At 40.5% G+C, this 222,239-nt stretch overlaps 6 protein-coding genes and 2 pseudogenes across 16 annotated transcripts in view; 5 read left to right on the forward strand and 3 right to left on the reverse strand.

Moving 5' to 3' along the window:
* Positions 1-6,302, forward strand: part of MYNN (myoneurin) — a 17,048-nt gene extending 10,746 nt beyond the window's left edge. For 2 of the 3 annotated variants that reach the window (XM_063621629.1, XM_063621630.1), the window contains 3 exons: positions 600-683; positions 1,741-1,827; positions 3,532-6,302. In XM_063621629.1, the coding sequence (XP_063477699.1) occupies positions 600-683; positions 1,741-1,827; positions 3,532-3,794 (434 nt within the window). In that variant the 3' untranslated portion in view covers positions 3,795-6,302. The remainder of the gene's footprint in view (positions 1-599; positions 684-1,740; positions 1,828-3,531) is intronic. The other variant, XM_063621631.1, reaches the window with a different exon arrangement.
* A 3,820-nt stretch (positions 6,303-10,122) lies between these two features.
* Positions 10,123-30,061, reverse strand: LRRC34 (leucine rich repeat containing 34). Of its 7 annotated transcripts, none has more exons than XM_063621644.1 (11): positions 29,927-30,061; positions 25,829-25,946; positions 24,996-25,117; positions 24,835-24,899; positions 24,253-24,336; positions 21,444-21,572; positions 18,091-18,186; positions 13,855-14,009; positions 13,324-13,479; positions 12,607-12,733; positions 10,123-10,963 (listed from the first exon to the last, which is right to left on the reverse strand). In XM_063621644.1, exons 2-11 carry the CDS (start codon positions 25,900-25,902, stop codon positions 10,760-10,762), a joined length of 1,212 nt encoding a protein of 403 aa, XP_063477714.1. In that variant the 5' UTR covers positions 25,903-25,946; positions 29,927-30,061; the 3' UTR covers positions 10,123-10,759. The 7 variants fall into 7 exon arrangements, with proteins under 7 accessions (XP_063477714.1, XP_063477710.1, XP_063477711.1 ...); XM_063621640.1 differs by lacking the exon at positions 29,927-30,061 and adding an exon at positions 29,624-29,859 and having other exon boundaries at positions 21,444-21,569; XM_063621641.1 differs by lacking the exon at positions 29,927-30,061 and adding an exon at positions 29,624-29,858 and having other exon boundaries at positions 25,050-25,117.
* Positions 30,062-30,095: 34 nt separating this feature from the next.
* LRRIQ4 (leucine rich repeats and IQ motif containing 4) lies at positions 30,096-56,282 on the forward strand. 3 transcript variants are annotated; one of them, XM_063621634.1, is made up of 6 exons: positions 30,096-30,120; positions 39,419-40,469; positions 45,055-45,228; positions 47,094-47,232; positions 49,589-49,785; positions 54,437-56,281. In XM_063621634.1, the coding sequence occupies exons 2-6, from the start codon at positions 39,450-39,452 to the stop codon at positions 54,587-54,589; spliced, it is 1,683 nt and encodes a 560-aa protein (XP_063477704.1). In that variant the 5' UTR covers positions 30,096-30,120; positions 39,419-39,449; the 3' UTR covers positions 54,590-56,281. The 3 variants fall into 3 exon arrangements, with proteins under 3 accessions (XP_063477704.1, XP_063477703.1, XP_063477706.1); XM_063621633.1 differs by lacking the exon at positions 30,096-30,120 and adding an exon at positions 30,143-30,262; XM_063621636.1 differs by lacking the exons at positions 30,096-30,120; positions 45,055-45,228 and adding an exon at positions 30,143-30,262 and having other exon boundaries at positions 54,437-56,282.
* A 214-nt stretch (positions 56,283-56,496) lies between these two features.
* Positions 56,497-167,916, reverse strand: LRRC31 (leucine rich repeat containing 31). The gene is made up of 10 exons (XM_063619964.1): positions 167,400-167,916; positions 88,455-88,694; positions 80,258-80,401; positions 79,147-79,314; positions 68,962-69,129; positions 68,593-68,758; positions 67,069-67,268; positions 63,881-64,048; positions 60,276-60,443; positions 56,497-57,204 (listed from the first exon to the last, which is right to left on the reverse strand). Exons 2-10 carry the CDS (start codon positions 88,627-88,629, stop codon positions 56,873-56,875), a joined length of 1,689 nt encoding a protein of 562 aa, XP_063476034.1. The 5' UTR covers positions 88,630-88,694; positions 167,400-167,916; the 3' UTR covers positions 56,497-56,872.
* Positions 126,015-146,885, forward strand: SAMD7 (sterile alpha motif domain containing 7). The gene is made up of 7 exons (XM_063621646.1): positions 126,015-126,141; positions 127,759-127,883; positions 131,611-131,689; positions 133,427-134,067; positions 135,023-135,144; positions 143,827-143,937; positions 145,804-146,885. Exons 1-7 carry the CDS (start codon positions 126,056-126,058, stop codon positions 145,990-145,992), a joined length of 1,353 nt encoding a protein of 450 aa, XP_063477716.1. The 5' UTR covers positions 126,015-126,055; the 3' UTR covers positions 145,993-146,885.
* LOC134733310 (glycosaminoglycan xylosylkinase-like) lies at positions 138,858-140,093 on the forward strand (annotated as a pseudogene).
* LOC134733064 (four and a half LIM domains protein 1-like) lies at positions 151,415-168,785 on the reverse strand (annotated as a pseudogene).
* SEC62 (SEC62 homolog, preprotein translocation factor) lies at positions 167,911-198,561 on the forward strand. Its single transcript, XM_063621647.1, has 8 exons — positions 167,911-168,280; positions 177,060-177,168; positions 178,387-178,492; positions 184,141-184,345; positions 184,595-184,687; positions 187,298-187,358; positions 189,862-189,981; positions 194,681-198,561. Exons 1-8 carry the CDS (start codon positions 168,245-168,247, stop codon positions 195,148-195,150), a joined length of 1,200 nt encoding a protein of 399 aa, XP_063477717.1. The 5' UTR covers positions 167,911-168,244; the 3' UTR covers positions 195,151-198,561.
* Positions 198,562-222,239: the final 23,678 nt, after the last annotated feature.

Raw genomic sequence — 222,239 nt, forward strand, 5'->3', positions numbered from 1 at the left:
ATCAGTGAGATAATTTTGATATTATATAAACTTGCATTGAGATGCGTTTTGTGACTTTAAAAAAACCTTTTCAGCTTCCTGAAGGGTCATCTCCTATAGTTAGGGTTGAGTGGGTTTGGGTTGAACACTGATTTTTTAACTTCTTAGGACTTTTCCTACACAGATATTCTGAGATTTTCAAATAAAGTAATTCAGATGCAAAATAGCAGTTTGGAAACAAATTGCTTTTTTAGGGTACATTTTTTAAAAGACTTCCCTACATACTTTTGTTCTCCTTTATTAATATAGTAGATAGCAAGAATAGAAGTGTGGGTTTATGAATTGACATGTTCTTAATCATATAAAAATCAAATTCCTTGCCCAAATCATCTCTACTAGAAGGGACATTTTCAGGAATAAAGTTTTAATATATGAAAACTTATGAATAGTATACAATAATTACTAATATTCATTTACTTGGATCACTGAAAATACCTCTAAAGTACAATATAGAGAGATTTTAATTTAAATAATATTTAAGCTTACTTTAGATTATTTGTAATTGATAAATATTATATTGGTATAGTACACCACTTCGCTATCTTTTATTTTCCATCTAGGTGAAAAACCATACATATGTGGTATTTGTGGGAAAAGTTTTATTTCCTCAGGAGAGCTCAACAAACACTTTCGGTCCCATACAGGTCTGTGTTTAGGGAGAACGTATTATTTTTTGTTCTCTCTTAATTTCTTTTTATGTAAACCTTGACTTTTAAGCCATTATGGACTATGTGGTATTTAGTCATATTATACCTATAGCAATATCTTAATGTATAAATATCAACTTATTTGCTTATTTTGTTTTTTAGTTGTTTGGAGTATGAATTAAATTTGTTAAAGAATTGTGTTGGTTTTCCAAGAAATATGCCAGATAATCAATAGTTTTTAAATTATTTGGATTAAATTGCACAGATATACCAAGAAATGAAAAGGAATAGGTAATACCAAGATAACATCAGATTTTCTTACTAAACAGTGTTTAGTATGCAATTTTTAGGAACAAATTTTAATTTTGACATGTTTATTGTAAAAAGTAGTTTGTAAATTATATAAAGAAAATATTGAATGTAAAAAATTTTAAAACAAAGGAAAATGCCACTTTGAAAGAGTACTGTTCTGACATTCTCTTTTTAAAAATTCCTCATAATTCTTACCTAGAATAATGTGAGTACTTAATAGAGATTTAGTAAGTTTTTGGTGACTTTATATTCTCACGTGCTTTAGTTTACACCGTAAAGCACTGAACAGTTCTTATTTCCAAAGAAGTGTAATATTGTAGCACGTTGTCAGTATTTTTAAGGATTTTCTAATTTGTCAGGTACCTGAGAGCAGACACCATGATTATTACACTTATTTTCTCCCAGCTGTATCTCTTAGCCAGTGTCTGGCATGTAATTGACACTCACTAAGTGTTTTCATACAAATACAAGAGTAGGCTTTTGTTTGTTTTAGTTTGCAAATACATTTCTGTTCATGAAAATGCTCAAGTTTTCTTGAGATACAGATTTTTTGTATAAAGGAGTGTCTAGGTTGTATAGAATCTTTCATTTCACTATATTATAACCAGGTGATTAAAGTGACAATTTGAAACCAAATTTAAACACTAATAATTTTTGCCTTGTGTTCATAAACGTTGATATTTTTGTCTTAGCTAGCAGCTTTTAAAATCTTGAAATTTAAACTTTTAAATTTGTTTTTCAGGAGAAAGACCATTTATCTGCGAATTATGTGGAAATTCTTATACAGATATTAAAAATTTAAAGAAGCACAAAACAAAAGTCCATTCTGGTAAATGCTTGTGTTTTGTTTTGTTTTGTTTTTAATTTGGTGCTCATATTAGTGCTATTCCTTAAAATGTTGAGATGAGATGTACATTTAAGCAGTTTACATTAAATGTCTATTTCAAAAACTAGGTATATACATGTGAGGAAAGTAGCTTTTTTGCAGAAACATTCACTCTGGATTTCTTTTCATATTGAGTCTCTTATTAAAAAAAAAAAACTTGAAACATTTCCTCCTTTTAAAACCTGACTTAATAACAGTCCCAAGCATGAAGGAACATATAAGCAAGCTATGTGTCACTGTTTCCCATACTGGAGTCTGGATAACTCAGGGTTTACGGTGGTTCTTATGAAAAAAGAAAAGGGGGGGTGTGTGTTATGAACACTAGTCCAGAAATGTTTAAGAGGAAATAGGGAAACAGATAGCCCTACATTGTTATAATATATTAAAATGGAAAGCCAAACAACAAGTTTTGAGTCCATTGGTTAAAGTGAATTCTTGAAAAAGTTTCCCTGTGCTTAGCATTTTATTCTGTCATTATTAGACATGACACTAGGCCCTTCTGGTGTGTAAATACTTAAACATCATAAGTATTAAGTTAGAAACATCTAAAAACTGCAGTAAGTCATTAATTTAACCACTTGTTAAATTTCTGTAAAGTGTACTTTCAGGGAATATGAAGTTAAACAAGGCATAGTTCTGGTACTCAAAGCACTTACAACCTGGTGTGCGAGAGCAGAAACCTAAATAAATAAATAAACTAAATAAATAAATAGGGAAAATGTAGGGCATAATCGACACAAAAGTGCTAAAGAAGATACTGCATTTTTATGAGGTCAGTACTAGAAAAAACTTAATTTTAGGGAACTTGAAGGATGGAGAAGAGTTCAAAGATGGAGATGGGAAGAGAGGATTCATTCCAGGCAGAGAACATTGTAAAGAGTCAGTGGGACAAGAGGGAAACCTTGGCTAGTTGAAGTGAAGAGTAGTTTGGGAAGAATACAGATAATTACAATTTTACGAAAGCAGTTTTGTCTGCCTAACAAGGACGGTGAAACCAAAATCATGTCAACACTTCAGAGTAACGGAAGCATGTTAAAGCCATTGGAAAATTTGAAGGCAAAAGTACATCTTTAGTCAGTGTGCTAATTGCTCCCTTTAGTAGAGCAGAATTTCTCACCTCTGAAAATATATGAAAGTGCCATACATACTGTTCTGAACTCACAGAATAATATGAACAACTTATTAAAAACATTCAGTGAATGAATAGAATATTTCTTATCACTATTTAATATTTTGAGGGAGTTTAAGAAGTATAACTTGACATTTACTCTCAAAGAATTTACAGTCTGGTTGAGGATTCAAGGCATACCTCAGTAGGATGTTAAATGGCAATAAGAGAGATAGATGCCACAAGGCAGTATATGAAAATTGACAAATGTGTGATTAAGCAGATAAAACAGCTCACCTTGTTTCATTCTTAATCAAGTCCATTTTTTTTATTAATGGAGTTGGTGCTTGAACTTAACCTTGAAGCCCAGATTGAATTTACATAGATAGTGAGGAGGGCATATCTACAAAAGAGAAACCGCTTGAGTAAAGGTATGGAGGTTGGAATGTAATTTCTGGGAATAGTAAGTACATTAGTCTACCTCAGGGGTTTAGTTTTGTTTTTAAAGATAATGTAGATTTTTTTTCCTTCCATTGTAGGTGCAGATAAAACTCTAGACTCCAGTGCAGAGGATCATACTGTGAGTGAACAAGATTCCATACAAAAAAGTCCTTTATCAGAAACTATGGATGTGAAGCCTTCTGATATGACTTTACCATTAGCTCTTCCAATTGGGACTGAGGACCATCACATGCTTCTGCCTGTCACAGATACTCAGTCTCCTACGTCAGATACGTTGTTGAGGTCAACTGTGAATGGGTATTCAGAACCACAGTTGATTTTTTTACAACAATTATACTGACTTTGTAAGGAATATGGAATTGCTAAGATATCATTGGTAGCAGACATCTCTGGTAAGGTGCATATATTCATATTAAATTCCCATTCATTTAAGTTGTGACCATTATTTTTCATTCACTGAAGTAAAAGCACCTGATGCTGCATCACAACTACAATGTTTGTTTTTATTTTTGGCTTTATGTCTATACTCCACAGAGAGCTTTTTAAGTAATGAATTATGTAGCACTATTTTGGGTGGATGAGTTTTATTTTCTTTTAAAGCTGCCTTAATTCCATTTTATTTTGCATTTTAGAATTGTCCTTCATTTACTAAATCAGCCAGTTAATGTGATTCAGTTTTGACCTGTGGGATTTTAAAATTTTCCTGCCCTCATAATTTAAGCAAAATCCACGATAGTATCAGCCCAAGAGTATGTTGCTATTTGTAAGCCCCATGGATCAATACATAAACTATGGAGAAAAAATAAAATTTCATATTTTCACTCGTGAAAATTTAGGTGCTGAAAAAGAATTGTGCTATTTCTCTATTAATATATTGTTAGAAATAACTTTTCTAATGAAACAAAAAATGTTTCTCAAAATCTAGAAAAGTGCATATAAATTTTTGTTCATTTAGAACTCAGTATTCTGGAGAAAACCAATGGTCAGTACTTTTGGTTTGAGTTATCTGAGATTATATTTTCAAAATGAATTTTAAGTAGATATTTGGTGTTTTTATCTTGTCAAAGACAGTTTCAAAATTTGATTCAGTTTATGTTTTATTCAGTTCTAAAATATTGGAGATGAGGAAAATGTACTTGAGTTTTGAAATATTTTGGTAAGCCTCTCTTATTCCTGTTATGCACTTTTTAAAATAAATATTAAATTCCAGAAAGAATTTTCTAGATATAAACTTAATGTATAGTAGAAATCACTTGGCTTCTAAATTTGGTACATTATTTTGCATAAAGAGTTAAGAAATTAACCTCAATTATAAGTAAATATTTTGAGTTAGCAGAAAGCCAACTTTAATTAAATATTTTGTATCTGAGTTTTCTATAAGTTTGGGGTTTGTTAATTTTATAAATTAAACCACAACTTTTGGTAGTGGTTGTAGTTTCACAATGGTCCTTTTCCTTCCAAATGAATGTGGAAAATTCGTTATTACCCTGATATTTGCACCACTCATCCCCATGCCACTTTTCCCACATATTAATTTATTTCACTGCCTGATCTTTGGATATGAAATTATCAGTTCCACAAAGTCAATTTTTATAGTGCCGACCAAACAGCATGATGATATTCTTTCTTTTTCTTTTTTTTTCCTCCCACAAGGCTGTTGTTCAGCGTGAGATGACATCATTTCTTATTTCTGCCATGCTGTGGCTTTTTTGTTTTCTGCTTTTAAACTACACCTGTAGTACAGTTAATATGTTTTTTATTGGTATTGATTTCTTTAATTCATTAATTTTCTCTATTTGGGACCCAAGTCATAAGAACCAATTAGAGGACATAATAAAAACACTTAATGCTTGTAGTCTGTAGAGATCTTTACCATTTCACAGCACACACATTATTTTCATAATAAATTGCCACTGGTGGGACATGGGACTGACTTATTTGAATAGAGTTTGAAATACCACCTTTGTATGATACAAACTTAATATTTGATTATTTTATCTAAGAAATCTATGCATGTGTATTAAGTTAAAATAGTGGGTTTAAATAAAATTAATACAGCATTAGAATGTTCACTTAATCTCTTCTGGGTTAAATGTGATAGGAATGTATTGGAATGTGAGGAAATTAGAGAAAATTAAAAGACTCAGCCTCTTTAGGAAGTTTGCTAAAATGGAGAGGTTATGTTTAATTTATTTATATCTTCATTAATCCAAGCATCTAATGAGCAAAAAACTGCTACAGTGACGTCATAATTCTATAAGGGCAATAGTTGCCAAATTTCCTCTGGTATTATTAGCATTTTGCCTTTGCATAGATTAGCCTTCAAATTTATTATTTTTAGTATTATTTGATATGATTGAAGTGGCTAAGATTGACTGAGCTTTTCTTGATCACATTTTCTGCTTCTTAGCTAAAGTAATTTTATTTAAATTGACATGGCTTGAGTTGTCATCATTTTCTGCTCTTCTAGAATGATGTGTAGAGAAAACTTGAAGATACTATCCCTTCTTTGGCATTTTTCTCTTAATGCTATGCTATTATTTATCATAATACGCATATATTTAGTTGTATCTGGTATCATTCTAACACTCATAACTACCATTTTAGTTAAGTCCAACTTTATATTTGTTACAATGCAGTGTTTTGGGAAAGGTCTATTAGTAATTATTTAAGTATTACATATTTTTATGGAAGTCTTTAGAAGGTGAAGATCTTACTGAGAAACTATTTTCTAAATAAATTTAATTTTGTTTTGCATTTGTATCAGATCATGCCTACTGTATGTTAGATTTTAGACTATTCTAAAAGAAACTGTAGATTATATAAAAATTTTTTTGCTGTTTTTAAATGGCATTTGTCTTATGCTTAATTTCACAGGATGATTTTGATAGAAAAATTTTAGAAAACCTTTTTTCAAAGGTAATGATTCTATCAGTTTCATTCCAACAGTAGCTTATTTCTGTGTTTCAGTCCTACAGAAATTGTGCAAGTGAGTAGTTGAAATAATGTACATGTACTAGTTTTTTAAAGTATTCTAAATAGCTCTAACATTTAATGCATATCAGAAACATGTTTAAGAAATAACAATATCCAGGCCCACCCCACCTATTGAATCAGACAGTTCCCAGGGCATATATATGCTGGAGAAGCCCCATAGGTGATTTTAATGTATACCAAACATGTAGAGTCTCACTCTGTTGCCCAGGCTGGAGTGCAGTGGCGTGATCTCAGCTAACTGCAACCTCTGCCTCCTGGATTCAAGCAATTCTCCTGCCTCAGCCTCCCGAGTAACTAGTACTACAGGTGCGTGCCACCACACCTGACTAATTTTTGTTAGAGATGGGGTTTCACTGTGTTGGCCAGGCTGGTCTCAAACTCCTGACCTCAGGTGATCTGCCCACTTCGACCTCCCAAAGTGCTGGGATTATAGGCATAAGCCACTGCGCCCAACTATGAACTACTATCTTAAACATTTCTTGATGTTCTACCTTTGGGAAGCAGTTTAAAATGATGCTCTTGAATATAATTTTCAATATTTTACCTGGAAATTTTGAGTACCTAGAACTTTTTTTTTCTTATTATACTTTAAGTTCTAGGGTACATGTGCACAGCATGCAGGTTTGTTACATATGTATACATGTGCCATGTTGCTGTGCTGTACCCATTAACTCATCATTTACATTAGGTATTCCTCCTAATGCTATCCCTCCCCTCTCCCCCCGAGTACCTAGAACTTGACTAGAAATATCATCAAGTAAAATTCTTTAAATTCTACATTTTTACTCATTATTTATGGGCAATATTGATATGTAGTTATTACAGCATTAATTTTTTGAGATAATAATATAGTCTACTCTTCTGTCCTCTGCAACTCCTGCCTCCATTCATTCAAAAGAGGTTTACTGTACAGAGACTCCTTGACTTACGGGTTTAGACAAGGAGTATACTGAATATGTATTAGTTTCACACATTGTAAAGTCAAGAAATCATAAGTCGGGGACCATCTGTATTTGTTGAAGAAATTAGATAATTACCATGTAAACACAGTATTTAATTTCATGAAGAATTTACTAAAATAAACACCATGGATGTGAACATCCACATATTTGGATAACAGTATCTGGCCAGTGTTTCAAATGCTGGGAAAAAAATTCAAATCAGAATGCATAAAGCTGCAAAGATGATAAACTACCCTTAAGTTTACAGTCAAATGGAGATGCCAAGCATAAATATAACTTGCAATAAGACAAGCCAAGATGTTGAGTGTTATAGTAGGGGAAGGCAAGAAAGGAAATGCTGAGCAGTCAACAGGAGTAGAATGGACAGAGAAACAGCCATTGCTTACCTGGATAGGCAAACAAGGAGATAGCTGATGGAAGAATTTGCACATAGCTGATGAAGAGTGAACTAGGCAGAATGGAGAGAAAGCGTTAAGTGGAGAGGAGATAGAAGTCAGAGGCATCTCCAGTACTACACCTATACCATCTTGAAATAGTCCTCTACCCATACTCTGTGCTGAAGGAGTGAGATTAGACAGCCAGGTTTGTAACCTATGTCCTCACGTGCCAACCACAGTTGCGTGCTGGAGGGTGGGGATTAGACAGCCACATAGGTAACACATGATTCCATGCTTGTGACCACAGCAACAAGACACTTCACCAGGGAAAAACAATTCATAGGCCAGACTGAGCTGGTAAGATTCTCACAAATTTGGCTATGAAATTCTGAGACAATCAGATAATGATATACATATAAATGAAAAGATCATTTTAGAACTAGCCTCGAAGTCAGTGAAGCAAGCTAAAGTCTAAAGGAAATGATGAGTAAGCAGAGAAAGCTGATCTATAGAGCAAAGCTAGGGGATGAAACAGGTTTGCAGAGCCAAGAGACTGCCCTAGAGAGATCAGAAGAGTGGCCTTAGTTTCTGGCTTTGCAATCCTACTGAGGTGATGCAGCCATGATTCATTTTCTGCCCCTGGATGCCATTGATTGTGGCTGTTGTATCCTTATGTTAAATCCCCTTTTTCTTAAACAGGCTGAGTCACTTTCTTTTCCCTGTGATCAGGCAGCCCCAAATTGGACACCTAAGCTTTGATCCTTGGTGATTGAGACGATAGTGATACCATTGACATCAAGATAAGTCAAGGAGCCTGTTTAGAGAAGGGAAGCAATTTTGATGTACCGAATTTGATTGGTGATGAGATATGTATGAAATTTCTGGTAGTGGTTGGAAATGGGGCCTGAACCAGGAGAAGTTAAAACTAGAGATAACAGATCTTGCAGCTAATAATTTATAGAAATGATTAAGGCAGCCCTGGGAGATGGTATAGGAGAAAAAAAGATCAGGACAGAATTTGGGGGAAAATTCACTTAAAGCATTTAAAGGATAAGCAAAGACAGAAAAGAAGATGGAAAGTGATAACAGAAAGGAAGAAAACCAAGGCGGCACACATTTTTCAGAGGCAAAAGTGGCTTTGTAGCAGTCACATGGTACAGAGAAGTAGGATGTAAATCTGAGACAACATTGGGTTGGATAATTGGAGCATGATGATCCTTTAGAAGGCAGGTACAGTATAATAGTGGGAGCAGAAACCAGATGGATATAGTTGTAGTAGATATTAAGAAGACATGATCAATGATAATACTATGGAAAAGTTTGAAAAGGAGAACGTTTAAGACAAATGATCATTATTTTCCCAAATATCTGAAAAGCACATACTGCTTTATTTTTTGCTTTCAAATTTGAAACATTGTAAAATGATGAGTATAATATGATCTGCAACAGTGTAAGGTGAAGCAATCTTTGATCTGGGTCTTAAAGGATGATTGCTAAGAGAAAAATGAAACAATACAATATGATTGCAGATTTGCTTTTTACAATTTAGATGTGCAGAGGAAATGAGAGGTTTCCTATGGAACTTATATGTCCTTCCTCTTGAGCGCATACCCAGTGGTAAGTCTGGAAAAAATTAACTTTTAATTTTAGCCAGTTTAAAACCTAGTCTGATATAAAGGTGATAGAATTTATATCTTAAGGGATTTTAAGGTAATGCTTAATCTTTTGGAGAAATGCTGTTTTATTTCTGCCCTTTGTCTCTCTAAAATGGTGTCTAGACATATCTTACAAGACAGTGGCATCAGGGTAGACAGAGTCTTTCTTGAGCCCTTCCATTCTCTGGGTTAATTATACTGACCTCTGTTGCGGCAGGCAGCAGCTTATAAAATAAGTAACAAAGTCTTTCCTAGTTTGGTCAGAGTCCATTTGTCCTTGGCTGAACTGACTTCATCTCAGTTCTCTTAGATGTGGAAAACTCTCTGAGGCCCTATCACCTGCAACTCTGCCTCAAGCAGCAGTGTAGGTCAGGTTACAGGTTTACCACCTGCACCCCACTGTAAGCTCAAGGTAAGCCTACTTGCTTCCCCTTCAGCCATCTTCTGAATCTCCCTTTGGGGGAATATGGGAACTTGTGGGTCTCTTCTGTAGCACACAGGAAGAGACAGTAGCCTGGGAAATCAAACTCTTTCCAGAATCTGGTAGACTCCCTACTACCCAGCATGTGAGGAATACTACAAAGCAATGAAAAGTGAACAGACTACTGCTACATTAAACAACATAAATGAATCATACTAATATAATGTTGAACAAAAGAAGCCAGACACAAAGAGTGTATACTGTATGCTTCCATTTATATAAAGGTCAAGAACAGGCAAAACTACTCTGTGGGGTTAGAAGTCAGGATAGTGGTTATCTATGAGATGAGAGTGGGAGAAGCTGGCAGCACTGACTTGTTGGGAAAGGGGTATGTATATGTTTATATATACTTGCCTGTATTTATGAAATTGTTATTAACATCTGTCTGTAACACGTAAATAGGATAGGTAGAATACTTTTTCAGCTTCTGAACTTTGAAACCCTTTGAAAGTCACTGATAATTTTCTACTACAAACCTTTTTATTGATACTACTTAATAACTTTCAGTGAGATACCTACAATGACCTTTACTTGCATGCTAGTTCACTACTTGGTTATATTTTCATTATAAAAAGAAATTTAGTCTAGTTCCTTGGCCTCTTTCTCCAGGGTTAGAATTTTAGCCTCTATATTGTAAAATTTCTTTTAAAAAATTACCCTACTCAGTTTTTCGCAATAGACAGTTATGCAAAGTTTAATACAGTTAAAAAGTTAGTATCTTTTACACATTTGAAAAAAGTGACTTGTTTTAATTTGTAAAAGAAAACAGGCTATAGAATATTAATCTCTGTGAAACAATAAGACAAATGTATGAAAATTATTTTAGAGCTTTTTCATGGCTGTTGACCTACTGGAACAAGAGCAAAACCTGCATTAGATGAGTGGTCATAAGATTCTCCATAAGTTGATGTCCAATAATAATGCTTTTTAAGGCCATTGGAGACTTCTGCAAGATATACGCGTCCATCTACCACAAATGGCTCCACATCTGTATTGTCTGGTTTTAGACAACCCATTTGAATTAAGTGTGAATATGCCTAGGATTTTTAAGAAAAGAAAAACTATATCATTAAAAAAAAATGTATTCAATTTACAGTGCTTAAGGAAATTTAAATATTCAAATTAGCTGTGCTAATTTGTAGTTTAAAATAAGATACTCTGAATAACATTGCTGAATTTTAATATTTTCCAGGTATTGTAGGTAGATTTTTATTCATTTAATTACACAGAATGAAATTATAATGTTGCAAAACTTATTTCTAACTTTTAATGTATTAGACATGTTTTGTCATTTTGTGACTCCTAGAGTTAATTTTCTATACTACCAATTTTGTGGACCAAAGCTCCTATGGTCAAAATTTTCAAGTCCCACGGATGTTCATAAATAGGAATAGGTAGGGGGGCTGGGTAGGAGGGCTATTGTATACATTCTTAAAAGTCTGCTGATAGCTAGTTACCCATTCCTCAGAAAAATTAAGGGAATCCCAGATTTGGACATACAATTATATAGAGTTCATGACCCCTCCCGAATCTAATCTACAGATTTAGGCTAAGAGAGACAATTCCATAGTATTGGATGCTGGCCTATTAATTATTTCTTCATTGTAGAATTTTTATACTTTCTTTTTTTTTTTTTTTGAGACAGAGTCTTGCCCTGTCACCAAGCTGGAGTGCAGTGGCACGATCTCGGCTCACTGCAACCTCTGCCTCCTGGGTTCAAGAGATTCTCCTGCCTCAGCCTCCCGAATAGCTGGGACTACAGGCTCCATGCACCACCACACCCAGCTAATTTTTGTACTTTTAGTAGAGACGGGGTTTCACCATGTTGGCCAGGATGGTCTTAATCTCTTGACCTCGTGATCCCCCCGCCTTGGCCTCCCAAAGTGCTGGGATAACAGGCATGAGCCATGATCCTTAGTATCTATGTAACAGAGCCATACAAACATGTTGAACTGGTTTGTCAATAAGGTTGGCATTATGGGGAAAGATGGAAATTTAGACATTAAAAGTCAAGTTGGTTTTTGCTTTAGCTTGTCATTCATCATTAGTTCCAGTTCCAGACCCAACTTATTCAGCTACTGGTGTGTAGAACCTAAAGAATTATGGATGTTTTTCTAAAAGTAAGGGTTGGTTTTTTTGGGAGGGTCGTTTAGACAACACTGTATGTTTTATTACTCTTTTTAGTGGTGGAATTTTTGTTAGTCCTTTTGCAAATTTTTTGAATTTTAACATCTGCTTTTTCCCCCTCATTCTTTCCAGATGAAAACTGTTACCATTATTTCTGTTTTGAAAGTAGTATCAAAGGCTGTCTATTTATGTGAGCAACATGCCAAATATTTTGATAGCTTGTACTCTATCTCTCCCATTCCATATTTTGGTATAATTATTAGGGAGCAGATCAGAAATTTTCCTACATCTGATCAATAATTATGATTTTTTTTAACCTTAGAGGAATTAGAACTGTGTCATTCAGTGACGTGTAATAGTAATACATAGTTTTAATATCTTTTGTTATTTCAACCACCAAACTCTGTAGTAGCTAATTTTAGGACTTATGTTAATTATCAAAACTGCAGTGTCTCACTGTGTAACCATTTCTGAGGCACCTGTAAATAATAACTGATGTTACAGAGATGATCCCAGAAAAAGCCTTCAGTGAAGGAAAAAACTTAAAACTTACTACACACGTAGCCTCATCAAATTTGTTTCCCCAAATGTAGATATGAGAGAAAGTGAGATTTGTTTTCATTGATTGTGAAAGTGCAACAAGTCCTTCTCCCTCTATGTTGTTGCTGACTACTGACAACCTGAAACCAATAGTTCCACAATAATATAAAAATTAGCAACATTTATTACAAACATTTTCTTGTGTAGTCTCAGCATTATTCTTCAGTATGTTGTAATGTAGTGGTAAAAATACTGACCATTTAATTCCTAAAATCCAAGAAACTTAGTTTTCTAATTAGATCCTTAAGGTACTTAGTAGAGCTAACTACATTTTGAAAGTTTCTGTTTTATATTATTCAGTAAATGTTTGGGTGGATAGCAGATATATTTTTCTGGATAAATGCATCCAAGTATCTTATTCTTTAGTTCATTCTTATTTTTAAAAGTCTTGATCATATTGAATGCTTCTGAGTTTTCTATTAGAATTCAGGATAAGTAATATAAGCAATACAGATTTTCTCATTAATTTGAAGGAATCGATAATAGAATCAGTCTAATTGTAAAAGACATTACATTTGAAAAATGTAACTGTTTACTGTAACTTAATACTATGTCAGTTTAGAAGCTGAGTTTTCATATTTCATCATAATCTTAAGAGTTAAGGGGATTGAGGTTAGTATTTAAAAATTTGCTTTTCTGTTATTTTGATTAAATATAAAACCATACTAACGCTTTAAGACTCCTGTTGTGTGAAGTGAGAGTTTCACTGAGATAGTTTGCGCCTGCATTTTCTATTCTGTTAAAGGAAAGATCTATTACTTCCAGGGTAGTGTTGCTTTTCAGTACATCAGCCAAATACACCATTCCATCATGAGTTATTTTGTTGCTGGCAAAGGAAAAATAGTTATATTTGAAAATATGAAATAGTGTTTTTATTCATAATGATAAGATGCTTGAAAACTTAAACAGTACTTTCTGTTTTAGTAAAGGTTTATTTTAATCACTTGATTTCCAAGAAAGTTAATGAAAATTCACCATAAAATATTGCTTTCATTCTTGTTTCCACAACTAAATTGCTCATTTATGTTACTAAAAGATAGCAGTATTAAATATTAAAGCTTAGGACAAAGGGTTGACAATTGGTTGCAGTTTCTAATCATTGGAAATAATGTCTAACAAAGTATCCCAAGTACCATGAATATTTATATAGATTATTCCCATTATTTAACTTTGAATTATTAATGTGTAAATTATCACTTACCAGCTGACATCAAGGTAGCGCAGGCTATTGTTCAGATACAGTGCATCACATAACTGTTGTATACCACTGTTTTTTATATCATGCTTACACATGTGTAGTGCAACAAGACAGTGATTTTCTTTCAACATGCGGCCTACATGGACTGTAGATTCTTCCTAAAAGTGGATAAAATCTTATTTCTAAAATATAATTTTGAAGTAGTACATGTTTATTTCAGACATACGCTGTTATTTAAATTAGCTTTTTAAAAAGATTATATTGGTTAAAACTGTTAGTCCACAATTTGCATTTGTTTGGTCTATCTTTAAAAAATTATCTTTGCCACAAATAATATTTTTTACCTTCTCAGAAGGTAAAATATAGTCACTATATTTTACAAGTGCCTGCTACCTAAGTGATGTAAAAGAGGCTGGTTAATTTGGTTTTTTTAAAAAACAATAATCAGTCATTTCAAAAGGAAAAAAAAAATTGGTCCCATCATGTATTGAGCATGTAATCCATCTTTCAAGTCTCTAAACCTTTCTTATACCTTCCATGTGTTCCTGAACTTTGCTCTTGATCTCTACTCTTGATGGTTTTCAGACAAAATACAAAGACATTTCCCAATCTTTATTTATTTTTATTTTTTTTTTTTTTTGAGACAGAGTCTTGCTCCGTCGCCCAGGTTGGAGTGCAGTGGCGCAATCTCCACTCACTGCAAGCACCGTCTCCTGGGTTCATGCCATTCTCCTGCCTCAGCCTCCTGAGTAGCTGGGACTACAGGCGCCCACCACCACACCCGACTAATTTTTTTGTATTTTTAGTAGAGACGGGGTTTCACCGTGTTAGCCAGGACGATCTCGATCTCCTGACCTCGTGATCCGCCCGCCTCGGCCTCCCAAAGTGCTGGGATTACAGGCTTGAGCCACCGTGCCCGGCCCCAATCTTCATTTTATATTAAGAATACACTCATTAACCCTGTGATATATCTGATCCTTCCCTTTATATTCATCTCAAATTCCTAAGAGGTTTTATTCTTATTCTCTGATGATCAGAAGACTTTTTTTTAAGTTCCACAATCTAGCTGCTTCTAGGTAAAAGATACATGGCATCAATGAAGATCTGAATACCAGGCATTTTAAGTTTTTAATAAAATCAAAGCATATTTTCAAAGGAATGGCCCAAAGTATTTTGTGACAAGAAGTACTCTTGCATGATTGCTGTATAACATAATAAGTTTTTTAGTCACTGGAAATGCTGATGATGAACATAGATAACTATATGTGTTCTTGTTATATAAAAAGGTACTTTGAAAAAAACTTTAAATGAAACCACATAGCAATAGCAGAAAGTACATGAGCTTTATAAAAATCAAATCTGTCAGATACTGGCTTTACCTTTTACTGGCTATATGACTTTGGGCAAATATTTTCATCTAGCTGAGTCTCAGTTTCCATTTTAGTAAAGTAGCTGAAATTATGCTTCCCTCACAGAAATAAGTTAACTAATAAAAGTACCTAGCACAAAATAAGTGTTCCATAAGCAGACTACAAAGCATTTATTATTGTTCAATATTCTGTAATTCCATATTTGCTGAAATTGCTTTGACACTGAAAAGATACACCCAAAGGAATGCTGTGTAGACTAAGATCTTTAAAAATGCAAGCCAACCATGCCAAAGGGATGCTATGTAGTCTAGGAACGTAAAAAAATGCAAACCAACCACTTAAGGGGTTCCACTATTGCTCTACCTAGTGCCAGGCACAGAGGACAAACTCAATATGTTTTTGTGTTTGGGCCTTGATTGCAGTTTTAGGCTACAAAGCTTGAAAGCAGGAGTATCCTAATTAAGGGAGGAACTATTGTCAGAAATAGTAAAGGGTTTTAGCCCCATTCACTGAGTTTGTGACTTGATTTGTCTAGAGTGGCACCTGGCATCGGTATTTTTCAAGCTCCCCAGATAATGCCAATGAGCATTAAAGGTGAAGTCCAACATCTTAACAGCTTTTTGTTATCCCATTCCTCCATGGTAATAAAACAGTAAAACCCATAAATGGAATAGATTTGCAGGTTTGTATTTGGGAACAGCAATTTAAGAGCAGAATAGTACCCTTGGGGATAGAGAAGGTAGTGGCTGTCCTGGAGAAGAACAGAACAGGCTAGCACCTAGCTGGCTGCCAGAAGCACCAGGCTGAGAGCAACAAGGGGGCCTGGGCTTTTAATAATAAGCATCCTCAGGTGGATTTAGGAATGACACCACTCAACATATTTTAAAAAGGGATCATGCTTATTATGTGATCTCCTATATATAAACATATTTCCACAGAGATAAAATCCAGAAATTTTTTATTTAGCCCTCAAATCTACTGTCATGTCCTCAATCTGAGAACCTCCCTACCACACTCACCTCCCCTGCTTTGATTCCGATTACCCTCCTTATGTCCCCATGGCACCCCGAGCATATCACTCTCCAGACTTGTCAAGCTCCCTCCACCTAGATGGAAAACTCACTGAAGACAAGTGCTATGTAATTTATTTGACTTTAATACCTCTAGCACCTCGCTAGCATTGTGTCTGGTTTAAGGTTGCATTCAAATATTCATGGTGTGAATGAATCATGAGTGAAGCAATTCACTGCATACCTACTTTGAGCTGTATTTTGCTAGTCTTTTAAGTATTTTTAAAATAGGAATCTATTTGAAGATTCTGAGGGTCTTGTTGAACAGATTGGATTTATGTACATGAAACAACGTGATGTAAAACCGCAAAAATTCTGGTACCGAAAAGTGCAGAGATAACTCAAAGGGAGAGATCTATGTAGGCAAAGAATGTAAAATACATTTCTGAATATGAGAATACTACTTTAAAAATATCCTTAATTCTCAGTTATTCATGCTAAGGGGGAACAATGAAGTAGATAATTTTAAATTATCTAAAGTGCTTTAATCATTTAAAAAGTTCAGAGTTTCGCTGGGCATGGTAGCTGATGCCTGTCATCCCAGCACTTTGGGAGGCCAAGGCAGGCAAATAGCTTGAGCTCAGGAGTTCAAGACCAGCCTGGCCAACATGACAAAACCCTGTCTATACCAAAAATACAAAAAAAATGAGCTGGGCATGGTGGTGCATACCTGTGGTCCCAGCCACTCAGGAAGCTGAGGTGGGAGGACCATTTGAGGCCAGGAGGTGGAGGCTGCCGTGAGCCGAGACCATGCCACCGCACTCCAGCCTGGGTGACAGAGTGAGACCTCATCTCAAAAAAAAATAAAATAAAGTTGAGAATTCAAACATTGACATTTGTTGATTGATTGATTGATTGATTGATTGAGATGAAGATGAAGTCTCGCTCTGTTGCCCAGGCTGGAGTGCAGTGGTGCGATCTCAGCTCACTGCAACCTCTGCTTCCTGGGTTCAAGCGATTCTCCTGCCTCAGCCTCCCAAGTAGCTAGGATTATAGGCACCTGCCACCATGCCTGGCTAATTTTTGTATTTTTAGTAGAGACTGGGTTTTGCCATGTTGGCCAGGCTGGTCTCAAACTCCTGACCTCAGGTGATCTGCCTGCCTCGGCCTCCCAAAGTGCTGGGATTACAGGTGTGAGCCACTGTGCCCAGCCAAACATTAAATTTTAAACACTGAACTTTATAAAGTGCTTTGACCATTTACTTTTCCTAATAGTTAGATATATGTTTTTGTTTATACCAATAATAACGTGAGTTCTTATTCTCTAGCTGTTTACAAGTGATAGGAGAAGAAAGCCACCCAGAAGGAGGAAGAAGTCATGAAAGTAGGAGCCACGTTTTTACTCATCTTTCTGTCTCCAGCAAGCAGCTTACTGCTTTTCACACACATTCTGCTTTTATTACTCATGATTTCAAAGGTGTAATGGTTCAGCCACATCAATGTAACAAACAGTTCACACTGGGCTCTTATAGTCTGGCCTTTAAAACCTTCACTATTTATGCTTTCATCTTAACTACTTTGACCCTCACAAGTTTACTCACTAAGAACTTGAGTTTCAAGAGAAAAGATGACATGTTTGCTGCTTAAATAAGTAATATCTAAAAGCATATTTAATTATAAACATCTTACCAAGAATTGATATAATTTTCGTTTAAACATTTTTATAAATAGTAGTTTACAAGATATAGTAAGTACATCTCTAAAAATACAGTGTATCCATGTACCTTGACATAAACTTATAGTAGTACCTTAGTTTTATTCATGTTGTTATATTAACTACCATCACTTTGAATACATACCTGTTCACCATACAGTATAGGTCGGTTTAGGTTTATTGCCTTAATTGCTTGGTTTCGAGTTAGTACTGTAGCAAATGCTATCACACTTTGCATTCCCTAAAAACAGGTAAATTCATTAAGGAAACAGACAAAGTATATAATAATCTCACTACATAAATATTTCAAGATCAGCTATCTGCATTCTGATAAAATTGTTTTTAAAATTTAAGCATTCCTTGCACTTTGAATTGTAAGTTGATCAAATTCAAAAATGAATTGTTACTGTATTTTTTTCTCTTGGCCCTAAAATCTATCTAAAACATGGCATGGGGAGTTTCTTAATGTTTCAGTGTCCATTTCCTGGGTGTTTCCCTCTAGGTTTTTATTCCTTACTCCTCAAGCTTCTATGTGGATCCCAGCTGGAGCTCATACTACTTATCCAACACACATCATTGTGCAAGCACTCTTTTATATTCATACTTTAAGTGTGTGTGTGGTGGGAAAAGGTTACCAATCACATTTTTCACAGATCCCATAGGCCTGTCTTGCGCTATCTGACTGGAAGGGCCTAGTCCCCCCATATCCGTGATGGACACCACCATGTACACCCAGCTGGTATGCCGGAAACCATGGGCTTCCTCTCACTCTGCCATTCCTCTTACCTTCCCATCCAGTTGATCACTAAGACTTACAGATTCTGCTGCCTCCAAAAGATGTCTCAAATTAGTCTGTTCCTGTCCATCTCTGTGGCCACCACCCCAGCCCAAGTCCTCCTCACCTCTCACCTGGACTACTAAGTGGTCAGATGGCTTCTTCTTGCCACCCTTTAATTCTGAACAGAGAAACCAGTGATCTAAAACCACCAATCAGATCATTACCCCTCAGCTTTTCCAGATTTCCATGATTTGCTTTTTCCATGATTTTCATTTATAATACAACCCCCACTTCTTCCCCTTACCCGTGACCCACAACCCACACAACTTTGCCATATCTGGCCTCCATAAGCTTCTCTACTTTTACTTCGAGGCACTCTTAACTTTGTCTGCTCAGCCATTCTGACTTCTCAGTTCTTAAAACCTGTGACACTTGCTATTTTATTATTCCATGTACCTCCCTCGTGATTTTTGCCATATCTCAGTATGCAAAATATTTAACACTGTTTTTGTTTTTATTTATTTTTTGAGATAGGGTCTCACTCTGTCGCCCAGGCTGGAGTGCAGTGGCACACTCAGCTCACTGCAGCCTTGACCTGCTGGGCTCCAGCAATCCTCCCACCTCAGCCTCCATAGTAGCTGGCATGCTTGGCTAATTTTTGTATTGTAGAGACGGTGTTTTCCCATGTTGCCAAGGCTGGTCTCAAACTCCTAGGCTCAGGCAATCTGCCTGCCTTGGCCTCCCAAAGTGCTGGGATTACAGGCTTGAGTCATCACGCCCAAACTTACTTTACGCCATTTACTTAATACTTTCCCATTAAATCAACTCACTTTTTCAATTATATTTATTTTAAAATAAAACTTTGTATCACTGCTATAAATGGAAAACCATAATCCCTTGAAACAAACAGAAAGCATCTGTAAAGATAAATATATGAGTATGAAAATTACCTCACTCTGCACCAAGAATGCTACCCATGCCACACTTAGGGAAGCACTATCTTAATGTCTGTGCATGCTGGATGCTCTGCCTGGAAGGTTCTGACATGGACACTCTCCATGAGTTTTTTCTCATCCTTCATAACTCGTAAATATTACCTTAGTAATATAAGTCTTAGGCGACCATCCTGTAGCAGAATTACTTCTCCCCATTATCAGAGTACTCAGTCATTTTTGTAGCACTTTCCTCTTATTTCTTCATTGATGTTTTCCCAACGAAAATACAAGTTTCATAAGGGCAGAGGCAGAGGCCATATGATTCACTGTTGTATCCTTAGTATCCAGCACAATGGTATGTGGAGATGATCAGTACCGAATTAATGTTTTCCCAGAACCACACTGGCTGCATCTACCACCTTAAAAAGTTAATCTTGGCCAGGCGCTGTGGCTCACGCCTGTAATCCCAGCACTTTGGGAGGCCGAGGCAGGTGGATCACCTGAGGTCGGGAGTTTGAGACCAGCCTAGCCAACATCATGAAACCCCGTCTCTACTAAAAATACAAAAAAATATTAGCTGGGCATGGTGGCAGGCACCTGTAATCCCAGCTACTCAGGAAGCTGAGGCAGGAGAATTGCTTGAACCCAGGAGGTGGAGGTTGCAGTGAGCCAAGATCACGCCATTGCACTCCAGCCTGGGTGACAAGAGTGAGACTTTGTCTCCAAAAAAGTTAATCCTTCAGAATCTATTATACCAGAAAGCCCCCTGGCCCATCTTATTTTCATGTCACATTGATTAACCTGAGGCTATACAACAGGTTCCCAAGAGTAGGCCTAAAGATTTGAAAGCATGTCAGAGAAAGTGAAGCCTGGAATTTGAAGACATGCAAAAAAACACATTTTTCACTATCAGGCCAGGTGAAGGTTCAAAGCAACTTTTATCTTTTTTAATAATTTTTAGAGACAGGGTCTTACCATGTTGCCCATGCTGGAGTACAGTGGATGTTCACAGGCACGGTTGTAGTAAACTGTATCCTCAAACCCCTGGGCTCAAGAGATTCTCCCACTTCAGCCTCCTGAATAGCTGGGACTACAGGTGCATGTCATGTCACCCAGCTTCAGAGCAGCTTTTAGCATCGTCATTTTAAGTTTTTGTGCTACAATATAAGTAACTACTAAAAATATTTTATTTTTGTTTTGAGGCAGAGTCTCACTCTGTTGCCCAGGGGCTGGAGTGCAACTCACTGCAGCCTCCGCCTCCCGGTTTAAGCAATTCTCTTGCCTCAGCCTCCTGAGTAACTGGGATTACAGGCTTCCACCACCAGGTCCCGACTAATTTTTGTATTTTTAGTAGAGACGGGGTTTCACCATGTTGGCCAGGCTGGTCTTGGACTCCTCACCTCAGGTGATCCACCTGCCTCGGCCTCCCAAAGTGCTGGGATTATAGGCGTGAGCCACCGCACCCAGCCTAAAATGTATTTTCAAAAGTAAAAAATTTATATGAATAAATATTTGTTTAATTAAAGTGAACATGATCTTTTTCTAAAAATTCCATACAGTTTAAGATGAGTTATATAGATGGAAGTTTAGGAATATTTTTATTAAGTATTTTTCTATGTTATTTACTATAGTCTCATAATAATCTGCACTATTATGTCTAGGGGAAAAATACCTTTTCTCTGATATTAGACATAAGAGGCAAAATTAATCATTCATAAGACTCTCATTTAGCTGTTCTCTAATGACCCACTATCTGGATGATTTTCTCATAACCAATTTACTCACCAGATCACAGTCACCCAGATCTAATTTCTCTAAGGATGAATTAATTTGCAGCATTGCAGCAAAAAACATTCCACCTTTATTTTCAATTTTGTTTCCAGTCATTCTTAGGTATTTCAGAGTCTGATTCTTCTGAAAAGGAAAAAAATTTATTTAATAATTTTTAATCCACAGAATTCTATACATTACATGAATTAGGAGACTATATTACTATTTGCAGACTCCAATTTTCATGGAGATAGAACACAATATATTCCTTTTTTTTTTTTTTTTTTTTTTTTGAGACGGAGTCTCGCTCTGTCGCCCAGGCTGGAGTGCAGTGGTGTGATCTTGGCTCACTGCAAACTCCGCCTTCTGGGTTCACAGCATTCTCCTGCCTCAGCCTCCTAAGTAGCTGGGACTACAGGCACCCGCCACCACGCCTGGCTAATTTTTTTCTGTATTTTTAGTAGAGACAGGGTTTCACCGTGTTAGCCAGGATGGTCTTGATCTCCTGACCTCGTGATCTTCCCAGCTTGGCCTCCCAAAGTGCTGGGATTACAGGCGTGAGCCACTGTGCCCGGCCAGAACAGGATATATTCCTTAAAGGTAACATTCAATCTACCATAATAGATAAAAATCTAGTTTAACAGTTGAGTAGAAAGAATGCCCAAGAAAGAGATGCCCAAGCAATAACCAGTAAATAAGACATATATTAATAAACTTTGACTGGAAAAATCTGTAAATGTATCTTATGAAAATTATAGCACTTCACTTTTTTAAACTGAGGTGAAATTCACATAACATAAAACTGACGATTTTTAAGTATTACAATTCAGTAGCATTTAGTACATTCACAATATTGTGCAGTCATCACTTGTAGCTAGTTCCAAAACATTTTCATCATCCCCGAAGCCGGTCCTATACCATTAACCAGTCACTCCCCATTCCTCCTATATCACTTTTAAAGTAATATAATTTGATAAATATTTCACAAAATTACAGACATTTCATCATTCTAATGAGTAACTATTAGGACATATAATAGTGTAAATAATTATCACAATTCAAACCCCTCTGTGATCAGGAAGAAGAAAAGGATGTCCTCTCACCACTTCTATTTAACATTGTACTGGAGGTTCTAGCCAGAGCAATTAGCCAAGAAAAACAAAAAGAAAAACCATACAAATTGGAAATGAAGTGAAACTCTGTTTGTATGTGACACCATCTTGCATAGGGAAAATCCTAAGGATTCCACCAAAAAAACCTGTTAGAACTAACACAAGAGTTCAGCAACATAGCAGGACACAAGATCAATATACAAAAACAGCTGTATTTCCATATGCTAACAATGAACAACCTAAAAATTAAATTAAGAACAACAATTCCACTTACAATAGCATTAAAAAAAGTTAGGAATAAATTTAACAAAAGAAATGTAAGATTTGCACATTGAAAACTACAGAGCATTGCTGAAAGAAATGAAAGGCCTTAAATAAATGAAACATCTTATGTTCAAGGTTTGGAAGACTTAAGATGGCAATACTCCCCAAGTTGATCTACAGATTTACTGTAATTCCTATTAAAATCCCAGCTGCTGGCCGGGTGAAGTGGCTCATGCCTGTAATCCCAGCACCTTGGGAGGCCGAGGTGGGCAGATCATCTGAGGTTGGGAGTTTGAGACTAGCCTGACCAACGTGGAGAAACCCTGTCTCTACTAAAAATACAAAATTAGCCGGGCATGGTGGTGCATGCCTATAATCCCAGCTACTCGGGAGGCTGAGGCAGGAGAATTGCTTGAACCTAGGAGGCGGAGGTTGTGGTGAGCCAAAATCGCGCCATTGCACTCCGGCCCGGGCAACGAGCAAAACTCTATCTCAAAAAAAAAAAATCCCAGCTGCTTTTCTTGCAGAAATTGATTAACTGACCTAAAATTCATATGGAAATGCAAGGGACACAGAAGAGCCAACACAATCTTGAAAAAAGAACAAGGACACACTTCTTGATTTCAAAACCTACTACAAAGCTATAGTAATCAAGATAGTGTGGTACTGGCATAAGGATAGACATATAGATTAAAAGAATAGAATTGAGAGTACAGAAATAAACTCCTGTAATGATGGTTAACTGATGTTTGGACAAAACTGTCAAGACAGTTCAATGGGAGAAAGAATAGTCTTTTAACAAATGGTGTTAGGACACGTGGATATACACATGCAAAAGAATAAAGTTGGACTCCCACCTCATACCATATTCAAAAATTAAAATGGATCAAAGAATTAAAGAGTTAAAACTGTAAAACTCTTAAAAAAACATAAATCTTTGTGACTGGGTTTTCAAGATTAACCTTGAAAACATTAAGCCAGTCACAAAAGGCCACATATTGTATGATTCTGTTTATATGAAATGTCCACAATAGGCAAATATATAGAGAGATGAAGTAGGTTAGTGACTGCCAGGGGCTGGAGAGTAGGGGGTGGAAAAGATGGAGAGGGATTGCTAATGAGTTAAGGGCTTTTCTTTTTGGGGTGATAAGAATGTTTTAAAAATAGTGATAGTAGTGATACTTGCACATCTCTGTGAATATATTAATACTTAACCACTGAAGACTTTCAAAGGGTAGATTTTTGTATATGAGTTAAGTCTTAGTAAAACTATGACTTCAGAAGTGTTCATGCAATGTCTACACTTGAATAAATTAAAGTATAATAAAAAATATACATTCCTACAATATTAAAATAAGTTCACTTCAACATTGGACACTGTTGGTTCCAAGCTATCAGAAGTTAGAATTTCCAAATAAAATGTTAGTTTGAAGTACATAAATGCTTACATGCAGCACTTTAGCAATCAATTCTCCACCTTCAGGCCCAATATCATTAAACATGAGGTTTAAGTAAATGAGATTAAGTTGTTTCTATAAGAGAAAGGAAGCTATTACACATTATTATTATTGGAAATTGGTCAATTTTACATACATGTATATACATACACACATACAGTATATACTTTATTTGAACAAGTGTTTTCCTCCAAAGAAAATCTTTATAACCAAGAAAAACTGTATCCTAGCAAAAACAACTACATTAAGGAAAAAAAAATCATTCTCATGTAATCAAAATATAATTACAATATAAATGAAAGAAAAAACGATATTTAGTTTTGATCAATCTGAAAGATGGATGTGGTGTATATATTTAATCATGGTGTACAAGTTTGCAAAAGATAACTCAGGAGCTCTAGCTACTGGCTCCATTGAGACCAAATCCACAGTGGGTTTCTAGTATATTTCAAGCGTTCTAGCACAGAGTTGGGACCCTTGACATCAGGTAAAACTAGTGTTTTATGTGTGTGTCATTAGACTAATTGGTTTCATTGTAAATGGAACTAAGGACATTTTGTAGTAAAATAATACCTGAAGCAGTTTCGTAGCATAGTACGCACCAACATCACATAGAAGGTTATATCCAACATCCAGACCTGAAGCACAGATGAATAGAAGCTGATATTCATTATAAAGAATACTTAAATTAGATCAATGAAAAGCAGGAGGTATTGATTCTTATGGAAACATACCATTAATATACAGACAATTCTTTAAAATTTTGGAAAGAATCCAAAAATCTTCACCTGTAACTCTTTCTACTGGCACTAAGCGGTTGTTACCAGCAATGTTTAATGTGATTCCTGCTGCTAGCCTGTTAAAATACAAAAAAAACAAAAACAAAAAACAAAAAAAAGATTTTGAAATACAAACCCAGTAAAGAAGTAAAAGTATGTTTCCTTCATGTATAAATAGTCATATCACAGATAACATTTACTGGAAGCAAGCATATAAGTAGACTTATACAGTATATTTATACCGGGTAACTTAAAACTACTGAACATTCTGCAGACTGCAAAGTGCTTTAAAAGATTCCATATATTTCTCTCTCTCACACACACTCACACTCACACAAACAGTATCCCCACTTTATAGATAACAATACTGAAAACTTCAATGATTTGCTTAGACTCACCCAGCTCAGGTTAGGGGCGGTGGCTCACGCCTGTAATCCCAGCACTTTGGGAGGCCAAGGTGGGCGGGTCGCCTGAGGTCAGGAGTTCGAGACCAGCCTGGCCAACATGGTGAAACCCTGTCTCTACTAAAAATACAAAAATTAGACGGGCATGATGGCGAGCACCTGTAATCCCAGCTACTCAGGAGGCTGAGGCAGGAGAATTGCTTGAACCCAGGAGGCTGAGTTTGCAGTGAGCCGAGATCACGCCACTGCACTCTAGCCTGGGCAACAGAGGGAGACACCATCTCAGAAAAAAAAAAAAAAGATTCACCCCACCCACAGAAGTTAAAAGTCACTCTGGAGTAAATATATAGATTTATATATTAAATTTGTATTTGTCTTTCTTACCCCTTTTTAATTTCTTCATCCACTTTTTGAAGTATATGCAATATAAAAGGATTAATTTTCTGGGATTTTTCCATACACAGATTAGAATAATGTTCCTGGAGACCAGATTCTGGAGATTCTGAAAAATATATGCATCCTCTATCACATATAAATTATTCTAGAAGCTTTAAAAAAACCATAAAAACTACCTCTTTCAAATATATGAGTTGTATGTGTGTATAGTGGGGGTAGGGAAGAAAAGGAAACAGAATTAAGGTTAGAAAAAGAGAAGAGAAATAAAAATAATGAATGGGCGAGATCATTAAAATGCTGTTTGGAGAACTAGGGCCATTGAAGCACCCACTGAGGCTTGGCAGACACTGGCTCAAGTGAGCACCCTACGATGGAAGTGACATAAAGGGAGAACTAAGCTGCATTATGTGCCAGGCCTGGTAGCTGAGGAAAATGACTTCCAAAGAAATGGTATATTTTGTCCAAAACCATGCAGCTAATAAGGGCAGAGTGCAGAATCAAACTGATTCCAAAACCTCTTTCCACTGTGCCCTATTGGGTTACAGTGACTCAATGTTTCTTTCCTTTTTTTTTTTTTTCAATTCAGTATCTCAGCATCCACCAGAGGAAAAGTTTTCTTCAAATAGCTTCATATAAAAACAATTTTATCTAATAACCTAACTCAAAAGGGATCTGAAAAAGCACCTACTCCCACAAGCTTCTTGGATACCCTCTACACCATCCCAAGTTTGAATGTAACTGTCGGTTCTTCATACCAAATCGAGGCCTGGCTCACAGAAGCTCTTCTACCCAGCTTTCCATTTCCTCTTTCTAAAGGTGACTTTTCCCTAAGTTCTTAAGAAGATAGAAACAAAGCAGGAGTTGAGATCTCCTTTCTGTTATACATGCAGCTTTCCTTAATGACCTTACTGTTTTCAGTAATACCTCAAAAGCATCTTCTGCAAGGCCTACATCTTCTGGGGTGGAAGTTATGCTGTTACTTTTCTTAGAAGCACAGGCCATTGTCTTTGTTTTCTATACTTCTACCTTTTGTGGATGTCTTTTAAAAATTTGTGCACAGAGATCTCATTGCTCAACCAGCCTAGCTTTTTAGGAGCTGGCTTCTCTTCTAGGTCTCTACATCTCAGAAACGTTGTTTACTGAGTGTCCTTTGCACTCTGAAGAATAATGAGTTTGCTAAACGGATCTGCAGAACAAGATTTAATGTGAGGAACATTATATTTCAGATGAAAGCAAACAAAATTTTCTTATAGTTTTTAATAACCTTTTTTAAAATAAATTTAATATACTTATTCCAGACAATTTGGAAATTTCTTTTTTTTTTTTTTTTTTTTTGAGATAGGTTCTCGATCTGCCACCCAGGCTGGAGAGCAGGAGTGCAATCTCGGCTCACTGCAACCTCTGCCTCCCGGGTTCAAGCGATTCTCCTGCCTCAGCCTCCCAAGTAGCTGGGACTGCAGGCACACGCCACCACACCCAGCTATAAAGACGGGGTTTCACCATGTTGGCCAGGCTGGTCTCAAACTCCTGACCTCAAGTGATCAGCCTGCCTCAGCCTCCCAAAGTGCTGGGATTACAGGTGAGCCACTGCGCCCGACGGGAAATTTCTAACATTTAAAAAAAAATACATGTTAATCTGCAATCCCACTGCGAAAGAACAACCACAATTGAGGTCTAGGCATACATACTTCCTATAGTTTTTCTTTTATATGCATATTAAGTATTTTTTAAACAAAATTGGTATCTTTGGATATAATTTTATATGCTGTTTTTTTCAATTAACATTATATTGTAAGCAGTTTTCCCATGTCACTATTCTCTGAAAATTTTAAATAGCATAATTTCTGTCATGTGGATAGATGTACGTATTGAAAAAGCTTCACCTATTTTAGAAAATTTTCATGTATTTAAATGATATTGTAGCACAATATTTCCCAAACTGTATTTTGTGGAATATTCATGTTCTACAGGATGATCAAAGGTGTTCCAAATAAAATAGGTTTTATTATCAAGTAAGTTTGAGAAGTGCTAAAATAAACAAAACTATACACAGACACAACACTTCTCAGGGCATTTAAAACGTGCACACTCTTCAAACTGTTAAGTTTGAGAATAGGGAGGATAAGAATGCTGCATTTCCGGCCGGGCGCAGTGGCTCATGCCTGTAATCCCAGCACTTTGGGAAGCTGAGGCGGGCAGATCACTTGAGGCCAGGAGTTCGAGACCAGCCTGGCCAACATGGTGAAACCCTATCTCTACCAAAAAATACAGAAATTAGCTGGTATGGTGGCAGGTGCCTGTAGTCCCAGCTACTTGGGAGGCTGAGGCGACAGAATCGCTTGAACGCGGGAGGTGGAGCTTGCAAGGTTGCAGTGAGCAGAGATCGCGCCACTGCACTCCAGCCTGGGAGACAGAGGAGACTCCATCTCAAAAACAAAACAAAACAAAACAAAAAACAAAAACCTCACTTGGAAAGCAATCTAGAAAATGCTGCTTTAGCGTCCTCCCCAGGAAACAAAGCAAGTAGATCCCCAATAGAAGTTGGAGCTGGGCTCCCACTGGGCTTCTTTCTTCCCTACTCTCTTCCTTGGTATTAAGAGAAGGAGTGCCCTGAGAATCTCCGAGATTCAGCGCTGCCCGCACCACAACCAAGGCACAGAAATGTGTCAGACTACAATTCATTTTCGCGAAGGCATGAAGGAATCTTCATGAAGATTCATGCCTTCATGAAGATTCATGAATACGAGCTAAATACAGCTAAACAAAGTTATGGAAATATTCTTATTTAACTAGCTAGCCATAGATTTACAGTATTTAAAAGTTTCTGCTACCCTTCCTTTGATTTAAAATTCACCTATGTATTTTGTATGCCAGGATTTTGTGGCAGCAATGAATTTATTTCCTATACTGTATTCATATTAGAAGGAAAACAGCCTTCAAATTGTAAGGCAAAAACTAGGAAATAACCCAGCTACGCAGGAAAATGTCAAGAACCTAACCCAAATTTCATTTTTTCATCCACGCCTCTGGCAGCACGTTTTACAATTTCCAGAGAAAAGACTTACTTAGGAGGTAGATCCCTCCAAAACATGCTTTTCTATACTTAGCCAAGCACTGGGAAATCTAAGCGATGAGCATGAGCCAGAACGTGGGTGCCCTATCCAGAATCCGCAGTGTGTACATTTGAACAAGTTGTTATCCCAGCTTAAATTTCCTCTCATGCTAAAGGCAGAGCCTAACACTGCCCATCTCCTGGATGCAGTGTTATTAAGCCAGCCTCCGAACACAGTTCCGTATCCACAAACAGACTTTAAAACAAGCATATAAAACGGAAATGGCGGGTAGGGGGTGGCCGTTCAGGGTATGTGCTTAACTTGCTAACAATCATTCATGGGCGCAGAAATATTTACAACGGAGATAGTACAGAGGTGCAAAGTCAGAAACGGTATCAAGACCCTCATGCCCCCCTGTGACCTGCTCTCTGGGACTTTCACAAAAAGGGGGCTGAGAAGAGTCCCCCAGCCAACCCCTCCCGGAGACCCTGAGAGCACGGCGACAGGCACCGTCTGCACAACCTATCGCGCAAAGGGCGGACCCACGCGGCAACCGGGGACTCCTCTTCTGCCCTCGTTTCGGGGCGCCCCAAACCTCTGGCCACAGCTGGGGTTCCGCCGCGCCGCCTTGGGCTGGCGGGCTGCTGAGAGGACTCCGGCCGTGCGACCCCGGCGTCCCTCGCGCGTTTCGTCTGGGCCAGGCCGCGCAGACGTGCTCCCTACTTCTTACCGCGCTGGACCGCCAGGGCCGCGCCCGGAGTACGGGCCTGAGTGGAGGCCCAAGCCGGGGACCTGGCCGGCGCACGGACGGCCTCCCGGGGGCTCCCCATGCTCCTCTCACCCACTGGCCGCGGCGGCTGCGCTGCCATGGCGACCGCGCGCGCGCTTACAGTCCGCCTGCGGCTGTGAGGCGGCTACAGGAGCCCTGGCGCCAGCCTGCTTCGAGTCCCGCTAGCTGTGCCTGCCCCGGCCCTGAGGCCTGACTGCTAAGGCAGTGACCGCCAACTCTGTGGAGGTCCTCTGTCACCCTGACCTGGTTAAAGGCAGCCTGAGGGAGGGCGTCCTGGCTCCTTTGCAGGGAGGAGTTCCCGAGGTTTGAGGGGCTCCGCTGCTGAGCTAGGGCTGGGGCTACAAAGAAGATTATGACAAAGCCCGCTCCTGCGAAGTGTGCACCGGCCTGCCGGGCCAGCGAAGAAGCAGAGAGTAGCATCAGCACATGATAAAGGCGTAAGGCTTTGGGGGCATAAAGGGTTTTGTGCTCCCAAAGGGCGGGGCCACCAGGGAGGGCTTCTTGAAGGAGGTGACATCTGGATGGTTCGAAGGAGGCTGCCAGACGACAGAATGCTTGATGCGTTCTGGGCATGCGCAGGTACTTGAAAGTACTCAGATCAGTATAGACAGCGGGGAGGCGGGCAGGGCCAGACCCACATGTGTTACTAAAAGGCCAGGGCTTCCGTCTAGATCCTGCTGCTCCTGGCACAGAATGCCAATCACTGAAACAATGAGAATTGCCAGGGAAGAAGGCTTTAATCTGGTGCTGCAGCCGAGGAGATGGGAGATCAGTCTCAAATCTGTCTCCCCAGCCAACTAGAATCAGGGGTTTATATAGCAAGAAAGAAATGTGACTACTTGCAGGAAATCAGGAATTAGGTAGGGGTAAGGAAGAGGAGTTGGTCAACAGGAATCAGGTGGTCGCTTAGGGAATCATGATGGGTGAGGGATCTGGTGTCTCATTGTCCAGATGTGATGATCTGGTAAGTTTCATTTCCTTGATACTGAAATGGTAATAGTTTCCTTATCCCCCTTGCAGGGCATGCGATGGTGAGGCAGGAAAATTGGGTCTGGAGGTAGGGAACATAAGGCCGATTCACACTTCGGCTATAACAAGAAATATCCTCTCCACAGGGTGTACACCATAAACGACTTTGTAACCTTACTTCATCCTCTTCATTTACACAGGGTGTACTCCAGGTAACCAATGGAATCCTCTAAGGGGTATTTAAACTCCCAAAAAATTTGTAACGGGGCCTTTGAGCGCCTATGCTCGGCCCACTCCCACACTGTGGAGTGTACTTTCATTTTCAATAAATCCCTTCATTCCTTCCTTGCTTTGTGCATTTTGTCCAATTCTTTGTTCAAGACGCCAAGAACCTGAACTCCTTCTACCGGTAACAATGGGGGTGTGGCTTGCTTCTTTGGTGCTCTGCTGCTCAAACCTCTAGGGGGAGCATGCAGACGGGCAGGTTGTGGGGTACGTGGGCTCCGAACCCACGGCAGCGTCTAGGGGTGAATGCTTACAGCTCGCTTCTGAAGCAAAGCCCCAGTAGGCGTGTGTTACAGGGTGCTCTTTTAGTTTTGCTGTTTATAGGCGGCTTGTGTTAATCAGCTCAGTTAGACCCTCTGTCTTATCGCAAGAACAGAGGGCTTTCTGTGTCCTGGGGGTTCTGGCCTTGGTGTACCGGAAAAATCGGATCACACAGTGGGCTTAGAGAATGAGTGCAAGGTTTTATTGAATGGTGGAAGTGGCTCTCAGCAGATGGATGGGGAGCCAGAAAGGGAATGGAGTGGAAAGGTGGTTTTCCCCTGGAGTCTGGCCGCTCAGCAGCCAGACTCTCCACTGACTGCCCTGGCCAAATTCCGCTCGGTCTACACATCGTGCTGCCTGTCGATGGCCTGGCAGCGTCTGCTGGTGCCTGTCAGTGTGCTCTTCTGCTCCTCTGTTCCTCTCAATGTCCAGCCACCTGTGTGCTCCTCTGCCGGTGTGTTCCTCTTAACATCCAGCCGCTTGTGTCTGTGACTACTAGGGTCTCGGGGTATTTGTTTGTTTGTTTGTTGTTTGTTTTTTGAGACAGAGTCTCGCTCTGTGGTCCAGGCTGGAGTGCAGTGGCCTGATCTTGGCTCACTGCAACCTCTGCCTCCAAGCTTCAAGCGGTTCTCCCACCTCAGCCTCCAGAATACCTGGGATTACAGGCGCCCCCCACTACGCCCAGCTAATTCTGTATTTTTAGTAGAGACAGGGTTTCACCATGCTGGCCAGGCTGGTCTCAAACTCCTCACCTCAAGTGATCCACCTGCCCCTGCCGCCCAAAGTGCTGGGATTACAGGCGTGAGGCACTGTGCCTGGCCCTTTAATCCATTTTGATTTGATTTTTGTATGTGGCAAGAGATAGGGGTCTAGTTTCATTCTTCTGTATATGGATATCCAGTTTTCCCAGAACCATTATTAAAGAAACTATCTTTTCCCCAATATATGTTACTGATACCTTTGTCAAAAACGAGTTCACTGTAGATGTATGGATTTATGTCTGGGTTCTCTATTCTGTTCCATTGGTCTATGTATCTATTTTTATGCCAGTACCATGCTATTTTGGTTACTTTATTTTTTTTTATTTTTATTTTTTAGAGACGGAGTCTCGCTCTGTCGCCCAGGCTGCAGTGCAATGGCGCAATCTCGGCTCACTGCAAGCTCCACCTCCCGGGTTCACTCCATTCTCCTGCCTCAGCCTCTCCAAGTAGCTGGGACTACAGGTGCCTGCCACCACGCCCGGCTAATTTTTTTTTTTGTATTTTTAGTAGAGACGGGGTTTCACCATGGTCTCGATCTTTTGACCTCATGATCCACCCGCCTCGGCCTCCCAAAGTGCTGGGATTACAAGCCTGAGCCACCGCGCCCAACCTATTTTGGTTACTTTAGCTCTGCAATATAAATTTTAATTTAGGTAATGTGATTCCTCCAGTTTTGTTCTTTTTGCTCAGGTTAGCTTTGGCTATGTTGAGTCTTTTTGTGGTTTCATACAAATCTTAGGATTATTTTTTCTATTTCTGTGAAGAAGGTTTTGGTATTTTGATAGGAATTGTATATAATCTGTAAATTGCTTTGGATAAAATGGACATTTTAACAATAATTATTATTCTAATCCAGAACATAAAACATCTTTCCTTTTTGTGTGTGTGTGTCCTCTTTAATTTCTTACATCAATGTTTTATAGTTTTCATTGCAGAGATCTTTTACTTCTTTGGTTGAGTTTATTCCTAGGTATTTTATTTTATTTGTAGCTACTGTAAATGGGATTATTTTCTTACTTTTTCTGGTTGTTTGCTGTTGGCATATAAAAATGCTGCTGCTTTTTGTATGTTGATTTTGTATCCTACAACTTTATTGAATTTGTTTATCCATTCTAATAATTTTTTTGGTGGAGTCTTTAGGATTTTCCAAATATAAGATTATATCATCTGCAAACAAATATAATCTGAGTTTTTCTTTTCCAATGTGGATGCTCTTTATGTCTTTCTCTTCTCTAATTGCTCTATCTAAGACTTCCAGTGCTACATTGAATAATAGTGGTTAAATTGGGCATCCTTGTGTTGTTCTGGATCTTAGACAAAAGGTTTTCAGTATTTCCTATTCAGTATGATACTACCTATGGGCCTGTTAAATATGGTTTTTATTGTGTTGAGGTATCTTCCATCTACTCCCAGTTTGTTGAGGATTTTTATCATGAAGCGATGTTGAATTTTATCACATGCTTTTGCAGCATCAATTAAAATGATCATATGGTTTTTGTCCTTCATTCTGTTGATAGGATGTATCACATTGATTGATATGTGTATGTTGAGCCATCCTTGCATTCCTGAGATGAATGCAACTTGATCATGATGAATGATTTTTTTAATGTGTTGTTGAATTCAGTTTGCTAGCATTTCATTGAGGATTTTTGCATCAAGGTCCATCAGGGACATTGCCCTACAGTTTTCTGTTTTTTTGTTCGTTTGTTTGTTTTTGGTGTGTCTTTGTCTGGTTTTGGTGTCAGGGTAATACTGGCCTCATAGAATGAATTTGGAAGTAGTTTTTCCTCCTCCATTTTTCAGAATAGCTTGAGTAGGATTGGTATTAGTTCTTCTTTAAATGTTTGATAAAATTCAGCATTGAAGCCATTGGGTCCCAGGCTTTTCTTTGCTAGGAGACTTTTTATTATGACTTTGATCTTTTTACTTGTTATTGGTCTATTGAGGTTTCAGATTTCTTCATGGTTCAATCTTGGTAAATGGTATATATCTAGGAATTTATCCATTTCTTCTAGGTTTCCCAATGTATTAACATATAGTTGATCCTTGGAATTTCTGCTGTATCAGTTGTAATGTCTCCTTTTTCATCTCTGATTTTATTTATTGGATCTTCTCTCTTTTTTTCTTAATCTGGCTAGAAGTTTATTGATTTTGTTCATCTTTTCAAAAAACCCAACTTTTCATTTCATTTTATTAATTTTTTGCATTGTTCTTTATTTTAATTTCATTTATTTCTGCTCTGATTTTTATTATTTCTTTTCTTCTACTTTTTTTTTTTTTTTTTGACAGAGTTTTGCTCTGTTGCCCAGGCTGGAATACAGTGGCATGATCTCAGCTCACTGCAACCCTGCCTGCTGGGTTCAAGCAATTCTCCTGCCTCAGCCTCCTGAGTAGCTGGGATTACAGGCACACACCATGCCTGGCTAATTTTTGTATTTTTAGTAGAGACAGGGTTTCACCATGTTGGCCAAGCTGATCTTGAACTCCTGACCTCAGGTGATCCACTTGCCTCAGCCTCCCAAAGTGCTGGGTTTACAGGCGTGAGCTATCACTCCCAGCCTTCTGCTAACTTTGAGTTTGGTTTGCTTTTACTTTTCTAGTTCTTTAAGATGCATCATTATATTGTTTATTTGAAGTTTTCCTGCTTTTTTGATGTATGCATTTATTGCTATAAACATGCCTCTTAGTACTGCTTTCACTGTATCCCATAGGTTTTGTTATGTTGTTTCCATTTTAATTTGTTTCAAGAAATTTTTAAATTTTCTTAATTTTTTCATTGACCCACTGGTCATTCAGGAGCATGTTGTTTAATTTCCACGTGTTTGTATGATTCCCAAATTTCCTCTTCTTATTGCTTTCTAGTTTTATTCCACTGTGCTCAGAGAAGATACTTAATATGATTTTGATATTTTTGAAATTTTTAAGACTTGTTTTGTGACCTAAAATATGGTCTATCCTTGAGATGATCCATGTGCTGAGGAAAAGAATGTGTATTCTGCAGCTGTTGGATGAAATGTTCTGTAAATATCTAGGTACATTTGGTCTATAGTGGAGATTAAGTCCAATGCTTCTTTATTGATTTTCTTTCTTAATCTCTCCAATGCTGAAAGTATCCAATGCTGAAATCAACAGCCATTATTGTACTGGAGTCTATTTCTTTCTTTATCTCTAGTAATATTTGCTTTACATAACTAGGTGATCCAGCGTTGGGTGCATGTATATTTATGATTGTTATATCGTCTTGCTGAATGAACCCCTTTATCATTATATAATGACGTTTTTTGTCTTTTTTTATAGCTTTTGTCTTGAGATCTATTTTGTCTGATATATGTATAGCTACTCCTGCTTTTTTTGTTTTCCATTTGCATAGAATATCTTTTCCCATTCCTTTATTTTCAGCATATGTGTGTCTTTATAGGTGAAATGTATTTCTTGTAGGCCACAGATCGATCATTGGGTCTTGTTTTTTAAAATCCATTTAGCACCTCAAGAGCAATTCATCAGAGCCCAGCACAGCATCAAGATTTGCCCAGGAATTGCAGTCCTTGTGACCTAGACTGCCTTTCAAGTTTATTTAGAACCCCCAGAGCACTTTATCCCACAGTGGTGGGCTAGCCAGAACTCAGGTTCCACCCACTGGCATGGACAATTCCCCTCTGGCTAGGGCTGGTCTAAATGCTCCCTCCATAAGCACCACCTGAATTCTACCCGATGTTGCTTTCCACTGTGACAGGCAGCACCAAAGTCCGTTCCAAAGCCCCACAGTCACTTTCCTCTCCCTCCCCGAAGCACACATATTCTCTCTGTGTGCCACATGGCTGCCGCTGGGGGATGGAGGAGGGATGGTTCTGACTATCCAGGACTGTCTTTCCTACCTTCTTCAGTGCCTTTTTCTTTGCTATGATGTTAAAACCAGGGACTGTAATTGCAAACCTGATCTTTGGTTCTTATAAAGGTGCTTTCTTGTGTGAATAGTTGTTCAATTTGGTGTTCCTGTTGGAGGGGATGATTGCTAGAGGGTTCTATTCAGTCATCTTGCTCTGCCTCCAGGAATTTTTTTTTTAACAAGACGTATTTGTACAGAATTCTCTCAGCTATGACTCCTTGTTGAAGAATTTTCTTTCTGGTATAGGGAAGGCGTGATTCACATGCAAGATTTTATTTCCTGTTTTCAAGGAGGGAAAGGGAAGATTAGAATACACTTCTTGCATCTGCTATTTTTCAAGTGTCTTTAGCTTAAAGTAATCCTCATACCAAAGTGGCATATTTTGGAGTGGCATATGCTGCCACTCTTTATTACCATTACATGAATTTCCAGTCTGAAATCAATTAAGGTTACTTTTAGTTTGTTTGTGATTCACCGGATTTTAGAAGGAAAAGATCTGCTGAGTGAAGTTTTAAGCAAAATTTTGAAATTCTTTTAACTAGAAATGGGTTTTTATGCTATCAGAGAGAGTCACACACCATATTAACCTCAGGAACCTAGTCTTATCTATCTAGTTTGTGCATAGACAGACTTGGAAACAAAAGCATCAACACTCCCTGTAAATTTGAGAGGGCTGATTAGTTTCTTAAATGATTTTCTCAGGGGTTAGAGTTACACAAAGAAAGCTCATTGTTAAACTATCCAAATCTTGGCTCCTTCAAATGAAGATGTCACAATTATTTAATTTAGAAATCACCCCACCATAATATTGGATTGTAATAATAAGTAAATTTGATCACATTTGGGTAGCAATCCCTAGAGAAAAAATGGCCAACAAAGACCAAATCTTCCCCATTCTCATTTACTGTGGCAGAATTACTGGCAAAGCTATTGCAAATACAATCTCCTTTTATTAAATCCACAAATGAACGTGAAATATGGGTGTATATATAGCTTTCAGAGGGCCATCAAATTGATGGGGTATATGATTAAGGTGAGATAACATACACACACAATCAGATATTCTAAGCAGGTCTTATTATGGAGAAAGATGAATGTTAAGAGAAATAAGTTCTTTCATGTTTCCAGACACCCTCCTATTAATTCTAATCCACATAAATTTCTCCCAGGTGACTTTGTTGTAATGCTGCACAATAAAATCAAGTCTAAAATTTCACACCCAAGAAGAATGATTTTAATAAATGCCAGGTTTCCTGTAAATGAGTGATGTTAACAATCTAGGTGAGGTTGTGTCCAATTCTCTGCTCTTACTCCACTTCCTACCATGTTCTGAGAGGAGCTCTTTTAGTTATATAATTTCTTTATCTGGGAAACAGGGCTAATAATGATGCCTCCTGCACAGGATTATTGTGAAGATTAATTAGGTTACTTTAAGTAAAGCCTGGAATACATAATCAGTGTTCTTGGTGTTCCCCATTTTTATTTGTATTATCACCTCAGTCTACATACTGTGGAGAATTTTCAGAAATTTGCAAGTAGGAAACTGGAGATTTTATCTTCCAGGACTGAACAGTATTAGATAAATTTAATCTGCCTGATGACTAAGTGACAAAAATGCTGGAGACAGCTAGTTTTAAACAAAATCAATGTTAAATCTTTCCTTCTCTTTAAATAACACTGTCTCGGAGCTGGTTTTGAGTCCAGGCATAAAGCAACAAGCACCTGAAGCACATAGTGTTGTGTTTTCAGGAATAGCAGTATTATGTATGGGGCTAGAAATGTATCCCCTTCATCTAGGCACTGGGCCTCTGTGATGGATAAGAGGCCCAGATACTCTAGCAGGACTGCCTTCATCCTAAAGAGAAGTTCAAAGACGCTACCACCAACCTTGCCACTATCATGTCATGTTGTTCTCTGCCTTTCCCAATAGACTCTGTGTGTGTGTGTGTGTGTGTGTGTGTGTGTGTGTGTGTACTAAAGACTTACTCTTCTGAAATACAATATTCACATCTTGCGTTTATAAGATTTATAAGCCTAGTAGTGTAAGTCTGCTGATTTTTTTTCACTAAAGATTATCTTTAGCTCCTTGGCATTTTCATAGAAATTTTAGAATCAGCTTGTCAACTTCTACCAAAAAAGAAAAAAAAAGTTTGCTAAAATTTTGACTAACATTGTGTAAAAACTATAGATCCAATTAGGAGAATACTGACATCTTTTTTTTTTTTTTTTTTTTTTTGAGATGGAGTCTCGCTCTGGCGCCCAGGCTGGAGTGCAGTGGCGCGATCTCGGCTCACTGCAAGCTCTGCCCCCCGGGTTCACGACATCTCAGCATTACTGAATATTCTAATCCATGGACATGATTTGTCTCTCCATTTATTAGAGACTTTAATTTGTTTCTGGGTTAGGCTTTAGTTCATTTCAATTAACTGCAGTTCCAAATGTCTCACTTAGACAGAGTTAAGCTTCTTGCAGCCAGGCTTCGGTACTTAAGACCATGAAACTACAGGACCTGTCTCTGTTCTTTAGTCCGGCCTGCAATTTTCCCTATGGCCGTTTAACCAACCAAAGACTAATGGAAAGAACTAGTTAGTGGGGAGAACTGACTTTGCATTTGGGGCTACTCCAGATTCTAATCCACTATGCCAGCCCACACATGACTGTTAAAAGTTTGGCAGGTTTATTCTTCTCCCAGAAGTTCCTTTGCCTGTGCCTATTAAAGGGTTGTTTCTCTGCCTGACAGTCCTTAAACTTGCAAATGCCATGAGGCATGAGAGGGTCTACTCACCCGTCTCTAGTTATTTAGAAAAGGTTGGTGCATCTCTAGAATATAGTGTTTTTGTTGTTGTTGTTGTTGTTGTTGTTTTAGCTTTCTTTGTATCTTCGACTCTCTGGTGGCTTTAAGGAATACTGTATTTTAAAATATGAGGTTTTTCCCTAGTGTTTTCTCAGTGTTATGGTAGGAGCAAGGATCTTTTGCAACCTTCTACATCCTACTGGAAACATTCAGAACAGGCATTTTTTTTTTTAACTGAAATTAGGCTGGGCACAGCGGCTCATGCCTATAATTCCAGCATTTTGGGAGGCCGAGGTGGGTGGACCTGAGGTCGGGAGTTTGAGACCAGCCTGGCCAACATGGTGAAACCCCCATCTCTACTAAAATTACAGAAAAAATTAGCTGGGCATGGTGGCGGGTGCCTGTAATCTCAGCTACTCGGGGGGCTGAAGCAGGAGAATTGAATCGCTTGAGCCTGGGAGGTGGAGGTTGTAGTAAGCCAAGAACACACCATTGCACTCCAGCCTGGGCAACACAAGCGAAACTCTGTCTCACAAATAAATAAATAAATAAAACTGAAGTTAATCTCTTTTTTTTTTTCATGTGAGTCTACGTGTTAGGGGAAGGAGTCTACACTTTAATTCTTCTAATATGAAATGCAAAAACCTAAATTTTATGTTCTGTCATAATTTCAAGCACTAAGTTTAATCAACTAGGTTTTAATTTTATTTTTCTTAAGGACAGCAAGTCTGGTGGTAGGTAAATTCTGATTTTTTTTCATCCTTTTCACAATATTTCAGATTTTGAATATTTGAGCTTTTCTTCACAATAATGTCAAAACACATAATATCAGTAGAACATTCACCTAAAATTCATCAGAGAAATGATCCACAGCACGTCAATGACAGAACATTCTTCATTGATGCCTCTAATCATAGCTTGACTGCCATACCGTTGGAGATCTTCACATTCACAGAATTAGAAGAAGTGCATTTGGAGAATAACCAGATTGAAGAAATTCCCAAGGAGATTCAGCATTTAAAGAACATCAGGGTCCTCTACCTGGACAAGAACAACCTGAGGAGCCTGTGCCCGGCGCTGGGGCTGCTGAGCAGCCTGGAGAGCCTGGACCTGAGCTACAACCCCATCTTCTGCCCCTCCCTTGTCGTCGTCAGCTTCCTCCACGCCCTGCGCGAGCTCCGGCTCTACCAGACCGACTTGAAGGAAATTCCCGTCGTCATCTGTAAAAACCTCCACCATCTCGAGCTGCTCGGACTGACCGGAAACCACCTGAAATGTCTGCCCAAGGAAATAGTGAACCAGACCAAGCTGAGGGAGATCTACCTGAAGCGAAACCAATTTGAAGTTTTCCCCCAGGAGCTCTGTGTTCTCTACACCCTGGAGATCATTGACCTGGACGAGAACAAAATCGGTGCCATCCCAGAAGAGATCGGACACTTGACGGGGCTGCAGAAGTTCTATATGGCTTCTAACAACCTTCCCGTTCTGCCCGCGTCCCTGTGCCAGTGTAGCCAACTGTCAGTGCTCGATTTATCCCACAATCTCCTCCGCTCCATCCCGAAGAGCCTCGCCAAGCTCAGGAAGATGACGGAAATCGGGCTGAGCGGGAACCGCCTGGAGAAGGTGCCACGCCTCATTTGCGGGTGGACCTCGCTGCACCTGCTCTACCTGGGAAACACCGGCCTGCACAGGCTGCGGGGTTCCTTCAGGTGCCTGGTCAACTTGCGCTGCCTGGACCTAAGCCAGAACCATCTGGACCACTGCCCGATGCAGATCTGTGCGCTGAAGAACCTTGAAGTCCTGGGACTGGATGACAATAAAATAGGACAGGTACGGATTCCCTTTCTGGCTGTCACTATGTTGTCATCCAGGGTCCTTCCTGCCCTAAGTTGGTTCTGTGTCTAAACAGCAAATTTGAACTGACTTTATGGGCGAAAATCCAAGATTACTAAATATCCAACAAGGTGATACTTTGTATTACTTTCTTTTTCCCTAACAGCAGCAGTAATCATAATAGTAGCTAATGTTTATTTAGAGGGTTTATGTGCCAGTCACTGAGCTAAGTGTTTACATGGATCATCTCATTTACCTCACAACCACTGTGTCCTCAATGGTATATGAAGGAAGAGAGGGAGCTTAACTAACATGTCCAAGGCTACACAGCCTGTAAGTGATACAGCCGCGATTCCAGCCCACAGCTGCCAGCCTCCAGGGTCTACATTCTTTTTCTTTTTTTTTTTCTCTTCCCCGAGACGGAGTCTAGCTCTGTTGCCCAGGCTGGAGTGCAGTGGCGTGATCTCAGCTCACTGCAACGTCCACCTCCCGGGTTCAAGCGGTTCTCCTGCCTCAGCCTTTCGAATAGCTGGGATTACAGGCACCTGCCACGATGCCCAGCTAATTTTTCTATTTTTAGTAGAGACGGGGTTTCACTGTGTTGTCCAGGCTGGTCTCGAACTCCTGACCTCGTGTTCCGCCCGCCTCGGCCTCCCTAAGTGCTGGGATTACAAGTGTGAGCCACTGCGCACAGCCCAGGGTCTATATTCTTAACAAAGACCATCTCCCGACAGAGTTTCCGTTAACAGCAGATGTTTCTAATGCATACAGCCTTAGAAGCCTAAAGTTCCATCCATAGGAAAGTGCAAAACCAGATATGTCCCCAGAGAAACTGTCCCGTGTGTGCAGAGTGGCATATTCAAAAATGGTCATTTAGCATTGTTGATAATCATGACATTATGGGAGACAGTCTAAATGTCAGTAGGGGAGTGGGCAAATAAACATCAATATATTCGTAAAACGAAGTTATATAGTAATTTAATGAACTGGTACTGTATTGCCAATATGGATAGATCTCAAAATTGTGATGTTTATTGAAAAGAAAACCTAAGGTTCTGCATCAAACTGCAGAACCTTATGATACCATTTATAAATTTTAAAATCACACAAAACCATATATATATATGTATATACATACACACATATACAGACAACACATATTTTATGGATATTTTTATATATAATGAAAATATAAAATATTGACTGGAAGAAAACTAAATTCATGAAGGTGGCTGCCTCTGGGAAGAGAGAAGGAAGTCAACAAAATAGGGAAGCAGCTGGATGCGGTGGCTCACTCCTCTAATCCCAGCATTTTGGGGGGCCAAGGAGGGAGGATCACTAGAGGCCAGAAGTTCAAGACCATGCTGGGCAATGTAGGAATGTGTCTTTAAAAACCAAGAAAGCAAATGGGGAAGATATCACAAGGGGACTGAACTTAATTGCAGTATTTCATTTTGTTTATTAAAAGATTTGGGCAATTGGGCATGCATGGGTTTATGTTTCTTTATTATTTTATAATATTCTATTTATTTTAATCTCATTTATTTATTTATTTATTTTTGAGACGGAGTCTCACTCACTCTGTCACCCAGGCTGGAGTGCAGTGGCGCTATCTCAGCTCACTGCAACCTCTGCCTTCTGGGTTCAAGCGATTCTCCTGCCTCAGCCTCCCAAGTAGCTGGGACTACAGGTGTGCGCCATCACACCCGGCTAATTTTTGTATTTTTAATAGAGACGGGGTTTCACCATGTTGGCCAGGCTGGTCTCAAACTCCTGGCTTCAAGTGATCCACTTGTTTTGGCCTCACAAAGTGCTGGGATTACAGGTGTAAGCCACCATGCCTGGCCTATAATATTTGATTTAAAAAGAAAAAAAAATAGCTGTTAAGAGCAAAAGACAACTGTAGAGAGAGTAAAAAGGGGAATTTGGAAATCAGCAACTATAATCAAATAATAGGTCTGCTTTACCTGGCCATGGACACCAGTCTCATGTGTTCCCTATACATTATAAAAGTCCTGGGGCCTTACAGATTTATTTTTTAAAATCTTTTTTTTTTTTTTTTTTGAGATGAGCTCTCGGTCTGTTGCCCAGGCTGGAGTGCAATGGCGCCATCTCCGCTCACTGCAACCTCCACCTCCCGGGTTCAAGAGATTCTTCTGCCTCAATCTCCCGATTAGCTGAGACTACAGGTGCCTGTCACCATGCCCGGCTAATTTTTGTATTTTTAGTAGAGGCAGGGTTTCACCATATTGGCCAGGCTGGTCTCAAACTCCTGACCTTGTGATCCGCCCACCTCAGCCTCCCAAAGTGCTGGGATTACAGGTGTGAGCCACTGTGCCCGGCTGCTAAAAAATCTTTTATTTGATTTTTTATTTCTAGAACTTTTTTCCCCAAATTGCTGTGGGGTTTTAAAGCTGCCTTTCAGGAAGTAAACATTTTGATGGTAACTTGTAGATTTAGAATGAGATACTAGGACTTAATCTCTACTGATATAGCAACTCACCTTGGAGGATTTTTGAGGTTCCATGAGAGCCCATCCCTGAACTATTCCACTGCTGATGTAAGAAATTCCTTTTAGTGGACTAAGTCTGTCATTCTGCAGTTGGAATGCAAGACTTAAAATATAAAGTACATGTGGGAAGGATAACACATTATACTGAGCCATGAATAATACCTAATCCTTTTCTGAGAGAAATTTTAAGAAATCAAAGGAGCGAATCACACACAGACTGCTTGTTAACAAAAATAAGCTTCATCCAATACCAAGTTTTACCACAAGCCAAACTGCACTGAAATGTAGACATGTTAAATATTATTGTATTGAACATGATAATCTCTATGTACCATTGCTTTTTCCTCTTCAGTTATTCTGATGGGTTTTGTGTGTATGTGTGCATTTGTCCTCCCTTCTCAATTTCCTCTCATGCTAATACCACCTTCCAATGCATTTCTCTCCTTAATGAAACATGGCCTTTAAGCCAGCTCATTATCTCTCCCTCCCCAAAGACTCAACTCATGGGTTACTAGCTCTTAAAGCCTGACTAGTAGCTTCTACTTGCCTGTGTGCATGCAAAAAATATCTGATTTTCAATGCGTACCTAGATGGATTTTATTTCTCCTTCTATTAAAGGAGAAAACCAGGCCATGTGTGGTGGCTCACGCCTGTAATCACAACACTTTGGGAGGATGAGGCGAGTGGATCAACTGAGGTCAGGAGTTTGAGACCAGCCTGGCCAACATGGCGAAACCGCATCTCTACTAAAAATACAAAAATTAGCCAGGCGTGGTGGTGGGCACCTGTAATCCCAGCTACTCGGGAGGCTGAGGCAGGAGAATGGCGTGAACCCGGGAGGTGGAGCTTGCAGTGAGCTGAGATCGCACCACTGCACTCCAGCCTGGGCGGCAGAGCGAGACGATGTCTCAAAAAAAGAAAAAAAAAAAATGAGATTTTTTTTCCCATGTCGTTCTCATGGTCCAGAAAGAAACCGATAGACGGACATAACGGTGAAGCTGATTTTCGCTGTACTAAAGTAGGAAATCTGATGATTAGAAGTAGCCATAGAAGATAATGAGCTTTTCTTCACAGGAGGTGGTGTTTAGATACAACTGGATGGCTCGCTATAGAATGTATGCAACCACTGGATTAGAATGTTGAAATAGAGAACCTTCTTAAGGCCTTCCAGCCCTGAAAGTGTGGCACTCTGTGAAATGCTGACCCAGTTCCCACACAGGGTACACAAGCCAAGGTATTCACTGAAAAGCAGAACATGACACAATAGGATCATAATGGAGTTCACTGAACACTGATTAGAAATGGTGTGAATATATGCTTGCCTCCAACTGAGATTTCAACTGAAGTTTCAAAATTATTAAAGCCTTTTAGGATGAAGAGTCATATCACTAAATTTATTAGTTCCAATAACTGAATTTATAATGAATATTATTATTGCAAAATTACACATAACTTTAGTATTTTTCTTTCTATAGTGTCAAGCAGTTGCCACACTACAGTCCATAAATGGCAAGAACATAGGTTAAAAATTGTTCCAATTTTTTTTTTTTTTTTTTTTGAGACAGATTCTTGCTCTGTTGCCCAGGCTGGAGTACAGTGGCACAATCTCGGCTCGCTGCAACCTCTGCCTCCCACGTTCCAGAGATTCCTCTGCTTCAGCCTCCCGAGTAGCTGGGATTATAGGCACCCGCTACCACGCCCAGCTAATTTTTGTATTTTTTAGTAGAGACAGGGTTTCGCCATGTTGGCCAGGCTGGTCTTGAACTCCTGACCTCAGGTGATCCACCAGCCTTGGCCTCCCAAAGTGCTGGGATTAAAGGCATAAACCACAGAGCCCGGCCATAAAAAATTGCTCCAGTTTAAAGTGGTGCATAAAAGTAAAATCAGAGACTTTAGATCTACAAGTATAAATACTGTAATGCAGATATGTGCACAAATTTTTCAACAGTAGGAGAGGCTAAGTTACTCCACTTGTTTAGCAGTCTGCCTCAAAACCAAAAGCCCAATTTATCTCTGCTGACTGTTAAAAATAATCTTGACCTGAAACTTATCTTTTTGGAATACTTCTAGTTACCTTCAGAATTGGGCTCACTTTCAAAACTGAAGATACTTGGACTAACAGGAAATGAGTTCCTTTCCTTTCCGGAGGAAGTCCTTTCTTTAGCGTCTTTAGAGAAATTATACATTGGGCAAGACCAGGGATTCAAACTTACCTATGTGCCAGAACACATTAGGAAACTGCAGGTAAGCCTCCCCAAATGAGCAGGCTAAGAAGCACCTGCCACTGCCTCTTAAATTGGCTGAAACTGAGAAAATATGAGGTCTCCACAGGGTGAATGTAGAATCATCCATACTAGATTTCCAGCTTCAGACAATCAATCATTTTTACATTTTGAGGTTTCCACTGTCCGTGAACAACTCTTCAACATTTCATTGTGATTGCTGTTGGATATGTCCTGCCATACTTCTTTCCACTGTGTGATTTGGTGTGTTTCATGTACAGAAATTGGGTCATATCTCTTTCCATTTAATTTCCACTTTTTATAAGTAGCCCCCTGAAAACTGGACTATTTTGAAGTTAAAGAGTATCATACAAGCGACATGCTGGGAGCCTACATTTTGGTGCCCAGGATTTCCTGTAAGGGGAAGTGTGACCTCTCTACCTGATTGGAAAAGGGAAATCATGTTGCACTAGCTTCCTGGATCTGCAGGGCTGTGAGGAATACTTGCAAAGCAACAGGATAACTTCATTCAAAGTAGCCATACTAGGGTGTCTTCATATATTCATCTTTTAAAGAACTGGTTTTTTTTTCATGTTCCTGTTTTTTTGTTTTTTTGTTTTTTTTTTTTTTTTTTTGACAGTTTCGCTCTTGTTGCCCAGGCTGGAGTGCAATGGCTCACTGCAACGTCCACCTCCCGGGTTCAAGCGATTCTCCTGCCTCAGCCTCCCAAATAGCTGGGATTCCAGGCGCCCACCACCACACCTGGCTAATTTCGTATTTTTAGTAAAGACAGGGTTTTGCCATGTTGGCCAGGCTGGTCTCGAACTCCTGACCTCAGGTGATCCACCTGCCTCAGCCTCCCAAAGTGCCGGGATTACAGGCATAAGCCACTGCGTCTGACCTGCTGCACTCTTATTGATGATAAAGTAGGTGTGGGCCACCACATAACCCCAGTCATGCAATGCCATGCACAGCATAGGTAGTTCTCACTATGACACAGGGTGTCTTTTCCTAATTCTCCATTCCTTTGCCCTGTGTTCATAGAACACCTTTCATCAGCTTTTCCTTTGTACCTGTCATGCCACAATCTTAGAGTGAAGTACAAACATTAGATTTTTGCCCAGTGGAGTTGAAAATAGTGGCCGGGCGCGGTGGCTCACGCTTGTAATCCCAGCACTTTGGGAGGCCGAGGCGGGCGGATCATGAGGTCAGGAGATCGAGACCACAGTGAAACCCTGTCTCTACTAAAAAATACAAAAAATTAGCCGGGCGTGGTGGCGGGCGCCTGTAGTCCCAGCTACTCGGAGAGGCTGAGGCAGGAGAATGGCGTGAACCTGGGAGGCGGAGGTTGCAGTGAGCCGAGATTGCGCCACTGCACTCCAGCCTGGGTGACAGAGCGAGACTCCGTCTCAAAAAAAAAAAAAAAAAAAAAAGAAAATAGTTATTCTGAATACATTCAAACCCATTCCCTGTGCAAAATTTTGGCTACTTTCACTGAGGCAATATTGGGTTGATAGTTGAGGCAATTATCATTCTGTAGCAACTGCCACAGATAATTAGCTATTAAAAAGGAGTTAATGATAAATGTAGTTAAATTATTCAAATTATTTTTTCATAAAGTTCTGGTGAAACAAATAAGCACTAGATGTCTGTAGTCTCTTTTCCCTGCATAAATGGAAACTAAGTCTAATGGATTTACTCAAAAATAATTTTATGTCTTGATGATGGTCCTTTAGACATGCTTTTTCCCTTTAACTCAATGCATAATTTCCCCATTGAAAGGAAAAAAAAAAAAAAAAAAAAAATGCATGGGCACCCACAGGTGATTCTGGTTATTATAATTAATTAATCAAGGTATATTATTATGGTACACTCATGTTATTTCAGAGTCTCAAAGAGCTATATATAGAGAACAATCATCTGGAGTACCTGCCCGTATCCTTGGGGTCAATGCCTAACCTAGAAGTTCTTGATTGCCGGCACAATTTGCTTAAGCAACTTCCAGATGCCATTTGCCAAGCACAAGGTGAGGAAACTTAGTAGATTCACAGCCTAGTAGAGTTTGTGGCCAGCATTTCCCGTGGCGAATGGCTTCCTTGCTTTGCTAAAGACCGATCTCAGTGTTCAGAGAACTGAGTCTATCCCATTACTTCCTTGCAGGGCTCACTTAGCGACATGGGGGAGGCCAGGTGTCCTGATTAGTATAGCTAAGAGTCTTGCAAAGGCAGTTAAGTCATTTACTAAAATGGAAAAGTAAATAGCAACTGCTAAGAAAATTAGCATTCACCCATACATTTATTACACTACCAACAATAATTTACTGTACACTTACTATATGCCAGAATTTGGAGTTGGGATCCTGCAGTAAATTTCATCTAGGTCACCCAGTCACTTGAATAAAAGAAAAGGTATTGGTCCGGAGTGGTGAAATTAGCAGGGGACTTCCTTGGAGCTACATAATTGACCTGGAAAACTATATATGATTCCTATTTAAACAGCCAAACATTTTCCACTACACTAAGCCATTCTTCGTCTGTACATTCATCCATCCACTTAAGATGCTTTTGCTGAGCACCCACTGGGACCAGATTTTAAATGTTTTTTTTTCTTCTTCTTTTTTTTTTTTTTGTGAATCCTAGGCTTATGCACATGTTTTCAAACTATCAAACTATGGCTATTCTTTTTTTTTTTTTTTTTTTTTTTTTAAGACAGAGTCTCGCTCTGTCACTCAGGCTGGAGTGCAGTGGCACGATCTCAACTCACTGTGAACTCCGCCTCCTGGGTTCATGCTAGTAGCTGGGACTACAGGCGCCCACCACCACGCCCAGCTAATTTTTTTTTTTTTTTTTTTTTTTTTTTGTATTTTTAGTAGAGACGGGGTTTCACCATGTTTGCCAGGATGGTCTCGATCTCCTGACCTCATGATCTGCCCACCTCAGCCTCCCAAAGTGCTGGAATTACAGGCATGAGCCACCGCACCCGGCCCAAACTATGGCTATTCTTTAATGAAAAAAGAATGAAGAGATATTAGAGTGGAAGCGGATGCCTACTCATAAGACATTCAAAAATTGGGGGCAAGGCCGGGCGCAGTGCTTATGCCTGTAATCCCAGCACTTTGGAAGGCCAAGGCGTGCAGATCACCTGAGGTTAGGAGTTCAAGACCAGCCTGGCCAATATGGTGAAACCCCATCTCTACTAAAAATACAAAATTAGCTGAGTGTGATGGCACGTGCCTGTAATCCTAGCTACTTGGGTGGCTGAGGCAGGAGAATTGCTTGAATCCGGGAGGCAGAGGTTGCAGTGAGCTGAGATTGCGCCACTGCACTCCAGCCTGGCGACAGGGCGAGACTCCATCTCGAAAAATAATAAAAATAAAAAAAATTTTTTAAAAAGAAAAAAAAACTGGAGGCAAGGGGTTGTATGCAGTACTCCTTAGTAATGCTCCTGACCACAAATTTTTATCCTGTCCTTGGTCCCTGGAGGAGTGAAATATTCTCAAAATTTTTCAGTGTTTTCTATTTTTCTGTCTCTAATATTTATGGACGCTGGCTTCAACAACTTTGAATTGTTATAAAGAAGCTGTAGGCCAGGTGCAGTGGCTCACGCCTGTAATGCCAGCACTTTGGGAGGCCAAGGCAGGCAGATCATGAGGTCAGGAGTTCGAGACCAGCCTAGCCAATACAGTGAAACCCCATCTCTACTAAAAATACAAAAATTAGCTGGGTGTGGTGGTAGGTGCCTGTAATCCCAGCTACTCAGGAGGCTGAGGCAGGAGAATCACTTGAACCCAGGAGGTGGAGGTTGCAGTGAGCAGAGATCGCGCCACTGCACTCCAGCCTCGGTGACAGAGCTAGACTCTGTCTCAAAAAAAAAAAAAAAATTAGCCAAGTGTGGTGGCTGGCACCTGAAATCCCAGCGACTTGGGAGGCTGAGGCACTTGAATCGCTTCAACCTGGGAGGCAGAGGTTGTAGTGAGCCCAGATCATGCCACTGTACTCCAGCCTGGGCAACAAAGTGAGACTGTCTCAAAAAAAAGAAAAAAAAAAAAAAATCAATAGTCTGCTGACCTTAGGAACAGCAGGGTCTGAGAGTGATTTTTCCCAGTGGGCTGTCAGTTTCAGCTAAAAACTGTTGCTGTAAACAAACAAAACATTTGGAATATCTGGAGACTGAATTCTGTTCTCTTCATTATGAGAAGGAGCAAACATAGAGCTAGAACTTTTATTAGATGGTAGAAAAGTTTTGTTGGGTCTTGTGCATCCTTCCTCTCATTCCTTTTGCAAAGACAGAATTGGATCCCTCACCTATGTGGACAGGATTAGGTGACAAGTTAATATTGTTTGTTCTAAGATTGATCCACCATTACAAAAAAATCTTTTCAGCTTTGAAAGAATTACGGCTGGAGGACAACTTGCTCACCCATCTTCCAGAGAATTTGGATTCCCTAGTGAATCTTAAGGTTCTGACACTGATGGACAATCCCATGGAAGAACCCCCAAAAGAAGTGTGTGCTGAAGGCAATGAGGCCATATGGAAATACCTCAAGGAAAACAGAAACAGGAATGTAATGGCAACAAAGGTAAAATCAGCCCAGATTCTTGATAACAGTTGCTTTAGAGGGAGTCTAATGGTAAACACATTACAGATTATCCTATGGAGCAACTCCTTACCCCCTTGTCCTGCTTCTGAAAAGAGAAGTTACTTGGTAACTTTTATGTTCCCAGGGCTAAGTAAGAAGATTTTTAAATGTCAGCCCTAGCATTTTTGTCTTTTATGTCCCTTATTTCTTTGTCCAATAAGATGCCAACAAATAGGCAAAGGAAACCAAAACTTCAACATTTCAAACAATCTAAAATTCTTGGACTATTTCATTGGAATGAAAAAAGCTTGTATTAACAAAAGCAATAAAATAAGTTTGAAAAATTAGAAACGAAAGCATTTATAGATGAGAGGCTGAGCCCAGGATTCTGAGCTGCCGTTAATTAGGATCAAAGGGCTGAGATCCTTGTAATTCTGCTCTCGCCCTTTGAGCCCATGGAGATGTAGGACAGGTCTGGAATGTGTCCACTTCAGCCAGTGTTCTTTATTCTCCAACTAGCCCAAGTCCCCATCACCTCACACCTGGATGACTACATAAGCCCCCTGACTATTGTCCCTGCTTCCATGCCAGCTCCCCTACAATATACCTTCTGCTCAGCAGTTGCACTGATGCTGCTAAAACATGGGCTAGAGCTCACCACTCCACTGAAATTGGCAATCCTCCATTACACTCAGAGTAAGAGTCAAGTCTTCGGTCCGTAAAACCCTCTCTCAATAGCCCTCAACCCTATCAGATCTAATGTCCTCCATTTTATGATAAATCTTTTGTGATACCTCTTTTACTATTCCAAAATAAATTCAGAGATAATAAAAACCTACAAAAGGACATAATTTAAATCAAAATAATGCCTGAGTTGCAATTTAAAGGAGAAAGAAAAGTAATTTATATACAAATATATATTTCAGGCCAGGTTCGGTGGCTCACGCCTGTAATCCCAGCACTTTGGAAGGCTGAGGTGGGTGGATCACTTGAGATCAGAAATTCGAGATCAGCCTGACCAACATGGTGAAACCCTTTCTCTACTAAAAATACAAAAATTAGCTGGGCATAGTGGTGCATGCCTGTAATCCCAGCTACTCTGGAGGCTGAGGCAGGAGAATCGCTTGAACCCAGGAGGCGGGGGTTACAGTGAGCCTAGATCGTGCCACTGCCCTCCAGCCTGGATGACAGCTATTAAAATAAAATAAAATAAAATAAAATAAAATAAAATAGTTATTTCAATGTGTATATGCTCAGGATGGATTACACTTGAAAGAATGAAAGTTGTGGTTTTTAATTGAATACTTCCTAAAAGCATTTTGAAAAACCGTGCACCCTCTTACACATTCTTAAAATGATATTTAACATTGTTGGCCACAAGTTTAAATCATTGCAAAGGATGTAATTTCCAGTGAATTTTAAATGCTGACATTTTAAAATAGAGCTGTTAGACCAATATTTTAACTGTATCCAGTGGAAACTGAATATCACTATGATTTGTCAACACCAATTTACAAATACTCAAACAAGTTATTATTTTATAGGTAGAATTTTTATATCATATTCCTTTTCTTCTTAAACATGTACTTCCATTCTACTTTCCCCTCAAAATTGATCCTAAGGTTTTATGTACACACATATAAGTCTTTCATAGATTGCTCTTTTGTACTTCTAGACAACAAAAATATTTATATAAATTAAATTTTAAAAATTTAAAAATGTATATACACTACAACTGTTAGTACTATAAAATCACCTAAAACAACATAAAATTTCTTACAAATTTTAATAATTATTAGACATATAGGATTTTTTACAACAGTGTACCAAAATGAGAGGGATTTTTTAGTGTAGTTTATATATTCATGCATAAATATTGATGATTATTAGAATAACACAGGGTTTATTATAGATTCTACTTCTGTTTTTCATTTTACAGATGAAAGCCTTGAGAAACCTTGTTCACATAGATGAGTTAATGAGAACAGAAGAAGCTTTTTTTGTCTGTAATGTTTTATTTTAAAAAAACAATGCTTCATGCATCTCTGAGCTTCTTCCAGATTTATACCCCCAAATCGATAGCAGGTCTTAGCTGACATGTCAACTAGGCTTCCCTTATTTTTCTTGAAGGTAGAATTAGAAACCACCTGTCTTGCAAAAGGATTGCTTAACCAGTCCCTAGAGTCATTCATTTTCTCATCAACACTTGCACTTTGAATTGTCTTTTCGTGTGTGTGTGTGTCTGTGTCTGTGTCTGTGTCTGTGTCCTAACGATTTTTGGAGTCCAGGGCAATGCACCATAGTAAGATTCAGGTGGGTGCAAGGCATGCCCTTCCTCTGTGGAGCACTAAAGGGGCAACTGGGATGGGGGATCTGCAGTTCTGTTCTCGGGATGATTTTAGGAAGGGATACATCTGAAAGTTGAAGCTCAGGAAATGGACTGTCTTCAACCTATCCATGCCTGCACATCGTTGGAAAGGCTTTGTAGACCAGGGTGCAGGCCACACAATTGAAGACTGCTTAACCTTAAGACAACAAAAAGCCCCATAAATGTCCAAAATGTCTCTAGAGAGCAGTGCTGTTCCCTGGATCCTGACTGGTCTGCTGTTTTCACTCCCCATCTCATCTTTCCTACTCTCACTGGGCTTCAGTCACAAGCAGATCCCTGGTGTTCTTCCAAGGACCAAGCATGCTCCTGGCTCAGGGCCTTAACACTGGCTCTTCCTGTGCCCAGAGATGCTTCCCCCAGATATAGGCAAGATTCTGGCCCTCACTTCATTCCATCTCTGCTTAAATGTCCTTTTATCAGAGAGCCCTTCCTTGATCCACCTTATATAAAACAGCATACCCCCAGCCACCTCCTTTCATTTGTTTATTCATTCAACATTTATTGAGCTTCTACTATGTACCAGACCCTGTTCTAAGCATTGAGATACATCAGTGAACAAAACAAGTATTTATGTCCTCACAGTACTTAAAATCTAGTAGGAGGGAAATAAAAGCATGAAATATAAAACATAAAATTAAATACTATGTTAGAGAGTGCTACTGTGAAAAAAAAAAAAAAAGGTTAGCCTAAGGGGAACTGAAATTGCCAGTAGTGTGTGGAGGTGGGGAAGTGGTTGATTTAAATAAGATTGTCAGAGTAGGCCTCAATGAAAAAATGACAGTCTTAGCTTAGGCTGCAAAATAGCATAGAACAGGCGGCTTAAACAATGGAAATGTATTTTCTCACAGTTCTGGAGGCTGGAAGTCTTAAGGTTAGAGTATCAGCATGATTGGACTCTGGGGAAGGCCCTCTTCCTGGCCTGTAGAAGCTGACTTCTCCCTGTGTCTTCATACGACAGAAAGAGAGAGAGAGAGAGAGATTGCACTGGAGAGTGCTAACTCTCTGATGTCTCTCCTTATAAGGCCACTAATCTCACCATGAGGACCCTGCAGTTATGACCGCATCTAAATCTAATCATCTCCAAAAAGCCCCTTCTCCAAATTCATTCACACTGGGGATTAGGGCTTCAACATATGAATTTGGGGCAACACAGTTCAGTCCACAGCAATGACAATCGAGTAAACCCTTGAAGCAGCGGAGGGGTGAGCCATCTGAATACTGAGAAGAGTTCCAGGCAAACGAAGCAGCCAATGTACAGGCCCTGAGTCATAACTGTGCCTGTGCCTGTGTGTCTGAGCAGGGAGGAGGCCCGCACGGCTGGAGCAGAGTGAGCCAGGGAAAGGGGAGTTAAGAGGTTAGAGGGGTCAGGATTGGGGAGGCAGATCAGAGACGGCCTTGTAAGCCATGTAAGGACTTTGGCTTCTATTCAGAGAGAAATGGGGAGCCACTGGACAGGTATGCTACTAGAGGAGGGGTGTTGCTGGGTAGGTAGGAGGGAATAGGATCCAGGGAACAAGTGAGGGCTGGCTTTAGGCAGGAGCACAGACAGCCCAGTAAGGAGCGGGAAGGCAGGGAATAGGCACTCAGATCCCCTCACCATGCACAGTCACTCTCCGTAGCACTCATCGCCGTCTGACAAATTGAACATTCATGTGTTTATTTTTCACTATCTCTTCCCTCACTGGAATGCGAGCTCCATAAAGTTGAGACAGTTATTTCTCTGCTGTTGCGCAAAAGTCTAGAACAGGCCCTGGCACATAAAAAACAATAAATGCATCTTTTTAAAAATTTGTCTGGGCCAGGCGCGGTGGCTCACGCTTGTAATCCCAGCACTTTGGGAGGCCGAGGCGGGCGGATCACGAGGTCAGGAGATCGAGACCGCAGTGAAACCCCGTCTCTACTAAAAATACAAAAAATTAGCCGGGCGTGGTGGCGGGCGCCTGTAGTCCCAGCTACTCGGAGAGGCTGAGGCAGGAGAATGGCGTGAACCCGGGAGGCGGAGCTTGCAGTGAGCCGAGACTGCGCCACTGCACTCCAGCCTGGGCGACAGAGCGAGACTCCGTCTCAAAAAAAAAAAAAAAAAAAAAAAAAAATTTGTCTGAATGTCTGGCCAATTGAGAAAGATAGAAAATAAAATTTAGAGTTCTAATCACATCCCATTCTCCACGTCTTCAAGACCACGTATCAGAATAAAGAGATTTAACAATTTCTAGTTCATTGTGATACCAACCGATGCTGAATTTGGGTTTATCTTGTTTTCAGATTCAGGCATGGTGGCATGGAACAATGGTACGGAAAGGATTTGGGAAATTCGGTGAACTACTAAAACCACGAAAGAAAGGAAAGACCTCTCCAAAAGATAAGAAAGGAAAGAAGGATGTAAAAGGAAAACCAGGAAAGGGAAAAAAGAAATAACCCTATAAATTGATAAATTGGGGTAATGGACCTTGATGGATTAAGAAGGCAAAATATCTAGGAATTAGATGACTACTACATTAAAATTATTCATAAAATTATGTTTATGTGTAAAAATAAATGATTCTTACTTTTGCTGAAATATTTATGGAAAAAATGATACAACACCTTGGAATTGCTTCTAAATAATATGGGAGGGGGAGGGGAAAGTGGGTAGGAATACAAGTGAAACAAGATTGGCCATACATTGATAACTGTAAAATAACGTGATGAGTACACAGGGGTTCATTATACTATTTGCCTACTTTTATTTATTTATTTATTTTAAGGCAGGATCTCACTCTGTTGCCCAGGCTGGAGTGCAGTGGTGCAATCTTGGGCCACTGCAACCTCCATTTCCCAGGTTCCAGCAATTCTCATGCCTCCGCCTCCCGAGTAGCTAGGACTACAGGTGCATGCCACCACGCCTGGCTAACTTTTATATTTTTTTGGTAGAGATGGGGTTTCACCATGTTGGCCAGGCTGGTCTTGAACTCTTGACCTCAAGTGACCTGCCTGCCTTGGCCTCCCAAAGTGCTGGGATTACAGGCGTGAGCCACTGCACCCAGCCAGCCTACTTTTAAAACTGGTACTGTGAAATAATTATAGATTCACAGGAAGTTCCAAAGAAATGTTTAGGTGGGTCCATGCACTGCTCAGCCTCCCTCAATGCTGACCTCTTTCATAACTATAGCATAATAACAAAACCGGAAGATTGACATTGGTACAATCAACAGTGCCCTCGTTTGTGTGTGTGTGTGTGTGTGTAATCCTATGCAATTTTGTCACATATAGCTTTGTGTAGCCACCATCACAATCAAGACACAGAATTGTTCCATTGCCACAAGTTTCCCTTGTGCCATTCCTCTGTAGCCGTATCTACTGCCTACTCCTCTCCCTATGCCTAACCTGTTCTCCAGATCCATAATTGTGTCATTTTAGGAATGTCACATAAATGTAAACACACAGTATGTAACTGGGATTGGCTTTTTTATTCAGCCTAATCCGCTTGAAGTCTATCCAGCTGGGGGCATCTATCACTGGTTTGTTCCTTTCTGCTGCTGAGGAGTATTCCATAGTCCCACAGTTTGTTTAACCTTTCACTCACTGTTTCCAGTTTTTTTGCTATTGTGAACAAAGCTGCTATGAACATTCATGCACAGGTTTTTGCATATGCATAGATACTCAGGGAATTCATGGGAATGCTCATGTATTCATGGTATTCTTTTATATCATGTAACCCAAAATATCCCCTTTGCATCATTCGAAACCTCCTCATCCTGAAAACGTTTTAATTTGGAGTAGTATTGATTTTAAATTTGCATGTCTTTCAGGCAGTGATTGCAATACTAATTATTAGTGTAGTAAGAAGAAAGCAAAACAATAATTGACTAGAGCATGTCAGAATAGAAATGTGTAGACAAACATCTCTGCCATGCAATAACTTTCATGCTCTAGCAAATCAAAAATTTCAAAAATAGTTTAGAGCAACACAAAAACTGTCATGAATGAACTAAATTAGTTTTATGAGGCAAATTCCATTTCAAAGAAATGCCTGGAGGCAATATGTTAACAATTTTTTTAAACAATAAAAGGTTTTAATTTATTCTAACAAGATGTGTTTTTCATACTGGGTTTTAAATTTTTAATCACTTTTTACTAAGATTTATATGTCAGTGACTATCATTACTGTTCATGGTTTGTATCTGAGATAAAAGGCACCAGAATATAAAATAATAAACCATAGAAGGGTACACTTTCTGATAAAAACCTACATAGACCACATTAAGATACATATAGTAATAGTAATGATACATGAAACTATTAGACAGCTAGTGCCTTTCACGTTAGAATTACACACACACACACACACACACACACACACCCCTTTATATTTAGAACATTTAACTTGTAGGAAAAGAAGAGGCAAAACATTTCTGGGCAAGACAAAAGCAGTTGCAGTACCAAAATCTAAACACTTTTGGCAAGGCTTCTAAACAGCAAATGAACTAATTATATATCCACAACAAATCCATTGAAGAATGCCATTTTTGTTTCGTAAGACAGAGAATAATGGCCTGCTCATATTAGATATTATAAATATACATATATTTACAAAGCTCTTGTAATACAAGTCCCATTAAACGGCCCAGAAGTTGAAATTCAGTTCATGACTCTGGAATTCGTTTAGGTTCTTTTCCTTTGGAGAATGGTTTGTAGCTTAGTAGGACATGGGAAATCAGTTTACTGAAACCCACCATGGTCAAAGTGAATGCTTCTTTTTTTATCTTGGTCAAAGCATTCTAGTTCTTCCTCCTGTGAAGCTGGGAGAATCCATCTTTTCATTCCTATCTCAGTGATCTGAGGAAGTTTGGTCACAGCATATAACAAGTGTCTAAACCATTGTCCACAATCTCGAAAATTTGATGGTCGAAGGCTAATATCCAGCTCGATTAGCTCTTTGAGGAACCGCAAGTTTTGGCAGAACATGGTCCACCCTGCATCACAGATGCTGTCATTGTAGCTCAGGTCCAGCTTTTGCAGTTTGGCCAGATGACCCATCTGTAAGACCGATGCTGAAAAACAAAGTCACTCTAAATGCTAATATGCAAGAATACTGTCTGCCATGGCTATTCCCATTTCCCATAACACTATCTCCAGGAATAGTAATGACAAGATTAGTAATTAGTAATGATTTGTTATTAGTAGCTTTATTCAGGACATCTGAAATTAGTAACAGATTTCTTCTCTGTACATCCCATCTACAGCTTTTTTTATTTCTTTTTCCAAATCCCAACCCAACAATTTTTTTTTGTCAAGTTCCTGCTCTCTGTTCCACTGAAGTCCCAGCTCTTCCTACAGATTTTCTCTAATTAAATGTAAAGAGTGATGGCTCATTGGCTTTAACTAAGGACCATTTGTTAACCAAAACAATTTTGAAAAAGAACAAAGAATACTTATACTACTTCATTTCAAGACTTACTATAAAGTTTCAGCAATCAAGACAGTGTGATATTGGTAAAATAAGAGACACACAGATCAATAGAACAGAATTGAGAGACCAGAAGTAGGCCATCACAAATATGGCCAATTGATTTTTGACAAAAATATAAAGGCAAATCAATGGAGAATGGATAGTCTTTTCAACTAATGGCACTCAAATAATCAGACAGTGATATGCAAAAACATTAGCCTCATACTTTGTATAAAAATTAACTCAAAATAGGTAATAGGTCAAAATATAAAAGGCAAATACAAAGCTTTAAGAAAAAATATGGAAAAAATCTTTGAGAACTTAGATTTGCAAAACGCTCTAAGACGCAATACAAAAAAACTCTATTCATCAAATTAACAAATTGATAAATCTTTATCAAAACTGAAAGCTTTGCTCTGCAAAAAAAACACTATCAAGAGAATGAAAAGCCAGTGGGACAGACCCAGAGAAAATAATAGCAAATTATATTTCTGATAAAGGACTTTCTTGTATTCAGAAAAATCTAAAAAACTCTCCAAACTCATCAATAAGAAAACAAACAATCCAATTTTTAAAATTAGGCAAAAGATTTAGAACAGACATTTCACCAAAGGAGCTAAGAAATGAAAATACACACATAAAAAGATGTTTGACGTCATTGGTAATTAGGGAAACGCAAATTAAAATCACAATGTTTTGTCCCCATCTCCTAATTACAATCATTTTTGCTGTAACACTTGTTTTGAAAACACAAGTTTATTTCAATGAGATTGAAATGTCAGGAAACAATCTGAGCATAATGCAAATTTCTTGTTTGCATTATGCACTATTTGTCCACAGGAAACACTAGGTGAACATATAAAACTGTCCCCAGCTGAATTGAGCTGCATATAGAAATAAAAAGTATGGGCACGGTGGCTCACACCTGTAATCCCAGCACTTTGGGAGACCGAGGTGGGTGGATCATCTGAGGTCAGGAGTTCGAGACCAGCCTGGCCAACAGGGCGAGACCCCGTCTCTAACAAAAATACAAAAATTAGCCAGGCATGGTGGCACGCCCCTAATCCCACCTACTCGGGAGGCTGAGGCAGGAGAATCTGTTGAACTCGGCAGGCGGAGGTTGCAGTGAGCCAAGATCATGCCACTTCACTCCAGCCTGGGTGACAGAATGAAACTCTGTCTTAAAAAAAAAAAAAAAAAAAAGAAAGAAAGAAAATGCAGACATGCACACACCTCATAAGGACAACAACCCTCATCTCTCCACATACCCTCTTTCCACCAATGGAAGTGTGGACAGACCACTTCTACAAACTTCAGGTCTTTCTCAGGGGAAACTGTAATATTTGCTCATTTCTTAACTATTTAATATGTAAAACTGTATTGCTATTTTTCATAGCTTCTGTTTTTTAAAATATGCCACTGATGAAGTGTTTGAATGCGGTGCTTCCCACCGTAAGTCCTGTGGTCATTACTGAATAATTCTTGCATAACACATGATCTTTAGGTCCATGTGCCGTGTCATAGCAAAACTGACTAATAAATACACTGAGAACACAGATACAACTACCTGGAGTGACTGTTCTGGCCCTTCATTTGGAGGCGCGCTCATTGCTTTGGAATTCTGTTAGCTGATGGCTGAATAGTGATTGGAGTGTGGGGACAAGGCTAGGTGGGAGACAGAGAGAGTACTCTGATTCATTGTTTTATAATGGGAAAGTGGAAACATAGAATGAGGTTTTTTGTTTTGTTTTTTGAGAAGGAGTTTCACTCCTGCTGCCCAGGCTGGAGTGCAGTGGCGCGATCTCAGCTCACTGCAACCTCGGCCACCCAGGTTCAAGCGATTCTCCTGCCTCAGCCTCCTGAGTAGCTGGGATTACAGGCATGTGCCACCACGCCCTGCTAATTTTGTATTTTTAGTAGAGATGGGGTTTCTCCATGTTGGTTAAGCTGGTTTTGAACTCCTGGCTTCAAGTGATCCGCCAGCCTCGGCCTCTCAAAGTGTTGGGATTACAGGTGTGAGCCACCACGCCCGGCCACATAGAATGATTTTAGGGAATATTTGGGTAGCCTCAATCCCACAGTGCAAAAGTTATTCCTTATTCAATTATCTTTCCATCTTTCTAGACTGACATGGACGAAGGGTCAGATTGTTACTACAGTATGACTTTAACCCTCTCATCTTTTTCTAATAGAGAGAAGGAGCCTCTAATCAAAGCCATCAGCAGTCTAATATCTATGAGAAGTGATACCTGTATTTCAGTTACAGTGATAATCAGTTTCCTGTTTAAATAAAAGCATTTAAATTAAAGAGTCAATTTAAAGGAAAAGTTAAGTAATAGTGCTGGAACCATGCGGATGGGTGAGATGTAGATGACTGAAGTGGGAACACTCATGGACCGCGGAGGTGTGGAACAGAGCTGTTTGCCTTTCAGGAACCTCCCCACCTATCTATATCCATATCCTTTTAGGAAATGCCTTCCACTGTCATGTGGTTTTAGAATTGCCTTTGCTCATTTTAAGTAGACCTCTCGGCAGATATTGGGGAGAAGGTAATTTGAACAGAGGGCTTCACCCCAGGTCTGGTACCTCCCCCACCTCCCCACCCGGTGCTTTGCAGGGGCGGCACCCTTTGCTCTGTGTGCCAAGACCGCTTGGGAACAAGTAGATACACACCCAGGAGAGCCACGTCGTCTGTCACCAGGGAACAGCTGCTCAGCCTCAGCACTTGAAGAGACATGGAAAGCTTTAGTGTTTCCAGAAGCAGCTTTAAGTTGCCACCAACACACTTGTTCCAAGAAAGGTTGAATACTTCCAGAGCAGAGAGGTGAACAGAGGCTTCAGCTGAAAGTGATAAAGATACGAACAGCAGTAATTTAGGTTTTCTTACAGATCACAGGCTTTGGATTTGAGGAAACTGGTCTGGGACAACACATTAATATAACTGGGATTGAGAAAGTTGTAGAGACCATTTTCTTCTGCCTTAAATTTATGGCCTCAATTTATGTTGTCTGTTTTTTGTTTTGAGACGGAGTCTTGCTCTGTCACCAGGCTGGAGTGCAGTGGTGCCATCTTGGCTCACTGCAACCTCCACCTCCCGGGTTCAAGTGATTCCCCTGCCTCAGCCTCTCAAGCAGCTGGGACTACATGTGCGTGCCACCACACCCAGCTAATTATTTTTGTATTTTAATAGAGACGCTGTTTCACCATATTGGCCAGGATGGTCTTGATCTCCTGACTTGGGATCCACCAGCCTTGGCCTCCCGAAGTACTGGGATTACAGGCGTGAACCACCGTGCCTGGCGTGTTGTCTGTTTTTATTTGGGGAAATATTGGAAACTTTAGCAAAGCAAAACTTGATAAATTGGAATTCACTGTCCATCTGGGGTTTCTTTCCTTCACTTCACATGTAGGAAGGAGAAAGAGGCAAAGTGCTTGGACAGCTAGTCAAGATTTCCAGAATGTGTCCTGGTTGGTACATCTTTCACTGCACAGTCACTGCTGAGATTCAGGTGGGGGCAAGCCTCCCTCAGAGTCTGAAATACCAAAACGTATTTGTATTTACTTCACTGCAATTACTGCAGGAAAGGAAAGTAACTAATGTATTTTGGAAAGATTTTTAAAGAAAAGTAAAAGATTTTCTGCTTAATTCTCAGTTGCCCCCAATGTTAAAATTAACCGGAATATCTTATTCCCAAGTTAATCGCATTTTAATCTATTCTGCCTTCCTTCTAGAGAATAATGTGTTCAAGGGGAAAATATATATTCTTTTATAATATCTAGTAAGAAAATCCTTACAGAGATCTACATTAAGGAGAAATGGAACTTTTTCTTCTAAAAGTGATGTAGGGAAATATATATTTGCTTCATTTACTTAATTCAAATTGAATGGTAGATTTGTGTCAGATGATATAATGTAGTGTAACACCTAGTTGATCATGATTCATTGATTGTGCAGCTAGAATTAGAAACAGCTGTACCTTCTAATGTCTGCAATTCCTTTAAAAAAAAAATATTTTCCCAGAATGGGCAACATAGTAAAACTCCATCTCTACCAAAAATACAAAACTTGGCCAGGTGTGGTGGCATGTTCCTGTAGACCCAGCAGCTACTGAGGAGGCTGAGATGGCATGATCGCTTGAGCCTAGGAGGTCAAGGCTACAGTGAGCCATGATAGTGCCACTGCACTCCAGCCTGGACAGCAGAGCAAGACCCTCCCAAAGTACTGGGATTACAGGCGTGAGCCACTGTGCCTGACCCAAGTCCATGGTTCTCTACTGGGGGTTAGTCATCTAGCTACCCTCTGCCCAGCATGTACCAAAATTCCATGATCACAAAAGAAAAGCTCATGTTCAGCATAAACCATGTTGTTTATGCAAACAGGTTAGGCACAAACCACCCTTATCAGTTAGGAAATGGTATGAACACCCCCAGATTCCAAGTTCTGGGATATCAGCTGAGAGCCAGCCTTTCTGGTTGATAGCAGGCCTTTCTAGGGATAGCAGCATCAGGCCTGCCATGTTAACTCTTTTTTGCCCCCATACACGTGATTGGAGTTGTTGGATTTGGGTGATTCCTGGATAATGCTAAAAATGGAGTCCTTCTCTCCAACCCTCTCACCAGTGTTTTTTATCAGTTGGCACTTCCTTAAAAATGAATTGTACGGTCAACCAGACAAGGGCTATTATTAATGAAATAAATGCATTAAATTCATAAAAATGAGTAGCTATTTATTATTATACATTAATAAAAATAAATGCATATTATTTACCCCCACATTTGAAGGACTCTATATTTAGGGCATTCTTGCCCTCCTTCTCAGCCTGAGTATTTTGCTCAGCCCGAGTGTTTTGCTCAGCTCCCATAGACTTGGTCCTCACCATGCCCTGCTCCCAGCGCTCCCTCAGCATCATTCAACTCATTGTCCACATGTCTGGATGGGGAAACGTCCCAGGATACGTAGCCTTCAGCCCTGCTGTTCTAGGGCCCATGGACCCACCAGACAAGTCTACAGGTATGCTTGAAGGGGTGCCTGTGAGCTCCCTAAAACTGATTACAGTTATTCTGTGGGGAAGAGTGTGGTACATTTTCTGGATCCAAAACATCTGGAATTAGACTGCCTGAAATCAAATCCTGGCCCTGGCTCTTATGACCTTGGGTTACCTCATGTACTTAACATCTCTGTGCTTCAGTTTCCTTGTGTGCAAAATATAAAATGGAACAACGGCACATGCCTTATACAGTTGTAAGAGTTAAGTTGGTGAATGCATGTAAAGTTCTTGGAAAGGGGCCTGGCACATAGGATATGCTCAATAAATGTCAGTTGTTAAGTTCTGCCCATTTGGTGACAAGTGCAGTGTCAGCAAGTAAGAGGAGATATTTTGAAACAAAGAGACTTGGTAGCACTTTTCCAAATCGATCACCCAGGGAAGCAGTAGTTTGTGCACACAGTGCCGGGGTCCCCAACGCCACCTCCCTTTACTTGCTAACACTAAACTTGTCACCAAATGGGCAGAACTTTCAGATTCAGTAGGTTGCTGATGTAGGCTGGGGTATATCTGTGACCTTAAGGCATGCCCAGATTCCTGAGAGAGCACATAAATCCTGTGGGGAGTGATTGCTTGGCAGTTAGCTAGGCTCATGCTCTAGTAAATGGCTCACTTCCCCATCAGATCCACAGCAATCCCAACTCATATGGACACCTCCACAAAATTACAAGTTACCATGGATGTGGTTGTCCCAGGTTGGTTATATACACGTTAAATTTTAAATGTTAAATCTGCACATACCAAGGCCAGACACGGTGGCTTACACCTATAACCCCAGCACTTTGGGAGGCCCAGGAGGGTGGATCACTTGAAGTCAGCAGTTTGAGACCAGGCTGGACAACATGGTGAAACCCTGTCTCTACTAAAAATACAAAAATTAGTCAGATATGGTGACGTGCACCTGTGATCCCAGCTACTCGGGAGGCTGAGGCAGGAGAATCGCTGAAACCTGAGAAGCGGAGGTTGCAGTGAGCCAAGGTCGCGCCACTGCACTCCAGTCTGGGTGACACTCTGTCTCAAAACACAAACAACAACAACAACAAAAACCCCTGCACATACTAGAATCATTTTTATGGACTTTCAGAAGGTCACTTTTAAGAAGGCATATGTCCTGAAAAGAAGACAAATTAGTACTTCGCAAACTGGCTGAGCCTTGGAATGAAACGCAGAGAAAAAGAAGTCTCCCTCTCACATCATTGCATGGTTCCTGCAGGGATCTGGGAAATCTCTTACCGAGAGCTGTAAAAGTCTCCCTCTCCAAAGCACAGTTGTTGATAACTAATGACTTCAGTGCAGGTAAAAATCGGAGCCTGCTGAGTAAGTTTTCAGAAGAACTGCCCATCTTTTTGTTGGCTGATAAATCCAATTCTTGAAGATTTGAGAGTAAAGGAATGACCTGAGCTGTTAAAAATATGAACAGTGACATGTTTTAGGCACCATCTCACAGAGCGTCTTCTGGGTGTTTGGTTCCCACAATCTGTTTAAACTGTCAGTCAATACAGCTCTCCCCAACCCGGCCCTCCCTCCCTTATACACCCCAAACCAGCCTCTTCCCAGCATGCTGCTTGGGCTTTCTTACTTCCAAGACCTTTTCAGGCTAGAAGAGCAAAGGCTGTGGAGACAGAGAACTAGATCTTGGATCTGCTACTAAAGAACTGTGTGATTTTGGACAAGTTAATTAACCTCTCTGAACCTTAAACTCTCAACTCTAAAAAACTCTTAGCCCTCTCGGCAGGGCACAGTGGCTCACTGCCTGTAATCCCAGCACTTCGGGAGGCCAAGGCAGGTGGATCACGAGGTCAGGAGATCAAGACCATCCTGGCTAACACGGTGAAACTCCGTCTCTACTAAAAAAAAAAAACAAAAAAATTAGCCAGGCATGGTGCCAGGCGCCCATAGTCCCAGCTACTCGGGAGGCTGAGGCAGGAGAACAGTGTGAACCCGGGAGGCGGAGCTTGCAGTGAGCCAAGGTTGCGCCACTGCACTCCAGCCTGGACGACAGAGCGAGACTCCATCTCAAAAAAAATAAATAAATAATCTCTTAGCCTTCTCTATTTCACTTGGTCATTGGGAAGGTAAAATGACTTGGTAAAGGTAAAGTGCTTGGTATAGTGCCTGGCATATACTAACTGCTCAATTAATGTTTGAAATTATAATTCTTTTCTCAGAATGTAAATACCAGTAAGGCAATGAAAACAAGCAATCAGAAGAGACACCTGTTGGTAACGGCACTGGGTCCCGAAGGGCCCAGCTAGGAATTACCCTCATTCGCTATCTTTTGGCTACTTTTCTGGCCTTTGCCCCAACTCTTACCAAGGCAGAAAATGCAGTATGCTGGATCTCTACAAAGCTGGCTTACCTCCTCAAAGCCTTCCAGGGTCACCCACACCAAAGTAACCCCTTGGTCACTATCACATCACCATATTTTATTTTCACAACACCCAGCATTATTTGATATTTTCTTGTTGATGTATTTGTTTTCTGTCTTCCCTCACTAAAGGCAAGCTCTGTGTTATAGGAACTATCTCACTCCCAGAATGGGGATCAGTACCTGGAACATCAGAGGTACAAATGTTTGTGGGAAGAGGGAGAGAGGTCGGGGAAAGAAAGGGGAAAGGCAGGGAAGGCAGATAGATGGGCACTTGTAAAGTCAACAGGTGTAACTATTTCTCCCTCTTCCAATCCCCTCAGCACTTTGTATTTCGCCATGTAGTTTGGATATGCGTCGGTTTACTCCTGCCCCTGCCATACCTAAGCTCCCTGAGAGTTGGGATTTTCTGTAGCCCCTGGCACGGTGCCCCACACCATTAGAGGACTCATCAGTAGTTATTGCTTAAAGGATCTATAATTCCATTTCTTTGGAGCGATTTACAATGATCGGATAAAAGAATGTTCAATTATTTAACAGCATAAAGTATAAAGCAGGATGTATTTTCATTTCCATCTTTTCAGAATTAAGCAGAAGGAAAGCAATGCAATTCATTACAGTTATCAAATGATTATTAGTTTTCCAGGGCCATTCACCCATGTCAGTGGCTATGAACCCAGGTAAGGAAAGCTTAGTCCTCCGTTATACTAGTGGGAACAATTGAGGTTCTCCAGCACTGAGGAGCAAAATGAGATGTGGTATTCATGTTATTTAGTTGTACCAAGGGAATTTGGTGGGCTAATAACTCATGAATGTCTTTCTAGGTATGACACTCAGGCTATGATAAGTAAAGGGGATGGTAAGAACCCATAATGCTCCATGCAAAGCTCAAAAAGGGATTATTTTGTCATTTTAAAATCTTCATGAAAGCCTTGAACTCTTCCCATTTTCCCAAATTGAGAGATAAGAGTCTGAAAGATAATTTAGCAGGTTTAAAAAGATAAATGTGTTAGACCTAGAAACATATTTTACGGTCTTCCTCCCCAAATTGTACTATAAACAACCAAAAACTTACTTTTATTCTCATTGTACACTCATTCATTCATTCATTCACATATTCAACATGCATTTACTTGGTGCCAACTACGTGCAGGTGCCTGTGCTTGAGCAGTGGGGAGATGCTAAACGAGACACCGCTAGCCTGGAATTGCCCATGACCTAGAGAGAGAGCATTGGCAAAGGGCCCGAGGCCAGAGCATGCCTGGCATGTCTGAGAATCAGCAAGGGCAGGGGCCAGGGTGGAGTCAGGGAGGAGGAGGGGGAGTGAATGAAGTCAGAGTGACAGAGGACAGGGAGACCATTTGAGCTCTTGCAATAATCTAAGCATGAGATAACTGTGGCCTGGACCAGGGTAGTGGAGGTCTACATGGTGAGCCACGGTCAGATTCTGGATGTACATTGAAGGCTTATTGTGGCCACAGATGGGATAAAGCCCTTAATCTCAAGGCTACATTTGCTCTGTTTGTTATGGGAAATTGCATTTATATAGGACATGTTGTAATTACAGAACTATGTTTGCAGTAGGAAAATAAGTGTAGTTGCCCAAAGCAGTAACGTACAGCCATGACGCACCACCCCGCTGACTCTTTTTCTGTAACTTCGTTTGTATCTGAGTGGCTTGACTTCACTTGTTATTCAGAAAGCCTCAATACCCTTTGTGTTGGCATTTGGTTACAGGTATGTAACCTGTTTGTAATCAACTTTGTGACACTAAGAGATTTATTTCTAAACAGCAACACAAATTCAAAATTTTCCCTAAGTGCCAAATCTATCATTTGCAGACATGTATAGGTGGAACTGAGATTCACTAACATTTACTGGGCGTTTAATGCATGCCAAGTACTACGTTGGGGCATTCACAGAACTTTTATGAATTGATCTTTCCAATAACTTCATAAGAAGTAAATTTAAGTGTACATATTAAAATTTCCAAGTTTCCAAATATAGGCCAAGTTTCCAAAAGTCTTTCCTTTGCTCAGCAATATATACTTACTCAGTGACATCACGTCATCTGCTGTTAGTGAGCACTGGTGAAGATCTAGGACTTGCAGATGCTTTAGCATGACCAACTGAGCCGGCAAGTCTTCAAAACCTCCACTTAGATCCTTATTGCAGGAAAGATCTAATTTCCTCAGCTCACCCAAATACCTAAAAGCAGCATCTACAAAGAAAGTCAGAATCCCATTCTGATAGCTGGACACAGTGGTGTACCTATAGTCCCAGCTGCTTGGGAGACCAAGGCGGGAGGATTGCTCGAGGCCTGGAGTTCGAATCCAGCCTGGGCAGCATAGTGAGATCCATCTCTTAAAAAAAGAAAAACCAGGCTGGGCGTGATGACTCCCATCTGTAATCCCAGGACTTTGGGAGGCTGAGAGGGTGGATCACGGGGTCAGGAGTTCAAGACCAGCCTGGCCAAGATGGTGAAACCCCATCTCTACTACCATTCTGACATATTGCAAGGTGGTAAGAAGGTGTGGAACAGGGGTGGGGCCGTGGTGCAGTAAGGGAGGCTGAGGGAACACACTGTGTTCACAAAAGACAAAAGGAGGAATAAGTGTAGACTTCCTACCATCTGGCCCTCTGTGGACCTGACCATGATTTCACACACACGCTCCCTAAGATCTGCATACATTGCCAAGGGTTTTGACATGAATCCTGCAACTACACTTGAGTATCCTCTCCTATTATACTTGAGCACTGGAGTTTACATAGATTTTTAGACTTATTCAAGCTGCCGGTGAATATTACAGGTTCTGTAAGTTGAAGGGGAAACACAGTATCATTTCCTATTCTCCATTAATATGGATACTATATACAGGGGAGTAAGTTTTAACTGCGGACGCCATCGAAGCCATTCTTTTTATCAGTACCGATTCCTTCCTACTACTGAGCATAAAATAATGCTGACACTTTCAAAAGAGAAAACCTAGTAGTTCTAGCAGCAAAGAAACTTTATTTTTCCCAGTGTTTATCTCAACCTAAAATATACTGGCCTTTTCAGAGTCAGTCATGTTAAAGGCTTATTTTTATAATCATGAAAGCGTATGTTCTCTGTAAAATATTTAGAAAATAAATAAAATGTAAAAAAGATTTTTTTTTTTTGAGATGGAGTCTCTTTTGTCATCCATATCGGCTCACTGCAACCTCGCCTCCTGAGTTCAAGCGATTTCTTCTGCCTCAGCCTCCCAAGTAGCTGGGATTACAGGCACACGTGCCACCACGCCCAACTAATTTTTGTATTTTTAGTAGAGATAGGGTTTCACCAGTGTTGGCCGGGCTGGTCTCAAACTCCTGATCTCAAGTGATCTGCCTGCCTCAGCCTCCCAAAGTGCTGGGATTACAGATGTGAGCCACTGCGCTCAGCCTAAAGGAGATTTCAATTAACCATAATCTTATTCCCCAGCACAATCACTGTTTATATTTTGCTATATTTCCTAGTAACTTTTCAATATATATATTATATGTATAGTATATATATTTATACATGTAATCTTAAATCCAGCCATTGTTAACTCACCCAATATTTTGACAGTTTTGTGATAATCCACATGAATGTAACTTCAGTACTTTCAGATTTGAGGTGCTTTTTAATCCCTGAGCAATACTGTTCAGACTGCCAACAATGTCTCGGTTAATGGAAAGATCAAGTACTTCAAGACTTTGCAGCATAGGTAGAAGTTGACCTAGAAGGAAAGAAATCCAAATAAGAAGCGTATGTAGGAGGGGAGTGGAGTTTTACGTCACCTGGGGATATAGTGACGTAAAATTCCACTCTCCTCCTACATACCTTCTTTAAATTCAGGATAAGACAAAACACAGCAAACTTAGATTCCCAAGCTATCCAGTGGGCATCTTCACTTTTTTTTTCTCTTCAAATTCCACTTACCCAGAAATGTCCCATCTTCTGACGTGAGGGAGCAATCCACAAGCTCAATCATTTGTATCTTGCTCCCTTTTTGGAACTTCTGAAGGATCAGAGGCAAATTTCCTCCCACTTTACTGTTCCAAGACAAATTTAGCTCTTCAAGTTCAGGAATCATCTCAAGTGCTTCTCCTGTTAGCAAATGGCCCAAAAATTCTGTTGGTCACTAGTCAGAAAAGCAGGGAATTCATTTCAGAATCAGCACAACCATGATTAATGGAGTGTGGAAACTGGGCCAGGTACTGTCCTGTTTGGCACCGAGGAACAGAGAGAAGGAAAGAACCCAGTTCCTTCATAGCAGGGCATGCTTCTCTAGATTTACAGGCACAGTCATTCTAATCCCTCCAAAATTCCGAAGCCATGCGTATGAGCCCAACAATTGTTGTTGTAGAAAAATCCACCTATTGGTAGGGTGGTTTTAGGAAGCTGCTTTGGTGGTGGTTCATCTGCTTTCCCTTAGCCCTCCTCTCTGGGATCAGTATTTCTGAGAAGTTTGACCAAGGATAGAAATGAGGCAAAGCAGATAACTGGCCACCACAGAGGTAAAGCTCTCTCCAATGTCAAGAATATCACATGCCTATATATATATATATATACACACATACACACACACACACGTATATATATACACATATACATATATACACACACATATACATACATACATACATATATATATATATATATATGTGAGGAATATCACATGCAACCTGAGCTGACCACTACAGAGAGAAACTAATAACAGAGCATCAGGCACTAGAAGCTTATAACAGCCGTGCTGCCTTAAGGGGTAAACGAGGGTGCAGTGAAACAGGGATGAAAACCAACATTTCTGAAACCATTACACACAGGAAAGCTCCCAGGGCTGCAGAGTGGAGGCTGGGAGAGAATAGGAGAAGTGACCAGACAGATCCGCCCTTAGGAATGATTTTCACTGCCTTGGGGGTAGACACACGTGGAAAATGTACTTTCTCAATGTGCAAACAATTAAGCATCTGGCAAGTCCCCTGATCTAGAACCCTCTTTACTACCTGTCCCTGGGTTTGAACTTCTACCATTGTTTATTCATTCCATGGATTAAGGTTTTAGAAGTCCAGGAATCCCATGCTAAAATGTATATTCTCCAGGAGTTATAGCATCTTAAGCCAGCAATGAACAGGTATCATTTTTTGTGCTATTACCAGTCAATTGGGGGTGACTTTCTATAGCCCTGAGGTGTTCCCCAGGATCAGGGAGAAAGAGCTCATGATTGATTAGTTATGTCTGCAGTGGTCATGGTACTGGAGTGCCATGCATTTGCCACTTGGTACTAAACTATTATAATGGGTGTAACAATTTTGAAATGACTTCTGATTTATGTTCTTTTATCAAGAAGCCATTTATTTTCCGTATACCCCATCTGCATTAAGGCTGAGTGAAGAAGATAGAGTATGGGTGATAGGTAAGCCCCTCTTGATGGGAGAGGATGCAGAAGTCCTTCCAGAGAAGAAACAACTCTGGGAGAGGAAAAAGGGCACAAACATCAGAACAACAACAGTGCAGACTCCCTCCTCAACCAGGTAAGTTTGGAACAGGTCCCAGGGCAGAAATTTCATTTTCTTGTTTTCTAAGGATGGAGGATCAGGAAAAAGATCAGGTTAATCACAGAAAATAAGAAAGCTGTCTTTTCACATCTGAGTAATGGTATGTTAAAATTGTGAGTCCGCTGCACGATAACCAGCTGCTTAATATGGGGCTAAACTGATCATGTAAACCCATAGAAAAGTGGTTTTAGATGACAGAAAGGAGAAAGAAGGACTATGAGTTATTGAGCACCTATTATGCACCAGGCATGTAGTAGGTGCTTTACAGAAATTGTTGAATCCTTGCAACAATTTTTTGAGAGGGAGGTTATCCCTATTTCAGATATAAGAAAACCGAGGCTCAGAAAAGTTAAATTATTTGTTCATGTTCACAAAGCTAGTTAAAGGTGGCACTAGGGGCTGGGCATGGTGGCTTACGCCTGTAATCCTAGCACTTTGGGAGGCCAAGGCAGGCATATCACTTGAAGTCAGGAGTTCAAAACCAGCCTGGCCAGCACAGTGAAACCCTGTCTCTACTAAAAATACAAAAAAATTAGCCGGGCTTGGTGGTGCACGCCTATAATCCCAGCTACTTGGGAGGCTGAGGCAGGAGAATCACTTGAACCCAGAAGGCGGAGGTTTCAGTGAGCCAAGATTGCACCACTGCACTCCAGCCTGGGCGACAAGAATGAAACGCTGTCTCAAAAAAAAGGGGTGGGGGGGGTGTTGGGGGACGGGCACTAGGATTTGAAGTAGGATCCACTAAAAATACAAAATAATTACAAAAATTAGCCGGGAATGGTGGTGCATGCCTAAAATACAAAAAAATACAAAACATTAGCTGGGCATGGTGGTGCACTCCTGTAATCCCAACTACTTGGGAGGCTGAGGCAGGAGAATCACTTGAACGTGGAAGGCAAAGATTTCAGTGAGCCAAGATTGCACCACTACACTCCAGCCTGGGCGACCAGAATGAAACACCATCTCAAAAAAAAAAGGCCAGGGGGGTGGACACTAGGATTTGAAGTAGGATCTGGCCAACCTGAGATGTGTAATGTTTCTCCTCAGCTACAGGAAGCATGAGCTGGGGGATGTCAGCTGCCCCCATTTCCAGGAAGGGACTGACAAGCAGAGATATTTGGCATAAAATGTGTTGTTTTTACAGAAATCTTTAAATAGATGTAAACAATTAAAATAAGTCATGAAAATAAGAAACTTTACATCAAAAGAAGAATATAAAGTATCAAAGACATCCGATAAACCAGCAAGCATTTTAGTACAGCAGTTGGATAAGTAGAATGACTTCGTACAAATTTAATCCTATGTTCCATATATAAACTAACTTAATGGAGGTTCTAATTCTAGTTAAGCTATTAACTTAAAAATCTTGTTTTGTTTAATTTTTCAAAATGTGGGTGGGAAAATAGAAGACAGAAGTAATCTTTTGGAATTGTAAAAGAACTTAATTCTTGTCTACTCTAACTCCTCTATTTTACACATGAAGTAACTGAGACCCAGTGTCAGCATGTTTTACAGTAACCTCCATTTAAACTACATGAGGCTGGACATGATGGCTCATGCCTATAATCTCAGCACTTTGGGAGACCGAGGCGGGTGGATTCCCTGAGGTCAGGCGTTTGAGACCAGCCTGGCCAAATGGTGAAACCCCAATCTCTACTAAAAATACAAAAATTAGCCGGGTGTGATGGTTCACACCTGTAATCCTAGCTACTTGGAAGGCTGAGGCAGGAGAATTGCTTGAACCTGGGAGGCAGAGGTTGCAGCGGGCCGAGACTGCACCACTGCACTCCAGCCTGAGCAACAGAGTGAGCCTCCATCTCAAAAAAATAAAAATAAAAATAAATAAATAAATAAACTCCATGAAAGCAGGGACCTGGTCAGCCTTGTTCTTTTCTCTATCCACAGAGCTAGACACAGGCTTACATAGCTTTTTAGCAGTTATACAAATGCCCAATACAGCATAGTGCCCTTGACCATGATGCCCAATGGAGCAGGCAACAGAGATAGTTTGCCCTTGAGGATTCAGCTTGCAAAGGTGCATCAAGTGAATCTATCTTCTTCTTTTTTTTTTGGAGATGGGGTCTCGCTCTGTCACCTAGGCTGGCGTGTAGTGGCACGATCTCGGCTCACTGCAACTTCTGCCTCCCCAGTTCAAGCAATCCTCCTGCCTCAGCTTCCCGAGTAGCTGGGATTACAGGCGCCCACCACCACACCTGGCTAACTTTTTGTATTTTAGTAGAGACAGGGTTTCACCATGTTGCCCAGGCTGTTCTAGAACTTCTGAGCTCAGGCAATCCGCCGGCCTCAGCCTCCCAAAGTGTTAGGATTATAGGCGTGAGCCACGGCACCTGGCCAAATCCATCTTTTAAGAAATGCATTCGGGGTGGAGCCAAGATGGCCGAATAGGAACAGCTCCGGTCTCCAGCTCCCAGCCCCAGCGACACAGAAGACGGGTGATTTCTGCATTTCTGCTTGAGGTACCGGTTTCATCTCACTAGGGAGTGCCTAACAGTGGGTTCAGGACAGTCGGTGAAGCGCACTGTGCGCGAGCCGAAGCAGGGCGAGGCATTGCCTCACTCGGGAAGCACAAGGGCTCAGGGAGTTCCCTTTCCTAGTCAAAGAAAGGGGAAACAGACGGCACCTGGAATATCGGGTCAGTCCCGTCCTAATACTGCGCTTTTCCAACGGGCCTGGAAAACGGCACACTAGGAGATTGTGTCCCGCACCTGGCTTGGAGGGTCCTATGCCCACAGAGTCTTGCTGATTGCTAGCACAGCAGTCTGAGGTTACGCTGCAAGGCGGCAACGAGGCTGGGGGAGGGGCGCCCGCCATTGCCCAGGCTTGCTTAGGTAAACAAAGCAGCCAGGAAGCTCGAACTGGGTGGAGCCCACCACAGCTCAAGGAGGCCTGCCTGCCTCTGTAGGCTCCACCTCTGGGGGCAGGGCACAGACAACCAAAAACTCAGCGAGGACCTCCACAGCCTTAAATGTCCCTGTCTGACTGACAGCTTTGAAGAGAGTAGTGGTTCTCCCAGCACGCAGCTGGAGATCTGAGAACGGACAGACTGCCTCCTAAAGTGGGTCCCTCACCCCTGAGCAGCCTAACTGGGAGGCACCCCCCCAGTAGGGACAGACTGACACCTCATTCAACCGGGTACTCCTCTGAGACAAAACTTTCAGAGGAACTATCAGACAGCTGAATTTGTGGTCTCACGAAAATCCGCTGTTCTGCAGCCACCAGTGCTGACGCCCAGCCAAACAGGGTCTGGAGTGGACCTCTAGTAAACTCCAACAGACCTGCAGCTGAGGGTCTTGTCTGGTAGAAGGAAAATTAACAAACAGAAAGGACATCCACACCAAAAACCCATCTGTACATCACCATCATCGAAGACAAAAAGTAGACAAAACCACAAAGATGGGGAAAAAACAGACCAAAAAAACTGGAAACTCTAAAAAACAGAACACCTCTCCTCCTCCAAAGGAACGCAGTTCCTCACCAGCAACGGAACAAAGCTGGATAGAGGATGACTTTGATGAGTTGAGAGAAGAAGGCTTCAGACGATCAAACTACTCTGAGCTACGAGACGAAATTCAAAACAATAGCAAAGAAGTTAAAAACTTTGAAAAAAAATTAGAAGAATGGATAACTAGAATAACCAATGGAGAGAAGGGCTTAAAGGAGATGATGGAGCTGAAAGCCAAGTTTCAAGAACTACGCGAAGAATGCAGAAGCCTCAGTAGCAGATGCGATCAACTGGAAGAAAGGGTATCGCTGATAGAAGATGAAATGAATGAAATGAAGAGAGAAGGGAAGTTTAGAGAAAAAAGAATAAAAAGAAATGAACAAAGCCTCCAAGAAATTTGGGACTATGTGAAAAGACCAAACCTACGTCTGATTGGTGTACCTGAAAATGATGGGGAGAATGGAACCAAGTTGGAAAACACTCTGCAAGATATTATCCAGGAGAACTTCCCCAATCTAGCAAGGCAGGCCAGCATTCAGATTCAGGAAATACAGAGAACGCCACAAAGATACTCCTCGAGAAGGGCAACTCCAAGACACATAATTGTCAGATTCACCAAAGTTGAAATGAAGGAAAAAATGTTAAGGGCAGCCAGAGAGAAAGGTCGGGTTACCCACAATGGGAAGCCCATCAGACTAACAGCTGATCTCTCAGCAGAAACTCTACAAGCCAGAAGAGAGTGGGGGCCGATATTCACCATTCTTAAAGAAAAGAATTTTCAACCCAGAATTTCCTATCCCGCCAAACTAAGCTTCATAAGTGAAGGAGAAATAAAATACTTTACAGACAAGCAAACGCTGAGTGATTTTGTCACCAGCAGGCCTGCCCTAAAAGAGCTCCTGAAGGAAGCACTAAACATGGAAAGGAACAACCGGTACCAGCCCCTGCAAAAACATGCCAAATTGTAAAGACCATCGAGGCTAGGAAGAAACTATAGCAACTAACGAGCAAAATAACCAACTAACATCATAATGACAGGATCAGATTCACACATAACAATATTCACGTTAAATGTAAATGGGCTAAATGCTCCAATCAAAAGACACAGACTGGCAAACTGGATAAGGAGTCAGGACCCATCAGTGTGCTGTATTCAGGAAACCCATCTCACGTGCAGAGACACACATAGACTCAAAATAAAGGGATGGAGGAAGATCTATCAAGCAACTGGAAAACAAAAAAAGGCAGGGGTTGCAATCCTAGTCTCTGATAAAATAGACTTTAAACCAACAAAGATCAAAAGAGACAAAGAAGGCCATTACATAATGGTAAAGGGATCAATTCAACAAGAAGAGCTAACTATCCTAAATATATATGCACCCAACACAGGAGCACCCAGATTCATAAAGCAAGTCCTCAGTGACCTACAAAGGGACTTAAACTCCCACACAATAATAATGGGAGATTTTAACACCCCACTGTCAGCATTAGACAGATCAACGAGACAGAAAGTTAACAAGGATATCCAGGAATTGAACTCAGCTCTACATAAAGTGGACCTAATAGACATCTACAGAACTCTCCACCCCAAATCAACAGAATATACATTTTTTTCAGCACCACACCACACCTATTCCAAAATTGACCACATAGTTGGAAGTAAAGCTCTTCTCAGCAAATGTAAAAGAACAGAGATTATAACAAACTGTCTCTCAGACCACAGTGCAATCAAACTAGAACTCAGGATTAAGAAACTCAGTCAAAACCGCTCAACTACATGGAAACTGAACAACCTGCTCCTGAATGACTATTGGGTACATAATGAAATGAAGGCAGAAATAAAGATGTTCTTTGAAACCAACGAGAACAAAGACACAACATACCAGAATCTCTGGGACACATTCAAAGCAGTGTGTAGAGGGAAATTTATAGCACTAAATGCCCACAAGAGAAAGCAGGAAAGATCCAAAATTGACACCCTAACATCACAATTAAAAGAACTAGAAAAGCAAGAACAAACACATTCAAAAGCTAGCAGAAGGCTAGAAATAACTAAAATCAGAGCAGAACTGAAGGAAATAGAGACACAAAAAACCCTTCAAAAAATTAATGAATCCAGGAGCTGGTTTTTTGAAAAGATCAACAAAATTGATGGACCGCTAGCAAGACTAATAAAGAAGAAAAGAGAGAAGAATCAAATAGATGCAATAAAAAACGAAAAAGGGGATATCACCACCGATCCCACAGAAATACAATCTACCATCAGAGAATACTACAAACACCTCTATGCAAATAAACTAGAAAATCTAGAAGAAATGGATAAATTCCTCGACAAATACACCCTCCCAAGACTAAACCAGGAAGAAGTTGAATCTCTGAATAGACCAATAACAGGTTCTGAAATTGTGGCAATAATCAATAGCTTACCAACCAAAAAGAGTCCAGGACCTGATGGATTCACAGCTGAATTCTACCAGAGGTACAAGGAGGAACTGGTACCATTCCTTCTGAAACTATTCCAATCGATAGAAAAAGAGGGTATCCTCCCTAACACATTTTACGAAGCCAGCATCGTCCTGATACCAAAACCTGGCAGAGACATAACCAAAAAAGAGAATTTCAGACCAATATCCTTGATGAACATTGATGCAAAAATCCTCAATAAAATACTGGCAAACCGAATCCAGCAGCACATCAAAAAGCTTATCCACCATGATCAAGTGGGCTTCATCCCTGGGATGCAAGGCTGGTTCAACATACGCAAATCAATAAATGTAATCCAGCATATAAACAGAACCAAAGACAAAAACCACATGATTATCTCAATAGATGCAGAAAAGGCCTTTGACAAAATTCAACAACCCTTCATGCTAAAAACTCTCAATAAATTAGGTATTGATGGGACGTATCTCAGAATAATAAGAGCTATCTACAACAAACCCACAGCCAATATCATACTGAATGGGCAAAAACTGGAAGCATTCCCTCTGAAAACTGGCACAAGACAGGGATGCCCTCTCTCACCGCTCCTATTCAACATAGTGCTGGAAGTTCTGGCCAGAGCAATCAGGCAGAAGAAGGAAATAAAGGGTATTCAATTAGGAAAAGAGGAAGTCAAATTGTCCCTGTTTGCAGATGACATGATTGTATATCTAGAAAACCCCATTGTCTCAGCCCAAAATCTCCTTAAGCTGATTAGCAACTTCAGCAAAGTCTCAGGATACAAAATTAATGTACAAAAATCACAAGCATTCTTGTACACCAATAACAGACAAACAGAGAGCCAAATCATGAGTGAACTCCCATTCACAATTGCTTCAAAGAGAATAAAATACCTAGGAATCCAACTTACAAGGGATGTGAAGGACCTCTTCAAGGAGAACTACAAACCACTGCTCAATGAAATCAAAGAGGATACAAACAAATGGAAGAACATTCCATGCTTATGGGTTGGAAGAATCAATATCGTCAAAATGGCCATACTGCCCAAGGTAATTTATAGATTCAATGCCATCCCCATCAAGCTACCAATGACTTTCTTCACAGAATTGGAAAAAGCTACTTTAAAGTTCATATGGAACCAAAAAAGAGCCCGCATCGCCAAGTCAATCCTAAGCCAAAAGAACAAAGCTGGAGGCATCACGCTACCTGACTTTAAACTATACTACAAGGCTACAGTAACCAAAACAGCATGGTACTGGTACCACAACAGAGACATAGATCAATGGAACAGAACAGAGCCCTCAGAAATGATGCCGCATAGCTACAACTATCTGATCTTTGACAAACCTGACAAAAACAAGAAATGGGGAAAGGATTCCCTATTTAATAAATGGTGCTGGGAAAACTGGCTAGCCATATGTAGAAAGCTGCAACTGGATCCCTTCCTTACACCTTATACAAAAATTAATTCAAGATGGATTAAAGACTTATATGTTAGACCTAAAACCATTAAAATCCTACAAGAAAACCTAGGCAATACCATTCAGGACATAGGCGTGGGCAAGGACTTCATGTCTAAAACACCAAAAGCAATGGCAACAAAAGCCAAAATCGACAAATGGGATCTCATTAAACTAAAGAGCTTCTGCACAGCAAAAGAAACTATCACCAGAGTGAACAGGCAACCTACACAATGGGAGAAAATTTTGGCAACCTACTCATCTGACAAAGGGCTAATATCCAGAATCTACAATGAACTCAAACAAATTTACAAGAAAAAAACAAACAACCCCATCAAAAAGTGGGCAGAGGACATGAACAGACACTTCTCAAAAGAAGACATTTATGCAGCCAAAAAACACATGAAGAAATGCTCCTCATCACTGGCCATCAGAGAAATGCAAATCAAAACCACAGTGAGATACCATCTCACATCAGTTAGAATGGCCATCATTAAAAAATCAGGAAACAACAGGTGCTGGAGAGGATGTGGAGAAATAGGAACACTTTTACACTGTTGGTGGGACTGTAAACTAGTTCAACCATTGTGGAAGTCAGTGTGGCGATTCCTCAGGGATCTAGAACTAGAAATACCATTTGACCCAGCCATCCCATTACTGGGTATATACCCAAAGGACTATAAATCATGCTGCTATAAAGACACATGCACACGTATGTTTATTGCGGCACTATTCACAATAGCAAAGAGTTGGAACCAACCCAAATGTCCAACAACGATAGACTGGATTAACAAAATGTGGCACATATACACCATGGAATACTATGCAGCCATAAAAAATGATGAGTTCGTGTCCTTTGTAGGGACATGGATGAAACTAGAAAACATCATTCTCAGTAAACTATCGCAAGGACAAAAAACCAAACATCGCATGTTCTCACTCATAGGTGGGAATTGAACAATGAGAACTCATGGACACAGGAAGGGGAACATCACGCTCCGGGGACTGTTGTGGGGTGGGGGGAGGGGGGAGGGACAGCATTAGGAGATACACCTAATGCTAAATGACGAGTTAATGGGTGCAGGAAATCAACATGGCACATGGATACATATGTAACAAACCTGCACATTGTGCACATGTACCCTAAAACCCTAAAGTATAATAAAAAAAAAAAAAAAAAAAAGAAATGCATTCATCATACCCAGTGCTTGAACATCGTCAGTGGTAAGTCTGCAGCTACCCAGCCTCAAGATTTTTAACTTGCTGACCAGATGCATTTGCTGAGTAATGGAATGGAGGGTTCCACCTACAAAATCATTCCAGGAGATATCCAGTTCTTCCAAGTCTGGGAGAAAAGGCAGCAAGGCAACTAGAAGTGAACAGAAGAAAATACAGATATGTGTATGTGACTTGTGATTTGTAGTAAATAAAATGCAATGCCTACATACACAGGACATAGTTTTACACTGTAAGAGAATAGACAGGGGTGGACATGCTGACTTTTGGCAAAGCAGGGAGCCCTCAGCTGTACAATTGGAGAAATTGTGATGTTTACATTTCTATTTATTGGGATGTTTTCTATTTCTGCCAAATAACTGCAGTCTGAAAATGCAGGGGTGTGTCTGTAAGATTTCATACAGCCTCTTTTCCTAAACTCAGCTGAAGTCTTCAAAACTTGAGGAACGATCAATTAACTTGTTTTCCTTTTCCTTATTTTTTTTTTTTTTTTTTGAGACGGAGTCTCGATCTGTCGCCAGGCTGGAGTGCAGTGGTGAGATCTTGGCTCACTGCAACTGCCGCCTCCCAGGTTCAAGCAATTCTCTGCCTCAGCCTCCCGAATAGCTGGGATTACAGGCACCCGCCACCACGCCTGGCTAATTTTTGTATTTTTAGTAGTGACAGGGTTTCACCATCTTGGCCAGGCTGGTCTTGAACTCCTAACCCCGTGATTCACCCGCCTTGGCCTCTCAAAGTGCTGGGATTACAGGCATGAGCCACCGCGCCTGGCCTTTCTTTTTTTTTTTTTTTTTTTTAAAAAAAAAGGCTACTCTGGAGGCTGAGGCAGAAGAATGGCATGAACCTGGGAGGCAGAGCTTGCAGTGAGCTGAGATGCACCACTGCACTCCAGCCTGGGTAATAGAGCGAGACTCTGTCTCAAAAAAAAAAAAAAAAATAGCAATGCTATTTCTGCAAATTGTCTAGGACCACTCAGCAGACTTGGGGTTACTAGGTGGGCAGCTGAGTATGTTTTATCTGCTCATCTCAATGGAAAGGCCCTATCTTCCTCTATGCAAAGTCTACTGCATACAGACCCATTTCTTTCATGTCTGCTGTTGTTAATCCACGGTTATTCAAATCTAGACACCTGTTGACAGCCTTTTTGCCCAGCTTCTGCAGGAACTGATCATTTTTCTCCATACTGGATCTCAATTCCATTTCTGAACTGAGAGGCTTAGCTGTGTGACAAGCATAAAAAAGAATTCACTGTTAATGATGGATGTATTAAAGATGAATAGCGAGCACAGTCAGACAAGTGAAAAGACTGCATAACTTTGAATTGCTCTTTTATAAAAACCTCAACTCAGAGGCAGAGCCATTTACTAGGGACAAAGCTTAACTAACCACTGTTCCTGCCACCAGGTGCCCAGACACTGCTTCAGGAGCCTGAGGAACTCACTGGCTTTTCTATCATGACCTGACCTGGGCTTCACAGCATAAAGACAGAGCTGCATTCCTGGGTGAGAAGTAAACCTGTCAGCCCTGCTTTTGAGATGCTTGCTTACTTGAAGGGCACACATATCTTTGGTGGATGCAACTGCTAGGGAGGAAGCAGAGATACTCGCCTCCTCAAACCAAACAGGTGAAGAAGGTAAAGCATTGAAATCACCATCAAGGAGCTTCAAATGGCTACACGGAGTGAGTGGAATTCTTGCCGGTCAGTTCCTAGACCATTCAATTGGCAAACACAAATCCAGAGAAACTAAGCCTGCGAGAGCTTTTGCTTTTTCTCAACTACTGCCAGAAAGTGCATTTGGAAAGCCTCATTTGTCCTTCTTGTTATTAGGGACCATTGTGGCACCCTCACCGGCTTCCTCTGTAATAACACTATAATAACATGATAGTGGCTGGGAGCGGTGCCTCACACCTGTAATCCTAGCACTTTGGGAGGCTGAGGTGGGAGGATCATGAGGTCAGGAGATCGACACCATCCTGGCCAACATGGTGAAACGCCGTCTCTACTAAAATACAAAAAATTAGCTGGGTGTGGTGGTGCCCGCCTGTAGTCCCAGCTACTCAGGAGGCTGGGGCAGGGGAATCTCTCGAACCCAGGAGGCAGAGATTGCAGTAAGCTGAGATTGCGCCACTGCACTCCAGCCTGGCGACAGAGCAAGACTCCATCTCAAAAAAAAAAATGATAGCACTATAATAACAAAAAAGCTATCATTTTATTGAGCACCTATTATGTACTTGTTCTTTGCCTACTTGCAAGTGCCAGCATTTCTTTTTTCTTTCTTTTTTTTGGGGCGGGGATGGAGTCTCACTCTGTCACCCAGGTTAGAGTGCAATGGCACAGTCTCAGCTCACTGCAATCTCCACCTCCCAGGTTCAAGCAATTCTCCTGCCTCAGCCTCCTGAGTAGCTGGGACTACAAGTGCCTGCCACCACACCCGGCTAATTTCTGTATTTTTAGTAGAGACGGGGGTTCGCCATGTTGGCCAGGCTGGTCTCGAACTCCTGGACTCAGGTGATCCACCCACCCGGACTCCCAGAGTTCTGGGATTACAGGTGTGAGTCACCATGGCTGGCCAGGTGCCAGCATTTAAGACATACATAAAATACATCATACTTTTGTAAGGAAAAATGAATATACATGTACTGACAGTGATTTTAAAGTGGTTTTGTAAGTGAAATATACAATTTTAAACATATAGATTATGTATATTGAAATCCAATAGGAAATAATAAGTTCTGGAATGAGCAGTAATATTTTATTAACCCTGACAAAAAGATATAAGACCACATAGCTAAGAAGAAATACATTGGTACCAGTGAAAATTAAAAGATAGTAGGTTTGCAGTAGCAATAACTTTAGACCAAATGATTAGCAGGATAATAAAAACTACACCTCTAATCCACAGCAGTCTTGCGGCTTCCTGTTTGGTCTAAGAAAACCACACGTAGGATACTCGTCTTTGTTGGGATGCTTGGTGTTACCATATTTCACCAGTAGGAGGCAGCAGCATCCACCATTTAACCTTTCACTCTCACCTTCCTTTTTTTTTTTTTTTTTTGAGACGGAGTCTCGCTCTGTCGCCCAGGCTGGAGTGCAGTGGCGCCATCTTGGCTCACTGCAAGCTCCGCCTCCCGGGTTCACGCCATTCTCCTGCCTCAGCCTCTCCGAGTAGCTGGGACTACAGGCGCCCGCCACCACGCCCAGCTAATTTTTTTGTATTTTTAGTAGAGATGGGGTTCCACCGTGGTCTCGATCTCCTGACCTCGTGATCTGCCCGCCTCGGCCTCCCAAAGTGCTGGGATTACAAGCGTGAGCCACCGCGCCCGGCCTCACCTTCCATTTTTATGGCACATTGGATACAAGGTATTTAATTTTGGGTAGAGTTGCCAAATTTAGGAAAAACAACAACAGGATGCCCAGTTAAATTTAAATTTTAAATCAACAAGGAATTGTTTTATTGTATGTCTCGACTGTTGCATGTATTTTCTCTGGCAACCTTAATTTTGGGTAGGGCAGAGCAGAATTGCAGATGGGAGACAGGGAGGGACTGCCTCTCAGGTGCCAGCAAGTGCAGGACATTTTGTTTAAACGAGCCACAAACCATTTCATAGATTTGGAAACTTAGAGACACGATTAATTAGGAAGAAGCAGAGCCTGAATTTGAACGCAGAATAGTTTGTTCCAAAGCCTATAGTGTGTGTGTTTTATTTTTGTATTTAAACAAATTTCTCTGCATTGCATCTTATTGCTGTCTCTCTTTTGTTTTTAAGCTTTTTATCTCGACCTACAATCATCCTCAAGTTCCAGCCCCACCAAACCCACTCTTCTGTTTTCTCCTCAAGACACTGCTCTGTCAAGCATTTCCTTTACTGTCAAATGTTTGGAAAGAGTGGTTTCCACTTGCCGGCCCAACTCCTTCCCCGCATTTACAAGCTAACCCTCTACCTTCTGGCTGCTACACTCTTCTATCCAAATACATTGTTTCTCAAAGGTCACCAACGATAACCTACAAACTGACAGATGCAGAAATCTCTTCTCAGTCCACATCCCACTGGGTGCTCTGTCATGTTTGATGTGACTGACGAGTAAGCAGTACAGTCAGAAGACCTGGTCCAAATCACGGGTCTGTCCAAGGAACAAGTCACTTAACCTCTCTGAGCTTTGGTTTACTCATCTATGAAATGCCAGGCTCATTTCTCAAGAGTATCATGATTTAAACTTACTGGAACCTCCTATGCACATGGTAATCTGCAGGGCCTTTTACCTGAGAGGTACTTGGTAAATATTTGTTGAATGAGCAAACAATTGAATGAATGAATATTGGTTTTACAGTTCCTCAATTACCAAAATAAATCATCCTGATAAATCTTTATCAAAACACTTAAATATAAATGTGAGTACTAACGTATGAGACTCCTGGACATCTCACAGATCACGTATTTCAATTTTTAAAAAATCTGTGGAAACGGCCAGGCGCAGTGACTCATACATGTAATCCCAGCACTTTGAAAGGCTGAGGCGGGTGGATCACCTGAGGTCAGGAGTTCAAAACCAGCCTGGCCAACATGGCAAAACACCGTCTCTATTAAAAATACAAAAATTTGCCAGGCGTACTGGCATGCACCTGTAATCCCAGCTACTTGGGAGGCTGAGGCAGGAGAATTGCTTGAACCCGGGAGGCAGAGGTTGCTGTGAGCCAAGATCGTTCCACTGCACTCCAGCCTGGGCGACAGAGCAAGACTCCATCTCAAAAACAAAACAAAACAAAACACACACACACAAAAAAAAAACAAAAAAAAAAACCTATGAAACCAAATTAGCCAAGTGTAGTGGCGGGCGCCTGTAGTCCCAGCTAGTAGGGAGGCTGAGCCACAAGAATCTCTTGAACCCAGGAGGCGGAGGTTGCAGTGAGCCAAGATTGCGCCACTGTACTCCAGCCTGGGTGACAGAGTAAGGTTCTATCTCAAAAAAAAAAAAAAAAAAGAAAAGAAAAAAATATATGAAACCTTCTCTTCACAGGATACCTTATGTCACAGCTCAGTGTGTAGAACAGGTGAGTCAGGGCTGCTGCAGCTAGGCTGGAGTGGGGCGGGAGGCACCCATGGGGGGCGCATTAGTAATCACGCAGGAGTGGCTCTGGAGATTGAGGCCTGTTCCTAGCTGTGTTAGCTCTGAACAAAGCTCTTGGTTCTTAGAGCTCTCACTAAGTTCCTTTCCGACTGAAATCTGTCAAGGTTTGTCAACCAAAACACTCGACACTCATAAAACATTATTACACATTGGTAACATGGGTGGTACTGTACCAGGAACCAAGATAACAAGTTCCTGTTTTCAAAGAGCTGCCTGTTTAATGAAAGAGACAGCAAGAAAGCCACCGTTACCATATAGAAGAGAAGTGGAGGCACGCAGGGGTGTGTGGTTCCACACTTCAGTGACAATAAGTACCTCAAGTCTGGTGATTCTAGGTCGGGGAGGTGGGTCTTGGGAAGTTTCCAAGAGAAACTGGTGCCTGGATTGCACCTTAAAGGAAGAGTGGGAGTCATCCAGGTGGGTGGACATGAGGGAGGGATATGTCAAGGAGGGGTGCAGGGGAGGATGGTGACACGAGGGAACATCTTTCTAGCCACAAAGAACCACTTGCTGGGGATGGGAGAAGAATGTGGCCAGTCCAGGGAATTATAAGTAAATCAGAGGGCCACACATAGAGGATGAGGGTGGCACTGTGGTGGGAGGTGGGAGAAGGCAAAGGTCATGAAGAGATATCCAATATCCAACTGATCGCTAATACCTTGAAGGCCGTGCTTGGGAATATAGGTGAGAGAAACTCAGTGAAGGATTTTAAGCAGGCGAGAGACACCACCATATCTGTGGTTTAGAAAGAGCACTATGGCAGTGTGGAGGACAGATTGGCAAGAGAGAAAGACTAGAAGCAGAGAAACCAGTTAGGAAGCTATTGCTGTCATCCAGGCAAGAGACAATGAGAGCTAGGCAGGAGAAATGGAGAGGAAGAACCAGGTGGGAGAGCTATTTGGGGACAGACTTAACGTGACTCCAGGAGCCATTGAATTTTGGGAGAAATAGAAATGAAGAACCAAGAAGCTTGGGTGGTCAGTGTTGCACAGCAGAGATGACCCCGGCTTGGTTTTGCACTGTTAATTTAATCACGATTGCATTTATTCATTAACCTCTTTCCTGATGCTCTAAATCACACTCTACAACAAAAATGAACAATTTTCTGATAGAGATGGTTTTCTTTTAAAGACAGACTTTAATTTCCTATTTATAAAAGCATACTTAAAATACATTTAATCTACTTGCTGCTAAAACGGTATTATTTTTGGCATTTGATGGCAAACAATCTGATGAAAGGGAGGGTAGGTATAAATGATATAAAATTGGCTAGGCACAGTGGCTCCTGGCCAGGCCTGTAATCCCAGTACTTTGGGAGGCCGAGGCAGGCAGATCACCTAAGGTCAGAAGTTCGAGATCAGCCTGGTCCACAAGGTGAAATCCCGTCTCTATTAAAAATACAAAAAAATTAGCCGGGCATGGTGGCACACGCCTGTAGTTCCAGCTACTTGGGAGGCTGAGACAGGAGAATCACTTGAACCTGGGCGGCAGAGGTTGCAGTGAGCTGACATCACACTGCTGCACTCCAGCCTGGGTGACGGTGCGAAACTCTGTCTCAAAAAGAAAGAAAGAAAGAAAATCGGCCACGGGTTTTTTTTTTTTTTTTTTGAGGGTCTCGCTCTGTCACCCAGCATGGAGTCCAGTGGTGCAATCATGGCTCACCACAGCTTCAACCTCTAAGATTCAAGCGATCCTCCCACCTCAGCCTTCAGAGTAGCTAGGACCACAGGCATGCACCACCATGCCCAGCTAATTTTTAAACTATTTTCTAGAGATGGAGTCTTTTTTTTTTTTTTTTTTTGAGATGGAGTCTTGCTCTGTCGCCCAGACTGGAGTGCAGTGGCGCAGTGGCGCAATCTCGGCTCACTGCAACCTCCTCCTCCTGAGTTCAAGCGATTCTCCTGCCTCAGCCTCCGAGTAGCTGGAATTACAACACCTGCCACCACACCGGGCTACTTTTTTATATTTTTAGTAGAGATTGGGTTTTACCATATTAGCCAGGATGGTCTTGATCTCCTGACCTCATGATATGCCTGCCTCGGCCTCCAGTTGGGATTACAGGCATGAGCCACCATGCCCGGCCAAGATGGAGTCTTGCTATATTGCCCAGGCTGGTCTTAAACTACTGGTCTTAAGCGATCCTCCCACCTCAGCCTGCCAAAGCGCTGGGATTACAGGCATGAACCACCATGCCTGACTGATAATTACTAAAGGTAGGTGACCATGGGGATTCTTTATTCTATTTTTGCATATGCTTAAAATGTTTTTAAAAAGATTTTAATCTAATAGGTAATATATTGATGACATTGCACATAACACATAACCTTAGAGAGAGATTTGACAATATTTATTTTCATAACCCTTGAATTTGCAATCCCTGTTCTGGAAATTTATACTTTAAAAATAGCTGAAATATGGTGAAACAGGGAATGGGAAAGAAGGAAAGCCAAAGATACTCACTGAAGGACAAACAAGGAACTCATGGAATAATTAAGACATGTGAATGTAATGGAATATTATGCAACCGTGAAAATTATGCATATGAGCATCATGTAGCAATGTGGGAATTGAGCAATATAATAATATGTTCCAGAAGTAGGATCACAGCTGCATATAAACTCAGGAGGAATCTGTAAGCTATGACAACTGTGGAAAAGACGCCAATCTGGCCCCAGCTGCCTCTTTGAGTTGTCTTCCACTACCCCTTCCTCTCCATGTCTCCCATCCTGCTTCAGCATCCCTGACTTCCTCACTCTCTCTCAAGCACTCTAGGCTCATTCCTATCTGAAGCCTTTGCATGTACAGTCCTTTGCCTGGAAAGCTATTTCCACAAATACCTAAGTGGCTGGCTTTATTCCTTCATTCAACAAAGCTGATTTTATTCAGATTGCTGCTCAAATGCCTCAAAATCGAAGACTTCTTTCCTCCACCCCCATCTAAATAGCACCCCATCCCATCATTCTTTGTCTCCTTAGCCTGCATTATTTTTCATCATATCACTTATCACCACTTGAAGTTATATCTGCATTTGGTCCTTTCATGGCTGTATTTCTAACACTTAGAGCAGGGGTTACCACATAGCAAGCACTCAATAAATATTTGTTGACTGCTGACTGACAGAACATAAATGCATGCACATGAAAAGACTGAAAAGATCGTTTGTGTTACAATGAAAGGAAATTCGGTATTTTCCCTAAACCTTTCTGTAGTGTTATATTGCTTTCAACAATTTAAAAGTAAAATTATGAATCATTTAAAGCATGTAAGTAACATAATAAATGATTAGCACAGAGACTCATAGTTGAGTCTTTAGTCTCAAAAGTCTTAAAGTCTTTAGTTTAACCCATAAGATCACTTTAGAAGAAACTCTAAAAAATAAAGAAATACAGAGGCTGGGAAGGATGTGTGTGTTGTTGGTGGGGGAGGTGTGGATGGTTAACGGGTACAGAAAAAATGGTTAGAATACATAAGATCTACTGTTTGATAGCACACCAGGGTGACTATATTTATCCTTTGTGTTACAAACAACCCGTTATGCTCTTTTAGTTATTTTTAAATGTACAATAATTTAATTGCACATTTAAAAATAACTAAAAGAGGCCTGACATGGTGTCTTACACCTGTAATCCCAGCACTTTGGGAGGCCAAGGCAGGAGGATCACCTGAGGTCAGGAATTCAAGACCAGCCTGGCCAACGCAGTGAAATCCCGTCTCTACCGAAAACACAAAAATTAGCTGGGCATGGTGGTGCGCACCTGTAATCCCAGCTACTCGGGAGGCTGAGGCAGGAGAATCGCTTGAACCCGGGAGGCAGAGGTTACTATGAGCTGAGATCACGCCATTGCACTCGAGCCTGGGTGACAAGAGCAAAACTCTATTGCAAAATAAATAAATAAATAAATAAATAAATCTAAAAGTATAATGGGATTGTTTGTAACACAAAGTATAAATGCTTGAGGGGATGGATACCCCATTCTCCACAACGTGATTATTAGGCATTGCATGCCTGTATTGCAACATCTCATATACCCCATAAATACATACACCTACTATGTACCCACAAAAATTAAAAATAAAAATGTTTTAAATGTGGAAGTAAAAACAAAACAAATACAACAGCAAAACACCAGCAGCCAGCAGCTTACCAGTCTCTGAGGTAACTGTCTTCTGTATCCAGTCGCTGGGTTGGGAATCAGTTGTTTTAAGGTCATTGTTCTGTTTTCTGCTTTCAGCTTTGGAGCCCCTGAGAAATTTGTTGACAATTGAAGTCTGGGGCTTAGTTTCTCCTTCTGAGGAAGTTTTCTTCCTTGTTTGACTCATGGTGAAGTTGATGGGGGTAGTTCCCAATAAGACATCTTCCTGTTGTTTTCTGCTTTCTAGGATTTCTAAGAAAATAAGATTCTGTCAAGCCTGTGTTCAATCAAAATATCCTCCCCTACGTGAGTGCCCCCCTGCCACCTTTCTTTTTCTGTTTTTTTATTGCTGTTAATGTTTAACATGAAAATAAGAATGATGTAACCCAGGATCCGGGAGGCAATACAAACTCAAAGCAATTTGAGTTTTTAACTTTGCCCTATTTCATTGTGTGAGATATAAGTCATTAAGCACGACTTTGGCAAGTGCATCAAGTGTGTCAACACATCTTAAATTACAGCTGTCAATTAGTTACCTGAGGACTTAATATGCCTTTAAAAGGGACTGGCCATTTGCAAAGCTGTCCCCAGAGGAGTCTGCCTTAAGCAACCTCCGCCTTCTGGTGACCCCCACCTCCTTCCTCTGCGGGCAAGCTCCTTTTTCTCTTTGCATATTCATATTTTCTCTACCCCCAACCCTGCACCAGCACCCCACTGAAACACGTTGGCAGTAAAGAATTCACTCATTCCGTAAATAGTTTTAAAGAATCTACTGTGGGCCAGTTAATGTTCTAAATGCAAAAGATTCAATGATGAACAAGAGACAGTTCTTGTCTTTGATGGGATCTTAACCTGGTGGGAAGATGGACCTGTATGCCATTGATTGAGTGGAACAAGAGCCAATAGATGGGAGGTGGTCAGGGAATCCACAGGTAAACTAAGCCTGCCTTGGAGAACAGACTTGGAACAGTGAGTGACATTGCCTGGGTTTTGAAGGACTGCAAGTTAGCTTTTTAAGAGAGGGAAGAGTATCCCAGGCAGGAGAAAGAGCAAGCTCAAAAGCTCCCAGGCAGGAAGGGCTGGAAGAGTCTAGCACTGGAGGTGATGTGGGTCGAGGGGTGTGGAGGTTAGGGGTGAGGTCTGGTATGATTTGAAGCTAAAAAGGATTCATAAAGGTCAATCTATTATCTCTCCTGAAATTTGCTTATATTTTATGGGAGGGCTAAGGACTTAAACTAAAGGGATACACAGAGGTGATTTGTTTTGTTTTGTTTTGACGTAGAGATGGATTTTCACCATGTTGGCCAGGCTGGTCTTGAATTTCTGGCCTCAAGTGATCCGCCCACCTGGACCTCCCAAAGTGCTGGGCTTAAAGGTGTGAACCATCATGCCCAGCAGAGGTATTCTTGAAATTACAGTTTTCATGGTTTCCTCTCTAATAAAATAGCTCTTTCTGTAATATTATGTTCCAGAATGGTCCAAGAAACATTTTACACATGGAATCCTAAAAATGGACCTTGCAGAGCCCGCCTCCACTCGTGAGGGCTGGAATGTTCCATGCACTCGGAGCACTGCTTTGGAAGTCACAGTTGGACATTCCATTTTTCTTTTAAAATCTTCCTTTCGTATTAGAGCAGGGCCCAGCCCTGGTTTACCCAGCAACAGACAGCAATGGAACTAGACAATTACCCCATGCACAGCAGCACAGCTGACTGGAGTCTCAGGGGGTTAGGTGGAAAAGAAGAAGGAAAGGTGTGTTAACTCATAAATCTAAACATGACCTGCAGCCCTGGCTGCCCCACCCTGATTCCACCATCACCCCAGGCCTTTCTCAGTTTGCTACTCTTCTGGCCCCCCACCCAAGACACCTCCATGGTCATTTTCAACCAATTTCACCATTTGGAGATTTAGACAGGGCTACTCTCTGGAGAGCTAGCTCAGTAAATGGTTTTACTTTTTTATCCTACCCCCAAATGCACTGACTCCAACTCCCCAAGTCCTCAGAAAACAGTGCTGGAGGGTGCTCCAGGATGTGGTAATTTACCCAGGTGAAACCCCACCCAGCTTCTGAGGCCCAGCCAGTTCTCTGTGAAGATCAGTACACTAAGGAACAGGAGAGCCAGGAAGCCAAGAAACAAAAGAACCAAGGAACAGAAGAGGATGTGAAGGAGAGGAAAGGGACAAGAGAGTAGAAAGCAACCAGGAGGCTAACAAGGCAACAAGAAAGGACCATGCCAGAGGAAGGAAGACTTTTGGATGAAAAGGGGGAAGCATTTGCACATTTCTTCATATACGATAGTTAAGTGCTAGGTTACCATGCTCATATTTAAAAATAATAATAATTTTTTCTTCAAAATACGTCTGGGAAATTCCTGTTTATATAAAAACCTTAATAAGCCCTCAGGCTTCCCAAACCAAGTCAATCTTTAAAATCTTAGCTTCAATAAACCTTCCGCTTCCTCCTTATCCCTGAACTGGACTTTATAAAGGTAATCCCTGGAAAAGGAATTTGGGAAAATTGGCAGATGACAGCACAACAACCACAATACAGCAGCTAAAAACTGGGGGCTTTTCCCTTCTCCCAGGGTCAAAAGCATTCACTTAAGAGCCCTTAGGAAAAAGAAATGGCTGATATTTCAATTCAACTCATCAATATTAATTGAGCAGATGCTGCCCATATTTACTATATTCTTAATAGTTAAGGTTGTTTGCCATGGAGCCTCAAGAGTAATAATACATATTTGACATGTCATTTCTCTTGCATGTAAGCTCTTTTTATTTATTACTTTTGCAAAAGTAAGGAATACCTTTCCTTTCTTTTCAATCCTTAGGTTTGGGTTTAATATAATTTAAAATTTTTGAGAAATGTCTTCAAAGGTCTTTCTTTTTTTATTCTTTTTTTTTTTTTTTGAGATGAAGTCTCGCTGCCGCCCAAGCTGAATGAAGTTCAGTGCCGCACTCTTGGCTTGCTGCAACCTCTGCCTCCTGGGTTCAAGTGATTCTCCTGCCTCAACCTCCCAAATAGCTGGGATTACAGGCATCCGCCACCACACCTGGCTAATTTTTGTATGTTTAGTAGAGACGGGGTTTCACCATGTTGGCCAGGCTGGTCTCAAACTCCTGACCTCAGGTGGTCCGCCCGCCTCGGCCTCCCAAAGTGCTGAGATTACAGGCATGAGCTACCACACCCAGCCAGTCTTTCATTTTTTGATTAATGTTTCAGAGTGAATCATATTTTCAATGTTGTTTGTCAAAGGGAGACGCATTTTTCTTTCTCCAAAGACTTACTTCATTAAAAAAGAAAGGAAATCCTGTTGCCCGTTACAATATGAATGAATCTTGAGGACATTAGGCCAAGTGAATTAAGCCAGTCACAATAAGATAAATACTGTATGACACCTCTTCTATGCGGTATCTAAAGTAGTCAAATTCATGGAAACAGTAAAAATTGTGGTTGCCAGGGGCTGGGGGGAGGGGAAGTACGGAGTCGTCTGATGGGTATAGAGTTCCAGTTTCGCAAGATGAAAAAGTTCATCTTTGTACAACTTTGTGAATCTGTTGTACAACAATGTGAATGTATTTAACATTGCTGAACTGTATACTTAAAAATGGTTCAGATGGTTAATTTTGTGTTCTGTAGTTTTTACCACAATTAAAACATTTTTAAGTGTATTTTTAAAAAGTGATTCAGGCTGGGGACAGTGTCTCACGCCTGTAATTCCAGCACTTTGAGAGGCCGAGGCAGGCAGATCTCCTGAGCTCAGGAGTTCAAGACCACCCTGGGCAACATGATGAAACCCCATCTCTACTAAAATACAAAAAATTAGCCGGGTGTGGCGGTGTGCACCTGTAGTCCCAGCTACTTGTGAGACTGAGGCACGAGAATCGCTTGAGCCCAGGAGACAGAGGTTGCAGTGAGCCAAGATCGCGCCACTGCATTCCAGCTTGGGTGACAGAGCAAGATTCTGTCTCAAAAAAAAAAAAAATAGCCCTAATGATTGGGAATATTAGAGCAAATGGCAGCTGCCTAATAGTTCTTGGGGTGGTGAGGGTGATTATGATCATGATGATATCAGAATCCAACATGTATTGAGTTCTTTGTATATGCCGGACACTACAATGAGCATCTGACATACATTTCATTTACATAAATGCATACATTCATTTGCATACATTTCATCATGCATAAATGCATCTCATTTAATCATCGCCTTATATTATTATTATTATTCCATGTTATATAAGAAGATATTGAGGCATACAGCCCATAGATATTGAGGATCACACAAATAGCAAGTTGTTGCTTGAGGAAATCCATGCTCAAATTCGCCCCATAACACTTACTACTTAACAATTTTTCCTCTTTTGTGGAAAACATGTGAGATTTGAAAATTATAACTTTTGCCTATGAAAATTACAGGAGAAGCTACGTGTACCTTTCCCAGAAAGATAAATTAGTATATTACGACAAATTAAATGATTGTGAAACTCCTGTGAGAAATGTTCCACCGTAGCCTTCTCCTTAATAGTGTTAGTAAAGACCTGAGAAGGAGCTACCAGGTCATTGAATTGGTCCCAGGGTAGATTATGGAGTCAAGAAAGGGTATCATTTCTGCCAATTGTTTCTGCCCCAGGGAGAATAATTTTAAAAGGCAGAATTGTGCTTTGAAGCAGCATCTGGATATGAAAAAGACCTTTGTTCCAGTCTCCCTAAAGTGGAGGATTTGGAATTCCTTGGATACCTGTAGAAGAGGAGATGTCTCTCTGACAGGGGAATAGAATCAATGTGGATAAGGCCTGAGCATTTTTCAGAACTCATTTAGGTAGTATATTAGCTGGCTCAGGCTGCTGTAACAAAATACTGCAGACTGGGTGACTTAAGCAACAAATTTATTCATCACAGTTGTGGAGAACATAAGATCTTGGACTTACATTCTCCACAATTGTGGAGTTAATTAATTGTTAGTTAAGTAGTAAGTGTCATAAGGGCTAATTTGAGCATGGATTTCCTCAAGCAACGACTTGCAATTTGTGTGATCAGGACTCATAGAATCCTGAAAATCGAAGGCCTATCTGTTGACCAAGGTGGGGTTTGTTTCAGGTAAGACTTCTCTCTTCAGCTTGCAGCGACTGCCTTGTCACTGTGTCTTCAAATGGCCTTTCCTCTGGGTGCACACAACGCCTAGCTAATTTTTGTATTTTTAGTAGAGATGGGGTTTCACCATGTTGGCCAGGATGGTCTCCATCTATTGACCTTGTGATCCACCTGCCTCGGCCTCCCAAAGTGTTGGGATTACAGGCGTGAGCCACCACGCCTGGCCTGTGAGAGCTTTTTACACATTTCCTCATGGGGACCCCAGAGAAAGTGAACCACCACCGCCCATTAGGAGTAACCACCTTCTAACACATATCCTGGGCTGGCTTTTCCTTTTTCTGTTTCATTCTTCCCTGTCCCCAAATAAACTACAAGTCTTCAAGCTCAAATTAAGACATATCTCCTCAAAGAAAACTGCTTTTCTTTTCTTTTTCTTTTACTTTCTTCATTGAAGCACTTACTCCTTTGTTTCAGGGTTAATTATTGATGGAAAAAAGTCTAATTCTATTTCTATACCTATTAGTCACACATCTTCTGCACTAAACTAATGGGATGAAATTAACTATGATTGAGTGGAAACAGACGGAATTCAAAATAACTCCTGGAGTGTGGGAAAGGAGAGATTTTGCCCTGGCTTTTAATATATTTTATTTTTTTTCCTCACTAGGAAAATATGCAGTTAATCTCAAGAGCTGATGCATAATCAAAACCTACTGACTATTGGAGGCCAAGGTGGGTGGATCATGAGGTCGGGAGATCGAGACCATCCTGGCTAAGGTGGTGAAACCCCGTCTCTACTAAAAATACAAAAAATTAGCTGGGTGTGGTGGCGGGCACCTGTAGTCTCAGCTACTAGGGAGGCTGAGGCAGGAGAATGGCGTGAACCTGGGCGGCAGAGCTTGCAATGAGTCGAGATCACGCCACTGCACTCCAGCCTGGAGACAGAGTGAGACTCTGTCTCAAAAAAAAAAAAAAAAAAAGAAATTACTTATGTCAACATGTAATGGGTTTATTATGAGTTGGTGTTTTAAAAATTTGTTTTAATTTCTAATGTAGTAGATATTGACAGACATACCCTTTTTTTTTTTTTTTTTCGAGACAGGGTCCCACTCTGTCACCCAGGCTGCAGTGCAGTGGCATGATCACTGCAGCCTCTACCTCTTGGGCTCAAGCTATCCTCCCACCTCAGCCTTCCCATGTTGCTGGGACTACAGGCACACACCACCATGCCCCGCTAATGGTTTTGATTTTTTTTTAGTGATGGGGTCTCACTATATTGCCCAGGCTGGTCTTGAACCCCTGAGCTCAAGTGATCCACATGCCTTGGCCCCCTAAGTGCTGGGACTACAGGTATGAGCCACTGCACCCGGCCAACATACCTATTTAAACAAAGGGTTTCATTTGTTTGTTTGTTTGTTGACACTCAATATATTTTAAGAGCAAAAATGGATCCTGAGATCAAAAAGTTTAAGAATCACTGGTATAAGGAAAACAGCAATGGCTTTCAATTGAGACAGTCCCGCCACTTACTAGCCATCTCTCCACGTGCCCCAATCCAATATGCACACATGCACACACTGTAAACACACACATACACACAGCAATCAAGCTCTTTCTCATACCCTACTTAAGCAAAACATAGGCAATTTAGTTTAACAAATAAATATCCATTGACTCAACAAAGCAATTAAAAAAAAAAATTCTGGCGGGGGTGCGGTGGCTCATGCCTGTAATCCCAGCACTTTGGGAAGCCAAGGCAGGCGGATCACGAGGTCAGGAGATCGAGACCATCCTGGCTAACACGGTGAAACCCTGTCTCTACTAAAAATACAAAAAAAAATTTAGCCGGGCGTGGTGGCAGGCGCCTGTAGTCCCAGCTACTTGGGAGGCTGAGGCAGGAGAATGGCATGAGTGAACGCAGGAAGTGGAGCTTGCAGTGAGCCAAGATCGCGCCACTGCACTCCAGCCTGGGCTACAGGGCGAGACTCCGTCTCAGAAAAAAAAAAAATTCCCCAACTGAGTAATTACAATGGGCTAAATGTTTATATCCCCCCAATGTTCATATGTAGAAATCCTAACTCCTAAGGCAATGGTATTTGAAAACAGAGTCTTTGTCTTCATTAATGGGATTAGTCTTTATAAAATAAGTTTCAGAGAGGTCTCTAATTCCTTTCCTATGTTTAAAGACACAGAATACCATTTGTAACTCTAAAGGGGTAGGTTATATGTATTTACATTTATTTATATATGCATAAAATATCTCTAAAAATATACAAGAAAGCAGTAACACTGATTGCCTTTGAGGACAAAGGTTGGAGTTGAAGGACAGAAAGGAAGGAAGATCTTGGGATTTTGAACCGTGTGAATATATTATATACTCAAAATATAAAATAAAATAAAATACAAATTTTGAAAAGCCAGCACAAATCCTCCTTCTTTCCAAAGTATCCCCAGATACTCATCCAGATCCACATAGCCCAACTGACGTTTGATCATTGTGTCCTTTTTCGTGGAACTCATCTTTCTCTACCACATTAGAAGTTCTTTGAATGAAATGACCACCTGCATAGTTGTAAGTCTTAAGAGTTCCCTGTTTTACTTAACACAGTACTGGGCATAAAGCAAATGCTCAATAAAAATGTGTTTATTAATTGATAAGCTTGCTCCCAAGGGACTGAAATCCTAGCACTGCACCAACTTTCCATAGCAAGTTGCTTTTTGTGATGAAAATACATGGGACTAGATCAGCCAAGGGGAAAACCTGGCACATTCTGATCAGCAAAGGAGAAGTACACACACAAAAACCTCTTTTTAAAATGTTTGATATTTTATATTTGAAAAAAATAACAGAAGCAGTCATCACAAGAAAGGTAAATTCTTTGCTGGACTCCCTACAAGTATTTTATAGTTTGGAACCATTTTTACTTGTTTACATAATAGAGGGAGCATGGTGATCTTTCCAACACCGGGGCCTCTAAGAACCTCATCCAGTTGGGAAATCATAATAATGTAATTTCTTTGTCTCCTTTCTTGTATACATTGGTGATGCTGAGTGTTTGCAGAACAATCATTTAGAATTCCAAGGTGTTGTACACCTGAAGCAGTAGCAGTAATGGGTCAACATGACTGAAGATCTGTTCAGCCTTCCTTTTAGGTGAGGATGACTGTGATAACATAAAGGGGCTTTAGGTTTCAGCTTGAGGCTTTTGTTTCCAATTTTGAGAACTAAACTTTTGGAATAGATCTCTAATATAGATCCTAAAATGTGTCCATTTTTATTTATTTATTTATTTATTTTATTATTATCATTATTATTATTATTATTATTTTTAGAGACAGGCAGAGTCTTGGTATGTTGCCCAGGCTGGACTTGAACTCCCTGGCTCAAGGGATCCTCCAGCCTCAGCCTCCTGAGGAGCTGTGACTATTGGCACATGCCACAGCCCTTGGCTCAAATTTTGTACTTAGTAAAAAGTATTTGGCATCACAAAAACAGGGCTTAAATGCTAGCATAGAAATAAAATTGGTAGTTGAGATGATTTCCCATCATTTCAAGAGGCTGTCACCCAAAAGTTGCAAAGTGTCCCTGCCTGGGTCCTTCCAATCAGGGGGAAAACACCACTGATTCACACAAAATGTCGTCAACAAGATGCTCTGCTTCCCAGGCCTATTTGCATTCTTATAGGGTCAACAATGCTTGATTCAAATAAATGACCACCTGAGGGTAAAATTTCAGATGATGAACCATTTAGAATTTTCTACTTTCTCTTAAAGATTATCCACTCTCTAAGTTTCCTCCAGCTCTTAACTTTCTTTAATACAATTGCAAATTCAAATGATGAAAGTTTGCATGTCTAAACTTACAAATTGTCAGAGGAGAAATTTTTGTTTTATTCAAATTTGTTTTTTAAACATTTACAAAAGAGAAGCAGGGAATTGTCATCACCAGTTCGAAAGCCAAATGCCTTCTGACTTTTTACTGTTTTCAAGAACAAAAGACTTTTTTGTTGGAAACATCAGAGTTGATTTTTATGTTTGCGTACATTAGAGAGATAATGACAGGTTTCTTGCAAAAGCCACCATTATGTCTCACATCCTCCTTTCTGATGTTTCATAATTTTCTAAACATATTTCAGGGTTATTGGCAAGCACAAAACTTTGCAATTTAGATGGATAGCAGAACAACTTGACAATTTTCCTCACGTTTTAAACTGAAAGTCATAGGAACACAACAGAGGAAATCTGCCACTTGTAATGGAGCAAAATCTTTACTTGAGTCTTTGAGAGTTTGTCTCAACCAGATCACTTAGGTCCTTTAGTCCCTAAGTCATAAACGTGTTTATCCTTTAGCTTAGTTTATTAGCATAGATGAAAAAGCACTTTCAGAAATTCGCCTTATTAATTCTTCTAAATTAAAGCTGACTCCCTTCTTTAAAAAGCTGCACTTTTCTAACTTCAGTTGCTTCCTTCTCAGAGAGAAGATGTATATGATTCTATTTCCCCACCTATGAGGCCAGCCTGTGTGCCTCCTCTCCTGAACAATCATTACCCGACTTGGGCCTGCAAACCAGATTGTTGGATGTTGAAAGGACCTGGTCCGGGGCCAGGACACTTTAGGAATCTCTGCCGTGCTCATGCCAAACTCTTGGCAGGAAACCAGGCTGAGCGCTCCAGGCCCCAGTGCTAGAGGCCAAAAGACCGGTCCCTTCTATGATGCCTGGCTCCTCACCAGGCAAAGTCGCAGGGGCCGGGGGTTGGGAGTCTCTTCCATTGCTGAGATTCTGCCCCCACTCTCTTGTGTTGGTTGAGAGAGCTGTATCCAGTGACCTCCTACGTGGCTACCATTTCTAAAACATTGTTTATTTCATCATTTAAGATTTCTCTTTGAGGGCGTTTTATCACATACATAGCATATTTAATCACAGTTCATGTGCATAAATATATAAAGTTTAAAAATATATGAAGGATATTCATGTACAAAAATATTTTCTGATGAGAGTTCCCAATCAAAAAGTTTGGATACCACTGTTCTATGAGCAAAAGTTCTGGAAAAGGTTTCTATGTCCTTTTCCCAGAAACAATTAAAAAGCTTATTTCTGAGACACAAGAACCAACTTGAAACAGCTCCAAGTGGCCAAAGACAGGATAATTTGAGCATTAATACAATGGATTGAAACATATTAAATAAATTTAAAATTGATACATTCATAATAATGTTTTTAAAATAAACACATTGGTCATCTTTAAAGAATGTTAATAAACCAATTAATTATTCTGAAAAGAATCAAGCATGGAACCTGACTTTCTTGTGTGAGCTGTATCCTAGGATACCAAACACTTAATGAGGGAAATTTCACTCCCTCTCCCTCACTCCCTCTCCACACATATACATACTCAAAGAATAATAGAATATCATCATCTGGCAACTCTCAAATTAAATAAGATACAGGCTATGACTTTCAGTAGCCACTAACATCACAAGAAGAGAAATAACTGAAGATGACATGCCTCCTGATGGAAGATCCAACACCACCTATGAGACTGTTCTGCCAAAAACTCAAACCTGAATCAGACCAAGCATCTAAATCTCATAACCAAGTTTTAGGAAATGCAGAGGCCTGCGGAACACCATGGAGTACAATAAGCCAAACCAGACTGTGGCAGGCTCAACTGGAAAGATAACCTGTTTATTAAGCAAATGCATTTCAAGACAAAAGAAGCAGGAAAAAAGCCTGTAGCTTAAAACAAACTCAAGACACATAAGCCAAATGCAACTTGTGGACCTTTTTTGGATTCTCATTCAAACAAACCAAATTTTTAAAAAAATTGTAAGACAATCAAGGAAATCTGAACACTGGATAACGGATAATTATTATTACTATTATTATTTGAGACTGAGTCTCACTCTGTCCCCCAGGCTGAAGTGCAGTAGTGCAGTCTTGGCTCACTGCAACCTCCACCTCCCGGGTTCAAGCAATTCTCATGCCTCAGCCTCCCGAGTGGCTGGGATTACAGGCATATGCCACCATGTCCGGCTAATTTTTGTATTTTTAGTACAGATGGGGTTTCACCACGTAGGTCAGGCGGGGTTTCACCACATAGGCCAGGCTGGGTCTCAAACTCCTGACCTCAGGGGATCCACCTGCCTCGCCTCCCAAAGTGCTAGGATTACAGATAACAGGTAATATTAAACATTGTTAAAGTTTCAGGTCATAATTTCATGGTAATTTTTTGATGTCTTTCTCTTTTTGAAACACTTACTAAAATATTTATGGATGAAAGAATACCATAGCTGTCACTGGCTTCTATATACTCCAGCGTGGGGAAGGTGAAAGGTGTACCTTCTGTAGTCTTAGAAGGTATAGGTGAAACAAGAGTGGGCACAATTTTCTGATTGTTGTAGCTAAATAATTTGTACATCCAGGGTTATTGTTCCATTCTGTCTCCTTTCGTATATGTCTGGAATTATTCATAATAAGAGATTTTTCTAAAGGCTTATGCCCAACAGCCATCCTCCTTTGTATTGCTATAGCACACACTAGAGAAAATGTTTCTCAGAATCAAGAATTCCAAAGGCTGTAGTGGAATCCAGTAACAAAACTAGTTTGAAGGGACCCATGAATCACTGCTGCACTGTCGCCTCTGAGGAAAAGCCAAGAAAAAGGGAAAGACAGCCATAATGACCTTCATGATTGCCTTATGCAGGATTTCCACTGCTGAAAGGGAAATCCTACAGCATTTAGTGCTCTCAATTAAATATTTCATACAGGAGCCATAAGGTGTTGTTGAAAGAAATGAAACCTTGTTGTGTGCCCTGTTTCCTGACATCTGCTAAGGCGCATCCTCCCCTGGACCCCACCTTACATCTAGAGGACGGGCCAGGGCAGCAATGCTGGAGATTGGGTTCAATGAATTTTTCATTGAAAGATATATACAAAAGGAGGTGACTGAGTTGTTGTTATTGTTGTTGTTGTTGTTGTTGTTGTTTTTAGGGGTCTTGTTTGTTCGTTTGTTTTTTGAGATGGAGTCTCACTCTGTCGCCCAGGCTAGAGTGCAGTGGCGTGACCTCGGCTCACTGCAACCTCTGCCTCCCAGGTTCAAGCGATTCTCCTGCCTCAGCCTCCCAAGTAACTAAGATTACAGGCATGTGCCACCATGCCCAGCTAATTATTTTTATTTTTAGTAAAGACAGGGTTTCACCATGTTGGTCTGGCTGGTCTCGAACTCCTGACCTCAAGTGATCCACCTACCTTGGCCTCCTAAACTATTGGGATTACAGGCGTGAGCCACCGTGTCCAGCCGTGACTGAGTTTTTAAACAAAATTTTATCTTTTTTTAATTTAATTTTATTTATTTATTTATTGAGACAGAGTTTCACTCTTGTTGCCCAGGTTGGAGTGCAGTGGTGCGATCTTGGCTCACTGCAGCCTCCGCCTCCCAGGTTCAAGTGATTCTCAGCCTCCCAAGTAGCTGGGATTACAGGTGCCCACCACCACGCCCAGCTAAATTTTTTTTGTATTTTTAGTAGAGACGGGGTTTCACTATATTGGCCAGGCTGGTCTTGAACTCCTGACCTCAGGCGATCCACCTGCCTCGGCCTCCCAAAGTGCTGGGATTACAGGCATGAGCCAGCGCGCCCAGCCCTTGTCCTGTTTTTTTAAATCTTAAAAGTTGCTGGGCACGTAGTAGTTGTCTTTAAGTGTCCACTGAATGCATATTTGTGCATATAGTATTTCATAGGGTTGGGTGGGGAGGACATCCCAGCTATTCATCAGAACACAGCCCGGAGAGTGAACACAATTTATTTATTTATTATTTATTTATTTATTTTTGAGACAGAGTCTTGCTTTGTTGCCAGGCTGGAGTCCAGTGGCGTGATCTCAGCTCACTGCAACCTCCGCCTCCCTGGTTCAAGCGATTCTCCTGCCTCAGCCTCCTGAGTAGCTGGGATTACAGGCACACACCACCACGCCCAGCTAATTTTTTGTATTTTTAGTAGAGACGGGGTTTCACCATGTTGGCCAAGATGGTCTTGATCTCCTGACCTCATGATCTGCCTGCCTCGGCCTCCCAAAATGCTGGGATTACAGGAGTAAGCCACTGCGCCTGGCCCACAATTTAAGGGGCATAATCTCATTGTGATCATGACGGCCACCATCGCTTTTGTCCCCTGACATTGCAACTAAAACATTCCAATACCTCAAGCTCTGGGGGCTTTTCCAGGTGTATTCATTTTCTGGGGCTGCCATAACCACAAGTAGAATGGCTTAAACAACAGAAGTCTGTTGTCTCACATTCTGGGGCTAGAAGTGTGAGATCGAGGTTGTGTTGGGGTTGGTTCCTTCTGAAGGCTGTTGGGGAAAGGTCGTGGTTGCTGGCCATCTTTCATGTTCCACATACTCCATCTCCAAATAAGGCCACATTCTGAGGTGCTGGGCCTTAGGACTTCCCCATATGAATGAGGAAAGGAGGTACAACTCAACCCCTAACACTGGGTGGCCCTTCCTTCCCAAGGCCTCCCTATCCTCGGGGACAATTGCATTCATTTGAACCCCCTGTCTTCCCAGGAAGGCACTGGGCTACAAGGCCCCAAGCTCCCTTTCTTTGCCTGTTGGCACCAAGATCACCCTCCCACTCTTGCTCCTGAAGCTTTCTCAACACTGCTGTGGTTAATGTTGGCTTTTTGGCTCTTGGTGGCCTGGTTTGTGGCTGTTACTTTCCTGTCATCATAGTAGTGTTCTCAGCTCTCTCTTCTTTTCACTGCAATAGTCCTTAAACCCAAAGAAGAGGTTTTCCCTTGCCAGCAAACATCAGTGGCCTAGCCTTATACTGGCTATTATATTCCTTGGGCCCCTTTCAAAAGATAGGCTGCTCTTTTGAGGAAGTTGAGATATGGGATCTAGAAAAATATGGGCAGGGAATAGAGTATTTCTTCCCTCTTGCCCTGGAGTTCTTCTCCGAGGATGAGACTAATTTTCCTTTTAGTTTTCAAGACGTTATGTCTCTGCTTCAAGGTACCCCAGTCTCCCTAAATTGCGGGTAGCCTTCATCACATTTTTGTCTGAAATTCTTCTTCCTTTTTTTTTTTTTTTTTTTTTTGAGATGGCGTCTTGCTCTTGTTGCCCAGCCTGACACGATCTCAGCTCACTGCAACCTTCAGGTCAGCAGACAACAGTAACAATTTCATGCTGAGATCTCAATTGGAAGAAAGGAGACAGGACCAGGGGTAGAAGAACCAGGCAAAGCCTAGAAATTCCAGTGGCACAGACTAGGGGTATGGGGGGTAGGAGTGAGGGTGGGAGGAAGGGACTGAGGCTCCAATCCACTAAACACCAAGCTAAGGCAGTGTGTGAGCGGTGAGAAACTTGTGAAGCCAGACAGACTTAGGTTCAAATCCCAGTTCTGTCTCTAAGTAGCTCTGCAAGCCTGCATGTATCTTTTCCTCAGCGTCCTCATCTATCAGTAAAATGAAAGTAATAACAGTACCTGCCTCACAGGTCTGTTGTGATGGACACATGAGATAATGTGTAAGGACACGGCATAGGGCTTAATACAGAGGCAGCATCGAATTAGCTATTGTTACTACTCTTGTTAGTATGGAGCCCAAGGTGCTCGCCTCCTATGGCTCTATTCTGCTGAAGGAACAAAGATAATTCATTTGGCTGTAGCCATGGGCATTTATGGACAAAGAATTTTCTCTCTTCAAACTCAAACTAGCACTTGCAGATGTGTTTTGGCACTCTGAAATGGAGATGCATTTTCCAATTACAGTTGACCTTGAACAACAAGGGGGTCAGGGGTGCCAACTCCCGGCACAGTCAAAAATCCATGTATAACTTTGTACTCCCCCAAAAACTTAACTACTAATAGCCTAATGATGACTGAAAGCCTTACCAGAAACATGAACAGTTGATTAACACATATTGTGTACATTATATGTATTGTATACTGTATCTTTTTTTTTTTTTTTGAGATGGAGTCTCACTTTTGTCGCCCATGCTGGAGTGCAGTGGTGCGATCTCGGCTCACTGCAACCTCCGCCTCCCAGGTTCAAGCAATTCTCCCGCCTCAGCCTCCCGAGTAGCTGGGATTACAGGCAGGCACCGCCACGCCCACCTTATTTTTGTATTTTTAGTAGAGACGGGGTTGCGCCATGTTGGCCAAAGGCTAGTCTTGAACACCTGATCTCAAGTGATCCAGCCTCTTTGGCCTCCCAAAGTGCTGGGATTATAGGCATGAGCCACCGTGCCCGGCCTGTATACTGCATCTCACAATAAAGTAAGCTAGAGAAGAGAAAATGTTATTAAGAAAATCATAAGGAAGAGAAAATATATTTACTATTCATTACAGGAAAATGGATCATCATGAAGGTTTTCATCCTCCTCATCTTCACATTCCGAATAGGCTAAGGAGGAAGGATTGATCTTGCTGTCTCATGGGTGGCATATAAGTATACCCACACAGTTCAAACCTGTGTTGTTCCAGTGGTCACTATATCACATTTCATAATCATCCTCTCTTCACATCCAATATAATATGGTTAGCTTATCCATTTCACAAAAATAAAACAAAACATCATCCACAAAATGAGAATGGTGTCTCAGAAGATATGGCGAGAAGGACTCAAATCAGAGGAGTTTCTCTGATTGAGAGCCTTGAGACGGGCAGTCTTTTCCTCAGTGGCTAGAAAAGGTGAAACTCTAGCTACAGCTTCCTGGTAGAAGGGCTGTTACCATGGTTTCTGAAGCAGGCGTAGAGTCAGAAATACCATTTTTTTGCATTTATGTAAGGAAAAGATAAGACCTCACTTTTGTTTTTCTTAGCATATCTTTAGAAAGGCAACAGCAGGAGAATAGAAAGTAGGAAAAGCTAGTGAAAAGTGTTACTGAATTGGCCAGGCGCAGTGGCTCACACCTGTAATCTCAGCACTTTGGGAGGAGGAGGTGGGCGGATTACCCGAGGTCAGGAGTTTGAGACCAGCCTGGCCAACAAAGTGAAACCCCATCTCTAGTAAAAAGAAAATACAAAAATTAGTTGAGTGTGGTGGCAGATGCCTGTAATCCTAGCTACTCAGGAGGCTGAGGTAAGAGAATCGCTTGAACCCGGGAGGTGGAGGTTGCAGTAAGCCAAGACCGCACCACTGCACTCCAGCCTGGGTGACAGAGCAAGACTCTGTCTCTAAATAAATAAATGAATAAAAGAATTACTCAATTAACCCCAGGATCAGAAAAGAAACGTTACTTCGTTTTCTGTTATACCTATAAGAATTCATAATTCACCCCAAAAATCAATTGACATATTGTATTTTTTATTGACTTATCTTCTTTTTCTTTCTTTTTTTTTTTTTTTTTTGAAACTGAGTCTCACTCTGTCACCCAGGCTGGAGTGCAGTGGTGCAATCTCGGCTCACTGCAACCTCTGCCTCCCGGGTTCAAGCAATTCTCCTGCCTCTGCCTCCTGAGTAGCTGGGATTATAGGCACGTGCCATCATGCTTAGCTAATTTTTGTATGTTTAGTAGAGACGAGTTTCACCATGTTGCCCAGGCTGGTCTGGAGCTCCTGACCTCAGGTGATCCGCCCGCCTCAGCCTCCCAAAGTGCTGGGATTACAGGCCTGAGCCACTATGCCCAGCCTGATTTACCTTCTTGACAGACTGGTTTTGGCTCATGTGGCTGGAGCCTGGTTGCCCGTCTCCCCAGTGCTCTCCCTACATAGGCGAACTGAAGGAAATCACACTTCTTGTCTTTCTCTCTGAAGCATGCTGGACCAGCTGGAACTTGTCTTTCTCTCTGAAGCATGTTTCTTTCTCCAGTCAAGAGAGCCTGAGTTTCTAGCCATAGTGTGTAGCATGAAGCACTTAATTTTGATCAGGGTTTATTTCTCTTACATCAAGGCAGATTTTGTTTTGTTAAAAGTTGAGCATATGTTATTATTATTTTTTTGTGAATCTCTTTTGCATTTTTGATCAGAGACCTAAGAAGGGGACACTACAAAGAAGTGAAAACAGTTTTTGTGCAAAATGGTGACTCCTGTGTGTGTCTGTGTGTGCTGGGGTGGGGATGGGACTGGTGGTGTGCTTGCTGAATGTAAGTGCCAGGCTGTTTCCCTCAACACTTCCCAGATATATTTTCAAGCATTTTGTCTCTCATTGTGTCCTAAACCTTGACTGAAACCCACGAAGTATTAGAATCTCCCTTCAGGAGATGAGTTTTAAAACCTCCATTCTGAATATAATTCTGACATGCGTGGAAAGGACAGGAAGCACGAAAGTTTAGCCTGAACTCTAGTTCCTAGGACTGAACCCACGCCAAAGGCATTACTTCTTTTGCCATTATTATCCTTTCCAGATAACATCCTTATGAGTATCTTTAAAATTACATTGTAAGCCGCAGGTAACGCAAGCTCTCTCTTTCTGTGCCCAATATTTTTATTGCACTTTGCAGTCACCATTTCAGCATCTGTCTCGTCACTAATGGTGCCATTTCACTTCAGCATGCCTGGTACTGCACGTGGCACTTGGAGATTCAAGAGATCACAGACTCAGCCGGGCGAGGTGGCTCACGCCTGTAATCCCAGCACTTTGGGAGGCTGAGGTGGGCAGATCACGAGGTCAGGAGTTCGAGACCAGCCTGGCCAATATGGTGAAACCCCATCCCTACTATAAATACAAAAATTTGGTGGCGCGTGCCTGTAGTCCCAGCTACTCAGGAGGCTGAAGCAGGAGAATCACTTGAACCCAGGAGGCAGAGGTTGCAGTGAGCCGAGATCACGCCACTGTACTCTAGCCGGGGCAACAGAGTGAGACACTGTCTCAAAAAAAAAAAAAAAAAAAGAGATCACAGACACACTGCTCTCAAGGAGGGCAGGAAGGTAAGAAAAAAAAAAACAAAACCCACTGCAATGAAACAAGGGTTGTAGCAGAGGTAAGCATACTCTGATGACTTCAGGTCAGGCTTGATCCTACTGCAGTGGTTCTTACCCAAGGGGGACCCAGTGCCCTATTCTAATAACAAACGTTTGGCAGCATCTCCTTGACATTCTGAAGAAGAATTTATAGAAAATATAACTTGCCTGCACACCTCCAAAAAATCAGAGGACATTTAGGGCAGCCAAAATGCCCTGTATGATACTATAATGGGGGATACATGTCATTATACATTTGTCTAAATCCACAGGATGTACAACATCAAGAGTTAAACCTAATGCAAACTATGGACTTTGGGTGATTACACTGTGACAATTTACGTTCATCACTTGTGACAAACGTACTACTCTTGTGTGTGGTGAGGGGGGCGGTGTTGGTAATGAGGGAGGCTATGTATGCAGGGGACCTGGGGGCGTATGGGAAGGAAATCTCTGTACCCTTCTTTCAATGTTGCTTTGGATCTAAAACTACTTTTTAAAAAAGTCTTTAAAAGATCAATATAGGCCAGGCGCAGTGGCTGAAGCCTGTAATTCCAGCACTTCGGGAGGGTGAGGTGGGCGGATCACTGGAGGTCAGGAGTTCGAGACCAGCCTGGCCAACCTGATGAAAACCCATCTCTACTAAAAATACAAAAATTAGCTGGGCATGGTGGCACAGGCTTGTAATCCCAGGTACTTAGGAGGCTGAGGCAGGAGAACCGCTTGAACCCAGGAGGGAGAGGCTGCAGTGAGCCAAGATCACACCACTGCACTCCAGCCTGGGCGACAGAGTGGAAAAATAAAAGGTCAATATAATGCCCTAACTGTAATATGAAGAAGAAAAACAATGAAAGTATCTTTAAAAAGTCATGCATTTTAATATGCAAATATTCCAGCACAACTATGCAGAAAGACATAGAAAAGCCAGCCACTTGTGCCTGCTTATATTTAATATGTTTGATTTAATTTATGTATATTACTTTACTATTATATTACCTTTCAATATATTTAAATTATATTTAATATAATATATTTTAATTTATATTCAATGGATCATATATATGTGTGTGTGTGTATATGTATATATATGTTTTATTTATTTTTTTTATTTTTTTGAGACAGTCTTGGTCTGTCACCCAGGCTAGAATGCAATGGCATACACATGGCTCACTGCAGCCTCGACCTGCTGGGCTCTGGTGATTGTCCTGCCTCAGCCTCCTGAGTAGCTAGGACTAAGGTGTGCACCACTACACCTGGCTAATTTTTAAATTTTTTGTAGAGACTGGGGTCTCACCATATTGCCCAGGCTGGTCTCTAATTTCTGGGCTCAAGGACTCCTTCAGGTTCAGCTTCAGCTTCCCAAAGTACTGAGATTAGAGGCATGAGCCACCATGCCTGGCCAATGGAATATTTTTGACTTTTAAAATATTTAACATTTTGAAATCAAAATTAAGTTATTATATTGCTCACAGTAGTATATTGTGAGGTTTTAGATAGAGCCATAGAATGTCTAGGAACATAGAATGATGTGGTGTGTTTATGTGGTGACTCAAATAGCATAAATGGCATTACTCTTCCTGATGTGATGTTTTTGCAATGAACAACCCTTAATAAAGTTTGAAACAGAAAAAATCAATTTCCCCTCAACTTATATCAGAATTGAATAACTGGAAAATTCAATGTATACCAAAATCACACAAGAGAAAGCTCTGTGTTTCACATAAAGTGGAGTTCAGTTCTAAGCTCTGCTAATTCTAATTTATCTTCCTGAATTCCCAGAAAATCATTAAAATTTTGTGTGAGGCAATACAATTCGTTGAGCAGGGCAGTCCACACACTACAAGACATACTTTATCCCTGGAACCACCCATCAAATCCCGTGACATTCCCCAAACAGTCAACCAACCAGAAACCCTCTGTAGGTTTCTTGTCTTTTTTGGGACAGAGTCTCGCTGTCGCCCAGGCTGGAGTGCAGTGGCGTGATCTCGGCTCACTGCAACCTCTGCCTCCCGGGTTCTCGCCATTCTCCTGCCTCAGCCTCCTGAGTAGCTGGGACTACAGGTGCCCGCCACCACGCCAGGCTACTTTTTTGTATTTTTAGTAGAGACGGAGTTTCACCATGTTAGCCAGGACAGTCTCTATCTTCTGACCTCGTGATCTGCCCGCCTCTCTCTCCCAACCCTCCGTAGGTTTCTAAGATACCCAAGAAGGCACCTCATCCCTGGTGAAAATCCCTGGTCTGAGATCTCTTCTAGTTCTGAAATTCTGTGGTTCTCTTTATATGCTATATCCCCAAACTTAATCTAATTAATTATTTGTAATACCTATTATGTGCCTTATCATTGAAGGAGGCAAAAATAACCTTGTGTCTTGTTCCTTTGCAAAGATTTTTACAGGCTTATCCCTAATGCCCAGCACAGCCCAACACCTAGCAGGGGCTCAATAAGTACTTTTGGATGTATGCATATATATGGGGAGGATATCCCAGCAGTATAAGACATGAACTTTTTCCTTACATTCTACATTGCCACATTTCCAATACATTCTAATTGGGAAATTAAGAATAGCATGTGACAACAATAAAAGATCAGTACAAAATAATATTTTGTACTGGGGTGCATCTTGTTGATTGAAGCAGTAAGTATAATAAAGTCATAAGAGAAATTACTGAGATACTCAGAGAAGCTTTCATAGTCAGTAGAATTGGAGCTAAGGCATGAAGGAAGGGTGGAACTTGGGCGAGAAAGGGGGAACGCTTTCCAGAGAAACTGAGAGGAAGCAGGGCCTAGAGTCAAGAATGTGCAAGGTCTGTGTGCAGAAAGGGCAACAAAGTTCACACAGAGGAGGAATGGAAACGTTGGGATGAGGTATTCAGGGGCCAGATTTAGAAGGGACTGGAATACCAATTAGTTGAAACTTGTTATTTGAAAAGTTTTAATAAAGGCCAAGCTATGCACTGTCTTAGAAACCCAAGCAAACTGCTTACCTTGTTGGGGAGTACAATGAGTGTGGATGACTGAGTCCCAGACCATTGGAAGTGGTAGAATAGAATAGTGGTTACACACTTAAATTTCAAGTCAAATAGGCCTGGGTTCAAATTCTGGCTCTGCCTCTACTGGGATCCTGACCTCTTGAGCTTCAGTTTCCATTTCTAGAATGAAGCAAATAATAGTGGCTACCTCAGAGGATTATTATAAAGATAATATAAGATGGTGCATGTGAGATGTTTGGTGTGTCGTAACAATTTGATTGCTGATTAAGTGTTGGTGACAAGGAATGTTAGCTGTATATATCTCTCCAGGACTCACTGGGAGGCTGCTGAGGGGTGTGTGGGGAAGGGTAGGGAGAGGATCCTAGGAGTAATGCCCTCTATCCTTCCTTTTATTATTTGGGATTCATAGAAAAGCTATTTTCAGGGGGTGATGATTAAGGAAAGTTCTTTGTGAAGACATGATTTTCTGTCTCACTTATTGAACTTAGTGTTTGTTCGTAATTTGTTACTTATTTTGTTGCTTTCAAAGAAAGGGAAATATTTGTTACAATGACTTCCTATATGTCTCAAAGGCTGTGGCACAACGACTGCATACAATGAAAACTCAGATTATTTTTCTTTTCTTGCAGTGCAGGTGAGAAAAGACTTCTACAGAGAGGGTGAGCTCCTTAATTTATTTGATCCAATCTTCAGCGATATTATTTGGGTCAGCATTTCTAAAGTTGCATGAATATAAGAATTAGCTAGAATACTTGTTAAAAATACAGATCCCCAGACCTCTTCTCTGGAGAGTCTAGTTCAGTTAATTTGGGCTTCTTGCTAAGGCAATTGTAAAATGCAGTGATAATAGCTGATGATTATTGAGTGTCTACCATGCATCCATCACAGTTCGAAGTTCTTTATATGTATAAACTGAAATCCTTGCCATAATTTTAAAAGGCAGGTACTAATACCATCTCTATATTAGAGATGAGTAGCTAAGCAGAAAGAGGCTAAGATTGCAGAGCTAGTAAGTAAAAGAACCAGGATGTGAGCCATCTAGCCTGGCTCCGGAGCCCATGCTTTTAACCCTTACCCTTCCCAGCTCCACCTTATATACAGATGCCTATGCTGTAGCTTGAATGCTTTCTTCATATCACCAGAGCAAGTAAGGGTGATGTTCTGTTTTGCACATTTGGTACCACATTTAAGATAGAAATGCTTTTTTAAGGAAAGTACGTAAAATATATATGAGAGAAAAAAAGTTGTTTTGGGTTTTTGGTTTGTTTTTTTTTTTTTCAAGTCGGAGTTTCGCTCCTGTTGCACATGCTGGAGTGCAGTGGCACGATCTTGGCTCACTGCAACCTCTGCCTCCTGGGTTCAAGCGATTCTCCCGCCTCAGCCTCTGGAGTAGCTGCGATTACAGGCATGCACCACCACACTCAGCTAATTTTGTATTTTTAGTAGAGACAGGGTTTCTCCATGTTGGTCAGGATGGTCTTGAAATCCCGACCTCAGGTGATCTGCCCGCCTCAGCCTCCCAAAGTGCTGGGATTATAGGCGTGAGCCACCGCGCCCAGCCAAAAAGTTTTTTTAAAAAGAAGAAGACATTAGCTAGCTGTGAGATAACTTCAACTGAGCTAAATACGTGTAAATCAAAACCACAACAAGATACCCCCTTATGCACAACGTGATAGCTATCATTAAAAACAACTACAACAGAAAATAACAAGTGTTGGTGAGGATGTGGAGAAATTGGAACACTTGCACATTGCTGGCGGGAATATAAAATGATGCTGCTCCTGTGGAAAACAGTATGGCAGTTCCTCAAAAATGAAAAAATAGAATTTTTAAAAATTAAAACTTTAAAAAATTATCCAGAAATTCTGCTCCTGGTATATACCCAAAAGAATTAAAAGCAGGATCTCAAAGAGATATCTATGCACTCATGTCTCACGTTCCTAGCAGCATTAGTCACAGTAGTCGAGAGGTAGAAGCAACACAAATGTCCACCTATGGATGAATGAATGGATAAAATGTGGTATATACACACAATAGAATTTTATTTGGCCTCAAAAAGGAAAGGAATTCTAACACATGGTACTGCATGGGCGAACCTTGATGACATTATGCTAACTGAAACAAGCCAGTCACAAAAGGACAGATATTTTGATTCACTTATATGAGGTGCCTACAGTGGTCAAATTTGTAGAGCTTATAGAAAGTAAAATGGCGGCTGCCAGGGCCTGGTGGGGAGAGGGAAAGGAAGTTGTTGTTCAATAGCATAGAGTTTCGGTTTTGCAAGATAAAAAAAGTTCTGGATATCTGCTGCATAACAATGTGAATGCGTTTACTACTGAACTGCACACTTAAAAATGATTAAGATGGTAAATTTTATGTTATATATACTTACCACAACTTTAAAAAAAGATGGCCGGGCACGATGGCTCACGCCTGTAATCCCAGCACTTTGGGAGGCCAAGGTGTGCGGATCACCCGAGGTCAGGAGTTGGAGACCAGCCTGGCCAACATGCAGAAACCCCGCCTCTACTAAAAATACAAAAATTGGCTGGATGTGGTGGCACATGCCTGTAATCCCAGCTACTTGGGAGGCTGAAGCAGGAGAATCACTTGAATCTGGGAGGCAGAAGTTGCAGTGAGCCAAGATCATGCCACTGCACTCCAGCCTGGGAAACAGAGCGAGACACCATCTCAAAAAAAAAAAAAAAAAAAAGGAAAGAAAAGAAAAGATATTTCATGCCATGTGACACGCATAAAAGTGATTCATTATTTAGTTATAAAACAATGACATCTGAGATTGCTTTGAAAAAGAGAACTGCTCACGTCAAGAGTCAGAGAGATCCCAGGGTTCACTTCTGATTTTGTCAATGATCCAGAGTGTATGAAATGCAATTATTGTATCTTTTCAGGATTTGTTCAAATGCTATTACTGCTTTGTAAAATACCTGGGTATTTGGGGTGTGAATAGGATAATATTTATAAAACTAGAGTCTCTTTACCAAAAAAAGAATTTTAACAGAGAAAAAAATGTTATCAGTAGTGTCATTATGCTACTTCTGTAACCATTATCATATTATTAAAAGGAAATCTGTCTATATAACTAGGCTGGGCTAGATATCTAAGCATGATAGGCCCTTTGTTACAGCAAGTAATATTTAGTTTCCAGAAACCAGCGTTTAAAGGCCTGCTTTGTACAACTGTTGAAGTCTATTATTACAAGGATTTATTTTTGGCAGTGGATCCTGGAGCTTTGGCTAATAGCAGTCAATGGAGTAATTCTAGCCTAATTTTGCAAGTGTTCTAATGACAGTGAAAATATGTTATCCATGTACATAATGACGCTCAGCGAAAGAGCTCAACATTTTATTGAGCCATAAGAGCATAATAATTGCAGTTCCCATTTTCCGTAATCATGCTTTGTGGGGAATGTTTTTATTTGGAGAAATGCAATCATTTTTGGGAACAAATTCCATGACAATTCATATCCACATAATAAAAATGCATTCAATTCCAGAAGTTTAATTCCAGAAGCCTAGATTCAAATTCCCCAGAGAAGTTTTTATCTTGTGATCTTGATACTAAAGGAAATAATCCCAATGACAGCCAGTTTACAAGTGGAATTGTTTAGATGATCCTTTTAAATTAAAATTTGCCCATTTGAGAATGAAATGTCATTTCTTCCTGTTTCCCAGCCAACTTTCTTTTTTCATACCTTATCAGTTATTTTGCGTGCTTAGTTTTTATGCTATCTCAGTAGTGAAGAAGGAAGAACAAGGGAATCACATAGCAGAAACAAGGGTCCTTTGCCAAAAAAAAAAAAAAAAAAAAGGCATAGATTATAAACTGGAAGCAAGAACTATGTCTTCAGCATACAGAGCTCATGGTGCTCAGCATTTTATGGTCATTAGAAAGCATTATTTAAAATTAAATGATTTTTAAAAGCACTTTACCATGTGGAAAATTTTTTAAGTATTATTTTTGTTACTCAGGGCCTGTGGTTTTCTAAATTTTAGCAATTTTTTTAAAGGGAATATTAATGAAAGTGAGACCATTTTAAATTAAGGCAATTAAGGAAAATGGCAATGAAAACCTCTCTGTTGACTGTCTTTCTTACCTTACCATTTCCAAATTGTTGTTCATTTGTATAATCTATGTGAGAAAGAGCTGATTCAATGGAATTGCCTTATAACAACAGTATGCTTCACTGAGATGATTATATGCAATTGATTATAAATTATCTGTTATTTCTATGTCAATTATTTCCCTAAGCAAACACTTTCATTCACATAAGGCTTATATCAAATACAGCCTTCTGTTAATTGTTAGAAGCATTACAAAACACATGTAACAATATCAGAATAATTTATTTAATGCTACTATATTTTTAAAAAGTGAACCACAATCTCATGAGATAGAGATTTCAATTTTTCAGTTTCCTTAGATTGTGAAATAAGCACCATCTACATCTGGGCAAAGAAAGAGAAGTACAGATGAAGAGGAAATGTTTGCTATTCTTTCTTTGGAAGTCGTTTGTTTACATGAAAGAAGTTTCTTTGCAATGAATCCGATTACATTCCATTTGTATATTTACATGTTTATCTCCTAGAAACGAGCACTACACAGTGTAGGAGAAAATCATTTCAAGTACATTGTGGGTCAGAACTGTGCGCGTATCAAAACAAATGATCATATAAAATAGTTCTAAATCAATCTTTATTTTTCAATATGTCCTTACTATATTTATAGAAGTTACTGATGGAAGTCATAACAAAATTTGCAAGCTACCTTTACATTTTTCTACTAGATGAGATAATTTAAAGATGTGAAGATAACAAAGGCAGCTGCTGCTTCAGATGACTCAGAGATGGAGCCATGAGGTCATTCCCCAGGGAGGGAGAAGGTGAGAATTCCTGTCATCAAAGAGACTGAGGTGGCCTGGCTTTGAGTCTCACATTGCTTTTTTTCACCTACTTAGTTGAGACATTTGTCTTCAAAACTAAACCTTGTTGAGAGAGAATGGGTAAAAATTTCAGATCATCTCCGCTGGTTAACATACCAAGAGCTAGGACTAGAAGACAGGACCACAGCTGTATATAAGGCAGTCTCAGCAAGTCAGGAGAAAGGTGGGCTATTCTTTGAATCCAGGGATATTCAAGGGTACTCTGGAGTCCAGAAGAGGGGACCTGTGTTAGATGAGCGGAGGGAAAAGCTAAGTTCAGAAGTGCTCTTGCCCCCATGTTTTGCGTGGTTTCCTGGAAGAAAACCTCTCAGCAATGTGCCCTGGCACAACCTAGGGTTGCCAAGGCCAGGCAGAGACAGGCTGAGTTACCTTTCTTGAGTGACTCTGTGTGGTGTGGAAGGGACCTAGAAATGCCTGCCTGCCCTTGGGCAATATAAGAGAAGCTGTTTCTGGGAAGCTTGCTAGGGTGGGTCACCAAGGCCAGGGCAAAAACCTGTAGCCCAAGGCTACAGTGAGGACCATGCAAGCCAGGGGATGAACAGGCATCAGGTCCAGACCCTAGAGCTCCACTGTGTCCCTGTCACAGCAGGGGACAACATGATGCTAAGTCAGCTGGGGGGACCTCCTGGCAGGCAGACTACGACAATGTCTGCATCTGAAGCCAGAGCCTCCAGCCTGAGGCGGCATCAGGAGACTCAAAGGGCAGTATGTGGGCCCTCAACACTCTCCGATACCCCACCCTCCACTTTCCCATCACCAGGACACGTGTCATCTTGGGGAAGAAAGGGAGATGAATTAAAAATCCAAAAGAGACAATTTCATCTTGGAAGAGACTACGTTACCTGCAAAACATTTTCTCCTTATACTGTTGAATAAGTTGGAATTGACCAGATTTGACTAAATATAATCTTCACCTCTTACCCAGAGAGTAGGATTCTGGAGGGATACTAGATCAACTGCAGGAAAGTAAAAAGACTTTTATTTGTACTGCGTGTAGGGCGCAAATTTACAACACTCCTGAATGACTAACAAATAATCCCCAAGGCCATTGCTGGTGGCTTATCGTTACCTGTTCCTCTCTTCCAGTGAGCTTCTTCCAACTATTCCCAAAATAGCTAGAGACCTGTGGGCCTTCCCACTCCTCTGCACTGTGATCTCTCATTCAGCGGGCAGTTACCTCTAGAACTGACTGGTTTAACTGGAGGCTGGCTGAGGTGCCCAAGCAGGAGCTGCCTGCCCCCGGCTACATTAGGAACTACCTCTTCAGATGTTGCACTGAGGGGAGAGGTGTCCAGGAGCAACTGGGGTGGGTAAGCAGTTAGGTTCTCAGGGCAGTGGCTATTTTCCAGCCAGAGTGGGGAAATGTCAGTATTTTAACAATCAGCATAGCCAGACTGGTATAAAGTAACTGAATACAAGGAAGTTCCTACCTTTTCTCTCTCACTTCCAATCAGAGCCTCTTACTCCCCTCATTCCACCTGCCAGAGTTCCTTCCTTAACACAGTGTGAGCCCCACCCTCATAGCAGGAGCTTGTGTGGGGAGTAAGAGGAGTAACAACCGAAGTGAGGGTCTTGGGAACTCGTCCAGGGCTGAGTCAGGAGAAAATGTCATCAATGAACCCCACTGATACACCGATCGCATTTTCCAGAGAAAGAAATATAAATGGTGGCTCTGTATTGGAATGAGTACCGCTGTTACACCGTTAGATTGATGTTTATGGGCTAGTGCGAACCTAATTACTCTTTATGATGTTGCTTACGTGAAAACATTACATTTACAAGTTTCTGTTGAACAATGTATAAGCAAGTCTTTCAGATACAAGCTCTTCTAATTCGAGACTACCAGAGTGATTAAAAAAAACTCTATGCATTAGGGCCGGGTGCGGTGGCTCACACCTGTAATCTCAGCACATTGGGAGGCCAAGGCGGGCGGATCACAAGGTCAGGAGATCGAGACCATCCTGGCTAACACGGTGAAACCTCGTCTCTACTAAAAATACAAAAAAAAAAAAAATTAGCTGGGCATGGTAGTGGGCGCCTGTAGTCCCAGCTACTCAGGAGGCTGAGGCAGGAGAATGGTGTGAACCCAGGAGGTGGAGCTTGCAGTGATCTGAGATTGCAGCCACTGCACTCCAGCCTGGGTGACAGAGCAAGACTCCATCTCAAAAAAAAAAAAAAAAAAAAACCATATGCATTAATATTATAAATGCTAATAAATTTGTGAGACACTTCAAAATGCATATACAACATGAGAAACACAGTTTAGTAAAAATTAGGCAAAGGGAAAATAATGTTAGGGAAAATAATGTTAGGAAAAATAAGATGAAGCCATAGATCATTTCTGGTTTTAAAATGCATGTCTAGGCTGGGCATGGAGGCTCACGCCTATAATCCCAGCATGTTGGAAGGCTGAGGTGGGTGGATTGCTAGAGTCTAGGAGTTCAAGACCAGCCTAGGCAACATGGCGAAAGCTTGTCTCTACAAAAAGAAATACAGAAAAAAGGTAGCCAGGCATGCGGTCATGCACCAGTGGTCCCAGCTGCTTGGAGGCTGAGGTGGGAGGATTGCTTGAGTCTGGGGACACAGAGGCTACAGGAGCCATGATTGTGCCACTGCACTCTAGCCTGGTGACAGAGCAAGAACTTGCCTCAAAAATAAATAAACAAATAAAAATAAAAATTAAAAAATGCATGCCTACAGGCAGGCCCTGAGCTTCCTACAAACCAACATAAAGAATGCAACATGCTAGTTACATGATTCCTGAGGTTTTATTTTGGCCTTATTTTTCAGAAAAACAACAACAACAAAACAATTGTCCCCAGTACTACAGGCTGAGAAAAATTTCTCCCATGGATCCTCAACAGAGGACGCTGTGCAACATAGTTACCTAACATAATAGCTAACGTTTAGTGAGAACTATTCAAGCATTTTGTCTACCTTGTTGCCTTCCCTTTCCCAAGAAGGGCTCTTCTGAGTTGAGGAAACTAAGGCTCAGAGAAGTTCAGTAACTTGGCCAGGCCATACAGCTAATGAGTGGTGGTGCTGAGGCTTATTGAGTCTGTTGGTCATCTAAGTCCCTGCTGTTGACCACTGCTTTATGAACAACAACTGGAATAAATACAGTCAGTTCCATGTGCTATTTCTTATAACGAGTTCAACAGCCAATGGTAAAAATGTGTGTCAACAAAGGAGCAGGTTATCTTCAAACTGGAAGCCTAAAGCATTACTTGAAACACAACTTAAATTCCTTATATTCAATTCTTATTTTGTACTTCTCACTAGTAAATTACTAGGAATAAAAAAATATGGATGTTCTTTTCAAAGCTATAAATGTTTCTCTAGCAAATATAACAGGTCACATTTTCAAAATTCTGTGTTTTCCCTCTTATATAGATCACAGCTCTCACACAGATGATAAAGGGTTTTCTCACTGCCTGTGAGAATTAAAGTACAGTTGTCCATTATAGAAGCTTCTTTTTAAAATAGACTGCCATCTTTCATCAAATGTTTCAGCTCTGTGGAAAATAACTTAGGTTTTTTCCTACTTGCAAAAGAAATGTTTCCACTTGAAACCTGTTTGAAATACGGAATAGGCTATATAGTTCCATCAAAGAAAAGCTTATTACTTATTTGCATAGTATATTTCTTTTGTGTCAAGTTGAACAGTGGTATTAAGTGAATGCCCACAAAGCATCTTAAAGGCTAAGGAAGGATTACACTAAAGGCTAAGCTCTGAGACAGGTTTATGCACCTTGCAGGGCACTTTCCTTGGGCTTAACATCTTTTAGCCTATCTGTAGAGGATATCAGAGGGCAAAGTTTCTGTCATGAAATAGGACTAATCAACTTAGTTGAATTTGTATTTAAAGCAAGGTTAAACTGAATTAAGACCATTTTTGAAAGAATTGTCAGATGTATCTTTCAACCTGCAGCCAGAGAAGCTTCTGCAGTTGAAGGCCAGAAAGTCTTTGTATGGTTCTTCCATCTGCAATATCAAAGACAAGAAGCCTTCGTAGAGGATGTAAGTATGTAACTCTACACGTTGATTAGTCCAAAATTGAGGCTAGTTACTCTGAGTAAAATGTTGCACATATAAAATAAAAGGACATCTTTATCATGAAGGAAATGCTTAGGTTTATGTGTAAACTTTATTGGCTCTATTACTAATAGCATGTGAGCTAATAAATTCCTACTTGACTGAAGTTACTAACAAGCAAAGATGATATACCACTCCTGCCAAATAAACACTGCCTGGTCTTAGTTCTTGGAGTTTTTTAAGTGAAAGTAAAATGAAGTTTATTTAAGATAAAGTCAGTTCAAAGTTGTATGTAAATTTACTGTTGTTTTATTATCTTCAAATAGATTAAGTACCTACCTCTATGTGTTACTGCTCTATATTTACTATACATTGTTATTTTAATGTCCCCCCATTACTACAGATATCTATATTCCAAAAATTGTCATGAGGTATGAACCATGAAATGTCAGAGTAGAAAATTTCAGAAAAACATTAAGGAACAATCATTGATAATCATGAAATAAAATCTATATTGATACTCCTTAATTCATTCTTTAAGACTATCTAACTAAAATACCTACTATTCAGTTCCATTATATGAGTACTGCTAGAATTTCACTTTAGTCTCTACAGATTTGTATATAATGAACTTTGTTTCACAATCTTTTGAAGAAAGTGAACATAATTTACACAGTGTAGTTGCACATAAATTATGTTGAGTCCAGTAGAAATTACATAATTTTGACTTATTTAATGATGTCAAAGGTTTACCTTTTTCATTACGATATTTGTAATTGTGCCTAGAACCTGACATTTCAAGAAGGCACGGGTGGATCTAATGAAAATGAGCTTCCAGAGTAAAAAGAAATAAGAAGTGAGAGTAGCCAGCACGTAACGCACTGTCTTCAATGCTTTCCAGGGTATGTGCGATGGTGAAATGCAGTTAGAAAAGTACTAAAGCTTACGCCTTTAGGAAAAGTGAAATACATTTTAGCAGCACTGCCAAGTGCTTCAGTATGAACTGTCTTTCTAAAGTTCTCCTCTGTCCTTGGCAGAGATGGGAAGGGGAGCAAGATATGGAGAGACCAAGGAGAAGGCCTATTTGGGTTGTGCTCAGAGCAGAGTTGGAGGAGATGGGCTACAAAGACCTCTGCAAAACATAAGTAGGAGGAATTACTTTGGAGTTGTTGGGGTACTGCCTAAAAGAAGGCCAAGAAAACTCGAAAGAAGCCAGGCCTGAACTGTAAAGATTGCTCTCATTTTAATTTAAGAATTTACATGTATTTAGCTTACATTTATTTATCTCAGAACTGTGGAAACATTTAATTCTACTGATCTACTTTTCGCATACAAAAACTTACCAGATACAGCAGTTACTTAAAAATTAATTCATTTTAATGTATGTAATCAGAAAACATGCATCATACATACCATAAATATTCTACATACAATTGCTCAAATCCAGGATTTTCTAAACTCAGATTGCACTGATTTTAATGAATGATCACAGTATAGCCAATAACAGACAAATATAATAAAATTGGCACCTGGCTCCTGGGCACTGGGAAATCATTCCGTGAATATCTGCTGATTTGGCAAGGGCTTTAGTTCATGAAGTTCATATTTTACTACTACTGCCCTAATCAGTTGAGACAGAATTAGCACTAGGTAAATCGTCTATGTGCTGCCTGGAGGGGTTTGTTGAGGGTAAGAGTCTGAAGACAGAGATTAAGGAGTCCTCATCCCCCTAATGTGCTGGGCATCCAGGATTAGAGCTCTGGGTCAGAGAAATCCAGCCTGAATGCAGACCTAAGCACCACTGCACTCCCCCACTTTGGGATTACCAGACACGCTCTGCACTGAAAATTTATATTCCAGTCTGCACTTTTACTTGAGCATTTCATCTGCTACTGCAAAGTGACCTTAGTTTACAATTTGTCTACATGTGTCTAAAATAGAAAGGGTGCCCTGAAAATATGAAAGTTCACATTTAAAGACTCATGCTTGATCATATGACTCAGTAGCCTCAAAACAATGGTTTTAAGGCAGCACAAATTTGGAGTATCTACCTGGCTGATGATGGGAAAGATCAGATCAACCTTAGAACGTTGCCTTAAAAGTATTCTGATTTTATTTTTGAAGCAAATAGGGCAGTGCAGCTATTCTGTATGATACTGTAATGGTGGATAAATGCCATTCTACATTTGTCAGAACCATAGAATGTCCAACACCAAGAGTGAATCCACATGTAAACTATGAATTTGGGGTGGCAATGATGCGTCAGTGTAGCTTAACTGATTGTAACAAATGTACACTCTGATGCAGGATGTTGATAGTGAGGAAGCTGTGCACCTGTGTGTTGGGGGAAGATATGAAAACTCTCTGTACTGTCCACTTCATTTTGCTGTGAACCGAAAACTTCTCTGAAAAATAAAAGTTAAAACTATGTAATTTGAGGTATGTGCATGCTAACAGGCACAAAAGAAACTAGGCAATCCTTTTCTTTAAGGAAAATTTGGGCATCAGTCGATATGATAGTGATAAGTAAATAAGTACTAGTTCATAAGTGCAAGGATTAAAAGAAACAAAGGAAGCCAAGTGGAGCCCAGAACTGTAACACACAGGAGCTGCAGATGCCAATGACTCATCGTCCTGCCCAGGGACTTCCACGACATGTGGACATTTCTGCAGGCACTTGGAATAGCTTGTGTTTTGGATTAAAATTTGGTGGATTGATTAAAAAACAATGAACCACCCCCCTGGCATTGTAAAAAGAAAGCAAGCCAGACCCAAGAACCATGGAATCAGAACAGATGTGGTACCAAGGATAGCTTTAATGGTACATTAGATAAGACTTGTCCTTTCCCATTGGCTAAATAGCACTGAGTTCTCCCACTTATTTCACATAACTTGTGACTAATGGTGAAAAAAAAAAATCCTGCTGTTTTGTTGCAGGCAATGGACCCTACAGAGCCTCATATAGATATGTCTAAGCCTGGCAAACCTGGTATTTCAGAAGAAAGGCACTTGTGCCAATTATTTAGTGGAATGACATTAGAAGTCTACCACATTGCCTCAATAGCACTAGTCACCGTTGCTGCCCTACCTTACATCTTCTTGGCCTCATTCTGAGTTCACCTGCAACCACGGAAGTCATTTCCCATCTGAAGCACCTGCATCTCCCTTTCTCAGTCTGAAGGTTTTCTCCTGCACCACAGGAGCTTGTTGTGTCTAGCTCAAGCATAACCCATATGCAAAGAAGAACTGTGCCCTCAACCAATGGCCAACAGAAGTTGATGAGCCAACTCTTTGTCCTTCATGAGGACAATGCTGAGATGTGTACCATAGGTTTCTTAGAGGGCTCCCAGCAGGGTTGAGCACCAGTTGCCCACAGTGAAAACCCACACATTAATTCACTCACCCTTTATTGACTTTTCCCTTCCTGGTCTTGCTTTTCTACTCCCTCACACGGGCTTTCTGGCATTACCTCCCAAATAAACTACTGTACTTAAGTTCTTGTCTTAGGGCTTCCTTTGGGGATTCCAAAGTAAGACAATCTCATCTCCTTTTGGTGATTCATCTCCACGGCTTTTCCTAAAGGTAACATGTATGAGGAAGAGAGGTGGTGAGCCTCTAAGCAATTCTTGCTCCTCTCTTTCTTCCTTTTTCCTTCTCCTTCTTCCTGACTTGTCTCAGACATCACATAGGATACAAGCTGAGCCATATATATATTATTATTATCATTATTATTTTTTTTTTTTGGAGACAGAGTCTTCCTCTGTTGCCCAGGCTGGAGTGCAGTGGTGTGATCTTGGCTCACTGCAACCTCTGCCTTCTGAGTTCAAGCAATTCCCCTGACTCAGCCTCCCGAGTAGCTGGGACTACAGGCACCACACCTGGCTAATTTTTGTATTTTTAGTAGAGATGGGTTTTCTCCATATTGGCCAGGCTGGTCTCGAACTCCTGACCTCAGAGGATCCACCCACCTCGGCCTCCCAAAGTGCTGGGATTACAGGCATGAGCCACCCTGCCCAGCCTGAGCCCTATATTTCTTAAAATAGACTTATTGAGGAAAATTTGATATAAAAGACTTCCACCTATTAAATGTGTACAATTTGATGAGTTTTGGCATACGCATAATCCATGAAGCCATCACTTAATCAAGGTAACAGACATAGCCAACACTTCCTAAAGTTTTCTTGTGTCCCTTTGTTTTTGTTTGATTTTGTGGCAAGAACACTCAACATGAAATTTACCCTCTTAACACATTTTGACATGCACAATGGACGAACCTGAAGGACATTATGCTAAGTGAAAAAGCCAGTCACAGCAGGACAAATACTGCATGATTCTTCTTCTCTGAGGTGTCTAAAATAGTACAACTCATAGAAGCACAAAATATTATAGTGGTTGCCAGAGGCTAGGGGGTGATGGAAATGGAGAACTGTTGTCCAATGGCTAAAGTTTCTTTTATGCTAGACAAGTAAGTTCTAGATAACCGCTGTACAAAATAGAGCCTATAGGCCAGGCGTGGTGGCTCACACGTCTAATCCCAGTGCTATGGGAGGCTGAGGTGGGTGGATCACTTGAGGTCAGGAGTTTGAGACCAGCCTGGCCACCATGGCGAAATCCTGTTTCTACTAAAAATACAAAAAAATTAGCCGAGTGTGGTGGTGAGTGCCTGTAATGCCAGCTACCGAGGAGGCTGAGGCAGGAGAATTGCTTGAACCTGGGTGGCAGAGGTTGCAGTCAGACAGGATCATGCCATTGCACTCCAGCCTGGGCAAGAGAGCAAGACTGTCTCAAAACAAAACAAAAAACAAAATAGAGCCTGTAACATCAAAAATTCTATCTCACTCATAAGTAAGTTCAAACTTCTGCTAGAGACCATCAATTCATGACACAAATCAAAGTTCAACAATTTTTCAAAATGAAACACCAAGTAGTGTCCCCCATTGTTCTGTTGTAAATGGTCTAGAGGGAAGAAGGCAGCTGTGCACCGAATCCCATGGGGAGCACCTGAGATTGCAAGTTGCGGGGCAGGGTCCTCGCTAGAGTTATGAGCCCAGCCCACCTCTGACCCAGCCTGTGTTCTCTGCTGGCATCCTCCATGGCTTACAGGCACCGAGCAGAGATTTTTATTCTAATCCTGACTGTGTGGTGGTAACTAAACTCACTGAGGCCACTGTCAGAGAGGAAAGTATACTGACCTCACAGAAATACAGTGAAAGTAAATGGAGATAAAGAACTTTAATATGTATGTATGAATGGCAAAAGCTGATGTTAGGTGATCCATGGACTTGGATTTCCAATTTTATTAGTGGGGTTAGGTCTGAAAAAGAAGCTAACAAAGTGATTGTATATTTAAATACCATTATATTTTTAGTATTTGAACCATGTGAATGAATTAACCTCTATTTTAAAAATTAAATCAAACACACAATTTAATCAAATACACACAAGGAAATAAAGGTCACTACTTTGAAAAGCAGAACATTTTCTTCCTGGTATCTTTTTCTTCATACATAGTTGAAGGTATCTCAGATTTTTAAAAACAATAAGAAAATCCAATTATTTATTTTTTTAATTTTTAATTTTCATGGGTACATACGTGTATATACTTACGGGGGCACATGAGATATTTTGATACAGGAATACAGTGCATAATAATCACATCAGGGTAAACGGCCTATCCATCACCTCAAGTATTTATCATTTCTTTGTGTTACAAACCGATTGTACTTAGTTATTTTTATTTTTATTTGTTTATTTATTTATGGTTTTTTTGTTTTTGGGACGGAGTCTCGCTCTGTCGCCCAGGCTGGAGTGCAGTTGCACAATCTCGGCTCACTGCAAGCTCCACCTCCCAGGTTCACGCCATTCTCCTGCCTCAGCTTCTCAAGTAGCTGGGACTACAGGCATCCGCCATCACGCCTGGCTAATTTTTTGTATTTTTAGTAGAGACAGGATTTCACCATGTTAGCCAGGCTAGTCTTGATCTCCTGCCCTCATGATCCGCCCCCCTCGGCCTCCCAAAGTGCTGGGATTACAGGCGTGAGTCACCGCGCCCAGCCTGTTTATTTATTTTTGAGATGGAGTCTCACTCTGTCACCCAGGCTGGAGTGCAGTGGCGCCATCTCAGCTCAATGCAACCTCCACTTCCCAGATTCAAGCAATTCTCCTGCCTCAGCCTCCTGAGTAGCTGGGATTACAGGTGCACGCCACTACGCTCGGCTAATTTTTGTATTTTCAGTAGAGACAGGGTCTCACCATGTTGGCCAGGCTGGTCTTGAACTCCTGACCTCAAACGATCCACCCCCCTCAGCCTCCCAAAGTGCTGGGATTACAGGCATGAGCCACCGCACCTGGCCCTACAGTTAGTTATTTTTAAATGTACAATATATTATTGTTGACTGTAGTCATCTTGCTGTGCTATCAAATACTAGATCGTATTCATTCTATCTAACTATATTTTTGTACCCATTAACCATCCTCCCTTCCTCCTCCCACCCCACTACCCTTCCCAGGTAACCATTGTTCTACTCTCTGTCTCAGAGCTCTCAGGTATTTTAAAAGTGGGAGTTGAGAATGAAGGAGAAGCTAAAATGACCTGTTCAACTAGTACTTGTTTTTATATTTAAAATCATTCAAAGGATATTAAAGAATAAGAAAATGTCAGGAAAAATGTTATCCCTTTAACAGTAGTCCTTTTTTCTGATCACTAGTTTCTGAAGGTAAAGCATATGAATATTTGTATTTATGTAAACTTGGCTATAATTTGGTCACTAGTTCTAATTAAATACAGTCTCATGCAGTCTGTATCCCTTCCAATTAGATATATTTTTAGACATTAAAAATATTCTCCTCCCTCATTTTCTGGTGTTAAATCTTATCAACTAAACAGGAATATTTTTCCAAAGATTGAACATATGGGAGAATTTATGCATTTGTGCCTCTGGAAATGTAAGAGCCAAAGTAAGTTGTAAGAAAGGAAGTTGGGGCCAGGCACGGTGGCTCACGCCTGTAATCCCAGCACTTTGGGAGGCTGAGGCGGGTGGATCATCTGTGGTCAAGAGTTCAAGACCAGCCTGGTCAACATGGTGAAACCCCGTCTCTACTAAAAATACAAAATTAGCTGGGCGTGGTGGCCCGCCCCTGTCATCCCAGCTACTCCGGAGGCTGAGGCAGGAGAATCGCTTGAACCCGGGAGGTGGAGGTTGCAGTGAGCCAAGATTGCACCATTGCACTCCAGCCTGGGCAAAAATTGAAACTCCATCTCAAAAAAAAAAAAAAAAAAACAACAACAACAACAAAAAAGAAAGGACATTGGTATTTCTGTAATCTTGCAAAGCAGGTTTAATTTTATTATTGCTTGTAGTTTGGTACGGTATTACCTGTGAACTCTGCAACAAATTCCAAGGGCATACTGATAAAACACTGAGTTCTACAATTATATCTGGGGATTTTGTGTAACTAAAAGCTTGGTGTAGCTAGTCTTCCCAAGTGTTGTGAAAATAGAAAAGGCTTTTATTGTGTTCAAGAAGAATTCAAATAGTTCACAAAAAGCAGAGTTATTTGTCAAAGTGTCTATCTGGTTCTTTTTAGAACTCCATTAGTGGCGAGAGATATTGAAGGCAAACCCGGTGATGGCTGTGAACCCTTTATTGACACCAACAGGGCAGCAGACAATCCCACTGATCCCCTCACCATTTGGGCCTCCAACTGTGGACAGGTATTTCTCTTCAATATAATAGTTTGATCAAAGAACAACATGGACAATCGTTACGTTTTGGAATGATGTTAAGTCCAGTGTTGTTTTATTGCCTAATATTATTTCAGTGAACTGTGGTGCAGTAATTCAAGTCAAGACACCCTGCTGGCCTCACCTTCAAGACATCTGCTGTCATTTCTCCTCTGAGACCTGCTTGACCTACTCACTCAGCAAATAACTAATGAGCACATACTATATGACAGGCACTGTGCAGGTGCAAACACTGGAGTAATAGTCTTCTAGGGCTGCCATAATAAAATACTGCAGACAGCCGGGCACAGTGGCTCACACCTGTAATCTCAGCACTTTGGGAGGCCGAGGTGGGCAGATCACAATGTCAGGAGTTTGAGACCAGCCTGACCAACATGGAGAAACCCCATCTCTATTAAAAATACAAAAAATTAGCCAGATGTGGTGGCGCAGGCCTGTAATCCCAGCTACTCGGGAGGCTGAGGCAGGAGGATCGCTTGAACCCAGGAGGTGGAGGTTGCGGTGAGCTGAGATCGTGCCTTTGCACTCCAGCCTGGGCAACAAGAGCGAAACTCCATCTCAAAAAAAATAAACAAATAAATAAAAATAACAAAATACTACGTGCTGGATGGTTTAAACAATGGAACTTTATTTCGTGGTTCTGGAGCTGGGAGTCCAAGATCAAGATGCTGCAGGGTTGGTGTCTGGTGAGGTCTCTTTTTCTGGCTTACAGGCAGACACCTGCTCACTGTATCCTCACATAGCCCTTCCTAGTGTGCATTTGCAGAAAGGGATCCCTGGTATCTCTTGTTCTTAAAAGGACACTAGTACTATCGGATTAGGGCCCCACCTTTATAATATCATTTAATCGAAATTACCTCCTTAAAGGCCCTATTCCAAGTACAGTCACATTAGCGATTAAGGCTTCAACATGCTAATTTTTTGGTGGGGAGGGGAAACAAGTCCATAACAACTGAGTACCCTGGATTTCCTGTGAAGAAACAATTCTTTCTTTTCAATAAAAAGTAAATTATAAGTATTTGGGTTGCACACTCTGGGAATAACTTACCTTCCCCTGTTTGTTTGTTTTTTGTTTAGAATATTTTGACATTCAGGAGAGAAAGCAGAACCCATTATTTATTCTTGTTTATGGTATGTAAACAATAAAGTGGAACTTCTAGAGACCACTAAAGTTTAGAAAAATAAGTTGTCCACCCAGGCACTCAAACATTGATCCCAGATGGCAAACCCAACCAAAGTATGTCCATTAAATGAGAAAAGAATTTGTAGCCAGAGTAGACTGTTGGTCATGAAAAATCAGAGAGCAGTGTTGATTTATTTAAATATTTTTTTTCCAGACATCCCTGAAACTTTCCTTTCCTGCTTTCTCGTTTTGTTGTCAGCTGGGTCAGTCCTTCATTAGTAGACTACTTCCCGATCTTTCCACCATATTTCTCCATAAACTCATAAAGACTCCAGGACTTTTGTATTTCATTTTGGGAAGAGATGATAGAATCCCATATGGCAATAACAAAATCTCATTGTCTCAGCCATGGAAACTGTGTACTCCAACCTCATTTTATCTATTTTATATCTTTTTGTTCTCAGAGAGGTGTTGCCTTCCGCTGTAGCTCCAACTGACCCAAGACAGTTTTGCGTTCCTTCCCAATTTGGATCCTCTGTTCCACCAAACGCAAATATGCCAAATGTGTTGTCCAATCGGATCTACCCAGGTATGAGCAGTAGAAGTTTTGCTCTCATCTGTGGAGTCATTTTGAACTGGATGGATGCATTAAGTTTGCCATCATTTTACTGCTAAATTTTGGCAGGACTGTGTGGTGGTTGTCTCTGTAGTCGCTGTAGTCCCCACCTAGGTTCAGATCATGGTGCTACCACTGTGTGACCAAGTGTAAGCTGCTTAACTCCTCTAAGTATCAATTTATTCATGAATAACATGAAGAACTGCAGTATTACTATTTGTCTTATCTTACACATGAGGAACTGATAAAGTTATGAGGAGATTAGATCTGAGAATTAATGTGGCTTAAGGCAGTTTACATGGGCCTGACGGTCATAGTGAGAATTTGGCTTTTATTCTGAGTAAAAAGGGAAGCCATCAAGGGGTTTGAGCAAAAGAGCAACATGGTCTGACTTAAATGTTACCAGAATAAGTCTGGCTTCTGAGATGGGGACAAACCTGATGGGATCAAAGTTCTGGGAATAAACCGATGGGAATTAGTGGGCATTAGAATAGGTAAAAGATTATGATGGCTTGGTCATGGATAGTGGCAGTAGGAATAATAATAAGTGGTTAAATTCTGTAATTATTTTGATTGTAGAAACAACAGGATTTTCTCACAGTGTGTATGTGGAAGGTGGAAGAAAGAGATACTAAGAATGACATCAAAAATTTTGGTGCGAGTAGTTGGAAAGATGGAGTTGCTGCTCATTGAGTTAAGGAAGATTGTGGAAGGAACAGAGTTCTTGCGGAGGGAGAGATATCAGAGGCTCAGCTTGCTCATATTACATCTGAGATGCCTAACAGACACTCAAGAGGAGAGGTCAGGAAGGCAGCTGAAGTGCAGGGAGAACGTCTGAGGACAACTTGGGGATATAATTTTGGAAGTAATCAACATATATAAGGCTAAATAAGATCACCTATGGAGAGAGTGTAGATAGAAGAGTTAAACGGAGCATCTCTGGGACCCACTAAGAGTCCAGAGACGAGGAAGAGCAAGCAAGGGAGAAGTAAAACAAGCGAGGGGAACCAGTGAGGTAGCAAGAAACCCAGGAGAGCATGGTGGCCTGGAGGCCACGGGAAGAAAGTGTGGAATCATTACATCAAGCTAATTACCATATGCCTTATCTGGCATATTTATCACCTTTTTTGTTGTTGTTGTTTGTTTGAGATGGAGTTTCGCTCTTGTTGCCCAGGCTGGAGTGCAATGGCACGACCTTGGCTCACTGCAACCTCTGCCTCTCCAGTTCAAGTGATTCTCCTGCCTCAGCCTCCCAAGTAGCTGGGATTACAGGTGTGCACCATCACGCCCGGCTAATTTTTGTATTATTAATAGAGACAGGGTTTCACCCTGTTGGCCATGCTGGTCTGGAACTCCTGACCTCAAGTGATCCACCTGCTTTGGCCTCCCAAAGTGCTGGGATTACAGGTGTGAGCCACCACGCCCGGCCATATTTAACACTTTTTGTGGTCAGAAGATTTACAATCATTTTACACTGGACTATTTTAAGGAGAGAGTGAGCAACTATGTCAAGTGTGCCATTTGCAGAGCAAGTAAGATGAAAACTGAGAATATATCATTAGATTTAGCGCTATGTGGAGGTCATCAGATATTTTGATATGAGCAATTTCAGTAGAGTCACGTTGGTGAAAACATGACTTCTGAGGGCTCAGGAGAGACTAGGAGGTGAGAATTTCTTCACAATGTTGAAGCTCAAACTGGTGTATCTTCTATCCCCCCCACCCCCAAAACCATATTCATAAGTTTATGCTTATCCCTGCTCCACAATTTCAACAACTCTTAACAGATGGGAGCAATGTGAAGGGAAATCCTGACACAGAAAGAAATAGGACTCATGCCTGGGTCAGTGAAGAGACTGGCCTTCCTGGATTTGAGAATGTTTCTACCACAGGTCACGAATCCATTTAACTGCAACGAGAGCAAGCATCCAAGCAAGGGCCAGATCTGGAACTGGGCCCACCCAGTGAATTGGTTCAAGGACCAAAGGAGACAGTCCAGCAGCAGATCCTGGATGGAAGCCACCTGGCAACAATAACCCAGTAATCTGTAGCCCATGATTACAGACAACAGGCCAATAGACTAGTAAAACAGCTGCACTGCAGGCCAGGCGTGGTGGCTCATGACTATAATCCCAGAACTTTGGGAGGCCAAGGCGGGCGGATCAGGAGGTCAGAAGTTCAAGACCAGCCTGGTCAACATGGTGAAACCCCGTCTCTACTAAAAATATGAAAATTACCGGGTGTGGTGTCACATGCCTGTAGTCCCAGCTACTTGGGAGGCTGAGGCAGGAGAATCACTTGAACCTGGAAAGGGGAGGTTGCAGTGAACCGAGACCACGCCATTGCACTCCAGCCTGGACTTAGGTCAGGTCTCCAACCTCAAGGCTGAAGTATAAGAGAGAGCATGGGTGAGATAAGGCCTCAGTCCTACAAAAACTGAGCTACTAAGTAAGTTAGCAAAATAGAAACTAAGACAGGGATCTGTTTACAAAACAGGGATGTTAGGTAGCAGTGAATTATACAACTGAACTAACATTAAGTTTGCTATTGCCTATTTGGGAAAGAGAACGTATAGGAGAAGGTTTCTTGAGACCAGACCTCAGAGGGTTCTAAAATCCAAGCAGTTAGTATTGTGCTCTCTAGACTGGACTTCTTGCACGGACTTTCTCTGTGTCCGTGGGCAGTATGCCATGAATTGGTAGCTTCATGCATGCCAGCTGTCTAAAAGAGAGTATCTCAAAGCCATTGAACTACAAAAAACCTAGAGCTTTACAGTTAGAAGGATTCCTGGTGATCACTTCATCTAACTCCTTGATTTTACAGATAACAAAGAACCTCATTTTTAAAAAAGATCTAGTATGATTTCTTTCAAGATAGATTATTAGTAGAAATTTAATATGCTCTACTGGCTTGGTGCAAAGTGACTATAAAAAATTGTTTCTGGCCGGGTACAGTGGCTCACACCTGTAATCCCAGCACTTTGGGAGGCCGAGGCGGGCGGATCACAAGGTCAGGAGATCAAGACCAGCCTGGCCAACATGGTGAAATCCCATTTCTACTAAAAATACAAAAATTAGCTGGGTGTGGTGGCACGTGCCTGTAATCCTAGCTACTCGGGAGGCTGAGGCAGGAAAATTGCTTGAACCTGGGAGGTGGAGGTTGTAGTGAGCCAAGATCACACCACTGCACTTCAGCCTGGATGACAGACCAAGACTCTGTCTCAAAAAAAAAAAAAAAAAAAAAAAAAAAGATTGTGAATCTTCTGACCACAAAAAGTGATAAATATGTGAGGTGAGGCATATGGTAATTAGCTTGATTTAATCATTCCACAATGTATACATATATCAAAACATCATGTTGCACCCAAAAAATACATATACTTTTAAAAGACCAAAAAAGGCACAGATCACGAGATTCACAAATCACTTCATCTGTTTCCTATTAAAGTATGGCAGGAAAATGCCACCAGTCATGAGACCAACAATTAAAGAACAAAAAATTATCTGGTATTTATCATGCTATCACCAACGTGACTCTAAGATACCGAACAGCAATGATCTGATACCATTTCCAAAATTGTGCGCAATTGCTGGTTTTTTTTTTTTCAGATACCGTTTTACATTGTTATATTTTATTTTATTATTTTCAAATGCGTGTTTTTAATTTATTTGTGGGGTGGGATGGTGGTTTTCTTTTTTAAGGTTGGGGCATTTTACCACCTGAATCCATAAAGGCAGTGGCCAGAAGGAATGAAATGATTCAAAGGCATCATACTGCCAGGTAATTTGACAATGTTGTTTTATTTATTCTCTATTCATTCACTTGATCATTTATTCACTTGTTATCTTCGTATAACAAATGAATAGATGAATACATATAGCAAATAAATACACACACACAAATTACTTAAAGTATTTCAGGCAGATTACAAAAAGAAACATAGTCTGCTCTGCCTATGGAGTAGCCATTCTCTATTCCTTCACTTTCTTAATAAACTTGCTTTCACTTAAAAAAATAAAAAAGAGGCCGGGTGCGGTGGCTCACGCCTGTAATCCTAGCACTTTGGGAGGCTGAGGCGGGCGGATCACAAGGTCAGGAGATCGAGACCATCCTGGCTAACGCAGTGAAACCCCGTCTTTACTAAAAATACAAAAAATTAGCCGGGCGTAGTGGCGGGCGCCTATAGTCCCAGCTACTCGGGAGGCTGAGGCAGGAGAATGGCGTGAACCCAGGAGGCTGAGCTTGCAGTGAGCAGATATCATGCCACTGCACTCCAGCTTGGGCAACAGAGCAAGACTCCGTCTCAAAAATAAATAAATAAATAAATAAATAAGAAAGAAAGAAAAAGAAATGAATACAAACATGTATGCAGGTTGGTTAAGGATAAAAGCAAGATTAGAAATCATGGCCAGGCGCAGTGGCTCAGGCCTGTAATCCCAGCACTTTGGGAGGCTGAGGTGGGTGGATCATGAGGTCAGGAGTTCAAGACCAGCCTGGCCAAGATGGTAAAACCCCATCTCTACTAAAAATACAAAAAAATTGGCCAGGCATGGTGGCAGGTGCCTGTAATCCCAGCTACTCAGGAGGCTGAGATAGAGAATTGCTTGAACCTGGGAGGCAGAGGTAGCGGTGAGCTGAGATTGCGCCGCTGTGCTCCAGCCTGGGCAGCAGAGCGAGACTCCGTCTTGAAAAACAAAAAAAAGAAATCACATAGTGAAGCTAACAGTAGTATTAGTACACAGATTGCAATAGACCATCAGTGTCCCATAATTAAAATGCCTACGACTTCTCTGAAATTCATATTGGCATTACTGTCTTAAATGACTTCAATTTTGCACAAAGATAGGAGCCAAGCTTGCCAACCTGAATTCAGATTATGGCATCAGAGCTCAGACAACCCCATGTCAGCACAACAGTGGCCTTCAGCTGTAGTGCCCAGGAGAAAGAAAAGTATAACAATGAATAGGGTATGGCCCCAGAGTAAGAGAAGGCAGAGAGTCAACCTTCTCATCACTGAATCCAAAGGGGTCCAGTTGAGGACCAAAAAGCAAAGTGAAGTAAGCAAAACCACCGAGTCTTTCTCTCCCCTCTTCCCCAGCCACTTTCATTTATTTATAAATATTGAGACTTGCATTGTCTAATTGTCTTTCTTGAATCTCACTAAGATTATTCTGCAGGGTTTGAAAACCTCTTTCCAGTACTTTAGGTTTTTTGAGGATTAATCTCTGGCAAGGAACTAGCTGTGCTGCATAAGCCCCATCCCTGCTAAATTTGCCTCGTCTGTTTAGAGGTAACACTCTAAAGACTGACCTTTGGACTTCCATTGTGAGACTCAGACAAAGTTTCAGATCTTACTCAAAACTCTCCTTCCCAGTGACTTTGTGGGGGATTCATGTTTCCACCAAACAAACTTCAGATAAACAGTGTGAGGACTATTTCAGGGAAGGCAAGGGGTCATTAAAATTACATTTATAGTGGTTTTCTTGGGCTGTATAAAATATGTTGTTTCATTTTTAGGACAGAAATGGAAATGTATGCTATTTACCAGCAAAGGAGAATGGAAAAAATTAATCCCAAGGGACTAGCAGGCCTAGGGATACCCTTCCTCTATGGCTCCGGTGTCCCAGCTGCCCCTGCTGCCTACCATGGCAGGAGCATGCTCCCTGCCGGTGACCTGCATTTTCACAGAAGCACCCTCAGAAACCTTCAGGGAAACCCCATGCTAGTGGCAACCGCACCACACTTTGAGGAGAGCTGGGGGCAGAGATGTCGTCGACTCAGGAAAAATACAGGAAATCAAAAAGCTCTAGACAGTGATGCTGAGAGTTCCAAAAGTCAAGCAGAAGAAAAAACCCTAGGTCAGACTCATGCAGTTCCCTATGAAGAGGATCATTATGCAAAAGACCCAGAAATTGAAGCACCCAGCAACCAGAAGTCAAGTGAAACGAATGAAAAGCCAATGACAGCTCTTGCCAACACCTGTGGAGAGCCCGAGCCCGAGCCTGAGCCCACCCATAGGAAACCCTGGGGGTCTCACACCACTACCCTGAAAGCAAAGGCCTGGGAAGTTGGAAAAGAGGGGGCTTCAGAGCAGATTTTTGCAACCTGTGATGAAAAGAATGGGATTTGCCCTCCAGTTCCTCGACCATCTCTGCCAGGTGGGTGTCCAGGGACCAATGACAGATCCTCATTAACTACAGGTTGCCAAGTCCGTAGGTTACTACATAATAAACTGTAACCATCCTGCCTCTTTTTATCTTTCTTTTTCTTAATCCTGCTTGGAATTACCTTTTCTTATCATCATTTTATTCTATCAGTGCTAATAAGCCATATCAGTGAAACTAGCCTCTGTTTATATTTTGCTCTATAGAGAATTTTCAGCAAAGGCTGGGAACGTAAATATCTTGGGAAACAAAATAGAATTTTAATTTAAGATTTTAATGTAATTTAGTGTTCATTTCTTCAACACAAAGCAGAGAGGCTTCTTGCTTCAAAGTGTGAATTCTATCTCCCCGGTATTTAAGTACATGAAAAAAATAGGCAATTAAGCAGAAGTATTATCTTTCAGTGTCCGATACTGTTGATACTTTCAAATTTAAAAATACTAATGCACTTCATGCCAGAAACACATACTGAATAGTTTTCTAGAACTCCTTTAGATAAAAAAAATTTTAAGACATAGGGATTGTGAAGGGTATGTAATACAGCCACCATACCAACTGTTTCCCTACAAAGTGTTAATTTGCCATTCTGATGAAAATATAGCTAAATTCTTGTCTCATCTCGAAAGCATGATAATCACCTATGACAAAAACATAGTAACATTAATCTGGAGAATAGAATCCATGGGGCATATCTGTTGGAATCTGAGAGAAGCTGGTGCAAACCTGGAACTTGTTTACTTACAATAAATGCTATCAGTAAAGATCTTTTCAGAGAAAGAAAAGAAAGGAGGCAGCTGAAGCTTTTAGGAAACATCTCCTAGTAACTCTTAATATCTTGTAAGGAGTTTGCAAATCAAGACCTCTCTGGGGTGATAGAATATAAGGAAATTAATGTAACTATACATAAACCTGTATGTATTTTATGCCACAATTTCTTTCCATTTTAAAGGAATACATGCACTGGTTACAACTGGGGGGAATCTTTCTTTGGATGAAGATATTCAGAAGTGGACCGTGGATGATGTGCACAGCTTCATTAGCAGCCTTCCAGGTTGTTCAGACTATGCTCAGGTGACTTAATATTTAAGTATTTCCATACAAGAAAAACAGTTTGAAATATTTTTCCTGCATAATGAATTAGGTCAAACTTGCATTGTGCCTCCAGAAAGGATTCCTACTAATCTCTCTTTTACATGCCTACCAGTGTCTACCCTGGGACAGGTCTGTGATTGGTGGAACTTGGGTCATACACCCACACCCCAGCATCAGGGGAGGCTGGGAAAGCTATTGTCTGTCTTTAGCTTCTTTCCTATCAAGACTCCTAAGAAGTAGGAATTCTCCCAAAATTAGAAGAAGGTTCAGAAGCTGAACATCCAGAAAGAATGGGAAATAATGACTACATTCCCTACTTATCCACATAGCAAACATTTTTGGAGTACAGACTTCTGAGTGAGAAGTTTTAGGTTACTCACTGTAAGTAACAGGAATGTATACTTCACTCTAAAAAGAACAAGAAGGCAATATCTGAAAGTAGGAAATTCATTATTTTAAGTTCTGTATTTATGCTGGGACGATATATAAAAATGCATACAACATATTCAATCTGATATAAAATACCATTTTAAAAAACTATAATGAACTATCAGGGCAGTTAGAAACAAAACTAGCCTCACTAGTATTGAAAAATTTGTGACAGTCATAGGTTGGTAAAATTTTGAAGTTTATGTCAATGCTACAGTTTCATGCATATAGTTTACTTTTTTGAGTTATTTAATAATACAATTCTACGCAATAAAGTGCCTACTAAATCTAGTATCATTTTCTGGTTTGCATGTTAAAGGAAAAGAAAGCAAGAAAGGACATTAAGGTTTAACTACATCATAATTAACTGATACTAGAGCTGATTATTTTCCAGATCTGTTTTGTGAAATGTTTATCTACAGTGAGATGCTGTTAACTCTTTTTCTTTTTATTATTATTATTTTTTAGTTCAGTTTATGGGACTTATGGAAAAGCTATATAGAGTAGTTACTAAGAATATAGCTTCTGAAGCCAGAAAGTACAAATTCAAATCCTGGCTTTTCTATTTTCTGCCTGTGTGACCTAGAACAAGTTGCCTCTCTTCTCTGTGCCTCAGTTGTTTTATCTGTAAAATGAAGATAATCAAAATAACACATTTTCAGAGGATTTTTGTGAGCATTAGAGTGCATGGCACCTTGTAAGTACTCAATAAACATGAATTTCATCATTATACCCAAGAGATGGCCAAACCTCAAGTTACTTATGAAGCAAGTTGTATTCTTCAAGTCACCCATTTTTGTCTTTTGCATAACCTGATAAAAAGTTTTTGGCCTACTCTACCCTGTTCAATGGTTATAACCTTATTTTTATTTTTATTTTATTTTATTTATTTATTTATTTTTGAGACAGAGTCTGGCTCTGTCCCCCAGGCTGGAGTGCAGTGACACCACCTCGGCTCACTGCAAGCTCCACCTCCTGGGTTCACGCCATTCTCCTGCCTCAGCCTCCCGAGTAGCTGGGACTACAGGCGCCTGCCACCACGCCCTGCTAATTTTTTTGTATTTTTAGTAGAGACGGGGTTTCACTGTGTTGGCCAGGATGATCTCGAACTCCTGACCTCGTGATCCGCCCACCTCGGCCTCCCAAAGTGCTAGGATTACAGGCTTGAGCCACCGTGCCCGGCCATAACCTTATTTTTAAAAATTAGTCATTAGTCATGGGTAAGCCACTTTTTAAATTTATCTATACCACTTCAAGTGCCATGTCAACCATGGGTTCAGTGTTATCTTCTGATAACAACCAGAAGAGCAACCCCTTATTTAATAAGCATGTGATTGTTGAGATCTGGCACACTGAATTTGAACTCTGATTATTCTTAGTGATCCATAGTCAGAAAAGTGCAATTTATAATAATAGCTCTTGCAATAAATAATATTACATGATTTTCATAGTTTAAAATCCCAAATGTCCCCTTGTGGGTACACAGAAGTTACATAAATATGAGTACTCCAAACTTTGCTGACTCATTATCTCTCACTGACAGGATGTCAGCGCCCTCTTCCCCATCCCAAGAAGTGGTACCAATTATTTCTAGATAAGTTTCAAATTTGTTTAGGATCAAGTCGTGCTTTAGTTTCCCCATTAAAGTATACTCCCTCCAAGTGACAGCAAGTGGCATCAGCTGAAAGATGTCACTGCTCTGCTGTGCCTGCCCCCAGCTATGTTCTGTGATGTTATTTTACACAGAAATGGGGAGATGCCCTCTGGATGCAACAGCCCTGAAGCAACACTGCTTGTACCCCACTCTTACAAGGACACTTGTCTAAAATGTCCCATCAGGTGTTACTCATAGCCCCCCCCCTTTTCTTTTTTTTGAGATGGAGTCTTGCTCTGTTGCCCAGGCCGGAGCGCAGTGGCATCATCTCCGCTCACCACAACCTCCGCCTCCTGGGTTCAAGCAATTCTCCTGCCTCAGCCTCCCGAGTAGCTGGGACTATAGGTGCACACCACCACGCCTGGCTAATTTTTTGTATTTTTAGTAGAGACAGGGTTTCATCATGTTGGCCAGGCTGGTCTCGAACTCCTGACCTCATGTTCCGCCCACCTCGGCCTCCCAAAGTGCTGGGATTACAGGCATGAGCCACCACACCCAGCCCCATAACCCCTTTCTTTAAATGAGTTGGACCAAGGTGCTGAGATTAGCTGGCGTTAAACCCACTGTCCCCCAACTATCCTCTTACTCCCCATCTCTGCCTTAGGTACCTACTCAGCAACTTCTCACCACTCACCTCCTGTAGGTAGAAAAAGAAATTCAGCAGAAAAAAAATAACAACTAAAACCCAAAGCCCCGAGTGCAAACGAACTCTTTTAAATAGGTGTAGACAGAGGATTGGTGGCTCAGCTGTTAAGGAACATTCAGGAGACGCTGCAACATATTTTGTTCCAAGTAAATGTCTAGTTCAGAGGACTCAGCAGATAAAGTATCCTGTCTCTAAAAAGAACTGAAATTATTGAAAATATGCGCACATTTATTTCATCACACATGGCCCAAACTGCTCTGGTGAGAAAGGGGTACATCTGAGTGACAGGGACATGTCTGTGTCCTCGCCCCAGGCCCTGAGTACATCCACCATGGCTGAGGGTTAGATCCTCACACATATCAGTCCCTGGCTGCCAACCTACCTCTGCCTGAAAATTTATCCACGTGGCTCCTCCTTTGGATGCTCACAAATTGTCAGGTGCACACCACCACACCCAACTAATTTTTTTTAAAGAGATGGGGGTCTACTATGTTGCCCAGGTTTGTCTCAAACTCCTGGGCTCAAGTGATCCTCCAGCCTTAGCCTCCCAAGTAACTAAGATTACAGGTGTGAGCCACTGCACCTGGCTCTTTAATTTATATTAGCCATTTTCTATAATTTGCTTAATTAAAATAGGAAAAGAAATAATTACTTAATACAGTTTGTGGGGGGACGGCTGGCTCAGCGCTGAGAGAGGTGGCCAGGGAATGGTGGGAGCTGCAGTGGTGGTGGCAGTGGCTAGGGTGATAAGCGCAGCCTGGGGCTACCCCTCCTCGGGGGCCATGCTGCATTGCACTGCGTGGGCAGCCACGAGCGAGCCTAGGGCCCGATGGGAACTGTGGAAGTTGCATCCACAAATGGACCAATGTGTATAATGATGGAGTCTCCTTACTAACCATTACCACCGGCTCTCCTTGATAAGTGAGCCAGACAGTGGGTCAGGGGAGAAGAAAAGAGGTCAACATGAAGCTAAAGCAGCGAGTCATGCCATTAGCAATTCTTGTCATCTTTATCTTCACCAAAGTTTTCCTGATTGACAACTTAGATACGTCAACTGCCAAGCAGTGTTTCACCACTTGATCACCTGAGGGCTTTTCACTGAATGATGACTGGCTTGTGGATGGAGCTGTCACCCAAGTTGGACCACACGTTGCAGTCTACCTAGGAGATTGCAGCCCAGTGGGTTGTTCCCCAGGAAGTGTACTGTGAAGAGACACCAGAGCTGGGGGCAATCATGCATGCCATGGCCACCAAGCAAATTATTCAAGCTGATGTGGGTTATAAAGGGACACAGCTGAAAGCCTTACTGATCCTTGAAAGGGAACAGAAAGTTGTTTTCGAACCTAAGTAGTATAGCCGAGACTATGTAGTGGAAGGGAACCATATGCCGGTTATGATAGACACAATGCGGAGGCAGCAGCCTTTCACTCGGACAGGACTGTGGGTGTCCCAGAGCCCTGTTGATGGTGGGCAGATTTGTTCACCTTCAGACAGAGATCAAGCTTGTTACCATGGAGCAGCTGTTGAGCCCCTTCCTAACTGTAGGAAACAATACTTGTTTTTATGGGAAGGGTTATTACTACTGAGAAACAGAACCAGCTTGTGCTGATGGAGACACAATGGAAAAACCTGTCACACTTCGGCTTCCAGATGTGTGGCCTCTCCAGAAACACCAACAACCGTGGGCCAGGACTTACCAAAAAGGCAAGTTGGCCAGGTGGGAGTATGATGAGAGCTACTGTGAGGCTGTGAAGAAAACGTCCCTTTATGACTCTGGCCTGTGCCTCTTGGACACCATTAACACAGCTGTCTTTGATTACCTGATTGACAATGCTGACAGCCATTACTGTAAGAACTTTCAAGATAATGAGGGCGCCAGCATGCTCATCCTTCTTGATAACGACAAAAGCTTTGGGAACCCCTTGCTGGATGAAAGAAGCATTCTTTCCCCTCTCTATCAGTGTGGCATCACTCGGGTTTCTACCTGGAACAGACGGAACTACCTAAAGAATGGTGTGCTGAAGTCTGCCTTAAAATCTGCCATGGCCCGTGACCCCTCTCCCCAGTGCTCTCTGATCCTCATCTGGACACCATGGACCAGTGGCTCCTGAGTGTCCTGGCCACCGTGGAGCAGTGCACTGACCAGTTTGGGATGGACACTGTATGGTGGAAGACATGATGCCTTTCTCCCACTTGTAATTCTCAACACAAAATAAGTGAAACTTCTTTTTACAAAGATAGAGAAGCAGCACAATCAATTCTAAATGGCATGAGATGGATTGGAAATGGCCAGCAGCAAGTTCTGGTGACAGGGGACAGGGTGGCCTTGGATATCTTTGGTGTTTTCTGTAGTAGAAACTAAAGCAAAGACCACAAGTTTCAGAGCATGGAGATGTTCCTGCTGAATCACCTTCTGAATTCCTCAGCAATTGCCCATTCTAGCAATAGGCATCACAGTTGGTCAGTCTTAATTCCCAGGCCAAAGGACAATCAGACATTTGCATAGATGAATACTGGGCTTGGCTCTGGAGTGTGTGTTTCGAGTTGAACATTTCAGTCCTTTCTCCACATTGGTGCATTTTGTGGAGAAAAAATATATACATACATGACTAAAATCTATTAGAACACAAGGTTCCCAGTACAGGAGCTTTCCAAGAAGATTCTACTTTTTAACTGATCCTGAGTCATGCCCTCTGAGGCATGGAGCACAGAGTGGAAACAAGACCAGTGTGGTTCCTCTTCTTGTGGCACTCATAGTCCAGAAGAGAGGCACCAGTGAGTGATCCCACATCCATACGAGCACGCTGTGAAAGGCGGGTACAGAGCATGGTGGGGACACATATGAGGGACTCATGGCCTCCTAAAGGAAGAGGCCTCTAAAGTGAGACCTGAAAGTCAAGCGGAGAGGTGAGGCAGGAGGGAGGTAAAGGAGGAATTTCCAGGTGAGGGCCAGAGCCAGAGAAAACTTTAATTTGGTTGGGACTTTGAGAGTAGTTTCTAGTGCTACAGAGGGCCAGGGCCAAGGTGAGAGAGGTGAGGACGGCAAGACGAGACTGGAGAGGTGGACAGGGCCAGGTCACAGAGCCCTGAAGACCCAGTAAAGGATTGTGACTTTATCCTGGAGGCAGTCAGGTTTTAAGTAGGGAGTGGCATGCTTAGCTTTATACTGCAGAAAGGTCACTCAGGTTGCCTTTATGAAAACAAGTTGAAGAGGACAAGACAGAGGGGAAGCCTCTTCAGATGAGCAATAATGGAGTTCTATCCAGGGTAGGAGGAGTGGGGGCGGGCAGATAAGAACACAACCTAGAGGAGGCAGGGCAAGATGGCCAAAAAGAAGCCTCCACCGATGGTCCTCCCTTCCAGAATGCCACATGGAGCAACAACCCACACACACAAAAAAACCACCTTCATAAGAACGAAAAATCAGATGAACAATCACAGTACCTGGTTTTAACTTCATGTCACTGAAAGAGGCACTGAAGGGGATAGGAAAGAGAGTCTGGAATTGCCCACACCATCCCTCTGCCGTCCCCCAGAAGTGGCCACATGGTATGGAGACAGAATCTGTGCTTTTGTGGGTGGGGGAACATGGTAATTGTGGGACTCTGCATTGAAACTCAGTGCTGCCCGGTCACAGAACAATGAAAACTATGTAAGAGGCCAAATTGGCACGATTCAGCTTCTGAGTTAAAGATACACGTTAGGGAGCCTTCAGCATATAGAGCCCATCATTGAAGCTGAGCAAAGCTGAAATGAATCAGGAAGACCAAAGGGACCTGATTCAGAAGCCTAAGAAACCCTAACCTATAAAAATGGACAAAGAAACAGGAGCTGGCAAAGGTGACCTTGAAGGAGAGAACAGGGGTACCCAGGAGGGAGCAGCCTCATGACAGAAAGGAAGAGCACTCTTCATGAAGGCACAGTCAACAATGTCAGATGCAGCCAGGAACTTCAGAAATAGAACAACTGCAAAATGTCTGCATGTTTGGTGGGACAGAGGCACCAGGAAGCCTGAGGAAAGCAGGCTTAATGGAATGGTCAGGGCAGAGCTCAGATTCCCTGAGACTGCAGAATGACTGGGAAATGAGAACGTGAAAGCAGGGAGCATCCAAACCCTTTGGAGAAATCTGGCTGTGAAGGGAGTGAGAGACATGAGGCAGCATTTGCAAATGGAGTTTGAGTATTTTCATTATTTTTGTTTGTTTAATGATGGTGGAGACTTATTTAAATGCCAATGGGAAAGAGCCAGCAGAAGAGGAGAGACTGAAGAGAAAAGAGGGGATTATCTATCCCCTCTGGAAGTGGGAGGGGTGAGGACCCACAGTATATGTGGAGAGATCATCTTTAAATGGTGGAGAGACCTCTCTTCCATTGTATCGTGACAGTGGGAGAAAATAAAGGTTTTTGGTTCATTGGTCAGAATTAGAGGGAGTTCTTATCTACTGGTTTTTTGTTTTTTGTTTTTTTTTCTTTTAGTTAGGAAGCGCTATGATCTACTGAAAATGAGGGAAGGCTCAAAGGACTATAAATCATGCTGCTATAAAGACACATGCACACGTATGTTTATTGTGGCACTATTCACAATAGCAAAGACTTGGAACCAACCCAAATGTCCAACAACGATAGACTGGATTAAGAAAATGTGGCACATATACACCATGGAATACTATGCAGCCATAAAAATGATGAGTTCATGTCCTTTGTAGGGACATGGATGAAACTGGAAACTATCGCAAGGACAAAAAACCAAACACCGCATGTTCTCACTCATAGGTGGGAATTGAACAATGAGAACTCATGGACACAGGAAGGGGAATATCACACTTCAGGGACTGTTGTGGGGTGCAGGGAGGGGGGAGGGACAGCATTAGGAGATATACCTAATGCTAAATGACGAGTTAATGGGTGCAGCAAACCAACATGGCACATGGATACATATGTAACAAACCTGCACATTGTGCACATGTACCCTAAAACCTAAAGTAAAATAATAAAAAAATAAAAATAAAAAAAAGATGAACCCTAAGCAAAAACAGGTAAATTAAAAAAAAAAAAGAAATGGCACATGGATACATATGTAACAAACCTGCACATTGTGCATATGTACCCTAAAACTTAAAATATAATAATAATAAAATAAAATTTAAAAAAAAAGAAATGAGGGAAGGCTCTGCCTACAAAGTCTAAAGTTTGAGGAGGGTGGAGATAGCTTGACACAGAAGGGAGAGAAAGCTCAACAGTGAATATAGAAGGATTTCCAGGCAAGTTGAAGTTGAAGATCATGAAATTACAGTCCTATCAATCTGCCTAGGTTTTATATCCCTCAATCTGCCTGGAATCTTTGTCCACCAGCAGCCTTCCTGGCTTTCAGAGAAAGGAAGGCATGCCACATCCACTACAGTTTCAGGACTAACTGACCTGCTGGAAAGGTCCGGTAGGGAAAGCTCTCAGCAGCATTTCCCTCTCCTCCCTTTACCATGCATCTAAGGCATGGCCAGCGGATAGCACATCTGTAAATGTGAGACATGAAATTTATCCACAACAGGTTTTACCCACATCCCTTTACTTAGAGCATTTACTCATTCATTCATTTATCCAGCAATATTTATTGTACATCTTCTTACCATATGCCAGCCTCTGTATTAGGGGTACATTGGTCAGTGAAACACGGACCTGGCCCTCAAATAATCACTATTCCCGGTTGGAATTGAGTTCTATAAACAGAGAATTACAGTTGATTACAAAGGTTATTAAAGAGCACAAGCAATTTGCTACTGAGCACAGAAAAGAGAGCAACTAAAAAAAGGTTTTACAAATTTTTCTGTCATCCTCAAGCAGTCTTAATGTTTTCTCCAAAACTAAAATATCTAGGTGGTAAAAGAACTTTTTTTAAAAAAGACATTCGGAGTTAACATGTTTTGTATTTATGAAGGTATTTAAAGATCATGCAATTGATGGAGAAACTCTGCCATTACTCACAGAAGAGCATCTTCGAGGCACTATGGGATTAAAGCTAGGGCCAGCACTAAAAATTCAATCACAGGTATGGTGATTTTATATAACTAATTATGTATTAATGGAAAGAAGCTTAATACAAATATGTTACTTTTATCTTGTTGGAATATAAATAATACTTATTTAACTTCTTTATTGTTTTCCCTCTGTGGTTGAGGACATAATAGAAGTGAGGGACCCTGAAAACATTGGATGGGATGGTGGTACACCTTCCTAGATGTAACTGGGCAGATGATAAGCAAGGATGCACTGGTAAATGTTTAACAAGTAGTTCTCTTTGAAAAAAAAAATGAGCCCCAATTTGTAGTATCTCCAATTTCTGTGGTGTAAATGACTCCCACCGTGGCTGAGAAACTCCTAATGTCACTGAATACTGTCATCCTCCGAGAAATCATCATCCCGCTCGGGAGTGCTGCCCTCCTCGCTTCGGGCCCATGACACTTGGGGGTGACTATCCTGAAATGGGAAGAGATGCACAGCAGCGCCCCACTTTAGAGTATTTCTACCAGATACAATCTCAGATATAATAGGTGTAAATAACGTCAAGAGTAGAAGTAATAATAATAGTAAAACAATTAGGTAAAAACAATTAAAAAGTGATGAGTCTTAAGCATGTATTACTTTTGTTATACATAATTTAATATGATGCTTTGACTTAATTTTTAATAATGATGTATTTAAAAACTGGCTTGCAAACTTCCTCAACATTTAATAATTGGCTCTTGTGAGTTAGCCAACCCCAGCACGCTGCTTCTCACTACCTCCACCACTCCATCCTGGTCTCAGGCACCATCATCTCTCATTGAATGACTGTAGTATCTCCAATTTTTTTTAATTTCTAATTTTTATTTTAAGTTATGGAGTACACGGGCAGGTTTGTTGCATAGGTAAACGTGTGCCACAGTGGTTTGCTGCACCTATCAACCCATCACCTAGGTATTAAGCCCAGCATGCATTAGCTATTTATCCTGATGCTCTCCCTCCCCCCATCCCATCCCCTGACAGGCCCCAGTGTGGGTTGTTCCCCTCCCTGTGTCCATGTGTTCTCATTATTCAGCTCCCACTTGTAAGTAAGAACATGTGGTGTTTGGTTTTCTCTTCCTGCATTAGTTTGCTGAGGATGATGGCTTCCAGTTCCATCCATGTCCCTGCAAAGGACATGATCTTGTTCCCTTTTATGGCTGCATAGTATTCCATGGTGTATATGCACCACATTTTCTTTACCCAGTCTGTCACTGATGGGCATTTGGGTTGATTCCATGTCTTTGCTATTGTGAATAGTGCTGCAATGAACATATGTGTGTATTTATCTTTGTAACAGAATGATTTATATTCCTTTGGGCAAATACCCAGTAATGGGATTGCTAGGTCAAATGGTATTTCTGGTTCTAAATCTTTGAGAAATCATGCATTGGCCTTCTAACTGCTCTCCCTGCTTCTGCCCTTGCCCACCCAGAGTTGATTCACAAAACAGTAAAAGTGGTTCTTTTAATATATAAGATGGATTGTGTCACTGTTCAGCTCAAGATTCTAAAATAGCTCCCCATTGCCTTCAGAGCCAAACCCAAAGACCTATGTCATTTGTGCTCCTCCTCACATGCCACCACCATTACCGTCCTGACCTCACCATTCACTTTTCTCCCCATCAGTAATTCCACTATTGCTCAGCTGCCCCTGGTTAGAGCCACCTTGATACCCTGTTTTACATCTGTAAACACTATGATTCTGAGAGAAAGAAAAAGCCCACCACATCCTGCAATTGTGACCCCCACAACTATATATTAATAGATGCTCCATGCCTGAAATTACCTCAGCCTCTCTGCGATGTGTGTTTAATGCTGAGTTAATGAAAAAATTTCATAGAATTAATTACTATAATTATTTTGTCTAAAAGGTATCTCAGCATGTGGGAAGTATGTTCTACAAGAAAACTCTTTCATTTCCTATGAGACAAGCATTTGATCAACCAGCAGATACATCCCCTCTTCTGGATTCTAATTCCTGGAGTGATACAATGAGCATTTTTTGTCCCCAGGATACAATAATTCCTAAAGGAATTGAGCGAGATAGTATGAGAAACTAAAAGCCCTCAAGGAGGAAGAATCGTCTTAGCCAGTTTTCCAAAGAGCCTAGGATATTACAAAGGATGTGTGAGGATTTCCCAGGACTAGATGGAGAATAAGGAGAGAAAGTCAGCCTTCCTGGAGCTGTCACGAAGGAGACTTGCCCAAGGGGCTTCCCTGCCAGGGCTGAATGACCCCAGCATCAAATGACTGGAGATGCATCCTTAGGAGCAAATGCTAATGAAGGGGAGATATACACACATCAAGAAAGCTGCAGATGGATGTTTCCATGAAGAAATCTCTGAAGAAACCAAAAGAGCTGAAACTGAAAAAAAGAGCTCCCTCCCTTTCTTCACTCATTTTCCATTCACAAACTCTGAAAGAGATAAAGGCAACCCAATGAAACCACAGAGAGGCAGAAGAGAACGGGCAGAAGTACAGAACAGAAATGGAGAAGCTGACCACGACTCCACCTTTTCTCATCCCAGATTTCCAGCTTGAAGCAGGCCCAAGGGGAGAAGCTTTAACCTTAAATTTTCACGTTTTGGCCGGGCGCGGTGGCTCACACCTGTAATCCCAACACTTTGGGAGGCTGAGGTGGGCGGATCATGAGGCCAGGAGATCAAGACCAGCTTGGCCAACATGGTGAAACCCCGTCTCTACTAAAAATAGAAAAAAAAAAAAAATTCGCTAGGCGTGGTGGTGCGCGAATGTAGTCCCAGCTACTCGGGAGGCTGAGGCAGGAGAATTGCTTGAACCTGGGAAGGGGAGGCTACAGTGAGCTGAGATTGTGCCACTGCACTCCAGCCTGGGTGACAGAGCAGGACTCCGTCTCAAAAAAAAAAAATCGAGTTTGACTATTACTCATGACTAGGTATTTTATTTCTGAAATAAAACTATGTTATGACTGAAAGTGACTGGAGGACTGCTTATTATCTGAGAGGGAGGTGAAAAGTCATAGTATCCACTTGAGATTTCATCCAAGGGGTGGGGAAGTTATCTCTGCAAGGCAGGTTTGAGCTGGCAAGGTGGAGTGCTCCCTGCTCACACCCTGTGGAATCCCCCATTTTCAACTTGATGTTTAACAGAATGTCTCTGAAAGGATAAACAAGAAAATGATGACAATTTGCTCAAGGAGGGGATTGGCTAACAGGATATGAAGAAGTCTTCTTACTATGTACATTCTTGTACATTTTGAATTTTTAACCATGAGAATATATTTTCTATTTAAAAAATTTATATTTAAAATGAACAAACTCTAGAAAGCAGCCTCTGAGATGGCCCACAAGGATCCCTGCATCCTGGTATTCAAGCCCTTGCGTGATCTGCTCTGCTTGAGGGTGGGCTGGGGGTATTGAGCCTTTTCTAACGAACAGAATACAGAAGGCGTGATGGATGGGACATCACTTTTGTGGCTTCTGTCTTGTGTGCTCGCTTTCTCTCTCTCTCTCTCTCTCTCTCTCTGGATTTCTGACTCTTGGGGAAGCCTGATTCTTTGTCTCCAGGCAGCCCTGTGGAGAGCCCCACATGAACTTGGAAATGGATCTTCTGACGCTGCCAACAGCCACGTAAGGAAACTTGAAGGTGCCTCACCTCCAGCCCACAGCTTGGTGGCAGCTCATGAGAGACCCTGAGCCAGAGGCCCCCAGCTAAGCCACTCTGGATTTCTGACACACAAGAACTGTGTTGTTTTCAGCCGCTAAGTTTTGAAGTAATTTATTTCACAATAATGGAGTACTAAAACAAACAAATTAAGTTGTATTTAGTAAACACAAATTGCATGCTACCCACATTCACTTTTTGATTTGGAAGGTGGGCTTTTGAAATCATCTTCCTACAAGCCTAATTTAGTTAAGCTTCCATTTCTTTCATTTTTACTAAGACAACAGGTTTTTCTTCTGATATTAAAAACTGTATCAAACCATCACATATATTTGTGAATTGTTACTTTACTCTCTTGGTCCCTTTGCTGAGAGAGAGACAGGGACAGACAGAAAATCCTTCCATATTTCAAAAATATGTCTTCTTTTATAAGTTATTTAAGAAGGCAATAAGCCAATGAATAACGAGTGGCAAGATTTTTACTAAAAATAACTTGAAAAATGCTTCACTTCCTCTTTCCCTCTTTTTATTCATCTGATGCTCAGTGTACCGAAGAACTGTTTGGTCATGTGACATTTCACCTGCTGTACTACCCAGCATACAGAAGTTTCACAAAATGCCAGGTGTGAGTTACAGATGCTGTGGTGAGGGATAAAAAGAAATGCTTAATATTTTTAGTGGCAAAGTGATAATGAGGTTCAATCACTATGATGACTTTTGAGTTTCATATTGCTGCTAAATAAGTCCATTGAGTTGGTAATTGATTGATTTGCACAGATGTATCTCAATGTTGCTCTAAGGAAAATGTTCCGATATGGCATCTTGGCATGTACTATCACCAGAAAAAACCACTGTGCTTAATTTTAGATCCATGCATTTAAAAAAGAACCAGAAGAACTCATACAAAGGAGGCCCTCCCCAGCTCTCAGTACTCTCCATTGGAAGAGAATAAAACTGAAATTGCTTGTCCCTACCAAGATTGCCTTCTTCCCAGATTAAAGACTCCTGGGTACCTTTTAACGAAAGGGACACTTTAAGAACAGATTATTTTGGAGGGTGAGGATTTTTATTTACATTATCATCTAGAAATAGTTTTTAACTTTTTCTCAAATGCCACTTTAGGCTTGAAGCATACGCTATACTCTTTATGAATAAAAAACAAAGCAACAACAACAACAACTTCTCTCTTGTTGGAAAACCATCACAATAAAATTATGTTTGATAATTAGGGAATTCTGACTTACAAAATATGTTTAGACTGATTGAGTAAATATCCATGCAATGGAGTACTATGCAGCCATTTCCTTTAGGGAAGTATTATAGCTATTAAGGAGAAATAATAGAATTTGAATATCACCATTATGCACCCCTAAAACATAAGTAATCTAGGCAATAATCATAAATGGCTGCTAACGTCTCAAAAAGAGAAATAACCAGACATCATGTGCCATCTGATGGAAATCCATGAAACCCCATATGAATGAAAGTCTTACAAAAAAAAAAATTAACCTGAGTCGAAATAAACCTCTAGATCCAAAAACCAATTTACAGGAAATACAGGGAACAAAGGAACATGTTAAACATCACTGCAGTTATAAAAACAGTAAAAATCCAAATTATGGGAAACTACTAGAAATGACCTGATTTTCTCCAACAAATAAATGCAAGGGAATGGGAAAAGGAAAACCTGTAGATTGAAAGAAAGATACTTAAGATTCAAATAACCCAGATGTAAAAGTTTTGGAAATAGTGATGATGGTTGCACAAAATTCTGAATATAATTAATACTACCAACTTGTATGTTAAAATTACAAATTTTATATTTTACTAAAATGAAATTTTTTGAATTCAAATCACCCAATATAATCATGAAACTTATTTAAATCCTTTTTCAAATACACTGTAAAAAATGAAACAGCTAGGGAAATCTGAACACAATTTGGGATATTCAATGATATTTAAAATTACTGTTATTTGTTAAAAATATAGTATTGTGGGCTTTTTTTAAAAGACTTCTTATTTTTTAAAAATATATAGTGAAATATGTACAGATAAAATTATATGTGTTGTGTCTGGGATTAGATTTGATCCTGTCTCCAACCTAATAAATTAGCCTGTTATTATTTTACGGAGACTGGCAGAACACATGAGCCTCTTGGGTCAGAGACAAAGAACTTTATTACTCATGACACAGTAGCAGCATGAACATCAGCATATGTGTATTGGTTCCTTTTGCCCCCAGGTGCTACAGGAGCAATACAGAGGGGCCCAGAGGCTACCTGCCCATACAGTGGATTTGCTTCACAGCTGAGGAACACAACTTGGGGAAACCACCAATTTTATAGCAAGCAGTAAGCAAGCCTGCTTTTTGTTCAGGGGTGATGATGGGTGTGGAAGGAAGGATTACCCATTTTTTAAGGTTACCAGCTGCATAATCAACCTTGAGAAATGGTTCTGGTAAAAGAATAGTTAGGGCCTTGCAGTCTCTTGGTCCACCCAGCAAGATGTGTAGAAACAGAAGAGTCCCAAGGAAGAGTGTTTCTCCCAGTAATATCATGATAAGGATTTGCTTCCAAAAATCTATGGAGTGGGTAGGGTGTAGGTAGATCTTTGGGACTATGGGTGAAATAAGTTCAGTCACGAGTTGATACTTATTGAAGCTGGGTTTTGACTACATGAGGTTCACTATTCTATTCACTCTACTTTTGTATATATTTGAGGTTTTCCATAATAAAAGTTTTAAAAAATCTGTTTACTAAACAGCCAACATACAGCTATAAGAGTTATAGAATAAGCGTGGATACCAATGTTAAAAAAACAGTATAGGGCCGGGCGTGGTGGCTTATGCCTGTAATGCCAGCTACTAGGGAGGCTGAGGCAGGAGAATCACTTGAACCTGGGAGGCGGAGGTTGCAGTGAGCCAAGATTGTGCCACTGTACTCCAGCCTGGGCAACAGAGCAAGACTCTGTCTCAAAAAAAAAAAAAACAGTATATGTTTAAATACATGAAATTTTTTAAATTCCATTAAATTATTTCCATTAGTTATTTAAAATATATGGAATATTTTACACCGCCCACTAATACTAAAAATGTATTATACTTCAAGCAAATGCAGTTTCTCATTATGGTAAATATGTACAGTGTTATTTTATTACAGATAGATGAAAGATCTGTTTTATAGAGAGTTGCAGTCAATTTGCTGTACTTATCCAGCCCATCCTCTGGAAAGGGAATCCTCTACATAAATCAACACAAGGTCCAAGGTCTCCAATATGTCTGATAATAGCCACAGGATTACATTGTGCAGGTGTGAGAAACTCATCTCCCGAGTGAAGGAAATAGTTTACCTGAACATCATTGAATGTCATTTTGAAAAAATATGCTTTTAGATTTTTTTAACTACATATACATTTTAAACTGCATTTCTAAAATAGTTCACCTTCCTCTTTGGCTCATTTCCTAATAGGTGACTTTATTTTGCTAGCTGGGGTTACAAAAAGTTTATTAAACTGATTGTTGAATTAAATAGCTATTTGTTTCATAGTGCTAGAAGTTATTCTTATCAAACAAAACAAAAGCATAAAACACCTGGTTACTGTAAAAAAAAAAAAAATTCTTACCACCGTTTTAATATACAGGCATACCTCAAAGATATCTGAGGTTCAATTCCAAACCACTGCAATGAAGGAATTTTCTGGTTTCCCAGTGCATATAACAGTTATGTTTACACTATACCATAGTTTAAGTGTGCAATAGTATTATGTCTTTTAAAATGTACTTACCTTAATTTAAAAATATCTTATTGCTTAAAAAAATGCTAACAAAGTGAGCACATGCTGTTGGGAAAACAATGCCAATAGATTTACTCAACTCAGGGTTCCCACAAACCTTCCATTTGTAAAACATGCCATATCTGCAAAGCACAGTAAAATGAGGTGTGTCGATACGTTAGCCCTTAGTCCTTGGTAAGAGAGGAGAGACACACACTATAATTTATAATTCTTCTAATTATTTTCAAACTATTTGGGGGAAACATCATGGGGATACTAACTTTTTTACAGTATAAAAGTAAGTTAATCATTCTGTAGTTCCTGAACTAATCCTCCTTTTTTAAAATTCATATGCTGCTTTATTTCCATAAGGATACACTGAAACATTAGATGATAACAGCTAATGACAGAATGTAGAAATGAGACATCAGCTTCTCTAACCACTCCCACAAGAATGTTAGTACACATTGTCATTACGTTTACTTTTGATATTGTCTCGTTATACTATATCGTAAAATAATGTAGAATACAGTAAGTAGGTGATCCTGTATTTCAGGTTAAGTGGTAGGTGGAAATTCACATTTCCTCTTGAGGAAAATTTCTAGGAATCGCTATAGAAGGGACTTTGCAGGCCTCATTAACACATGGACAAAGAGCAGACAACCGCGTTACAAGGGATTCAACTCGCCACTGCTCTGTAATGTCATATCCATGTTGATGACAGCCCTGGCGCCTGCTCAACTCCCCCTACAGAGTTTTGCGGTTACTTCCATAGGATGAATTTCAACACTACAGGAACATCTGAAAGGGCTAGAATATTTTCATGCAGGCCAGGCACGGTGGCTCACGCCTGTAATGCCAACATTTTGGGAGGCCTAGGTGGGTGGATCACCTGAGGTCAGGAGTTCAAGACCAGCCTGACTAATACGTTGAAACCCCATCTCCACTAAAAATTCAAAAATTAGCTGGGTGTGGTGGCACACACCTGTAGTCCCAGCTACTCAGGAGGCTGAGACAGGAGAATTGCTTGAACCTGGGAGGCAAAGGTTGCCGTGAGCTAGAATGCGCCACTGCACTGCAGCCTGGGCGACAGAGCAAGGGTCCATCTCAAAAAATAATAATAATAATAAAATAAAATAAATAGAACATTTTCATGGAAGTTTCCAAACCTATAAACTATTTTGCTATCAATTAAATTAAAAATATTCCTAATTAAAAACAATAAAAAGGACATCAGGGTTAGTTTTGTTAAGTTTCCAGAAGTATTTGCTGTGACAACGTTCCTCTGAAACAGGCTCGTTTTCTCAGATCTGCCTACACTTCCCAAATCACCTGCATGCTCCATCCTTTAAGGTAGGAACACTCAGAAAACATGCCACATGGGGAAATCAAACATTAGTATGGGGAAAGTTCAGTTTAGAATTACAGCTAAGTTCAAATGTTAATTTTCTGCAAGTGCATATTAGTCATTTGAAAGCACAAAATAACAGAAGGAAGGTCAAAGTTTTGATGAGGAAGTTAAACCATGCACGTCAGTAAGTTCTTTTCCTGCTCACAGAAGAGGGTGAGCAGCGAGTTGAAGCAGCCACTACAACTCTTGCATGTCACGTGACTACACGGTAGGTCCCAGCTGAGCCGCAAGAGGCATCTCAGTGGGGGCTTTATCTCATATGCTTCTTGCTTACATCACTAAGTGGCTAAATGACTAGCACTTTTCTGCTCTGTGAGAAACATGCAGAAGAGTCAATCTACCTAAGTTTTCATTTTTCAGTTGCAGCTAGACAGAAATTCACTTTGCTGCAGGGTTGCTTTTTGCTAAATCCTAATATGATCACTCTGTGCCCTTATTTGAGTAATACTGTAAAATGGGAGAAAAGACAGAAGGAGACCTTTAAAGAGGGGAAAGACCACTCTTCCCCATTGATGGTATAGGGCAGAGAGTGAGGACACAAAGAACAAAATTCAAATTCCATTTTACGGGGCAGGAGCCCCTGTCAGTTTACAACTTTTTGGCACTGTCAAGGCAATATACTTGCTCCTCACGGAAAACAAAGTGCTTGTTGGCCAGATTCACAGAGCATTTTTTGCAGTGGAAGCAGCAGTCGTGCCAGGATTGTCCTTCATAGGCCACCACACTGGAGTCTTTACCAAACCCAGTGATGGGGTGCTTGCATCCAGCACACTTCTTGGTCACAACGTTCTTGTAGCAATCCACACAGTATTACTGGTCCTCCACAGCAGTGAAACGCTGCACAGCTGGCATCTCAGAGCAGGTAACACACACAAAGCACTCGGCATGCCAGGGCTCATCCTGGTAAGTGACTCTCCAAGATGCGATGGCCTTGTTGCACTTTACGCAATGCTTAGCAAACTTGATCTCATGGCAAGTCACACAGTAGAAGTCCTTCCCTTTAGAGAAGAAGCTTCCAGTCCCCATGACTTGCTTGCAGTTGCTATAGGCGAAGCAGTCTTTGTGCGAGATGGTCCCCTTGTACTCCATTTTTGATCTCCTGCCACAAAGGCCTTGAAGCACCCCTTACACTTGGGAGAGTCCTCCTGAGTGGCAAACTTGTTGGACGGGATCTTGTTGTCCTTGGCCACAAAGGTCTCATTGGCAAGGGGTGAAGGCACTTGGCACAGTGGAAGCAGGGGTCATGCCAGAAGCAGTTCTTATAGTGCACCTCCTTGGAGTCCACACGGATGGACTTGCAGCATTCTATGCAGGTGTTGGCACAGAAGCTGTCAAAGCATTTCAGGCAGCAGTGGTGGTCACCCTTCTGCACATACTTTTTCCTCTGCAAGGGGTCCCTGAAGTAGAGACAGTCAAACTTCTCCGCCATGGTGCCCACCTTATAGCTGGAAGGACCTCACTTTGGATGTGTGACAAATAGGATGTATTTGGCAAGAGCTGGATACGGTTGAAAACAACTTCCAACGTGCTGCCTGGGGATGCTCACCAGCACAGCTGGCAGTGGTGGAGGTGGCAGTGGCTGCAGACTGCCTCCTCTTTTAATATATGCATTGTATTCATTCTCTTTTGAAGTATTCCACAGATTCTCAGAATCAGTTCTTCATTACGAACTGTTCAACAATTCATTCACTCAGTAGATATTTACTAAGAATCTATGTGCCAGGCCTGGTGCTACAGGCTAAGGATAAAAAGGGAACACCACAGGCCCTACCTTGGCAGAGCTTATGATCCAGTAGATTTGTTGATTAGAGCATTTATTATAAGCAGGAATATTCGTGTGTGTGTGTGTGTGTGTGTGTGTGTGTGTGTGTGTATTTAGCTAACTCAAGTTGGAGGAGAAAGGGGTAAATACTAGATGATGCTCAAGTCTTTTATCAGCCCATTCCCTGTAAGTCCCCTCTCAACATTCTAAGTTCTTTGTCATCTAAAAAGTATTCAGCAATCTCAGATGTCCTTCTTTTTGTGCTCCTTTTTTGGGAATAGCTAGGTTTCCACACATTTTTTTCCCCACAGGTGTACTCCTACATAGAGAAATAGCCTATTTCACTGCAGAAAGGGTGAGAAAGTTCTAAAAAAAGGTAATAAACCAGCTGTTAACAGAACCTAAAAACCCTACTTCTTAACTGTACATCTTTCTATCTGCCTCCTAAGAGTATGCCTTTGCCTTTGGAAACACAAAAACAAAGAGAGTACGTCTCCCTTCTGGGGATCAGCAACCACTGCGGATGCTCCTGCACTGGAGGCCTCCGTGCTCATAACCATTATGGGTCCTGCCATTGAACTGTTCTTACAGAAAGTGCTCTTCACTGGGTACCTGAAACCAATGTCAAAACCAAGCCTGTGCCACTAATGTGTGACACTGGGGGCTGTGGGCTACAAGGGGCCCATGTATCTGTGTCAGGAGAGAGAGGCTCTATGCAAAGCAAAATGTATAATGAAGTCTGTTTAATGCAAAAGCTACCTAGGAAAATTCTCTCTGGAGCAAATGCCCAGAATTCCATCTGTAGCCTGACTAAAAGTACCTAGGAGAGAGAGTTGTGAAAGAGGAAGGAGAACAAAGAAGAAGGAGAATCAAGGGAGCTGTGACCCTAACTTATGACCCAGCTTCTATCACCTGTGACAACAAAGCTAGGAAAACTATGCTACCTACTACCCTAAGACATTCATCTTTTAAACTGAGTCCAACCACCAACATGAAAAACAATACTGACTCACCCCTCCACCCATATCGTCCATTCTGGACCAGACCTTCTACCTTGGCTCACGGGAAAAGAGGGAAGTGTTGAAGTGTGCCAGGTGGAGGAGAAGGGACTGTGCTTTGGACTCCCTCTTTCTAGTCACACCACCAGGGAAGATGCGTGCCCTCAGGAGAGCGCCTAGCAGATAGTCACCCACTTGGCTCCTGGTCCCTGCCCCTTTCCAGCCACTTTCTCCTGCTGAACCCATCTTGCAGTTCACCTCAATTAGGGCTCTGAGTTCTGTCTTTCCCAGACAAGCAAACTCACCCTAAAGAGTTTCGTCCAATGGGACCATCATTCAATTCTTGCAAGTCTCACCAATCTCACTTTGTGGAGGGATATTTCCCCCTGTTGTAATGACCAGCTTGACAGTGGATGTATTTTCATCCCATGTCCTGCTTCTTGACTCCAAATTCCTTAGGCCATCATATTCTAAATTCAGAGTACCTCACCTCCTAAGCATTTCCTGTAACAGTAAGATATCCATACTTTAAGTTATTCAATTTTCCTATAGTAATCATCTCAACCAGTCTCCTACTCACTGCCCCAAGGTCTCTAAGAATTTATGCAAATGACACTGGGGGACAAGGTCATAATCTCCCCTTTCCTCAAGGGCACAGGCCTCTTCAGACACACACTAGAATATGCTGTCTATGAGCTATATTTATAATATGGCATTGACATAGCCTTTCTCTTGCATCTGCACTCCATCCTGCTGCTTCTCTGGACTTATCTCAATCCTCAAATTCTCTGTTTTAAGCCTAAGTCTTTACTCCACACTGTTGCAAAGCTATTTTGTTAATTTAACTGGACACATCACACAATATCTACAATTAGCCTTGTGTTATAAATCAGAAGCCTGTTTATCTTCTAAGGTGGACTCTGCCATTAGCTGCTTTGGATCATAGACTAAAAATAACATTCAACTGCTCTCTGAACCCTGCAAAGTGTAAAAACTAGAAATGTCTGTCTTTTTCTATATGGGCCAGGCTGATAACTTGCTAAAATGTCAACCTGTTCTTTGACATTTGTGTGAGTAATCCAACAGGTTCTGTGCAGGAAGCACAGTATTTGCTAGAGTTATTTCAAGTACAGTACAGCACTTTCCTTTGATAATAGAACTCAGCTGCAGTCTTCTTTCACCTGCAAAACAGAGATTACAAGTGTTTACAGAAAGCGCTAGCACAATTTGACAAATAATAAATGAGAACAGTTTCCTCATATTTTCAGGACTTCAATCACCATCGTGTAGTACAGCAACATTTTCTTTTCAGACACATATTTAGGTCCCCAAACGCTGAATAAATAGAAATAGCTTCCTTCCAAACAGCAGAAAGAATGTGTGTGTGGTTTTTTTTGGTGTGTGTGTGTGTGTGTGTGTGTGTGTGTGTGTGTGTGTGTGTTTTAGACAGTGTCTCACTCTGTCACCCAGGCTGGAGTGCAGTGGCGCTCACTGCAACCTCCACCTCCCAGGCTCAAGCAATCCTCCCACCTCCCACCTCAGCCTCAAAAGTAGCTGGGACCACAGGTATGCACCACCATGGCCCAGCTAATTTTTGCATTTTTTGTGGAGAAGGGGTTTCCCCTTGTTACCCAGGCTGGTCTCAAACCCCTGGGCTCAAGTAATCCTCTTGCCTTGGCCTCCCAAAGTTCTGGGATTATAGGCATGAGCCTCTGCACCCAGTCAAGAACTTTTATTCATGGTAGTTTTTTCTTATGAATTAGGTGGTGATCGAGTGGTTAATTGTTTTTTTTTTTTTTTTTTTGAGACGGAGTCTTGCTCTGTCTCCCAGGCGGGAGTGCAATGGCGCGATCTCGGCTCACTGCAAGCTCCGCCTCCCGGGTTCATGCCATTCTCCTGCCTCGGCCTCCTGAGTAGCTGGGACTACAGGCGCCTGCCAACACGTCCGGCTAATTTTGTGGATTTTTAGTAGAGATGGGGTTTCACTGTGTTAGCCAGGATGGTCTCGATCTCCTGACCTCGTGATCCGCCCGCCTCGGCCTCCCAAAGTGCTGGGATTACAGGCTTGAGCCACCGCGCCCGGCCAGGTTAATTGTTAATGAGATTGGAGTTACTGTCATAGCCTAACAATGGACTTAGAATCCTTTAATATTGAGCTTTTCCTAAATGATCAGCTTAGCTGTTTGTGTTAACACCAGTGGTTTGTCACCAAAACCACTCATTTAATTGAGAAACCAAATAAATAAATATTCACAGCACAGGGATCTGAATGCATCAGCCAACATCTGATTGTATAAGTCATACAGACATGAGAGGGTTTATCAGCAAATCCAAAAGACAATTCTAAATAGGAATAAAAGGCAACATTTTTAGTCCTGGGAGTGTAAGTCCTGGGGAAAGTCTTAATTCCAGGATTTATGACTGTTCTCATGCCAGAGGCATTTAAAAAAATCATTATTTACCAGCCTTTATTTATACCCACCAAGTCTTCAGGCAAACAACATCCACAATAGGTATTCTAAGTACTGCTTCCCTTACAGAGAATTTTGCAAAGTGAATGGTCTAATCGGGTTACTTCTTATGATTACTGTCACTGAAATACTGAAATCATAAATTAGGACTTTGTTTTTAAGAATTAGGATAAAGGATAAAAATAAGAGCTTTTTTCTGCTTAGCAGTCTAGGGAAAAAACACAAATAAATTTTTTTCTTTTTTTTTTGAGAGGGAGTCTCACTCTGTCCCCCAGGCTGGAGTGCAGTGGTGCGATCTCCGCTCACTGCAAGCTCCACCTCCCGGGTTCATACCATTCTCCTGCCTCAGCCTCCCGAGTAGCTGGGACTACAGGCGCCCGCCAACACACCTGGCTAATTTTTGTATTTTTAGTAGAGACGGGGTTCCACCGTGTTAGCCAGGATGGTCTTGATCTCCTGACCTCGTGATCCACCCGTCTCGGCCTCCCAGAGTGCTGGGATTACAGGCGTGAGCCACCACGCCCAGCCCAAAAAACACAAATAAATATTTTTTTAAGAAAAAAATAATAAGAGCTTTTTAAAAAAAAAAAAACCCTACATTTGTTAGTATATGAAAAAAGTGACTAAATCTGGGTGGATGCTATGAAATGCAATAATTTGTGTGAAAATTCACTTTCCGTGAACATTAAAATCTTTTCTTTAAAAACAGTAGTTTGTTTTAGTTATCTTGGTTACTTTGGATGTTGTATTAATTAGGATGTTCTAGAATGCAAATGACAAAATCCAATTCAAACTGACTTAAATCATAAAGGAAACATATTGGATCTAGTAATTAAAAAGTCTAGATGTCTGGCCTCAGGCAAGAGTTAATCTAGTGATTCAAATGCTGTCACCAAGGATCTAGTTTTCTTTTTGTGCTGCCTTCCTTTGACTTCATCTTCAGGTTCTATAGAAGTGGCTTCCAAGCAGCTTGAGGTCCTTCTCTCAGGATGGTAAAATGCCCAGTGCAGTCCAGACCTAACATTCTCAAGTTACACAGTAGAAAGGAAGAACATATGTCTCTTCTAATAGATTCAAAGTCCTGGGAGTCACTCTGCCTCATTGACTCCTTCGACTTGTGCCCAATAACTGTGGCCAAGAGAGCTGAATACATGGATTTGTCCACCCCTGAAGCCTGAATTTTTAAAATCTTTTTAGCCGCGTAAACTTGTTTTTCACTTATAATATCTCATTGTACCCTTTTTGGTTGTTATCCCCTTGAGATGAGCAACTATAACTTCTAAATTCCTTGCACTATTTCAAAGTCCTCAAAACAATGAATGCTCAACAAGTGGGATTGAGTGATTTAATAATTTAAGGTAATCACTCTGTTGTAATAATCATTATAGTCATTTCTTTATCAACTGTTTTTTAGTATATGAGGGTACTTTGTAAAAAACAAATGATCACACACCACTTAATGATATTTTGGTCAATGACAGACTGCATGCAACATTAGTCCCATAAAACTGTAATACTGTACTTTTACTGTCCTTTTTCTATGTTTAGATGTGTTTAGATACACAAATACTGCTGTGTTACAACTGCCTACAGTATTTAGTTCAGTAACATATTATACAGGTTTATGACCTAGGAGCAACAGGCTGTAGCACATAGCCTAGGTGTGTAATAGGCCACACCACCTAGGTTTGTGTAAGTATACTATGGTGTGCACATAACGACGAAGTCACCCAAGAAGGCATTTCTCAGAACATATCCCTGTCATTAAGCAATGCATGACTGTATTAGAATCACAGGATGATGAATGTTCTCCATGACCCCTCCAGATCCTCTCTTCATCCTCTCCATCATGCTCAGTGCCCAAGAGGCTGACTTCAATAGACTGTTCAAATGGCCTCCCTTCCCTCTAACTTCCCCTCAAGGTCAGCCAATGGAACCACCAAGAGGAGTCTGAGGAGTGGGAGGAAACAGCAGAGGTAGTGTTGATTTCTTGGTCCCCTTCCTGCTTTCCCAGGCTGCTTTGCTCATGGAGGCCACAGCTCCTGTCAAGTAGCCCTCTCCTGAAGCTACAGCTACATCTCTTCCCAAGTTGTAGATTCTGGGAAACCAGTTTTTCCCTTTGTCCTTTTCAGGCCTAAGGATGAGAAGTCTCCCTGATACTGATAGTTCTCGTTGGTTTCTCTTAATCCCTGCATCTGTGTGTGTGGTCCTGCACTATCTCCTCGTTACGTTATTTAAGTGTGCCATTTGTGTACTGCCAGGATCCTGACTCATATACATACACACTATTACAAAACCCAATTCAAACTGGCCTAAATCATAAGTGGAATTTATTGAATGATGTAACCAAAAAACACAGACATCTGGTTTCCGGCCTCCCAAGGATCTAATGATCTCCCAAAGGTCCCACCTTTGAATACCATCCTTTTGGGGGTTAAGTTTCAACATATGAATTTTGAAGGGACAAATACATTTAAATCATAACATGTCTTAGTCAATTTTTTAAATTAAAAGTAAGTTTTCTTAATTCTTTTTTTTTTAAACAGAGTCTCGCTCTGTCGCCCAGGCTGGAGTGCCGTGGCACGATCTTGGCTCACTGCAAGCTCCACCTTCTGGGTTCATGCCATTCTCCTCCTGCCTCAGCCTCCCGAGTAGCTGGGACTACAGGCACCCACCACCACGCCCGGCTCCACCTCCCAGGTTCACACCATTCTCCTGCCTCAGCCTCCTGAGTAGCTGGGACTACAGGCACCTGCCACCACACCTGGCTAATTTTTTGTATTTTTTGTAGAGACGCGGTTTCACCGTGTTAGCCAGGATGGTTTCATCTCCTGACCTGATGATCTGCTCGCCTTAGCCTCCCAAAGTGCTGGGATTACAGGCGTGAGCCACCACGCCCGGCCAAGTTTTTTAAATGCTAAAAGCAATGAATGTTCATTATACAGAATGTAGACGTTTAAGATTAACAACAAAAAAAGAGAGATAGGAAAGAGTAGCCTTTAATTCCACTGTGGTTAATATTTTGGTGTATACTCAGTGCTCACTCATTCCTCTCTCTCCCTCTCTGGGATCTTACTGTAAATATTCTTTTAAGTATCTTTGCACCTCAGAACCTAACACAGGTTCTACTTGCATGAGTAAATGATATTCAGGAAAAAGATGAATGCTTGAATGTCCAAACCAGCTCTTTTGTCACATGCTGCTAGAGATAATATAGCAACTGCTACATCATTCTGTTCCCACATGCCTGCCAAAGGAATACCATGTCAAGGACTTATCTGAACCATCAAGAAACCACAATACTGTACTAAGTTCAAGGGAACGCTCCTTAAAAGGAGAGGGACTTTACAAGCCCACTGGCAGGGCTTCACAAGTGAAGGAGCCCTTCACTTGGAGCTGGAAGATCTAGATTTAAATTCCAACTGGGTCATTCCACTCATTTTACTTGTTTAATCCTCCATTTTCTAATCTGTGAAATGAAGACATCAACTTATGACCTATAAGATCCCTAGCAGTTAATATTGTCTATGACATATATCTCTATCTATCCAAACACAAATATACATGTGTGCGTGTATGTGTGTGTATGTGGTGTGTGTGAGTGTGTGTGTGTAGTAATGAAAAGAGGCAAGAACTATGCCTTAGGTGCTAGTATGACAAAATCTGAGTTTGTTTGCTTGTTTTCTAAAAAGTGAAGTCTTATAGGAAATCCAGCCAATATGTTTTTCATGCCTATACTTTCTGTGGCTAAGTTAGGAAAACCGAAAGCAGGAAACTCAACTAAGTACAACAAAAAAAAAATTTGAAAACACTCCTCTATGTGTGTGGCTTTTATTAGCTCTCAGTGAGATTCTCAAATGATTGTTGTAATTCTATCTGAAGTTCCCTTTCTTGTTTCATGGCTTAATGCTTTGTTGTGTCATTTCCGAAACACTCCCCCATTTCCAAGGTTACAAGCAGAGAACAGTTACAAGCATAGAACAGCTCTTCACTCACTTCACTATATTATTCCCTTCCACTTAATGAGATGGAAGTTCCCAGGAAACTGAATTTTTCAAGTTCCTACCTATTCATCAGTTGTCGAGAGAAAGATCTAGATTGGAGAATGCTTTGTTTAGCACAACATGGTAATGAATTTCTTAATTTACAAAAACATGTCCAAAGGAATCCAACAGAGAGTAAAGAGCCCAATTTGTCTACTGTATAAAGCAAGGAAAATTCTGAATTTCAGAGGCAACCCTAGCGAGAAGTGACAGAGCCCAGGGGCAAAGAGAAGAGATTCAGAAGGGTGGGAAGTATCCTAGAGTGAGTGAAGAAAAGTAGGCAGGTAGTCAGGAGCAGTGGGAAAGGACATGAGGAGGGCCTACAGGAACAGCCAGGGAACTCCTAGATATCAATACCTAATACTCCTTATTTAAGTTGTGGGCTCTATGTTATGGATTAAAGCATATAAAGAGATAGGAAAGCCATTAGCACTCTAACATTGGAAGGAAGAGTGGAAGAGGAGAACCCAGCAAGAAAGATTGAGAAGGAAGGATTACAGAGGTGGGATGTAAAGCAGAAGTCTGTGAGACATCCTGGAGGGTGGGGGGAGGCAAGTGATCCCTCAGGTTCTTGGACTTAAATACCATCTAAGCACTGATAACTCTGTAGGGGAAGAAAAACATTTCCCTATCCTGTTAGGTTCTGTACCTGAGGCCTATGCATTAAACTGACAAAAGACAGATTAACAGAAGAAAAGTGTACCAATTTTATTTGATGTTAATATTTTTACCATTCATGAGGGCTTCATGGAAAAGAAGTGAAAAGTCAAAGAAGTGTTTAGACTTCGGGGCTTATATGTCATCTTAACAAAGGGTGATAAATTGAGGAGAAGTAACTAGATAAAGAAAAGGGGGTTTGGGTTTATAGAGGTGGTAAACTGTGAGAAGATAAAAATATAGGGGAAAGTAATGGTAGATAAGGATTATAGTAAGGTTTCTTTGTGCAGACTCATTTTGGTGCTATCTCAACTTCTGGTGATAAGGGTTGTTTTCCCTGTCTCAGTATGGGAGAAGAATGGGGACACCTTTGTGAGAATTTATGCTCTTTTAGGCAGATAAGGAGAGAGAGCTCTTGCTGTGTCTGATTTTCTCATTTGCCTTCAGGTCAAAATTAGCCTTATGCCAAAGTGGCATATTTGGGGGCAACATATTCTGATTCCATTCAACTCCCAAATTTATACCTCCAGCCAAGACTTCTCCCTGAACTCTACTACTCATATAGTTGGCTGTGCAATCCACATTTCCTCTCGGATGTCCATTAGGCTTCTTCACATTAACACATCAAAAACCAAATTTCTATATTCTCATGCCAAACTTCTTTCACTCTTATGTTTCTCATTTTAGTAAGTTACAATTCCATTCTTCTGGTTGGTCAAACCAAAAATCTTGGAGTTATCCTTGATTCCTCTCTTTCCCTCATATTCAGAATCTCATTGACTCTATCTTCAAAATATAACCAGAATCCAAGATATCCCACTGCCTCTATAGCAAACACCCAAGTCTAAGCCACCATCATCTCTCACCTGTTTGCTGCAATAACCTACCAAGTCCCCACTTCTATCCCTGTATCTCCTCTCACAGTCTATTCACAACACAGCAATCACAATCCTTTCTAAACAGAAGCCATTGTATATCATTCTTCTAACCCTAATCCATCGTGGCACACCCTCTGAAGTCCTCATTTTACTCAGAGTGAAAGCCAAAGTCATTAAATGGCCTACAAAACCCTAAACAATCTAGCCCCATTTCCCTCTGATCTTATCCCCTACTCCCCTTCCTCTATTGAATCTGCTTCAGCCACTGACCTCCATACTATTCCTCAAACACACCTGCACTCTCCCACCTCTGGACTTTTGTAAATGCTGTTCACTCCACCTTAAGTACGGTTTCCTGGGATACCCACTGGACTTGCTCCTTCTTCTTCTTCTTCTTCATGCCGTTTTTGGTCAAAGTGGATCTCCTCAAAGAGGACTGTCCTGACCATTTAAGTTCCAATTACACCCTCCTTCCCACTGCAAGCAGTCCCTTTACCCTGCTTTGTTTCTATTGTAAGGCTTTTAACATATAGTGGGCCCTCCCTATCCAAGGGTCCACATCTGCTGATTCAACCAATTGAAAATACTTGGGAAAGAAAACTAACAGAAAATAACAATACCACAATAAAAATAATACAAATTTTAAAGTTATATAGTATAAAAACTATTTACATAGCATTGACATAGTATTAGGTACTATAAGTAATCTAGAGATGATATAAAGTATATGGGAGAATGTGCATAGGTTATATGCAAATGCTGTATCATTTTATATGAGGAACTTAAGCATCTGCAGATTTAAGCATCAAAAATCTAGAACTAGGGCCAGGCGCGGTGGCTCACGCTTGTAATCCCAGCACTTTGGGAGGCCGAGGCAGGCGGATCACGAGGTCAGGAGATCGAGACCACGGTGAAACCCCGTCTCTACTAAAAATACAAAAAAATTAGCCGGGCGTGGTGGCGGGCGCCTGTAGTCCCAGCTACTCGGAGAGGCTGAGGCAGGAGAATGGCGGGAACCCGGGAGGCGGAGCTTGCAGTGAGCCGAGATTGCGCCACTGCACTCCAGCCTGGGCGACAGAGCGAGACTCTGTTTCAAAAAAAAAAAAAAAAAAAAAAAATCTAGAACTAATCCTGATTTACTCACTGCCATTCACTGTTACAGATTTTTGACAGGGGTCCTGCAATTAATCCCCAGCTGATACTGATGGACGACTGTACCACGTAATTTGCTTTCTTGCATTTTACAGTCTGTTCTCTTCTTCCCAAAATATAAGCTCCACAAGCGCAGGATGTTTGCCTCTTGAACACTAGTATATCCTCAGTGTCTAGAACAAGGACTGGCACATAATAAGCCCTCAATAAACATCTGTTTAATGAATGAATAAATATAACTCATTTCCTCAAAAATCTCCAGTAAAGTCTCTTGTAACTAATAGTTTTGCCTTGGCAAAAGAAAGAACAGGGGCCAGGTGCGGTGGCTCATGCCTGTAGTCACAGCACTTTGAGAAGCTGAGGCAGGCAGACTGCTTGAGCCCAGGAGTTAGAAACCAGCCTGCGCAACATGGAGAAACCTGTCTTTACAAAAAATTAAAAAATTTAGGTGGGCGTGGTGGCACGACCTGTGGTCCCAGCAATTCAAGAGGCTGAAGTGGGAGAATCCCTTGAGCCCAGGAGGTGGAGGTTGCAGTGAGCCGAGATTGCACCACTGCACTCCTACCTAGGCGACAGAGCAAGACCCTGTCTTCAACAACAACAACAACAACAACAACAAAAAATACTCCTCGTTTGGGAGAGAAATAACAGTCAAATAATAAGAGTAAAATTGGAAATTCAGAAGTAAGTTGGAACTAGAAGTGGCTAGGGGAAACTCCTTACCACCACCATCAATGATATAGATGGTGTGCTGGGAAAAGGATTTGAGCTATTTTTATATAAATATTTTTATATAAATATTAAATGGAAAGGAGACCCAGAAATTTGACCCATAAATCTGAGGTTATATGTGTGAACATTAGCCATCATTCACGCTGCTATACACAATGGGGAGTCATGGAAGGAAGAAGGTCTGGAGTGTAAAGAGCATAGAAGTGAGGAGCACAATTAAAAGGCCATTGCAATACTAGTTCATGTAGGTAATGATAAGGACTTGAACAAGGCAATGGTATTGGGAATGATGAGGGAGGGAAGAATTCCAAACATCTCAGCTGTAGAATCAACAGGATTGGTGACTGACTGGCAGAAAGGCATGGTTGGGATGCATCCAAGGTTTCTAGCATGAGTAATTGAGTGAACAACAATGTAGTTATTAGAGTTTTACAGTAAAAGGGGCAGGTTTTGCTGGGGAAATGGTGATTTTTAGTTGGACATCCAGTGGAAACATCCAGAAGAAATCTGGAATTAAAAATGAATGCAGTATTTTGGAATTAATCTGTAAACAGAATGCACAAATAGAAGAGACAGGAGGAAGGTGAACATATAAAAACGGTGGCCAGGAACATTTGAGAATTGGGTAAAAGGAGAGAAGTCAACGAGAAATCGGAAAGAAGTTGATATACATGCCAAAGAAGGAAAAGAAGTCAAGAAGAACAGTCAATATTGTCAAATACTGAGTAAGATGCTAGCTGAGAGAAGGCATTGGATTTGACAAAATAATTCTTACTGGATGGTGGAGGTAGAAACCAAATTGTTGTAATCTAAGGAGTGAATGACAGTGAGAACAAGAGGACACTAAATTAAAGCTCTGCTGATGAAGAAAATAGTAGGGCAATAACTTGAGGGTGAGTCATTGTCTATAAAGGATTTTTATTCCCCACCATTGTCCTAACCTAACATTTGACATCTATCTAGTAGGCACTCAATACCTACTGAATGCAATAATATTTTCATTTATAGACCAGGTCTCCTATAAAATGGTCCAGTGCTCTCCACATAAAACAGCACAAAACAGATTCATCATTCTGGGTGGGTAGAGGAATTGAAGGAAATAAAGACATTTCATATTCTATATTATGTTTTGGGTTAACTGGATAATTACTTCTTTCTCACCTCATCCCTGACTGTACATACACCCAAATTATAGATTATAGAGGAGAAAGGAATTAAATGACTCCCGAGACCAGAACTGCATAGTCCAAAAAAAAAATTCAGCAATTTTACTTTATTAAAAAATTAGGCATCAAGATGCTGCAATTTGCCTTACTTACACATTTAATTGCTCTTAGGTTAAATATATAATATGGGAAACCTGGAAAAAATTTTAATGGTATAATAAACGCTTACAACCTAACATTAAGTGAAAAAAGCAGCTGCCATATTGCATATGATCTCACTTTGGGAAACAGGAAAAAATATAAATACAAACACACATGCACACACACACAGTCAGAATAAATACTGTAAGAAAATAAACTGAACGGTCACAGTGGCTTACGCCTGTAGTTCCAGTTACTCAGGAGGCAGAGACAGATGGATCGTTTGAGCCCAGGAGTTCAAGACCCGCCTGGGCAACATAAGGAAACTCCGTCTCCACACAAAAAAAGTAAAAATTAGCCAGGTGTGGTGGCGCATGCCCGTAGTCCCAGCTACTCAGGAGGCTGAGGAAAGAGATGAGTCGAGACGAGGAGTTCGGTGATGCAGTGAGCCGAGACTGCGCGACTGCACTCCAGCTTGGGCAATATAGAGCGAGACTCAGTCTCAAAAAAAAAAAAAAAAAAAAGAGAAAAGAAAGAAAGAAAGAACATCTTTCTTTTCTGAATTTTCCCAATTTTCTACAATTAAAAACGCTTTAAAGATCTCTATAAAGTCAGTCAAGGGAATTTCTATCTAAGCACTTACCAGCAATTTAAGCTCCTTCTCTTTTGGTCTAGGTGGCTCTAAAATAACAATAAAGGCTACAGTGATTGAAATTCACCAGACTTGAAATAGACTGCAGCCTTCTTCCTTCCCACCTTCTTAGAATCTTTGTCCTACTCATCTTCCTTACGCTTCCCTGGGTTCTCTTACTTCTGGATTCTAACGGTGAGTTGTGAGAAGCAACGCGGAAAACGGAATGGAGACTCCAGCTTGTTTTAAACGAGCTGTATTACCCCGCACAGTGCAGGAGAAAAGATAATTGGCTCAGGTCTCGGCTCTGCCATCTACCATCTGTGGAGCCTTAGATAAGTCAGTTCATATCTCTGTCACTCAACGGTCTCGATCTTTTAATCTTTTACATGGAATGTCATGAAATATACAGTACATTGCAGGAACTGCCTCAGGTAAAGACTTCTAGGATTCAGTAAGTCTGAGTCGATCCCTCTGAGAAAGGCCGCACCCTAAACGCACAGACTCTGACTCTAAGGGGGTGGGGTCGGGGAATCTGCATTTTAGTAGCTTCTCAGGTGATTCAGATGCTCAGTCAGGTTTGAGAAACCAGGACTCTTCCCAGCCTTCCTGTTCTCTGATCCAGTTCTCTGCTTCCTCCACGTCCTAACGATTCTCCAGTTCCCGCACAACAGGAGCGGAGGGAAGAGGGGAAAGAAGGCACCGCTAAGGACCGCAGGCCCCGCCAGGCGGCCGACCTCCCCATTCCCCGGTCGCCAGCCGGCGGATTACATAACGGGCCTCGGCGCGCGCTCTCGCGAGGTTTCCACCGCCCCCTCCTCGCTCCACGTCAGAGGGAACCGGGCGGAGAGGCCAACATGGCGGAACGCAGGAGACACAAGAAGCGGATCCAGGTAGTAAAGCCGAGCTCTGGGCAGGGGGCTTCGGCGCTGGAAAGTGGAAAGGGCGGGGAAAGCCCCCTAAAAGGGCGAGCGAAAGCAAGGGCGAGGTGGGGTGGGGTTCTGCCGCGAGGCAGCTGGCTGCAGGCTGCGTCGTTGTGAGGGGCCTGAGGGGGGGCGGTGTTGTCGACAGCAGAGACAGAGACGGAGGTGGTGGTGGAGCAGCAGGGGAAGGCAGGCGGCGCCGCGCTCAGAATCCGGCTGCGGAGGCGCGGCTGTGGGCCCGGAGCTCCTGTGGTCGCGCTGTCCCGGGCCTGAGCTGGAAGGTCAGCCTCCTCTGGGGCGCAGACGCTGACCCTTCCCGGGGCTCCTCCCCTCCCTTCACCCCATCCTCTGGCCTTAGCTGGTCTGAAATTAAGGCCACGGTAATAGGGGTAGCAGGAGGCGGCGGACTCACCTAAAGCAGCTGGTTGTTTGTGCGCATAGACCGTAAGGGGGAATGATCTGGACTTGGTCAGCTGCCTTGGGGCCTAGGCAGCGATCTGCTCATCCAGATGTTCAGTTGCGTTGCCCTTCTTTCCCTTCAGTATTATTAACTTAATAGTCCACTTGAAGCTTGCCGGCTTTTTTCCAGGCGACGTGGTGTAAACAACCACAACCTCGTTGGTGCTGCAACGAGCTGGTGGCGCCCAGAAACCTTTCACATGCCAGTGTGTCATCCTCGTAGTAACCTACATAACATCCCTCCTTAATTCCACATGCATGTCATTTGTGCATTTCTTCCTTGCTATTTCTCTGGTTCTTGTTCTTTGCCAAGAGGATTAATTATGTAGAACATCTTGGACTCAGGATATTTATTAGTCGTCTCATCAGCTGATGTGCTGAGAAACCTTCATAAGCCCTCATAAATTGATCACATGTAGTAAATTATTACTATAATCATAAATTGTTACACTCATCATTGCCTTTCTGTTCCTTACTATTGCATTGCTTAGAATGATTTTTTCTTTCTTCCATTTTATCCTTTCTTTTTTTTTAAGTTTATCGATTTGTTGGCCTACACGACAGATGTTTTGAGCTATGCAAGTTAAAATTCTTCTGTAAACTTTTTAAGTGCTGTGAAAAAGACACACATGATCAGTAAATTTGGAATTTTGGAATTTGGCAGAAATAAAGTAGTTCCGAACAGGGTGCAGAAGGGAGTTTAGAAAGAGGCAGATTTCAAGTTCAGACAGATCAGACTAGGTCTTAAGATCAGTAGAAGTTTCTAATTATACTGTTCTTAATCTTTCAAGAGTTAGTGTTATTCCTCTGACATGGGTATACAGTATTTTATTAGATTGTATATTGAAATTGTCTGTCAGATTTGTACTTACAGAACTCCTTAGATTTACACTTGACAGTACAATTTTATGCCCTTCAATACACATTGTTTTACAATTCCAGTTGCTCTTTAATATTGTTGTAAGGGTTATATAATTCACCTTTTGAATAGCTGCTCTTATTTTAGTTGTGATCTTATATTAAACAGAGGCTGTGGAGTAATGTGACAGTGGCAGAGAGCTAAATCTTGAGCCAGACTGCCTGTTTGTACCCCACCTCCACCAATTATTGGCTGAGTAACTTTGAGCAAGTTAATTTTTACCTCCCTGCTTGCATCGGTAAGAAAGGATATTTACCTCAAAAAAAAAAAAAAAAAAAAAAAAAGAAAGAAAGAAAAGAAAAACTTTAAGGTTGCTGTGAAAATAATAGGTGAGTCAACTTATTTATTAAAAGTTATTAAAAGTGTTTGGCACGTAACCTCTCCCTTCTATTCTATTCCTTACCCAGGATGAAGGATTTAGATTGGATTGTTATTTTGTTTTTTGTTAACTACTCTTTGATATGCTGAAGAAAGATTAACAACCCTCTATTCAGTAAATAAACTATTAGGTTGGGAGTTATGTAGAGTATAGCTATTTACTTTCTATTATTTGAGGATTGATTATTAAAAATCTACTGAGCATACCGCAAAATTAAGTGACATTTATTTTTCTGTCCTTGAAATTTTCTGCATGGCTGTATAAAATGTTTGTGAGAGATCTTAGAGTACTACTTTCATGCAGCCTAACACACTTATGAAAATATACTAGCCTAGAAAGTACCTCAGTTTTATCATTCCAGATAATCAGAAACTATAATACATCACTTGTGATAAAAAGATCAAATGTAATGAAAAGTTCAGAGTTTAACTTACAAAAAAGATCCTGTTGTAGAATTTTTAGGCAGAGTTCTGTAATGCCGGCTGAGTTTCTGTCATTTGTTGCTTGATGTTTTATGTTTAGAAAGATGTTTATGTTTAATAGATTCAGTGATCTTTAATTATAGTTTGCACATTGGGGAGAAATGTTTGATACAAACAAATAAGTTCAGGGTTAAAAAAAGTAGCTAATTTGCTTTTTCTGTGTAATTCAGTATAATTTCAGATTCTCGTGTCCCATCGAAGTTTCTAGCAAGAGAACTGTTGTCACATTTCCTTCTTGGACTCACATTACTGGTCACTGAAAACCAGAAGTGAGCTACATGTACTCATACAGTAACTGCATATAGATTAACAATGTGCTGCTGCATACTAGAAGTTGATTTACAATCCTGGTATCAAGAAATTTTAGAGTTTAAAAGGATCTAGTAGGGTTTCTTTGGAAGCCGCCTTTTTCATAAATTCAGTCTTACATGAAAGCACAGTGGTGATCCTACAGCTGACTGATCTCACCCAACACCCTCGTTTTTCAGATAAACAGAGGTCCAGTGAGGTTTTGTGACTTAATCCAGGATCGTCAATCAAGATAGTAAAACCAGATTTAGACCAGGTCTTCTGATTCCCAACTGAATACTCTTTCTGTCTCACAATAAATAAAAAAATAAGTTGCTTTGAAATACGTTAATCCTGACTTCTTTATTATTGAATCATACAACGTAAAGACTTAACATGACTTGTCCTTGCTAAAGAGAATCATCCCATTCAGTATTCTGCTTATATGTAAAATATCCAGTTGAGTTTTGAGACATTTAAATGGCTAATTCTTAGAACTTTTATAACCCTCCATTAGTTATTTTTGTTGCACCCATCTGTCTTCCTGGCAAGCAATAAAACCTGGACATATCATGGGCTTATGTGCTTAATTTCAGGACAGGGAAGAAAAGAGAAAATTTAGGACTATATAGCCAGACTATACAGGTCTGATTTCTGACTCTGAATTTTCTGAAGAGAAAGAAAGGAAGCCAGTCCTAAATCAGAAAACTACCCCCCAAAGGCTTAATGGAGGGTTTTGCAGTTTAGCAAACCCATTGCCAAGGAAAGAATACAACAGAAGGGAGTTGGAGCTATTACAGAAAGGCACTGCTGTTGTCTAGATACTCTTGTACGGCGTTATTTGTGTAGCACATTGTGTTACTAATGATTAAGGTCCCCTCCAGCTTTCAGATTTTATTGTTAAACTACTATTTGCATTTTTCACAAATATTTTATACTGCTTGAACCAAGCCTTTTTCTTTTTTGCTCAGTTCATGGTTGACAGATCAACTAAGCTAATTTTTATTGGATGTAGTAATTTTTAAAAGTTCCTCTGTATCACAAATTCTGTAAGATTGGTGCCCGTTACATACTTACTCTTGATTTTTTTCTCAAAAAGATTAAATATTGGCTAAAATAACTTAGAAATGGCAAACTCTATTTTGTTATAGTATTTGAGTATTGGTGTATTCTAAAATAAAAAACAGTATTTATTAAAGAATTTTGTAAGAGTATTCTAACCAAACTTCCAATTTAAATAATTTTGGATTTTAAGTTACAGCATCCAGTGTATTGGTGTTGGGTGCAAAGAAAGGAAAGGCAGTCCAGCCTAAATTTATTGGCTCTTAGCCTCCTCATTGTAAGACAGTTGTGTTCATTCATTGAACTAAGAAGTTCTCTCCATTTGTTTGAAGATTGATAGGTTGGTTTCTCTTTATTAGTGGGTGCTACTATTCCCAAAAGGCCTTCACTTTGTTAGAAGTCTTCTAGGAAAATTCTAAAAACATTCTGTTTACATCAAAAGAGAACAAAGAGGGGGAGGTACTGTAGTCCAATGTATAAACAAAAAGAAGGTAAAACTTTTATACCCTCTTATGCTGCATCAGGAGAACAATGAAAATGAAGACTTTGCATGTTGGATGTGGTGGCTTGTGCTTGTAATCCCAACTGTCTGTTCATGTTCTCATGGTACTGTTTTTGTTTTGTTTTGTTTTGTTTTGTTTTGTTTTAAAGAGACAAGGTCTCACTCTGGTGCCCAGGCTGGAATGCAGTGATGGCATCATAGCTCACTAGAGACTCAAACTCCTGGGCTCAAATGATCCTCTGGCCACAACCTCCCAACTAGCTGGGACTACAGGTGTGCACCACCTTACCTAGCTAATTTTTTTTAATTTTTTGTAGAGATGGAGTATCAGAAATTGTTACCCAGGCTGGTCTTAAACTCCTGGTCTCATGCGATCCACATCAGCCTCCCAAAGTGGTGGGGATTATAGGGATGAGCCACTGAGCCCTGCCTCTCATGGTACTCTTCTACAGCAATCTTTCTGGCTTCAATGCCCAAGCAATGGCACAAATTATGTTGTTGCATTGAAGGCAGTCTACAATATGGATAAGTTATTATAAGTTAATAAATTGCAATACTTTAAGAAAGTATCAGTAAACAAGTTAATTCTGTGTCTATTCGGGAGAGATTATCCAAGTCCATGTTTTCTGGTCTCTTCCTTTCATTGCCTCTTGGTAGTGCCTTTACGAAGGACAGGGTGCAGTTTTAGAAGAGTTTGGTGAACTTGAAATTAATTGTTAGAATGAGATTTTTAAATTTTGTGCATACATATCAGATTCCCTATTGCATAATATGTAATCAACTTCTCAATTTTTTTATGTATCCTAATATTTAATCAGGTTTTACATGTGATGTCTCTATCAGCAGCCAGTAGATTAGTATATTTATGTCTGTATTCAGGAATGGTATAACTGAGTGTTAGTATGAGTATATTTGTATCATGCCTAAATTTGATATGGTCATTCTCTACAATTACCTTCCTTCCAAATTTCCTTTCTGTTGATAAAGTTAGAAATCTGACATCTTTACCTAGCCATTTTATTTATCCTTTATCATTGAGTTCTATCTGTTCTACATTTGAAATGTTTCAAATATCTAAATTTCTTTCCCATTTATAGTCCAGTGTCACACTACAATTTACTTGAATATTACAGTAGTCTTCCATCCATTTCCCTGCCTTATGCATTTTTTTCCAGTTCATCCTACACACAGCCACCAAAATCATGTCTAAATCATTTTTCTAATTATGTCCTATTCAGAAACTACTAGTGGTCTTTCTGCTGCTTACAGGGTAAAGTAGAAATTTCCTTGCCTACCTTGATGACTCTTTATTCTACTTTTACACACTTAATCTTCCAATACTTCCTAGCTTGTCTCTACTAGAGCCAAATTTTGTGTCATTCTCAGCCACAATATTTATGGCTTTTCAGTCAGTTTACCCAAAACTTGTTCATCTTTCAAAATTTAGCTTCCTCTTCCAGTGTTCCCATCCACATTGATAATCTCACTCCTACTTTGTGTGCTTTCACTTTGTTGCCAAGGCTGGAGTGCAGTGGCATGATCTTGGTTCACTGCAGCTTCAACCTACCAGGGCTCAGGTGGTCTTCCTACCTCAGCCTCCTGAGTAGCTGGAACTACACATGTGCACCACCTTTTTCTTTCTTTCTTTCTTTCTTTTTTTTTGTAGAGAAGGAGTTTTACCATGTTGCCCAGGCTGGTCTCAAGCCTGGTCTCCTGGGCCAAGCAGTCTGCCTGCCTCAGCCTCCCAAAGTACTGGGATTACAGGCATGGGCCACCCAACCCATCCTACTCTGTGTATTTCAAAAATATTTTTTCTGCCCCTCTTTTTGGGAAGTAATAATTACTGCTTCTAATAGTTATGTAACAAGAGTGTACATATCATGCCTTACAAATCTTTGCTGTTAACTGTAGCATCCAAAGATGATAGCGTGAGTACTCTGTAAGTCTGAAAGAACAGGTCACGTTTATTAAGACTTCTCCCCCACAATTTTTAATCAAGCACCTCCCAGTAACAAGTTACTTAATTAGATCAATTTTAAGTTAACAACAGATATATCAGATGAGGAAAAAACTGAGCATGTGTGGTGTGATTATATAATAGAATTGGTTTCTATAAACCATTTATAGTATTCAACCTTTATAGTATTACTTTTTCAGATGTATGGATATATAGACTATTATTTACTAATTGAGGCTCTGCAAAGTGTAGTGTATTTTACAAACATAATTAAATACTATCATTTAATATACCTGATACCAACATATATTAATATATTTTAGCATGGTTTCAAAAATTTTAATTAGGAAGTTTTGCCTTTTATTATATCAGAAAGTATATTTTGTAGTCAGGCCTCAAATAAATCATTATGAATCTTGTAGTTGTTCCTGAACTTGGAGTGTTAAATTTTGAATTTGCCATTTTTTAAGGTTCTACTTTTTGGCCGGGCGTGGTGGCTCACGCCTGTAATCCCAGCACTTTGGGAGGCTGAGGCATGCAGATCATCTGAGGTCAGGAATTCGAGACCAGCCTGGCCAACATGGTAAAATCCCATCCCTACAAAAAATTAGCCGGACATGGTGGTGGGCACCTGTAATCCCAGCTACTTGGGAGGCTGAAGCACGAGAATTGCTGGAACCCAGGAGGTAGAGGTTGCAGTGAGCTGAGATAGCACCATTGCACTCCAGCCTGGGCAACAGAGCAAGACTGTGTCTCAAAAAAAAAAAAAAATTCTACTTTTTGTGATACATATTTTCATATATGAAAGTTTTAATTTCATAAATACTTGGTTTTTATAGTAGTCTTCTTTTGGGTTGAGTGATTTGGGCTCTTAATTTTTATTACCACAAATAGCCCACAGCTGGTAGTTGCAGACTGTAGGAATTGTACACTGGTATGATCTTACACAGGTAATTGGGCTACTGGAAGTAGAGGACTTGGGAAATACAAAGGAAGAAATGAGAGATGTACCTGCCAGGAGACTCAGTAACCAAAACAAAAACTTCCACTTCATCTAACAAATTATTCCTTTCTGGGATAAAGTTAAAGCTGAAACCTAGGTTGGTTGATTGTTCTTTATTTTCCTCAAACATAACTGAATTCAGACAACTTTGGAAAAACCCGACATAGATAAGTTGGATAGATTCTTTTTTCTATTTTGCATCATTAGATTTTTTTTGCTTGAAACAACTATCTTTAGCATTAATTCTTAGCATCTTAGATTCTTGCCAGATTATTTTTTACTATTATTTGGCATTTTATTCTTTAAAGAAGCAGACCTTCCTGAAATCATTCACATTTAGATTATATGTTGCTAGAAATATTGAATGTTCTGTGTATTGTGCTTAAGCATGTAATTAAAGACAGTAATTAAGTACAGTGCATTTGTTTCAATAGCTTACAGCAATAAGACAGCTTTTGAAAGTTTATACATAAGATGTATACAAAGATAGACTGTCTTCATTTTCTTCAGTACGTGGGTAGGGAAAATAAATTCACAGGAGGAATTGTCAAAGAAGTTCAGAATGAAAGGGAATAAAGGGAAGATGGGGAATGAGAAACAATGAAGAAAATAATAGAAAATTTGGGAAAAGATATAGAAGAAAGAAAGCAGAGAAGGATGAAAATGGCCTTTCCAAAATGACTCTTTGTCAGTGCACTTCCATTAATCACCTCTTCAAATGAGATAGTAGTATCTCTTTTTGCATTTTTTATTTTTGCCTCACCCTTCCTGGAGAAGAGAAGATGAGAAAGACAGTCCCAGGAGTGTCTGGTATCTGCAGCCACAGGGGGGAAAGGAAAGAGAATACAAATGGTCATTGTGTCAGTAGTTCTTATGGCTACCACATTGGGGGCAGCTGTCATTGATTAATTTGAGAACTCCTCCTGCTATCTGTTGTCCATTGTTCAGGTTACATATCTTTGGCTGTTATTTTAACATTTATTTATGACACTTGTTTCTACTTACTTTGACATTTGGATACTCACTATTAGCAACATCTTATCTTTTTAATTACTGTTTTGTGGCTTATAAAAAGAGACTATAGGCCGGTGACGATGGCTCACACCTGTAATCCTGGCACTTTGGGAGGCCGAGGCCGGCAGATCACTTGAGGTCAGGAGTTCAAGACCACCCTGGCCAACATGGCGAAACCCTGTCTCTACTAAAAATACAAAAATTAGCTGGGCATGGTGGCAGGCACCTGTAATACCAGCTACTCGGGAGGCTGAGGCAGGAGAGTCACTTGAACTCAGGAGGCAGAAGTTGCAGTGAGCTGAGTTCGCACCACTTCACTCTAGCCTGAGAGTGAGACTCCATCTCAAAAAAAAAAAAAATAAAAATAAAAAGACCGTATAAGAATGAAAGTGAACTGGTGGTACAAAATAGTTACCATTGTGGAAAAAACAGCTCAAATGCCTCATAGTTGAAGCCAAGAAGCAGACAGGCTTTGCCTCTATCAACTTATATTTGAAAAACGTAGTTTCTTTAAGTCTCCATTTTTGTCTTTTGAATACATTATTAGGTCTGCTCCAGAGAAAGCTTGAAAGCAAGGCCTGTACTCCACTTGAAAAGATTCATAAAATAGATTTGTAAATTATTCTTCAGTGCATGAATTTCTCAAGTATATTATTATACTAAATTAATATTCATATGTTGCAGGAAGTTGGTGAACCATCTAAAGAAGAGAAGGCTGTGGCCAAGTATCTTCGATTCAACTGCCCAACAAAGTCCACCAATATGATGGGCCACCGGGTTGATTATTTTATTGGTAGGATTATATCAGTAAAATCATATTAGTGTACATATCTTATGATGTTAACCTACATTTGGGATATGTAGAAGTTTTAAAAGTGCTTTCCAAATGTGATTGTTCTGGTAATGGGCATATGGCAGTTGATTATTCTGTTCTTTTCTTTTATGATTGAAAATGTCTATAATAAAAAGATGTTTTCTAATAACAGTTGTTGGAAAATTTTTTAAATAGGATTTATTTTCAGTGTTTTAAAATACTACCTTTTGTTAAAATAGTATGTGTACTTGGAACTAAGAGTGCTGGCTTTTTTTCCCAAACAATGTCATTATAAGCTGATGTCATTTATAACACCAGCGCTTATAAGTAGGGGTTGAGTTTGCCTTTCTTATCAATTAAAAGTGAATTGCAGCTGGGTGTCGTGGCTCACACCTGTAGTCCCAACACTTTGGGAAGCCAAGGCAGGAGGATTGCTTGAGGCCAGGAGTTCGAGACCAGCCTATGCAACACAATGAGACCCCATCTCTACAAAAAAATTAGATGAGTATGATGGCATGCACCTCTGAAGTGAGAGGATGGCTTGAGCTCGAGAGTTAGAGGCTACAGTTAACTATGATCCCACCACTGTACTGCAGCCTGGGTGACAGAGCAAGAACCTGTCTCTTAGAAGAAAAAAAAAACTAAATTGCCAGTATAGAGGAAAATTCCTTTATCGTCTTTTTCTTTACTGTTATTAATGATTTGACATTCATTACAAGTTTTAAAAAGTAGATGTGCTAATCTCTTCAGATATAATATGTTTAGCTGTTTCTTGTGACAGCAGTAGATTGTTGACAGAGGTTCTTCCTCAATGTATTAGAGTAAAACTTGATGAGAATTTTTATTACTTGCAGAGAGTGGAGAACATTTTTGTTTATATACATATGCTTGTGATTAATAAGAGCGATAGTTACATACAGATATTTTAAATTTTTGAATATTTCCCCATTAATTTATCTTGCTTTAGTTGGTCTTTCTGAATGCCATTATTTCCCAACATTACTTTTAAAAGATACTTAATATAGTTCACAAGTTGAGGTTTTGGGGAACTATTAATCATGATCATGTTAGATTTAATATTCTGTTGAGTTTGGTTTTCTTTTTTGTTGCCAGAGTGTTGAAATTTCACTTTATAACATATTATTTAGATAGACATAAATTCCCATGTATACTAAACTTAATGAATTTCTTCTTTAGCTTCAAAAGCAGTGGACTGTCTTTTGGATTCAAAGTGGGCAAAGGCCAAGAAAGGAGAGGAAGCTTTATTTACAACCAGGGAGTCTGTGGTTGACTACTGCAACAGGTACTGTTTATTTCTTAGTGAAGAATAACGTAATAATTTTACATTTTCTTCATAGTCCTGAAGCTCCTTACATCATTAAATGTAGTGATACTACAACATAAATATAGTTTTCACATGTAACCTGATTTCTTTGGTACCTCTGGAAATGTGTTTGGTATTAGACTATTATACTTTTAACTGTATATAATTTTTATTTATGTTCTATTTTGTATATTTGTGAGCCCTACTGAAGGGTCAGCAACAAAAGTCATATACCACTGCCTACCATAGAAAAGAAAGTTCTTTCTTTTGTAGAGCAAATTGGTTGAGGAGTCTTTTTTTCAAAACTTTTGCAGGAATTCCTATTAGCTGTGTTACCACTATTTTTTTAGTGCCTGCACCCTGAGCCATAAGCCTCATACCCTTTCCTATTTGGTTCAGTGTTTGCTAATGTAGTATTTCTTCTAAAATCAAGGCAGCTGCAACATCTACCTTGTCTTTTTCTGAGAATTTCAAGATGAAATACAGCTAATTCAGTAATATACATATATTTTTCATAATAGATACTTTTTCTGTTCTGAAAAAACTTTTGATGGTGAGTGGTTTACCTAAAAGACAAAATCACCTTCCTTTTGGAAGGAAGTGTGCTGGTTTTTCTTTCCATTTCTTTTCTTTTTTTCTTGGTTTACTTAATACTAAGCATTTTCTTAATCTATGTTAACTAAATTTTGTTTTCATAACACTAAAGCTTATCTTTGGGGATTTTAGATTTTTTTATGTGTACTAATATTTTATTTAATGGCACCTAAAGTATCAGCCACATAAGAACCCTCTTAAAAACCACTATTTCACAACCTGGTTTCTTAAGCTGTCAAGTTAAAGAATTGTTGAATATTTCTTAAAATTCTTAGTTGCCAAAAACTAGAGGTTACTAACAGACCTTTTGGAAACAGTAGGTTTCGGCCAGGCACAGTGGCTCATGCCCGTAATCCCAGCACTTTGGGAGGCCGAGGCAGGTGGATCACAAGGTGAGGAGATCGAGACCATTCTGGTTAACACGGTGAAAACCTGTCTCTACTAAAATTACAAAAAATTAGCCAGGCGTGGTGGCGGGCACCTATGGTCCCAGCTACTCGGGAGGCTGAGGCAGGAGAATGGCGTGAACCCGGGAGGCGGAGCTTGCAGTGAGCCGAGGTTGCGCCACTGCACTCCAGCCTGGACGACAGAATGAGACATTGTTGAGACAAGGATGAGCTAACACTCATGCAGTTGATATTTGCTTGTCTTTTGTAGCAACTTGTCTAGTTAGAATTAGCTCCAGCAAGTATATATCCAGGGCAACTTGAATCTGTGCTCGTGGGGAAAAAATAAAAAGGTGAATAGAATTAGCTCCAAAGTACAAACTTCCCGGCTGGGCACAGTGGTTCACGCCTGTAATCCTGACACTTTGGGAGGCCAAGGCAGGGGTGTCACATGAGGCCAGGAGTTCAAGACCAGCCTGACCAACATAGCGAAACCCTGTCTCTACTAAAAATACAAAAATTAGCCAGGCATGGTGGCATGCACCTGTAGTCCCAGCAACTTGGGTGGCTGAGACATGAAAATAGCTTCAACCTGGGAGGTGGAGGTTGCAGTGAGCCGAGATCGCACTACTGCACTCCAGCCTGGGTGACAGAGCAAGACTCTGTCTTAAAAACAAACCAAAAAGTACAAACTTCCTTACCTGCCACAAAACTGATGTATTTTTTACATGTCGTGTAAAAATTAAGAGATGCTACAAATGCAGAAACTGGGGCACAGAGAACTTAAGTACTTTATCTAAGGCTACACAGCTAGCAAGTGGCAGATCTAGGGTTCTAAATCTAGCAGCCTGTCTCCACAGTCTGTGTTCTTAACTACCACTCTATACTGTCTCCTCCAACAAAATGACAATGCATTTAATGGAGCTATTAGATCTGTAAGCCCAAATCTCTGAGTAGAGCAGCCAGTATGAATCCACATTTTTTGGCTTTTTAGGAGCCTTGGTACCTCGTTATTTGAAAAGCTCAAAAGACCTGAGTACAGAGAGTGTCCAGAGACACTCGATTTTCATTGTATACGCTCTTCCCACTGATGTCAGATTGTTTGAGTCCTTTCTGCACTAAAATAAATGAGAGTAGCATAACTTTAAGGTCTCCAGAGCCACTTCTAATACAACCGTAGAGTCTTGTTGGCCAGTCCTCATGAGTTGCTGCCCAATAGCAGACAAAATCACAAAGGGTCTCTTGTCCACTTTCTTTTTTTCTTTTTTTGGCATCCTCCAATACTGTCAGTTTTTCTGAGGCAGCTAAGTGGCATGAGGGAATCTGAGGAAAAACAAAATAGGAAAATGTAGGATGATAAAACAAATCTTTTCTAATGTGATCTGTACCTTTTTATGGTCTATATCATGAATGAACTCATACATACTAGGTTAAGTCTCCATAAGACTTTGTATCACTGACCCCCAATCCAGTTATGTCGTCCTCAGTCTTGTGCACATACCACACTCATTTTTTCTTCTAGTCTTTTTCCTATCATAACTTGCCACTTTCCCTAAAGGTTCTCTTTCCTCTGTCCCACCTGCCTCTCAAAATCACAAACAAATCCCTCAAGTCCTTCCTCTACCGAATGTACTCTTCCCCAGGCCCTCCAGCCTTCATCAGGCTTTGTATCTAAAGTTCTACTGAGTTTATCAAGTTAGTACCTTCCAGTTTGGCCCTTAACTATTTTAGAATTGCTACATATGTGTTGGTTTTTTAAAAATCTCCTGCCAGCTAAGTCTGAAAACAATTGTAAGACTGTTTTATACTTTATTGTAACTCCATAACAATTACCACAGTGTGAGCACTTCATAAAAATTCACCTCTGCCACATTGGTGGAAGTCCCCAACATGTCTGGCATTTAATAAATGTTTGTTAAATCTGAAAAAAAGATGGAGGTGAAGGAAAAAAATACAGAAGTAATTTTTTAAACATTTTAGAAGCTGTTTTGAAACCACTTACTCAACAAATATTCTAGGCTCCAGGAATACAATAATAACTATGACTTGGTCCCTACATCAGAACATACTCTGATCTGTTAGGGAAGATTTATAACTAATTACAATGCAGTGTGTTGAATAAGGAAGAGAGAGATGGTGAAAATATGAAGAATGACATCACACAGAAAATGTTTTAAGTAAATTTTGAAACATAAATAGGTGATTACCCAACAAACAAGAGAAGAAAGGAAATTCATTCCAAGCAAAGGGCATAGAACACACCGAGATAGGAAAGTATGAGTAGTTGTGTAAAAATGTCAGAGAGCTTTGTGTTAGTAATGTGTTCTGTGTCATGGATTTAAAGCCAAACAAACGGAGGCTCTGATATTATACAAATGTTAAATAATGTCAGTCTCACCTTTCAACCTAATTGTGAAATTATTTTCAACACAATTTGATTGAAAGTTAATAATCTACTTTTCTTTCATGGGGGTGGGCAGCTGTGCAGGAAAATTGACAGAAGCAGATGATCCTGCTGGTTCTATTGCCTTCAGTATCTACTCATCAGGGAAAAGGCTTTTTTCTACTAAAGTTGCATTGTTTGTTTTTAAAATTATTTCTTTATTAAGAATCATTTTTTCCACTAAATTTAAGAAAATGGGAACTGTTGCAAATGATTTAGAAGAAAATCCAAATTACTAATAATGTTGCTTCATAGATAGCCACATTACCATTTGAGAATATATACTTCAAGTATCTGTATGTGTACACGTGTACTCTTAATATATGGACATGTATATTAACTGCATTATAAAATGCTAGTTTTTCAATTAACATATGATGAACAGGATGTATTTTTATTTTCATTTGGAGTGGTAATAAATGTTCCTGAAAGAAAATCTGGAAATCACATAAGTGCACAAATAAAATTAGAATATATTTTCATTATAGATTTTTTTTGTAAGACATTCAGAAGAAGAGTAAAAAATATAAGACTACACTTCATATTCAAATATGCTACTACTATTCTTAAATCCCACTTTGTACTCATAAGTAGTTAATCATTAAGGTCTCATTTCAGATTCTTGTTTGTTTATATATGTATATGTATTCATAGCAGATATGATGGTAGCATTTTGGGGGGCAGTTTGAACATTTGCACAATTATATGCACAATCATATTTGCATAATTTAAAAATAGCTCTTCCAAATAAGTAGTATGGGCCAAATGAGGAAACCTAGAAATTAGCTTTGTGGAAGTGCTCATAGGCTGGACCTAATTGGGGAGCAGATGGAAGCCCAGCCAGACAGGTAAAACATAGGTGCTTCAGGGGACTGAACACAATGACAAAAAGAAGTGGTTATCTGGACAGGAAGAAAGCGTCTAGTTAACAAGTGCTGTGATGTGCTGGAGCAGGCACCAGTGAGGTGTAAATAGAAAAGTAGCTATATAGTCACCATTAGCAGGCACCAGTGGTGGTAGTGAGACGTAGCTTCTAGATTGTATTGTGGTAATTAGACATTATCAAAGCAGGAATGAAGAAACCAACCAGGAATTCTGAAACTAGAACATGAGATTTGAAAAAGTGACTTTTAGATGACAAAATAAGGGCAACCCAATTTCTTGAGTAGGATTGTAAGGTTAAAGAGAAACTACCAAGCAAGTTTGACTTAATTTGGGGTCAGGTAAAAAATGAACAAAGCAAGGATCTCTCTCTCTCTTAAGAAGTTTACCGTCTAGTGAAGGAGCAAACAACTATTACAAATTATATAGTGAGTTAGAAGATAAGTGCTATGGATAGATAACAGGAAATGAGAGAATGAGAAGGTGGGCTTAGGTTTCAAACAGAGTAGGTTGTGGTTGAGGGAAAACTTGAAGGAAGTGAAGGAGTGAAACAAAAGGACCTGCTTATTTGGGGGAAGAGCATTCTAAGTAAAGGGAACAGCCAGTGTAAAGGCCCTAAGGTGAGAATATAAAATATAATAATAACTGCTAAAAAGAGAGAAGAACAATCTATTTAGAGAGAAATTAGTGAAACCAGGAATACATCATGTTTTGCCAAATATATTGCACATTTTTCAATTTGATGTTGTGCACGTCCTTTTCAGAGTCCAAAAATCTCACCTTAGTATATTTAATCATTGCTTAATTGAAGATAATCATTACAGTGGCAGACTGAATTGTGAAGTGCTTAGAGAAAAAATAACACCAAGAAAGCTGAAAAAATTATTTGGACCAATCATATCATCACTTTTAATCTGTTAGCATTTCTTAAACTGTTTATTTTCTCCTTTCTTTATTATGTCAGCTTTGCATTTGAGACTTAACATAAAGTGAAGCTGAGTCTTGATTACTCTGTATGAACCCAGAAAGAGTCTTTATATGGATAATCTCAAACCTATAATCTCTTTTATACTTAAGGTACATCATTAAAAGTGAAAATTATATGAATATCACTGAGTTTTGACAACTTTTATATAATTGACTATAAAGTTTTTTTATTTAGTGGTAGAGTTGACTACTTTTTCATAGGCATACTAGTTGTAATTTCTCTTGTGTTTGCTAATTTATGCCTTCCTTTGCTTATTTTATTCAGGTCTTGATATTTTTGCTTTTTAGTCAGTATCTAGATGGGGAGTGTAATGCCATACCTGTTTTTCCCAAAGGCTTTTAAAGAAGCAGTTTTTTCACCGAGCCCTAAAAGTAATGAAAATGAAATATGATAAAGACATAAAGAAAGAAAAAGATAAAGGAAAAGCTGAAAGTGGAAAAGAAGAAGATAAAAAGAGCAAGAAAGAAAATATAAAGGATGAGAAGACAAAAAAAGAAAAAGAGAAAAAAAAAGATGGTGAAAAGGAAGAATCCAAAAAGGTGAGTTAATCTAAAATTAAGTAAAAATTTAAAAATCATTATGTGCACATGATCACGACTGGCCTGTGAGCACATTTAAGTATTATGCAACACCTACCTGAGATAACTATATCAGAGTTGTTGTAAATACTGTGGTTGAGAATTTTTATTTCTGTGTTACAAATAGTCAGTGAAAATTTTTTGACTGTATGAACGTCATATTTCTTGCTTACTTGTGTTATTTCTTCTATCCAACTTGTGTTTTCGTAGGAGGAAACTCCAGGAACTCCTAAAAAGAAGGAAACTAAGAAAAAATTCAAACTTGAGCCACATGATGATCAGGTTTTTCTGGATGGAAATGAGGTGAGAGTAAGCCTATAACTAGAAGTTCAGTTTTCTATAGGAGTTTTTAGAAATATGTTTGATGCCTTCACTAATAAAAGGAAAAATTTTGAGAAATCTAATTATGCACTTAAATGTATAAAAACTACTCTATTTTTAAAAATCAATAATTTCTCTTATTTAGATTTTTAAATGTCAGATTTGACTGTGAGTGATAGGAAACCTGAAATAAAAGCATCTTAGTACAAAATAGATGCTTATTTCTTTTTCATCAGTGAAATCTGTAGGTAAGCTGTACAGATATGTCAGCTCCATGGTGGATCCCAGCTCTTCTTTTCTCCTCTGTCTGAGGCTTCTAGCTAAGGTTACCTTATGGTCCAGAATGACTGCCAACCTTATATCTGCATCGAAAAGAGGAAAGGAGAGTGAAGAATATGTCTCCTCTTTAAGGAGACCACTTTAAGGACACTGTCCAGAAAGCTGGCAATTTCATTTCTGCTTGAATTCCATTGGCCAGAACATAGTCACATGGTCATACATATGAGAAGTAAAATCTTGGAAATGCATTTTTTATACAGGGTAATTATTTGCCCAGCTGAAATGTAGGGTTTCCATTATTATCAAAGAAAAAAGAGCAGAATAGGAGATAGCTACAAATCTCCATCTCTTACAGAATGTAAGTCAGACACATCACTTGAGGGGCTTAAAATTTTTAACATTACTTGATGCTTTGTGCTTATCATTTGTAATGGAAGATTTGTATGGTGGTAGCCTTCCATAAAGACTGCTTAATTCAGTCACTTCACCACTACATAAACATGAGTTATATACTGGGCATTGAACTGTTGTGAATTTCAGGATATATCCTTTCCTGCTATACCTATACAGAAGTAACATCTATAAAGTCATGGCTCCTAGGGTTGTGTGTTTGAAATTCTTACTTGCATGAGACTATCTAGAGTGGGATTGTGGGGGAGGATTATATATCTATAATAAAGTGTCCTCAGGTGACTGATGTGAACCCCTGGTTAAGAACCACTGTAATAGAAAACCGTAGGTCTTTCTTAATGTGAAGGTTGAAATGCCCTCAGTTAAACGTTGAGCATCAGCTATGTGCCAGACATTTTTATAGGCGTTGGGAATAGCTTGATAAATAGGATAAAATCTCTTAGGGTCTAGCAAAGATACAGGCACTTAAGCATGTTAATATAGTACAGTGTGGTAAGCATTAATGGTGTGAAAGCATCAGTTATGAATAGTTAATTTAGTCAAGAAAGATAAGAAGGGTCTAAAGGACACTTGAGCTTAGACTTGAAGATGACTGGCAGATTGCCAGGTGCGCCAGGAAGGAGTTTAGGTCTGTTAGGGAAGGAAGCAGCCTGAGCAAACGCATGGGTGCTTGCTATCCTGAAAAGCCTAGATTTTTATTCTGTAGAAAGCAGCATGCACTCCATAACTTTTAAAGTTGTGAAATATCTTTTTTAAAAAAACATGTTTTTTTAGAATGGAAAGTGGCAGAAGTAATGTCTGTGAATCTGATTCCCAAGGAAATGGGCAGAGTAAAATAAGAGGTTAAAGTGGAACCTCTGGTGTTACAAATTGAAGAACCACGTTGGAAAGACGATAAAGAGTTCTGGTCAATATAGAAATAAGAGGGAAGAGTACTGTTATTTATAGAAACTAAGAAATAAAACTGAGTTTTGTGGATGAATGATCAGAGTTCTGATCTGAATGAAGTAAATTTCTGTTGTGTAAAATAAGAGCCTGATAAAAGTAAATTAAGTTTTGAAGTAGTGGTTCCCAGCTTATGGGCCCTCCATGGAGGAGTAGGCAATGAAATTAATACAGTCATAGAGACTATGTTCACGAAGCATGATCTTTATAATTGATCATTGTGTCTTCTCAGGAGAGAAAAGGGTGGAGTTGAGTGATAACTGGATCTCTAATAGGGCCTGGCTGGAATCTATCTTAACTGTGCTTTTATCCCAGACTGGTACATCATTACATTAGGGACAAAAAGGTTGGCAGTTGCTGGTGTTTTTGTTGAATAAATAATGATTTGCACACATGAACAATTTTTTTTCCCCCAAGACAGTCTTGCTCTGTCACCCATGCTGGAGTGCGGTGGTGTGATCTCAGCTAACTGCAACCTCTGCCTCCTGGGTTCAAGCAATTCTCCTGCCTCAGCCTCCCGAGTAGCTGGGATTACAAGCGTCCACCACCATACCCGGCTAATTTTTGTATTTTTAGTAGAGACAGGGTTTCAACATGTTGGCCAGGCTGGTCTTGAACTCCTGACCTCAAGTGATCTGCCCGCCTTGGCCTCCAAAGGGCTGGGATTATAGGCGTGAGCCACCAAGCCTGACCAAACAAATTTTTAAGTGTATATAAGAACATACAAATTTACTTAAGTGCTTTATAGAATTTATAGTTTTCCTGTAATCATTTTCTAGTGCCAGAAGAACCACTACTACTGAAGGAAAGATCTTTGGAATTTATTTACCTTAGAAAGTACTTCTCATATGTTAAGAGGTTGATGACTGCTTTAAAGGACCTAAAATATAGAATTAAGCATTACTTTCTAATGTGACATTAGAACTTTTAAGCACCGAGGTTTCTTGATTCTTCTAGGTGTATGTATGGATCTATGACCCAGTTCACTTTAAAACATTTGTCATGGGATTAATTCTTGGTAAGTAGTGAGATGTTAATAGCTTTAAAGTGCAATCTAAAATTTAGAAAACAATATGCAGATACTGTAAAAGAAAATGTTCCTAAATTTAAAATAGTTGTCATTTTAAAAATACTTTAAAGTCAGAAGATGAATAATAAACTAAGGAAAATATTTGAAACATATTAAAGATCTTTTAAGAGATAACAAACTGATAGAAAAATGGTCAAGGTAGTTAACAGATAAAGAAATACAATGACCAATCATCATGAGTGATACTTAATCACACTTATAATATATACAGATTAAAGCTGTAGTGATTAAGAGGCTTGCAAACCTTAACATTAAAAGTCTTAGAAAAAAATCAGCACTCTCTAACAGTTGATAGGTATGTCTATTGTTTTAATTTTTGTAAAGGACAATTTGTCAGTATCTTTGAAATTTTATGTGTCTGCAGTGACCCAGCAATTCTAGGAATTTATTCCATGCTGTTCCCATACAGTTGCACAAAGTGTGTACATTGACACATTATCTGTTTTTTTCCAAATCCCTTAGACTATACTTGAGTATAATCTAGCAAATATCTTTCAAATTTGAAATGCTTATACCATTTGATCTAATAAATTTCACTTTAAGGAATTTACCCTATGCCATAATCACAGTTGCACAAATGTACATGTGCAAGGGTATTATACCTAGAATAGATAAAAAAAAAAAAAAAGTTACAGAAGAGTAAGAATAGTATAAGCTCATTTACTTATTTAGAAAAAAAGTCCCTGTAGCTAGTTAATTATATATAGGCAGTCTCTGAGTATACAGGTAAGCTTAATAGTACTTAACCTCTGGGAAGTGGAATAAGAATTAGATGAAGACTTTATTTAGAAAAAAAGTCCCTGTAGCTAGTTAATTATATATAGGCAGTCTCTGAGTATACAGGTAAGCTTAATAGTACTTAACCTCTGGGAAGTGGAATAAGAATTAGATGAAGACTTAATTTTCTCTATACCTTTTGATTTGCTTGTTTGTGACAGGGTCTCATTCCTGTCACCCAGGCTGGAATGCAATGGCACAATCATGGTTCACTGCAGCCCAGCTTGCTGGGGTCAGGTGATCTCCCACATCAGCCTACTGAGTAGCTGGAACTATAGGCACACTCCACCACACCCCACTAATTTTTGTATTTTTTTGTAGAGACGGGTTTCGCCATGTTGTCCAGGCTGGTCTCGAACTCCTGGGCACTTGCCTCGTTGTCCCAAAGTGCTGGGGGTTTGATTTGTTTTTTATTTGCTTTTTAACAGTGTATATTCCAGGAGGTTTTATGGGGAAAGAATGATTTAACAAACAGAAAAAAAAAATAGGTAGCAGTTAAAATAAGCTTGGTCAATATGGTATCATAGGATCCCATTCAAAATAACTCTTTTAGGCTGGGCTCAGTGGCTCACACCTGTAATCCTAACACTTCAGGAGGCCAAGACAGGGAGATGGCTTGAATCCAAGAGTTTGAAACCAGCCTAGGCAACATGGCGAAACCTCATTTCTACAAAAAATACAAAAAATTAGCCAGGTGTGGTGGTTCACACCTGTAGTCCCAACTACTTAGAAGGTTGAGGTGGGAGGATCACCTAAGCTCAGGAGGTCGAGGCTGTGGTGAGCCGAGATCATGCCACTGCACTCCAGCCTGGGTGACAGAGTAAGACTCTGTTTCAGAAAACAAAAAGCAAAATAACTCTTTTATAATAAGAGTACTAGTCACTTCGCTAGATATTTTGCGTACAATATATCATTTCATCCTCACAACAACCTTTGAAAAATAGGAAGAGACTTATTAAATATAAGGTAACTTAGCCTCAAAAGAGTTAAGTAACTTGCCCAGGGTTACGTAGCTTATAAGTGATGGAGCTACAATTTTAATCCTGGTCTTACTCTAAAGACCTAATAACCAGGCTTCTAATTTCTTATAATTCTTTTCTTGTGTCCCCACTTTACTTGCAAAAAAACTGGAGATACTTGTAAACAGTTTCCCTAAGCACCAAAAAAACATCTGTAGCAGAATCACCTGGGGAATCTTTCAGTCTGTGGATGTCAGAGCTCCACCCCAGAAGAAGAATCTCCAGAGAGGGGTCTTGGAAATCATTTTTTGTTGGGTTTGTTGTTCTGTTGTTTCTTTTAGCTCCCTTACTTTGTAGGCAGATATCTTAATATTTTTTAAATAAAGTAGATACAGCTTGAAAAAGGGGGCAGTTGATAAATTAAGGAGGTGACAGTTTTGAATTTCTACATAGCATTTTTTTCTAATTATATGTAATTTACACTAATAAAAACTAGTTTAAGAAGAGTATAAAATGTTAGGTTGAACAATATGAAATTGCTCATAATTGACCATTTTTTACCTATAAAAATGGCAATTTTATATTTCATTGTGTTTATGTTTCTCAGTTTTTCCCCCAGGGATATGTTTCTGTTAGTGCAGCCATACCATTTAAGTTTTTATTCTAAAATTTAACTTTGTCATTTCTTGTTCCAGTGATTGCAGTAATAGCGGCCACCCTCTTCCCCCTTTGGCCAGCAGAAATGAGAGTAGGTGTTTATTACCTCAGTGTGGGCGCAGGCTGTTTTGTAGCCAGTATTCTTCTCCTTGCTGTTGGTAAGTATTGTTATTATAAAATTGACCTCAAGAAGGTTGGTATTGAGCAGTTGGACTGTAAATTGGAGCTTCAGTGAAGCTTAAAAAAAATTAATGGAGGTAAATCAAGAAGCACATGGTCCTACTTTCTGAGTCAAATCTCAAAACTCAGGCTTGATAAGATTTGTTCTGTCTGCAGAAAAAGGATGTAATACATTTTTAAAAAAATTTTTTTTAATTATTAAGATTATTTTTTATTGACAGATCGTAATTGTATACATTTATGGGGTACAATGTGATGTTTTGGTGTATGTGTACAATGTGGAATGTTTAAATCAAGCTAATTAACATAATTAGCATATTCATCACCTTTCTTGCCTATCATTTATTGTGAGACATTTGAAATTTACTTAGTTATTTTGAAATATACCATACATTATTATATCTTAATCTGCAAATAGATGTGCTTTAAAAATTAGTTATGGCAAAGGCGTTTAATATTTTTGCAATGGTAGATCATTTATTAGACATAATACTTTCAGTAAAACATTTTTTAATTTTGACTTAGAACACATGCAACATCTAAATAATCTATGCATATATTTAATAAATGATTCTAGACAATTGATTTGCCATTTTGGGAAAAATCAGTAATTTTCACCCAGGTACCAAAATACTAGGTGCAATAAGGAGTTAATGTTTTAAAAATCAAATAGGAAAACATAAGTAAATGAATTTTCCACATTTCTGGATGATTGGGGTCTTTCACAGTTTATTTGTTTAGAGGCGGGGTCTTGCTCTGTCACCCAATGGTGAGATCATAGCTCACTGCAGCCTTGAATTCCTGGGCTTAAGCAATCCTCCTGCCTCAGCCTCCCAAGTAGCTAGGAGTACTGGTGCATGTCATCATGCCTGGCTTTTTGTGGGGGAGATAGGGTATCACTCTGCCCAGGCTGGTCTGAAACTCCTGACTTCAAGTGATCCTCCAGCATTGGCCCCCCAAAGTGCTGGGATTATAAGATTGTCACCACACCCAGCCATGTTTGATAGTTAAAAAGCAATATAGGGCCGGGCACAGTGGCTCATGCCTGTAACTCTAGCAATTTGGGAGGCCAAGGTGGGTGGATGACAAGGTCAGGAGATCGAGGCCATCCTGGCCAACATGGTGAAACCCCATCTCTACTAAGAATACAAAAATTAGCTGGGTTTGGTGGCGTGCGCCTGTAATCCCAGCTACTTCATAGGCTAAGGCAGGAGAATGGCTTGAACCCGGGAGGCAGAGATTGCAGTGAGCTGAGATACCACCACACCCGGCTAATTTTTGTATTTTTAGTAGAGATGGGGTTTCACCATGTTGGCCAGGCTAGTCTCGAACTCCTGACCTCAGGTGACTGCCCGCCTTGGCCTCCCAAAGTGTTGGGATTACACGCATGAACCACCACGCCCAGCCTCCTTCCTCTGGCTTAGTAACCTCTAGCAGCAGAAAAATCCCCTGCTGGTTTTGCATGGAACATGGGCACATTTGTAGGCCAAGAAATAATATCTAAGCCTGTTTGAATTTAGTGTCAGTGTAATACCTGCATCAAGAAGGAAAAGTCATAAACTTTGATCTGACATTAAACATAATAAAATTGGTGCTTTTTGCCTTTCAAATTCCTGAAATTTAGAAACTCTTTGGAAATTTTTAGCAAAGGCTTAGCTCCACTGAATAGAATTTTTCTACTTGCTTATTTTTAAATTAAACCAGCGTTCACAATAGTTTATGGTTATTATGTAGTTTTGCTGTTTAAAATATTGTTTCTTTAGTAATCTCTTTAAATAAATTTTCATTTTAAATATGCTGTGGATTTAAATATGCATTATGAACCAAACAGTCTTCTGAATTATACCAGGAAACAAACCCAACATTTTATGTTGATTCTCTTAGAAAATGCAATTCCAAATATACTTTCAAATAATTAGATATTTCTTTTATATTATTCTTTGAAGTCTTTATATATATATCATATATAATATATAAATATATATATCATGTATATTATATATGAATATTTATGATATATAGATATAGATGATATATCATCTATATCTCTTGTATATCATATATAATATATCATGATATATCATATATTTATATGTCATATATATTTATATATTATATGATATGTCCTATATTTATATGATATATATTTATATACGATATACATTTTTTTATATATATTCATTTTTTGGAGACAGGGTCTTGCTCTGTTGCCCAGGGTAAAGTACCATGGCAGAATCATAGCTCACTGTACCCTCAAACTCCTGGGCTCAAGCAGCCCTCCCACCTTAGCCTCCTGAGTAGCTGGGACTATAGGAGCATGTTGCCATGCCTAGCTTATTTTTTTTTTAAGAGTCAGAGTCTTGAAATATTATGTATTGGTCACAATTATATCTGGTGTTTCTTTGAATATGCATTATTAATAATGCCATTTAAAATAAGACCTTTGGCAGTTTTCTAAAATCTGTCACTTTTAGTATAGGAATGTTATTATAGTACATGTCACAGATTCCCCATAATTCTTCCATTTTCACTCTCGGTAATCTAGTGCCACATAGTGAAAAACTGTAAAACATGAACATTCTGCCATACCATTTGTATGTGATAAGAAATTAGGTTAGTGCGATTTCTATATTGCTTTTTCTTTGGTTTGATACAAGATTTCATATTATGAATCTGTCTTACAATCCTGTAAAACCTCATAATTGGAGAAAAAAATGTACAGCCTCCTTAAATTCATTATCTCTGTTTATCAGTGGAATTTATTCTTAAATCATAATTTTAAGCATATTTACCTTTTCCGTTTATAACACGAAAGATTCTAATGTGTACAAGAGTCTTTCAGAATATTTATATTCTTGTGAAAATAAAAATTGCTGTTTTTAAAAGTCAAGACAGCTATAACGATTTTCTTCCATTTATACAAAGCAAAATAATGCAAGACACATAGATTAGCTTATTTCAGGCTTTATATGAAAACAGTGACAGAATTGTCTAAAGAAAACAAAAACCAAAACTCCTGTCATAATTGATTAGTCTGTAACATTCACATAATCATCATGACCTTTTTAAAAAAACAGGAAAAAATCACTCAGCTCTACATAATTGGTAAATTCAGAGAAAACTAAATATTGGGGTTTGTGATAACTCATTACTACAAATTTTAAAATTCAAATTCCATTTTTCTACAGTTTTGTCATAATACAGTGTTATAAAATAAAAGACTAAACCTCATGTGTTTAAATGAGCTTGCTTTCATTAACATTGTATTTTTCCTAATATTGAGAGGATTGGTCTTTAAATAAGCAAAAATTACATAATTTACCTAATTAATAAAACAAAAAGGTCAGGTTCAGTGACCCACAACTGTGATCCCAACTACTCGGGAGGCTGAGGTGAGAGGATCACATAAAGCCAGGAGTTCAAGACTGGCCTGGACAACATAGCAAGAACCTGTCTATCAAAGTAGGTAGATAGGTAGAGAGAGAGGGAGGATAGATAGATGAGAGAGAGAGAGATTAGATAAATAGATGATAGATACATACCTGTAATCCCAGTACTTTGGGAGTTTGAGCCCAGGAGTTCAAGACCAGACTGGGCAATATGGCAAGACCCTATCTCTACAAAAAGTACAAAAACTAGCGGACCATGGTGGCACGTACCTGCTACTTGGAGGCTGAGGTGGGAGGATTGCTTGAGCCCAGGAGGTTGAGGCTGCAGCGAGTCATGATTGTGCCACTGCACTCCAGCCTGGGTGACAGAGCAAGACCTTGTCCTCAATAAATAAATAAGACAACAAGGATTAAAAGATGGAAACTTTCTAATACTGGGGTTCCTTATCCAGGGCTAATTTATCCTTTAGGCATAGTAAACATGTGCCTTGGACCAAGATACATATAGGGGTCCACAGAAATATTTTCATTTTTATTTCTTTTAAATCAGAAGTAGTAATGTATATACATGTATGTAATAGCAAACCTATACAGTATTTTATTCGTGTTTATACAAATGTATAGAAAATACAGTCATAAATGTATAGAAAATATAATATTTAATAGTTTTTGTGGAGTAAGTGCCTTACAAAGACAAAAGGGCCTAGGGCCTTGGGAAGTATGATGCAGCCCTGCTTTTCCTTCTTAAAAGCTTCCTTCCTAAACACCTTTCATCTCTTTATTTTATTCTTTTCCTGCACCATGATCTTATGAATACTTAAATTCCCAACTGATTGCTGTGTGTATTGAAGCATAATATCACAAAGTGCATAAATCGGAAGTGTATATCCATGTAAGTGTACACCCGGATGGAAAAAAGAAGTAATTTTTTTCAGAGTGACATTATTGCATTGTGACCTCAAGTTCAGAGCAACATTCTGTGCCCCTAGAATACTGTGACAGCTGCTAAACTAGTCAGGAATCTTTTGTTTTCAAGCATGCAGTGGTGTAATTATAGCTCACTGTAGCTCACTGCAGCCTCGAGCTCCTGGGCTCAAGTGATCCTCCCAAGTAGCCGGGATTAGAGGATTAGCCACCACGCCCAGCACTAGTCAGGATTTAAATATTAATATTTAAGGTGTATGAAATGTACAGAAAATAAACCTGTTTTCCCAGCTTTTCATTAACAAATACTCCCTTCTGAGGCAGTGTTTGAATTACTCAATTAGAGAAATTTTTCCCCCCACAGCTCGATGCATTCTATTTCTCATCATTTGGCTCATAACTGGAGGAAGGCACCACTTTTGGTTCTTGCCAAATCTGACTGCTGATGTGGGCTTCATTGACTCCTTCAGGCCTCTGTACACACATGAATACAAAGGACCAAAAGCAGACTTAAAGAAAGATGAGAAGTCTGAAACCAAAAAGCAACAGAAGTCCGACAGTGAGGAAAAGTCAGACAGTGAGAAAAAGGAAGATGAGGAGGGGAAAGTAGGACCAGGAAATCATGGAACAGAAGGCTCAGGGGGAGAACGGCATTCAGACACGGACAGTGACAGGAGGGAAGATGATCGATCCCAGCACAGTAGTGGAAATGGAAATGATTTTGAAATGATAACAAAAGAGGAACTGGAACAGCAAACAGATGGGGATTGTGAAGAGGAGGAGGAAGAGGAAAATGATGGAGAAACACCTAAATCTTCACATGAAAAATCATAATCTGACTAATTTTGGGACTGAATGAAGAAGTACAAGAGGTTGGATTTTCTATGTTGGCTGATTACCATATTGAACACATGGCATTTGTAGCAGCATTCTTTAAATCTATTTACTGAAATGTATTTGACATTCAAGCAGTTATACTCAGTCCTTCATTTTATAGAATATTGGCACTATTACTGGTACAGTTTAAAGCCATTAATATGTTTTATCCATTTGATAATTTTACAGTAAGTAGGTCTCATTCATTTTGACAGTTATCAGAGATGTACTTTCCACAGTTAAATTTACATTAATGGCAATTTTTTATAGTTTTATGGCTTTTTACTGTTAGACTAATCAAAAATAAAAGGAAAAAAGAAACTCCAACATTTCACATTATGCACAGTTATGTAGCCATTTCACAGTTTCTTTAAGATGTGTAAACTCATTGTTCTTGATAGTTCTTTTATTTTTCATTATACAATTATACCAGATTTCTTTTAAGATTCTGAGTTAGCAGAGTTCAAAACTATTTTGTGGAAATAAGCCAACTAGTAACAATGCAGCAACACTTCTGGTTTAGCTAAATTCTTTTTCCAATGTAGGAAATCCACACTGATTTGTACGTCTGACTCAGAGAAAGATGGTCATCTCCAACAGAGAAAGTGAACAGCATTTGTTGGAAGGTGATGGCTCTCCCTCCTCCCTCCCCATTTCATTGTCGTAACGTAAAGTGTATTCTGTACATAATTTACAAATAAAACATTTTATTTTAATTGTTACTTATTATTTAGATACTTCTCAACACTTAAATTCATAAAATTAAGACCATGCAAGGGTATGTTTTTAGAGAAATGGAAGTTTGAGTAACCCACAGAACATCTGTGATCTTTCTACAGCAGCTTCAGTTTTGTGCCAACATTCCATGTATTTTGAATATGAGCAAAAACTGATCTTTATTAAATAAGAGCAGACTTAAAGTAGCTTTGTACGCCTTAATGTTCATTTTGATTTATTTTAAATCTTTACATTCAGAAATGAGACACTGTATTATCAGACCAGGAGGCATTGCTGTGAAAGATAATTTCCTATTCTAAAATATCAAATTTAAAATAAAGATAATAAAAGAAAACATAAGAGAACTATTGGACTCTAATTGCTTTGAACTAGTTTTGCAGTTTGACTTTACGTCTTATACATCTTAGTTACAAGTCTTTGAAAACTCTTGTTTACTTATGAGCATAATCATTCCTTGGAGTTAATACTTTTATAAACTAATAATGAATATTAAATGATTTTTCTTCAGTCACAGTGAGAGCATTTTGCTTTGTGGTTGAAATAGGTAGTGTATGTCAGTCTTTGCTTTAGGCTGTTTCTCATCTAAGTGTTTGAATTAAAGATGTTAAATGTTTCTAATTGTGAAAAATACATTTCCTGTATCAACACATTTTATTAAACTTGCTTGATTGCTTCTTTATAGTAGTCCCTGTAAGTGGACATAAATGTGGCTATTTGATGTTAATGCAACTATGTCAAGGCTGCAATCACTTTAAGAGTTTCTTTTTAGCAAATGTTCATTGATGAAGTGCCTGGGTATTTTCCCCTCTCATTTGCAGAGCTCTACTACTTCATTTCCACAGTAAGCATATATATAAAATGATCACTTCTGAGTTTCTTTATCACCAGTAACACTGATACCTATTGTGGGGGTATAAACATGGTGTTTTTCAGAAATAAAAATGATTTCATTAACCTTTACTATTACTGTGATAATACCCAGGCACTCAATATCCTGAAATTTTTTATAATATATGTAATTTGTCTAGTCTTAAAGACATTTGGAGCATCGCCAACAGGAAAGTCAGCTTCTTACTGATGTGTGTGGATTCTTACAGAATGTTAGTACAAATTTTTATAAATATTTGGTGATCCCTGGGGGGGAAATATCATTCTTACTATGGTTAGAAAGTGAATTAGAAATTTCAGCTCAGTTTCTATTTTACTATTCAAGTTGTGTACTTTAAACAAATATAAAAATCAAAAGGCTGCCTCTATTACAATCCTCAGTGGAATAGATGGCTATCTTTCTTGGCTAACATTAAATATTCTTGTACCAGAGCATGGAAAATTGTTTATAATTGTTAATAGAATGGTGATTTTTTTTTTTTAAGAACTTCAGATTTGCTATGCTGCTGTAAGTAGAAAGCATGAAGCTTTTTGATCAGTAGGGCTTATTGTAGAGGGTATCAATTGGCCTAACTAAGCAGGATTGAATTTACCAGAGGCTAAGTTCAGATAGTAAGAATAATGCATATGTGATTGTTCTTAAAGTCAATGTATTAAATAAGGTATTTTTCCTTTTCCCTCTTACTGGATTTTTTTAATTTTCAAACCATATGGCCTAGATAACTTTAATAGAAATAATATAGATTTAGTTGAATACTATTCAGGAAGTAATAAATTTTAATACATCACATTGAAATTATGCAGTGGTGATGAATTTTGGTGTTTCCCCCCTCTTTCTGGTTTTACATCATGAGGATCAATTAGCTGCTGACAAGAAAAATCATCTTGTGTCTTTTGTAAATTGATTTTTTTAAAAATCTTTATTAGGAACTGGAAAACAGCAAGTATGGTTGATTCTCGTTATTCAAGGTAATTGTGTTCTATAAAGTCACTGTGAACACTGAATTAGCAAATATAGAACCTAGGGGAAATACAAGGCTAGATTTCTGCAAGCCACTGGTCACATTTTCATCAAGCAGTCAACATGTAAATTTCTGTTGTAAAGACACCTTATTTAATATAGTCGATTCATTAACATTGAAGTCATGACCAACAACACTGTAACTCATGCCTGAATGAAGCTTATCTGACACATAAGCTTCATAAGGCACACAACAGCCTTTCTGCCCTTAGGAACAGCTTTTTGCCCTTAGCACTATGCTTGGGGGCCATTTTAAACAGTGAAATCAAAAAAAGAACAGAAATGCAAAAACCGTGGCATTAGCGTAAAAAGGACATGTATATAGTGTGAAAGCTGGAACATGGCCTTGTTCAACCTCAGCTCAGAATGTGTACAGCATTTTTTGCTGTACCACAAAATTTTAGGTTAGGCAAATTCACAAATACGGAATCCATGAATAACGAGGATCAACTGTACTTAACTATATTTTAAAGCTGTGACATTTATCTACCTGGTTTATGGAATAGAATTTATTGCTGAATCATGCTCCAGTATTTGAGTGATGTTTTAAATATCCTATGTCTGAAAATAATTCCTCCTAATTGTGTAGTAATTTGCTTTTACTGTTTCAACAGTATTTCAGGTCTTTGTTCATTCACTCAGTAATACTGAGCATGTACCATGTACCAGAATTTTACTAGGCACAACCATGAATAAAAATACAATTCTCTTGCACCATTAAATAGTGTGTTAAGTGCTACGGCAGCAAATTGCTATATACGCTGGATATCTCTTGTTTTCCCCTCCAGCTCCACTCTGCTCTTGCCCACAAAGCTGACCTGAATGGACCATAGCAGTGGGCTCCTATGCTTCCTGGCTTCTGAGTGGGTTTGGCCAAGGAATGTCCTGGCCAGAGATCAGAGGATGGTAGGGTGCCTATTCTCAGCTCTTCTCCTGGGGTTGGGGGGCTGCCTTAGCAGCCAAAGGTCACTTCCCCCAAACCCCTTCCCTGCTTTCCAGGTTGCCAGTCCCTGCACTCTTCCTTTCTGGCCAAGGATGATGTTAGTTCTGCTGCTACTAGCCTGGAGTTGCAGAAGCTACTGTGCTTCCTCTGTGGGTATCCTATACCTACACTTTTGTATAGTATCTCCTCATAATATCTTAATGTAAAGAACCATCTGTTTCTTCTTGGAATCAAGACCAATACCAAGGAGAAGTTCTTAGGGAACAAAAATGCCAGTGAGGAATTGACCTCTTTGTCAGATCCTTATCACCAAACATTAGAAAAGATCTCATAACTTTATACAGCATGTTGTAAGTGTTTTGATAACTAAAATCCTGTTCTAGTGAATGTCATGCAGATAACTACACAAAGAGATTAACTTAAATTTGCCTTCTTTGGCAAGCCCTTAAACCAATGGCTAAAGCAGTTAGTTGTGAGTTTCTGAGTAGGTCCCAATGCGTTTATTTCATTTGTCCAACCTAGCACAGAGACCCTTTGAGACTTTAATTACATGGCTTTTCCAATCAGACGAAATGTCAGTCTGAGAGGACATATTTTCTGAGGTTTACAGTTTTAGGATTGTCCAAAAGGCCTATGATCTCAGCATGACAGAAAGAGGGAAAGATAAGTTAAATTTCAAGGGGGTCATATCATCACACTTCAGTCTTATTTCATTTTCAGTGATTTCCTAGATCACTTTAACTTCTTTGTGTCATGGACTTCTCAGAATAATGGGTTTGTTTGTTTGTTTGTTTGTTTGTTTGAGATGGAGTCTCACTCACTCTGTCGCCCAGGCTGGAGTGCAGTGGCGAAATCTCGGCTCACTGCAAGCTTCGCCTCCTGAGGTTCAAGTGATCCTCCTGCCTCAGCCTCCCAAGTAGCTGTGATTACAGGCGCATGCCACCACACCTAGCTAATTTTTGTATTTTTAGTAGAGACAGGGTTTCACCATGTTGGCGAGGCTGATCTTAAACTCCTGACATCAGGTGATCCACCTGCCTCAGCCTCCCAAAGTGCTGGGATTACAGGCATGAGCCACCATGCCCAGCCAGAGTAATGTCTTTAAATGCAGAAAAGGAAATGCATGGGGTTACAAAGGAAACCAATTACACTGAAGTGGAAGCTACCAAAATAATTTATGATGTGGTAGTTATAGGTGTGCATTTAATAGCCAGATCTACGAGTGGATGTAATAACTGCTATGATGTTGAAGTAGCATAAAACATATATTAGATATCTGCAACAACTGTGATGTAACATGAAAATACGTGATTTCTATTGACAAAGTCAGTTACTGCTAGTACAACTGCGGATTGTTGTCTGCACTCGTCATTGAAGGAAATACTAAGTTTTAGGCTAGTGAAATTAAAATTAATTTTTCCCATCCAAGTTCATGTATCTTCTGAATTCTATCCGTGAATCCCTTAGAGGTCTGTGGATTGTAGGTTAAGAACCCCTGCCCTAGCTAATCAGATCCACCAGTGTTTCAAATAGGACTATAACTTATTCAAAGGCTAATGATACTTAGCATAATTCAATTTTAATATTATTCACATTTCATGTCACAAATTTAGTAAGTTACATGTGTTATGTGATGTTTTGTTTTGATAGATTATATCTTACTCCTAAATAAAAAGTCAAGATTTTTGTAGCAACTTCTATTTATTTTACATATTTATTTATTTTGAAATGGGGGTCTCCTCACTCTGTCACTCAGACTGGAGTACAGTGATACAATCACGGCTCACTGCAGCCTTGACCTCCTGGGCTCAAGTGATCCTCCCACTTCAGCCTCCCAAGTAGCTGGGACTACAATTGCATGCTACCACACCCAGCTAATTTTATAATTTTCGTAAAGATGAGGTCTCCCTATGTTGTCCATGTCGGCTTTGAACTCCTGGGCTCAAGTGATCCTCTTGCCTTGGCCTCCCAAAGTTGTGGATTACAGATGTGAGCCACCACGTCCAGCCTGAAGCATCTTTTAAATGGGAGAAGCAAAACAGGATCTTACCAACACTAAGATTATCTTTAGGTCATTCAAAAACATTTGTGGAGTGATTACTATGTGCTAAGCATTGTGCAATCGCAAAACTCAAAAAGCTAGTTTAGTTAGAGAGACAAGTATTCATGCAAACAGTGGCAATGGTGTTGTGTAATGTCAAGAGTGTCTGTGACGTGTTTATGAGATCACATAAGTGAATACCCAGCCCAGATTAGGAAGGTCAGGAAAGACATCCCATGGAAGTATCATGAGCTAGATCTTGAAGAATGAGTGGGTATTAGCCAAGTAAAGAATAGGGGAATTCGGCTGGGCGCAGTGGCTCACGCTTGTAATCCCAGCACTTTGGGAGGCCAAGGCGGGCGGATCACGAGGTCAGAAGATCGAGACCACGGTGAAACCCCGTCTCTACTAAAAATACAAAAAAATTAGCCGGGCGTGGTGGCGGGTGCCTGTAGTCCCAGCTACTCGGAGAGGCTGAGGCAGGAGAATGGCGTGAACCCGGGAGGCGGAGCTTGCAGTGAGCCGAGATTGCGCCACTGCACTCCAGCCTGGGTGACAGAGTGAGACTCCGTCTCAAAAAAAAAAAAAAAAAGAATAGGGGAATTCTGGGCCAGTGCAGCAAGATGTGCAAAAATAAGACAACAGAGTGAGCATGGCATCCCCTGAAACTGAAACTAGGTGCAGCTGGATAAGAGAAGAGTCTAGAGAGGGATACAGGTGGCAGGTCATTGTTTGACCAGAATCCCTTCCTTTAGGAAATACGCCTTTCCCTTCTGTGGTGCTCCTCATTCCATTCCATGGTGACTGGCCTCAAGGATGAGCACCCAGTTCATGCCAGCCCAATTAAAGTCTTCTCATTTACTCAGGGATCTTGAATTCCAAGGACCATGTGGACCTGAAGAAACCAATGGCTATGCTGCCTTCACATGAATGGAGCCTGTCTAGAAATAGAACCAACATGAAAAAAACAACCAAGGGTGGATCAGGAAGACAAGGCCCTAATGCCATCTTTGAACTCCTAGATCTAGCCTGGCCTAAAGCCATTCCTGGGCTTTTCAGTTGCATGAGCCAACAGATTCCTCATTTTTTCTCAGTTATTTTGAATGAGATTTCTGTCACTGGGAACTGAAAGATGACTGAGTTGCACACAGTAAGTATGAACAGTGACACTAAAATACCTTTGGAGCAGATTGACTCAAAGCAGGAGAGTGACACATTCAGATTTGCATCTTAGACTATACTAATCACATAGAAAATGGCATGGCAAGGAGCAAGGCTTAGATATTTTCTGGATACTTCCAGTATTTCTCAGATTTGCACATTCTAACTACAACTCCCCTCTTGTTAAGAACAATTTGTTTTCTTATTATGGAAAAATCGGAAACTTATAAGCAAAAATAACCAGAAAACTCAAAAACCTACTATCTTAGTCCATTTTGTGTAGCTGTAACAGAATACCACAGACTGGGTAATTTATAAAGAAAATAAACTGACCGGGCTTGGTGGCTCATGCCTGTAATCCCACCACTTTTGGGAGGCCGAGGTGGGTGGATCATCTGAGGTCAGGAGTTTGAGACCAGCTGGCTAACATGGCAAAACCCCAACTCTACTGAAAATACAAAAATTAGCTGGGTGTGGTGGTGTGCACCTGTAGTCCCAGTTACTCGGGAGGCTGAGACAGGAGAATTGCTTGAACCCAGGAGGCAGAGGGTGCAGTGAGCTGAGATCACACCACTGCACTCTAGCCTGGGCAACAGAGTGAGATTCTGTCTCAAGAAAAAAAAAAAAAAAGCTTATTTGACTCATGAGTTTGGAGGCTGAGAAGTCCAAGAGCATGGCACTGGGATCTAGTGAGGGCTTTCATGCTGCATCCCATGGTGGAAGGCACAAGTGCAAGACAAGATGAAAGCCAGTGAGCAAGAGGGGGCTGAACTGGCTTTTATAACAAGCCCACTGTCATGATAATAACAATGCATCTGTGAAGGCAGAGCCCTTATGGCCTAATCACCTCTTAAAGATTCCACCTCTTAATACCATCACAATGGCAATTAAATTTCAGCATGAGTTTTGAGGGGGACATTGAAACCATAGCACCTACCTTCAGAGACAACTACTGTTAAAACTCATATATATCCTTCTATAGCTCTTATATGTGTAATATGTATGTCTCTCTTCACTGAGGTGAGGAGATAGTAAATAAATGGGATCATACCATATATACTTTATATTAAGAGTATTCAGAAATTAACGATCTGGAAAAAGAACATGTTGTGTAAAACCAAAGACACCGTTTTTTCAGAAGAACAAATTATTGACCAGCTTATGATTTTAAATTGTATTTCTGCTCACCAACTTCAAGCTTCAGATTGTGAAGTTATCCTTAGACTAAGTATATAGTAAATGCATGTTACAAAGTATTTCACATTACAGTGTTTTTAATGATCAACATTCGAGGGGATTAGAAGGAAGAATTTATTATTAACTTGCCATATCCTCAAATACATACACCTTTTACAATTATGGCACTTTGCACTGCAAAGACAAAAAGCACAGTAACAAGTAAATTAGTACACAACAAGGCTCTTGAAAACAAGAGCAGTAACTGCAGAAACTTGTCTGTACTTACAGAGTCTGGACAATATCTGACAGACTGCACAGCTATAAAGAGTGGTTGGATACTATATAAAGCAAAGCAAGTTGCATCTCTATCCCATCTTTCTAGTTGCATATACTCCACAGGGTTCAGTTACAAAATTAAAACCCTATTTTTAATAACTTTTTTTCTCATTGTCCTTTAATAAAAGAACCATAAGAATTCTCCACTTTTCAATCGCATGTGCTGTCTTCTATCTCACTTTCCATCCCACCCCTAATTTAGTCTCCTTCCAAAGGACTGATTGCAAATTTCACTACTTAACAAACAACATATGCAGCCGGGCGTGGTGGCTCATGCCTGTAATCCCAGCACTTTGGGAGGCCGAGGCAGGCGGATCACGAGGTCAGGAGATCAAGACCATCCTGGCCAACATGGTGAAACCCTGTCTCTACTAAAAATACAAAAATTAGCCGGGCGTAGAGGTGCACACCTGTAGTCCCAGCTAGTCGGGAGGCTGAGGCAGGAGAATTGCTTGAACCTGGGAGGCAGAGGCTGCAGTGAGCTGAGATCACACCACTGCACTTGTCTGGGCGACAGAGTGAGACTCCGTAAAAAAAAAAAAAAAGAAAACATGCAAGATTCAGATGTCTCGTGCTTCCCTCTGCCTCCACCCAAAGTTTCTTATTAACAGTATTGGTGGGAGCATGACATGTTTGTTTGAACAATTCCATCAGTGCCAAGCCATGATTATACACTGCGGCCACTGCACTCCATCCTGGGCAAAGGAGCGAGACTCTGTCTCAAAAAAAAGGAAAAAGAAAAGGAACAAAAGAATAACTCCTTAGGCCTCTGGTATAGAGGCTTCCAGCACAAAGTCACAATATGTGGGACAATATCAAATAAGCATTCCATTTATCACTAAAATATCTTGTGTTTACCATAAAGTGAAACCTGCTTAAAATAAAATCCATCAGGATGCTCATTTTGTTCACCCTACCCCGACTTGCCACATTACAAAGAGGAAGCAACAAGACATTGTTCAATGCTGCTGAGAACAATTTCATTTCCTTCCTGTTCACTATCTTTTTTGATACAACATGTAATTATGGGAATTTTTAAGAATTTTCAACAAATGTCTTCTATAAAACTTAGTCCCTTCTGTAGCAACATACCATCCCCCTGCAAATCAAGTTAGCTAGGAATTGTGCAGTGAAAGAGAGTGGTTTGCTTTAATGTTGTGTGCAACCAACTTCCTGTTGCCTTTTAATGTTCTCCTGCTAGTACAGCATAATTGGATAACTAATAACAAATACACGTGGTGCTGATTTTGTTTCATTAAAACATTTACAGAAGTTCAAAGTTAAGCATCTGAAACACCTGATTGATTTTTGTTTTTCACTACAATCTTTTTATGGCATAACATATGCACAGCTAATGTTTTAAAATAAAATGTAATATACCTAAAGAAAAGTGCACAAATCATAAGTATGTGGTTCAATGAATTATCACAAAGTGGACACACCCATGTAACCATTAGACAAGCAGCAGAACATCAGCTCCTAGAACCCCCCCTCCCAGACCCGGGGGAACCCTTCCAGCCACCTGACTCCTCGCCTCCCACAATGTCCACTTTTAACACTATGGGTTCGTTTTGCCTGTGTTTGAACTTCATGTAAATGGAATCATATTATGGAGTCTTTTGTGTTGGACTTTTCAATATTGTGAGATCCATAATGTATATAGGAGCAGTTCCTTCATGATCCTTGTACAGATTATTAATCGCATCCCAGATGGGAGAATGACCCACAACTGATGATTATGAGGTTTCCCACAGACTGAGACTCCAAGTATAACTCCATTTCTTCATCTCCCCATTCTAACATTGATGAACAGAGCCTCCATTGTCTGCTGAGGACATGCTACTGGTTAGAAGAATAATTTCCAGAGAACTCTTCTAACCATTGTAACTCAATCCCCACTAAGAATGTTGCTGTTCCCTTCACTGTGAATCCGCTAGTGAATGCTGAGCACCTCAGTCCTCCTGTGAGTGCCACAGGGAAAACAGTCTCAGCCAGGAAGCAGCTCATATAATTCAAGGACATGATCTGATTAAGATGTTAAGAGAGGGCCGGGCGCGGTGGCTCACGCTTGTAATCCCAGCACTTTGGGAGGCCGAGGCGGGCGGATCACGAGGTCAGGAGATCGAGACCAAGGTGAAACCCCGTCTCTACTAAAAATACAAAAAATTAGCCGGGCGTGGTGGCGGACGCCTGTAGTCCCAGCTACTCGGAGAGGCTGAGGCAGGAGAATGGCGTGAACCCGGGGGGCGGAGCTTGCAGTGAGCCGAGATCGCGCCACTGCACTCCAGCCTGGGTGAAAGAGCGAGACTCCGTCTCAAAAAAAAAAAAAAAAAAAAAAAAAAAAAAAAGATGTTAAGAGAGGTACGAGTTGCTTTGGGTATTTTAAAGTCAGAGGAAATCGCTTCATCTGAGGGATCAGAAACAGGCTTTTGAGGACCAGTGGGATCGACAGGCTAATCTGTGGGCACACCTCAGGCCAAGGTTATGTCCTGAGTAAAAACAAGCAAACCAAAAGAGACAATGGGGCATTTTGTGGAAAATATGAAGGGTCCTGGGTGGCTTAATCATAGGGAATATTGGGGGTTAAGTCTAGAAACCCAGGTAAGGATCATATTGTAGGAGACCTTAAATGTCAAGGCGAGGAAGAAATTTACTCCAGTGGCTTTTTTCACTGGTTTCTGCCCTGCTGACCTCCCTTTCCAACAACTAACTTTTGTCTACCTTGCTTCTCTCTTAGGTGCCTTTCTCTCTCCCTTTGCTCCTTGTTTTTGTTTTAATTATTATTATTATACTTTAAGTTCTAGGGTACATGTGCACAACGTGCAGGTTTGTTACATAGGTATACATGTGCCATGTTGGTTTGCTGCACCCATCAACTCGTCACTTACATTAGGTGTTTCTCCTAATGCTATCCCTCCCCCAGCCCCCCCACCCCCCGACAGGCCCCGGTGTGTGATGTTCCCCGCCCTGTGTCCAAGTGTTCTCATATCACTCCTTGTTGTTTTAAGAATTCTTATTTTCCACTTCAATTTAACCCACTGCAAGCTGGTTCCTGTATCCCACTTCTGAAATTACTCCTGCTGAGATCTCTGTACATCTCAGAGTTCTTGGTTGCAAAGAACTGAATCAGCTCTGGCTAGAGGAAGCAGAAATGGGATTTTCTAGGGAAGGGTGCAAATGGCTCCCAAGATTGAAAGGAAGGCTGGAAAAGTAAGCTTAGAAAACAGGAAGGAACCGAGAAATATCCGGCAGCCCAGGACCAGCCACCAGAGCAAGCTTCTTAGGTCTTCACTGCTGTTGCATCCTCTCGCTGCACCTCTGCCTTGACTGATCTGACTGCCCCAACTCTTTGCATTACTCTTCCAAGAGTCAAAGTCCTCCATGGCAGCATCCTCTGGTTGAGCTTGGATCAAGGGGTCTGGCTTCTCAGAAAAAAAGAAGTACTTACCCTCACCTCTTAGATTCTTTTTTGGAGATGGAGTCTTGCTCTATCTCCCAGGCTGGAGTGCAGTGGTGCCATCTCGGCTCACTGCAAGCTCCACCTCCCGGGTTCACGCCATTCTTCTGCCTCAGCCTCCCCAGTAGCTGGGACTACAGGTGCCTGCCACCACGCCCGGCTAATTTTTTTTTTTGTATTTTTAGTAGAGATGGGGTTTCACCGTGTTAGCCAGGATGGTCTTGATCTCCTGACCTCGTGATCTGCGCTCCTCGGCCTCCCAAAGTTCTGGGATTACAGGCATGAGTCACCGTGCCCGGCCACTTCTCAGATTCTTAGTGAGAGGCAGAGTCCCCCAAATAGTGAAATATTTACATGAGTACAAACTCATCCAACTGCTGAGCCAAATAACCTCTTTTCAGCCTTTATCCCACTTTATCTCTGCATCATTCCTCACCATCAGCATCCAAACCTTCACCTCTCACCTTCTTAAAATTATCTCTTCCAAGCTTGGTGCGGTGGATCCCACCTGTAATCCCAACACTTTGAGAGGCTGAGACAGGAGAATTGCTTGAGCCCAGGACTTCAAGACCAGCCTGGGCAACAGAGTGAGACCCCCCTCTCTCCCAAAAATAATTTTAAAATTAGCCTGGCATGGTGGCATAGACCTGTAGTCTCAGCTACTTCAGGAGGCTAAGGCAGAGGATAGCTTGAGCTCAGGAGGTCAAGGTTGGTGAGCCATGATTCTGCCACTGCACTCCAGTCTGAGTGACAAAGGGAGACCCTATCTCAAAATAATAATAAAATAAAATAAAATTCTTCCTTCAGCATCCAGGACATGGCTTTTTTCCTGGTTCTTTTTTTTTTTTTTTTTCCTTCTGGCCACTCCTTCTTCTCTATTTGCTCCTGAAACTTTGAGTCTCCAAAACTCCTTCCTTGGTCCATGCTCATTTGAAACACTCCCTTGGGTAATTACATTCATTTCCTTGGCTTCAAATGTGACCCTCAATCTTTTGCTTCAACATTGACTTTCACTATGAGTCTCAGTCCCATGGGCACCTCAATATCAACATGTCCAAATGGAACTTTAATCTCCATCCCTGCAGGCCTGCTCCCCTTTCTGACCCCAAGTCACAGCTGACCCAGCTAGAAATTCAGTCATCCTGAGTGCCCATGCACGTATATTAGTCACCAAATTCTCTTCACTGTACCTCAAAATTATCCTTTACTTACTAAAGTACGTTAAAAGTCTCTTGACTCTACCATCTTGCTTCTCAATTAGCTTAGACCTTTATGATCTCAGAAGGAGAGTGGTAGTAGGAGGGGTTGAGATGGGGTGGATGCAGGAATAACTAAGAAGATAAAGGATGCAAAGGGGACTGTAGAGAGGGAGAGGATAGAGTTTAGGGTGATCCCAGGTTTCCAGCCTGAGCAACTAGATAGACCAAAAGAAAACTGTGAGACTTTAGAAGAGCATCTAGTTTGGTAGTTCAGTGTTGAACATGTTATGTTAAAACGGGACAACCAGATGGAAATGTCCAGCAGGCCATTGATATATATAATAATGTGAAAGTGGGAGAAAGAACAGAATTAGAGCCTCCAGTTGTGGAGTCATCAGATCAACCATCAGCTGGTGGATAAATCATGAAAGTGGTTGATATTAACAAGAAGGCCAAATAGAGAGGGAAGACTCTTGAGTGAAGGTTGGATCGTGGAGACATCATCATTTCAGAGCAGAGATGGAGGAGCCCATCAGGAGGCTGGAGGAAAAACTCCGAGAGGTAAAAGCTAAGCAGGGAAAGCAGTGAGACCAGCCAATGGAGAAAGAGTCAAGAATGAAGCTACTAACAGTGGAGTCAAATGCAGCAGGGATTGCACTGGGCTTTGCAATATGGAGGTCAGTTTAGTACTTGCAAAGAGCAGTTTCATCAGAGGCTGGGGAAGAGCCAGACAGCAGCAAGGTCAAGAGTAAATGAACAAAGGTCGGGCGCGGTGGCTCACGCTTGTAATCCCAGCACTTTGGGAGGCCAAGGCGGGCGGATCACGAGGTCAGGAGATCGAGACCACGGTGAAACCCCGTCTCTACTAAAAAATACAAAAAATGAGCCGGCCATGGTGGCGGGCGCCTGTAGTCCCAGCTACTCGGAGAGGCTGAGGCAGGAGAATGGCGTGAACCCGGGAGGCGGAGCTTGCAGTGAGCCGAGATCGCGCCACTGCACTCCAGCCTGGGCGACAGAGTGAGACTCCATCTCAAAAAAAAAAAAAAAAAAAGAGTAAATGAACAGGAAGTGGTGAGATGTGAGTGTGTGAGTGCAATCTTTCAAAATGCCTGGCTGAGAAAGGAAAGAGTAACAACATAAGTAACTAGAAGGACAGCAGGATTAAAAGAGCCCCTTTTCTCAAGGATAGGAATGACTTGAACTTGTTCGTGGTGATATTGAAAGCCTGAATGCACACAAGAAAGAGAAGCTGGGGAGAGAAACTGAAGACACATGGAAGAAATGGACTGTGTTTGACTGATGGAACTGAGGCCAGAAGAGGCAGACTAAGAAAATCAAGAGTCCTATGTGGGAACTTGCCAGCATCTGCATTTCAGAGGTCTTCGAGAGCTTCTTCTTTTTCTTTTCTTTCTATTTTAAAAGTTTAATGTTTTTTATTACATTCGTATGATTCAAAAATGAAAAATTATAAAAGGCGAAACATTTCTTTCTTACCCTACATCTTCCCAGTTTCCCCTCCCACTTCACCCCCTTCTAGAGTTTCTCTTTTTTTGAGACGGAGTCTCACTCTGTCACCCAGGCTGGAGTGCAGTGGTGTGATCTCAGCTCACTGCAACCTTCACCTCTGGGTTCAAGTGATTCTCGTGCCTCAGCCTCCCTAGTAACTGGGATTACAGGCGCCCACCACCATACCCAGATAATTTTTGTATTTTTATTTATATTTTAAATTTATTTTTTAATTATTTATACTTATTTATGTATTTATTTATTTATTTATTTATTTATTTATTTATTTGAGACGGAGTCTTGCTCTGTCGCCCAGGCTGGAGTGCAGTGGCGTGATCTCGGCTCACTGCAAGCTCCGTCTCCCGGGTTCACGCCATTCTCCTGCCTCAGCCTCCCAAGTAGCTGGGACTACAGGGGCCCGCCACCACATCCGGCTAATTTTTTGTATTTTTAATAGAGGCGGGGTTTCGCCATGTTAGCTAGGATGGTCTCGATCTCCTGACCTTGTGATCTGCCCACCTCGGCCTCCCAAAGTGCTGGAATTACAGGCATGAGCCACCGTGCCCAGCCAATTTTTGTATTTTTAATAGAGATGAGTTTTTGACATGTTGGCCAGGCTGGTCTCAAACTTCTGACCTCAGGTGATCCGCCCACCTTGGCCTCCCAGAGTGCTGGGATTACAGGCATGAGCCACCGTGCCCAGCCCAGAGTTTCTTTATGCACATATATTAAAGTATAAATATAGATTCTTATTTTTACTCCCTTTCCCACTCCTCCTTTTTAAATCCAAAGACACATATTATATCCCCTTTCTGTAAGTTACTTTTTATCACTTAACAGTATGTCTTGGAGAATCTTCCCACATCATTACATGGAGAGCTGCATGCTTACAAAGCATTTTTCTAATGCTGGGGTCATAAATGCCTGGTTCATTATACATGTCTTTTCATTTCACCTGCTTGAACTGCATGCTATGTAATACCACCGTATTCAGGCATTTATTTATTTACTTATTTATTTGAGACAGGGTCTTGTTCTGTCACCCAGGCTGGCATGCAGTGGTGCCATTATGGATCACTGCACCTCGACCTCTGAGGCTCGTGATCCTCCCACCTCAGCCTCCCGAGTACTTGGGACTACAGGCACACAACATCATGCCCAGCTAATTATGTTTACTTTTCGTAGAGACAGGGTCTCACTGTGTTGCCCAAGCTGGTCTTGAACTCCTGGCTTCAAGAGATCCTCCTACCTCCACCTCCCGAAATGCTCAGATTATAGGGATAAGCCACTGAGCTGGGGCTGGGCATTCCATTTTTGGAATGCAGCAGGGTTGACAATAATTTTCTTGAAACATTGACCAGTTCGGGTCTTGTCTGATTCCAAATTAGCTATACGAATAACAGAGATGTAAACAAACATCAAAGATGATCACTCCACATGAGAAGGCAGGTGCTGTCACATCTCAGGACAAATGCCCAGTTTGGAGATAGAATGGAGAAAGTGGAAAGGGATCTGTCTTTGGGATAACAGCAGGAAATCAGCAGAACTTCAAAGCTGATAATAATCAGAAGCTTGGGAACTTGAGGGACCGTTCCCAAGATGGAACAGCAGATTCAGATTTAGGCAACAGGAAAATGTCACTATCAGCTAAGAGCAACTGGAGAAGTGGATCTCCAGATGTGGAGAGCTGAGGGAAAATCAGAACAAATGTCTCAAATCTCTCTCGCCCCCTTTAATTTTCAAAAACTGTAAATTAAAACAATAAGATGACTTGAAGTGATTGCCTTGAAATCTAATAAAGATGTATTAGCTGCCTTTCCAGAAATGTTTGAGTGGGAAAAAAAATTATTTGAATCAAATTTTGTGCTTTGAATAAATGTAAAGGATTACGCGTCAATTTTAGCCTTTGTAAAAACAATACTGTGTAACAAATCACTCACAATTCAGTGGCTTTTTAAAAATCCAAGCTCGGCCAGGCACAGTGGCTCACGCCTGTTACCCCAGCACTTTGGGAAGCCAAGGTGGGCAGATCAGTTGAGGTCAGGAATTCAAGACCAGCCTGTCCAACATGGTGAAAACCCATCTCTACTAAAAATACAAAAATTAGCCAGGCATGGTGGTACATGCCTGTAATCTCAGCTACTTGGGAGGCTGAGGCAGAAGAATGGCTTGAACCTGGGAGGCAGAGCTTGGAGTGAGCTGAGATCTTGCCACCACACCCCTGTCTGGGCAACAGAGCAAGACTCTGTCTCAAAAATAAACATAAAAACTAAAAACCCAACCTAAACCTCCGATTTGGCAATGAATTTTAGATACAACACCAAAAGCACAATCCACAAAAGAAAAAATTGTTAAGCTGGACTTCTTTAACAGTAAAAACTTATAACTAATCACAGTGGCTCATGCCTGTAATCCCAGCACTTGATCTCTCGGAGGCAAGAGGATCGCTTGAGACCAGGAGTTCGGCACCAGCCTCACCAACGTAACAAGATCCAATCTCTACCAAAAAAACAAAAACAAGCAAACAAAAAACTCTTATCCTCTGCAAAAGAGTATGAAAACACAAGCCACAGACCAGGAGAAAATATTTGCTGAGCACCTCTCTGATAAAGGATTTGTATTTAAAATATACAAAGAACTCACAAAATTTAATAAGATATGAAACAACCCAATATAAAAATGGGCAAAAGAAACGAAAGATACATCAACAAAGAAGACACACAGATGACAAAAAAAAAAAATGAAAAGGTGCTCTACATCATATGTCATTAAGGAACTGCAAATTAAAACAGTGAGGTACCACTACACACCTATTAGAATGGCCAAAATAACCTATGGCCATGCCACCCTGAACACTCCCCATCTTGCCTAGAATGGCCAAAATCCAAAGCATTGACAACACCAAATCCTGGAGAGGATGTGGAACAGCAGGAACTCTTATTTATTGCTAGTGGGGACACAAAATAGTATAGCCACTTTGGAAGACAGTTTGATGGCTTTTTGTTTTGTTTTGAGACAGGGTCTCACTCTGTTACCCAAGATAAAGTGCAGTGGTGCGATCATGGCTCACTGTAGCCTTAACCTCCCAGGCTCAAGCAATTCTCCCACTCAGCCTCCTGAGTAGCTGGGACCACAGGTGCGCACCATCAGACGTGGCTAATATTTTTTTGAGACAGAGTCTCACTCTGTTGCCCAGGCTGGAGTGCAGTGGCACAATCTAGGCTCACTACAACCTCCGCCTCCCGGGCTCAAGCTATTCTCCTGCCTCAGCCTCCTGAGTAGCTGGGATTACAGGCGCCCACCACCACACTAGGTTAATTTTTGTATTTTTAGTAGAGATGGGGTTTCATCATGTTGGTCAGGCTGGTCTCGAACTCCTGACCTCGTGATCCGCCCACCTCAGCCTCCCAAAGCGCTAGGATTACCGGCGTGAGCCACCACGCTTGGCTGCCTGTTTTAATTTCTAATGCAGCAAATCATCCACACCAACAAGACTCTTTGGCATTCTCAATAATTTTTAATAGTAGTTAAAAGGTCCTGAGACCAAAAGGTGTGAGAGTTGTTGTTCTAGAGCAACTAGCATTGAAAGTTTTCACAAAGCTGACTGCAAATAAGGAAGATTTGATGACACACAGAACCAGGTGGTAAAAATACAGGGTGAGGGAAGGGCTTTCGAAATGGGGTCAAACAGAATAGGATCAGAAAATCTGAGCTGGAGATTAGTACAAAAGAGAGGAGGGACTAAATCTTGATTGTCTCTGGGATGTAGATCATTTACCTCCTCACTGTAGACTCATGCCTGACAAATATAATTGCCTGGCAACCTCGGCTATTAGTTGTTTGAGACACAGATCTGATTGTAGATTACAGCTGCGTATAATAATAATACTTCTTAAATTGCATCTGGCACTTAGGGATGCTGTCTAAATCCCTTGTGGCATCATTATTCATAATTGTCTTCTGTATTCATTTTACTTATACAGAAATTGCAAACTCATAGAAAAGAGTGTGTGGCTTTGGATTTAGGTAGCCCCAGATTAAAAATCCTGCCTAATGCGGCTTTATCTGCTGTGTGAGAAGGTAACCATTTCAAGCCCGCACTGCTGAAGGAAGCACCAGTGTCCTGACAACACCTCCTGTGTCCTGACTTTGGCTTTGGTTCTCACAGTGTGGTTTCCTTTGTTCCTTCCCACCATTTGAGCCTGATTCTCCAGCTTTTCCAGTAAGTCTTGGGGCCACTGAAACTTTTACAATAAATTCATTTTCTTTTTACAGCAATGAATGAGGGTTCCAATTTCTCCGTGTCCTCATGAACACTTGTTATTAACCATCTTTTTTTTTTATTATAGTCACGCATTGCATAATGACATTTTGGTCAATGATGGACCTCACATATGATGGTGGTCCCATAAGATTATAATGGAGCTGAAAATTTCCTATTGCCTAGTGATGTCATAGCCATCATAATGTGGTAGTGCAATATATTACTCACGTGTTTGTGGGGATGCTGGTGTAAACAAACCTATTGTGCTCCCAGTCACATAAAAGTGTAACACAGGCTGGGCGCTGTGGCTCACACCTGTAATCCCAGCACTTTGGGAGGCCGAGGCAGGCGGATCACCTGAGGTCAGGAGTTCAAGACCAGCCTGGCCAACATGGCGAAACCCCGTTTCTACTAACCTACAAAAATTAGCCTGGCGTGGTGGTGGGCGCCTGTAATCCTAGTTACTCGGGAGGCTGAAGCGGGGAGAACTGCTTGAACCCAGGATGCGGAGGTTGCAGTGAGCCAAGATGGCGCCACTGCACTCCAACCTGGGCAATAGAGCGAGACTCCGTCTCAAAAAAAAAAAAGTGTAACACATAAATTATGTATAGTACATAACACTTGATAATAAATGACTATGTTTCTGGTTTATGTATTTGCTATCCTATACTTTTTATCATTGTTTTAGACTGTACTCCTGCTACTTATATATTTTTTTAAATTAACTGAGGCTGGGCGTGGTGGCTCACGTCTGTAATCCCAGCACTTTGGGAGGCCGAGGCGGGTGGATCACAAGGTCAGGAGGTCGAGACCATCCTGGCTAACACAGTGAAACCCCGTCTCTACTAAAAATACAAAAAATTAACCAGGCGTTGTGGCAGGCGCCTGTAGTCCCAGCTACTCGGGAGGCTGAGGCAGGAGAATGGCGTCAACCCGGGAGGCAGAGCTTGCAGTGAGCCGAGATTGTGCCACTGCACTCCAGCCTAGGTGACAGAGCAAGACTCCGTCTCAAAAAAAAAAAAAAAAATTAACTGTAGAACAGCCTCAGGCAGGTCTTACAGGAGGTATTCCGGAAGAAGTCATTCTTATCATGAGAGATGACAGCTCCATGGATGTTTTTGCCCCTGAAGACCTTCCAGTGGGACAAGATGTGGAGGTAGAAGACAGTGACACTGATGATCCCGGCCCTGGGTAGGCCTAGGCTAATGTGTGTGTTTGTGTCTTCGTTTTTAACAAAAAAACTTTACAAGTTTAAACAATTGAAAATAAAAAGAAAAAAGCTTACAGAATAAGGATATAAAGAAAGAAAATAGGCCGGGGGCGGTGGCTCACACCTGTAATCCCAGCACTTTGGGAGGCCGAGGCAGGCAGATCACAAGGTCAGGAGTTCAAGACCAGAATGGTGAAACCCCATCTGTACTAAAAATACAAAAATTAGCCAGGCGTGGTGGCACACGTCTGTAATCCCAGCTACTTAGGAGGCTGAGGCAAGAGAATCGCTTGAACCTGGGAGGCGGAGGTCGTAGTGAGCCAAGATCATGCTTCTGCACTCCAGCCTGGGTGACAGAGAGAGACTCCATCTCAAAAAAAAAAAAAAAAAAAAAAAAAGAAAATATATATATATATTTTTGAGATGGAGTCTCACCCTGTCGCCCAGGCTGGAATGCAGTGGTGCAATCTCGGCTCACTGCAATCTCTGCCTCCCGGGTTCAAGCAATTCTCCTGCCCCAGCCTCCCAAGTAGCTGGGATTACAGGTGCGTGCCACCATGCCCAGCTAATTTTTGTATTTTTAGTAGAGACGGGGTTTCACTATGTTGGTCAGGCTTGTCTTGAACTCTTGACCTCGTGATCCGTCCGCCTCGGCCTCCCAAAGTGCTGGGATTACAGGCGTGAGCCACCGTGCCCAGCCAAGAAAATATTTTTGTACAATAGTACAATGTCTTTGTGTTTTAAGCTAAGTGTTATTACAAGAGTCAAAAACACTTAAAAATTTTTTAAGTTTATAAAATAAAAGCTACAGTAAGCTAAGGTTAATTCATTATTGAACAAAGAAAGATAGTTCTTTATAAATTTAGCGTAGCCTAAACGTACAGTGTTTATAACGTCTACAGGAGTAGTGTACGGTGATGTCCTAGGCCTTCACATTCACTCACCGCTCACTCACTGACACCCACAGCAACTTCCAGTCCTGCAGGCTCCATTCATGGGAAGTGCCCCATATAGGTGTACTATTTTTTATCTTTTATACCATATTTTTATTGTATCTCTTCTATGTTTAGAACACAATGTTGTATGTTGTAACACAAATACTGACCATTGTGTTACAATTGCCTATGGTATTCAGTACAGTAACATGAGGTACAGGCTTGTAGCCTAACAGCAATAGGCTCTACCGTATAGCCTAGGTGTGTAGTAGGTTACAGTAGGTTTGTGTAAGTGCACTTGATAATGTTCATAAGACAAAATCACCAAATGACTCATTTCTCTCAATGTATCCCTATTGTTAAGCGATGCATAACTGTATAGTCATTCTAGTCAGGGTTGATTTCCACTGTTTGCAGCTAAGATAACTGTGGCTAATCTCAAAATTAATTGAATAATAAATGTTTCATGGAAAGCCCTCATATATAATGCTTCAATTTTCAAGTTTAGGGATTACTTTTGACTTACATGAAGACAGAGCAACAAGAAGTCAGTATTGTATAAGCCCAGAAGGCAAGCATATTTGCCCATAAGCCATAGGGAACTTTCTTTTTTTTTGTTTGAGACGGAGTCTCGCTCTGTCACCCAGGCTGGAGTGCAGTGGCGCAATCTCGGCTCACTGCAAGCTCCGCCTCCCAGGTTCACGCCATTCTCCTGCCTCAGCCTCTCCGAGTAGCTAGGACTACAGGCGCCCGCCACCACGCCCGGCTAATTTTTTGTAATTTTTAGTAGAGACGGGGTTTCACCGTCGTCTCGATCTCCTGACCTCGTGATCCGCCCGCCTCGGCCTCCCAAAGTGCTGGGATTACAAGCGTGAGCCACCATGCCCGGCCACCATAGGGAACTTTCTACACTTTTGGAAAGGATAGCTCCTAAAAATATCTGAGCCCAACTTCCAAGTGCCAACACTAGCACATCTTTGCCTGAAGGCTCTCTCTGGTTCTGAAACCTTTACACAAATCAGGCCACAAGCTCCAGGGAATCAAATATATCCCAAGAGCATTCTTCAAACCAATGATGGTTAGAAGATGGTAAATAAATACTCCAGCTCCCTCTACCCCCAGGCAGGATAATTTTTTAAAACTATTTTGTCCCTCTTATTTTTATTAAGATATAATTCACAAACCATAAAGCTCACACTTTTAAGGTGTACAATTCAGTGGTTTTTAGTATATTAACTAAAAATAGTTGTGCAACCATCACCACTGTTTAATTTCAGTTCATTTTCGTCACTCCAAACAAAAAATTCTGTACTTATTAGCAGTAATTCCCCATTCCACCCTCTCACCAGCCGCTAGCAAACACTAATCTATTTTCCATCTCTATGGATTTGCCTATTCTGGAAATTTTATATAAAACATATTGTATGGAGTCATATAATATGTGGGCTTTTATGACTGGCTTCTGTCACTTAACATAATGTTTTCAAGATTCATTCATGTTGTACCATATATCAATAATCTATTTCTTTTTATTGCTGAAATCTATTTCATTGCATGGATATACCATATTTTGTTTAACCACTCATCAGTTGATGGACACTTGGATTTTTTCCGCTTTTGGCTATTCTGAATAATGCTGTTGTGAATATTCATGTACGAGTTTTGTGCAAACATTTTTTTCAGTTGTCTTGGGTATGTAATAACTGGGAGTGGAATTTCTGGGTCTAGAATAACTCTATGTTTAACTTTTTAAGAACTGGAAAACTGTTTTCCAAGGCAGCTATGCCAGTTTTCATTCATACCAGCAATGAATGAGAGTCCTAATTCCTTCACATTCTCAGTAACATTTGTTATTATCGTCTTTTTAATTGTGGTTATCCTAATGGGTGTGACATATTTCATTGTGGTTTTGATTTGCGTTTCCCTAATGATGAATGATGTGAACATCTTTTCTTGTACTTACTGGCCATTTGTATATCTTCTTGGGAAAAATATCTATTCAAATCTTTACCCATTACTGTTGGGGTCTGTCTGGCAGGATAATTTTGAGTTGTACATTCTACACTGTCTGCCAGAGTTCTCCAGTGGGATTAGGATCTATTTGCTCACACTGGTGACTTGATTGATAACGCATCCTTTATCTGTGCTCTCCCTTCCATACTAGTTTGCTAAGACTGCTATAACAAAGTAATACAGACTAGGTGGCTTAAACCACAGAAACGTATTGTCTCACAGTTCTGGAAGCTGGAAGTGTGAAATTAAGACGTCAGTAGAGTTGGTTTCTTCTGAGGGCTGTGAGAGAAGGAACTGTTCCATGTCTCTCATTTAGCTTCTGGTAGTTGTTTTCTGGCAATCTATGTCATTCCTTAGCATAAGTAGAGAGAGTAGGAGGAATGATGTTCACCAAAATTATGTAGATTGGGTAGGGATGCCATCTAAAATTCTGGATAAAAATTGGCCACTTCACCATTCACCTCCTCCAATGCCCACCACACATGCCTCTGATGAGTTAGAATTTTGGACTTCCCCAAACATTCCAAGCTCTCACATATCCTTATGCCTTTGCCCAGGCTATTTCTGGGCAACCATTCACAAATCTCATTCTTCCTTTAAGTTCCAGCTCAAATGTCACTCCTTATTTAAGTCATTCCCAAATGAGTCTAATCATAGTAAATTCCAAAACCTGTGTGGAAGCTGTAAGTCCAGATAGGCTACCACCACGTGAAGCCTGAGAATGAAGCCAACATGAAGAAGGACAGAGAAGAGAGATTGAGAGAAGCCAAGTTCTGGGGACATCATTTGAATTGAATCTCTGGATTAAACTACACCAACCCCTGCCAATCCCTTGATAGTTCTGTGTCACGTGCCACAGTATCATATGTCTTGATAGTTCCGTGTCAAGTGTAGAGACAACAGGATTGCCTTAGGAATATATTCTAAACTCATATAGTGTCTGCTTTTTTTTTTTTTGAGACGAAGTCTTGGGCAGGGCGCGGCTCACGCTTGTAATCTCAGCACTTTGGGAGGCCGAGGCAGGCAGATTACCTGAGGTTGGGAGTTCGAGACCAGCCTGACCAACATGGAGAAACCCTGTCTCTACTAAAAACACAAAATTAGCCAGGCATTGTGGCACATGCCTGTAATCCCAGCTACTTGAGAGGCTGAGGCGGGAGAATGGTGTGAACCCGGGAGGCAGAGCTTGCAGTGAGCCGAGATCGTGCCACTGCACTCCAGCCTGGGCGTCAGAGTGAGACTCCACCTCAAAAAAAAAAAAAAAAAAAAAAAAGACGGAGTCTCACTCTGTTGCCCAGGCTGGAGTGCAATGGCATGATCTCGGCTCACTTCAATCTCTGTCTCCCGGGTTCAAGTAATTCTCCTGCCTCAGGCTCCCAAGTAGCTGGAATCACAGGCACCCACCACCAGGCCCAGTTAATATTTGTATTTTCAGTAGAGACAGGGTTTCACTATGTTAGCCAGACTGGCCTCGAGCTCCTGACCTCAGGCGATCTGCCCGCCTTGGCTTCTCAAAGTGCTGGGATTACAGGTGTGAGCCACTGCACCCGGCCACTTTCCATAGAGTCTACTATGCCTTGGTTTGTAATGGCTTCATCATGTATCTTGCAAAAAAACTAAGGCAAGATTGTCTAAATTCTCTAGGTCAGTTTCCTATGGCTGTTGTGACAAATATCTACTTGTGGCTTAAAACAACACAAATTTATCATCTTACAGTTCTGGAGGTCAGAAGTCTAAAATACATCTCACAGGGCTAAAATCAAGGTGTCAGCCAGGTCGATTTCTGGAGGCTCTAGAGGAGAATCTGTTTCCTTTCCTTTTCCAGATGCTACAGGCTGCCACCTCCTCTGGCTCACGACCCCCTTCCTCCATCTTCAAAACCAGTACAAGCGTCAATCCAGCTTCTGCTTCCATCCTCACATCTCCTCAGACTCTCCTGCCTCTCTTTTTCATTTATAAGGACTGTCGCCATTACAGTGACCCCATCTGGATAATCCAGGATATCTCCCCAACTCAAGATGCTTCACTTTTTTACAACTGCACAAATCCTTTTGCCAGGTAAAGTAACATATTCATAGGTTCTGGGGATTCAAAAGCGGACATCTTTGGGAGGGGACGCATTATTCGGCCTCTGCCTCTTCATAGATTTTATTTTTCTTGCTGTCTTACTTATTGTCACATTTGACCATTTTTAAAATTCTGGCATTCTTTCAATTAGTTATACCTTCCTTCTTTCCTCCCTTCCTTTATTGGACAACATCATCTGAGCACCTACTATGGACTAAGTGCTATGCAAGGTACTGCAGGGATACAATTATGTATCTAGACTCTACCCTCAAGGTATTTACAGTCAATACATTTCCTCCATGGCCCTGTTACTGGTCTTAATTAAAATGAGCTAACCTTTGGGAAAGGACATTGCAAACACTGCAGGTGCGAAAGGTAGGAGAAAGCTAACAACAAAGAGCGTGGTCCAAGATTTGAAGTCCTGGTTTTCACAAAGTACAGATAGGACTGACTTTCCCTAAGTGGGCACTGACGCTGTGAAGACCGGTCAGACCCTCACCCAAAGGCTGTCACTGTGGACTTCACCATCACCTCCAACCTCACTCCCCATCTCTGCAAGAAGTGCAGCTTTCTGCAAAACATTTGAGCCACTTTTTTTTGGCAAATTTCCCACAGATCAGTCTCAGGAAATGCTTGACAAAACACTTGGTCCCTAAAGAGTCTTATCTTTTACAAGTACATACTGAAATATTTACAGATGAAATGATATTATGTCAGGGATTTGCTTCAGAACAAAATGTGTGGGAGGAAGTGGGTGGGATATCGATGAAACAAGACTGACCATGAGTTAATAATTGTTGAAGCTGGGTAATGGAACACAGGGGCTTATTATACTATTCTAGGTTTTTTTTTCTTTGCATGTTTAAAATTTTCCATAATAAAAAAAGTTGGCCGGGCACGGTGGCTCATGCCTGTAATCCCAACACTTTGGTAGGCTGAGGCAGGTGGATCACCTGAGGTCAGGAGTTCGAGACCAGCCTGGCCAACATGGTGAAACCCTGTCTCTACTAAAAATACAAAAATAAGCTGGGCATGGTGGCTTGTGCCTGTAGTGCCAGCTACTTGAGAGGCCGAGGCACGAGAATCACTTGAACCCGGGAGGCGGAGGTTGCAGTGAGCTGAGATCACACCACTGCACCCCAGCCTGGGCAACAGAGTTAAGACTCCATCTCAAAAAAAAATAAGTAAATAAAAAATAAAATTAAAAAATTAAAAGGTTAAGGAGGAAAATTTTGTCACTACGTTTTATCTTAAGTCACTACATTTTACCTATGTCATTGTCATAAACTTATCATTTGAATATATTTTACTGTATAAATATTTGCCTAGATTTTAAAAATCAATAAGCATAGGTATATAAATATTTGACAAAGCAGTTATCTTCTACAACCACTTGAATCACAGCAGGGAAGAGAAAGTGCTAAATATCTTGCCTGCGGCTAGCCTTGGAACAATAATGGTCCTGTCCTCAGAGAAGAAACACACGAAACTCTCAAACTTCATTCCAGTAACTGGACTTAAAGGGTTAAACATACCATGTGGGGAAAGATAGTTTAACTTGATTAAGAGATAATTGTGGCTCTTTATGATGAAAATGGTGAACTGACTTGACCCATCTCAGATTTTCACATATTAACTTCCAGGTAGCATATTAGCATTAGCTTGGGATCATGAAACTATGGTTTTCAGCCTCAGTGTGAATCTGAGAAAAACAACTGAAATGGATAGAATTTTCTTTGGAACTTCTTTATCTGCATTTTCAGTACTTGTGTAGGGGAAAGAGCTCAAGCATTAGAGCCAAAAATTGGACTTGACTTCCATCTCAGACCTCAGGCAGGTTCCATAACCTCCCCAAACACGTTTCCTCATCTATAAAATATAAAATAATATCTACTTTGCATGGATGCTGTGAGGGTTATGGGTAATGTATATAAAATGCCTCTCCCATCACAGACAACGAATGAGAGCTTAGTGTATTTATAATTGCATGTTCCTCTTTACCCCTCCCCACATCTCCCATACAGTGCTTGGCACGCAGTAAGAATCCAAAAACGTTTGCTGAATTAAATTAAACCTTAGATGGTAGATA

Source organism: Symphalangus syndactylus, chromosome 17, assembly GCF_028878055.3.
Source record: "Symphalangus syndactylus isolate Jambi chromosome 17, NHGRI_mSymSyn1-v2.1_pri, whole genome shotgun sequence".
Lineage (NCBI taxonomy): Eukaryota > Metazoa > Chordata > Mammalia > Primates > Hylobatidae > Symphalangus > Symphalangus syndactylus.

Coding starts and splice junctions, on each gene's coding strand:
- LRRC34 (XM_063621639.1), bottom strand. CDS start 29,762: ATGGCAGCGCAGCCGCCGCGGCCAGTGGGTGAGAGGAGCATGGGGAGC. Junction 24,900..24,995: donor GAATTGTCTGTATATTAATG/GTATGTTTCCAT, acceptor TCTGTGCTTCAG/GTCTGGATGTTGGATATAAC. Junction 14,010..18,090: donor CTATACTGTATGGTGAACAG/GTATGTATTCAA, acceptor ATCCACTTTTAG/GAAGAATCTACAGTCCATGT.
- LRRIQ4 (XM_063621634.1), top strand. CDS start 39,450: ATGTCAAAACACATAATATCAGTAGAACATTCACCTAAAATTCATCAG. Junction 47,233..49,588: donor TGCCATTTGCCAAGCACAAG/GTGAGGAAACTT, acceptor AAATCTTTTCAG/CTTTGAAAGAATTACGGCTG. Junction 49,786..54,436: donor GGAATGTAATGGCAACAAAG/GTAAAATCAGCC, acceptor TCTTGTTTTCAG/ATTCAGGCATGGTGGCATGG.
- LRRC31 (XM_063619964.1), bottom strand. CDS start 88,629: ATGAGTCAAACAAGGAAGAAAACTTCCTCAGAAGGAGAAACTAAGCCC. Junction 64,049..67,068: donor AGATGACGTGATGTCACTGA/GTAAGTATATAT, acceptor TATTTTTAACAG/CTCAGGTCATTCCTTTACTC. Junction 57,205..60,275: donor AGACGACGTGGCTCTCCTGG/GTGTGTATCTAC, acceptor TTTGTTTTTCAG/CATCGGTCTTACAGATGGGT.
- SAMD7 (XM_063621646.1), top strand. CDS start 126,056: ATGGCTGTGAACCCTTTATTGACACCAACAGGGCAGCAGACAATCCCA. Junction 134,068..135,022: donor TCCTCGACCATCTCTGCCAG/GTGGGTGTCCAG, acceptor TCCATTTTAAAG/GAATACATGCACTGGTTACA. Junction 143,938..145,803: donor CACTAAAAATTCAATCACAG/GTATGGTGATTT, acceptor TTTGTCTAAAAG/GTATCTCAGCATGTGGGAAG.
- SEC62 (XM_063621647.1), top strand. CDS start 168,245: ATGGCGGAACGCAGGAGACACAAGAAGCGGATCCAG. Junction 178,493..184,140: donor GTGGTTGACTACTGCAACAG/GTACTGTTTATT, acceptor TTTTTCCCAAAG/GCTTTTAAAGAAGCAGTTTT. Junction 187,359..189,861: donor TGTCATGGGATTAATTCTTG/GTAAGTAGTGAG, acceptor TTCTTGTTCCAG/TGATTGCAGTAATAGCGGCC.